Source organism: Denticeps clupeoides, chromosome 8 (assembly GCF_900700375.1).
Source record: "Denticeps clupeoides chromosome 8, fDenClu1.1, whole genome shotgun sequence".
Taxonomy (NCBI): domain Eukaryota; kingdom Metazoa; phylum Chordata; class Actinopteri; order Clupeiformes; family Denticipitidae; genus Denticeps; species Denticeps clupeoides.
The window spans coordinates 21,956,851-22,200,643 of record NC_041714.1 but is presented as its reverse complement, the minus strand read 5'-3'; the positions used below and the strand labels follow the sequence as shown (position 1 = coordinate 22,200,643).

The following is a 243,793-nucleotide window of genomic DNA, read 5'->3' as shown; positions in this document are numbered from 1 at the left end:
TGAAAGTTTGTGAAGGTTGTGATTATTTTTGGACACTTTTTGCACAAATATAAATTAAAGCTGAGATGATGCCACAATGATGCCACTTGTACATTGTCTTATTATCTATTGGGAGAAGCCTATAACATTTCCGGTCAAAAAAAACAAAAAAATAAATAAAAACTTACTAGTAAAGTAAAAATAATAATAACTTTAAGTCAGAAGTTGTCAGAGGTGTGAATAATTCTGAGCTTGACTGTAGGTACAGAGTGGATTACATATATGTTGCACATTAGTAAAACACTATGGTGTGTTGGACGTGTGTGTTAGTTTGTTAGTCTATGTACATGTGGTCAGCTATTGTAGAGTCTGACAGCGGTTGGCAGAAAAGACTCTCAGTACGTACGTCCCACATTGTAATTAATAAATCATAAGTTGATCAAAGATTAATAGGTAAATAAAACTGACTCAACCACAGCATTTTTTTTAATGTAAAGTTTTATTGTGTCATTTCTGGAGCTTTTGTTTTTTCGAGCTCCTAGTATTGCATCCGCAATAGTTTGAACTTCTGTACAAGCTCTTTTCGAGCCTGCACCAGTCTTGCACGACGCTCCTCGTGAAGACACATTTTAACATGATCAGCAACGGCCTGCACTTCCTCCAGTTTCTGTGCAGAATCATTAAGCTCCATCCGAAGCTTAGTGGTTTCTTCTTGGATGCACCTTTTCTCTTCCAGCTCTCTGTCAAGCTCTTCACTTTCAGAATTGTCATGGTCCTGAGCTTGTTGCTCCTTTAGCTCCAGGAATTGCCTTTGCAATTGTTGGAACATCTGTTCAAGCTCTTCTCGAGCCTGCTGCTCATCCACTAATCGGTCCTCAAGCTTGTGATTGAGAACTTTGAGCTTTTCCAGTTTGCCTGTCACAACTTCACGATATGCCAGTCTTTCATGACGCTCCTCGTGAAGACACGTTTTAACGTGATGAGCAAAGGCCTGCACTTCCTCCAGTTTCTGTGCAGACTCATTAAGCTCCATCCGAAGCTTAGTGGTTTCTTCTTGGAGGCACCTTTTCTCTTCCAGCTCTCTGTGAAGCTCTTCACTTTCAGAATTGTCATGGTCCTGAGCTTGTGTCTCCTTTAGCTCCTGGAATTGCCTTTGCAATTGTTGGAACATCTGTTCAAGCTCTTCTCGAGCCTGCTGCTCATCCACTAATCGGTCCTCAAGCTTGTGATTGAGAACTTTGAGCTTTTCCAGTTTGCCTGTCACAACATCACGATACGCCAGTCTTTCATGACGCTCCTCGTGAAGACACGTTTTAACGTGATGAGCAAAGGCCTGCGCTTCCTCCAGTTTCTGTGCAGAATCATTAAGCTCCATGCGAAGCTGAGTGATTTCTTGTTGAAGGCACTTTTTCTCCTCCAGCTCTCTGGGGAGCACGTCTGCTTCAGCATGGTCACTGCCTCCTTTAGCTTTCATGGTGTTGTGATGCTTGCGGCATTTATTTCTTCTGCCTGCAAGTTTCTTCCAGCCATGACAAATATACCGCCGTGCGGCTTTGAGAACAGTTTGGCTTTTAGTAGACATGTTTGTCGTTGCCGTATTTATTACTCTAGAGAATGTTCTGCTATTCCAGCTGTTTCTGCTGAATAAGCACTCAATCCACTAAAGCTCTTCTTCTTGCTCCGACTCTGAAGTCTCTCCTTATCTCGCACTAAAAAAGACTCGCTAGTTCGCCGGTTTATATAGGACTTCTTGATGACGTCATCAACAAATGAGCCAATCGCTGTGTGTTTTTTTTAACCAATCAGCGTTCGTGACGCTAAAACGAGCCAATCGCGTCTCGTGACCGTTAACAAGCCTCGCTCGTCCCCGCGTGGCCGCGACTGTTTACATATGCGCGCGCATACGTGCACGCGCGTTTACTGGTTATCGGTTCGGTTCCGGGACCAGACCGCGGGGTTTTATAGCGGCAGGCGGCTTCATGTGGTGGAATACGGGCTCCGGCTGCAGCAGAGTGGCCGAGCGGGATCCCAGTAGTGCTGGACTGGCGGTGTGTGTGATACACGAAGTTAATAAACCATGAATTCATGAATAAATCATATTAATAACGCGTGAACGAAACGTACCACTAAATACACGAGAAATTCACGGGTCGACAACGTGTGAAACAGTTTGTGAGGTTTTAAGATGTCGCTACCCCGTTGTCGTCAGTCCTTTTCTGGACACTTGCTTCATAAGCCAGACAAGCTTATACTAGTATGTTTTTAAGGGAATAATGTGTTTTCACACAGATTAGCTACAGGTTCTTAATGGATTAATGCTAATTAAAGGACGCTGGAGGCAGTGGTGGCCTAGCGGGTAAAGGAAGCGGACCCGTAATCGTAAGGTTCGAATCCCAAGATGCCACTGAGGTCCCCTCGATCCCCACACACAACTCACAATGACACATTTGTGTGCGGGGGACGTTTGCAGACGTCACCTGTGTGTACAGGGGACAGCCGCACACGTCACATAGTGGCTGAGCACCCTCCAACTGGTCGTCGCCGTTTTTGGGGCGCCTACGGATGCCGTAGCCAGATTTCGAGGTTAATCACGGGGTTCTGCCACTAGGGGCGTGTACACAGAACCACGGTTCGGCACAAAAAACCACGACGCACGTGTATATTTTTTAATCGAGCCAGAGGTCGGAGTGGGACGCCTGAGCGGACGTCGGCGGCGCTAGTGAGCCGCCGGATTGCGATACGGAATCGTTCCTGGGTCAGGCGAAGAAGAAACTGGAGGTCTTTTCCTCTGGGTGAGCCCACCACGCTGTTACTCAAAAGCGCATTCATTCTTCATTGCACGATCGCTGTATGTAAGGCGCCGGACGTGCAACCGCATGCTGTTTAGCTGTAATTTGTAGGCCGATCGGGTTTCGCCTCGCTGCATCCTTTAACACCGTCACGGAGGCTTCGTTTTCTTCTGCACCGATTCAGTGTTATTTAGTGTAAGACGTTGAAACACCTTGGTGGTATTTGAGTGTTCGTGGTGCCGATCTGCCCGTCTAGGTGCACGAACCCGTTTGTTGCGCCGTTGTATACAAGCAACGCAGCACCGAGAGCATGCAGACACCTTGCAAGGATTAAAGTGCTTTTTAAAACCGGGACGTTACACGTAACCTTTCCTGGAAATTGACAATTGAAATGTGCATTCATTCATCCATTCATTCATGTTTTAGCACATGTCCACTTCAAATGTACGAATTTAGAGCAAAGCTGTTAAAAAAGGCTTTTTCCCTCCGAACAACGGGTCGTGTGACGTCATAGAACGGAGTCTCTGCTCCAGCTATTGTGCAGATGTGATTTTGTGTGTTTGTGTGTGTGTGTTATATATATATATATATATATATCACACACACACACACCTTGGTGAAATGTTGTGTTGCATGCTGCAAAAAGTCTAGCTTCACAGGCCCATAGAGCTTTTTCCCCTGAAACTGGTCAGATGAGGAACATACAAGGAATTTGATTCGGGTAGATGGTGTCTCTCAAGTACAATGTAGGAAGAAAAAAAACAACAACAATGTGCAAGGATGTGGTGTTATTGTACAAGTTGTGGATTTGTTTGTGATTTATAAATAACTATATCTACTTTTTATGAAATAAATAGGCAAAAAAAAACTAAACTAAATCTTATATACAAGTGAACATAAAGTGTTCATGAGATGATTTAACATTAATACGAGTTATAATAGCCTGTCTATGGTCCCGCAATGGCTAGAAATGGCTTCTGGTCGTTCTGCTTCACTGTTCAGAGAGCGGCAACTCAGACAGTCTGATCTGGAATTTGACCCCTTATGACGTCTTAAGGGGGAAGGTTACCTCCCGTTTCTCATGCTTTTTCCAACCAGAGTATTTCTTGCCCCCTCCCATAAAACATGATCCCCACCAACCAATTTTTGTGTTTTTTTTTTTTTTCCAGCGGTCCTCTGAAGATTGGAGAATTGGAAAGACCACATAAATCCTGTCTCGGAATCCACTTGCGTCCGTACGTGCTGGTCACACTGGATGTATGATGGAGTTCCAGATGGGATGCCAAGGCCAGGATCACGTGCGAGTGTTAGCTGGTGGGGTTCCATCGGCTCCCAAGGATCCAGCAGCATCTTCTGGTACGGGCCCACCACATCACTCCAATTCAGCTCGCTATATCTTTAAACAATACAGTATCATATGTACACCTGACTGCAGGTCCACAGCTGCTCTCCTCACTCTACCAAATTCCTTATTTCATTGATGCAGATTTATATTTATCAGACATAAACCTTCATAAACAACCACTGACATGTTGTGTGGGTGTTATTTGTCTGTTTATGTTGAGAAACACCCAGATTTATCTCTGTGCAGGATCTGTAGACGCCCCAAAACAGCGACGACCAGCACTACACAAGATGCCCAGCCGCTGTGTAGCGTACGGTTGCGGGAAGTCTTACTGCGACAACGTCACGCTGTTCCGCTTCCCCAAGGACCCCGACGACTTCAGCAAATGGGAGAAGCAGGTGCAGCGGACGCGCAAGAACTGGATGGCCAGACCCTTATCCCATTTGTGCAACGAGCACTTCAGCCGAGACTGCTTTGAGACGAGGCCCAGCACGGTGACTAAGGCTCTGGGCAACAAAGGGCTGAAGCTGAAGGAGGGAGCGGTGCCTACGGTCTTCATCCGGCCGCCCTGCAGCACCTGTGCCGGGATTGGCTCTGCCTGCTCCGCCTGCGCCCCAAAAAACAAGAGGCAGGGCGTCCCCCTGGAGTGTCGGAATGGTCCGACGGGGCCCAGCAGAACTAAGGTCTAGATTTGTAGCTGAAGAGCATGCCACCACTCGCCCACCTTTTTGCTTGTACTACGCTTGGACCCTGAGGACGTCCAAACCTGAACATGTCTTTCCTGCAGGAGGAGGTCCCTAAATGGGTGGGCGCTCCCATCAACATGACCTCTGGTGACGAAATCCAGAAGTGCACTGAGGTCCAGGGTGGGGTGGAGGATCAAACGCAAGATGCTGCTGGTGAGCTGGGGTGATGTTTCCGAATGTTTCAGGTTGAGAGGATCTGTTTAATGAAGTCTGATTCACTTCTGTTTTTGTCAGCCGTGTGTGAGATGTGTGGCGTCACCGGCACGAAGGACAACTTCTTCTCCAAGAGCAAGCGCTTTTGCAGCATCTCCTGCTGCCGTTCTTTTGCTTCCAGTTCCAGGAAAACACCTAAGATGGCTTCTGTAAAGGTAAGAGTTCTGAAATCGAAACCACCCCCTTTACTCACAAGTGTTTATCTTGTGATCTGAGATACTGAGATTGTGTTGTTGCATGTGTGTGTGTCCTTTTTTCCATGAAGGAAATCATATGTGCACGTGCTCTGCTCTCTCCTGCAGGAGAGGGTTCCCAAGCACGCCGGACCTCCCACTTGCAGGAGCTCCAGTGATGACGTACGTGAATACAGAAAGGAAGATGATGAAATGGAAATGCCTGATGAGGGTGTAACACGCGACAACACCCCTGGTGAGCTGGTCAGGACACCCAGGGTCAGATCAGGGCTCCTACGGTCATTAAAAACCTGGAACGCTGATGGTAAAAAGAGAATTTTTTAAATATCTAAAGTTCTGGGAAAGTCTCATGCATGAACGTATAAGAACGTTTCCGTTTTTCTACGTTTAAAACTAGCACGTGTCTTACGTAGTGAACCACTTTACGTGCTACTGCGTGCGTCGTCATATTCCAGACGTGTCTGTGCCGGGTGTCCTCTTTAAAATACAGCCGATCATAATAATAATTTCAGAGAACATGTGGTCATGAGAATTTGGCACAGAGTACATGAAAAGTCTTCAGCCTCTTGAGTATCTGAACGCCTGCCTGTTCTGCACAGCTGTATGTGAGATGTGTGGCATCACTGGCTCCAAGGGCGAATTCTACGCCCGGACGAAGCGTTTCTGCAGCGTCTCCTGTTCCCGGTCCTTTGCTTCCAACTCCAAGCGCTCATCCATTCTGGCTCGCCTGCAGGTACAGGTTTTTTTCCGGTTATACATAGGTCAGCGAAATTTTTCCAAAAACAGCGTAGTGTATGCATGAAATATTTAACAAATATATATTTGTACAAGATGTACTGTTTAAGTAATATTGTGCAAAAGTGTGTATGTGTGTGTGAACAACGCAGGGGAAGCCGCCCTCAAAGAAGGCCAAAGTGCTGAATAAGGCCAACTGGGGAGGCAAGATCAGCACTCTCTTGCCCAGCAAAAGTCCAGTGACCAACCAGGAGACTCCTGATCCCGAGCCTGGTATTCCAGAAAGTGAAAAAGGTATCACACTGACTGAGAACCCAGATACACAGTTTGGGTTTAAGTAAAAACACAATTAAAATCTGCTGCTCGTCAGTTTAATTTCCAGATTTTTGTGTACAGTTAGTCAGTACACCCCTCACATTTTTGTAAATATTTTATTATACCCATGCTCACGGTACATTTTGAAGCAATGTAAAGTAGTCTGTGCACAGCTTGCATTACAGTGTAAATTTGCTGTCCCTTCAAAATAATATCTAAAGCAAAAAGTGAGAAGATGCCTAAATGAAATTGGCCATTTTCCCTCCCCTGTGTCACGCGTGTTAAACTTGGTCTCACACTCTCTCAGGGGGCAGTGGGGTCCTAGCGGGTAGGGAAGCGGACCCGTAATCGGAAGGTTGCCGCTTCAAACACCCAGGTGCCACTGAGCAAAGTACCGTCCCCACACTTTAGTCAGATACTGTGCACAGTAGTGAGCTGCCGTTTCCTGTCTGCAGCACCATCCGTGAATTTCGACTGGGGTGCTTATCTGCAGAAGACGGGAAGTTTGGCCGCACCAGTATCCTGCTTCCGACACGTGAGGCTTTTTTAATTAATAATGGAGAGAGAGGGGGTGAACGTAAAGGGTCAGTTTTCAAATGATATTTGTGCTCATTCAGATGACTCCAAGTCACACCGTGAGCAGTGCAGATGGATCTGAATTGTTCTCTGTCCACAGGTGCCATTGTCCTCCAGCTGGGGTGACATAAGGGAAGGCCTGAAGGTGGAGGTTCTAAACGATGTGGCCATACTGCCGGGCAAGGTTTACTGGATTGCAACAGTTATTAAACTGGCAGGTGAATTGCTGGATGGGTGTCATTTTCTAGTTAGAAAGTAGTGCCGGTAGAGACTCTGGCGGCCTGATCTGAGCACAGCTCCACCCCAGGCAGGAGTTTGACCTCGTCCACACGGGCGTTTGAAATGAACGCCCTCTGAACTTCATACTTGTTTTTGCTGCGCTTTGCAGCTGCATTTGGTTGCTGTTTAACTGCCGTTCGCTTGATGCTGTTTAGCGTTCTTTGGGATTTTGGTAGAAATTACTTTTGCATGCAGTGTTTATTTGATGTCATTCGACACCATTTATCTCACTGATATTTGAAAACACAATGTGAAGTAATGTAGAAAAAATTATTGGCTGCATCTATAACTGATGCATCAATAATCATAATCAAACTGAGTTCTGAGACCAGTGGAGGACCATTTACATTCACAGCATTTAACAGAGGCCCTTATCCAGAGCGCCTTACAATTGCATAAAATGAAACCAATATAATGCATTTAACCAATGTTTAACCGTCAATGAGCCGCCAAGGTTCTACTGAGATCCCCTTGATGAAGGTACCATTCCCACACACTGCTCCCTGCTGCCCACTGCTCACTCAGGGTGTTAAATACAGAGGACAAATTTCACTGTGTGCACCGTGTGCTGTGCTGCTGTGTATCACAATGACAATCACTTCACTTTAATTTACTTTTCAAAAGAAAATTGCGAGCAGGCAGTGGATACTTTGGGTCAAGTGTCCTTATGAGATTTTTGAATCTGAGCTTTTCCACTTTACTAATTGGGATATTTTTGCGATATTCGGATAACAGACCCAGAATTACCAGATCTGAACTTATTATTTTTTCAGTCGTGTCCTGTTGTTTGCGACCTGACTCGAGCAATATGCACAAACACTGAATAAAGAAGAACCTGCATCAGTAGAGGAACACGCTGCTTTGTTCATTTGTGCAATTTTGTTCAGGCAAAAATATGTTGTTCTGGTCATATTAAGTGGGCTTGTGAGTGTGATTAAGTGCTTGCATCTCTTGCTGCCATAGGCTATAATGCAAAACTGCGCTTTGAAGGCTTTGAGTCGGATGTCAGCCATGACTTCTGGTGTAACCTCGGCACCGCAGATATCCACCCGATTGGCTGGTGTACAGTGAACAGCAAACTGCTGGTTCCTCCACGAGGTGAGTCTCCAGTACATCTGGCACAAAGGTGCATCTGTTTTATTGTATCGCACATATAAATGATTTAATCATAAAATCAGAGGTCAAATTATCACCTTCCTGGGTCAAAGAATAGAGTGATCAAAATAGGAGTTATTTTTAAGGGTCCTGCTGTTTTAAATGGAGTGGCTAGTGTTCTGGGCCGAATATCGTTGTATTATATATCACACATGAAAAATTCAGTGAGTACATTTATTTATTTATTTTTAAACTTAGACTGCTATCCGAGGTAAAGCCGTACCTTCCCGCTAGTTATTCACCTTTTCGTTACTCGTCGACTGGACACCTGAAACGCTCTATCTTGGCCTGGACCAGTAGTCTATACATTGGCTCCAGCTCTGACTGTGACCAGGTGCTGGGGACACGTAACTGTCTTCCTGTTCTATACAGGATCCAGTTCAAAGTTCTGCTCTTTGTTTTTAAATCCGTAAATGGACTAGCTCCTTCTTATCTTTCTGAACTGATAACTACGCATGCTCCCTCTAGAGATCAGGCAGCTAAAAAGCCGAGGGGACTGAGCATTTGCTCTGGCAGGAAAATGTGACTTGAAATGTTAGATCAGCACAAACTTTAGGACATTTTAAATCTTTAAGCACAGGTTCGACTGGAGGTTTTCTTTGACTACCATTGTGTCCCAGTGCAAGACATTTAACCCTGAACTCTTGTGGGGAAACCCCTCCCACAGCCCTGACACTGCAGCTGAATAACTGGAAGGACTACCTAATGAAGAGACTGGTGGGATCACACACGCTACCTGTGGATTTTCACCTGAAGGTGATCGTTAACGTGTGACCCCAGGTAACCTCACTGTTCCTACACTGACGTCCTAACCTGCTGCATCTCGGGTGTGGCTGACAGCTTGCAGAGGCTCAGAAGTTCGCGGCGTGGCAGGGTGTCTATGTGGAGGTAGTGGACCGGTCGCTGGTGAGCCGGACGCGCCTTGCAATTGTCGACACGGTGACTGGTGGCCGACTGCGCCTCCTTTATGCAGACCGAACACCGGTGGCCAAAGAGCAGGCTTTTGCTGACTTCTGGTGCCACATGTGGAGTCCGTTGGTTCACCCAGTCGGTTGGTCGCAGACAGTGGGACATCGGATCAAAGACAATGGTGATGAACATGGAACAGAATGCCTGTCTGGCAGAGACGGTGTGGTTTGGATGTATTAAAATACATATTTATATTTTTTCTGGGACAGATAAAAAGCTTGATAGAAGCCACCTCCCACCCTCCCCTGATGCCGTGTCTTTCAGGAAGGTGCGTGAAGAGATTGCGTGTTGTTCAACCGAACACCTTCATTTTGCTTGTGTTGCAACTCTGTGTGTGTTTTCCAGTTACGGACAGTGTACATGGATGGAGTCTTCTTTGAAGAAGGAATGAAGCTTGAAGCTATTGACCCTCTGAATCTGGGTAACATCTGTGTGGCCACCATATGCAAGGTTAGTGCATTTACTGTTGTGTGTGTGAGTGTGCGAAATTTGGGATATAATAGAACACATAACATTGATATGTATTCAAAATGCAAAAATAAGTGAATCTGTATCCAGTTTAATAAGCATTTTATACTAGTTACTTGCTACCGCATGGCTACTGTTGTATATATCAAAACTGTGAGTTCAAATAAATAAATATGTGTGTGTGTGTGTGTGTGTGTGTGTGTGTGTGTGTGTGTGTGTATATATATATATATATCATTACAACTGTGAAACAGAAAAAATATATATAAATGGACTTCTTTTTTTTTTTTTTGTAGAACCTGCAGATTTGAATATAGCACAACCTGCGGTGCAGGACAATGGATCGGGCCACAATCTGATACTTATTCCTTGTTTTTCTCACAGGTGCTCCTTGATGGATACCTGATGGTGGGCATTGATGGCGTTGAGGTTGATGATGGCTCTGATTGGTTTTGCTACCATGCCAGTTCCCACGCCATCCTGCCTACAGGCTACTGCCAGAAACACAATATCCCACTCACACTGCCTCCGGGTAAAGCCACCATTCTGCCTTCTACTTCACATTTTATGGTTCGGGAGTGAAGGATATAAATCTTCCTCCTGCCCTCCCACATAGGGATGTGTTTCAGACATGGACGGGGCTTAATTATGCCAGTTCATGAATACATGGGAAATTAGTAACTAAATCGAAAGTGGAAATAATTTGTAATTTATGATCTGAGCATGGAGATTTTTTGATTTTTTTTTTGTTCCCTCAGGTTACGACCCAGCAACATTCACATGGCCAAAATACCTGGAGGAGACCACGTCTGTAGCAGCCCCACGACGACTTTTCAACACGGTGTGTGTTTGTATATGTAGAATGTGGTTCAGAGTTTTAGATTTCTAAGGATGCATATTTATGTGTCTATGTGCAGGTTCAGCATCAGATGTAGTTTTGCTACTTTTTTAGTGTTTTTACGTTTCCTCCTACATGTGTGTGTGGTTGGTCAGGATGAGGTGGGCCATGGTTTTGTCACTGGTATGAAGCTGGAGGCTGTGGACCTGATGGAGCCACGATTGGTGTGTGTGGCCACCGTGAGGCGCTGTGAGGGTCGTCTGCTTCTGCTGCATTTCGATGGCTGGGAGCCGGATTTTGACCAGTGGGTGGACTGTGAGTCGCCAGACATCTACCCTGTTGGCTGGTGTGAACTCATGGGCTACGAGCTGCAGCCTCCCACCAGCTCAGGTAAACAGATCACGTTCAGATTATTAGGCAACATTTTTTTTTAATTAAAATATATCAGAACAATGCAAGACTTGTGGGTTAAATCTCTTTAGAACCCCAAGCAGGACTGGAACGCAAGAAGATCTCTAAACCCTATACTGGAAAGAAGAGTGAGTCTCTCTCTCTCGCGCCGTGTTGTATCAGGTACATAGGAAGTAAATTCTGCAAACTTAACAACCCTTCTCTGTTTTAGGGAGGCGACTGATCAAGAGAAAGAGCAGCACTGTTGCTGCAGGGCAGTCTCCAGAGGTAGAGCAGGATGAAATGTCCTCCACGGGTCTGATGGCCGAGAAAGTGAAGACTGAGCCAGAAGAAGAGAGTAAGTGATTGCTCTGGAATGATGGACAGTCCATCATCATTAGCTTAATTCAATTCAAGAACTTGCTCTGCTCATATTGTCCTCTAGTTTGAAGATCACATTATCCAAATCTCTCCAGGATTTGTATTTGTAGTTCATGTGCCTCTGTGTCTCTCCCACAGTCATCGCAGTGAAGGTGAAAGTAGAGGAGGTGGAGTCAGAGACTCCCATAGACTTCAATCCACCCATCAGCGAGACAGACACTCTCACGGTCATCAAACAGGAAGTGGACGCAGAGGACTAGAGAGACGCATGAGCCACAGAGAGACAAAAGTTGGGTCTTTTGCTGGTTTCTAGCCTTTATGACCCATAGTGCTGGTCAAGGACTAAAGCAGAGGTATAAACCTTTTCAGTGTGGCCAACAATAAACACACATTTTTCACACAGTATTAGATGTATATTATATCATTTTTATTGCTGTAGATAGGTTTTGTGGATGCCATTTTGGATCAGATCCTTCAGAATAAACCAGTGGCAGCCCATTTTTATTAACCACTTACCCTGAAGGCATCTTTACAAAGATATATATTTTTTTAAATTCACCAAAATTCAATGGTAAGCATTGAGCATTAAATGATATTCCCGAATCTTAGTCAGCTCTGGATGATGATCTGTGATATGGTTTGTTTTATGCTGTTCTTCACTTTCACTCCACCCCATAGCTCAGGGAAGGTCTGAAGAATCATGCAGACTTTCTCCTGGTTGTGCTTCTCTCTTTTTTTGAGTTTGACAGCTGCCTCTTTTTAGCCTTTGCTGCATGTGGACTTCTTACTTCAACTAATTTTGGGGGTCTGGGGACTCGAAGTCGTGGGGGACCTGGACGTTCTCCCGGGCAACTCTTGAAGACGTGGACATCTTTGACCCTTCGACCCCGTACCTCTGGCGGGTGGCCACAGGTTGCTCTGACCTTAAGGTTCACCTTTTCCACCCACCTGAGAGAGCAGAGAGAGGCCTTCAGAATGAATTCACGTTCAGCTGACTACAGGGTCAACGAGAAATTTCTTTTAAAAATACCCAGACATCTTTCAACCAATCTGAATGCAGACCTGCTTATCTGCAATCAGTTCACTCACTTGCGCAGAGGAAGCAGGGTGCAGTCACACAAAAGCGGGTTATCAGCCAGATTTATGACCTCCAGCCCAGTGAGGGGGTTGAGGTCAGGCACGTCCTCCAGTTGGTTACCTTCTAGGAATAGGCTTCGCAATCCAGAGCCCAGCCCGGCCAACGACCTGCTCGACATCTGCGAGAGACAGAGTGGAGAAACATAATGACTGAAGCATCTAGTGGTCTGTTTTGAAACCCTGGAAGTAAAACTGGAGGTTTCTCGTCGCATGCTTCAGTGAAGTGAGTAATGAAAGCCCTGTGCCATGAAGAATGGACCCGACCATATGTTGAACTACAGTTCCTACCTTTTCTAAGCCCATGTTGTTGAGATACAAATGTTTCAAGGTGGTTGGACGAAACGCCTCGGCTTCCAACCAGCGAATGGAGTTCCCAGAGAGGTGGAGCTCTGATAGACTTTTGGCATTAGACAGGGCTTTACTGGGGATCTCTTTGAGTTTGTTGTCTCCTAAATGGAGAGTTTCAAGATCTGCAGAGGGATCAAAGGCCTGGGGGGAAATGGTATTGATGGCGTTGGAGTTGAGATAAAGCCCTCTCAGCCTCTCTGCTCCTGTGAGTATCCCCGCCTCAAGCTTGCTGATGCCGTTGTTCTCCAGGTGGAGTGCCAGCAGACCAGGCAGGAGCTTGAAGGCCCCTCTAGGGAACTGAGTAAACTGGTTCTTCTCCAGGTGGAGGTACGTGAGCTGAGGCAGGCCCTTGAAGGCCTCAGGACTGAGAGCGGTGAGGCTGTTCTCGGACATGTATAGGTACATGAGGGACTTCATGCCAGCGAAGGCTCCTGCCTCAAGATCATGGATCTTGCAGCGCTGCAGGTGTAGGGAGACGACCTCAGTCATGCCAGGGAAGCTGTTGGTGGGGATGTAGTGAAAGTGGTTGCTGCGTAGGTCCAGGAGATGTGTGTCTGGAGGAAAGCCGCGAGGAACTTTGTTGTGGCCACGGTTTTCACATGTTGAGTGGTTGGTCTCTGCCTGGGAGGAGGATGAAGACCAAAGGTTAGACACCTGTCTAGCAGGTGTTTCACAACTGGAACCAAGATGGACCTAGACCATGGGTCAACAACCTCTAACATTCAAAGAGCCATTTGGACTCGGTTTCCACAAAAGAGAGCACCAGGAGCCGCAAATCCTTTTTGACATGTAAAATGAATTGTATTTTTATATATTTTTTTACTTTTATGTTATGTAAAAAAAAAAAAAAAAAACTAGGCTAGTGTGTTGCTTGTGAGTTTGCGGTTTGGCAGCACATACAAGTACACGCATATATGGGAAGGTGGTTAAAAAGATTTACCACAACATTGTAGTACTTGACATGAAGAGCACGTTGCATTTCAATGTTAAAAGATTATCACAATAATCTTCAAATTAGGTTATTTGAAAAAAATATAAAATGCACTGAATAATAATTTCTTTTCCAAAGCCACAGTGAGCCGCCATGTAAGGGTGAAAGAGCCGTGGGTTGCCTGACCCGGACCAAACTCCTTTCATAGCTGTTGTTTTGAATATGACAATGTTGCTTTTCAACCAGACTACTTACCATACAATCGCAGTTGGCTGGACACTTGACCTTAGGGGGCGGGGTTGTGGGCGGGACGAATCGCCGCAACTCTTCCTGCTCTGCTTTTAGCATGGCCTCCTGGCTCTGACAGCGAAAGTTGACTGGCTGCACCGCCTCCAAGTTTTCCCCAGATAAATGAGCCGGGCCGCCGCAGGTACCGCCGAGATGCACCCGCTCTTGTAGGGCCCATTCCCGCAGAGGGCGCAGGTAGCAGCTACAGTAGATTGGGTTGCCTGCCAAGTTGAGGCGCTTCACCCTGGGCGAACCAGCGGCCAGAGGCTGTAGGACTCGCAGCTGGTTGTAGCTGAGGTCCAGGTGGGTGAGGTGGGGGGAACGGAGCACTGCTGTGTTGGAGATTTCCTGTAGAGACATGTGGTCCAAAGCCAGGTGAGTGAGCTTCCCCATGGACACCACCTCTTCGCCCAGGTAGGTGATAGGGTTGTAGCTGAGATCCAGACGCGTCACCTCTGAAAGTCTAAGAGAAAATCTACATTTACGAATGAAATAACAATTTGGGCAAAATATTCGGGTAATCTGGGTGCTACTTGACCTGCTCATGGACTCCGTGGGGAAGAACTGCAGCTCATTGTGGTCTAGGTTGACGCGAGTCAGGGTGAAGAGTCCGGCAAAGGCCTCCATGTCAAGGTTGTTGAGGGAGTTGTGACTCAGCCGAAGCAACTTGATGTTCTGCAGGCCCTGGAAGACCATGTTGGGCAAGTACACTAGCTGGTTGTGGGTGAGGGACAGCAGGTTGAGGAAGCCCAATTGGGTGAAGGCACCAGGCTGGATCTCCTCCAACCTGTTATGATCCACTAAGAGCTGCTTTAGGGATGAGAGTCCATCAAAGGACTCCTTAAAAAGAAATAAATAATGAGTGGAACTGATCATGGAATTTTTTTTTTTAACATTCTACACGATGCTGAAACTGGTAGACATATTCAAATCAAATGAAAGAAATAGTGATCACAGTGTCACTCATTTAGCCAAAGGTGGGTCAGCGAGGCTCAGATTTGCACACAATTTGCATTCACTAGATGCAAAAAAAACGTCACCTGGTAGATGATCTCGATGTTGTTGTTGGCAAGGTTCAGGAAGACGAGACGCCCAAGTCCACGGAAGGCCCCCTCACGCAACGTACGTATGTTGCAGCGCTGCAGGGACATGTGTGTGAGGTAGGGCATGTGTGAAAATGCACCACGGGGAAGTTCTTGCATGTTATTTCCTCTCAGGTCCACCTTGACTGTGATCTGATGAGAATAGGGTTATAACAAGGTAAAGGAGATGAAGTGATTGGTCATTGTGAAGCACTGCAGCTCAGCACATGGTGACAGAAAGAAATGTGTCCTCTGTATTTAACCATCACCCTTACTGAGCAGTGCTTTGCTCAGTGACACCACTAGGCCACCACTGCCCCTAAAACCACGACAGGCACCGCTGGGATACGAACCCAGATGTGTATACATATACAAAAAGCTTAAATGATTGCTCATGAATTTCATTTCTGAACCTTTATTCATACCTCGTCGATAGTAGGAGGGACCGCTGTCAGATTCTTGCTGATGCAAGCCACTGTGAGCTGGACATTGTCACACACACACATCTTTGGGCATTTGCCCGGCTGTGACCCAGGGACCCACAGCAGTAACAGCACCGCAGCTGACCATAAGGGGGAAAGGGGCTCCATGCACATCTAGAACATCAAGTTCTTTCAGGAAGACACTGTGGATAAAGGACACAGGATCCAACTGAGCTTTATTTGACTAATTATAGGACTGATTCGCTGAAGTCAAGGTTTTTCCAAAAACCTACTATTCATAGGTTAAAACACCAGTTCGGCATGACACACCACATGTACAAAAATGACTCGGCTATACACTGATCAATGACAAATAAATGAATTGATTGTAAATCCATAAGTAAAACCCACCTGGTTTTTATGAAGTCCAAAAAAAAATCCACAAAAATATCCACAAATGGCCTTCGCAACAAGACTAATGTTCAGCTCAGAACCGAAAGGCTCAAATCCACTAGTTAAACAGATGAGGGCTGGAGGAATTTTCAGGGGAAAGCTCTGTGTAAGTGTGTCTGTGTGTGTGTATGTGCGCCGTGCACAAAGGCGCGCTGTGTTTCACGTTGGCCACCGGAAACCAAAAATAAATAAAGCCTCACCGTGAAATTCTCGCAGCAGATAGAATAGCAACTATTTCCTTGTTTGTGTAAAATTCATTAACTTTGTAATTACGTTCCATTTCAACTTTTCTCTGACGTTTTCTCAGATTTACAATCCAAGGTTGCTTAAAGTATAATGAAAAATTGAATAAGATAATAAACAACTTGACCTGCATTCTTTTTTTTAAGTGAAAGTTGTTTCCCACAAACACGCAGGAGTCACATTTCTGGAAATTTGAGTTTAATTCTCTATAAAAATGAATGGAGAATGAATTTCTTTTTTCTATTTTGGCAGCAGTTGTTACTTGAGTCTCCATTTCTTCCTTAGTTCATTTAATAGGCTACAGAAATTCTCAACATGTTCGTCTCTAGCAGAATGCAGTAGTCACTTCAATATTATTTGCGCAATCATCTATTTACCTGTTTATCCTGTAAATTGCCCCTTAATTTGTTAATGTGTTCCTTTTTCTAATAACCTGAGTTAAACAAATACGAAAGGCCTGTCCTGCTATCACATCAGAGTCCAGTTGTTCAGAAGGTAATCCAATGGGATTTCGGCCAACGGACTGAATCTTGAAAAATCTGTTGTTTAAAGGGAAAAGAGGGATTCTAAAACCGGATCAGATCACCTAATCCAATCTCACTTTTAATCTGCATCAAACATTCACTTTGTGTCGTTCAAAATTTGGAATTTGGATGCATTTGCAACAAAAAATCTGGATAAAGCTGATCCCAACTCAAGGGGGAATTCGGTGTGAATTTCATGCACAAAATTAATAAATTAACAAGAGCCAGGTGAATTTATCTACGTTCAAATCTAAATTACAAAGTTCTACACAAAAAGATCTACTGTCTATTGTATTTGAATGAAAATGTATTTTATATTCTGATAATCTGTCTTTTTGTGTTTTTGTTCTGATCTAGTGTTCATACTCATCCCCTGTCTTTAGACATTATAGTGTTTCCATCCCCAGCAAGGTAATTAACCTCTTTTACTCCATCCTCCTCTTCCTCGTCATCTTCATCTGGCTCTCCCTCATCATCACTGTGGGAAGAATAAATTCAAATTTCTTCCATGATTTAGACACTATTGTCGACCAAAACGCTGGTCTATACCGCAGTGAACCCAAAATGTCCACCATGTTCATTTGCTCCATTGCATTTCGGATAGATTCACAGAACTGCTCACCAAAGTCGTTACCTAAACACACACACACACACACACACAGGAATTTACTAACACATAAATTAAAAGTCATGAAAATTTCACTTTGTGTGATGATTTAACATTAATACCAGTGACGGGTGGTAGTAGCCTAGTGGGTAATAGACTCACCTATGAACCAGAAGACCCAGGTTCAAATCCCTTACTACCATTGTGTCCCTGAGCAAGACACTTAACCCTAAGTTGCGTCATGGGGGACTGTCCCTGTAACTACTGATTGTAAGTCGCTCTGGATAAGGGCGTCTGGTAAATGTAAATGTAAGTTCCTCTAGCCCGTCTGTGGTCCTGCAGTGGCTAGAAATTTTTTAAAGAGTGTTTTGGTCATTCTGCTTCACTGTTCAGAGAGCGGTAGCTCTCTGGAATTTGGAATTTGTTACCTTATGTCCTCATAATGTGAAAAGTTACTCGATTTCCTGTCTGTGCCAAACAGTCTGGTTGGTGAATGGTGTTGACGGCATTACAACTTCTATTGCCCGCTCTCTTCCTCGTCCCGCCTCTCTCCTCCTCATTAACATTTAAAGCTACAGACACCGAAACGGCGCGTCCTGGGAAATCTCATTGTGGGACTGGATCAAAGTGACTGTAATTCTGCACCAAGAGGCTTCAGATAAAGTATTAAGGGACCAACAAGTCTGAAATAAAAGCAAATAAAATGTTCATGTCAGGGGAGCTGTAATGAGAAAGACCGCTCTGTCTTGGCTGTATTTTTGTTTCAATTTAAGGTCACGTCTGAACCATGTGCAGGGCCAGCACATGACATTATTAGCAATAGAACAATAATCATAAGAGGTGTCAGTCAGTGTCTCTACCATTGAAATGAAGTCTCTCCTGGTGAACTTTGTCTCTCACTGCCGGTGCCACCACCGGAGCTGCTTCCTCAGAGATCTTGCTGAAGGACAAGCAGCGCTCCTGAATGCAAGACGCATTAAACTGAACTGAGATTTAATGCACTTTCCTTTGGACTGAATCAGTTGTTGAGTTTGTAACATTTTCCTCTTAAAGGAATAATCCAAGAGAAAGTCCCTTCGAGTCACACGAGAACATCTGCTCACTGGTCAGATGTGTCACAGAGGGAACGACAAAAGTAAATACTACATGTCTGTGTGAAATTGTGCCTATGTGGTCATCAGACCAAATATCTACAGGGTACTGTACCGCCTCACGACTTACAAGTCATTCTCTGTACAGTCGACATGGAAATTTACCATTTACCAAATTTACCACTCTTCTCAAAACTAAAGCCTGTTGGTGCGAAAGTGTCCAAATAAATGATGGATCTGTCTTTTTTTCTCGACTGAGATCAAGGTAACATGGACAGCACTGACCTGATGAATAGGCAGACCTTCTCTCAGTGCGGTGGTGCCATCGGAAGGCACCAAGCTGTCACCAAAATGTATGATCTGGACACTGCTGAGGTGTACGAGTGTCTGAGAGGACAAAACATTTAACACACGGCACAGCAGCAGCAGGACAGACGAGTCCACTTTCAATGAGCCAAACAGGCCGATTTCACATGTAACCTCGATCGATTTAAAAAATGTATATGGACCTCCTCCAGACTTCCAATAAGATAAAACAGCACAGAAAGAATCAGGTCTAGAGACAGCAATCCGGTGAGGTGACTTTGTTGGGACGCTGTGCATACCTGGAATGCTCCGGACTGCGCTGCGGCGCCATCGTTCTCCGAATGGTTCCGGCCCAACTAGTCATGTTGGACACGCTCACCCGAAGATCCACCTCTCCCCCTCCAACGCCCATGCCACAGCTGTTGAGCCTGAGTTCGCGCAGGGTGCAGCAGGAAGGACTCTTCAGCAAAGCTTCACCCCGTCTGGACCAAAAGCATTGTCACTGAGGTCCAGCTCTGTTAGTCTGGCCCCTGATGTCATCAAGGCAGTACCTAAAGAGTTGTGGAGAAGATGGAACTAATGTGGATGGTAAAGAATAACACAATGTATGTGGCAATGTAACCAAATTTCAATTATTACCAATACAATTGTTTCTTGAAAAAAGATCTTAATAAAAACAGCACCCCCCAGAGCTGTACTGCTGTAGTGATTTGTGAACATGACACCAGGAAGATCAAAACAAGGGCAGGAGGAATCTCGACACGAAGAAGTCCTGTGAACATATCGCGCCAATGACATCTCTTTAAGGCAAGAAATGTGGAGACACATGAACCTTGTTTTCAAGGGGAATCGGTAGGTTCGAGTCTTTTTGCAGAACCTGCATCTCGCTCTTGCTCTCCAGAGCCCCGGCGATGGCTTCAGCTGCCTCCACCCCAAGTGTGCTTCCCTCCAGCCGAAGTGCCCTCAGGTCGGGAAAGTCCTGAATGGCTCGGACGATTCCTGCAGCTGTCCAGACACGGAGTTATGATCCCACCTCAGAGACAAGCTGTGTCCTTTAAACTTTATTCTCCTCCTCAGAATAATCTGAGGGCCTTGAAGCTCAGCTCGCCTTTGTCTACACGGGACCAGGCAAAAGCCTAAGTGAGCTGAGACAAGCTGGGGACCTGCAGGTGGTAGACAGAGCCGTGGACAGGGTTTTAACTTGTGCTGGCCTGGCGATAAGGAAGTGGACCCGTAGTCGGAAGGTTGCCGGTTCGAATCCCAAGCTGCCAAGGTGCCACCGTGGAAAGTTCCGTCCCCGGGTGCCTGTCATGACAATCTTCACAATGACAATAACATCACTTTAATTTGTAAACTATCTGGACGTCATGTCTGTTACGACTGGTCAGTGTCTTCTAATCCATGAACATTACAGCTATAGCTATACTCAGCCAAGCAGAGTAGTTTATAAAACCTGGTGTTGCTCTGAACTGACAATCTGGTGGATAACAGATAAATAAGTAAACAGTAAAACTGCAAGCGCAAGCTGGCATCATAATGAGGGGGGAAATGCCTCGGCTACGCGTCTCATACATTATCATCATTCTTCCCTGCGTGTTTTCAAACCACTAAAGAATTGGACAGAACAGACGACGATAACTGGGCACGATCAGACCTCTGATTTTAACTTACTTGATCAGTGCTGTATAGTATTACTATTTCTTTGTACTGTTGCTGTTTATAGCATTACAAATATGAATGTATGTAACACCGTCAATCTTTATGTTACTTTTATCCAAAGCGACTTACAAGAGGAAGACACCAGCAATTCTCTTTCGGCTTCTATAGATTTTGAGTTACAAAACTAAGAGCCCTGATAAGTATCTAATGCTTAATTTTATCCACAGTCCCATGAATAACCTTAAATCGTAATTGCTCTCGTGTTTTTATGTCACTACAGTGCGTAATAAAATGTATAAAGTATTGAGGGGTTCCGCCAGAAACGGGAGAAGAATGGAGGGCCGAGGGAGTGAAAAAGATCGGTTGTACGCGAGGATTTTCGGGCGCGTCTGACCCCCAGTGGCCGGCGGCGGAAATGCGTCCGCATTCCCCAACCCTCCTCCCTTTAGGACCCGTCGGCGGCCGCCTGCTGGATCGTAAACTTAAGCGCAACTCCAGAGAAAACGAGGTGCAGAAAGAAGCCCCGCATGTTCTGTCCCGGTTCGGGAGTTCGCGTGTTCGGATCCAGGGGCTCCGCTGGCACGATGCCTCTGGAGGGATAGGGGCAGCCGAGAACACTCCCACCTCAAGGCGGAACACGCACGCCCCGCTGTGGCGCTCGTTTTGGACCGTGAGCCCGTTGGTCCGAGTCGGCGTGTCCGTGTAAAAAAACAGGTCAGTGGACGGGACCGGCCGGCGGCTGAGCTCCGTCGCCGTTCCGATGAATTCCCGGCGTCTTGGGGCGGACTTGTTGGACGCGGAGTTAGCCGACTTAGCCTGTTGGCTAGCTGAGCGCTAGCGCAGCCGTGCTAACGATGTGGACGGGCGAGGAAAATAACTTAATAAAAATGACGCCGTGCTAACAGCGCGGCTTCCACCGCGCAGGTGGCGCTAGCGCTAGCCGAACTTGCTCGGAGTTGACAGCGGCGCTCGGGGGGGTCGATCGGTGTCGGGCGGCAAGGCGAGCCGAGTCCCGGCGTTAGCGGCTAGCGGCTAAGGGTGCCCGACCGCGGCGAGTTCGGCTCCGTGGCCTGCATCTGGCACGTCGTCCGCGACTCGCCGAGCTCGGAAGGCGGCTCCCGTCGCCCGTCCGGCGGGGTCCGGGGGCCGCGAAGATGACGGAAGTTGGGGAGGGCGCCGCGTGTTTTTCTCCCCTCGGTTCAGACGTCAACCGGACTGTCTTGTGTTTTGCAGAAATGGACCCTGAGCGGCAGAAGCGCAGAGAGGAGATCGACAAAGCCCTGAGCTTCATTCAGTACGTCTGGAATTTGGTCTGTAAAGTGCAACGTTGCGTTTGGTTCGCTCGTTTTGTGACTCTTGGTTGTGTGTGTGGTTTTTTTTTTTTTTTTTTTGCTTGCTTCAGGTCATCGCTGCCGTTCCCTGAGCCGGAGGGTTATGAGGTTGGTGGACGAAGGCAACATGAACTCCTGCCGGTGGGATTCAGGCCGGTCACATCACTGCCCTGCTTTTCTTTCAGGTCTTCCTCACCCAGCTGGTTTGCAATTTGCTGGACGAGGGGAACGCCGTCTTCAGGGACGGGGAATGGAGGCAAGCGGCGATGAACTACACGGAGGGGGTGAACGTGGCGCGCTACGCCCAGTCGGAAGCGCTGGTCATCCCTTCAGAACTGCTGGAGAGCCTTTACGTGAACAGGGCTGCTGCGTACTACCACCTTGTGAGTAGCCTGACGGCAGTGATCCGAAATGCATGGAATTTCCTGGATGGTGTGTCTTGAAAGGTTTGCTTGATTTATTGGTCTTATTGGTCCCCTAATTCTGTATCCAAAGCCTCTTTTCAAAATTCAGCCGTGGTGCAGAATTACGGCCACTCTGATACAGTCCCACAAGGAGATTTCCCAGGACGCACCGTTTCAATGACTGTAGCTTTAAATGCTAATGAGGAGAAGAGAGGCCAATAGAAGTTGAAATTACGTCATCAACACAAGCCACCAACCACAATGTTTGGCACAGACAGGAAGTCCTACATTTTTCCAGAAGAAATAAAATTGAACCTGCTGGTTCTTCAGAGTCTCGCCTGAAGGAACTTAAAAAAAAAAAAAAAAAAGTGCTCATTTTTACCTCCAATCACCGATCAACTTCAATGCTTCACACGACGTGTCGGTGGAGATCATGTTTTAGGGGAGGGAAATTCTCTGGGCGGAAAAAGCATGAGAAACGGGAGGTATCCTTTCCCCTTATGCCATCAAAAGGGGACAAATTCCAGATCCGACCATCTGAGCTGCCGTTCTCTGAACGTTGAAGCAGAACGACCAAACACTTTACACCTATCGCCGTTTCTAGCCACTGCAGGACCATAGACAGGCTTAATGTTAAATCATTTTCATAATAGGGGACGTTTTAATACCACTATCTGAACAGGCTGGCCATAAAGGCAGTGCAGTTCTCAGCTCTGCTGGAAACTCTGAATTCTGGTTGTTTGCAACGATAATGAGATGGTGATGATGATGTCTTTCCTGTAATTCCTAGGGGGACTATGAGCGGGGTGTGCAGGACTGTGACAGCGCCCTGTGTGTGTCGGAGGGTAGTCGCCGAGCGCTTTACCGGAAGGCTCTGTCCCTGCGGGAGCTGGGTCATTTCCGAGAAGCCTATGAGTGCGGTACAGGCTGCCTGCTTTCTGCCCCACATGTAAGCAGTGCTCCTGTCTGACCTGGATTTGAGTTTTTGCTTCCAGCTTGCTGGTAAACCTTCCTCCAAATCTCCTCTACCTTTTTAATAGGACCGGCAGGTGAGCGAGCTCGCCCAGGACTTGGCCAATAAACTGGGCCTGAAAATTCGGAAGGCCTACATCAGTCCCCAGGTGGGCACACACTCTTTAATGTTGTGCCTCTTTTAATTTTATGTTTGTGACTCCCCGGGTCTTTCACCAACACGTGTTCAGCACTGGGTTATAATGACCGCCAATGGTTTTATTTTCTTCTTCTTTGTAAAGCACATTTTGACTTTCACTGTGTGTAATCTATCAGGGTTCTTACGGTGATTTAAAAACCTGAGAAAAAAAAGTCATGGATTTTGAAAAGAGTTTTTTCCAGGTCTTGAAAAGTTACGATATAAACATATCATTACTGGCAGTGGTGGCCAAGCGGGTAAGGAAGCGGAGCCGGGATTGGAAGGCTGCCTGAAAAGTAGCACAGGTCTATTGTATCTTTGCCGGCTTTAACCAACGTGAACCGTGTCCAGAAGTTTCTGAGCCACACGTCTCCTTTTATAAGTCAATTACAGCCGATCAACCTGATGGCACCATCTTACTCGCCAACTTATACGAAGAAAGTTAAACGTTAGGCTTTCCAGGCTCGTCAAAAAAAATTACTTTAACAATATTTGGTTATACTAGTGTTTTGTATGGAAGGTTCAGAGAACATATGGTCTTGGAGTAATTCAAATGTCGTGGAAATTCCTCAGAGTGGTCACCCTCTTTTTCAGGTGGAGTCCAATTCTTCTGGGTCTGAGAGTAATGGAGAAAATGCCCCTCCCACTGGAGAGGTGTGTTGAACGACCAGAGTCGTCCCAAAATCCTAATGTGCCGATTTTGTAATTGTATTTCTCTCTTCTCTCCATCTCCATCTTCTAGACTCTAAATGGTATAGAGTCTTTAAATGACCTTGGGCCAGGTAGTACGTTATTTATTTATTTTTTTTAATTATTATTATCAGAGCCAAGTTCTTGTAGTTTAACAAAATTCTCTGCTGGTGTAAATTAAAGAAGTTTTCCCTGTGCATCGTCATAGACATGTCTAATGCTCAGTGCATCCCTGCACCGTTGGCCACGCCCATCCCTGTGAGCGACGACGTGGCTCCGCCCAGCCTCTCGCCTGTGGTGGGCCCGGAGACACCAGAGAGCCCTGGGCAGGGCCTTCCTAGTCAGGTGCAGTACTCCGTGCCTGTGTCGGAGCACATGGACGAGTGTATTAGCGAGGAACTGGACAACCTGCTGGACTGCATCCCCAAAGGAGCATCAAAGGTCAGCGTGGTGAGTCTTTATCTTTACCGTTCAGCGGCTCATGTTCTAACCTTTCTTATTAAGGTCCGGATTTGCTGGCCGTCTGCTAATTTTCATCTGTATGTCCTGCAGAGCCCAGTCCAGGGTGCCATCCCCACCAACCTGCCCAACACTGCTGTAGGCCTTCGAGCTTCGTACGCCTCCGGCCTGCCTCCTCCCTCGCCGCAGCTCAGCCCAGCCTACTTCGGCTCGGCAGTCAGCCCTTTGCCCAGCCTGGAGCCCTTCCCGCTGCTGGGACAGAGCGAGGGCTTGCCCCAGTCCCTCGACTCTCTTGGCCCGTTTGTCCAAGGTGCCGGAGCCCCTGACACTGCAGGCTCGTCCTGCTCTGGGGGCTTGGATTCACTGTCGGAGTACACCCTGCCGGGTAAGGGGGCTAAGGGGCTAAGCTCTGTCTTTTGATTCCTTCAAAGAGTGGTGGTGATTTATACTTTTATTTGTAGCTGTTGGAAGTGTAAAAACTAGACTTTTTGGACATGGACTTGCACATGTCTTCTTACAAAACCGAATTAATTTGGCTCAAAATAAGGTTCTTGAGATGCATCATGTGTCTTTTTCAGGGGGAAGAATTTCTCACAGTTTCATTGCTGGACTACGGAACCATGGTGCTGGTCAAGCGGTAAGCTTCTTCATGGTATTAAAAATGGTTGTAATGACTAATTTAATATGCAGCCACAAAATTAGACTTTTAAGTGTAAAGAACGTGGAACTTGAGTCACACAAGTCTCAAAACTCTTAACTTTTGATTTTATTTTGATATTTTTAGGCTTGAAAATATGTATTAAATGTATGTATTTCCCCCTTTTGCTAGAATGGTCCTATGGGCACCAACCTCTCCCTTCTGTCACGAAATCCATTGGCTGCGACACATGAGTTTCGGCAGGCCTGCCACGCATGCTACAGCCGCATAGGTGAGCAATCCCGTAACCATGTGGTTTGATTTTATGGTCTACTGTGGTATTGACTGTAACATACGGTCGTATATTATTAATGCGCTGGTGTCCAGTTTCAATATAGCTGAATGTTGTGTGTCTCGGTTCAGGTCCCAGGGTGATGGATTATAAGTACCAGCCTGATGCGGCCCACCGCTGCAAGAGAGATGTACTGCTCTGCCGCAGCAAAGCTTCCGAGGACCAAACCTGGAAGAGGGTGCGGCCTCGGCCTGCCCGCAACAACTTCCTGGGGGCATTTGTTCTCTGCAAAGGTGCGTGGGCTAGTCTTAGCATTTTTAGAACCGTCTGGTTAAGGAAGGTGAAGGTCTCTGTTCGAATCCACCTACTGTCAAGGTGCCACTGAGGTCCCCAGTCACTGCTCCCCAGGGCACCATTAATAGGTGCCCACTGCTCACTATGGGTGATGGGTTAAAATGCAGAGGACCCGTTTTGTTTAGTCATGGTGTGCTGTGCTGCAGTGTTTTACCATGACCATCGCTTCACTTTCATGAAGGATGTAAAGATGTTCCCTCACTTCCACAGAGGTGCAGGAGAGGCAGGAGTGTCAGTACGGGGAGAACTGCACCTTCGCGTACTGTCAGGAGGAGATTGACGTGTGGACCCAGGAGCGGAAGGGGGCGCTGAGCCGGGAGCTCCTGTTTGACCCGCTGGGTACCAATGAGAGGCGGGCGCTCAGCGTGACGCGTCTCCTTCAACTCCACATGGGCATGTTCATGTTCCTCTGTGAGGTATGGCATTAATTGGAGTGCAATTTGTCACAATTTGGGGTTTTAAACGTGTGCGGCTGTAATGTGGCACCGCTCTGCTTCTGTCTCAGGAGTGTTTCGACAGTAAACCTCGCATAATCAGCAAACGCAGCAAAGAGAATCTGGCCGTATGCTCCAATCTCACTGCGCGCCATCCGTTCGACGATAACAAGTAAGTCCTTCCAGCCCCGCCTCAATTTCTGCCCTCTCCCCCACACTTTTACCGCAAACTACATGGATTGAAGTTCTGTTGTGCACGGAGTGCTGCGAAGTCTTTCACCAAGTCCATCGCGCCGTTGCCCTCTGAATCCCATCGTTTCTGTGAGGTGCGCGTCTGAAGAGTGTCTGGCGAGTGGTGCTCCGCGAGTCGACTGCTGTTGAACTTTGACCTCTACCATTTGTTAGTGCATTATCGTGCAACCAGTAGAAACGACGCATTGAAGCCCGTTAACCACGCCTACTACGGATCCCGTAATGCACTGCACACTTTATGACTGAGTTCGTTTGGCGCTTCAGAATAAAGAATTTCAAGCTGCTTTACAATCCATTTGCTAAAGATCTCGTCTTATTACGTGTTATTAGCGTGACATATCTAGATCTAAATAAAGTGATCTGGTGGGATGTTCTGTTCCCCCTGGTCTACCTATTTATCGGTAACGTAACTGCTTCGTTTAACTGCCATGGACCTTCCTCAGGTGCCTGGTACACGTGGTCCGCTCCGCCAATGTGCGCTACAGTAAGGTACGGCCGCTGCACCCGCTGTGCCAGTTTGACGTGTGTCGGCATGAGGTGCGCTATGGCTGCCAGCGAGAGGACAGCTGCTCTTTTGCCCACTCTGTCATCGAGCTGAAGTGCTGGGTGCTGCAACAGGACACTGGTACGGACCGCTTCATTAACGTGCGAAATATTAACCTGAATACGTCCATTGTCTGGTGATGGGGGGAGAGAGAAAAAAAAAAAATAAAAATAATATATATATATATATATATATATATATATATATATATATATATATATATATATATATATATATATATATATATATATATATATATATATATATATATATATATATATATATATATATATATATATATATAAATAAAAATAAAAACAAACGCTTTGTGTCTCCAGGCATCACCCATGAGGAAATTGTCCAAGAATCTAAGCGCCACTGGCACCGGCTGGAACAGAACGCTCAAAGACAGAAGGTGTGAGCAATAACTGACAATCCCTCTGTTGTGCATTTTATTTAAATTTAAAAAATTTTTTTTAATATAAACATTTCTCACTCCTCTTCCAGCCGCTACCCTTACCTCACCAGCCCAGCAGCAGCAGTTTGGGTGGCGGGTCAGGCGGTGTGCACGTTGGAGGCGGAGAGAGTCTGGTGGTGGGTGGGAGTAACACCGGCGGTGGGAGCTGTGGGCGGAGCCGAGGCTTGAACCTGAAGATGAAGTTCGTTTGTGGGCAATGCTGGAGGGAGGGCCAGGTGAACGAGCCAGACAAGCAGCTGAAATACTGCACAGCCAAGGCCAAGCACAGGTGACTTCTCCGGTCTTGATTCTTTCACGGCACAACATGACTCAGTCATTATTGTCAGAATATTGACAATAATGACTATGTTGACTGACCAACGAATATCAAAGCTAGTAATGTCTTTTGTTAGCTAATGTTTGTTTTAATGACTTTCTCTCCCTCTACTTATTATCTCTGCCTCAGCTGGACGAAGGAACGCCGGGTGCTGTTGGTGAAATCGTTTGAGAAGAAAAAGTGGGTGGTAGTTCGCCCACTCCCCTTCTCACGCACCTACCCCCAGCAGTATGATGTGAGTGATGTAACTGGGTTCTGTCCCCATCAAGTCTTGATGGAAGTCTGTTTGGAGTTAAAGATGGAAAAGGCTTAGTTATTCTGTCCTAGTTACAACTATATGCGTAATATCGCTGATAAAAATTTTCACTTTGGACCCAACAAAGTTGCAATAACATTAACAAAGACATTTTTGCAAAGGTAGGTCAGAATTTTACAACAAGGTTGTGTGTTATGTATTTTTATTATTATTATTTTTTTAATCAAAATTCAGGGAAACCCCCCCCCACACACACACTCGTACATACATATTTTTACGTGTGTGTGTGTGTGTGTGTGAATTCATGTGTATGTGTGGGTTTTGGCACACAATGCCTGATGCGATAATCTATAAATTTGCCCGCTCACTGTTCCTTTTCATTTGGTCTCACCTCAGATGTGTGTCCATGTAATGAAACAGAAGAAGTGCCACTACATTGGGAACTGCTCGTTTGCCCACAGTCCGGAGGAAAGAGATGTGTGGACGTACATGAAGAACAATAGCTGTGAGCTCGGGTTCCATCTCCTCGCTTTTCTAATTGTGTCGCAGCAAACAGGTCAACCCTCCTATCTCCACCCACAGTGAGGGACATGCAGCAGATGTATGACATGTGGCTGTCGCTGACCAATCAGAATCGCCGATCAGATGGAACACTCATGACCCCACCTCCTGAGGAGAAACCAATTGCCATGTCAACAGACTATGCAGAGTCAGTGGTGAGTCCTTTTTTTCGGAATGAAAGGGCCCCTCTTCTATTCTTCTGCACCAGTTTAAATCCTAATCAGCCTAGAGCTATACCATCTAGAGGTGAACCTTCACTGGTCTCACGATTCGATTACAATCTTCAATGCCTTGTTTATCGATGCATTGCAATGCATGCTGTAAAGTTTCTACGTCATACAAAATTTACGGTCTCTTTTTCTACAATGAGCAGAAAAACTGTTAGTGTTCATTCTGCTCTCAACTGACTCCACAAACGGCAGGAAAACGCCGGCAAAATGCGTGGCATTCAACGGCGTGGCAGTCAACGTGCTGGTTTCTAAATCTCTCGATAAGATGTGTAGTAGATCTTTGGACAATCAGAGACGGATAAGTTCAGCCTCTCCTCTGTTCCCGCTTTGTGTGTGAATGCATTGTGGCGCGCAGTGGTAAAAGAGCCCAGTGCGCACAGGGCTGGCAAGTAGAAACTCCTGCCCGGAGTGGCGCTGTACTCAGATCAGGCAGCCACAATCGGCACTACTTTTATACCACCGCCAGAAAAATCACACAGGAGCAACGTCATTATGATTTGATTTACTTTTATGTTCTGCGCTGCATCAATTATAAGATTTAATAAATCCGTCCCTATGCGTACCCAAGCCTACAGGCAGCTTAAAGGCTGACCCTGTATAATAGCAGGCAGGTGGATTTAATCCGGTCCATGATATAGTGCCACATGGCATCTTGGTGCTTTAGATTTAAGACATTTGTGTCCAGAAACAGGGAGAAACTCAATGTTTTGTGTTTTTTTTTTTTTTTTTTTCCTGTGTGTGACAGACAGGCCGGAGCTTGTCGGGTGGAGGTGACCTGTGACCCATGTCACAGCGTGGAGGAGCTGGCCTACGGGAAGTGAGAGCCGAGACTACCTGTGTGAACACCAGCCCGGAACCCCCCTCAGCATAGCGTCCAAAACACCCCCGACACACAACCAAACCAGCAGAGTCTGACACACGAGCTTAGACACCCCGACACATAAACGTCAAGAAAAGAAGTAGACGTGCAACGCCCCCAGTGCCGCTTGTGTGTGATATTCAGCTCTGTCCCAACAGTACTGTAGTTGAATACCCGACCAGCAGCACAGCGGGTTGCTCCTCAAGGAGGCCAAAACTAAACTGGTTTCTGCCGAAGCCTCGGGCCAATTTGATGCTTATTTTTTACAAATCGGCTGCCATATTGGCAGTGGTGTATGAATGTATTATCCAGTCATGCCGCAGCTCCAGAAGCGCACGTACACGTTTAATGAGGTGGAATGTAGTTTTCAGCAAGGTGATCTTGTGTAACCTCTGGAACCTGAAACTGGCGGAAGCCCCACCCCTTTTATACACGCAGTGTTTTGCTGAGCTTCGTCCCAGTGGCCACCAGCTTTGTGGATGCTACACGAGTGGTACCACAAGTCACATGTATGGAAGTATGGCTCTCATGCATGAGTGTAGGAGGGATGTGATTATATATATATATTTTTCCCCCCTTCTGGCTTGGTTTGAATTTATTTGAAATGGTTTGGTTTAAGCACTTCTCTTCATCCTCAGGTCAGGTGTGGTGAGGTAAAGATGCTGATCCTTTGTTCTGCCCCCGAGGCCTGATAGCTGCGCCATGCTCAGCCAGATGAAAGAAATTCCCTGTTGCCCTCCCGTCAGCATGTCACACAGGGAAACGTGCATGCTGGGATATTGGCCGAAAGTGGAAAAAAAAAAACGAAGCACCGTCTGATGTGCCTGATCTATAGTTATATCCAGTTCCACTACAAATACATAGTAGGGCGTGCCTTGCTCATACCTGTGTTTTGGGCATGCGGAGTTATTTCTGTATTCATACACAACATACACATATATACATAACTACAAGTATTGGTATACTAATAATGATTATGGATAATGTAGCAGTTAAGCTTAATTAAATATAAACTGACCTTGTATTGATTACATAGAAACTTTGTTATTGAGCTGCGCTAAATGGGCTGTATTGCTGGTTAGATGACTAGTGTAAAAAAAAAAAATAATAATAATTTTTTTTTTTTTTTTTTTTTTTGCTCCTGTGAGGGTCATTCCAAAAGGCAGGAAATGCATTAAAGCTTCCTGGCAAGAATCAGATGGAGGTTTGGCTGTGCTTAGCATTGCTGATGTCGGAGCATATCAGCTGCAGTCTGAAGCATAAAATTGGGGTATTCAGAGCGATGATTGCGGATTGTTAGGCTGCTTCTGGAATGGCCCTGGTGTTTGCTTCTCTGAAGGGTTTTAGTACTATTGCTATTATTATAATAATGGCTATTATGATATTCATCGCTATTATGACTATTTCTATCCCCATATACGTATATGTTAATTGCTATATATAAATATGTATCCATGTATGAAATATAATTAACAGTAACAAATGTCTGTGTATGCTATGTGGACTGTCTAGTGAAATGAGAGCAGTGAATTGGATTAGAGGCTGGTCTGCACATGGATATACAGACCCCGAGTTCTGTTTTATGTGTAATCCATTGACAGAACACAGAAGCATACATAGATATTTATGTTTGTCTGCATAGCGCCTTATACTATATATATACAACTATAAAATACCCTTAACGTATATATATATACACAATCTACTCTTTCTATATATGTTATTGATATCTATATATACGCACAGACACAAACACATAGATATTTGTATTAAGAACATAGAAATCAGATTATGGTTGTGCTGTTCTCTGGTAGTTTGAGAGGTTGCCCTCTTATTGTCTCCATGCCCTTAAACGTTCCTGTTGGAGGTGACCCCACACTTCAGTGGAGCTGTCTGGGTGGGTGGTTCCCAGTGTTCTGGTCAGATGCTAGTTTGGAGCGAGCAACTGGACCGGGTCCCCTGCTGCTGGGGTTTAATAAGTGAGGGGGTATTGGGGGGTCAATGAACTGTGTGGAAATGGTGGTTTAAAAAAAAAAAAAAAAACTGTGCCTACTTATTTTCCACACTACAAATAAATTTATTTTAAAGCCGAAACTGGAATTTCAGGGGTCACGAGAGGAAAGGCAGATGGCAGAGGCATGTGGTTGCGTTTTTGAGAGTTTAACCATCAGCACAGTCCAATTTCTGTCTCTCTCACACACTCACACACACGCTGCCATGTTATTTATGAGAAGGGACATTAAATGACCGTTCCTCAGACAGGTCCGTGAGAAATTGATTTTTATTTTTTTTTGTGGAGAACAAAGAATGCCTCTTTTTGTACTGTATTTTTACCTGCATTGTTTGCTTTTTGTTCGTTTTTTTTTTTTTTTTTTTTTTTCCTCCCCTTGGTTGAAGGTGAAGTATGATCACAATGGACCAAATCCTGATCGTGTTTAACAATAAACAGACTGTTTTAGAAAAAAAAAAAGATGTTTTAATTCATGACGCTGTAAAGTTTTACGTTTAGCGCTGAACCTTCATGTCTTGTGGAGTGAACGTTGACCTCTGACCCCTACAGACTGCATTATGACACGGTAAAACGCTACGAGCTTCTTTTGGTTTCAGCAGTGCTTTTCGTGCGTTTGGTATTAAAATAACTAGGTTCGAATGTCAGAAAATGTTCTTTTCATAACTACTGACGCCTCATTGGCTCACTGAGGTGTCAACAGGCACCTCCGGCAGCCAATAGCGCGACAGGGATTTTATTATTGGCGTTTGATGGGCGGGACCACTTAAGTAACTCCGCGTCGGTCGCGCTTTAAGGAACTTTCCCCCCTTTTCTCGGCGCCCTTTCTGCGCTCAACCCTCCAGCCGCGATGTCCTCGGAGATTCCGGAGATTTTCCGAGCTCTGCTCGAGGCTCCCTTCTCTTTGCCCGCGTTTGATGTCACCGGTAGGTGAAGATCTTCCTGCGGCTTGTGGCCGGTGGCGCACTTCGCTCCGTAAAGCGCGGCTGCATAAGCGACTTTAATGTGACTGTCCTCGAATTAACTGCAATAAAAAGAACCTAGTTCTACACAGCTCTAAAAGTGCAGATAGTCGAATGTCTGCAGGTGTGGAAACTCGAGCAATCGATTCTGTTCTCAAAATTAGACTGATTGAGGATCGCAGCATTGGCTATAAACGCAATTTCTCTTCCCGGACACACAGTGCCTGCAGAGAGAATGTGAAAGCGGTTCGGGATGGAAATGACCGCAGGTGACATTGCACGTGTGTGTCCTTGTTTGAACCAGGGCCGTGTCGTTATATTTAATAGGTTTTGTGTCCGTGTTCGCCTTTTTATTGTGTTTCATCCATATATTTTCTGTTGCTGCGTGTGGGTTAAGGGTTTACGTTTGTGCTCGTGACAGGCGCACGTGACGTCATAATTTCGGACCTGCACTTAAAAACACTTAAAAAAAAAAAAAAAAAATCCCACCTATTTCTGGCCTGTTACTCTGTATCCTAAGTGTCTGGAGAGATCGATAGACTTATATTATTGATCCCGACGGACCCCCCCCCCCCCCCCGAGATGTACACGTGCTCGGCCATGTGACATGAAGGTGAGGTAGGGGGGCCCTAATTACCATAGATGGATGGAATTATTATAAAATGTAATAACCCAGAATGGACTGACGTGAGGCGCTCGTATAAAGTACCTTTTATAAAAAGTAACTTCCTGTTGCAACAACAACTTAGTAGAAAGAAACTGGTCAGATAATATTTTTATTTCCATTTGTAACTTATAACAGATATATCAGCTACATAATTTAAGATAACAAAATTTAAAATGGACTCGAGTGATATTTGTTTTGACCACGTTAACTTGACGCCCGCCTCGGTAAACAACAGCGCCGCACGCTGATTGGTTTATCCGGGAGGGGGCGTGGCCTCGACCCCGGCTCGGCGCCTGAAAACACCCCCGAGATGTCTGGCGGGCCGGTCACGGTCACTCTGGAGACGGACACCGGCGTGGCGGTGCTGAAGAAGATCCTGGAGGTTCCGCCGCCGAAGGCTCTGGACGCGGAAGACGGTGAGGACGCGACGCGTCTCGGTGTGGTAAAAAAGCACGCAGGCTCTGTCGACGCGATGACGCAGACGCTTCTGAAACGAAAACAACGATGGAAGTTGTGTAACGGCTTTCCGGTGGTGTTCCCGCTCCGCCTGCAGGTGGCGCACTTGATTTCTTTCATTCTGTTTTACGTTGCAGAAGATGAGAAGGAGAAGCTCTGCTCTGGAGATGGCGTGGAGCTCGACGGTGGGGTCAGCGGCCTGGGACCTTCGGCCGCCCTGACCCCGGCCATTTGGGAAAAGACCATTCCCTATGACAGCGAGACCTTCCACCTGGAGTACATGGACTTGGAGGAGTTCCTGATCGAGAACGGCATTGCCAGCGTGGAGGAAGCGTCCCAGAAGGCCTCCGGCAAAGAGGACCCTCAGAACAAAGTTGAGAAACCCTCCCCAGAGTCCACGGCCCCAGCAACGCTGTTGCCCGTTCTGGAACTGGACCAGTGTGAGGAAGAAGTGGTCAGCACCAGTGTGGCCGGCGCAGGTCGGAGGAAAGCGGCGTGTTTTACTGAAATCCACGGCCGCCCACGACTCGTTCATTTTAACCCTCGACTTGTTCCCTCTCCAGAGGCGACTGCGGAGAAGGACCGGGCGACCCCGGACCCCGATAACGTCGAGGTGGAGGTGAACTTCGACCCGGATCCCACCGACCTGGTGCTGTCCAGCGTGCCCGGGGGCGAGCTGTTCGACCCCCGCAAACACCGCTTCTCGGCGGAGGAGCTGCGGCCGCAGCCGATGATCAAAAAGGCAAAGAAAGTGTTCGTGCCAGATGAGCAGAAGGTGAGTTCGTTTTTTTAAATTTCACTATTTAAAGTTGAATGCTGCGCGGCATTAAAGATGTGACGTAATCCCACTCAGAACGAGAAGTACTGGCAGCGGCGGAAGAAGAACAACATCGCCGCCAAGAGGTCGCGCGACGCCCGGCGACTCAAGGAGAACCAGATCACGGTGCGGGCGGCGTTCCTGGAGCGGGAGAACACCGCGCTGCGGCAGGAGGTGGCCGAGCTCCGCAGCGACTTCGGCCGCTGCAAGAAAGTCGTCGAGCGCTACGAGGCCAAATTCGGAGCCCTGTGAGGCCAAACCGGCCGGACATACTCGCAATCCTGGTGTTCCGCCTCGTCTTTACGTCTCATGTCAGGTCCCGACCTCCGCGGACTGACCAGCCCCGGATGACGCGAGCAGTTTCTGTTTACGTCGAATCCCATGAAGATAAAGTTTCAATGCGACTTGCTTTCCACTCGTGGTTTTGTAGGGGTTGTTTTTCACTCTTTTAAACTGTTTCTCGGTTCCTTTGGTTTTTTTTTTTACATAAGAATGTAGTTTTACAGCTGAAGAGACAGACAGGTTGAGCTCAGATTCAGTTGTTTTTCAATTGAAGAAAATTCTAATATAAAAACAACAGAAGAACCCACAAGTCATTTTAACCTGTTTTAAAACCTGATCGGCCGATTTGGGGGATTTTCTCTGGTACGGTATCGGTGGCCCGCAGCGGATCCACTTTTCTTCTTCTGCAACTGGAAGGGAAAATCTTAGCAGCAAAGTTACCGTTATTTCTATTATTGTCTTCTATACTCAGACATGCAATTTGTCATATTCACATAGAGGCAAAAGTCCTGTTGGCCGTATTGCAAATTAGATCCTTCAGGTACCTAATTAGGGGCCACATCCCGCCAGATCACTTTATTTAGATCTATTATTATGGCCCGGCGATATGACGCTCTGATAACACATAAATTACAGATCCCATAATGCAGTGCTTTGGTTGCCTTTCAAAAGCGAACTTTACACTGCAGCTGAATCTGTATCGTTTTATTTTTTGCGCTTCTGTCACTGCATTGGCAGCAAAGCATGCAATGCATTATGGAATCTGTAGTTTGTGTGTTATCAGCACGTCATATCGCCAGGCCATAATAATACTAGATCTATATGAATTGAGCTAAATGCTTATAACATTGTACGTGTCTGAAGACAAGGATCTGGTAAGGTTAAGTGGCTGGACATACAGGACACGTCACAGAATCCAAACTGTTCCTTACACGGCCTCAGTTGAGCTTCCGACGCTGCAAGAACTGTGAAGAACGGCCAGTCCCCCAACAGACGTATGACGAACATGATTATGTGACAAATGTTCTTTTACAGGCAGCATTTTACCCTTTGCGCTTTTTGCAATTTGCATTTAACCCTTTTTGCTTTTTCTCAGGATGTTTCGAATACTGTAAATAATAAAGACTTAATGCCATCCTGCTGCATTTAGGTGAAAAACGAGTTTCGCGTAGATGGCTTATGAATAACTGAGATTCATCATAATCCCCATTCTTATTGTAAGTTCTGTAAATAAAATAAAGCACAACAAATACAAAAGTGTTTGAGAATTTCTTTTTGTCATGGTCAATAAAACCTACGGTTTATAAAAACCTGTAATTTATATAGTGATTAAAAGGTAGTGAGAGAGAACGTCCCAAAATGAAAGAGATTATGTAGACAATTCATTTAATTGTACAGCATCTCTCAAAAGTGAGTATGTGGGGACTGTACTGTGCTGTTCGGGATTCGAACCGGCAGCCATCTGATTACAGGACGCTTCCATAACGCAGAGACCTCCCGTTTAAGGATGCGATATTGTGAAATATTTATAAAAATGAAGATCAGTTGGAGACCAAATATTTTCCCTTATTTAGAAACTTCATATTCATGTATGTTGAGCAGTGAGACAAATATTCCTTTAACCAAAGATTTATTGCAAAATTTATCATAAAAGAGGATTAAAAAAAATAATAAACGTGACTGCTGAACTTCATTGCCAAGCGATGTCTTGGTTATCTTCACCTCTTCTTGAAGCCGTATTTCTTCCTTTCGTAGAAAAGGTCAGTCTTCGAACTGCCCAGGTTCACGATCTTCGGACAGCCATCCCGCTGTTAGGGGAGGAGAGGAGAGGTGAAGGTCACAGTGCAAAATGTGGCTGGATGTGATAATGGCGGACTGAAGCACGCACGTCTTTCTCCTGAATGGTGCACTCTTTACAGTAGTAGGCGTCTGACACGCCAGGCCCACCGCAGATCACGCAGCGGCCCTGGTACGAGCCGTAGTTGCACTCGTCACAGATCCGCACCAGCGTGCAGGGGCGCACGTACGAGTCACAGATGACGCACTTCCCATCACCTGGGAACAAATGGGGGACACACAGACATATATACATATTTACAGTACAGGCCAAAGGTTTGGACACCTTTTCATTCAATGTGTTTATTTTCATGACCATTTATGTTGGTAGATTCTCACTGAAGGCATCAAAAGGCATCTGGGGCAGTGGTGGCCTAGCGGTTAAGGAAGCGACCCTGTAATCAGAAGGTTGCTGGTTCGAATCCCGATCCGCCAAGGTGCCACTGAGCAAAGCAACGTCCCCACACACTGCTCCCCGGGCGCATGTCATGGCTGCCCACTGCTCACCAAGGGTGATGGTTAAATTCAGAGGACAAATTTCACTGTGTGCACCGTGTGCTGATCTGCTGTGTATCACATGTGACAATCACTTCACTTTCACTAAAACTATGAACGAACACATGTGGAGTTATGTACTTGTGGAGAAAAGTGGAGACCTGGCCTCCACAGTCACCGGACCTGAATCCAGATGGTTTGGGGTGAGCTGGACCAACAAGTGCTAAACACCTCTGGGAACTCCTTCAAGACTGTTGGAGAAGCATTTCAGGTGACGACCTCTTAAAGCTCATCAAGAGTGTGCAAAGCAGTAATCAGAGCAAAGAAACTAGAATATAAAACATGTTTTCACTTATTCCACCTTTTTTTTTTTTATTAAGTACAGAACTCCACATGTGTTCATAGTTTTGGTGCATTCAGTGAGAATCTACCAACGTAAATGGTCACGAAAAAAACAAAAAAAACACACTGAATGAGAAGGTGCGTCCAAACGTTTGGCCTGTACTGTATATATACACACAGACACATCGGAGATCTGAACAAGACCTCAATACGTCATTTCACTGAAGAATTCCCATTACTTTTCAATCACTCGAAGGCAATTTTCCATTGTTATACATGTTCTCTGAGAATTTACCAGAAAAAAGGCCAGCAAAGGTGCGACAGACATGTGCTTGTTTTAAACGTAGAAAGTGTGCACTTCATCTTCTACACGCATGTGCCGATACCAGAACGTTATAAAGTTGACTTCGTGTTCCAGGTTTTTAATGAGCGTAAGAAGCCCGATACTCACATTTCTCGCACAGCCTCCCGATAGCTGGGGAAACAAAGCGGCACTGTTAGCGGCAGCACGAGTAACTGCACAATAAAACTGGTCGGCGCTCTTCTTCGATAAATACACGACTAGAGCGCACAACCCAGCCCAAACGTACCAACTCCCGCCTGTTTCCTGCAAAAGATCAAATCTGGATGGTGCTTAGCCATGGCGGCTCTGGCAAACGCAGGAGCCTCGACACGTGACCTTTCAACTTTGACCCACGAGGCCGTTGGAAACCTTCGTCAAAAATGCGCCGAGAAGTAATTTTCTTAAAATTAATTTATTTGTGAAACTTAAATACATACCATTAATTCGTCGTCAAAAAGCAATAGATTATGTTTTTTTTTAAATAACCCTTTAATTTTAAAATGTGACGTAATTTTCCTGCGACGTCTCTCCTCGCTCCACACAGCGCCGCCTGGCGCCCTGAAGAGCGATGGCAGGAAGATTCATCAGTCGGAATCCATTCCTATTATTGTCTTTAATAATAATAATTTATGTTTGTGTCTATCACTCTTTCATCTTGAATAATAAGCATATTATTACAATTTTTCAATAGATCTGGAGCGACTACAGGCATTCTTTAGATTAAAAGATGAGGTATAGAAGTGTATTGGCCGTGTCACCTCAAATATCTCCGTCATTTTAGCGAAATTGCATGGTTGACTGAGGCCTCTGTTATATATTGTCCTACCTGAGGGCAGGACAATAATTGAGCCGTGCCTGCATTTTAACTTCCATTTGCAGTCCATTTATAAGCCGCATCTGGTGACGGTCACCTTCTTTCCATTTATCAGCGGTCAGTCTGCTCTCACCACCAGCACACCAGCAAAACCACCACTTTCATAAAAATATGAAATATTGGTTATATTGTCATTCCAGCCATACACATACAGTTTACAGTGAAATGAAATATCGTTCCTCCAGGACCATGGTGCAACACAGAGCAGAACAGAGAGACATCACAATTGCAGGACATAAGTATACACGAGACAAACAAGTGCAACGATACAGTTTGACATGATTAGACAATGACTAGACTGAAACTAAAAATTCCCTCTTCACGGGGTCTCCGATCCCAATCGACTCTGTTCTTCTTTGTTGTCCCTGGCTGGTGGAACAACTTGTCCCGCTCCATTCGACTAGCCAAGACTACCACCACCTTTAAGAAACATTTGAAAACTCACTTGTTTAAAAAGTATTTCAAACGAGTCTGACACACACACAGACAAAAATGTAATTCGTCAGGCATTTAACAATTCCCAGCATGTTCTAATCTTGACAAGTTGGGACTTATCAGGGCTCTTAGTTTTGTAACTCAAAATCTATGGAAATTGAATGAGAATTGCTGGTGTCCTCGTGAAGGTGCTTTGGATAAAAGCATCTGCAAAGTAAAGTAAAGTAAAGTAGACAATAGTGCAATTTCCCAAATACTCACAGTTTCAATATAGAGTGAGTGCAGTATCTGGGTTAGCAGCGAGATGCTGAGGTTGTTATAGACATGTGCAAAATGCAGAACAGAGTTAAATGGCAAAATAAATAACAGTAAATAGTATTGTGTGCAACTTTGACAGCAGCAGAGTTTGAAGTCGGAGTTATTGTGTACGGTTAAATACAGGAATCGAATTAGACAGGCGTCAATAACAAACAAATGAAATAACAGTACACATATATACAAATTGCACTGGTTTCTTACAGTCTATCGCTACTTATGTGTAAGTGAAGTGATTGTGAAACACTGCAGCACAGCACACGGTTACACAGTGAAATGTGTCCTCAATGGAGAACAGTCTATTGTGAGTTTAGCATCTTGATTGCTGTTTTTAAGGCGCTTTGTGGGCGTCATGTCAGTGACGCTGCTGTGGTGATAATGTCCCCGCAACATCACAGCAGGCAGCTGCATTTGCTGTTCACACAGACTGACGCTTCGCTTTTAATGCGTTTCGATTCACGCCTGGGTCTCTTATCGCTGCAACCTTTGTTCGGCTCTTCCTTCCAACTCCTCTTCCCGCTGATCGTTTTCTCTCGTTTCCAGAAGGCTCAGCTGTATTAAGGCTGGTGACAGATGTAAAATGTCTGCTACGGGGCTCCTGTCATCGCCCCATCTGGCCGGCTGTCAAGTGGAAGCCATTAAACGCTTCTGGTCTTTCCGGGTGACAGTAAAGGTGGGACGTTTTATGGCCTGCCGCTGTCTGTTGTTCATTAACGCACTGGTGGGAATCGGTGAACTTTCCCACTCAGCGGGGAAAATAAAGGAACTCTGTACGAGCCTGTGGCTTCCAAATCTTTCTCTGTGATATTTTGGGATTTTTGATCTGCGAAAATGAAGGCGCCATAAGCTGAAGCGAGGGCCTGAAGAGGAACGTCGGGAGATTTTACCCGAGATCTATCCATGGCACCGCCCCAGCGGTTCACCTGGCACCTGCTGCTGGTGCTGAGCTGCGCTCTCCTCCCATGTAAGCCTCATGTGAGGAAACCATCTCTGACGGTGGTGTTGTTGGATGACGACGTTTCGCCGTGGAGCATAAACTTTGTCAGACAGGGAGTCAAACACGCCATTGCCATCGACGGCGCCATCAACAGCCAACTTGGTGAGGAGAGCTTCACGCCAGCCGCACCTCAGGTTGAAAAATGGCAGCATAATTAGTGTAGCTCACTGCATTTTTATTCTGAATTCAAATTGTTGGTATATTATGTGTCCCTTCTTTATGTTCTTACTATGTGCCCAAATCATGCAGCTGAACTGAATGGGTGGTAGGTGGGTAATGGGTGAACTGAATGGGTGGTAGTAACCTAGTGGGTGACACACTCTCCTATGAACCAGAAGACCCAGGTTCAAATCCCACTCACTACCATCGTGTCCCTGAGCAAGACACTCGGGGGGGGGGACTGTCCCTGTAACTACTGATTTTAAGTCGCTCTGGATAAGGCCGTCTGTCAAATGCTGTAAATGTAAGAGACAAGAGGTGGGGTGGGTGGTAGGGGTATGAACCAGAAGACCCAGGTTCAAACCCCACTTACTACCATCGTGTCCATGAGCAAGACACTTAACCCATAGTGTCTCCAGGGGGGGACTGTCCCTGTAACTACTGACTGTAAGTCACTCTGGATAAGGGCGTCTGGTAAATGCTGTAAATGAACTGGTGATGGAAATATGAATTTGCTTATGTATTCTTTCTTCTCAGTGAAAAAAATCCAACTCCTATCTGTTCATGTTCAAGCGTCATTGCAGGCTCCTCTCGTGCTGCTCTGACACAGCTCATGGGGTAAATCATTTCTCGTCCTTTTTATTGAAGGTATAACTCGTAACCTGACTGCCAGCTACAAAGGCTTCCAGACAAAATATTACCAGCAGACAGGCTGCAGCAGCAGCACCTGTGAAGGGGTGCAGATCCTGAAGACCCTGACGGTGAGCTCTCGAGGAATACCCAGATGCACATGAATAGCTGGTGCTGGGCGTGAACGCTGCTCTTCTGTTTCCCATTGCAGAATAACGGACAGGTGGGCTTTGCCTTGCTGGGCCCAACCTGCACCTACGCGACCTTCCAGATGGTGGAGTGAGTTCATAGTTGATAGAATGTTCCCGAAAAACCCTTGTACTGCAGTTCATCTGGTCTTCTCGTGGTTTCAGTCTGGAGATCGGACTGGACCTCAGCATGCCCATCATCTCAGCCGGGAGTTTTGGTTTGTCCTGCGACTACAAGGCCAACCTCACCCGATTGCTCCCGCCCGCAAGGAAGGTGGCCAGCTTCTTCACATACTTCTGGAACTCCTCCAGCTCCAGCAAGCCTGAGTGGGAGAGAGCGTACATCTACAAAAAGAACGACAACACTGAAGACTGTTTCTGGTGCGCGCCTCTTGGCCGACTGTAGGTGAACTGACTAGTGGTGGCCTAGTGGTTAAGGAGGCGGCCCCGTAATCAGCAGTCGGGTCAAAGCCCATTGAGCCCATTGGCCTGTCAAAGCCCATTGAGACATACTGTAATGTAAGAAATAAATGTTGTTGTTGTTGCCGGTTCGAATCCTGATCCGCAATGACAATCCACAATGACAATCACTTCACTTTCACTTCACTTCACCTTCAACTGACAATGTGATACCTCTCCTCAGGTACATCAACGCACTGGACACCGAGTCTGAGCTCTTCAGCAGCAGTTTAGAGAAGCTCTTCATTCTGAGGACACCTGATGACTTTGGTAAAGCTTTAAACAGCAAGGACAGAGAGAGCAACTGTGAGGAATCGGCCGCATTGGCTTCAATGCCATTTCATTTCCATTATTACAGATGTTCTAATTGATTTTCAAATGAAATGAAGCTGAATGTGTTGTGTTTTTGGTCAGTGTTCATTTTATGTGGATCACCAGCCGACGTGGAGGCCCTGAAGAAGAACAGTTCAGAGGCTGACACCAGCGTTGCCATCATCCTGATCGACCTTTACAAGTCTGTCATCACCCTTTCCTTCATTAAACTGTCTCTCTGAGACATAACGCTGTTCCTTTCTTCCAACAGTGATCAGTACTACAGAAATTCAAGCTCCATGAGTGCCATGAAAAATGTTCTGGTGATCACAATGCCCGACAGAAGGAACTACACCATTGACACGAACGTCAGTAACACGGTGAGAAGTTGCAGTACAACGTTTAACATTCATGTTTCAGTTGACTTGCAGTGTACTTTTTAACCCAGTCGTTCCTTTCATTCTGCCTCTGTCCCTCAGATGAACGACTACGTGGTGGCGTACCATGATGCAGTGCTGTTCTTTGGCGAGGTGATGAGGCAGATCTCCGTAAATGAGCTGACGTCCATGGAGGCTGTCAGCATCAAGTTCTTCAGGGACGTCACCTTCAGAGGTGTGTCCATGTACCCCACTTGATGCACCATTTGTGTCATAAGCTTGTGGATGGACTGTGACTTAAAGATCTGGCTTTCCAAGGCCTGGCTGGAGAATACAGACTGGATCAGTTTGGGGACAGGGACGTGGATTTTTCTGTTATTTACACCACAACTGACAACAAGGCGAGTGACAGAATATTTTAACCACATTGGGGCTCTGTAGGAGGTAAAAGATAAAAAGACATTTCAACCTGGTCTCATTTCACCAGTACAAGGTCCTGTTTGAGTTCAACACAACCACTAATCAAACAACGTTGGTGGATCCTGAGCCTTCCTTCATCTGGTCTCATAAGAGCCTCCCAGAAGATCGACCTTTTTCAGGTAAATCGGTGAATATTGAGGCACACTGTCTTTTCTACGTCCATGAGAAGATGTGAAAGCCTCTGAGCGTCTCTCCTCAGGGCTGCAGTTTTCGGACATCATTGTCATCGTTCTGGGCACCACTGTGGTGGTGGTGATGATGTCCATCGCATTCGTTTTTGGCTGGTGAGGCAGCGAATCACACATAGTTCTCATCCCCTGCACTCACGACTGAGGCCAGGTCTGCGTCTTTCTACCGTATTTCAGGCAGAAGCGATTCTGCCGGCGTAAAAAGCGCTGGTCGCACATCCCCTGTGAACTGGTCACTCCTCTGAAGTCCAGCGAGCGAAACACGGTCTCCTTGAATGTGAGTTCTCACATTCACAAATTGTGGACTATTGTCTCACTATGATATTACGTTAGCATGTCCTGTCTGATGTTTCTGTAGATTGAAGAAGATGCCAGGTCTGACCAGGGCCCCAGAACCCGCTGTGGACGTTACGATAAGAAGGTGTCCTTCCCATCACAGATTTCCTGCTGTCATTTTCCCATAATCCCCCTGTGCTGGGCACCTCTGATACCTTTTGGTCACATGTTCTGTTTGTAAGCGTCTCAAACCCTTGTGCTTCAGATCGTGATTCTGAAGGAGCTCAAGCACTCTGACGGTGATTTTACCGAGAGCCAGAGGATCGAGCTGAACTCTGTGAGATCTTCTGCTTGCTTTTCTCCTTTGTTCCGTTCTTGCATGTTGGAATGTTTGAGCTCCCCAAGCAAAACCTGACATGCATGTTTCATGCTTCCCAGCTCCTGGAAATTGATTACTACAGCCTGACCAAGTTCTACGGCACGGTTAGATTTGACCACGGGGTCTTTGGTGTGTTTGAGTTTTGTGAAAGGGGCTCGCTGAGGGTGAGTTCAGCAAACAAGATGGTCCTTGTTTGAAAGCCTCTTTTGTTTAACCACTGCACCACAATGCCACTCACAAGCAAGCACATGGCCCGACACATAATAAGATTTTAACGCATACCTCATTGTTATTGCATGTTTAGAACAAATTTCTGATTGTGCACTTCCATGCAGCACGTGTTGGATGATAGGATCTCATACCCTGATGAGACCTTCATGGACTGGGAGTTCAAGAGTTCAGTTCTCCATGACATTGCAAAGGTAAAAACAAGAAGGGGTGCTCACATGATGAATGGGATTGATATCTTGTCATAATACTCCACTTGCATCCAGGGCATGTCCTACCTCCATGCCAGTAACCTTGGTGTCCATGGGCGCCTGAAATCCACCAACTGTGTTGTGGACAATCGCATGGTAGTGAAGATCACGAACTTTGGTTTCAGCACCATTCTGAGCCCTGGACGAGGTAAAGGTCTTCACTCGGGATTTGGACCTGACAGGCAGCCTCCTCTCAGCTCTTGATGCCTTAATAGTTCATCGGCCTCTTGTCTCCTCTTTCTCAGACCTCTGGACAGCACCGGAGCACCTGCGGAAAGAAGGGATCTCTCAAAAGGGCGATGTTTACAGCTTTGCCATCATCGCCCAGGAGATCATGCTGAGGAAGTGCACCTTCCATACAGAGGGATGCTCAGACACAGTGGGTAAGATGACAGAAGAATTAGGACCATGGTAACACGAGCAGTCTGATGAAACTTCTGCAGCATATTTTTTTTTTTTATTGCTTCAGAGAAGCTGGACAAGGTGCAGCATCCAGCCCTGCATGTTCACTTCAGGCCTGATCTCAACTTCAGCACCGCTGGGGACGGAGAGAGGGAGGTGTGTTTGTCTCCAGTACGTGTCTGCGTGCACAGTTACAGGTTTCTCTGTGCTCACCTGTATGTGTGTGGCGGGTGTAGGTCTACACCCTGATCAGGAACTGTTGGGATGAAGACCCGGAAAAGAGACCGGATTTCAAGAAGATAGAAATCTCTCTTGGGAAAATTGTCAAGTATGTGGCTTTTCCTGCACGAACGATGAAGCAGTCCTGAGTGTGGAAAAGACCCTAGTTGTAATGGAGACACATCGTGGTAGCCTATGAACCAAAAGACCACTAAGTCCCAGGTTCAAACCCCACTTACTACCATTGTTACATTTAACCCTGAGTGTCTCCAGGAGGACTGTCACTGTCACTCTGCTGGGTGCTCAAAGTGTAGATGTTGCGGGTGCCAGTTGGCTCCACCTCTCAAGACAAACTCAGCTGATTCTCTTTCAGTGTCACATTTTTTACAGCATTTACCAGACACCCTTATCCAGAGCGACTTACAATCAGTAGTTACAGGGACAGTCCCCCCCCGGAGCAATTTAGGGTTAAGGGTCTTGCTCAGGGACACGATGGTAGTAAGTGGGGTTTGAACCTGGGTCTTCTGGTTCCTAGGCGAGTATGTTACCCGCTAGGCTACTACCACCCACTTACTCAGTGTTCGATGCGCTTGGTTGGCAAGTTTCGTAGATGTGTCTGTGTGCGTTCAGCCTCCACAAACAGGCCAACGAGAGCTACATGGGCAACCTGATCCGACGGCTGCAGATGTACTCGCGGAACCTGGAGTATCTGGTGGAAGAGCGGACGGCGCTCTACAAGGCCGAGAAGGATCGCGCTGACTACCTCAACTTCCTGCTGCTGCCAGGGTCGGTTCTACAGCAGGGCTTCCTAGAGCTTGGACAGCAACCTGGTTATCTAACACAACTCACATGCCTGGCAGGCCGGTGGTGCGCTCGTTGAAGGAGACAGGGAGGGTGGAGCCGGAGCTCTTCGAAGAGGTCACCATCTACTTCAGTGACATCGTGGGCTTCACCACACTGTGCCACTACAGCACCCCTATAGAAGTGGTAGACATGCTCAACGACATCTACAAAAACTTTGACAGCATCCTGGACCACCACGATGTCTACAAGGTGTGAACACTTTCTTAAGAAGAGAGCCCGTTTATTAGGCAGGTCAGCATTATATCAGAGATGGAGTTCCCCAACCCTGGTGCAGTTGAAATGGGTTTTATCTGTCATGTCAGTAGTGCATTACTGATCTAGATAGAGTGATAAGGGGGTTCTGTGAGCTGGAGTTCTTGTGTTTTTTGCGTGGGCTTTATGGCTTCAGCCTGGTTGAGGTGTGTGGGCTGAAGCTCCTTTGCTTTTGCATATATTGTGTAATATGCATTATTATGGATTTTTACAAAACTTATGCAACGCTCCCATATGGCCTCCAGTTCTGACATTATTTGCACACGGAAAACAACACGCATCTGCTGGATGATGGCATAAAATTATTTTCTATGAGCCAATATTTTAACAGGTGGAAACAATTGGGGACGCATACATGGTGGCGTCAGGGCTTCCTCGGCGAAATGGGAACAGGCACGCCCCTGACATATCCCGCATGGCGCTGGACATACTGTCCTTTGTTGGCACGTTCGAGCTGCGCCATCTACCAGGGCTGCCTCTGTGGATCCGCATCGGAATTCATTCAGGTACGTGAAGTACCTTTCATTTGGTGTGGTGCTCTGAGACGGCCGTGAGCTGACTGACCGCCCCGCTGTGTCTGCAGGGCCCTGTGCTGCAGGAGTGGTGGGCCTGAAGATGCCGAGGTACTGCCTGTTTGGTGATACGGTCAATACGGCTTCACGGATCGTGTCCACTGGGCTCCGTAAGCGAAACGTCGTGCACATGCAGACCACGGCGGCTACTGAACATCTTTAATTATTTTAATTCTTCTTTTTTTTTTCAGCTCTGCGAATCCATGTCAGCCAGTCAACAATCAATGTCCTTCAGCAAACGGACTGTGGGTTTGAGTTTGAGAAGAGAGGACAAACTTACTTGAAGGTCCGAACACCTCTTGGGTCCTTAATGTTCATGCAGGTCAATAAATACAACTTTTAAACTGTCTGTAACACTGTACGTCAGGGCAAAGGGAAAGAGATGACATATTGGCTGATGGGAGTTAAAGGCCAAGACTACAACTTACAGATTCCACCAACAGCGTGAGTGAACTTAATGTTCAGTCCTCTCAAATTCCTGCCTGCTCCAATCTTGAGGTGTCACGTTGTCACAAGCTGAACTGAATGCTCGTCTCCACACTACAGGGAGAACTTCCAACGTCTGCAGCAGGACCTGGCCGAAATGATCCAGTCATGTCTGGACAAGCGCGTCTTTGGCCCTCTGTCCAGGAGCCAGAAAAGAGTCGAGAAGCTGGTCGACGAGCAGCCAGAGTACCTACAACTGGCCACGGCAGACAACTTCAGCACGTTCCTGTGATGCGGGCAGATCGTGCAGGCGCAACAGATGCTGCATCTTCAGCAGATACTGATGCAGTCTGATTGGCTGACAATGAATCCATGATGTGACGTACTTTATCACTTCTTTACTTGTTGTGTTTTATATATAAGTATACTATATTTGATATATTATACTGTACTCTCTCTCTCTCTCTATATATATATATATACACACACACATCTATCTATATATATATGTACACACACAAAACTGTTAGAATACAAAACTACATTCCTTTACCAATTGAAAGTTTCTGCTCTTCTTTATAAAGTGCAGTAAAATGAACACAGCTCTGCCTGAATCAAAATAAGTATATTATAGAAAATGGAAAATACAAGAAGTTCCCCACAAGGAACTGGCTTTAACTTGAATAATTAAATAGCAATGTATTGTGATGTCGGTATTATTAAAGTTCAAGCTTAATTTAAAAAATAATTTTTTAGTAATATCTTCAAGCAGCCTCTATCATTCTTCTGAAGGGTGCAGTGTGATGACAATTTTTAAAATATTTTTTTACATTTTATTGACATAATAATATGAACCATTCCCATTTCAATGGTGTAACAAGGGACTGTGTTTTATTACAACAGTTACATGGTTTATATGTGGATTCATCTAGAAAACCGTGGAAGCAACGTTCTGAAGTTCCTTACAAATGGTGATTGTTCAGAGCAACTATTTACATTACTGCAATAGCGCCATATTTTCAGGTTTGTCATGTTTTAAGAACTACCTTTAACCATTTTCACACCAACAAAGGAGGTGGCAGTGGTAACGGGTCCATGAAATCATCCTTTCACTACCATCCTTCAAATGGTAGCGAGAAACATGGCCTTTAACTTTCCACTCCAGTTCCTGCATGCTGCAGATTCTGGTCCCGCGAGACGCGATGGCCATCCAGCATGAATCCTCGGATGAGGACCCGCCTGAAACCCCCCTCGAGGCCCGAGACGGAATGAGGCCCGAGGCATCCTTCTGCATCACTCAAACACACTTTCAACAATAATCCCGAACTAAACGTAAAAACATACAAATGCACCTTCCTTTTCAATTTACATACATAAACAAATATTGCTCGAAGAGTTGAAAACGAACATGATCGACAACCTAATCGCATCCGACTTCCTCCCACATGCAGACAGTGATCAGACGTCTAAGCATTTTTCAAACGTGAAAACGAATTCCTGAGAATTTTCTTTTATAGGACCAGCTACAGCAGTAAGGGACAATTTCATAATGTCACCCCTGTTAGAGCAGTCACCTGTACGAGGGACATCTCCATGCTTACTACACTTTTCTGAAGGTGCTAATGGTGCAACCAAGGCCGTAACCCGAACAGAAAATAAGAAATGCGCGTTTCAGCTCTGTGTTGTGTTTAGAAGGGGACTTGAATTTCCAACTCAGGAAGCTTTCCAACAATCTGCAGCAGCAGCACCACGTTGGGTCGGGTGGACAATATGACAATATGACTTGTTACTACATAATGTATGTGTAGTGTGTGTGTGTGTATGTGTACTTTAAACATTAAATTATTTGTAGGGTTTTATGGAAGGTCTAATCAGAGCCAGTACTACCGGAAGCCTTCACAACCACGTGTAAGTGGCTCACCCCTGACCATCTCCAAGAAACCTTCAGCCACAGCTCCCAAACCTGAGAATGGAGCGGATACATACAGTGGTGGAGTCTGTGCCTCAGAAACACGTCGCTGAGATTCTGTCATGATTACGGGCTCCTCAGCTCTCTTTGGTAGAAGAGTTTTTTAAAATGTTAAAATGTTTTTTTTTTGTTTTACTAAGATTCACTTTTTTTTATTGTTATCCTGCTGGACAACTGGCCCACAGTATCATTCATTCACATTTCAAACCATCACCAGAATGGCGACTCTCAGAGTCTGCTGTAGGGAATTAATTCAGTAAAAATGCATCATCTGTGTGTATGTATACATATACTTATAAATAAAAACTACAGTCATGTTGTCGTACACACATATACACACAGTAACACAGTGGCTCTTGGTGCTCTACATCCTGGACCCATGGATCTGGAAAAGCTATAAAACAAGAAAAGAAAAAGACTTAAACAAACATCTACTTTCACATTGTGTCAACCGACCCAACAAACATCATATAACTGTGATTTGATTAACTGATGATTATTATTTAATTTAACAAGCAAGATGGCTGATTTCTCAATGGTCATGCATGCACTTAATGATGAAGGAAGAAGAAATCATCAGATATCTTCTCCTAATGCCATAATAACAATATTAATAATGAAGCATGAACTGGGTATACGCCCATTAGATTGATAACCATGGTCTGGGTCTTCCCAATCTGGTCCATAATCTTGGTCTATGACTTGGCAATCGTTTAATCCTGATCTCCATCTCAGTTATTCCTCAGCTAAATTTTGCCTCAACCGCAATCTACGGATGAACATGTCCACTGTGTCCCTCCATGTCCAAGTATGTTTCCTCACTGCTTTGATCATGGTATCGAAGCGAAGTCATGATTTGCATCGGATGAAAGCGATTAGCTCTGGGTGGAGACAAAGTGGAGCCAGTGTCAAATTTTGGACTCTTTATCATCCAGCTCGGAGGTCTACGCCTCAACCAATCCCTGCTCCCGCCCTAACACTGTGACTTATTCCAGGGCTCAGGCCAATGGACCCATTCTTGTGTTTTCTAGGCCGTGGGATGGATGCCTGCCCTGCTCCTCATCCTGTAGGGTTTCAGTTTACCTCTCTCTCTCTCTCTCTCTTCTCTGTCCTGTTGCTAGTACTATAGAAATACAGACCTTCAGGCTCACTACATCACGGGCACATTTGTGACAGCAGTCACTCCCTTTCATGTTGATTCTGTGGGGCTCATGTGAGGCTTTTCATTTCTTATCATTCTAATCTCCTCAAGCAGTTCTGTTACGCTGATGCTGGACCCTTCTTACATGACTATACAGCGGCTCGTGTGAGGACAACTAATGTTATAAACAAGCAGCACAAGAGTGAAATTAGTCCTCACCCGGGCGAGTGTAAAAGATGCTAATCCCTAATCCACTCATTCGCGCAGAGATTTCTCTCCTTCCTCCTCCTCCTCATCTTCCCGCTCCTTCGGTCCTTCCTCTTGCTGAATAGCCGAGGGCATGTGGTTTAATGGATGAGGCCGAGGCAAACAAACGCAAACACACACAAACACACGATGAGAGTGGAAGAAGCGCAATGACACATGAAGGAGGTTTGCATGGATGGCGCGAGACTGTTCTTCTGATAACAGATGAGAAGCACAACCACGTGCACTAATAATTGTCTTTGTTCTTTCAGTGTGCAGTGAAGTGATTGTCACTTGTGATACACAGCAGCACAGCACACGGTGCACACAGTGAAATTTGTCCTCTGCATTTAACCCATCACCCTTGGTGAGCAGTGGGCACCATGACAGGCGCCCGGGGAGCAGTGTGTGGGGACGGTGCTTTGCTCGGTGGCACCTCGGCGGATCGGGATTCGAACCGGCAACCTTCTGATTACGGGGCCGCTTCCTTAACCGCTAGGCCCCCACTGCCCCAGCAGTGTGGGTGTGTATGCGTGTGTGCACGATGTGTCTATGTTTGCGTGGATGCCACACCTTGGTCTTGTGGCTCTGCTCCATACCCAGACCCGCCCCACAGGTGTGCAGCTCTTTGGAAACGACACACAGGAACTCGGCCTGGTCCTCCGTTCCGTAGCTGTAGGACGAGCCGATGTTCACCATCTGAAGGAGAGCGAAAGGTAAGAGGGCAACGGTGACACCTGGACCGGTAAAAACACGTCAGACAGGGCGGGGCTGTCGTTGGGGACTGAGCTGTGGACAAGAGGGACCGGGTGGGCAGGAGGGTTTTAGTTAACTCAGCGTCATTCCAACCCACAGTCCAGAGCAGTCCGGGGCGGGGCTTTCGGCTGGCGCGCACGCTGACCTGCTCAAACTTCCAGCCGTCAGACATGGTGGACACCATCTGGGTCAGCTCCTCCTCCTGACACTGAAGAACGCGGTAGACATGCTTCGGGGGGACCTGCTGAACGTCAAGAGGAAGGAGACAAAAACCTGAAAAATTCATGATATTTTCCTTTTCAGACGTCCTGACAAAAACACACAAGGTATGTGGGGTCACTGAATGTCACCCCACAAAGTTTCTTCCTTTTTGTCATTGGTTCCTGATTCTTAAGGAAAAGTGATACCAGAAGCCACAACATCATGTGTGAATATATTTCATTTTTTTAGTTACCTTTTCCCTCTGCATTTAACCATCACCCTGAGTGAGCAGTGGGCACCATGACAGGCCCCTGGGGAGCAGTGTGTGGGGACGGTGCTTTGCTCAGTGGCACCTTGGTGGATCAGGATTCATACCGGCAACCTTCTGATTACGGGGCCGCTTCCTTAACTGCTAGGCCACCACTGCCCCAAAGTATCTGAAGTCCCTTTCCGAAATTCTGCCATTTTTAGCCAGTCCCATTTTTACATCCAATCACCAAGCAATTGCAACGCTTCACATGTTTGGAGGCCATGACGGTCGGTTGAGATCATGTTTTAGGAGAGGGGCGGGAAATTCTCTGAGCAGAAAAAGCATGAGAAACGGGAGGTAACCTTTCCCCTTATGACATCATAAGGGGACAAATTCCAGATCCGACGGCCTTAGCTGCAGAATGACCAAAACACTCTAGATTTCTAGCCACTGCAGGACCACAGACAGGCTATGGAAACTCGTATTAATGAATGTCTCACAAAGTCACATTTTCATGTCAGGGGACCTTTAACATTAATTTTTATCAGATTGTTTAATTGTATGTGTGTGAGCCAGTTCTGATACCTGGTTAGCCCTGCAGTCCCGTTCCATTATCCTCTCTTTAATGAGTTTGATGAGGGGTGTGATGTTGTAGAACTCAGCTTCCTCCAAAACTCCTAATGGAAGGTTATTTATATGAAAAAGCAATGTGGAAAATCAGGATGAAATTACATCCATACAAAACTGCATTAAATGAGTGATAAGTGGATGACAAATTAAATAATCAAAAAGTGGTTGGTATATAAGACACTCACAATCAGAAATTTCAAGGCAAAAGGTCCCATTTGGTCCCATATTGATAAGCTATATAAGGCATGTGCCCCATGAGAAAAGGGTGAGATTCAGACCTTCCTCTGCCAGCTCCTTGTTGTAGACCAGTTTGCCGTGACGAAGGTAGTTGAGTATGGGGCCGAAGTAAGTCGGGTCTCTGTCGATGACGTACGCCCCCGTTTCATCCTACAACCAGACACAGTCACGGTTATATGGCTTATATAACGTACACTGTGGATAACTAAATTTTCCCAGCAAACATTAACTGTGTAACACACCCACATTTACATTTACGGCATTTGGCAGACGCCCTTATCCAAAGCGACTTACAACATGCTACCATCGATGTAGTGGTCAGTTCTAGTTCATTAGGACCCCCAACTATGAATACAACCTTTTTATTCACTCTGTTCTAGTTCATCTAAATATTCTCTAAAGAGGAAGGTCTTGAGCTGCCGTTTGAAAATACTCAGTGACTGAGATGTTCTGACCTCGAGGGGACGTTCGGAGTATACGAGGTGCAGTGTGAGGTGTAATAAGGGCTGTGAGGTAGGATGGTGCTGCTCCATGTTTGGCTTTGTAGGCCAGCATCAGTATTTTGAACCTGATGCGTGCAGCTACTGGGAGCCGGTGGAGGGAGCGTAGCAGAGGGGCGGTGTGGGAGTATGATTCGCTGCTTGTAAATTGGTTTCTGAGTGTTTCGCATGTCGTAAAATGGATTTAATAATTAAAGTTAGCTCATTTGAATTGCAATTCTCGGCCACCCTCATCAGCTGAGAAGGTGAAATGGATGCAAGCAGCTTGTGATTATATATGAGCAGGGTCATGGCTGTATGGAGACGGCGCATTAAAGACACGTAGCAGCTCAACAGCTGACCTCCTGCTTACAGCTCGATTAGAGACTCTATATACCCTGCAGTGTAGAACGGTGTATGTATGAGAGGCGGAATCATGGCTTATCCGGGACGAGGCGTAAATGCTGGTCATATAACAATAACTGTAACCCAATATAATATGTAATATAATATAGTATGCAATATAGTATGTAATGTTGTTGACTAATAAAAACAAAACTAAATATGTTTTTACAAGACAAAAATTATACTAAAATGTCGTTGACGAAGACGAGACGAAACGAAATGTCCACCACAGCCTCCCTGCCTCCCTCCAGCACCACAGAACAAAGAGGACAAGGGACCGGCGATGGACGGATGGACGGAAAGAAAAGGACGCATCCTGAGGGCCGGACGGCCGTAAGTGCCGTGTGATGAAGAGGAAACGCTGAAGACGTCTGCACGGACACGGCTTCTGTGGGAGTGAATGCCGCCGTGCAGCATTTACACACATTTGCACAGCATGCAAATCGCCGGACCGTGAGTCACCGAGCTTCGGGGCTCAACGTGCCGTTCGCCCACTTCCTCATTTTTGCATCAGTCGCCCACAACATTCCCGGTGTCAACGTCTTCCCTGTTTCATAAAAAGCGGTTTTCCATAACGGTGCAGGGTGAGGCAGGACGAGTTCAAGCCAACATCGGCATCATGAGGGCCAACATGGCGACACGCTGGCAACGCGAAGTGGCCTTTGACCTCTGACCCCACGTCTTCTTGCCTCCACGCAGGGACGCCGTCTCTCTCCATGCTCACACAGAAAATGAGGGTTGAAACCAGGGTGGTAGTAGCCTAGTGGGTAACACACACGCCTGTGAACCAGAAGACCCGGGTTCAAATCCCGCTTACTACCATTGTGTCCCTGAGAAAGACACTTAACCCTAAGTTGCTCCAGGGGGGGACTGTCCCTGTAACTACTGATTGTAAAAGCTCTGGATAAGGGGGTCTGATAAATGCTGTAAATGTAAACCAGCCTGTCGCCACTGTGACTTCAGCGCCATTCAATCTGCTCCTTCAGCTGCAGACCCACTGTGGACACGCGGATGGGTGGAGGCGGAGCCATCGCTCGAAATTCTTCTCCTGCCAAAAGAATAGAGTTTCGGGGCTCTCCCGGTTCCGCCCCAACAGTGAAGACTCGGGGGTGCGGCGTACGGTTGTGTTTTTAGATTTCTGGGGCTTAGAACCGGCGACCCAACGAGCTTCTCTAATCACTACAAATTCCGCAGATCAGACCTGGTATAAAAGCATCTGGTTTTACAGAAGCCCACTGAGTCTACGAACATGAAAGCAAGGCTGAACTAAATGGAAAAAGAAGACTAAAGATAAACCGATTTACAGTATTTACCAGATGCCCTTATCCAGAGTGACTTACAATCAGTAGTTACAGGGACAGTCCCCCCCTGGAGACACTCAGGGTTAAGTGTCTTGCTCATGGACACGAAGTGGGGTTTGAACCATCCTGCACGGCGAGGAGGGCATTAGGAGAAAAACAGAGGTGCATAGAGGAGAAAATGAAGACGAGGAGGACAAAGGGAGGAGAAATGCAGAGATGAAAGGAGGATGATGGGCTGGTAGTGACCTAGCGGGTAACACACTCGCCAAGTCCCAGGTTCAAATCCCACCATTGTGTCCCTGAGCAAGGCTCTTAACCCTGAGTGTCTCCGGGGGGGGGCTGTCCCTGTAACTACTGATTGTAAGTCCCTCTGGATAAGGGCGTCTGGTAAATGCCGTAAATGTGAATGATAAATGAGCATAAGGGGGAGAGAGACGAAGGGGAAAGGAACAGGAGAAAAGATGCAAGGGCAGAATATGAAGGTCACGCTGGGCGGGAAAATGGGAGATTTCTCCACGCTCGAATTAGGAGGTAACGCGGAACGGGAAGGGGATGCTGCTGTCGCCATGGCGACCGCCCCCGTCCCTCTCACCGTGTCCGAGTGCAGGTCCTGCTGCTGGCACAGCCGGTACAGGAACGACGTCTGCTCCTTCAGCAGCGTCTGGCGCGTGGTGAGAAACACGGTTCCGCCCACGTTCAACCGGATCCACTTCCCGCTGTTCCCCGCGGCGGCGGCGGACTCGACGTCGCCGTCTTTACCGCTGCTGCTGCTGCTGCTGCTGTTGTTGTTGTTGTTGTTGTTGTTGCTGTTGTTGTTCGGCGGCTCCGTGGCCGCCTGTAGAGCCGCCATCCGCTTGTCCTCCGTTGCCATGAGGAGACGATGCGCGCCAAAGCCAGTGAATCCAGGTTCTGCCCGCTGTGCTGCGGTGTGATGTTCATGTAACTCCGCCCACCTGGCCTCGATAGTCGCTGGGGCATTGTGGGTATTGAAGTGCGATCCACGGCCAAGAGTAACATGACAAATATACAGGCATTTCGAACGCGCTTCGTGCACGTAAATACATTTGTTAAGGTCAAAACGTACTTATTCAGAACTAAATTGTATTTTTAAGAAAAAAAATTTCCACCCCAGATGGGACTCGAACCCACAATCCCTGGCTTAGGAGGCCAGTGCCTTATCCATTAGGCCACTGGGGCTCGAGCGAGACTTCTTCTTCTGGCCCTTTTATCCAATTTCAGGACTTTTTGTGACTATTACAATGCAGAGAATCTTGCTTTTTGGCGTATGCTCACGCAGTTAGGTTACAGGAATCGACGACAATTCTACCTTAACATGGCGAGAAAACACAACTGAACCGTACATACCTTTATCACTTTAGATGATAAAGATTTTACTTTATTTCTGTTTCTCTCCGTGCCTACAAAGATAATTACAAGGTAATAAAGGCAAAGGTAATTAAAACTAACCAGATTTTTTTCCGTTTTCGTTGTTTTCACGTACACGGTATTTGGCGACATGATGTGTAATTTGTAATGTGTGATGCGTAATTAGACAAAAAGGGGATTACGTTTTATTTATATTTTATTTGTTAATAATTCGCCAGGCGTCGGGGCGCATGCGCCGTCTCTAAGCGCCTGGAGCCTGTGGCTAGCAACCGCCGAGCTAGTAACCACGAACGCCAATGTTCACACTGCGGAACAGACTCTCCTTCCCGCGGTAAGGCCGGACGACGCAAGCCGCTGCCTGAGCTGCACGTCTGGTTAATATGAACATGTTAATATAAGTAAGCATGCGGCGTTAGCCCGCCGCTGCTGAACTAGCCCCGCTGGTCGTTGTTAGCATCACAGCACCTCCAAGCGTCGCTAGTTTGTCTCTGTCGATAAAGGTATCAGTTGTTGTTTAATTTTTAATAGCACTTAAACTAGAATTACTCATCTTGTTGTTTGGGGCACTATTATGACTATTATGTATTGCGTGTTCGTGTATGCTTGTAGTTCAAGTGATCTAAAGCACGCATGTTGCTTTAAAACGTGTGTTCCCTTTCTTTACGAATTTATATTACAGTGAAAATGCCTCTTTTTTCCAACACGTTCAGCCCTAAAAAGACTCCGCCGCGGAAGTCAGCCTCACTGTCCAACCTGCATACGGTGAGTGAATCTCCGACAGCCGTGAGTAAGGAATGTCCCCAACAACTGTGACACTGAGTCTGTGGTTGTGACCAGCCCTTTTTTTGCCTTGGACAGCTGGACAGGTCTACCAGGGAAACAGAGCTCGGTCTGGATTATGGAGCCCCGGTAATGAACATCGGCGGTCAGAGCCTGAAGTTCGAGGAGGGCAACTGGGTTTCAGGTGAGTTCATGGCGGCGAAAACAAGGCAGATGATGTGATGAGGAAGATTTGCATCCGTTTATAACAGAAGAAGAGAATTTTTTTTTTATAGAGTCAGGAGGTATCATATCAGAAAAGGAAGTGCAGAAGCTGAAGAGGAGGAACGTGCAGCTGGAGGAAGAGAACAACCTGCTCAAGCTGAAAGTCGAAATACTGCTGGACATGGTGGGTGTAGGTGACCAACGTCAGAAACAGCGTTCCTCCGTAGCAATAGTAATTTAGTAATTTATGTAATTTCTTCTCCCCACAGTTGTCAGAAACCACAGCTGAGTCCCACCTGCTGCAGAAGGAACTGGATGGCGTGAAGAGCCATGGCCGGGGAAGGAAGTAGAGAAACGAGAGCATATTGTAGCGTGTGAATTCAGAAATGAACTGTCCATTTGAAATTTGTTTTTATGAAAATATGTTTATAATGTGTATTTTATAAATGCCTTTGCGGACCAGGTGCCTTTAGGGTTTTCTTTTTTTTCTCAAATGCACGTGCAAACCTGATTTTGAAATCTGATTTTCTGACTTTCAGCAAAAATGAATGATGATGATGACGAATATTCCTTCAAATTGCAGAGAAGAGATTTTTCATCTCAGCACATTTGACCAAATAAAACAGAACAAGCAGACACGGACAGAGTAGAAAAACATAATTTGTACAGATGATTGATCTACTGCGAAAAGTGAGATATAATTAATATAACATTCACCTTGTGTGTTAATACAGGGTAATGCTTTTACTGAGATGCTGCAAACACCTGCTCAGTCTTGACTAATCGGATTCCTTGGAATCAGACGGACACGACACTGTTCATTTCACCACATGCTGCTCGGCTTCAGTACAATGTACAGAGAGAAACGTGTGCGATCCAGAGAAGCAAACTGAACAATCGGCCTCGTTATATTTACTTGATGCATGGAGCTTAGTCGGGCCTGTTTGAGTCCTGAGACGTTTACTCATAGATTAACTCGGATTTCTGCATGTGCATTTGGACACGTACTGCGCTGGCAGGGTTGTACTGTGCATGTCAAGTTTCTCGTCACCTTTTACATTCATTCTTTATCAGATGCTTTAAGCAGAAGACCTGACAATATGAACATTTGTCACCAAAACAGAATTAATGCGATTAATTCTGGTACTGGTTCTCACTTCCCATAAAGCACGACAGAAGTGCAAAATCAAATGTGCAGTGGGTGGAGAGTTGGTGGGTATATCTGCTGGGTCCACGTAGTGAAGGTGACAACTGACATACTGGAGTGGGACTGGAGGAGGATTCCCACGAAGACTAGGATTTTCCCCTGGCCACACCTCAGAATGAGCTCAGCCGGAGGGTTTTTTTCCCTGACCGCTATTTGGCTGAGCTGTGTCTGTAGGATCTTTCTGTGATAAACTGTTGGTAAGTTTAACTTCATGATTGGGCTTCTTCAGTAGATCAGTTTTGCCTACTTATATTTATTTAAATCCATAAGACTGTCTATCTGTGTTATTATAAACCTGATTATAATCCTTCATCATATTTACCAATTTTATTCTGTGAACAGAGTGTTAAAGCATTATGTGGTTACGATAGATAGATAAAGTAAGTAAGTTTAATCCATCTTTTATCCAAAGCGACTTACAAGAGGAAGACGCAAGCAATTCTCATTCGGTTTCTATAGATTTTGAGTTTCAAAAACTGAGAGCCCTGATGAGGCCCAATTTGTCAGGAATAAAACATGCAGGGAATTGTTAAGTTCTAGTGCACATGTTTGAGCTGTTATCTTTTGTAACCTTTTGAGAATACTGTTATTGCTTATGCTCTAATTCTAATAAACAAGGTTCTAGTGCACATGTGTGTGCATGTGCGTGTGTTAGTGTTAGACTTGTTTGAACAAACAACATGGCGGAGTGTCTTTTGCTTTTAACCAGGCCCTGTGTGCAGCATCATGGTTGGGATGCAGGCCTGTGATGCTGCTTGGAGGCTTGCTGGCGTCAGCGGGAATGATAGCAGCTTCGTTCACCCACAGCGTGATTCAGCTTTAGCTCACTGCAGGGGTGCCCACTGGTGGGGACTGTTTTCAGAATTCATACTAATGTCCTGCTGAAAACAGAGCTCTTGAATTGCTTCATGAAACACACACGCGTTATGTACAAATTCCCTCTGGTGTAATCAGGGACAATCCTAGCCTGTTTGGTGCCTTCGCACTCCAGTATCAACACCCATCCTCCAACCTGAGGATCAATGTCCTTATTCATCATAAATCTATGCGCACATGAGTTCCCAGGTCAGTTTTACAACGAAAACTGTTTTGGGCCAGACGGGTAAGGGTTTATAATATTTCTACACATCATATTTTAGCCCAAACAAGCGAGTTTTCAGTGGAGTTTCAGTTTTTTTGTAAGAAAATGCCATTCATCAGTCCAGTGCACATTAACCATGTAACAGTGTTGGGCCAGACAGGTAACACTTGATACCATTTCCAATAGTTCAGGATGCTGAGTGGGCACAGAGATCGTCGCCATATACAGATTTAAAACGTTCTTTATTTCCGAAAAACAGTATTTCCTGGCTGTAAGATCGCTGAACTACAGGCACCTCCTGCAGGTGTAATAAGGATACTGCAGCCTGCTGAGCAGCATTTAAGGTGGAACTGACCATTCCAATAAGGAGCTAACTTTATTTTGCCAACTGGTTATTGGATGCCCGCTATCTCTGCGGCCCTCACTTCCCGCAAACGGGGAAAAGAAAGCCGATCGGTGGCCATGCAATCATGAAAAACAGCCACTGGCCGAAATACTCGTACGATCACACGAGATCAGCTTCAACCCCCTTCCATCAAATGACACTTTAACCAGGAGGGCGGGGCTTGGGCGACGTTCCTGAAACGTGATTTTATTGGCTCGCGTCGACGTCACTCTTAAGACCTGCCGCCCTATTGGACGAATCTGCCGCCTTTCGCTTGTTAGTCGCATTGTGGCAGCGAGCGTGGCGGCGGCGTTTGTGGTTATTCGGACTTTTCCCCCCCCTTTAAATTCCCAAATTAGACCAAAACGTTTCGACACAAGCACGACGTTAGAGCAAAACTCGTCTGCAGCGCGGTTCACGTTGTGAAGCTTCCTCCGAGTAGACATGCCGAGAGGTGGTGAGTTGCCCGTGCGGACCCTCCATGCTAACTAGCATTAGCCGCTAGCAGCCTTGGCTAACTTGGGTATAACAGATTCCGCGGCGAAGCTTAATTTTAATTAATTGTTTAATCATAATTAACACCTTCGCGTGTAGTTGCTTCTTGCTTGAAGGCACGGAGCGGCATGTATATTGGCAGCAGTCGGGAGCCTCCTCGCTGTTTAGCCTGCTAAGCTACTTGGTATTTTGGCTGCTGGCCTTGCGGCTCATTGTTCGGCTTTTAACCCCCACACGTCGCGGCTGTTTTCAGGGAAGAAGGGCCACAAAGGCCGGGGCAAGCAGTTCAGCAACCCGGAGGAGATCGACCGGCAGATGAAGGCGCAGCGGGAGATGGTAAGGACTGGAGGCCACCTTGCGGCCCGCGTCGCCCGACCGGAAGTGCTGAACGGCGGCTCGTGTGTTGACAGGAGGCGAACGGCGACGTGGAGAAGGCGAGCGGCTCGGAGTCGGAGGAGGGAAGCAGCAGCAGCGACGAAGAGCACGAAGTCGGTTCAACTCGACTCTTCTGCAGTCTGTCACCGCTTGCTCCTAATAATTACTTTTATTTTTAAAAAAGCCCCTTTTCTTTCTTCAATTTAATTCCCATTAGCAAAAGCGGAAAGGGGTTGAAGGCTTGATAGAGATCGAAAATCCCAATCGCGTGTCCCAGAAGAGCAAGAAGGTGGTGGAGGTGGACGTGAGCGCTCCCAGAGAGCTGACGCGGCGTGAGAGGTTCGTGTGCGACCTTTTTCCTGGCTGCCTGTCCTTCCGCCCGTCTACTGAGGACGCTGCCGCGGTTTCTTCCACAGGGAGGAGATCGAGAAGCAGAAGGCGAAGGAGCGCTACATGAAGCTGCATCTGGAGGGGAAGACCGATCAGGCCAGGGCCGACCTCGCCCGCCTCGCCATCATCAAGAAACAGAGGGAGGACGCTGCGAAGAAGAGGGACGAAGTGCGGAAGGGTGTGTGTTTCTCTTTTTAACTTCTTCTTGGGATATTTTATGTAAAGTTGTTTGAAACGCTGCATTTTTAGGCCTTTTTTTCAACGCTGTAAAGACCGTAAGTGTTCTCACTCCCAGCCACAACACGATCACCGCAGCACTGTCCTCCCAGTCGCTCTCAAAGGGAAATTAGTGGCGACATTTTGCTCCAATGGACCAATTTTTGCAATATAATCAGGGTTCCTACGGTCATTAAAAACCTGAAAATTGAAGATTTTTTGAGAGAAATATTTTTTGGAATATGAAAAAAAAAAAAAAAAAATAGTTCTAAAGTTCATTGGAATCTGACACATGAATGTATTACATGAAGTATATAGTTTTTCTTTCAATGTTTAAAATTAGTGCAAGCCTGTAGTATCTTTGCTGGCTTTACATAGTGAACCAGCGCGCTTTTCGTGCTCGAACATGAACATGATTGGGTTAATTTTATTCGGGCTCGGGCCCACACAAACTTGGAGGAATAAAACACTGTCGTTTAAGTTAATCTGTTCAGGGTTGTCAAGTTTACTTTAAAGGTCCCCTGACGTGAAAATGTGACATTGTGACGTGATTTAACATTAATACGAGTTCCCCCAGCCTGTCTATGGTCCTGCATATGGCCATCAGTGTAGTGCTTTGGCCATTCTGCTTAACCATTCAGAGAGCGGCCCCTCGCCTAAAACATGATCTCCACCGACTGTCATGGCTCCCAAATGTGTGGAAAAAAAAGTTTATTTATTTATTTATTTTATTTTTTTTTTTTTCCCCCAGTTCCGACTGATATAAAATAAAAAATAATTTGTCAGGGTACCTTTTAACTAAATTTTTCTAGTAAAATTTTTTCTTCTCCACATGAAAGAGAACATATGGTCATGAAAATTTGCCTTAATTGAGTAATTGAAAAGTTATTCTTTTGTATAAATTTAGTCTTTGTGTATAAGAATAATGCAAATTAAGGATTTCCTTTGAACTGGTACAAAACCCTGTATTCTATGTCCAATTTAACAAATAAGTAATTTTCTGTAAATATGCAATTTGTGTAAATGTGACGTCTCCTCACATTTTAATTTTTCTTTTCCCCCCTTTAGCAAAAGAAGCTGAAGAAGCCAAATCCAAGCGTTAGCTGCTGCAGCCTTCCCCCTGCCCTCATCAGGCTGCCCTGCGGGGTAGGGGCGACAGCTCAGGGCTGCCCGTCCGCCTGTCTTTCCTTCCTGCCCCCTCAGACGGAGGGTAGCTGGGATGAAGGTGGTGGGCATTGGTGAGGGGTCGAGTGCGGGTCTCCAGATGCTGGTGTCCATGTTACATTTGCGTTCCTCTCCTGCACTCTTTTTAATTCTGAAGCTGCTGGAGATGTTTTTTCTCTTTTCCAGGCACCATTCCCTTGGGGTGTGTAGCACATAAGTAAGAGGCTTGTATTGATGGTGAGATGCAGATATGTAAGGGGGCGATCACAATGCCTTATTAAGACCTGTTTTGGAGTGTAGCCGAGGTCCACAGAAGTCCATCTAAACCCCTGCAGCCCAGGCGGTGTCTCTGTGGTCCTCTAGCTGCTGCTAGATCCATGGCCCATCCCTGGGTTCATCTGTTCACTACTGATGTGCTCTACTCTCCCATGGCCTCTTATTTTTAAAGTGCATTCTGCCCTCCTCCGATCATGAGCTTTACCTCAACTCTCCCGTGTTGTTGTTTTTTTTTTTTAATAATAAACCTTGCGTCGCTGCACAAGGTGTCCCCTTTCACCCGCCCGTCTTTAAGTTGATGTGCACGCCACGTGCTCGTCGCTTTTCACACGTTTTCAGTTGACACCGGTGATTATTGTGGATCAGTGACCATTCTTTTAATTCGCCTCAACAGTGGAGCTGAATGCAGTGTTCACGTTGATAGATTGAATCATATATTTACAGAATTCTTGATTTATGGGACTCAATTTATATAATAAAACAATTCTCCAAGTGTTTATTTTATTTGTTTCCATTGTTCTAATAATAGTACAAGTATAATTTATATAATGCCTTTCATGAATGCGAGGTTGCTTTACATAAAGGATAATGAACAGTAACAAAAACATGTATATGTACATACACACATATTTCATGCAGCACACACACAATAAAAAACTATCACGTAAAAAGTTCTGATTTCAGATTTAATGAAACATTATAAAACTATGAAGCGGAGTTTGAGCAGCATTGAACAACAGGCGGGAATAATTAAGCAACAAATCCAACAGAATACCAAGATTGCTGAAAAGCAGGTTTGATGAATAAAAATATTGCATGCCTGAGTGAGTAGAGAGTTATGTCTGACCAGTAATACTTTTATTCGCGGTAGCAGTGTGGTGGTGTGGAGAAGTTGGGAAGGTGCTGCTGTGTCCTATGTTAGTTGTAGAGGCCGGATGCAGCAGATTCTGGGATTTTGGGATCCAGTGGAGGGAACGTAGCAGTGTGGTGGTGTGGAGAATTTGGGAAGGTGCTGCTGTGACCTGTATTAGTTGTAGAGGCCGGATGGAGCAGGTTCTGGGATTTTGGGATCCAGTGGAGGTGTGGAGAATTTGGGAAGGTGCTGCTGAGTTCTATATTAGTTGTAGAGGCCAGATGGAGCAGATTTTGGGATCCAGTGGAGGTAACGTAGCAGTGTGGTGGTGTGGAGAATTTGGGAAGGTGCTGCTGAGTTCTATATTAGTTGTAGGGGCCGGATGGAGCAGACTCTGGGATTTTGAGATCCAGTGGAGGTAACGTAGCAGTGTGGTGGTGTGGAGAATTTGGGAAGGTGCTGCTGTGACCTGTATGAGTTGAAGAGGCCGGATGGCAGTCAGAGGTAGACCAGCTATAAGGGAGTTACAGTAACCCAGTTGTGTTGATCACTCGGGACTGAATCAGTATCTGGGTGGCCTGTGATGACAGGTAAGGGTGGGTCCGTCTGATATTGTAGAGAAGGAATCTACATGAGCGGGAAAGATTAGTGACGTGAGTTCACGAGAGTTGGCTGTCCATAGTTACTCCAAGGTTGCGTGCAGTTGTAGAAGGAGAGATCTGAGAGTTGTTCAGGTGGATACCAAGGTCCTGGGGAGGTGAAGAATATGCTGGAATGAATATTAGTTTGGTTTTGGTGGAGATGAATAGTTGTGTTTCTGCTTTTTATACATCCGCTCTGGTAGCAGCTGAGGTCAGATATCTTTCTGTTGTCTGTCCAACCTCCTCTGCTGTCATGAGGGACTTTCTTCATTTTGTACATTCACTTGCGAAGTGGTCAAAGGTCAAGGTCGCTGATGGATTCCAATGAAGGGCTGCGCATTAAAAGGAAGAAGTTTTATTCAATAGTAAACAGGTTACACGAGTCTGGACAGAGTATGACACCAGAAAGTCTCATATCCTGATATCAACACATTTACAGAAGCAGGGATCTCCACGCTGCGTCCACAGGCAGGAACAGGCCAGTAGAAATCATACTTCACAGAATTACCTTTCGCTTTTTTTTATTTTATATCATCTAAAACGTTCAACCTTTCACACAACTAAATAGTTATCTCAGTTAGTGGTGAGGGTCCACCTGAACCAGTCCAGAAGCAGCTGCTGGGGTTTCGCTGCATCTGACATCTAAAGCTCTTTCCCTTTTGCAACTTCCTCTTTACGCTGAGGCGTGTGCTGTTGCGCGAGGTGAGGCGAGCTGGCAAGCAAGCAAGCACACGGAGTCCCATCATCCAGAACCTCACGGCCCGGAGCTGCACGCGAACCCGACAGGACCTCAACACAGACTGACAACAGACATGCTGAAACAGTTCAACCTGCTCAAGCAGTTCGGTTCCGTGGCCAAGTAAGTGTGTCGAGCGTAGCAACAGTTCCGAGCGAGGAGCAAATCAACTCGAAGCTATGAAATGGCGGTAAATTTGTGCTTTCTGCTGTGTTGTCCCTGTGCTGACGTAAGAATTAGAGACGTGTGAGTTAACGTGTGTGCACACATACACACACCCTCACGTACACACTGGGGGTGACAAGCCACATGGCTCCATTCAGAAAAAAAGAAGCTTCGCTACGTTGGTGTTCTTGCAGTAAATCGTTGCGAATGTCTGTCGGACGGAAACGCGCGGTCCGATGTTCCAAATCGAGACAGAAAATGTGTGCATGGCGTGTCACCAACGTAAATGGCGTTTTACGTGAAACTCGCATTCAGCTTCTGAGAGCCTCTTCCGCCCCCAGAGTACAACTGAGCCGAGGTAGCTGGGCCCGTGCTGAGCTTGTGCGTGATGTGGGAGGACAAAAACAGAAAAGCTGAAACGAGAGTCACAGCGGAGGAGGAACCTGCTGCTGCCGCCGCCACCGCTCCTGAGTGTGGAGCTCCGTTCTCATGCACTTCCTGTCCTGCTGCTGTAAGCCACTCGCGTGTGGCCTAGCGAAGTGGGTCATGCCACTGCCAAGCTTAAAATAACGGGCCGGTTGTTCCGTTGTCGGAACTCTTGAGGACAGGGCCTTAGGTGAACGACGGGTCAAAGCCACTTCCTCCACACGATGTGTCTTCACCATAAAAGCTCCGCCCAACCCTAATTTTGGATGCAAGCTACCTAATACAGAGGATGTAAGAGTGACCATCAGGCAGATACAATGGGGGCAAATACTTATTTCATCCTCAGGTTTATTTGAGCGGTGAGAGACTGAACTATGACAAAAAAATTCTAAATAATGCACTAAAAATGTATGAATTGATTAGCATTTGAATTAATGAAAAATGTAATTGATCCCACATCAATCAGCAAGCTTTCTGGCTCCCAGACCTGACACTGGGAGCCTCTCAACTCCCTCCATAGAAGCAATAAATCTGACCAGATTCCAAACTCTGCACCATGGCCAAGACCTATGAGCTTTCCAAGGATGTCAGGGACAAGATGGTGGACCTACACAAGGCTGGAAGGTGCTACAAGACCATCACCAGGCAGCTGGTGATGGTCTAACTGCAAGGTTCCATCGGTCAGGAGCTCCATGCAAGATCTCAGCTCGTACAGCTGGGACCATAGTCACCGAGACAGGTTTTGGCACAGGATGACTGTGCTTTTAAAGTTTTCTTAACACTAGTCCTGAGCTAAATGAATGCATACATATTCAAATTTTATTGCATGTTTTCATCATATCCTGCCACATTTGCATAGACTATAAATAGTGCAATGAGTGTAAAGATTGCTTTGAGACTATGATCAAATAATGTCACTTCCTGTAAGTCACAGTCACACTGACATTGATCAAGGCTGAGTTCTTCAGAGTTCTTTAGAGGTGACACTAAGCAAAAGCACCGTCCCCACACACTGCTCCACGGGCGCCTGTCATGGTGCCCACCGTCCCCACACTGCTCTACAGAGGACACGTTTCACCGTGTGCTGTGCTGTGGTGTATCACAATGACAATCACTTCACTTTCACTCTCTTCATATTCAAACTTTGATATTTGCATGCTAAATTGCAAGCTGAGTCAGTCAGTACCAGTCGCACTTCAAATTCAGCTTTAAAAAATCCAAAACGTGTTTTAAAAGGTTGTTGAAAATGTGTAAACAATACTGATACTAGCACAGAATTGCCATTAATGTCTGTCACAACCCTGACGTTGTATTGATGATCGTGTTCCTCAATGTGTAATTTGCCCTCAACATGACACAATGTTCACATTATAGAAGGTTCCTTCAATGAACAACATTTCTTTCTATTCCCCTCCTTCTATCCCTTTTTTTCTGATCTTCTCCACTATCTTCCTGACCTCTCCGTACACAGCAATAAAGGGTTCTTGTCTATCTATCTGTCTGTGATGACACTGACTCTGTGCAATTCAGCAGGTCGCAGGATGCTACAGACCTTCTGACGGAGGATTTAGTTTTGGTGGGTTCAACCACAGATGTTTCTATTGCACTGAGGCCAGATGTGTCACGTGTTCTACTCATGCTGAAAATCTCATTGGCTTTAGGTGGAGCAGCGCGTCGAGCCGACCAGAAGGGCTGCCCAGAATGTCCACAAGAAGCTACTGTCCTGCCTTCAGAGCCAACCAGGCCTAGATGCAGAGAAACGCATGGTGACCATGAATGTCCTGAAAAATATGTCTGCTTGTCTCTTTCACATCGTTGTTGGTATTAATATTAGTTCTCCCACTTTGTTGTGTCCGTGCAGAAAAAACTTCCTCTCATGTTGCTCTCCTTCAGTATGGCAGAAAGCTTAAAGGACTTTGATCCCGACTCGTCCGTTAGGTGGTCATCTTTTGCCCTCCCTGTAACCATGGCTGTTGTTGGAATTGAATTGGTCTCCATTAACAGAGATCTTCTTTTCTTCTGTGCTTTTCCAGGAAAGTTCTGGAAATGTGCTGCCCTGTACAAAGTCTGCTGGCCAAGACCCTTGCTGATTTTGAGATGAAGCTGGAGAAGGAGGTCCTGGAACCTCTCAATAAACTGAGTGAGGTAAAGGTCCTCCACAGCTGGGTGCTTCATAATGTAAGGGAAGATGTATTGATGACGCATGATCGTCTGCCTTGGCTTTCAGGAGGACCTGCCAGACATCTTGAGGAACAAAAAACTTTTTGCCAAATCCACAACGGACTGGCATGCAGCACGGAACAGGTGGGCATCGGCCGCATGCCAGTGCAATTTTGTTATGAACGATGAGCCGGTGATCCTGAAACTGTCACCGAAATTCGACTCACGCGCAGATCACAGACGAGCACAGGACCCCAGGCGAAGCAGGACGGCTTGAGGGAGGAGGTGGAGGAGGCCTGGAGAAAGCTGGAGAGCATCAAGGTGACCATCTGTCTCATTCTCGCTCGCTCACTGTCTGCTCGTCGCTCTGTGTCTTCTCATATTCCCATGAATCGTGACACACGCCTTGTGAGGTTAAAGTGTTAAAATTCCCCCGTTCAGTCTCTTCCACGGTGATGTAGTCAAAGTGCAAAAGGTGCATTGTGTGCAGCTCTCAGTTCTGATTGGCTGTTGCATTCCCGCCAGTCAAATGGACTGCAGCAGTTGCTGAGAGGAAGTGAACTGGCTACACCAACCAATGAGCATTCACATGAGGAAAAGTCATTATTCTGGCTCCTGAGGTTAAATTTATGTGTAGGGTTATATTATTATGTACTATGTTTGATCCAAGTTTAGAATATACTTATGCTAGAAGGTTTATGCAAGTTTTTTTTTTAAAAGGATCTTTTGCAATCACATTCAGTCATAACCCTCTCATCCTGCCCAGGTTTTTGTACATTTAAAATTACATCCAATTAAGGATCATGAGATCATATTGTACGACATTTATATTTTTTGGTGGGAAAAAGAAAAGAAATGGCTGCTTGGTATTATAAAATATTATAAAATCATAAAATACCAAGGGGAGCTTTCCTTCAGATACTCAGTAATATCACCAGTCCTCTTTGCTATAAGAGTTGCAAATACTAAAATGTTCTTGGGGTGGGCCATTTATATGGATCCACCTTAATAAAATGGGAATGGTTGGTGACATTGAACACATTTTATAAGTGGTCAGAAACTTGTAAATAACTCATGAAAGAATAAAGTTTCGTTAAAACCAAGCACACCATTGTTTTTCTTGTGAAATTACCAATAAATTTGATGTCACATGACCCTCTTCCTAATGAAAAAACTAAAGTTGGATCCAATGGCTGACTTCAAAATGGCCACTATGGTCACCACCCATCTTGACAAGTTTGCCCCCTCACATATACTAATGTGCCACAAACAGGATGTTAATATCACCCACCATTCCCATTTTATTAAGGTGGATCTATAGAAATGGCCCACCCTGTAGATTTGCCTGATTTAGCTTTAGACCAGTGTAATTGTGATAACCTTATGTCTTAAGTAATTTTTTTTTAAGAATCTCTGTCTGTATTTGCGTCTCAGAATCATCCTGAAGAGGTGTGTGTGTGTGTGATAATCATTCCACAGGATCAATACTCTGCAGATCTCTACCATTTTGCCACCAAGGAGGACAACTACGCTGACTACTTCATCAGAGTAGGCGTCCCACATTTGTGTGTGTGTGTGTGTGTGTTGCTTGATGTAAAATGTGAAGTGCTTGGGTAAAAACGTGAATGTTCCGTGATGGAAGGTCATGCCATGAACTCTCCTCAGCAGAATGGCAACAGACAGGCAGAAGTCAGATTAAGAAGTGTGTGTGTGTGTGTGTGTGTGTGTGTTTGTGTGTGGGCTACTGCAGGAAATAGAGAACACAGTTGGCACAGAGAATGGGCACAGCGCAGCACCCTGACAGTGCTTTTATGCTTATGCTAATTAGCATAAGCATAATTGCTTTTATGCTTATGCTAATAAAACTGTAAAGACATCTAGGAGTCCTTTGCCTTTATTAGTCTTGGGGGAAATTCCACCACATGACAAGTTTCTTTCACACAGTTGCTGGAACTGCAGGCTGAGTTTCACAAGAGTTCCCTAACGTACCTGGAGAAGAACATCAGTGAGGCCAAAGAGAGCAACAGTCAGTCAGGTGAGTGTGTTTGAGTGGGTAAAAATATAAAATCATAGTTGATTTTGATTCTAATGGACAGCAATACTTGATTTGATTTGATTGAACGGCATGCAAATTTAATCAGAATTTCAGTTAACAACGGCAACCTTCTGATTACGGGGCCTTTTTGTTAAGTACAGAACTCCACATGTGTTCATTCATAGTTTTGATGCCTTCAGTGAGAATCTACCAACGTAAATGGTCATGAAAATAAAGAAAACACGTTGAATGAGAAGGTGTCCAAACTTTTGGCCTGTAATGTATGCGAAATCATTTTTTTTCACTACATGTTTGCCATTGAAGCATGACATGCTGTATATTATAATGCAGAAGGAGCTGTTTGACATCTGTTAGAATTTTTTTAAACGTAGATGTGGAATTGCGTTTGAGCTACAGTATATGTCCCTGACACAATGTGAAAGCCTCTGATGAAATGCGTGATGGTAAGAGTGAATGGCGAGGACCGCACTGGCACTAGTGTCAAAATAAAAGCTGGTTATCTGTCCACAGTTAATAGACTGTTACACCCCTAGCTGTCGTGTGTGTTTTTGCACGCGTGCTCAGATGCCCCTGCATGTGGCGTGGTGAGGAAAGTCTACGGGGAGCCGCTACTCGCGCATCTGCAGTCCGGTGGCCGCGAGATTGCTCTTCCCATCCAGGAGTGTGTGCAGATGTTGTTGAAGAAGGGCATCAGGGAGGAAGTGAGAACACACACACACACATCTTCACATAGGGAGTGGACAAATATTGGAAATGCCTAGAGAAGTGAGTGTCTCGTGATACTCTTAACCACTGTAAAAAATAGATTTACCAGCACCTGGTAATTTATTTTCAATTTATCTGACTTTATTAACATGAACAGTTTATTGCCCACACACGTCTTGTTAGTATCGGGAGAAGCTTGAACATCCTGTCCAACTGCGTCTTCTGCCAGGGTCTGTTTCGGCTGGCAGCTGCTGCCTCCGCGGTGAAGAGGCTGAAGGCCTCGTTGGATGGAGGAACCGTGGACCATGATGAGTTCGACAGCGACCCTCACGCAATTGCAGGTCCGGGGGTCTGTTGTACATCATGAACGTGTTCGTACGTGTTCATAACGACGTAGATGTTCTTGTATCAGCGTTTCTTTTGGTCATCTGCATTCATGTGATTCTGTTGCATTGACAGGGGCCCTGAAATCTTACCTCAGAGAACTGCCTGAACCCCTCATGACGTTTGAACTGTATAACGATTGGTTCAAAGCTGCAGAGTAAGCTGTGGAACTTCCTTTAATATACCGTAGCCCACGACGTCATCTTGCACGATTTAGTCACGATTTGTTTATTTGTCCATTTGCCTTCTTTAGAGAGAGAGAAGTGCAGGACAAGCTGGAGAAGTTAAGAGCCGTGCTGAGACAGCTGCCGCCAGAAAACTACAAGAACCTTCGGTCTGTCTGTCTGACTGGAAACAGTCGTGTTGTTCATGTCATGTAAAACATGCGGAGCGCGGTCTGATAAGTGGGTGGATCAGGAGGTTGCCGGTTCGAATCCCGATCCGCCAAGGTGCCACCGAGCAAAGCACCGTCCCCACACACTGCTCCCCGGGCGCCTGTCATGGCCGCCCACTGCTCACCAAGGGCGATGGTTAAATGCAGAGGACAAATTTCACTGTGTGCACCGTGTGCTGTGTATCACAATGACAATCACTTCCCTTTCACTTAATATGGCCATATGAGACTATGTGAGACATGTTGTGATCAATTAGCTTAACAGATTTAATTGAGTTAAACTCCTGTGGGAGTTTTGCAGAAAATGATCAATATTGCCGTCGCTTTCCTTCTCTGTAAACATTTTGTAGACGGTCCCTTATTCAGTTACGCTAGTGGAGGCACTCTGACTTTTTCATCAATTAAAATACATAATTGCTGCAGGTTAATAATTGTGGTGTTATTACATAATCGGCTCTGGGGCAGTTCTTCTCCCCACTGAGCCTTCATAAACAAAAAGTCTCTCTCTGTCACCTTCAGGTACCTCATCCAGTTCCTGGCCTGTCTGGCCGAGCACCAGGCTGTAAACAGGATGACCCCCAGCAACGTCGCCATCGTGCTCGGCCCCAACTTGCTGTGGCCGAGGATGGAGGGGTGAGTACCTCCTCACCCGGTGCTGCCGGCGAACACCCGACGGGCCTACTGAACGCGCGCCTCTCGTCTTTCCTGGCCAGGGAGCGCTCCTTGCTGGACATGGCCTCAGCCTCCTCGGTCCAGGTGGTCACGATAGTAGAGCCCCTCATACAGTATTCCAAGAGGCTGTTTCCGGAAGGTACGCGGCAGCGTGGGGCTCGTGGGGCGTCTGTTCGGGTGTGTCTGTGCATTCACGTCTACTTCACGTTGTGCTTGTCAGAGGCGGCATTTGAACTCCCAGACGCCCCAACCAGTCCAGCTCTAACGGCGGTTGAAGGGTCCGTGCAAGACGGTCCCCTGCCGTCGGTGTCCCGCGTGCCGTCCCTCAGAACTGACAGGTAACTTTTGACTATTATTTCCTTAGAATTTGTCAGTTTATCGTTTTTTTTATTTTTACGCCATTTACCAGAGCGACTTACAATCAGTAGTTACAGGGACAGTCCCCCCCTGGAGACACTCAGGGTTAAGTGTCTTGCTCAGGGACACGATGGTAGTAAGTGGGGTTTGAACCTGGGTCTTCTGGTTCATAGGCGAGTCTGTCACTCGTCTGGCTACCACCATTTCTACCATTTCTCTCGTTCCACACCTCTGACATCTTCTTTCCTCGTGTCAGGAACCAGCACAGCGCCGGCTTGCCCGCAGGGGACCCGGGCGCCGCCAGCCGGAGCGCTCGACCTGCGCCCGTGCCAACTCCTCGGTCTGTTCCGCCCGCGGACCCCGGCGCCTCCGGACCCTCCTCGGAGCCCCCCCCGTGTTCCCCCGAGCCCGCGCTGAAGCTCGCCGGCCCGTTTAAACGTGAGTGTAAAAAATCGAGTGCATGCAACAGGTCAGGAGAGCCGATGAAGACACAAACCGAACTTGGAGGACCACACCTCCAATTTCACCTCCTCATATGAAACTTCTCCATTCAGCTTTTGGAATTTATTAAGAGGTCCAGCTTGGAAAAGGGCGGCTAATTAACTTCTGACATTCTTCATCGTCCCCTGCAGCTCATCGGTCTTTCACACAGCATCGGCAACCCAACGCGCCAAAAGAGCCTTCCATCGTGACCCACACCAAACCTGCCCCTGACGCTCGAACCCCCCCTGCTGTCATATCCCCCGTCCCCATGTACTCCGTCAAAGCCCCAGCCGCCGCGGCCAAAGACCGGCCTCGGCCCACGCCCAGACCGGACCCTCTGCTGCAGAAGAAGGCGTCGGCGAAGAAGGGCGTGGTCCGCGCCCCCAAGTTCCCCCCGCCACTGCCCCCCCAGGCCGGGGGCGAACAGCTGCCTCCCGTTTGAAGGGCGCCGCGATGCTTCCGGTTGACGTAACTACAGATACGTGTAAATAGTTTTTTTTAAGCTTATTGAAATTAATTATTATTTTTAATTCATTACAAATGTTTTGTGCTCATTCATAACTTATTTCTCTTTGTGTGTATTAAACAATCGATGGACCGTCCACCTCTCTGTCCTTAATTATAAATGCGTACAAAAGCGTACAAATCCACTGATCCATTGTCTTTGGTAGCACAATAATCACCGAGTGACTTGGGGCTGAATAAGACGTGAATATTACTGTACGACCTGCTGCGGTCCCCCGTTACCGAGTCAGGAATATATGAAGCAGCCTCGATAGTACAGGGTGGGCCATTTATATGGGTACACCTTAATAAAATGGGAATGTTGGTGATATTAACGTCCTGTTTGTGGCACATTAATATATGTGAGGGGGCAAACTTTTCAAGATGGGTGGTGACCATAGTGGCCATTTTGAAGTCGCCATTGGATCCAACTTTTGTGTTTTCAATAGGAAGAGGGTCATGTGACACATCAAATGTATTGGTACTTTTACAAGAAACACAATGGTGTGCTTGGTTTTAACGCAACTTTATTCTTTCATGAGTTATTTACAAGTTTCTGGCCACTTATAAAATGTGTTCAATGTTACCAACCATTCCCATTTTATTAAGGTGTATCCATATAAGTGGCCACCCTGTATTTCAGGCTACAGCACAAGGGCGGGGTTCCCCTGCGATGCTCTGGAGGCCGGTCGTGGTATCACTTCCTCTGCATATAACGTGTGTACAAGAAACTGACTGCAGGGGGCGCTCTCGTGCAACCTTCTCGCGTCCTGGAGGCTGTTCGGTTCCAAAATCACGGTTATACTTTGATCTCGTCATCGTCGTCGGGGTACAGGTACGGCGCCCTGCTCTGGTGGGGACTGCTGGAGTGCACGCGGGCAGAAGGTCGTGACCCCGGGCTCCCATAGTGACGTGCCAGCACATCTGCAGCCCTTTGGAAGCGTGCGGGTGCCATGCGCTGCTCCGGCTGAGCTCTGCCCCGCCCGGCTTCGTCGCCCCACCCGCCGCTGAAGTCCTCCCTCAGGAGTGAGTCCACCAGAGACATGGCGGCGTAGGAGTCGACGCCCCTGCTGAGGGGCAGGTGACAGACGAGATCTGGCTCCTCGCTCGGGGCGATGTCCTCAAGATCCTGCTGGCCATCACCACGGCCATCAATCAGGCCAAACACTTCGCTCAGGAGGGACGGGCCGAGGTCGACGGTGAACGAAGCGAGGGAGCCCGACGGGGAGCTGGAGAAGCAGAGGGAATCATGGGTGATCTCTGGTGAGCAGGTGGGTGTGGCCTGCTGATACTGTCGCTCAGAACGGGACAGGCGAGGCAGCGTGACAAAGCCAGACTCCAGCCCTGCGCGGAAACCAAGATATTAACCAAGAGGCGTGACTTGTTCAAATTCACGTACACCCCAAAATCCCCCCAAAAACCCTGTTACTGGATGAATTTCTCATATATATATATATTCAGATATTCTGCAGCATTTATGCAACATCCATTTCGTTTATGCACACTGATAATTTTGATGGTAATAAAAGACCGTAACCGTAGACTAAAGTGTTTGACCTTCACATCCAGCAGACGGCAGAAAAAGCCCTGGTTAGAGCGAGCTTTTCATTACTTGTTCATATGTCGTTTCTTTTAATGCCTTTTTCTGCATTTCTGGAGTTGGAATTTCACCTCTTTAGTCAGTTTTGCCTTATTTTTGGTCGCCTGAGTAACAATAACGTTTCGCGGAGACGCAGAATTCGGCGTCAGATAAATAAAAGTAATCCTCTCCTACTCAGGATGGTGATTAATTCGAGACGTTTGGATAAAAATATCCTCCCGTGACTCGGGTTTCACACGCCGGATTCCTTCAGGGTCGGGTAATAATATGAAGGGAGGGCGCGTCCACCAGATATTTACATTTACAGCATTTACCAGACGCCCTTATCCAGAGCGACTTACAATCAGTAGTTACAGGGACAGTCCCCCCCTGGAGACACTCAGGGTTAAGTGTCTTGCTCAGGGACACGATGGTAGTAAGTGGGGTTTGAACCTGGGTCTTCTGGTTCATAGGCGAGTTTGTTAACCACTAGGCTCCCACCACCCTGTATTTTAGTTATTCGCTATGGTCGTGACCCCAGGATAGTGGGGACACCGCGGCAGAAATATCTCGTTTCGACGTGGATCGCCTGATCAGAAACCGACCCGGTCATGAGAAGCTGGGCCAGGTGTCGTGTCTCCTGAACCGTATGAAGGTGAAGATGCCCACAGCTCAGTCTCACCGTAGGACAGCCTGCAGTCAGTGGCGGGTTGCGGCGTGCTGAAGGGCGGGACCTTCACCGGGCTGCCGCGGGGCGGGTCCACGTCCAGTCTGGGTAAGGAGACGGCGTTCTTTACGATGGGGGAGATGGGCGGAGGAGGCGGGGAGAGATCCTTGGGGTCGCCGCGGGGCCTGTCGGGGGTCCTGCGGACGTGGCGAAGGGTCCGGGACAGGAACCCCTCGGCCTTGTCCGGCATGGAGGCGGCGTCCCCATCGCCGCTGGACCAGCCGCCGTGGTTGCTGAGGAACGAGGTGTCGCCGAACACGTCCCCGCCGCGGCCCACGTGCATGGTGTGGCGGAAGTCGCCGAGCGGCGGGCTGATCATGTCGGCCGTGAGGTCGCCTTTGAAGCGCCGCTTCCCGTGGGAATGGGACACCAGGCCCTTCAGCCCGGAGAGTTTCCCCAAGTTCATGGTGCCGCCTTCCACTCGGAACCCTTCTGGAGGTTCCTGCTTCAGATCTAATCGTCCTGCGGTGTCCTCATCCAGCCGAACTGGACAAAACACGTCCCGGCTTTCCGGAAAGCTTTAACCGTATGCGGTGTGGCCGGCTCAGAACCCAGAAAAAGTCCCGTTTTAGCTGCAGATTCACATCTGCGAACCACTTAGTTGTCGAAAAGTGAAAAAAGTCAAATCCTCTGAATGTGGTCGTCGAGACTAAACGTTAGAATCTATTTCTGTGCATCTGGGCAGGAGATCGCTGGCCGGCCTCCGCGGCCGTAGAAACGTACGAATCTGGCAGAGCCGCCGAGACGTTCGGCAGCCTCGCTCTCGACGTCCCGTCTTTGATCGAGACGGATCTGCATTTTCACATGTACACATGCGTAACGTCCCGCGTTCTCGGCGAGTAGAAGTGGAGCCGGCGAGATAAGGGGAGCACTCAGGCCGCCTTATCGCCGTAATGCGTTTCCCGGTTATTTTAAGCCGGGTGGGAATGGATGTCGGCCCGCAACTGCTGTGATTAAACCTTTTTTCCCTCGAAAACCGAGCCGGCCCTGGTTAATTTGTCACCAGGCAGGCCAGAGACGTCCCACCAGAGACGTCCTTTTCAGCCACACGTCCTGCTGAAGTCTCCCTTCTCCTCATCCGTCTTTTCCAGCTCCCAGCCGTCCCCTCGGCTGCCGCGGTTTGGACGGTTTCCTTCGACCGCTGTGGAGGAGAAGAGGAGGGGCGGTGAGGGCCATCCACACACACACGCGCACACACACACACACACACACACACACACACACACACACACACACACACACAGCGCCTGGAATGTAACCCCCAGATGAATTCTGCAGAAAACGAGCTGCTGGGAAACCCGCAAGATCCGAGCTCGATCAGAGCCACCACGGCGGTGTCCCGGCAGACGGGAAGCGGGGAATTACGGACTCGGCCGACGGAGCCGGGCTGCTCCCCGATAACACCAACTCTTATCTCCTCTTTGGCCGCACACTCGTGACTGTTTAACCAGAGCGAAAGGCCCGGACGTTTCTCAACTCCGAACGAACACCGGACAACGAAGGTCACATCTGACCAACCGGGTCGCCCCTGCCCGTCACCGCGGCCTGTTCGCCGCAGCCACACTCTTCTCAGGCGCTTCCACGAATAGCTGCGCGGCGGTGAACAACTGCTCACCAAATATACACCACGAAGAAGCTCAGATGAAGATGGCAACGTTGAATCGTGCATATTATTTATTGTTCTAGTAGAAAACAATTGTTAAAATAATAGACACTGTTCATGTTCATATTGTAGGTGACAGATCAGTTATAATTGCTTTACATGGACTTTAAATGCTTATTATTAGACATCTTCTGTGCATCCAAGGTTGTGGGTTTGTAATATTCTACACTATAATTTAAAAATTTGTTCACACACACACACACACACATATATATATATATATATATATATATATATATATATATAAAACATTTACATTTACAGCATTTACCAGAAGCCCTTATCCAGAGCGACTTACAATCAGTAGTTACAGGGACAGTCCCCGCCTGGAGACACTCAGGGTTAAGTGTCCTGCTCAGGGACACGATGGTAGTAAGTGGGATTCTGGTTCATAGGTCTGTAATACCCGCTAGGCTACTTCCATATATACCATATATATATACTATATATTTTTTTAAAACCACACACACACACACACACACACACATATATATATATAAAGTTTTCATAATACCATATATATATATACTGTATATATACAGAGGAGATTAGATTAAATATTTATTCTCCTTCACTCACCGACTTCACTCCGACTTTTACTCGCTTTTCCACCAGCGTCGATCCCGTAAAAATGCGAATTCCGCAGCGGCGGCGGAGCGGAGCTGGAGGACCGACGCGGAGACCCGAGCCGCGGTGCGGCGGCCGCTGCTGCCCGACTGAGGGGCGGCCGGTCCGGGGAGGCGGGTTTTTAATCAGAGGGTCCGCCTGCTTCTGGGGAAGGAACTCCAGCAAACCAGCCACGTCTATCTGGATACTTTCATCCATGCTGGTATAAATAAATAAATAAATAAAAAATGTGCCGGTGACCCCTGACCCCTGACCTTCAGTGTCTCTTTACCCATCACCTGCTCTCTGGGCTTCTGGCTTTTATCATGAACATGTTTGACTGAACCACGGCTGGCGATGTTGAAGCGATGTGGTACACCGCAGGGTGGTAGTAGCCTTGTGGGTAACACACCAGAAGACCCAGGTTCAAACCCCACTTACTACCATCGTGTCCCTGAGCAAGACACTTAACCCTGAGTGTCTCCAGGGGGGGACTGTCCCTGTAACTACTGATTGTAAGTGGATAAGGGCGCCTGGTTCGCAACGAGGACTCAACGACAGCAGGGCGGGTCTCTGGCACGCCGAACACAGGTGCAGATCCGGAACTTCCAGGCCTGTCGTTGCCTAGTTAATACCCGACTTGGCGGTAATGAACTTTGTACGCCGCAAACTAATTTATCTGGAGTTACGGAAATGAAGAAGAGCAGAAGAATGCCACGGTGCGGTCTACAAAAATGGTAGTAGCCTAGCGGGTAACACACTGAATATGAAACAGAAGACCCGGGTTGGAATCCCATTTACTACCATTGTGTCCCAAAAGCAAACCTTAAGTTGCTCCAGGGAGGGACTGTCCCTGTAACTACTGATTGTAAGACGCTCTGGATAAGGGCGTCTGGTAAAGTGTAGTGATTGTCACATGTGATACACAGCAGCACAGCACGCGGTGTACACGGTGAAATTTGTCCTCTGCATTTAACCCATCACCCTGAGTGAGCAGTGGGCACCATGACAGGCGCCCAGGGAGCTGCCCCATGGTAAATGCCCCATGGTAAATGCTGTAAATGTAAATGTATTTGTGCTATGAATCCTGGGACATAATGCATTTGAAGGAGAAGCGACCGATTAAGTGGCCTCAGCGCTCTTCAGGCATCAAATGAGCTTTGCTGTGGAGAAACAAGGCCAGCGCGATGCGAACGTCCCGGAGTGGGTGCGGAGGAAGGGCTAGAAAGGGGCATTTGAATTATAATCCGGACGTTTCTGTCCACATCGGCCCACCTCATTGCTCCGGGGTTTCAGCCGCCCGAGTTCCGGATTCGCTGAACGCAGGGCCGACTGTTTTCATTTTGTCGGTTTCCTGATCCACACCTTCCTGTCCAAGGCCGCTGCAGAATGAGACCATGTCTCTCTCTCTCTCTCCCTCCCTCCGTCCCCGTGTGTACGTGGGTGGCGGGGAATTCATAGCCATTCGTTTCTACCCCTTTTTTTTTTTAAATTTCCCTCCGAGGATTTTGCCCAAAAGCAAATATTTATAGAGCCGTTGGCGCGGCGGCCTGCATCGCGAGCTGGAGGGTTATGAGAGCCAGATGTTGGCCGCTGTCCACAAGCGTCCTGGGCTTGGAGCTTTTGCCCAGCGACGCTGCCCCGCCCACTGCGTTGAAAGAACAGCGCTAACGAGCTTCCTGTCGGGGTCCAGGGTGGCGTGGAACGGCTGTTTACACTCTGCCCGTTTCCGTCAATTCTCATCGGTCAGGAAGTTGGACTCGGCGCGGAGACAATGGCCCATTGTAACATTAAAACAGGAAGCTTCGGACGTACACCCACCCACCCACAGGCTGTACGACACCCCGTACGTCTTCAGTGTGCCACATCAACACACGCCAAGTCCTCGCTGCACAGCTTACTGTGCAACTTCCAGTGCGTAATCCGAGGCTGCCGGTTCGAGTCCCGATCCGGCAAGGTGCCACTGAGGTCCCCTGGATGAAGGTCCCGTCCCCACACGCTGCTCCCCGGGCGCCTGTTCTGGTGCCCACTGCTCACCAAGGGTGAAATACAGAGGACACGTTTCACCGTGTGCTGTGCTGCAGAGTCTCACAGCAACACCCACTACTCACTCTGGGAATCCTGATGTGACATTTTACATGTCACTCGTCTCTGATACAACTGCAATATGAGCCAAAGGAAACGAAATGCCGCAATTTTATTGTCCCACTCCTAGAGCGTTCAGGTACGGGTACATCGTGGAACATATTGATTCATTGCACAGAGACAGCAGACTGGCGCTCATGGAGGGGAAAACAGAAGAGATTCTTGAGTCCCTGTGTATAATGCGGGTCGTCGTTCAGCGCTGGTCTTTGGTTCGGTCGGCTGGTTTGCTGCTTCGCTTCAACTTGCCTGCGCTGTAAATAAATGCACTAATTTTTCCACTTTGGTTGTGTTTGTGTGTGTGTGTTCCAGCCACCACGAGTTTCCAATATTCAACTTTTCCTACACTATTCAGATTTCCTGAGACACTGAATTATGGGTTTTCATGAACTGTAAGCAATAAGTCATCAAAATGACAAGAAAGAAATGCTATAAATATTTCATGAATCTATATATGAAATTCTCTGTCTAAAATGAGTGACAAAAATATTGAACTTTTGAAATGTTGAGCACAATTCATGTTATTTAATTTCTGAATAATTTAGAAAAACCGTCACAGCAGGTGAGTTTAAAAAAACAAAAAAAAACAAAAGACTTTTTAGAAAACTTTTTTTTAAACAGAGTAAATGGATTTAAGATGGGGTGGCAGGAGAGGACGTCAGTGGTGAAGGTCTAGGACCTTCCAGAACCTTTATTTTTGACGGACTGGCGCCCTCTACTGTTCAAACAGCGAACCATTTAATAAAAAAAAAAAAAAACAAAACGAATCAATTAACAAAGAACGAACATGAACCGAGAAAAGCTTGAACAGACTCAACAAACGTGTCATTTTTCACACAGGGAATAAAGAAGCTTGATCTGCTCCGGGTATTCAAATCCTGGTCTGGAGAGGGAGAGAGAGAGTGAGCGACAGAGGGAGCATCACCCACTTAACCATTTAAAATACGCCGTGACCAGAACGTCGAGTCCGACCCACCTGCCCGGGGTCTCCAAAATCAGCGGGATGTTGTCCAGCCGCGGGTCGTTCACAATGTCGCGAAACGCGTCCAGGCCGATTTCTCCGCGGCCAATGTCCTCATGGCGATCCAGGTGGCAGCCAAGTTTTCCTGACAGTTAAGGAATGTTTAAACGTAAAAAAACACGAAACTCCGTGAGGTGAGCAGGTAAAACAGCGAGACCCACCTTTGGAGTCGTTGAGGTGGACGGCCCGGAGGTAACGAAGCCCCACCTCCCGGTCAAATTCCTTCAGCGTGGCCTCCACCCCACCGGCGGCGGAGAGGTCGTAACCTTGACAGCGACCACCGGAGGTTCGTCACACAGAAACACGCGATGTACGAGGTAGGAGGAGAAGGGCGGCTCTTCCTCACCGGCGGCGAAGGCGTGGCACGTGTCCAGGCAAACCCCGACTCGCGCCTGGTCTCGCACGCGGTCGATGATGGCCCTCAGCTCCGAGAAGCGGCCGCCCACCGTACTGCCCTGTCCACTCATGTTTTCCAGCACTGGCGACAAGAGACAAGGATTTGCCGACGTCGGAGGGAGGCGCCTCCGCTCGCGTGACCGCGCCTTTTACCCGTGACGACTGCGGGCGTCTGCTGGTGGGCGTGGTTGATCGCCTGGGCTATCCGCTCCACGCAGTCGGCGGGACTGGAGCCCGTGGCCGCGCCAGGGTGGAAGTTGAACTGGTGGAGACCCAGAGCGCAGCATCTGCTCAGCTCGTCCACCAGCATGGCCCGGCTCTTCTCAAACACGTCTGGAAGAAACAGACAGGGGACACGTTCAGGAAGGACACTGCGGCTGTTCATATTAATAAAAGCAATAAAAAAACAAAACAAAACAAAAAAACGATTTAAGCCCCCAAGTTTGCTTTGGTTCTTGTATCCTGGGTGATTTTTGTATTTTTTATTCAATGCTACTTCTGACATTTATTTGACTTCCATTTACAGCATTTACCAGACGCCCTTATCCAGAGTCGACTTACAATCAGTAGTTACAGGGACAGTCCCCCCCCCTGGAGACACTCAGGGTTAAGTGTCTTGCTCAGGGACACAATGGTAGTAAGTGGGATTTGAACCTGGGTCTTCTGGTTCACAGGCGAGTGTATTACCTGCTAGGCTACTACCACCCAGTAGTTACAGGGACAGTCCCCCCCTGGAGACACTCGGGGTTAAGTGTCCTGCTCAGGGACAGGATGGTAGTAAGTGGGATTTGAACCTGGGTCTCCTGGTTCATAGACGAGTGTGTTACCCGCTAGGCTACTACACACCCTTTAAAGAAATTATTTTTTTCATTCAATATAAATTAGAATGTATAATGGCTATATTAGTCAATTAATACTCCGCATCGTAAAAACAATCGGCGGAATCCGCAGACCTTCCTTGGGGGAGCCGCAGTTCATCAGGTAGGAGCCGTGCGGCACGATGTGGTCGGGGTGGAAGCCGTGCGTCCTGCACGCCGCCCGGAACTTGTCCGCCGCCGCGCCGTCCAGGGCCGGTCTCCGCCAGGACCTCTGGGAGCCGAGGAAGAGGGCGAAGCTGCGAGCCCCCATCGCCACGCTGGCCTCCACCGCCTTCCACACGCCCCCTGATCAACACACGCCCAGGTTCAGCTGTCGGTGCCACCACCTCCAATCCGCATAAGGACGATCGGGGCAGTGGCGGCCTAGCGGTTAAGGAAGCGGCCCCGTAATCAGAAGGTTGCCGGTTCGAATCCCGATCCGCCAAGGTGCCACTGAGCAAAGCACCGTCCCCACACGCCGCTCCCTGGGCGCCTGTCATGGTGCCCACTGCTCACCAAGAGTGATGGGTTAAATACAGAGGACACATTTCACCATGTCACTTTGTAGTTTTACTACTGCAAAGTTCAATATAAAGTTCTGACAAAGGCCACACAAGCAGACAGAAATCAAGTCTGACTTGTTAAAACCAACTTCCACAAGCACAGAATATTTCAGTGTATTACGGGTGTCAAAACTGCGCAACACTTCGGTAAAACAACGTTTCTGCAAAATATTTGGACCAAAATGACCAAGACGGTGTCGCCGGTCTAAAATCTACTAAAATCTAGTGCTGTAGCAGCAAGAGTTCAAATGTGATTCATTGCATAGAATTTTTATTCAGCCTGGTGCACTACTCAGTATGATATATATATAAATTGAACCTTTGAACGTCTGAGTTACGATTAATATTTGCTTTGAACTCCATTGGAATTAGTAATGAATTTACGTCGCGAGTGGGGACCTTCGATTTCTTAAAACACGTTGAAAATGTATTTAATTATCCGAGCGCCCATCTTTAGTAAAATGAAAATGTTTTATTCACCCGCGACGGACACGTGGGCTCCGATAAACTTGTTCGCTCCCTTCCGGGGACCAGAGGGCTCGTCCGTGTCCGTGTCCGCCTCCACGCTTCTCTTCTTCCCCCGCTGCTTCGGAGCCATGGCGCGGCTGGACCGGACCTTCGCGGCCGATTCGGTTCTCTTCAGTTCGTTTCGTGCGGCTGGATTTCGCGAGACTCCCGCTTCGAACGTCGCGCTGACGTGAAGAAGCAAAGACCAAGCGCGCCCCCTACTGGGCAGGAGGTAAAGCACAGCGCCCCGATATTTACTTCAGTTACAGGCTTGAATATATAATGCAGGTAGCTAAAAAAACACACATAAATATGTCGGAGTAACACAAAATAAAATATAACTAATTATGTTAATAGATGTGAATTTAATTGATTTGGGCCTGTCAGTACGACAGACCATTTACTATTGCGCTGGGAATAAGTTTTTGGCTCCCACGATAGTAAACCAGGTCCCCATTTACTCCCTCGGAGCAAATTATAATAAATAATAAAAAAATAAATAAAGTGAAGTGATTGTCACATGTGATACACAGCAGCACAGCACGTGATGCACACAGTGAAATTTGTCCTCTGCATTTAACCCATCACCCTGAGTGAGCAGTGGGCAGCCATGACAGGCGCCCGGGGAGCAGTGTGTGGGGACGGTGCTTTGCTCAGTGGCACCTCAGTGGCACCTTGGCGGATCAGGATTCGAACCGGCAACCTTCTGATTACAAGGACGCTTCCTTAACCGCCAGGCCACCACTGCCCCCTAAATTAGAAAAGTTATGTTATGGAGGATGATCCGTGCAGACAGAAGTGTGACAGAAGTGTGTCCACTGTGTCAGCACACGGTGGTACAAAAAAATGTGTCCTCTGCATTTAAATGTCACAATTAAAAGCACAGTATGTAGTGGGCAAATTTCCAGCGGAAGACCTGGATCCATTTCAGCGCCTTAAAACATTGGTGTTGAATAAGGTTTAAGTAAAACTGAGCACCTAAAATCCTGCAGCTATCATTCCACACAAAGATTATTTATCTATTATTTAGTCCTATTAACAGGACTAAGTGGTTAAGGACAGCGGGCGAGTGAGATCTATAGTAAATGCAAAGTAAACTGTATTTTTATGCACTGCGGGTTAATGGTTTCCCAAGGTACAAATTATGTTGATTTCAGTATTTAGGCAACATAAAATGTAATGTTTTGTTACATAACTTTCCATATAGTCCAATTCTAACAAAATACAAATCCCATAAAAACAAAACTACAAAATTAAAAATCCTTCAATGTCATCATGTTTGCAGAGAATGCCTTCATTGTTCATTCAGTAAAACTCTGGAATGGGCGACATCCATAAATTAGCAATTACTTTTTAAGAATTACAGGTGCATGCATACACACAATAAAAAGTACTAAGAGTGTTGTTGCTTTTTTTTTTTAAAGTCATTTTACTATTTTTTTTTTTGTAACATGAGCCATATGCCACATCAGAAAAGCATTCAGTGATGCTTCATCAATGAAACCTGAGACTAAGGAGTCTTGACTGCTTGATTCCTTGACACTGATGTGCAACATCGGGTTTCCTTAGAGAACGTTAATCTACCTGAAGCAAAAACATAGCATATGCAACACAAATGGAGACAGAAAAAAATAAAATAAAATTCGATACACAAGGGGAACATCTTCCAGCGCGGGAAGTGTGCTGGGTTATAATGGACAATGGACCGTTGAAGCCGACATGGACTTGATGTCCCAACAAATGTCTAACTTGTTTATCCTCTGAACATGGAACTAGAATAAAAACACCTTGAACAAAGAAAAAAAGAAAATGAAGTGACCCAAGGCACATCTGCATGGTACGACACGCTTCCCTGTTTCGTTTAAAAGACAGCTTAACACTCGGTTTTGTTTTGACCCTCCTCATCGGTTTATAGGTGGGGATTCTGGGTGTAGGAAGGGCCAGCCATATTCCTTCCGTTGGGTTTGAAGTGAGGGTGTCTCTTGTTGCATTGTGCTCATAAGGATATATACGGATAGTACATACAAGTCTAGCCTACGAAGAGCTTACCTAAGTGGGTCAGGATCGACACCCGCTGCCCTGCTTGGTGTCTGCAACTTAACGTAACAACGGCATCTGAAACCACTACTCAAACCCACACGGTCAATTGACACATCAAATATAAAATTGAACAAGAATAATATGCTTAACTCAAGTGGAGAACATAAGACAGGAAAAACTAAAAAAAAAGAAAAGAAAAAACCCCCCACAAAAAAACAATGGCCTTTTAATTGACTAAGCATAAAAAAAACATGACTTTTTGGTATATACTGAACAGCTGAAGGTTAGTGAGCTTGGTAGTGTGTAGCCCTTTGTTAAGAACAACAACGGTAGGCTTAAGTCGAACATTTATGGCAGTAGCTACTTAAAACTGCTAATTCACACGTTCCAGCCTCATCAAAATTGCGCTAGGTGAAGCGTTGGACCGTAGTCCACTCTTGTACATATTCTCGTTTCTATTTACAGTGTCAAACAAAGGTGAGCACGCCCCTCGCGGTCGTGTAAATATTTCACCGCATCTTTCCCATTGGAGGTTGTTACGTAGTCGGCGTAAATTTGCCGTACGGTCGCAGCTTCGGGGCTGTCCGAAAGAAAAGATGCGACGCGACATTTACACAAATGTGACGGGCGTACTCACTTTTGCGAGACATTGCACATATGCACAGGTCTAACAAAGAGTGCAAATGTAAAGAATATGCTTTTATTATTTCTTTTATGCTAACTCTGATTCAATTGGATACAACGCTCCGCTTTTCACGTTTACCGTCAGTCTTTTCTAGGACTCCAAAGTCGACTGCAGTCCCCTAATACACTTCAACAAGAAAAAAAAAACAAAAAAACACAAAAATAACAAAATACCATCAGCATTACCAACAGCATCCTGGACTGCAACTGCACTTCAAGCTACGAGTTCAACCAAACCATGTAAGTGGGAGTCAGAAAGCGGGGAGTCGGGGCAAGAGGCGGTAAAAGTTTCATGTCACACGTCAGCTCTGTGAGTGAAAGGATCCCGGCTGCACCCAGCTTCAGGTCCTTTCCTTAAAACGGGTGGGGTTGGCGGGTGGAGAGGATACAGGTGGTCCGGGGTCGGGATCTCGCGGGGTCGGGTTTGGCCTCAGTGAACAGTGAGCGCCCCTGCAGCGTAGCTCACGGAGCTGTCCTGCCAGTTCCGGCACTGGCTCGACTGGGCATAGTTCAGGAAAGAGAAGTTCATGTCTAATCCACTTTTCTTCAACTCGGCCACGGCCTACAGGGAAACACATGCAAGTACATGTCTACACAACAGGCCAACACCAATGAGCTCCTCTACAAAATGCACGAAACTGCATGCAGGTGTTCAAATTCGGACAAAAAAAAACAAACAAAAAAAAACACTCACGTTCAATAGAACTCCAATAGGGTGGCGACCACAAATGGTATTGTGGTATTTTTTCAAGTAGTTGCTAAAGGATATAGGGTCCAACTGCTCTATAATTCCCATACCCTGGAGAGAAGAAGAGGGACGCGTGAACATCACACCACAGAAACGGGACGTCGGAGCAGGAGGGAGGCTGCAGTTGGGCACACGTGTTATTACACAGCCCCGACGTGTTATTACACTGCGGACATCCCTCAGCAAGTAATCACGCTCCATCAAATATTAATGAAAAAAAAAAAAAAAAAAACGCACAATTTTGGAATAATTCTACGTTTTCAATAGTCAAATTTAGTCAAGACGAAAAAAGTAAAAGGTTTACCATCTTGTCGAGGTGCTCAATGGATCTGTAAATCTCTCCTTGGCTTTCATCATAGTAAGTGTAACGGAATCGCTGGCCTGCACATTTATGGGAAAAACAGAGTGTGTTCACGTTCAGGAAGCCGGGATGGGATATGTTGTCATTTTCACAAACGTAATTTGAGAAGACTCAAAGTATGAGCGCTCAGTGCTTTTGTGAAATTATTGTAGGTGTCTCCTCAAGAATTTCCAGAAAAGAAAATGTTCACATTAAGGCAGCACAAGCGGTGTTTAGGCCGTGGCTGATCGAGCGGCAACAGAATTATAGATGAAACGGGCATCTTCACGCTTACCCCAGTGGCAGAAGTCTGAGGAGATGATGAAGAGGTTGGAGGGGTCTGCAAGATACTTGCTTAGCAGCTTCCCATATTCCTGCTCTTTTGATTCGCTCAGGGCACCAACCAGCACTGGGACGATGCTAAACTCATCTTTATGGCTGCATTCAGAGACAAATTCACTAACTTATAGAGTGACACGACACGCACGTAATATGCCTGTAAACCGATCTGAATGTCACAAGGACGAACACAGGGGTGGATGAAGAAGAGATGAACTGATGTACTCTCCATCATTTCACAATTGATTCTTAGATAATCATTCTGAAAAAATAAATCTGAGCAAGGACAAAGATACTAACCCAACACATGAATTCACTTCCTAGGCCTCAAAATCACAGTCTAACTACTGACCAAACAGAAATTAAAACATTTGAGTTCATGCTCAACTAAATTACACTGCAGTCTCTTGCATAATGGAACTCATTTCATGCGTTCAGCTCCATCCAGCTTCAGCCTCCTTGGCCTTAAATACCTCTCCATGGCTTTTGCAGTGTAAGGCAGGTGCATCTCAATGCTGTGCTCATCTTCGTCCGTTTGCAGACTCATCCGCTCGAACATTCCGGTTTTCCAGAGGTCAGCGTAAACTGCACAAAAAAAAAAACCACGTACGGTCCAGGTATGACAGCGTATAACGTGGTGGTGATCATATCTTTGGCGGAGCCGTAACCATAGAACAAAAATGTGTCTTTTCTTTGGTCTTTGTAAAGCCTGTGCTGATTTCTGCAAAGCTGAGGAGCCCTCCAACATCCGGACCAAGACGGCGGATTAATTGATTAGAGCAATGAATTACCCTTCTGGTCGATTCTCAGGTCATACAGAGGGGTCCTGTAGACCTCGGCGGGCGACAGAGCACAGCGAGACAGTGGCACATGGTGCGAGGGTCCGAGAATGAACACCCTCCGGCTGCAGGGAGAGAAGCAGAAGGTTCCGGGAACATTACAGTCCGGCAGCATCTCTACGGTCTCTGTGATAACGGACACAGACAGCACTCACGTGATAGACGGGTCCACCTGTTTATAAGCATGCGCTGCACACGCACCACAGTAGGTGTATCCAGCATGTCTGAATGGAGACAAACACAGTAGGTGGCATAAACCCCCAACGTAGTACTTCCGACATTGGAATATTCCTGGCACGGTGCTTACGGTGCAATGATGGCTCTAGCAGGTTTAACTGTGGATTGTGCTTGAGATAACCAGCCCTCTAGCTGTGCGTTCAGCTGAGATCCTTTGAAAGAGGGAAAAAAAAAAAAAAAACTTTATTATATTATATATGTATATTATCTACATACATATATTGCTTTTTATTAATGCAGAACGCTTGCCAATTCAGAGAAGTTAAAATTAATTATTTTTTACTGAAGTCAACAGCAAGTTTATATGCCAACTGATAATTCTGCATTAAGGCCGTGAAAACTGACCAATATACAGATTTATATTGAATAGATGACTCAGCATTAACGTATTCAAACAAACCTATCTTCTGAGGATGACCTCTTTTGGACAAAATCCACTTATCCTCTTCATAGATAGTGCGCCTAACTTTAGGTAAATTACATGGGTGTCACCTAATCTCATAGTAGAACTGCTTTAGCAGCTGACCTTTGAGCTCCATCAAGCCATTTGGCATTTGAAAAGCTGCCCCACACACAGCCCAAGTGCTCCTGCCACCTCCACATTACCGCTCGTGCAACCATGACCGTGTATGCCATGGCGAGCATAAATGCCCAGCAACGCTATGCACGCTACTCTGATTATGAACAGAAGGGCGTTGAGACAATAGGAGGCATTAGGAGAGGACTGGTATGATCTCAAACACAGTGTCAACCCTACTATTATGCAGTCAGGACACGTTAAACCTGGCTAAACAGGAAGTCAGTTGCACCGGTCACCTTAAACCGGTTGAATACTCCACAACATAGGGGGAAAAAAAGTACAATATAGAAATCTGTTCTGCGTTTGAGGACAGCCTCAAAAGTGCCTTTTTTTGTACAGAAAAGCCACATAGTCGCTGCACCGCACCCCCTACATGCCAGGACTTGGATCGACCCCATTAGTCTTGTTGTAAGCCCCGCCCAGAACTCCTATATGCCTACAGATCAGCTAAGATGTGGGAACAAAGAACATATATAATGTGTGTGTGTGTGTATATATATATATACACACACACACACACACACATACACACACACCTTTAACAAACCAATGCTGCCCTCTTAATTTATCCACCCAATCACCTCCAGTCACTTTACCGAGCCGGAGACGACCAGACCAGGGCTGCGGTGGTCTGTTCGGACCGACACAGAACTGTACAGGGAGGGAATGCACCGCACACGTCATCCATTCGGATTTTTTGTTATTTTTTTTAAAATGCATCCTCTGATCGGTCATGTAACAAAAGTGCTGACTAAGAGCCAGCAACAAAGCCAGCTAGCCTGGCAATCCGTGTCCTTGTGAGCGGTCCCCAAAAACACACACGCTGTCAACACACGCGTGATTTTACAGTAATGAAAATAAATATACAAGACAGATTCCGACCATTTTGAGTTTTAGCAGACTGGCTAACTTGAGGCAGACCTCGCAAGGCAGGACCGCAGCTCCCCGGAATAACAAACGCTTAAAAAAACGCTGGCCAGCTGGGCTACAAGGCGCAGCGATGAAGGTTTTTTTTTTCATTTTGTTTTACTTTAATTCCTAGACCGTAAGTAGGCTAAAGGCAACGTTCGCTAGCCCGCTACGGCTAAGCCAGAGAACCCCAGACGAAGTCACCTCGCCAGGCAACACGCAAAACGGTCGAACAAGCGCACGAATTCCCGGATTAAAAGCGCCACTCGCAAAGCAGGCGGCCGGGTCCGTTCACATCAACGCGGTCAAAGGTTCCCTCAGCGGCGAGCCGAAGCAGCTACCTCGGCTACGTGCTAACAGCAGCTAGCCGTCGCGCCATGTTATTACCGGGCGTCGGCCGAGCCAACTGCAAAAAGTTCACCGAAGGACGAGAAATAACAGCGGCTTGTGTCGGGTAGCCGTGTGCTTCGCCAGCCAGCAGTGGCAGCGGACGAGCGTACTTTAAAAAGTACCGTGAGCTGGTGGGGTGAAACTCGGCAGGAAGAGAAGGCTAGCCCCCCCGCTTCCAGCCGCACGGCCTGGGCGGCTGGTCTAGGGAGAGCCCTTTAAACACCGGCACAGCGGACCACCGGCTACCCCCACACCGGACCGCGGCCGAGAGAACCCCGCGGCACCCCTCCTTCCCCTCCCCGGTGCTGGCTACCTGAGGCGGTGTACCAGCTGCCGGCGTGACTCGCTTCTCTGCACACCATTCGGTTCGACATCTTAGTACTCGAGCCTCCTATCTTGGTCAACTAAAACCTTTTTTTTCTCGGAGGAAGGAAAAGTAAAAAAAAGAAAAACAAGAAAGAAAAACAGATGCAACACCGAGAAAGCAACCGAGAGAAATTGTCGGCGACAGACGGCGAATTAAAAAGACTTGACCAAGGTAAGATGTGTTAATTATTTAGGGAAAAACCGCCGTAGGTGACACTGCTGATGTTTTCGGAAGAACAAAAGCTCGAAGCCGCTCGTCCGCTTGCAGCCCGAACCGTTCCACTGTGTGTGTGTGTGTGTGTGTGTGTGTGTGTGTGTGTGTGGCTCGGCGCAACTCGGCCGCCGCGTGCCGCCGTTTCGCGGCTTCTCATTGGTCCCTTCCGTCGGCGCGTATTCCTATTGGCCGCCTGGCGTAGGCAGGTGAGAGGACGAGAAATGACGTCAGGCGCGACAGATTGGCCGGTCGGGCGAGCTGCAGGGTGCCCGTTCGCCGAGGAAATACTGTGGGTGTCGTTCGTTCACATGTCATTACCAGAAATGCGAAAAAAAAGTCCGGAATGGCAGCAGTGTCACCATGGTCAGAGGGGAGAGATGTGCTGCGCATGCGCAGATCGTCCTATGCGCTGGTCTGTGATGTGAGTTAAGATGCAGTGTTGAAAGTCAAAGCTGAAATTCTTTCCCATACAGGCCAGCACGCTCCATACTAAAAAACACGCACAACGAAATAAAACAACGGGACAAATGTATGGAATAGTTCATAGAATACTGCTAATCCTGTCGGATGCTATTCAAAAGATTCAAAATACAAATGATAAAATATTCAAATTGAAAACGAAAAGAAGGATTCATCACAAATTGCAGAAAGTAGAGTAGGCTTTGAGTTATCTCCGCCGCCAGAGGGCATCATAGCTCAGTCATAATCATATGACGTGTGATGAGTACTGCAGAAAGATATTATTAAACAGAATGTGTATGTTGTCAGCGTGTTAAACACAAAACAAATACTGTATTCATCGCATGCATTCAATGCTTTCCAAAATTTTTTCACATATGTCATGACACACGCACACAAACATTTATATATATACACACACACACACACACATAGTTAAATGAGTAGATATGATGAAATGATAAGAACAGCAATTATTAGATCTGATTTTCTCTGTAGTACGCTTCAGGCTGAACAGATTATGTATTTCCACACACTAGTTGTTCCAGGTGAAATAATATCTAAAATAATCATAAAAAGAAAATTGATTGATTTGATTGATTGCTGTCCCAGATACTCCAGTTAAGAAGTGATGCGTGGCGTCTGTTTGAGATCTCGGTTCGGCCCCAGGATCTAACTCAGGAACTGGTAGTAAGTGATGGTCCTCGATGACCTTGCTCCCATGATTCAAACTCTAGACAACTTTGAAGAAGCTACCTGGCAATTACAGGGCGGTTTGGTCATAAATTCTGAATTTTCCATTTATCTTATTTTGCTTTGGGATATATGCTGCACATGGCTTTAAGCTAAGCTGTATAAAGTACATGCTTTGTCCTGTGTAAGACACATAAGGAATGTATTGTGCTTCATTATATCCTGCTGCAAAATACTAAATATGGATACTGATAATAAAACTGACAGTAATCATGTAGGACAGTTTCATATTTCCTGATTGAGTCAATGTTAGGAAGCTGAATATTAATAAAAGTATATATAATTGGTTAGTAAATTCTGCCATCAATGAAATCAGTCTTTCTTATGGTTGTAAAGGTTACTTCTGCCCTGAAAATGAGAAGAGGGCTTGGGAATCTGTCTTTTTGTGTTGCATTTTATTTCCACATTATACACAAGTGGGGCCCAAATCCAGACGCAGCGAAACGAACGCAGAGACTTTCCGTCCCTCGCTCTGCTGAGGTCTCCAGCAGAGGACACAGCAATCTTGTTCTCTCTTTTTCTTTCTTGCTCCAGCTGAAGAGCTCCTTTCAATACCAGGTTCTGTGGCATGCACAGTCTCGAGTGTGTGTTTCCTGCACACCGTCAGCCACTTTCACATCGGCCCTTCAGACAATGCATCTCATTTCGGATGAGCAGACTGTGCTCTTCCCCGGGTTTTGTGGGCCTTCATGTGCAGATATTCTGCTCGGACAGCAGAAGCATAGTGGGTCAATACAAGTATGACGACGCCCTCATCACCTCTGTTGATTGTCAGTTAGGTTGAGTTTTGGTAACTCTCTGTTGCATAGAAAAAAACTCCCCAAGCAATATTAATATTTCAGCTTCAACCCTCGTCCAACCTTTGGTTGGTCATTTAGCGCCTTTACTTCTGACTCAGAAGCTCCCCTTTAGGGCTGATTGTGGCTGAATGAACTGCACACCAAAATATGACCTGAGGGGGAGTCAGGTTTCATTCTCAGCAAAGCAAGAGCTGAATCCTGCATGAGACAGGCCAGAAAAGTTTATTTTACTTGCTCATTGTGTGCGATTATTGATAGTGTGTAACATGGTCTGGTGTGTCCTTTGGAGCTGTAATTTCATTTGGAAAGATCCTGGCTTAATGAAAAACACACATAGGTGAAATGTACAGTTAAGACAGGGTGAAAAAGAGAACAAAATGGTCTTTATTCCTGAATTAATGTATTTAATAGGGCATTTTTGTGTGCTTCCAGGGAGTTAACGTGACAGTATAATCTCCTTGTGTGCAGAACTGGCACCGTAGTAATTTAGTCTTGCCCTTCAAACACACGAGGTCTGTGTTTAACACTCAGACAGCCAGCAGTCGTGGAGATGCCGTATCCTCTGTAGCAGAAAAAAGGAGCGAATGGCCTTGTGGAACTGGGAAACAGTGTTCACTGTGAACAGTGTACCCCCTTTCAGATCGATAAATTAGACAACATGCATTTTGCATGCAGTGTAATACACGCACATGCTCACGTTTGCTCTGCTAAATTTGTGTCATTTTAGTGTTGCAACTTTAACAAGGCGAAGCTATGCCCATAATAACGTGCCTATTTTTGGAGACGTCACATGGCAGCACCCCTGCAGTGGTGAAAGTGGTTAAGTGGTGTGGTGGGAAAATGGCAGGCCTCTCGGGCACCGTCTCATTAACACGCACAGTGACAGTTTTACTGGGTTAAGGGAGAGTTTGCAGGTGCATTTAGTAAAAAGTAGAACGTCAGGGATTTTAGTTGAAATTCAGAAGAAAATGACCAATAAAGATAACCATTATTCAAGGGACCTTAGAAAGTGTCTGTAGCGGTCATGACGGTGACTATTTTTGGGACATAGTATTTGTCATTTCTGTTGCCGTGTTCTTTGCCACACACTTTCTTTTGCATTTGTATATATGTAAGATGATATATGTATTTTGCAATATAATTTATCATCCATATAAAGTTTTCTCTTCTGTTCCTGAGCTCTTAAATTAAAGAAAAGATGGCTCATTAACACGATCAGAAGCTAAATACATACATGATATTTAAAGAACAGCCCAAAAATTAAAGCAACTCATATGTATTGCGATTTGCATGTCATGGTTATTATAGTTCTCACTGAATACATTTTCCATGAAGACCAAAAAAAAAAAAAAAAAAAGGCACAAAATAATGTGTTTCTATGTTATTATAATTTTTAAAAATTCATGACTATATCACCCAAAACGTTATTTCTCCCAGTTGATGCTGGTAGAAAGGACATGTTCGGGCAAAGGTCAGGGTGGGGGAGCTCAGCCAAGAAGATGGGGGATGAAAAAATGGCTGCCTCGTGGTGCATTCCTTCAGCCTGAAAGCACTGATGAAGAGAGAAAGCTGTCATATTCCAATAGGACATGATATTCCTTTTTTTATGTCAACCCCAGATGAGCCTATGTGGGAGAAAGATACTCCAGCTGTGCACAATAGGTCTCATCTTGTGGATTTTCGTTACAATAGGCACTTCTCCCTAACCAGTGACCAAAGCTTCAGGTCTACAATATGCTAACCTGTCAACATGACCTCTTTACAAGTACTTACCCTCCCTGCTGGGCGCATTTTCCAGTTGGATGGTGCGTGGTGTTTCAGTTTGTTCAAAGAAATCAGAAATCATCATACTTGTCATACTTGTCCGGGCAGTTAACGTTGGTAGAAGCATCTGAAATGCTACAATGCTGATAGGGTCAACAGAGGCCATGTGAACCCTGCGCCAAGTCAGTTGCACCCTGTATGTTTTGCCCTTTGATGCCCTCATTTCAACACCCTAACATAATTACAAAATCAGTCCAACCAGAAGATCATCTATTTAATTTCATGTCAGTAAGGATTTCATGCTCTATAGCCTTGAAGAATCTAGATTTTTTTCCGATGCTAAACGACTCTTATGCATTGTGGAGTTTATAACTCCAAATCCTAACATTTTAATCCATAATTCCAATTTGCTGTATTTATCAATGAGCAACATCTGGGCACTTTAAGGTCTTCTGGCTCAAATCAACACAACCCTTTACAGAAGTTTCCATTAAAAAAGGGCCAAGACAAGAGAACAGGACAAAGAAAAATTATGGCTTCTAAACGACATGCAGTATTACACATTCAGGCGAATAAGATTTCAGCGCAGCGTTAGTGACATTTTCCCCCTCCACCTTAAAACCATTATTGCGGGGAAGGCATTTCCTGTGCGCTTTAAATGTCTTCCGTGCACATATGTTTCTTGCCACGGACCTAAGGCCAGGTGTCTCTGATTGGCGCGCACGGCATCCCACGTCACAAACCATATTTCAAACCTTATTTCTTTCATCACCGCATCATGCGCGTTGGCACATGTGGTCCTGCCATACGTCTTGTTCATGGCAGTCGAACATCATGCTGTGAACGGTTAGAAGTAGAGGAGGGGAGGGATATATGCTGCAGATTTCCACGTTACATTTAGCCAGTAACCAGTGGTACAGGATGCATTTGCGAAAGTTCCGTCGGTGTGCTAGCTGCATTCTAAGAAACACCCTAGAAAGCACTATTTGGAGATATATGTTGGAGCGTTTGATCTGGATTACTAGTCTAACTTCACACAATGATGTAATTCACCGTAATTCTTGGAATTTGAAATGTAGGACTTTTATCAGTCACATGTGGCCGTGGAGCATGAATTTGACTCTGCAGAGCTCTACCCCGTTACTGTCATTAGGAATTTATGGGCCATGGTGGAATTTATTGGATGTTATATTCTACGGAACCTGAAACGTGCATGCTAATTCATCTTTTAATTCCTGTGATGTACTTCTATTTCTTCTGGCTATATGTACAGAATCGTAGAAGAAAATTCAAGTTTGCAATTGGCATTGAAGATTTTAAAATGGCCTGATTGTTGGATGTCAGCGGACCGTCTCCGCTTTTTCCAGAGGAAAATGAATGTAATGGAGCAGGCCCTGACCTGGTAGTGGGGCTCAGATAAGGGCCTCTCTCTGGAGTCTGGATGTCAAATGTCACATCCTCCCTGATTGGACGCAAGGTGGGGAGTCTGCCGTGTGAGTCTGCCAAGCACGCTAACAGCAGGTCAGTGAATAAACACTTTGGTGTGATGGACTTAGACACCTTCAGCCAGCCGAGGCCACATGCAGCACCAGAAACGGGCCGAGCTTTCCCCACAGCATGTGGCCGCTTACATTGAGAGAAATCAGAAGGTCCCTTGGGTCCAAAAGTGCCAACAATCCTGGGCTGTCGAGTCTGGATTTGATTTTATTCTTGTGGACAGTTTATGAACATTTGGTTAATATTATCTCACTTATGAATGACTGAATACACACATCAGTGTTGCTATTAACGATCATTGTTTTTTTTTTTAACTGAAGGAATGAAGAATGGTGCCGTATCTTAGTTGCGGAACAGAGAAGTGCCTTACGCTAATCCTCCCTTGGCTCAAGTGGTATGAGACGGGGCGGGGGTTTCGGGGGGCTGGTGGAGGATGCAGAGTCAATACAAAGCCAGACAAAGCCTCACAAAGAAGAGGTCTTATGGGGATTAGACATCCATGCTATGCACTGTTCACCCAGTGCTTCTCATTACCCGAATCTTCATGTTGCCAACATTCATTTTTGCATCAACTGTAGTCATGCATGTGGTTGTGTGATTTTTGCCGATACTGTTCCATATTTTAGAACATTTCACTTAAACACAAGCTGCAGTCCAGCAATCTGAACCTCCTAATTTATCCTGCTGGACGCGATTGGTCTGACCGTCGTGTTATCCAGAAAGGAGTTCTCCTGACCCGGCTTCATCCGTCCTTGTCTCCTTCTCCCTACACGCCTGCCTCTTCTATTCTGGTACGCCGCAGTGATTCTCTACAATTGTGTTTGCCCTTTAACTCCGTAGCATTCAGTCAGGCCAGAACATTCATTCCATCTATTCTAGTAAGATAATGGCTTCTTTTCGTAAGACATCATGTCACTTCATTTCATCATAAATGAGCGCTGAGTTAATGCTACTGAACTCCTTAAATGGCCCTAGCAGAGTAAATTTATTTACATTTTTTTCCTTATCAAAATATAAAGGCAATATATAGGTGAAAAAAATGAAGACTTTCTCTGGCTGGGTTAGGATGTGCTTAGAGCTGTGGTTTTGAGAGAAATTCGTCTGACCCACACTTAGCCGTGATCACTTCACCTCAGACCACAAACATTTTGGCATGGAATATTTAGGCGGCACTGTACATCGGGACGGGCATGCAGGTCACCACGTGCTCTGTTCCATAAAATAACCAGTTGCTGACTGTGGCAGTTGCCTTAGAGGCACCTTGGTGGCTCAGGATTTGAACCTACTGATTATGGGGCCGCTTCCTTAACCGCTAGGACACCACTGCCCCACTAATGTACCAATTGACACCGTATTAATTTAGTTTATTTATATAAAAATCGAATTAGTTGGTGACAAATTTGTATTAATTATGGTGGCAAACTCAACAACAAACATGCCATGTTAGGTACTACAGGTACCTATCATTGGTCCTCTGCTTTTTAAAACCTTTTCAGTTATTTCCCAAATAATGTTAACGAGTGTGTGCTCATTTATTCTCATATTAATTCATTCATAGTCATGCATATTTCATACTTCAAGCTGTTTTCAAACCTTCAAGCACATGCTGCAATTCAGAACACTTGGCCTGTAATGGGACTAAGATTGACACGCGATGACCTGCGGCCCCTGAATATTATTTAGGTCTAGGAGACATTGGAGATTTATTAATTTATGTTTATGACTTTACGTCTCTGTTTTATGTTTGCAGATGTGTACCTACCTCGCAGGTGTGAGTAACTTTATGTTTGGACATGAATTTGTTCTACATGCTGTACATGCTGCGCTGAGCTCCTGAGACCATGAGCAAAAGCTTCGTGATAGCGCTGTTATGACTGCTGAGCTGTGAGAACGATGCCAAAGTAAACTGTGGAGACTCGGGCTCAAGTCACGACAACCACCACCTATACCCACGGGCCCGCCCTCCCCCTAGTCCAACACAGAGCATATTTTATGCTTCAAATGTGATTAGCATGCCCTGCCTCACCTTTACGAGAGAACCAAGGCCCTCTGTTCTGGTGTACCTCAGCGGTGGGGAGAGTCAAAGACACAGACCGCATCTCTACCGGTGCAGTGGCCACCAAATGAAAGATCCCTTTAACTCCAGCTTTCAGACCTCAACAAGAACAAAGAATCCAATAAAAGAGCCAATGGGAAGCAGAAATGCCCAGGAATTCGTGATATGGAAGCCTGTGGAAAGGTGTCCATTCCCAGCAATGTCTTCTTCAGACCTGCATTTTGCCAAATTTGTATTTGGTCTGGGTCGGAATGTCCACAGATGAACAGCTTTGCCCAGAGCTGAGCAGGGAATCCTACCCTAAATGGTATTTAACCTGTCATCTTAGGAGGTTAAATCTCCCAACCTCATGCAGCTTACCTCAAGGTAACCACAAGAGGCAGGTGTTATTCACATGAAACACTAATCTCTTTCCCTGGATGGGCTTGATGTTCGCTTCCCTGGGGAAGAATTAAAAATATATGTATATATGCGACCGCAAGGAAGTACCAATTCAAAGTATATTGGTTAAATGTGTGGGGTCTCCAACCGAAAGTTTTGAATCATGTGACACCACCTAGCACAGGGTTGAAAAACACAGCATGATAGGCCAGTCCATATTTTCCTTAGCGTATGGCGGTGGAAGCTGGCTTCGGGAACAAGATAAACATGGCTATGTAATGTCTACCAAGAAAGAACTTGACCAGATTAGCCTTTTGACTCCCACCTTCGTTGCAAGGAGTACGGTGACAAGCAGTGCAGCTCTTAAAACATCCTCAGTGTTCCCGCTGCTCAATGCGCCATAGAGCTTGTCCTAATTTCACTTAGCCCAGATAGGAAAGAGGAGGGTGGACTTGTTTGCGGCTGGACGGGTGACAGTGGTCAGGGTCAGGGGTTCAGCCCCACAGTACCGGCTCTCTCCGCCACTCAAAGAGCGGGTTGATGTAGAGTCCGGAAGCAGAGGGGCAGCTGGTGGGAACCCTGCCCACCACATCCTGAATGCTGGGAGAGCCAGTCTGCAGTGGCGAATCCCCCGAACAAGGCATGCAGTGTGAGACGTGTGCCTGTGGAGGGACTCGGGTTACCCCATCATCCATGCTCCATACAGAGCACTTCAGTCCGATTCCAGAAGAGGCTTGTGGCTGGGGCCCTTGATTAAGATCTCCAGTTATGTGTCCGAGGAGGTTTAAATACAAAGACAGAATAAAAAGTATATTTTTCCAACACAAATTAAACAGAAATACTGCATTCAAATCCTGTCGTTAGTATACGATTCATTTCAAGTCCTTAATACTCCATATTTTCTTGCGAGTGTAATTCCAAATTTCGAAGGGTTTGCCTAAGTGGAGCTAATTACTGCAAGAAAAGACGTGCCCCGAGGGTGAAAGATCCTGGGTTCACAGGAAACTGGATGGCCTGTACGGTTTCCAGTTGCTGAAATTAGCCCGTGCCCTGCCTTGTATTCTGTACAGCATGAGGTTCAGATTAACGTACAGTGTGATTGCCACAATTTTACTTCGGTAAACTTATTTTATTCAAAAATTGCCAAACCAATCTTCTAAAACTTTAAAAATAGTTCACACACACACACACACACACACACACACACACACACACACACACACCTTTACAAATAATTATGCATATTACAAAACCAAAGATTGAATAGTTTTTAAGTAGTTGAAGGGACCTCCTGGGTGTTTTAATCTGACGAAGATTATGCACTAATTGGGTTATCACACCGCTCACTGAGCACAAGTCATTAAAATCATAAAACGTCTTTCATCACATGCAGTTACAAAGTAATCGGTCTTAAACGCCACCAGGCTTCCGATACACTTATTTATTCATTGCATGTTGCATTGGGGTGAGCAGAAATTTTCAAAATTGCATTGTTTCGCCTCACACTTGTGTTTCAGCACCTTGGACAGTAAAGTATGACAGTGGCCTGTTGACAGCCATGTAATATGAACCATCTGCATGCAACATGGTTTAAAGTCTTTCATTTTTTTTTTTATTGACTATGTTTTGTCGTATTTAGGATACAGTTATCTGAAGCCCACCCATTTTAAATAAGTATGTCTCAGTAGCACCAGTCATGAAATGTATTGATGTGCCTTTAAGAGATGTGCAGATTCTTTCCAAATCTCCATCTGTTTTGTCTTTAAAGACAAATTGGATTACAGGCACCCACTTGACCATTGGACAGCATCTGCTTCAGCAGTCCAGGGTTTATTTCCAGAATTCACGAAGAGTCCACACACATTCGAGTGGGCTTAGACTCACCGCTCCAGGCGTCGTCCCTGTAGTAAAATGACCGACTCTTTAAGAATCCAAATCTAAAAATGACATTGAAAATCCCCGTGAAGGTCGTTCCTATTCCCTGGAGGAATAATAATTTTAGCATCGTGGAGACAGAGCCTCCGCTGACGGAGCAAGGGGAAACCGCCATTGGAGTTTACCTGCTGCTTTTAGGTGTGTACACTTTCTTTCTAGAGTTTTCTATTCTTTTTTTCCTGAAAATCTAATTTCAGAACCTACGTACACAGAACTGGAAACCTGAAATGACTTAATTGTCCATGCATCGTAACAACAGTTTATTGCTAGGTAATTCAGAATATCTACAGAATCCAGAACCATCCTCAGACAACATCCTTCTGATTCTGTCCACTATGCAACATGCTAAATGAAATGAAAATGTCCATCTGGTCCTGCTGCGGATGACGCTTCTGTGTGTTTTGTCGCAGGCTGCCTGTCCTGGTTTGGGAACGGTGTAGTAATATTTGTGCTGTATAAACAGAGAGCCTCCCTGCAGCCGACGGACCGCCTCACCTTTAACCTGGCCATTTCTGACGCTGCCATATCTGCTTTTGGATACTCAAGAGGAATTGTGGAAATTTTTAACCTCTTCCGAGATGATGGATTTATAATCAAATGGGTGTGGACATGCCAGGTCAGTGTTTTCCCAACTTCACCCTCCTAACTTGAAAGCTCCTGGTTATGCTCATACAAACAAGCACAGACCTATGAATAAGCAGATAAACTGTTTTGTATAAATTAAAACATGAAATGGAAGTTCACAATCACAAAAAGGGTTTCATTAAGGTTAGAATAAAGGTCTATACAGGGATCTAGATTTGTTAATATCATTATTGTCTGTTTTACTCAATGTAGATTTCCATGATTAATTACCGATTGGAGTGTTGGAATGAAAATGCAATATCTGATTATACTAGTGGTAGTGAGGGCTGGGACTGGTACAACACTATAATATAATTATGATATAATTAACTTTATGACTATTTTGTCATTTCATGAAGTGTTGTTGAGCGGCAGAATCTAATTTACATACCAGACACACACATATTTCTTTTAAAATTTATTTTGGGCCCTTACAAGACTGGGCTGTGTGCACCAAGCCTTATAAAACATTTTACAGTCCTGACTTGAGGTCTTGTAAGCCTTTACAAAGTGATGGGCCTTCCAGGAGCAGATGAGGTCAGTGTACAGCTGTGGCTCTGTGTCATTACAAAGATCTTAACAGTTACCATGTTTATTCTATCTATTTGGCTTCTTTATCTTTATTCTTCTTTGTATAATCCCATTCATTCACAATATAATGTTCTTTGCATGCTTGCTACGATCAAAGTCAACTTTATTGTCATCTCACTATATACAAGTACACAGAGAGACGAGATTGTGAAGCTTTGGAGATTCAAATTGTGCAAAAAGACAAATGGAATAACACACAACACAAAAACATGACGAAGGACATGGTATTGCTGCCACTGACCTCATGCTAGGCTTTGGAATGCTTCACTGCTTATTTTTCTTGCCTGAGGCTGCTGTACGTAGAACCCTGATATTGTTACACCGTACGAAAGGTCTCTTGGAAAAACACCGGCCTAACAATAACAGGTCAACGCCCCTCCATCTCAGATGGACAGATAAGTGGCGGGTCCAGGGGATCCATGTGCGCCTCCGCCTGAGCAAAAAAAGAGCAAGCACTGAGGTTAAACTGGAGAAACTGGAGGGACTCGAAAAGAACCAGAATGAGAGAGAAAGTGAGGGGTGGAAGGAGGTGGAAGGGAGACGGGGAAGGAATGAGGCAGGCATGTGAGAAGCATTAGCAGCTTACTGCATCAGCGTGATGGGACATGATCAGGTACACAAGGGGCGGGAACACATGCTGCCCTGGAATTTCTCCTAAATGCCAGAAAGCTGGACCCTTCAGGGGTGACTTTTAGATGAATGATACTCCTTCTGAGAGCACGCGCATACTGTATAGTAGTGATAATGTGTTGTATGGTAAAAAAAAAACAAAAAAAACACTGTAGTACCGTGTAAAACATGAACGTGTTTTTCATATATCCAAATGGTAATTTTTCATACCGTTTCATACCGTATGCCGTTAGGACGACCTAGAATATTCTTGTGGGGCTTGTGACAAACAAGCCGATTTCCAGCAGACTTTTCAGATCTAATCCATCACCCGGCTGACCTTTGCCTCCTCCAGGTGGATGGCTTCTTCTCCTTGCTCTTTGGCCTTGCTAGCATCAACACCTTGACAGTAATCAGTGTGACCAGATACATCAAGGGATGCCACCCTAGTAAAGGTACTGTTTACTAGCCGTTGCGAGCGAGACAAGCGTGAGGAGCATTGGAGTGACGGACCTAGATTAACGCTGACAGCCATTTCATGATCTTCGTTGCACCTGAATTAGTGTTAAATAACATCTCTGATAACCCTATAGGCGAATTGGTGAAACGGAACACGTGAAAAACATGAATAAATCCATATCCAAAGTTTCATCCAACTATTTAAATGAAAAATGAAAAGTAGTAATTCATTTACACCAATCTTTGTTGTTTGGTCCTTCTTTAAAGTTGGTGAAAAGTCACTCACTCCACCCTGATTCTGACCCTTCAGCATGTGTTGATTAAATGATTATTATGGTTATGGAGGTGACAAATGAAACACCTCCACAAATAGATTTCTTTTCCCCGCTCTCTGTCAACAGGAGGTCTTTTCACAGATTCAGGTTTCCAGCGTTGGCCTGGCTTGAAAAGGGCTCGTTGTTCCTGAAGTATCACAATCTGTCATTCATAACTCAACAAGAATGCTGCGCCGAGCGCTTTGCTTTGCACTGTGTTTGCATAATGATCAGGTTTATGAAGCCTCTAGCAGGCACGAATCTGTTCAGCTTCAGCCACACCAAATATTCTCAGGAGACATTGAAGAAAATCACATTAATCGCAGGATTACAGCACAATACTACATTTTTAAAAAGTCATATGTCCCAATTTATATGCAATTCCTATTAACAACGATAAGTAAATGGGTATAAAGTACGTTTTGTTTTAAAAAAAAATTCAAATTTCTTTATGGATGATACGTAGTAAACAACATTTAAAACTTTGATTCAACATTTTTAATATAAAACTGTATTTAATAGCAAAATGTAATCATTCAAAATAATTGTTGTGCACGTGAGAAAATATTTCGTATTTGCAGCATACTGCATTGGCACCAGCACCATCAACATATCGCTGCTGTGCATCTGGACAGCAGCCCTCTTCTGGGCCACGATGCCGCTGATAGGCTGGGGCAGTTACACGGGTTTGTTCTCACACCTCACACACGGTCTCCCCTCGCCAGGCCGGCTTCCGACCTCACGTGCGCCGCGTCTTCTTCGCAGACCATAGATACGGCACCTGTGAGATCGACTGGTCCAAGGCCAACTACTCCACCATCTACAAATTCTACACCATCTCGCTGCTCATCTCCTGCTTCTTCATCCCAGCTCTGGTCATGCTCTTCTCGTACGTGTCAGTCATCAACACGCTGAAAATAGGCAACACCATGTCAGCCGACGGCTACCTGACGGACCGGCAGAGGAAAGTGGAGAGAGACGTTACCAGGGTGAGTGTGGACCTGGCATCATGTGTAGCAAGAGATCACGCTCCAGAGGACAGCATGTGCTGCATGGCTCTCCACTGGCCAGCCGGAAGAAGCAGGTCATCACCTATAAGCATCCTCTGCAGTCAGTATGAAAGTATACTCACTGGAAACCTCCAAAACACCTACAAAACAACCTATTCCTCATAAAACCGTAGCAATATTTCATATGCCAAAATATGGGATATTTTACACACTACATGTGTTCTACATGGTATATATAAAAGCGTACATTACAATATATATATGTTATGCATAGTTAGCAAATTCCTATTTGACTTTTGCAACTATAGTGTTTAGACTTGATTTCTATAGTGTAGTTTTCGTAATTAATAAAGGATACATACAAGGACAGATTAAATATTGCTCTTAAATGGCCATAAGCACAAATCAATTTAATCGAAGGGCCACATTGTAATTGTTTTCATTTTACACACCTTCACGGGATTTGCTCATGGAGTTAAGATCTTTTTTTTTTTTTTTTGCCACAATTTCTGTCCTTAATGAATTCAACATTCTGTGCTGCAGGTCTCTATTGTTATTTGTACTGCCTTCATTGTGGCCTGGTCCCCTTACGCTGTGATGTCCATGTGGTCTGCCTGGGGCTTCCACGTGCCAAGCACCATCAGACTCTTCACGCAAATGTTTGCCAAGTCCGCCAGCTTCTACAGCCCCCTCGTCTACTTCACCATGAGCAGGAAGTTCCGCAGGGACGTGAGCGTCCATCTTCGGCGCGCGCGCGAGAGCACGGACGCGGTGCGACTGCAGCGCTTCAAGGCCCTCAGACACAAGGACGGCGCCGCCGCCACCGCCGCGGCGTCGGCTCAGCTCGCCCCCCACCAGAGGGAGACAAATGACACCGTGGGGCAGGACCTTGAGTCTGACCTGCTCTCAGGGGTCATCAGCCCCCCGAACACGCCAACAACCTCGAGCGAGGAGCTCCCTGCCACGGCACGTGATGCTGGGGAGCACCAGAGTGACCGACTGTAATGACAGTAATGTGATGTCTCTGCCTGAACATATTAAAAAAGTGGAAAAACTCCGGAATCTAACTGTGTGCAAGTAATTTAATACCCGATAATGTCAATTAAACGTCATAAGATGGACACCCATCCTGGTTCCTTAGCAGATGACCATGCTCGGCGTCTGCAGGTCGGCCTGATCCTATCTTTCGGATACCCAGCATTCCCATACAGATGCACGAGTGCACTTCGCATGTAACTGTGCTTCTGGACGCAGCATTATGAGGCTGGGATTAGTCCGGAAATCGATGTCGGAAAATAGGTGTTTCCGATTTGCATACTGAAACTGTGGATAATATATTAATATAGCTTGTGCATCTGTGAAATGGCTTCTGGTCTGGTTGGAAACGTTCCTCACTGCAAACTTTACATTTTTACATTTACAGCATTTACCAGACGCCCTTATCCAGAGCGACTTACAGTTAGTAGTTACAGGGAGAGTCCCCCCTGGAGACAACAACAACAACATTTATTTCTTATATAGCCCAAAATCACATACAGTATGTCTCAATGGGCTTTGACAGGCCCTACAGTTGACACCCCCCACACTTGACCCTTCTGCACACAAGGAAAAACTCCACACACAAAAAACTCTAGGAGAGAGAAAAAAAGAAAGGAAGAAACGTTGGGAAGGAGTGATACAGAGAGGGACCCCCTTCCAGGGTAGAGTGAGCCTGCAAATGGTGTCAGTGCAGGGTTGGATATGATATAATGATAAGTCCTACAGTTGTAGGGTTGGAGAAGTCCAGGATGTAGTCAGTGTCATGGTCTAGATTATGTGTCCGTAATGATGTTACTGGTCCATTTGAAGATCCCTGAAGCTGTAGTTGTAATGGTGGTGGTGGCTGTGGTGACCCTCTGGTTAAGTGTCTTGCTCAGGGACACGATGGTAGTAAGTGGGATTTGAACCTGGGTCTGTGAAGTGAAGTGAATGTCACTTGTGATACACAGCAACACAGCACACGGTGCACACAGTGAAATTTGTCCTCTGCATTTAACCCATCACCCTGAATGAACAGTGGGCAGCCATGAAAGGCTCCCGGGGAGCAGTGTGGGGGGACGGTGCTTTGCTCAGTGGCACCTTGGCGGACCGGGATTCAAACCGGCAACCTTCTGATCACCTCTGCCCCTAGGCTACTAGCACCCTAACTCTGTCCACTTGGACCCCCCTGAAAGGCCGGCATCCATGCTTGAAACACGGCCAGTCCGTGGTTTCTCCCTGAACCCTCCACGACGTCCCAGCAGGGGTGAGAAGACCGCTGCTTTCTCACACCTAACAGCGACAGCGACAGAGTGGCTTCCGAGCAATCAAGGTCGCAGCGTGGTGGCCGGAGCTGTAAAAAAGAAAAAAAAAAAACTTTCTGTTTTTTCTGAGCCGCAAGCCTGCAGGCGGCCAGCGCCTCTGAACGTGTGGCGGGGCGGGCTGAGGGAGTTCCTCTCCCCGCCGCGACGAGCGCCGCTCCTCGGCCGCCAGTCCGACTGCGGCGCGGCGGCGGCGGCTGGGGATGAAGTGACGCGTCCGGACGGCGACGGCGGCCTTTTAAACGAGTGAGTTTGCGACCTACTTCCACATGACGGTGTTTTATTTCATTTTTTACTTTCACCGGCGGCGCGCTGTATATTACTTTCCGCGGCTAAATTACTTCGTTTTGCGTCGTTATTCTTAACTTAATATATTAATATATTATTAATATATTCTTATATAGGTGTATATATATATAAAGGAGCCGTTCGGTCATATATATCAAATTGCCTGCCGGGAAATAAAAGAAATGATTGAACAGAGCCGCTGACAACCAGTACGGGCTTGAACCGACGCCTTGAGCCATTTCTCCCCATTCCGTTCCGAGGAGAGTCCCCCCCCCCCCCATTTCCCCTCCAGTACTTTCTCAGAAGGGTCACGGGCGAGTCAAAACCACGCACAGGACCGTCCAATTCCTTCCCCGCTCCTCGGTCCAGGGCTTGCAGTACTCGGGGAGGAGGATGCGAGCGGAGCGGCGACCCTGCAGAGACTTGTTCGCGGCCAGGACATCACGGGTGGCCTGTGCTGTTAACCACTTGGCAGGCGCACGACGAGAGTGGGGTGCGTTTGAGGCTCTCGCCTTCCTGTTTGCCCGCGACTGGGGAGGATGCACGGTGCCCGGGGACCTTCCTCGGACCTCCCCCTGTCCCAGGACCCGGCGTGGTACCTGAGCATAATAGTGCATGATGCACATCTGCAATCGGTTACTGGCCGTGCAGGATTATTGCTTCGAGTAGAAGATGAATGATCATCAAAGGACTTCTGAATGAATGACTGCACAGTTGCACAATTCACTCTAGAAATTGGCAGACGTAAACTGATGCTTCACGGTGACGCGTGTCTGCATGTACCTTACTGAATATACGGTGGTTCTCTGGGAGAGTTGGGGACGAAGAGCCGCCATTCACCCTCCCGTTCCCGCAAGACCTCGGGTTCTGGTGCTCTGCGGAAAGTTGCGACTGTTCTGACACGTTCCTCGTTTTTTCACCCGACATCGAAAGCTTGCTGACTTTCAGTAGGTGGGCAGAGTGTAACAGATGATGAAAAGCAGGAGGGGAAATGGATCGGATCAAGTTCGAGACGAAACCTCCACGTGTTTACGCAAGGCGCCCGTCGATTTCTGAAAGCCGAGCCGGGGAAGATCAGGAGACCCGACACACCGCGGCTTCTGCTGTTCCTCCTGGCCCCTCCCGCCAGCACACTGACATGCACTCCCAGGAGGGCCTTGCCACCCTCTCGTCATGCTCGCCGGGCTTTCTTGTGTTCGGGCATAAGAGAGAAGATGCGATCAGTCGTCTGGGGTCGTCCCCTGCCTGCAGCTGCTGACTTGATGACTGACAGGTTCCTATCCAAGAATTTGAAAGGAGCGCAAAGGCAAGCGAGAAAGTCAGGGGTCGTGGGCTATGTTAGAGATAACCGAATCGGTTGAGAGCAGAGATTTATAGAATAGAGTAGAATAGAATAGAATAGGCTGTGGGTAAATTAAGGCATTAAGATGAAGTGATAAGAGATTAAAATAGCTTTTATCCCAGAAATCTGGTGCTGGATCACATCTGAAATATTGCTAAGCGTGGTGAGGAATATGTCGGAAAAGCCTGAGGCAAGAAGGAGAAAGGAGAATTGCACGTCTGGAAAGATGGATGTGTGAGAAACTACGAGGAATAGGATGGGGAGCCAGGATAGGAAGTGAAGATCTGCTCCGATTGACGGGACGAGATGAATGGAGGGGGGAAAATGAAATAGAGCCGCTCTGTTCAAGGAATCAGTCAATATCAGGCAACCTATACGGGAAGGAAGCGACTAGGAACACCAAGGAAAAGTACAGTAAACTCTGCCAGAACATCAGAATGGAGTCGGACGTCTACATTCCCCACATCAAAGGCATTCTGAAGATCGCAGATGCCGGCGCCCATTTATGAACAACTATCCCCACTCTGCGACCCGGCCACGGTCACACGCTGGTCATATTTAATCGCCCGTAACCTGTTATCGTAAGGCCCCCGTCTCGGAGAGGCTTGGAAGGAGCAGTTTAGCATACCATTCATAACCGAGATGGCGGGGCTCTAATTTGGAGCTTTAACTCATTTGCACACCTTCACCCTACCTGTTACACATATTTAATGTTAAACACATACAGGGTGTAATATTTGGTTATGTTTGCAATATTTGCATATTGGTTCATTGTATACTTGCAACATTTGCAATACTGTAGTCTGTACAGTCACTAAAAGCGTCTCACTGCATATCATACCGTGTATGACTGTGTATGTGACAAATAAAATTTGAATTTGGAGGTTGCGTGGCGAAACGTGCCACTCTGGTGCATCGGGCCCGGCACTAATCTCCAGCGAGACCTACGCCGGCCAGGGGAACTTTCTCTGTGCTGTCGCTGTCAGGCATAATGTTGGCTCTAAAGTTACAAGCCTTCAGCGCTGAAAGAAAGAAAGAAAGAAAGAAAGAAAGAAAGAAAAAAAAGTCATCTCCACGGTCACCTGTGATGTTATTGTTCCATTCGGTCTCCAGCGAAGTGGATAAAAGTGCACATGTTCCTGCTCACACATGCCCGGCGCATTATCATTCATGTCTGACTCACTGTACCTGAAGGACTCATCCGGCAACCGGCTCGGCCTTCTCACGCCGGGTAAAGTAAGCAGATGTGAATAGCAGATTTCATGGTTGCATTCAAACAAAGAGAAACTGGGCCAGTGCTTCCATGCAGGGTCGGTGTAACGTTGGAGAAGGTTTTTTTTTTTAAAGGTCCCCGTTGTGATTTTTTTTTTTTTGCTTTTATATCGGTCTTGTTGGTCCCCCAATACTTTGATCACGTCCCACAATGAGATTTGCCAGGGCGCACCGTTTCAGTGTCTGTAGCTTTAAATGCTAATGAGGAGGAGAGAGGCGGGGCGAGGAGGAGAGCGGCCTATAGAAGTTGAAATGACGTCATCAACACCGTCCAGCAACCACGATGTTTGGCGCAGACGGGAAGTCGTGTCGGCCGCTGGTTCTTCAGAGTCTATAAAAAATACATTTGTGCTCATTTTTACATCCAATCACCGAGCAAAATCACTACAAACTGCTTCACACGTTTGGAAGCCGGTGGAGATCATGTTTTAGGGGAGGGGCAGAAGAAGTATGAGAAACGGGAGGTAACCTTTCCCCTTGTGATGTCATAAGGGGACAAATTCCAGATCCGACCGTCTGAGCTGCCGCTCTCTGAACGGTGAAGCAGAACGACCAAAACGCTCTTTACACCGACCGCCATTTCTAGCCACTGCAGGACCATAGACAGACCAGGGGAACTCGTATTAATGTTAAATCATCTCACAAAGTCACATTTTAAACGTTGTGCTATTCTCTTTCAGATTTGAGGGAGTAGATGACAGAAGGACACCTGACTGACTGACCTCACGTCTCCCAAGATGATCACAACACCCTTCACCACAGTCTGTGTTGGTAGGCTCTCACTTGGGGAATTCTCCAGCGTCCATAATATCACTGGATGCATCATGATTACAGCATCATCCTAAATATGGACCGCATTGAAAAACTGTGGACTCGAGAACTGTATTTAATTCAAACCGTAAACTCTAATCTTCTAACTGCGTTCAGCTCTCCTGCTCACTTGTGGTGCCCTGGCGAAGCCGAACGGACAGAAGAACAAGAAACCGAAACAAGGTAAACCTCCCGACACACACAGAGGGACAGAGTGTCCCGGCCATGAACTGATGACCGGTGCGTCCCCCCCGTCTCCAGTGGTGCCTGCCATAGAGTGTGACGTCCGTGCTGGGAAGATCAATCTCCAGGAATTCATCGCCAAGTGTCCCGCCAACTGTAAGGAGACCACGCAGCCAGTGTACGGAACGGGTGTCTTCGCGTCCATGTCGAGCGTCTGCAACGCTGCCATCCACAGGTAAACTCGGGCTCGGCGCGGAGACGCCCGGACGTTGGACGCTGCAATGCTACAAGGACAGGCCGTCTCAGACTTTTTCCTCCGTAGCGGAGTCATCACCAACTCTGGCGGCAAGGTGATCGTGAGAAAGACGGCGGGACAGGCCTCCTACAAGGGCAGCTTTTCCAACGGCATCCGCTCCCTGTCCCTCCCCAAATGGAGGGAGTCGTTCGTGGTTGAAGGTTCCCTCCTCTCCCCGTTTAAACTTGGGATCTGGCTGGTATAAACAGGCGGTGCTTTTTTGCATTTTGCTCTCTCTGTCTTGTGATCCTGTATAGTGGGTAAACCCAAGAAAGGTGCCGTCTACCCGTCTACCTTGGACTACACTGCATCCAAGCCTACTTCAGTAAAAACAGGTAAAAACTTAATTATGACATGAAACATGCATGTAAACTTTGTTGTTGTGAAGCTTTAGGTATAAAAAAAATCCTCCTTTTGGAGGATATTAATGGTAAATAATACAGTAACAACACAACTGAGTAAAATAGTGCAAATAATCTCTCTGGCCTAGTGGTTAAGGAGGCGGCCCCGTAATCAGAAGGTTGCCGGTTCGAAACCCGATCCGCCAAGGTGCCACTGAGCAAAGCACCGTCCCCACACACTGCTCCCTGGGCGCCTGTCATGGCTTCCCACTGCTCACCAAGGGTGATGGGTCAAATGCAGAGGACAAATTTCACTGTGTGCAACGCGTGCTGTGCTGCAGTGTAACACAAGTGACAATCACTTCACTTTATCACTTTCACTTTTGGTGGCACAGCAAGTCAGCCACCCCAACCAATTCCACACATCCACAGCCATTAGCAGGCTGACCACAAAACTCTCTCCCCTGGCTGGACGTACTGAAACAAAGGAGAGATCTTCCGGTGAATCACCGGCCCAGTTCGTCTCCAGCCCACAGATGGGGAATGCAGTGCAACACTGGAGTCACTGTAACTCCCCGTTCTCTCCCACGTTTCTCCATCTGTTTCCCCGCAGGTTCCAAAGCAGCCTCCGCGGCGTCGCCAGCGACAACAGCGCCGGAGCCAATCACAACAGCCGCCCCGGAGCCGACCAGCGCCGCTGCGACGACCACTCCCCCGACCACGCCCACCACCACGGCCCCGCCCGCCACCGCTACCACCGTCAAGCCCCGCGCTGCTGTCCACAAAGTTCGAGATGCAGGTGAATCTGGTGAATCTGGTGACTCCTCCTGCTCCCGTGTGACACCGCGCCACCTGCATTTTTACCCGTTAAAAATGATCATTATCCAGATGGCTTTTGTTTGGTGTTTGAATGGGAGAAAAAAGGCACATTGCCGTCTCCGTGGCAACCGTGGCCTTTAATCATTCAAAACAAAGGAAAGCCCGTTAAGATAAATATCATTTGAGGTGCCGCGGGGCGTCGGCCACACTTTCACGCATCTGGCTCCTCTTTTCTTCCTGATCCAGGCAGCAGTCACCCCTACTTTGCCTCCATGGCTGCGGCAGCAGCCGGCTCAAGTAAGTTCAGAAGTCGTGGCCTCGGGCGGTCATGGTAGTGTAGTGTGTAGTGATCTTTCAGACTCCTTATTTGGTCACGGCCACGTTCTGCCAGGACCTTGTGTTCTGGGCCGGCCATGTTGTATATAGTGTTGCGTGCTGTTTCTGCACGAGCCAAATATCTGGATTTTCCACGCAGTTTAGCCCATTCTCAGTAAGATTCGCATTTATTGCATGCATAGGTGTTTAAGTCAGTGTTGTAAGTCAGTGTTTGTTCAATTCTTTCATTCTCAACAACGGTAATAGGGCAGTCGCCGAGCGGTCAAGGAAAGACACAAGGTATGTTCTCCATCCAAGACTTCAAAACCGTCTACAGAACGTACATATGAAGGCCAGTACAGTGAGGACGGCAGCACTAATCCAGACATTTCTCCAAAGCATTCAGAAGCACCTCCGCCGCTGCAAGTAGATTTGCGCCTCGACCCAACACAGGTAACGCATGCTTTGACCATCCTGGTGTGCCTGTGTCCTCTCTGAGGCCTGCGGGAGGTTTGCTTCTCTTCTGCTCTGAACTGTGCCCAAGTCTGCATGGTGCATCTGCTTCCTCTGTGCAGCTGTTGGATTTCGATGTCTGACATGGAAGTTGAAACACCTCACATGTTGTAGACTGGTGGTTTTCACGTCTTCCACAGGCCTTCCTGTCTAAAACTGCTGTGCGTATGGCTGACCTTGTAACGTTGACTGCACTTCCCACACACGTGCTAAACTTCAGGAAAAGGCTCGTCTTCAAGTAGATAAAGCACCTCTTCTTAGAGTAGATTTCTCCATTGGCTGGAATGACGTCTCACAGAAATGTCTCTTTAAATCAGTCAGAACACCCATGACCTTAATCCACCTCCCATAACTTTATCAATAATCAGATAAACACAACTTTACGCACCTATGCACTCTTTTACAGTTCATGGTGGATCATACTGAACGTTGCAAATGTTTTCTGAACTCTAGTCTTATTAATAGTTTCATTTGAGTGCGGTGTGTTCTCGGTTACAGGTGCACGTAGGACAGACGTTGGTTCAGCTATTAGGAGACCAGGAGCACCTTCTGGACCAGGTCAGTGCCTCTTCCACGATCTGTTTAACGTGGACCTGGGCCATGTGGAAATGTTCCACTCGTCGCCACCATTCCTGTTCTTTTGGAAGAAATGAAAACAAATGAGCTTTGAAAGCGACTCGTGTTTAAAGAGCCCCGCGAAGCTGCGGCACGGTCCTGAACCCCCGTCTCTCCGTCTCTCCCTTCCTCCGTCTGTTTTTGGCACCGACGGCGCAGCTTTGAACAGGGTGCAGCCGGCCCGGCCCGAGAGGAACCAGCACGCCAGCCCCCGTAAGTAACGGCAAGCGTGGGTGTGACAGCACGGTCCGCATCCAGGCCGCACGCTCTGGTCTAGAATGCGTCTAAAATGTCCTCGAAGTAAAAGCTGAATAGCCGCACTGCATTTTCCTACGTTCGGTTTTCTCGGAATCTTTGCAAAATAAAAGGGCGTGTCAAAGCTGATGTTATCTTCAGAATCCCATGAAGCCACCTTGCGTAGAAGACGCTGCATTTATCCTCTGGTAAAAGAATGGGCGGTCCATCTGTATTTTTTGGGCGTGTCTGTGTTTGAGCTTGTCAATATTTGCTTTAATCGCCGCTGAAGTTCGGCGCGGCCTCTCAGGCGGCGGGTTAAACCCAGAGCCCAACCGTACGTGCAGGGGTCGGGGGCCGACCCACCCGAACAACAACACTCCCGTGCTGGGCGGTGGGCGGGGCCTGATGTAACGCGTGATGCGCGGCTCGCCAGCGGGGCTCAGTGTTGTTGTAAGCGCTCCATGCGACTGGCTGGGGGATTGGGATGAGGAGAAGTGTTTTGTTTCTCGCTCGGGTCACTCAGGCCCGGGAAGAGCTAGCGGTCAGGGAGTTTTAGGAGTCACGGCCGCTTAATAGCCCGGCGGGACTTTGATGTGGTTTTTCTACGCCGCTCGCAGAGTCCACGATAACTGTATTTACTCAGAGATAAACCTGGCAGACGTGGCCCCTAAAACACAAGATAAGTTTCTGTCCAAGTCTGCATGAAGCGCTCACAATGGCACCATTATGGGGCATCTCTGCAGTACAGAGCCCGGCCCCTCCCGCCGTTGGCCGAGGGTTCGCCACTAACAAGCGCTGAGCGGTGTAAGCCTGTGCCACGCAGACTGCTGCTTCACCAAGCCGCTTTCTAATCTCCCCTGTTCAGCCTTTCTCAGAAGGGATTGGCCCCCTCCCGCCTACGCCCGACCCGACTGGTACCCAGGAGCCAGGAGGCCCTCAGGTATTGGCAGCGTTGAGGAAAACCTCAGAATCTTCGTAAATGTGGCATAAACAAAGTACTGTAGCCAAAAATCTTAAAACTGAACCTGAATACATACAACTGCACGTGCAGCTATACCAAATTCTGGCACTGATGGACAATATCACCCTTACTTCCTCCATGTTCAGACGTTAGTCGCTCGGCCCCGGACTCGGGCTACACCTGGAGCGAGGTGGACACTGCCGACGCAGCAGGTGAGACGGCACCGTCACACGTTTCCTCCTGTCCGAGGCCAACACGGCCGGTTCTGGCACGTCGGTGAATTATCACGTGATGTTTTTATCTGTGCTGGTGCACCCTCCATGAGAGGGTCACACGCGTGCTCGCATGTCTGAGTTCGACGTGAGCCATGTGGCCGCATATCATCCTCTGTAGCTTTTCTCCCGGCTTTCTGAATGCTGGTATGCGCCTTAACCTAAAGGTCACAGTTGCGCTATGGGCTCGGCGCTCTACTAATGTGGCTGAAACGGCCGGCTTTCTCTCTGCAGCCCGGGACGCGAGGCCTGACGTCAGCGAGTTTGAGCGATGGTATTTTAACTATGGACCCTACCGTAAGTAGCTTCGAACTTCAATCACGCGGAATCACACTTTCCTTTGGGAACTTTCGGGACTATCCTGGCATGTAACTGAGGGCTCTCCGCTGCTCCCCTGACCTGAAGAGAAAAACATGCTACTTATATAGGATGGTAGTGACCAGAAGACCCAGGTTCAAACCCCACTTACTACCATCGTGTCCCTGAGCAGGACACTTAACCCAGAGGGGGGACTGTCCCTGTAACTACTGACTGATAAGGGCGTCTGGTAAACGCTGTAAATGCAAATGTACAAGCTGTTCAGTGATGGGACAGATTCACGTTGCATTTCGAATGGAAATAGACTGGGACCATCTTGCACCGCCAGATGTGAACTGTAACAGAGCACCAGGCTTTTATGGGCACTACATTTCGCATATTTACCATAACCAGCGTGCTGCACGTAAAACGGTTTTTCTTGGCATTGGAATGGCAATGTCAGCGAGGGCCTTGACGGCCTGCAGCCGGTGGAAATTGGGATTTTGGAATTCCGCGTTTTTAGCGTCCCATTTCTGACATCCACAAACAAACTGCAAATCAAGGAAGCCCAGAGAAACCGCTCCTGGACCAGTGACCAGACACCAAATGGCATCTCCTCAGACAGTTTTATTTTTTGGAAAATTACAGGCTGCTTTTTCGTCTACATTAAGTGTGCTGCAGTGTCGTGGCGTCTAAATTAGATGAGCTGGCTTTGAGGGCTAGTGAAACGGGCTCGCCCTGGCAAGCGGAACCGCAAGTCCCGTAGTTACGGCCGTCAGAAAAAACGGAGAGGAACATCTCCCTCTTCCAGGAGATTACAGATGCTGCGCTCTTTCACCGCTGTGTTTTATTTTCAGCTCCCCGGGCCACCGAGCCAGATAACAGCCGCAAAGCGGTCCCAGATACGACTCACGCCAGAGGTGGGTGCGGAACAGACCCGCGTTTCCCGTAATGTGTCCAGACTGTTCTATAGTCTGTGGATTCTAGTCCAACCAGACCAAAACTGAGATTTATGCTCCTATAGCTACAGCCTGAGTGTAATAGGCCTGGAAAGTAAATAGATAACTCTGTGCTGAGAAGGTGACTGTTTTGATTTAACAATGCTAATGCTTTGCCAATGCATGCCTTTTTCCCATTAGTCGTACAAGCCGAGACCAGCTTTGACCAGCAATTTTTACCAGCGTACGTGCTTTCTTGCTGGTCATGCTGATCAAATCGCCCAACAGGAACCATCTAAGAGCAGATGCGAGCAATATGCGGTTCCTTCAGGGTAATCAGGATGGTTAGCATACAGCTTTTTGAGGTCCGCCGAGGTTTCAGAATATGTCGTTTGATGCTACTACCGGCTATTCACTCCATCCAGCTGCTCTGCGTTCCTTCACACACGGCCACGTTCACAACAAACGAGACTTGTACGCTCGCTGCTGAGCGGCCTGGTTTAACCCACACTTGTGTGCTATTGTCCACCCAGCGGAGTCGGTGGATGCTTGGAAGCCCGAAGTGAACCCGTTCGACTCAGGTGAGGGGTCTCGCTTTGCTGCTTCTCTTCGTCTCAGAGCCACCCGTCCTCCAGTCTATATTGTGAAGAGAGCTTTAGGCCTTCGGGTTGGTTGTGGCTGAAACCAGTTTGGCTCTCTGGAGGGCTCGGAGTTATTAACGGCCCGTGCTTAGCAGGTTCTGCGCAGTCTAATGCTTCTCTTCGACCTTCAGGGTTCGTCGTTCAAGAGCAAGATTCATTACCCAGAGCACTTGAGCCCATCTCCCAGGGAGATCCAAGTATGTCTTATATCTTAAACACCTCCTGCATCCCATCTCTCTCATTTTTTCCCGTGTTCCAGCCCCGTTCTAGAGAAAAAATGTCTGTTTGTCTCTGTAATGTCTCTGTAGACTGTAAGGTCGATATCGCGTTCCTCATGGACGGCAGCTGGAGCATCGGGAAGCGGCGCTTTAAAATCCAGAAGGATTTTCTGACTGAAGTGTCCCAGATCATCAACGTGGGCGTGGCTGGTCCCATGATGGGAATCATCCAATATGGGTGAGACGTCAAGGCCTTCCAGAGGAAATGGGGGAGTGTATTGTGTTTTCTGATACTGGGGCATGTGTTGTAATGACAGGGACGACGCGGTCACCGAATTCAGTCTGAAGGCTTATGCCAGCTCCAGGGATCTGAAGCCTGCGATAGATAAGATCATCCAGAAGGGGGGGCTCTCCAATGTTGGTGAGTAGCATGACACTTACCGTGTCCGTCGACGGCGTCTGAGGCTTCAGTGTGAAAGTAAAAAGGTGCACGTAGTTCTCACGTGGTTTTATTATTTTTTTACTGTGTTTTTCACACGTGCGGCCAGAATTAAGTCTAAATCTGACCCGGGGTCTGTTTGCTAAAATTACAGGCCTAGGCTGCTGAGTGGTGTTTATTCCGGAGCGAACCGAATGCTCGGTCGTTATCCACCTCAGGGGTCAATTTAAACTCGTGGCGACGGCCTCGGTGTTTACATCGCTTTGCACTGGCGCTGCTGGAGTGATTCAGCTTGTGATCGGAGGCAGCACCCTTTCTCTCGTCAGCCTCCATCAGTCCTCGTGAACACAGCAGAATGCACCCCGGGCCCCGTCTTCGTTCCGCACGCGCCGAGTCATTCTGCCCGCCGCCACTCCACTACCCCAAAAGAAGTGATTGTCACTTGTGATACACAGCAGCACAGCACACAGTGCACACAGTGAAATTTGTCCTCAGCATTTAACCATCACCCTGAGTGAGCAGTGGGCAGCCATGACAGGCGCCCGGGGAGCAGTGTGTGGGGACGGTGCTTTGCTCAGTGGCACCTCAGTGGCACCTTGGCGGATCGGGATTCGAACCGGCAACCTTCTGATTACGAGTTTGCTTCCTTACCCACTCGGCCACCACTGCCCCTTATCTGAAGCAGGGAGAGGATGGATGTGGTGCTGGCGCACACTTTGAAGGGTTATTTTTTGTAGAAATCCAGTTTGAATTGTGTACCGTCGTGCACCGGCTCTTCACAGTTAAAGTGGAGTCCTGTGAACGCCTAAACATTGGAACATAAACATAGCCTATGAATCAGAAGACCCGGGTTCAAATCCCACTTACTACCATCGTGTCCCTGAGCAAGACACTTAACCCTGAGTGTCTCCAGGGGGGGACTGTCCCTGTAACTACTGATTGTAAGTCGCTCTGGGTAAGGACGCCTGGTAAATGCTGTAAATCAGGATCCGTGATTGTGTCTTTGCTGCCTCCCTGTGGTCGTTTAGGGAAGGCCCTGTCCTTTGTCAACAAGCACTATTTCAGCGATGCAAATGGCAACCGGGGCGGGGCACCGAATGTCGCTGTGGTGCTGGTAGATGGCTGGCCGACGGACCGGGTGGAGGAGGCCTCTCGGCTCGCCAGGGAGTCGGGCATTAACATCTTCTTTGTCACGATCGAAGGCCCGGACGACGACGAGAAACAGAACGTGGTGGAGGCCAATTTCGTGGAGAAGGTACTGGACCTTGAGGTGGTGTGTGAATGTGAAGTGTGTTTTTTTTTTTACAGCTACGTCTCTGTCCTCCCTGCAGGCAGTCTGTCGGACGAATGGCTTCTTCTCCCTGCCAGTTTCTAGCTGGTTCGGCCTGCGCAAGGCGGTGCAGCCGCTTGTGAAGCGAGTGTGTGACACGGACCGGCTGGTGTGCAGCAAGACGTGCCTCAACGCCAACGACATCGCCTTCGTCATCGATGGCTCCAGCAGCGTGGGCACCGGCAACTTCCGCACGGTCCTGCAGTTCGTGGCCAACATAACGCGCGAGTTCGAGATCTCCGACACGGACACGCGCGTCGGCGCCGTGCAGTACACCTACGAGCAGCGGCTGGAGTTCGCCTTCGGCCAGCACAACACCAAGGCCGAGCTGCTCAACGCCATCAAGCGAATCAACTACTGGAGCGGTGGCACCAGCACGGGGGCGGCGATCACCTACGCTGCCGAGCAGCTCTTCAGCAAGTCCAAGCCCAACAAGCGCAAGATCATGATCGTCATTACCGACGGCCGCTCGTACGACGACGTCAGGGCTCCTGCGCTTGCTGTCCAGCGCAAAGGTGAGACAGTTCTGCTGCATCGCATTTACATTTACAGCATTTACCAGACACCCTTATCCAGAGCGACTATTTACAGGGACAGTCCCCCCCTGGAGACACTCAGGGTTAAGTGTCCTGCTCAGGGACACGATGGTAGTAAGTGCGATTTGAACCCGAGTCTTCTGGTTCATAGGCGAGTGTGTTACCCGCTAGGCTACTACCACCCATAGAGAAGTGATTGTCATTGTGATACACAGCAGCACAGTACATGGTGCACACAGTGAAATGTGTCCTCTTTATTTAACCCGTCACCCTTGGTGAGCAGCGGGCAGCCGTGACAGGTGCCCGGGGAGCAGTGTGTGGGGACGGTGCTTTGCTCAGCGGCACCTCAGCAGATCGGGATTCGAACCGGCAACCTTCTGATTACGGGGCCGCTTCCTTAACCGCTAGGCCTCCTCTGGCATCAAAGCCGAAGTTCTGGTGATGAGGAGATTTTGAGATGCTGCATGCTGGAATTGAGCGTCTTTGGGGCAGTGGTGGCCTAGCGGTTAAGGAAGCGGCCCCGTAATCAGAAGGTTGCTGGTTCGAATCCCGATCCGCCAAGGTGCCACTGAGGTGCCACTGAGCAAAGCACCGTCCCCACACACTGCTCCCCGGGCGCCTGTCATGGCTGCCCACTGCTCACTCAGGGTGATGGGTTAAATGCAGAGGACAAATTTCACTGTGTGCACCGTGTGCTGTGCTGCTGTGTATCACATGTGACAATCACTTCACTTTCTCTCTCCCTCCCTCTCAGGTGTGATTGCCTACTCGATTGGCATTGCCTGGGCCGCGCAGGACGAGCTGGAGTATATCGCCACAGACCCGGATAAGGACCACTCCTTCTTTGTGGACGAGTTCGACAGCCTCTACAAGTTTGTGCCAAAGATCACTCACAGCATCTGCCAAGAGTTCAACTCCCAGCCCCGAAACTGAGCGCGGCCCGGGGACCCTTGTCAGCATGCGAGTAGAACAGTCGGGTTGGGGCTTTGCTTGGACGAGATCCGCTGCCATCCAGTGGACAGAAGCGTCCAGTGGACTGAATCAGACAATAGAAGCATTCATCTGTCAGTCTTTAATTAAGAATGAATGGTTGACTGTTGCGAGGGAGGCTCATGCTAGAATGCCTTATTATAAACCTGGAAGAAATGACATGTCATGGCTGGAAAAAATGTCTGGTGCATACCAGTGTACGTTCCATGGCAGGAAAAAGAAACTTTGGTATAAAGGAAATGATATTATCATATCTATATAGATTTATGATGCTAATTTGTATCCTCTTTAAAGGAGTTTTAAACAACTCGTTTCTGTTGCAAGATGAATAGAAGGTAGGATTAAAATGAAATTGATTCCGTCATAATTGCGTATACAGCACAATAATAGAATAAGATCAACTGCATTGAAAGCTGACTGGTCTAGGGCTGTGAAGGAGTAACTCGAGTACAACAACATCTGTTGCAGTATGGCATCTCGTACGTACCAAACTTTCACGACTGCCATAGATCTGATTACTTTACAATTTTATGTAACTTCTATAGGAAGTTTTACAGTTTAGACCGGAAACATCGGCATTTTAATGAACCAGAACGGTGTACCAGGATGAAGTCTTACGAAGTCTTTTTCCTCAGGAGAAGGAGAGGAAAACCAGTCAGTCTTGGAACAGTCAGATTTAATTGAACTTGTACAACAGTTGTGTCTGGACAAAAGAAAAAAGAAAAAGAAAATGAACAAATAAGGAAGGTACCGATCTAGGCATCACCAGGCATTTGGATTATCCCACTCAAAATATTTTTTACTCTTTTGTGTATGTTTGTCTGGTTTGTACATATGCATATTAAAATCTTTTTGCTTGTATTTTAATTTTTTTTTTTTGCATAATGGTTTAATATTTTTATGCGATTTGTAATAAAAACCGACTATTTTAGGTCTGTGGTGATACTTGTAGTTTGAAACGTGCCAGCGGAGATACAACATAACGCACATCTTGAGCTTCAGGACACATCTGGTTCTCGACGTGGGAGAGAATGAATGAGAATGACTTCATCTGCAGCTGAGCAGACGTTGGGGGAAAGCATGGAGGTGGAGAGATCCCATGAAATTTGAGGAATGTTAGGGACAACTTGCAACACCGAGGCAAACAAAGACACAAAAAAAATCGTCCCGCGGCAGCCACCCCGTGCTTTCACACCCTAAACGGTGTGAAGCTTAGACGTTCCGCAACGCGCATCTCGGCGTGAAGCTTTTGGAGAAGACCAGATCTTCTCTGACAATGATTTCCTGCCTTTTCCCTGCCCCCTCCAGACTCCCTCCCGCCCTAACGTTCCCCACTCCCCCAGCTGTTGTGTAATACAGCCTTCTCTGCGCACTTCTTTTACCCACAGATCAGGTAGGTCCGGCCGTTTTACTGCTACCTAAATTCAAAGCACAGACTGCGAGTTGATTATTACGTTTTATTTAATGATTTCATGATTATGAAGTCATGTTGAGGGGCTGAAGAGGGGCAATGGAATGCGTGCTGTGTATAGTACATGTAGGCGTGCTGAGATGTAGGAGATCTGTGTCTGCCCAGCATGTCCACGGCAGTTGTAGGTGCCGTCGGCCCAGACCGGGGCGCAGATGAACCAAACACCACGACGGTGGGTGGAACTAAACCCCTGCATCGCTTCCTTAGAGCACATCCCAAGTGTGTTGGGGTGAGGAAATTCTTCTGGCTGTTCTGGTCAGATCGCATCGCATTTTTACTGGACAATACTTGCAATACTTGCAAATGTGTGATTCTCCTTTTACTCCGCAAGGTTATGATGACAGCTCTTGGCGGATCGCTGTTCATTATGGGGATTCCTCTGAAGATGGACGACACGAACAGCTCTGCAGACGCCTTTAGCTCCTTCTGGCTTGGACTTTTGGTTTGTTAATGGACTTGAACTTTTGTTATGCTGGAAGACATCCGTTCAGTTCATTTTTTAATTTTCTGTAATCGCTTGTTGAGATATTCGGCTCAATGTCTGGAGAATCATGAATGAAACCATGCAAACAAGTCACTAAGCCATCCCTGCCTTCTGTAAATATTCATGCTGTGCTATGATAAATATCACAATTATGAATTCAGAGTGCATGAATATGATGTAGAAGTGCATGTATGATGTTTTCACACAGATTTCAAATTTACGGAATGCGAGATTAGTCATTATTACCGTATTCTGAATAATAAATCGTTTTTCTTGCTTTTGCAGTTTATCACCTGTGGTATTCTGTACATCCAAGCGGAACTCAAAATCTCCAAGAAAATAGTAAAGGAAACATTTGATACATTTTTACATATTGTTCATATTGTATGGTTTCCAGAGTAGCTTCTTTCACACATCCCAAAATTCATATGACGTGCATCGTATGACGTGCTTGTGGTGTTTTTGTCTTTTCTCCTTCCTAGGTGACAGCCAGCTTGGCACTGAGCATTATCTCCATCTTGGGAGCAGTAACTGCTTTCTTCGAGTTCCTAAAATCCATAATTTATACGACTTACTCAATTTCTAGTATGTATTTTAGTGGTTTAAACCAAACAGACGCGGTCTATTTCTCCCAGTTGCAGGTGAGAAGGTCCAGCGATGTGACGTTTGTGCAGTAAATGCTTTATAAAAGCAGTGTGCATTCAGTGCATGCGGGTCTGCCCTCGTGGTGTTAACCGTATGCCTGTGAATCCTTATCCAACAGAACCAGATCTTTGCGTTGGAGGTTTTGTTCATGGTGCAGTCCATAGCAGGCGCCGTCGTCCTGATAACAATGGCGGTTTTTGCAAGAGCAGCATTGCGAAGCAGCAGGACTCAGGTAAATTTGTACAAACCTCAGCAATTAAGCATCGCTGATCAGCTCTTCAGTTCGTCCAGGGAGGCATCAACGCTTGATATTTTCCAACACGATTGATGTTCGTTTGCATTCATTTTGTGCATTCATTTTCTTACTTTACAAATGAAACACAGATTAAAAAGACCCTCCCTTTACTCCCTATGTAGGCGGTAGTCGTGATGAAGAAGCTGCCAACTGCGGAATGAGACGCTCAAGCCGAACCTCAAGTAAAGGACCACTTGCTCGTGCAAAAATAAGCCAGCATTTATTTTTTTATGTCTGAAAGAGCATGTAGTGTACGTATTGTACTCACACCGCAGCACGCTTTTATACCCCAATAAACGTTGCGAACAGTCACAGGGATTCTGTACGTTCTATTTGCTAAACGTATCATGGTTGAGGCCAAAGTTCAAAGGTTCTTCGGATGAAGAAGATGGCCGCTATAACAAGCGCAAACACGGAGAGGCACACTATATTCTGCTTGGCAGCATTCGGGGACTGGATGAAGTCCCATCGAATATGTGCAGTTACAGCCACTAAGTACATTTAAGTACATTTACGGCATTTACCAGACGCCCTTATCCAGAGCGACTTACAATCAGTAGTTACGGGGACAGTCCCCCCCCTGGAGACACTCAGGGTTAAGTGTCTTGCTCAGGGACACAATGGTATTAAGTGGGGTTCGAACCTGGGTCTTCTGGTTCACAGGCGAGTGTGTTACCCACTAGGCTACTACCACCACGCTGGCGGCGTGAGCCGTGTATTATGAACCAGGTGTGCCATAGGAGAGCCCTGGCCTGGACGCTCCTCTCTGCGCGTCCTCGCAGCCGTGCTGGTGCACCCGCATGTGCTCGGTGACGCGGTACTGCCTGGAGAAGGTCATGGGGCACCGCGGGCAGGAGTAAGGCTTCACGCCCAGGTGGGACCTCACGTGCCTGTTCAGGGAGCCGCGCTGGCTGAAGCTCCGCTCGCACACGTCGCACTGGTACGTCTGCGCGGCGGAAGGCGCGAGGCCGCCGCTTGGCCGGGACTCGCCGGGGACGCCGAGTCCCGCGGTGAAACCGGAGGCCTCCCCGTCACTGGAGGAGCTGCGTCTGCAGGCTGCGTTGGAGGCCAGAGTGCACAGATATTCGTCCGAGTCGCTGGACTCCGTCACGTGGTGACTTCCTCTGCCAGCACACCGGTACCTGACATGACCCTGATAGTTTGGCAAGTCTGCGCTTCTCTGGCGTCCTTTCGAAATCGTCTTCTCAGCTGGCGCAGCTGCAGCACACACGTTCGGCGGCGAGGAGCTGACGGGCGATTTGGAATCCAAATCCAAGAGGGTCTCGCCGCCACCTGACACGCTGGTCGCAAGCCGGTCACTTGCGTGGTCAGAAGGGGACAAAGGAGAAGATTTGTCCTCAAAAGTCGCACTGGCGGCAGGACTCGGCGGCTGGACGCTGGAAAGACTACGAGTCGAGCGATGAGGGTCAAGCTCTTCGTTGCCCGACTCGAAAAGATGATCTCCGACCCCGGTGAAGATGTGTTGAGCAGAAGCGTCTGGCTGACGGCTGCTGGCATCGGCCATCGAAGCCTCACCGCTACGTGGACGTCTCGGACTCCTGCACTCTGGACGGCCTGCCGAGGCGGACCAGAGCTTGGCCCGTTTCGACGGAGGGCTGCGTCCTCCAGACCCGTCTCCTCCGTGGAGCTCTGAGGCGCCGGGGACGGCAGCTTGCGATGATGCGTGGCATATGACAGAGACCGTCTCACTGCACGGACCTGGCAGCGGCTCCTCGAGTCTGTGTGAGGAAGCCGAGGGCTGCTGTTCCTCAAACGTCCTTTTCCGATCATTCACACATTTCTCTAGAACACGAGAGAAACTGGAGATTAGGTCCATTAGGTACAGCTACTATATAGTTTTACTATATAGTTTTGACTATATGTATTGTCACGATGGCTGGAAATGGCGAGGAAGAAGGACACATACGCACAACATCACGAAACAGGGGTTAAATATACGGTAGACAGGACAAGGGGAACACCAAAAAACCACCCGATGGCAAACAAGACACAAACAGGGCAGCTTTATACCATCATACACAGGTGAACACAATCAGGGAACATAACACAGGACCAACATGAAACTCCGGACCAGGAGTGGCCCCTGCTGGACCGGATCATGACATGTATTAATTGATCATTAAAGTCACTCACCGTCCGTACGGAGTACCGAGCGAGACAGCGCCTGCAGGAGCTCGTCCATCTGCAGGTGGACCGCTGCAGACAGCACGGAGTCCGCGTGGCCTTGCGGCGGCAGCTTGCCCGTGTACATGAACTCCAGCAGGTGGTCCATGGTTTCTGCGGAAAGGCAGAGCAGGTGCAGGTCCAAGAGCGTCCCGTGGCGCGGAAGGAGGGACGCGAGGATGGGACTCGACGCGGCCAGGACGTTCTTATGGGCCAGGAACAGCTTCCTCGGGTTGACCTGCTGCAGCTGGATGACACAGTCACAGAACTGGCCGCATCCCCGCTGTGAGTTAAGGCCCCGCAGCAGTTTGACGGCGTGTCCGCAGTCGGCCGCGGACTCGGACTCGCTTTCAGCCTGGAAAAGCGGCGACGGCCGTTACAACCGAGTTCGTCTCTCACACTGCAAATAAAGCTTTCTTCAGGTCTCCACATCCTTCCATGGAACTCACTGCATGATCACTTCACATTCAAGTGATCAAAGTATGAATTTTACCTTCTTGCCGCAATACTACAAAGGAGTTCCAGAAGACTTCCATAGAATCATGCATGATGTTACTTAAACTTTCATCACTTATGAGTGAGAACATGGACATAATATGAGACAAGGCACAGGACAACGCTTTGTTACTTACCTTCATTTCGCTAGCGAACGAGAGATGTGTTCCTCATGCAGCAGAGAGGATGAATGAGATGTAACGTCTGCTGCTGCTCTTCCATTTGGAAAACAATCACACGCTTTTCATAGTACGGGCCGGACGTGACACTCTTTGACAGCTGCTTTTGGGGGACCCGGGCGTGATGTCAAAGTCCCCGTAAGGCAAAAACCCAACCCACGCGTACAAATCAGGAGGTGCTTGGGTGTGGCTGTGCTGCGCCGACCTCCATGACGCTTTGTTGATAACTCCATACAAGAAGGGGCAGAACCACGTGTTCCCATCACAGGAACAGCACAGTGTATAATGTTTCATTGGATCTACTTTTCCATTTGACACATCGCAATGGAAATACCGCCGCTTACTGTAACAACAGTCCAATGACAGTCAGCATATCATATTAATGGTATAAATAATTCAATTACATGTATAATGGATAACATTATGTTGTATTATTATTATTATTACATAGCACACATTCTCAATAGTATATGTACTTTATATTAAGGATAAAAATTTGACGTTATTATTTGGTGTTGCATAGTATGTGTGTGTGTGTGTATATAAATAAAGGAAAAGTAATTATTATATTGTTAAAAATAAAGACAACACAGAAGATTACATGCAAAGTCTCAGAATCAATACTACAAAATTGAATGCCTTGTAAATCCAGGTATTATATTTGCATAGCAACTTTTCATTCAAAAGAATATTCAAGGTAGAAAAATTATGAAAAATAAAATAAAGAGTACAAATGACTGAATATACAAATAAAGAAAATGAATAAACGCAACATTAAAGTGGGTAAGTTGATAATTAGGTTCATTAACCAAAAACAACCCCATAAATATTGTATTTAATAAACTGTAATGAATAAATGTAATAAAAAAATTACATGTAATAAATCACTTAATTGTATGAATCACCAGTTAACATTATTGTGTCACTTATTATTAGCACTGTCATTCTGGCCATTAATACTTTGTTCATCTGATCTTGTGCCTGGGGGTGTGGACCGTGTCACATGCTGTGCCCAGCGCGGTGTGCCCACTGTCATGTATTTGTGCGTGTGCGAGGGACATATTGGGCTACGTGAATTTCCACTCGGACACTAGATACCACAACCCACGTACAGATCAGGTGACATGGAATCCCGGCTGCATGGAATTCAGCTGCCCATGACCACATGCCCACTATTCTAAAAAAGACTTGGACGCTTGTGATCAGGAAAGAGGCCAAATGTCTCACCTATTAATAGAGAGCTGAAAGATTCGACCAAGACGTTCATTGTGTTGGGGTCAAGGGAATAAAAAAAGACAAAAACTGCCATGGCCGTCACTAATGAGACCAGTGCGATATTGTTTCATGGGTCCACATAAATGTATTATTGCTTTAGTGTTCATATATGATATTATATACTCAGAACCACCCTAGTCTGTGGCAGTTTTGGAGACTAAAAGAGAGCCATTTTGAAGAATCCAATAAAAGAACCATATTTAGTATTTGTTGTATCGGGAGAAAGTATGTCTGATGCATGTCTTACCTTCGTGGCGGCTTTGTTCACTATTGTCATCATCAAAGGACATGAATGTGAAATGCTGCCATCACAGAAAATATAAATAAGATTAGTCTCACAAGTGGTAAATGTACATTATCACGGCAGAAAGTGGACAGTGTAAGATAAGAGCAGCATAATGTATAATATAAAAATATATGTATTATACACACACACCACACACACACACACATAAATAAATAGTCTGGGAATAAACAGTGGATGTGAGTATTAAAAATAACACTATATACATAAAATATATTTGTGAATGTCTGTATAAAAATAATATAAATAAGTGTACATACAGTATGTGCAGAGTAGATATACCGTATATACACATATTGCACATAAGAAAATAAGGAAAGACCTTCTGAATCTCTCCGTCCCACATCGTGGGTGCTGCAGCCTGCCACTGAAATAGCTGCTCAGTCCTGTCAGGGTCTCCTGCATGGGGTGGGAGATGTTGCCCTGTCACTCACCACCTCCACTGGGTCCAGAGGGCATCCTAGAACAGAGCTGGTCCTCCGGATCTGCCTGTTCAGCCTCTTCCTGTCCCCAGCAGAGATGCTACCTCCCCAGCAGACCACACCATAAAAGATGGCTGAGTCCACCACAGAGTCATAAAAGGTCTTCAAGAGTGGACACTTCACCACAAAAGGCCTGAGCCTCCGCAGCAGGTACAGGCTGCTCTGCCCTTTCCTGTAGAGGGCACCAGAGTTGTGAGTCCAGTCCAGTTTATTGTTCAGATGAACACCAAGGTACCTGTAGCTCTCCACAGCCTCAATGTCTATACCCTGGATGTTCAATGGTTGTAGTGGAGGATGTTTGAGCCTGCGGAAGTCTCTAGCTCCTTGGTATTTCCAGTGTTGATCTGGAGGTAGTTCTGCAGTCCACAATGTCCCAAGTCAGCTCTCTGTACTTCTCGTCCTCCCCATTCGTGATGAGGCCGACTAATGCAAAGTCATCAGAGAACATCTGTAGGAAGCATTTGGTGGAGGTGTAGGTGATGTCTGCAGTGTGGATGGTGTAAATGAACCGCTCCCTGTGGGACTGCCGTATTGCAGACCACCATGTCCGACACACAGACCTGAGTTCTCACATACTGTGGTCGGTTGGTGAGGTAGTCCAGGATCCATGTTGTGAGGTGATGAAATCCAACCTGTCCCTCAGGATTGTGGGAATGGTGTTGAAGGCACTGGAGAAATCAAAGAATATGATTCTCCCAGTTCTCCCAGCAGTCTCCAGGTGAGAGAGGGAATGATGTAGGAGGTCCAGTGATGACCACAAGAGCCTACAGAGGATCGTAAAGACAGCTGAGAACGTTATTGGGATGCCTCTCCCCCCACTATTGGACACAAACGCAGCATCCGAAAGGCCTGCAGCATCATGCAGGACCCTTCACACCCCTCACATTGACTTTTCAGAAGGTACTGCAGTATCAGAGCCAGGTCTGCCAGGTTGAGGGACAGTTTCTGTCGGACTGGCTGTCCGGCTCCTCAACATGTTGCCCTCAGGATCATTCACTGCACTCTGCACTTTAATCTCTCACAAAGTCACAATGTACTGCTGGGTTGTTATTGTCATACCATGTCATATCACTAGTGCCACCATTATTATCATAGTATATAATATACCATATGCACTACATACTAAATACATCTGATATATGTATAGCTGCTACTTGATATATTGTCATATAGCTGCTACTTGTCTCGTCCTGCGCTACGCCTGCAGTGGTGGACAAGCGGTTAAGGAAGCAGGCCTGTAATCAGATGGTTGGAGGTTCAAATCCTTATCTGCCTCTGAGGTGCCACTGAGCAAAAGTACCGTCCCCACACACTGCTCCCCTGTCATGGCTGCCTACTGCTCACCTAGGGTGATGGGTTAAAAGCAGAGGACTCATTTCATTGTGTCACTGTGTGCTGTGCTGTGCATGACAATCACTTCACTTTCATTATAGGTCGGTGTCCTTTGCCATGTTGTTCTGTTGTGTGTTATTTGTTTTTTTGCACACTGTGCATCCCAGAAGCTTCGCAGTCTCGTCTCTGTATTCTTGTACGTGGTGAGATGACAATAAGGTTTACTTTGCAAGAACCCTAATGCAAGAACCCTAAATGAGTTGGTTTGTCCAAAGTCCCTGTACATGTATATATACAGTATTTTTGTATGCGGTAGTGAAACTAACTCTTCCCAAGCAGAAATTGTTCAGGAAGGGACCTAACATTGTCGCCGTCATTCCGACTTGTCCCGCCAGGGGTCGCCGCAGCGGACTCGGCCGAATGAGAAAAGCGAACACGACCTTTTTGTCCTTGCGTGGCTGCCGTAGCTCGGCGCCGTCATCCGGTCGGTCCTTTCCGTGCTGTACCGCGTTCCATCCGGCAGCGTCCATCCGCGGGGCTCTAAACCCATCATGCCGTCTAAAGTCTCCCGTGGCCCCGCGACCGCCGCTGACGCCACACACGCCGACATGGATGCACCAGAGACGGGCAAAGTAAGAGCTCACTCAGCGGCCAGCGCGGAATAAAGCCGAGAGACGCGCCGCTCCGGGGAGCTGGCATGCTAACAGCATCGCGGGGTTCAGACATGTTTTAAACGCCACGGCTGCGCCGAAAACGCCGTCTACGCGTGTGCGCGTCGTTTTTCGGTGGGTTCCGTGTCAGAGCCGCCGACGTTGTCGCGGTTCCTGCGGGAGAAGCCGCACGCCAGGCGCGACCACGTGGCCCCGTGGACATTTAAAAATCACAATAAATGAACGACAGCGCGGATATCTGAGCCTGTAGCCGCGACAGAGTGCTGCTTTGTTCACGTGTACTGTTTAACGCCATTTGGACGTTGGCTGGTTTGATTTTATTGCCATTTGTTTGTGCGTCATTAAGTTATCGTCATGGCCAGATCTCGCGGGAGTATGACGCTCGCTGCTCCGTGTAAACACGCCCCCAAACAGGAGCGTTGGCTTTTGTACTTAGAACAATCTTACACGTAACAATCTTATCATATAGAAATAAAAATTAATTTATACCAGTAATGAAAATATATATTATATGGTCTCCAAAAATATAAAAACACTTGTATGGTTATTACTTATGTGTGTGTGTGTGTTTTCCAAGGTATGTTGAGAATAATACATAACTAATAGAGCATCTAGATATCTGACCTAATTCACAAAATAACTAGTGTTCAGCTACCTTCTTAACAAAAATATAAATAGTAAAACATATTATCAACATGCCCTACTCAACTTCTTGAAAGTCGGTTTCTGTTCCTGAGAACTGTGTCTTATTATTTACAATAACAGAAAGTGAAGAAGGAAAAGGTGAAGAAGCCCAAAATGGTCATAAATGATGAACCTGATGAGTGTGACCCGCCAGCAGCCAAGAAGAAGAAGAAAAAGGACAAGATGGACACTGCCAACGGGGACGTCTCTGATGTTAACGGCAACATTGAAGTGACGTCCTCTTCGGCCAAAAGCACGTCCCTTCCCAACAACGGACTGAACGACGGTTCCATTAACAACCAAATGATAAAGGTCATTTTTCTCCGCGTCTCTTTCATTTAAAAAAACATTGTTTGTGAATTTTTACTGGGTTTGTCACATAAATACTTAAACACTGAAACATCCCACAGAAAAAGAAAAAAAAAGATGCAACAGAAAATGGAACATCCGCAAAAGTGATCACTCCATCACAGTCGAGCGAGGATTCCTGCAGCAGTGACAGTGAAAAGGAGTCGGTACGTTTTAATTTCTGTTTATGGTAATTCGTGTATGATTGTATCTTTTATTAGCGCTGTTAAGTAAAACCTTCAGCTGCTGTGTTTACATACCCTGCACGCGTTTTACCATAAAAACGAGCGGTTAGCAGTTTTCAGCCTATATGCATTTATTCATTAGTATATCTTGAATTGAATTGTTTCCCTTCGTTTCTTTTGTGAAGGAGACCCCAGAACAGAAAGAGGGAGCATTTTCAAATTTCCGTATTTCACAGAACACAATCAAACTCCTTCAAGGTAGGCCTGGGTTCTTTCCAGCCGTTCCCAGATTGGTTGATAGGCGGCGCCTTTCCTCTTGGTGAGCGTTAACCTCGGCTACCGTGCCCCTCTGTCTGCAGCACGCGGAGCTACGTACCTGTTCGACATCCAGGTCAAAACTTTCAACTCAGTTTATGATGGGAAGGATGTGATTGGCCAGGCTCGAACAGGAACAGGAAAAACATTCTCCTTCGCCATTCCTCTCATTGAGAGAATCCAGTCAAGCCAGGAGGACAGACGTAGGGGGAGACCCCCTAAGGTATGGTTCACCGACCGTAAAGGAATCTTTGAACTGTTCAGAATGGGTATTGGTACCATTCTTATCAAAACATAGCAACTCTGTAGGGATGATAAAAGCATTTTGGTAATATTATAGCATAGTTAAGTCTATTATGTTCATATTGTTAAGCATCAAACTGAGCAACATTTATTTTATTTATTTTTTTGCTTTTATATCGGCCTTGTTGGTCCCCTAATTCCGTATCTGACATCTCTATTTCAATGTCTGTAGCTTTAGTGGGTAAGACACTCGCCTGTGAACCAGAAGATCCGGGTTCAAATCCCACTTACTACCATTGTGTCCCTGAGCAAGACACTTAACCTTAAGTTGCTCCAGGGGGACTGTCCCTGTAACTACTGATTGTAAGTCGCTCTGGATAAGGGCGTCTGATAAATACTGTAAATGTAAATGCCACATAAGACATTTTCATGTCTGGGGACCTTTAATATGTATGTATTTATGACCAGTATGTCCTGATATTTTAATTAAATTTATTAAAATTAAAGTTCTACCAATTAATTTGCAAAATAATAACAAAAAAATAACAAAATTATTTGTGCTTTCCTAGGTTTTAGTTCTTGCACCAACTCGAGAATTAGCCATTCAAGTGGCAAAGGATTTCAAAGACATCACCAAGAGACTTTCTGTGACGTGCTTTTATGGAGGGAGCCCCTACAATCCACAAAGTAATTTGCTTTCAGAATCATAAATGTACATTTGTGCGTGTTACGTCTGTGTTGGTGTCTTTATAAAACGTGCTGGTTTAATTTTACAGTTGATGCCATTCGCAACGGCATCGATATATTGGTGGGCACCCCTGGCCGAATTAAAGACCACCTCCAGAACAACAAGCTCGACCTGTCCAAGTTGATGCACGTGGTGTTGGATGAAGTGGACCAAATGCTCGACATGGGCTTTGCTGAGCAGGTGGAGGAGATCCTGTCCGCCTCGTACAAGAAAGGTACGCCGACGGTTCGGGCTCGGCCCGGATCGATGCGGTTTAGTTGGGGCATGACAGCGTAGCCATGTGGAAGTGTAGGTAACGTTAGTCTTTTTGCCCGTTTTTCTCGGCAGAAAAAGAGGACAACCCCCAGACGCTGCTCTTCTCTGCCACCTGCCCGTCCTGGGTGTACGAGGTAGCCAAGAAGTACATGAGGTCACAGTTTGTGCACGTCGATCTGATTGGCAAGAAAACCCAGAAGGCTGCGACCACGGTCGAGGTGAGTCCGCCCGTCACTACGGGTTGGTGTTTGTGTGCGTTTCAGAGGGAGCCGCGTCGATTCTGCAGAAGCCGTTTTCCCGCAAAAGGTTTTCTTGCCAGACAGGTTTTAGTGGGGCTCCAAGGAAACGTGCCTGCGATCTTAATCAGCTTTTAGTATTTTTTTTTTTCCTGGTTTATTTAGCCTGGCCTTGTTTTACCAGTTCGCTCTGATGTTATGTGCGGTTTCCTGGGAGCCCTGAATGAGTCACTACTGCTGTCAAGTTAAACGGCGTAAACGCTGTAGTTCCTGCATATTTAACATTCTTCCCCCCCCAAATCACGCCTGACTCGTCTCTGATTTAAAGCAGGCACCTTCGATAAACTCTACCTCGCGTTCGGCCGCCGCCTTCCTGTGCTGATTTGTCTCTGCCCCCTCGCAGCACTTGGCCATCGCCTGCCACTGGTCCCAGAGGGCAGCGGTCATTGGAGACGTCATCCAGGTGTACAGTGGCAGCCATGCCCGCGCCATCGTGTTTTGCGAGACCAAGAAAGAGGCCACCGAGCTCTCACTGAATGCTTCCATCAAACAGGTTCTAGTGGCAGCTTGACAATTTTTTATGTATATTATATATATATATATATTTATGTGTGTTGCTGTTCGGTCCATTCACTTCTTTTGTCTGTTTTTGTGCGGAGCAGAGTGCCCAGTGTTTACACGGAGACATTCCCCAGAAACAGAGAGAAGTCACGCTGAAGGGTTTCAGGAACGGCGCCTTTGAGGTCTTGGTGGCCACAAATGTGGCAGCTCGAGGCCTGGACATCCCAGAAGTTGACTTAGTTGTGCAGAGTTCTCCCCCCAAGGTCTGCAGTTTTTTTTTTTTAATTTTTTTATCTAAACAGGAATGTAACCTCCCATTCTGATGATGAACAGATATCTAGAAATCGATTGATAATCGTGTCTTGACAAATGACCGAATTTGAAATGCGGGCCATGCTGATCCGTGAAATTAGTGTTGCTGAAGGAATGTGTTTTCTCACGCAGGACGTCGAGTCGTACATTCATCGGTCCGGTCGGACAGGCCGCGCTGGCAGAACGGGCGTGTGCATCTGCTTTTACCAACGCAAGGAAGAGGACCAGCTTCGCTATGTAGAGCAGAAAGCAGGCATCACCTTCAAACGCGTTGGAGTCCCAACTGCCAATGACATCATCAAGTCCTCAAGCAAAGATGCAGTAAGGTAAAAAAAAAAAACAAGGTCTGAGCAACACCTCCAACTGAACCTATCCAACACCTGATCCTGATCTTTCCGGCCAACCACTCCCCTCAGCAAAACCTCTCAATTCAAATTGGCTCGCTACTGTTAACACCCACGGCGTCGGCAAAAAGCCTTGGAGTCTGGCTCGACGACAGACGTGAGTCTGACCAATCACGTTGCAGCGATCTGCAGATCCTGCAGGTTCACTCTCTACAACATTCGCAAGATTCAACAGGCTACGCAGCTCCTCTAAACTCGACTATCGCTGAACCCCTCCAGATGGTCCAAAACGTGTCCGCCCGCCTCATCTTCAACCAGCCGAAACACCCCCACGTCCCGCCTCTCCTCACCTCTCTCCACCGGCTCCCGGTAGCTTCTCGCATCGAGTTTAAATCCTTGATGCAGCCTACAGGGCTGTAAATATACCAACACACTACTAGCTACACTCCCGCACGCCCTCTCAGACCTGCACACGAAACGAGAGTGAAAATCCCCGATCCCAATCGACTTTATTTCCAATGGGAAATGGACAAATTTTTCTGTCATTCCTGTGAATAAACGGTATAATAAACGCTGCAGGTATCTGGACTCGGTGCCGGCGGCTGCAGTCGATTACTTCCGCGCGGCGGCAGAGAAGCTGATCGAGGAGCGCGGGGCGGTGGACGCTCTGGCGGCGGCTCTGGCCCACATCTCCGGAGCGACCAGCCTGGAGCAGCGGTCCCTCATGAACTCCGACTCGGTAAGCGTCCCCCGCCGGGGGTGCCGGCCGCGCCCCTCGCGCCCCTCGCGCCACGCTGAGCTGTTCTCTCTGTGCAGGGATACACCACCATGCTGCTGACCTGCTCCTTGGAGATGCACAACATCGGCTACGCCTGGCGGGGTCTGAAGGAGCAGGTTGGGGAGGGGGTCGACAGCTACGTCCAGCGTATGACTTTCCTCAAGGGCAGGAAGGTACGCATCGTTTTATTTTAGAGGAAATAACATCTTACTCAGATTATCACACAACATTTCCCCCCTTTCCAGGGTGTCTGTTTTGACGTCCAAGCTGAGAAGGTGAAAGAAATCCAGGTGAGAAGCTCCTCCTCTGCTGGTTTTTTGAGCGAGTGGTGGAATTGCGGAATTCGCCTTGGTGAAAACCGACTCTTTGTGTAGATTCATTTTTCACACACAGTTTTCCCCAAACTTGAGTCAAGCTTTGTCGGCTTCAAATTACACAACTATAAAGTTGCTGAGGCGGTTCAGGCAGAGCTGATATTCGAACTTGATTGATATTACTTTGGCAAGCCCTGTAATATGAGGCTTGATGAATAAAAAGTCTGATCTCTGGTCTTCAAGAAAAGCTGCCACCCTAAATGCTTTTTAAAATGTGGCGTGAAACGTACTTCTGTCTGTCCTCTCCCTCAGGACGCCTGGAAGGACGGCCGCCGTTGGCAGCTGTCCGTCGCCACAGAACTTCCAGAGCTGGAGGAGGCTGTGCGTAACCGCGGCAACAGGTCGTCTGGGGGGTTTGGGGGCCGCCCCTACCAAGGCGGCGGAAGAGGTGGCGGCCGTGGATTCGGCTTCAGGAACAACAGAAGAGGCGGAGGAGGTGGGCAGAAGCGCAGCTTCAGCAAGGCCTTCGAGTAACGACTCTTTTAACAGACATTTCTTCCCCAGAATGAACGTGTTATTAGCTGATTGCTTTGCAATTGGATATTTATACCCATTCACATGAATGCGATCGTTTCATTAAACGTCCAATTCTACAGTAAATCCCGGGTGGATGTTTTATTTCACGATTCGGCTACCTCCCTACCTCCCTGTTGTCTAATAACGTTTTAAAACATGGTAAGAAACTGGTCTTAATTTTGTAAAGGCTTTATTGAAAAAGTACAAATATGAAGGTGTTAGTCAAAAAGAAATAATAATAATAATAATAACAGCTACATTTTTTTCTCTCAGCTAGCCTTGCTCAGGTTGTAGTAGACCTGATTGCAGAAGCGTGTAAAGGAGGCTGGACCTCAGGCAAACTGACCCGCGGGGAGGCCGTGGCAGTGGTAATCTCTCGGGAAGGAGTCGGTCTCCCCTGCAGGAGACGAAACCGACGTTACTTCACACTCACTCCATATCCATAACCGCCTATTTCTAATCGGGGTCGCGGCATTGGAGATGCTATATATGCACAACCACTGTGTTATCCGTATTATTCTAATTATTATTATTATAGACTTGAGACTCACATAAAAGCTCTGTCCAGGGTGAGGTGGCTGCCCTCCAACTTCGGTCAGTTTCACTGGAAGCTTCGTAGCGTTCGGAGTTTTTGAGGTGATCAACTATCTGCTGGTATAATTTTTAAATGGGGTTAAGACTCAGCTTCCTTACTTCATAAAAGTGTTAAATTAAATTTCACATTCTCAAGATTACTTTTTAAATGTAGACATTATATTTTATATTTTAAGCCATGTTTGTACTAATGTGCTCAATTGTTCCACTACAAGGACAAAAGTTTGTCATTATTTGTGTACTGTGTCTAAAAAGTTAACAAAGAAAAGATGTCCAGCTTGCCTTTAAAACGGCTTCTGCTTGCTCGCGATCGTCGCTTGGGGCATAGTGGGTTCCTGTTAAACATCAGAAGATTTAGTGAAGTTTTGTTCCAACATCTGGTGACCACTGAGCGACGTTCTCCTACCGTGCGCCTCCGTTGCGAAGTGGGACTGGCAGTAGAAGTGATCTGTTTGGCCTTCATTCTTTACAGCGTTGAAAGGAGGGAACCAGTCTCTTTTGTGGAAGATGGACGGTAGGTGAGCTCCGTCGCCCTCACTGTACCTGCAGAAAGCCTCTGGTGATGGAGAGAAGATTGCCGTTTAGGTCTATTTACATGTACGGCATTTGCAGACACTTATCCAGAGCGACTTACATAATCCAATTATGACTTTTTCATATTTTAAATCTAATTTAGTCCTGATCTAGGAAGTAGTAAATGTTCTCAAAAGTTCCTACAAAAGAGCCATGACTCAAGGCTTCTCGAAGCGTTTGTACCATGGGCTTGGTTATTTTACCACTGAAGCACCCTGATAATGGCACCCACCTGAAAACCTCTCCAGGGGCGCGTGTGGAGTTGAGGACAGTGGTGGAACTCTGCGTTTGATATCAACTTCAGTCTGTGTCGGACCTTTTGGCAAAGAATTTCATTGGATTTGAGCATGCAAGAACGGTGGTTCTATATATATATATATTTTTTTTTTTAGAAAGAGACCGGGCCAGGTCGACTTGCCTTTCCTCCTCCTGGAGGACTTTGCTGTGGGCAGCATGACGTAGACCCTGTAGGCATTGCTCCCCTTCTTAATGCTCTTTTCATGGAGCTCCTTCACGTCTTGCAGGGAGTTCAGAGCACAGCGGAAGTTGGCTTTCCACGTCTTTGGGTCTGGCTTGTCAATGCCAGGTTTATGTCTTCCTTGAATTCATATAAGACAGTTTTATACATAAATCCTCGGCACTCAGGAAGTAGGTGACACCACCTGCTTTACTGCATTGCCACAAAAATCCAGATTCAAATCTGCCATGGAAAAGGAAGTGCTTCATCTTTTAAACTTGCCGTGATACTAGTCAAGAACTTTTATTTGTTAGTTCAGGAAATCTACTGGGCACCATAGAGGGAATATGATCAATGGTCAGATTAGTCTTGAAAACCATGCAGTCATTTAAGGAACAATTTCATAAATACAGATATTACTATACCTCTGACTAAAAAAAAAATACCCCTCACACTCATAGATTATATATATCAAATAATTATATTATGTTTTACAAAAACCAATAAATCCAAATATAAAAAGTATTTCAAACGAGTAACACACACTCACAAAAAAAAAAAAAAGAATTCTAGCACTTAACAATTCTCCTGCATGTTCTATCATTGACAAGTTGGGCCTTATCGGGGCTCTTAGTCTCGTAACTGAAAATGTAGGAAAACCGAATGAGAATTGCTGGTTTTTCCTCTTGTAAGTCGCTTTGGATAAAAGCGTCTGCCAAGTAAAGTAAAGTAAAAAAGCGTACAAGTATGACCTATCAGTGCAGCTTGATTTAGCTCCATGACATCTGCGCATGCAACTGGATCAGCGTCTTGTGAAGCGAGCTCGCTTCCTCTAAGTGTGTCTGGGCTTGTCCCCTACCTGTATGAATTGCCCAGTTTCGAAACAGAGTGGCGTCCTTGTCTATATTCCAACCATGTCGGGCGGCGTGCTTCCATGGGATCTGGAAAACCCTGGCTGGCTGAAATTCATCAGGAACCAACTCATGAAAAATATGCATTTCTGAATACTGTTTCAATTTGCCAGCACTAATTGACTTAATAACAAACTCGATAACCTCATAAATTTTTTTGACCACAAATAAATTATTGAATTATTTTTTTTCATTTAACATGAACTATTACATATAAAATGCAAATGATATTTTACCTCATCCAGCCATATAACTCCATGGTGGTTCCCTGAGTCGATTTGCTCCTCCAGCCAGGGGCGAAGTCGAAGACGGTCTTGGTGCATCTTTCAGTGGTTCTTCATCAGCCAGCCAAAGATAATTTGATGGCTTATAAATATATAGATATGTATTTAGAAGTTCATTTTTTAAACTTATGTTAGTCTGTACAGATGAGAAATATTTCAAAGGATAACCTGGAAGAGAGAAGTGATTTAATTCTTTTCACTCTAATCCAGTAATTGGTAAAAAACAGAATTCCCTTCATTCACATGCAGTTTTCGTAAAGAGTCTCATTCGGCACATCCGGCATTCCGCTCAATCTCAGCTGTGCGTTTACCTGTCGGGCCGGCTGAGTGGTGCTACCAGGTCTCCACTCTTTCTGTAGAGGTGCACGAACCACTTTCCAGAGTACTTCCATGTCGCAGCCTACATACCTGTCCCTCCGAAGACTACGCCCACACGTCGGTTCCAAGAACTCTACACCCACGCTGTGACCTGGCGGGACTTTTTCTTTGCTGTCAACAAAGCATCCGATGACACTCCTGTCATTTTAATATAAATAGTCTTCTAGTACTCTCTGTTCAGGTCTGGTTAATGAGAAAATGAATAATGAAGTTCTGATTACAAGTTGCAGGTGCTGTGGAATAAAAAAAAAAGGGATATGAATATTTTCTTTGACGATTCAACGCCACAAAGCAGTATTAAACTGTTTTTGAAATCCCCAATAAGCCCGAAGTGAGATAAACCTCCTTGGAAGGAAAAAAAAAACCTGTTGCATAATTCATTACTTTTTTCCGAATTAAAATTAATCTGAAAGTGTGAAACACTGCAGCACAGCACACGGTGAAATGTGTCCTTTGTATTTAATCATCACCCTTGGTGAGCCATGTGTGGGTACGGTGCTTTGCTCAGTGGCACCTTGGCAGATCGGGATTTGAACCCGCAACCTTCCGATTACGGGTCCGCTTCCTTAACCGCTAGGCCACCACTGCCCCTACATATGTGGTAGTAGCCTAGTGGGTAACACACTTGCCTATGAACCAGAAGACCCAGGTTCAAATCCCACTTACTACCATTTTGTCCCTGAGCAAGACTCTTAACCCTGAGTGTCTCCAGGGGGGGACTGTCCCTGTAATTACTGATTGTAATTCGCTCTGGATATGAACGTCTGGTAAATGCTGTAAATATAGATGTAAAGATGCATCAAAGCGTATGAAGGTACGTGGTTACTTCATGTTTTATATATTATATATAATTATATATTATATATTATTTCGTTCGATATAATATATAATATTCAGAAAATGTTACTGTGGCAGAAGAACCTTTAATCAATTCTGTAATGCTTATCATGTCCAGTGAATGGAGCTCTTTAAGCCATACTTTACAGAAATGAACGTGACAGAAATGTCATCTCATCCTTCATAATAATTTACTCTACTTCCTATTAAAAATTATTATCTATTAAAAATAGATAAAAGACCTTCATTTCCTATGAACATCATACTACTGGGGTGTTTTAAAACTGAATTTTGTGAAACTGTACTCCAACATCTGCAATAATTTCCGAAACTTTTGATTAGGTGTCTTAACGTATCAGAATTTAGTTTTAGAATGCTGAATTGCATAAATTTAAACCCATATTCAGGTGCATGTCATATAATGCAAGTATTATGTGGGTTGGGGAGGGTGCACAACATATATAAAATCAAATCAATTCGCTCGTATGGTCACATCACATGACACCATATTAAATTTACATTTACAGCATTTACCAGGCGCCCTTATTCAGAGCGACTTACAATCAGTAAGTAGTCACAGGGACAGTCCCCCCCTGGAGACACTCAGGGTTAAGTGTCCTGCTCAGGGAACCTGGGTCTTCTGGTTCATAGGCGAGGGTGTTACCCACTACGCTACTACCACCCACCCATATGAGTGAATTCCTCGTGTGTAAAGCTGCTCACGCAGCAGTGCTGTGACAAAAAACACTAAACATATTTATATATAAAGAAAGAACAGAGAAAGCATGTTGCTCGTCTCTCTCTCTCTCTCTCTGCAGCCGTCTGCTGCAAGTTCACCGCAGCATCCCATGCTACTCCCTTCTTTAACGGTGCGTGTAACCATTTATTTCTTTTTACCAAATTCTAAAAAGCATTATTGCACATTACAAACAGCATGAAAACTTGGTCATGTGACATGAAAACAGATTTATTACCTTAGAAACGGGGTTGTGGCCACAGAACAGTTGCCAGATTCACATGGTGCATATTCCCAGTATTCAAGACGGTCAGCAGTAGAATCGGTCTGGTCGTGATCGCAGGTGCTTCGATGCAGCAGGGGGTTAACCAGCTGTAGAGATGACAGGGGACTTCAGGAGACGTTGCTTAAACACTGCTCCCCCTCACCATATCACCATATCATCTTCAAGATGCTGCATACCACCCCTTCCCAAAACCTGAAGTGGGAGACCAAAGTCCTCCATCCTCAAAAAGACCCAGATGAGGAAACTGAAGAAGTCCAGTCTTCCACTGGAGCTGCTGATCCAGTTCCACACTGCAGTCATTGAGTCCAACCTGTGCTCCTCCACCACAGCCTGGTATGGAGCAGCCACTCAACAGCACAGGAACAGACTGAAATGGAGAAGATTATTGGTCCATCCAGGTCCTGTCCCTCTCAAGAACCAGGAAAAGGAACCAGGGAAGATCGTCACAGATCCCTCACACCCTGGACACAGACGTTCTGACCTGCTGCCCTCTGGCAGACGACCAGGACCGGTTTCTGTCCTCTTGCCGCCACCCTCCTAAACTTCTGAGCTGACACACTGCTAAACACCTACAGCATTGCAGCTACACTTTATGTACACTTGTGTTATAATTTCTGTAATCTTTTCCTGTATATGAAATATTAGAATATATTCTATAGAATATATTCTGTTGTGCTTGAGAGACACCCTCCACCGGAATCCAAAGTATGTGTACGTGTTCACCCACGCCACGACAGAGACACAATACAAGAGGGCTAGTGGGGTCCAGATGAAGGTGCAGACATGACAGTATAAACAGGGACAACATTCAGGGTCATTCAGACCACACAGGCACGGGAGGAGGGGGCGTGGCCTGGGCCGCTAGTGGCGGCAAGCGGACGTAGGACGCTGGGGAAGACCATCATTACAGCCAATAAACACAATTCTTGTTCTGATAATATTGTGGGTATATTGCAGGCATCTTGCATAATTCATTGTGATGCGATGTTTCCAGTCTTCAGGGGCAGATAAGATGTTGTTATTGTTCCAGAATCCAGACTTTGATTCACCTCATCATCTGCCAGAGATGAGAATCAGCAGTAAATGTCATCTCTCCGTATCTCCGAAACTCTCTCCAAAGAACCTGTACAGATACAGACAAAGAAAGGAAAAAAAATATTTTCAACATGCATACAGTATGTATCATATATACATGTATGTACTCATGTACATGTGGCATATACTTGCACAGAATGATCATAACATGAAATAGCCGATATTATTTAAAAACTTAATTTGATTGGCCTAATGTTAATGATTTAAAATTTAATAAATAATCATAATTAATGTCCACCATGCTATTGTCATAACTTTAAAAAAGCCTTAATTAAAATAAATGTTTACAATAAATGTATCTATTCAATACAAACTAATCCAGACAATGACTGTTACCATGATGACTAATGAAAATCTTTATAAAGGGCGATTTTCAGAATCGTTTATCGCTGACCTTTTTTATTTGGACATACTATATATGATGCGTTAAATAAACACGGCTTAATTGTGGACAGTGCTTAATTACTGACCTATGGACTCCATGCTCATCTCACTCCACCCTTTAACAGTTAAAATGATGTGTCATATTGGAATCTTATTGACTGATAACAGCCACATTATAAGAACTTTTTTTAATTTAACAGAATAAATCTGTCACGTAAAATATCCACCCTGGACTCATTCACCAATGTGTTCAAATAAGAAAATCGATATATTCATTCTATTCCGACAACAGAAACACAAGTGCAAAGACATGATAAGCTTTATTGTCTTGTAATGATATCTTGTCTTTTCTGTACATTCCCTTATTGGATTTCTATTGGATAGCTGCTGTTTTTGTGTTAATACATATGTAGTATATAATATTATATATGTTCATCTTTATTCTTTGCTGATTACATTTTGATGTCACAATTCAACACAATGTGTTGTATTTTAACAGTGACGGAGTACAGAGTTTACTGTAGAGACAGGGAAGGTGTTATATATATCATCCTCCCATGATCCTTGTACCTGTTTATAACTGATGCACAATAAAGGAAAGAGGGTTAAAGGTCAGAAGATAATTGCTCATATAATTGAAGCGAACCCTTCCAGTAAGTCAGTCGCCTTACTTGCGAGCTGGTAAATGGAGTATTACTGTGCACGGTAACATGGAGGACCTGAGACACAGGGGAAAGAAAAGGGAAGGAAGGCACAGGTATGTTCCGCTCTGTTATTCCTCACACGTTTACTGGGGGCATTATTAGCTTCTTTGCGTTTATTTGACATAGAAAACTAATTCTGAACGTGTGTAGAAAATATTCTGTTTAGAATTGATTGTATCAATGAGGCCAGAAGCAGTAAAATCAGTGTTGAAATCACGCATGCCCTGGGTCAGGTATAAAAATGCTGTGAATTCAGCTAATTTAGAGATCAGGAAAGACATTATTAAGGCATTTATGTGCATTATTACAGAATTCTGTTGTTTGGTTTTACATGTGAAACATAGAAGTATCACTATGCACATATACATAGAGCAGTATTACCGCAGTTAAAATTAAAAGCAAATGAAAACACGCTTATAAAAATAGATGAATAGTGACAACAAAATATAGATAGAGAACCTCGGTGGTTGTTCAATGTGAAAAACATTTGACATTAACTAGTATTATTATTATTAAATGACTAACTAAAGATGGGCAAATGTGGACCATGATCAGTAATTCAGTAATAACAGTATATTACATGTTGTCTGAGTTTCATGTTAAAATGCATTATGGGTCATAAGACAAGGTGATGCTGTTGTTTCAGTCAGTTTTACTGCAAACTGTGAAAAAAGGGGTATGGTGTCACTTCAATGTCTGACTTTGATATTCACTTGTATTAGAGTATTACTGAACAAGCTGTTACATGATATTTTTTCTCCCGTACCATAATTCTTTCTCCCGTACCATTACCACACACACACACACACACACACACCTCTTGGTCCAGGGACACATGGGACCCGTTTCAGCTGAACCCCATCGGTGCTGAGAAAGAGCAGAAGAGGAGATGTTTCGAACTGGCGCAACATCTGGTGGCTGGAATCGTGGGTGTCCTGGTTCTGGCTACCGCTATACTCAGCAAGGTAGCGATACACGTCCGTTTTCATACACAACTAGCAAGTCATTAAATATTACAAATGTACACACAGATGCCAAGGACTGTACAAGGGGCCGTGAGTTAATCAGTGCTCTTCTAAAGTTGACAGGCACTGTTTATTCTTATTCCTGTTTGCTGTCTCCATGGCGACATCATCTCTGTGAGAGTATTTATGGCGCAGCGTAATACTTTGAACCCTATTGTCAGCTTATTGTTCCTGGTAGTTGTTGCAAATCCTTGTGCGAAATTGTCACGCAACTTCCTGGAGTCAGAGGGCATTGCTGTGCATTCAAATTCATATTTTTTAATTTATATTGGAATACACCGCAATGACCTCTGTTCCATGACATAATTCTGTAAGAATTTTTTCTGAATGGTATAGACTGGCCTTTGCGGTTTTGTCCAGTAGACGGACTGTCGTACCTCTAATTGCTGAAGACTGATAGAAAGTTTGTTGTATGTGAGGCTGTTCTTAGAAAGAACAATTTCTCCAGAATTCTACAGACCTTGGGCCAATTGAGCATATGTGGGAAGTGGTGGAGAAACAATTCCAGTCCACCATTTTGCAAGTTGAGGCATTAAAAGGATCTACTGCTGAAGACATTTTCGGGGGTTTAGTGTAAAATTCCTGGAGAACAGTTATAATGTTATGTTATGTTAATGTTATGGCTAATGTATTAATGTGTATTAATTAAAACTCAATGCTGGGAACAGGAATAGAATTGCTCTCTAATGCAAACTCCCGTTCATCTCCAGGGTTCCCTCCTGGTCCTGAGCACGATGTCAAGTCCCACCTCAAGGCAGACCAAAGCTGAACGACAGTTCTACATGCTGCTGCTCATGTTCACGTTAGTGGTGCCAAATTTGCTGGTCTTCCTAAAGTGCCTCTGGAAATGTGCCTTCAAGAATTTCGTTGCTCCAAACATGAGGACAATGTCATTTGTGAGTACCTGTCAGTCTTCACAAAGGCCATCGTACTGTATATTAATTCGGAGAGATATGTTTTGCAGCAGCATAATTTCTTTTGGCAAAAGCGGGCCCACGTAACCCATTAGTAATGCAAGATTTAGGAAAAGTTTTTATTGACTAGAACAGGGGTCGGCAACCCACGGAAAAAAAAAAAACAGCAACAAGTGCATTTTATTAGGTTATAAATGTATTTCATTTTCATCCATAGAATCTGTCGCGTTTCAAAATCTGAAGCCTCTCGGGATAAATTAACAGTTGTTCGCAGTATTTAGTTGAGTAAAAGTTAGTTAGTGACCAGGTCTGGGTGACGTAACGTTCGTCATGTCACCGGCTTCTACATGCGCGTTTGTTCCGGTGATAAAACGCCGCACGTGGAATCTTCACAAATGATTCTTTTTTTTAAAGTGAAGTGATTGTCCTCTGCAATCGGTGCACGGTGCACACAGTGAAATTTGTCCTCTGCATTTAACCCATCGCCCGGGGAGCATGACAGCCATGACAGGCGCCCGGGGAGCAGTGTGTGGGGACGGTGCTTTGCTCAGTGGCACCTCAGTGGCACCTTCCAATTTCGGGGCCGCTTCCTTAACTGCCCCATAGACACACGACGGGGATGGGATTCTCCTTGCATAAATAAAATGTCACAAGCAACACGCTCGCCTAGTTTCTTCATTCCTTTCACACATCAAAAAGAACTTGTGGCTCCCGTTGCTTCCTCGTGTCCAAACGAGTGTTAAAGGTTGCCGACCGCCGGACGGGATTTTTATTAAGATCAGCGATGCTTTCATGTAACTGAAGTGTCCTGTTTCTCCCAAACCCAGATCTGCATGATTGAGTTCCTGGTGTCGCTGGGGACCGCCATACTCGTGCTTGTCGTGATGCCACACTTTGACATCCTCACCAACCTCTTCATCTCGGGCGGAGTCTGCATCGTGTCCTCGGTCCTTCAGATCGTGTTCCGCCTCCAGAAGGAGACCTGGAAAATAATATTTCCCATTTGCTCCCTGATACTCGTGCTCACGGGTTACGTCCTCCTAGCTGTGGACTACTACGTCCGCGTAACGTCGTACGTGCCCAAACAGGGGGCGCAAATCTACGTTTTTGTAGGTGTTGCCATATTCTCGTCTCTGTTGGTCTCGCTGAACTGGTGGGAGAACCCGGTCCAGGCGAATAACAGCCTCCAAGTCCCCCTGTCAGAGTTGGACGGCTTCAGGGACTTCGTATTCGTCATCACGAGCTTGATGAGAATCGCGGTCACCGGCGGGGTGTGGGCGCTGTACCACGGCCTGATCGCGGATGACAAGATCGAGTGGAACCTCTTCTCCCTCGTCCCCGAAGAGACGATAACGAACGGGCTCGGCGTGTTCTTCATACAAGCCTTCACGTCGGCGGCCTGCCACTGGTTCGGCGTCGTGGCGTGCAAGATCCACGCCGTGCGGCTCAGCTTCGCGCTGCCGGTGTGCGTCACCGGCCCGGCGACCCTCATCCTCGGCCTCGTCCTGTTCCTGACCAACGCCGGAAACTTGGGCGTGGAGGACGCGGCGGACTTCACCACGTTCTGCTCCGGCCTGGAGAGGGTGAGGGCCACCAACGCCACCCTGATCACGCTGCTGGAGGTGTCCAGGAGCATCTGCATGACGTCGCTGAACAACCCGTACGGCGCCTGGCTCTTCTCCATGCTGGCGCTGGAGGGCGCGTGCATGTGGCTCGGACTCGTCACGTCCACGTACTACGTGTGGAAGATCAAGGTCCACCGGATCGAGAGGACGTCGCAGCTGTTCGTCCGGCGCCTCTACGAGTCGGCCTTCATCGACCAGTCCCTGCTCCTCAACACGAAGATGAAGGTGGTGAAACTCAGCAACCAGGAAAGGTACCTGTTCACCACGCTTACCGGCCAGTCACGCCGACGCAGGCTGACGCGCGTTTCCGCTTTAGCCAGGACGAGCTGCAGAACTGCGTGATCTACCTCTGCGCTACGATGTGGCACGAAACCTACGATGAAATGTTGAAGATACTCACGTCCATGTTCAGGTAAGGCCTCGGGGTTTCTGGACCGTGGGAGCACCAACTGTCACCAAGTTCTTCCTTCACTGGTTTCAGGTTGGACAGGTACAGGGGCGACCCGAAAGAGGACCACAAGGACTGCTTTGACTTCGAGTGCCATATATTTGTTGACGATGCTTTTCAAATAGACAAGGAAAGCGACACGAAGTTAGTTAACAGCTACGTAAACGACCTGATTCACGTCGTGACGGAGGTGTACAGGTGAGTTTCGTAGCGGCGCCGCGACCGTTCTCATCTCATCAAACATGCGTTGCAGGTAAAGCGCTCTAACTCTACGTTTAGGGTTTTTACGAATAAGGAGCCTGACGAAGTGTCAATCATTGAAACGCCTTACGGAGGACGTCTGGTGTTCGTCATGCCGGATGGAAACATGTTGTACATCCACCTGAAAGACAAATCTCTGATCCGAAACAAAAAAAGATGGTCGCAGGTTGGGTGGTGTTACAATTAACACAGATCAGCTAATCAATCAGCCATAGAATTTATTGGAATTTTGACCCACTTGACGTTTCAGATCATGTATCTTTACTACCTTCTTGGATGGAAGGGCTACATTTCCAAGAATCCCCAGAAAATTGGGGTACGTCGCTCATTCCACCTGAAATTACATTTGAGGTTAATATTGGTCGACGGTGACAGCAACAATGTGACCCTATACTTCCAGAGGCAGAACAACCCATGTCGTGCAAGTCTTGTGTCCATGGACGGGGAGAGTTACCTCCTGCCAATCTACGACAACGACAGCAAAAGGAAGTTCATTTCTGATGAGAATGTGTACATCATGGCGCTGGACGGCGATACCGACTTCCATCCCTCCGCGCTCATATTGCTGGTGGACCGTCTGAGGATGTATGACAACGTGGGAGCTGCCTGTGGAAGAATTCACCCTACCGGGATGGGTGAGGCCGCAGCTTTCTGGTTTTTTCCCTTCAGTTCGTTTGGCAGATAAAGTAATAGGGTGGTAGTAGCCTAGTGGGTAACACACTCGCCTATGAACCAGAAGACCCAGGTTCAAATCCCACTTAGTACCATTGTGTCCCTGAGCAAGACACTTAATCCTAAGTTGCTCCAGGGGGGGACTGTCCCTGTAACTACTGATTGTAAGTCGCTCTGGATAAGGGCGTCTGATAAATGCTGTAAATGTAAATGTAAATGTGAATTGAGTTGCACATCGTGTACGTTTACGCAGGGCCGATGGTTTGGTACCAGAAGTTTGAATACGCCGTGGGGCACTGGCTGCAGAAGACGGCAGAGCATGTGTTCGGATCGGTCCTTTGCAGCCCCGGATGCTTCAGTTTGTTCCGGGGATCTGCACTGATGGATGACAACGTCCTGAAGAGATACACCACCAAGGCCACCAAGGCCTCGGAGTACGTCCAGTACGACCAAGGTAAAGCGCGGTCACATTCCGGCCGGAAGACTTTCCCCTGGCACGTCTCGACCCTCAACCTTCCTCCACTGCAGGAGAGGACCGCTGGCTGTGTACCCTTCTGCTGCAGCAGGGCTGGAGGGTGGAGTACAACGCAGCCTCTGACGCCTTCACCAACTCCCCCCAGGAGTTCAAAGAGTTCTACAACCAGCGGCGCCGCTGGGGTCCCTCCACACTGGCCAACACCCTGGACCTGCTCCACAGCGGGAGGGAAACTGTCAAGAGGAACTCTTCCATTTCGATGATCTACATCTTCTACCAGATCTTCACAGTGGGCTCCTCCATCCTCGGCCCTGCTTCCGTAACGCTGATGATAGCAGGTATGGCGGTTCCGTACGAAGGACATGCACGGCCAAATGGAGATGTTTGGTGGCTGAACGCGCCTCTCGGTCTGTTCTCCCCAACAGGGGCCATGCAGTTCGTGTTCAGAATCCCCGGCACCCTGTCAATCATCATATCATGCATACCCCCGGCTGTTTACATGATCATCTGCTTTACCACCAAGACAAACTTCCAGATCACCGTGGCAGCCATTTTTAGCGTGCTGTATGCCTTTTTGATGACGGCCTCCTTCTTTTCAATTATCGGTGAGTGATTAACAAAAGCCGCTGTCGCGATTTGATGATTTTATGTAGTGTTTTTAACTATCTTAAACGGGAGCCTGTTTCCCTCGTAATTCTCCTTATAATCCATTTATTTGCTCCAGCACACAGCGGGTCGAGAATGTAAACCGCACTACATTCAAGATGTTAAGAATTATGACCAGGTAATTAATATTAATATTAATATTAATCTGCAGGGGTGCCACTAGATGGAGCCCAGCACAGCTTGAGAAGCAAATCTGTAGAGAATAGACGCAATCACCTACACAGAGACCGTGTTGACAGAGCAGGACGCGGGAAAGACACCCTCTCACATCTAAAGACACGTTTTTCTTATTAACATTCCAGTTTACTGATTATTCGCTCCTGGTGCAACTGTGTGATGACCAGCGAAGCAGAAAGGACTTTTGACCACAGTTACCATATTATTCATGAGAGAAAAATAAAACAGCAGAATTTAGTGAAAGTGAAGTGATCGTCATCGTGAAACACTGCAGCACAGCACACAGTGACATGATGAAACATGTCCTCTGTATTAACCGTCACCCTTGGTGAGCAGTGGGCAGCCATGACAGGCGCCCGGGGAGCAGTGTGTGGGGACGGTGCTTTGCTCAGTGGCACCTCAGTGGATCGGGATTCAAACCGGCAACCTTCTGATTACGGGGTCGCTTCCTTAACCGCTAGGCCACCACTGGCCCTGAAAAACATTTTTTAGACACAGTCCTGAACCCGTAGTTTTAAAACAACACAACTAAGGTGGTAGACGAGGTAGTAGCCTAGTGGGTAACACACTCGACTATGAACCGGAAGACCCAGGTTCAAACCCCACTTACTACCATCGTGTCTTTGAGAAGGACACTTAACCCTGAGTGTCTCCAGGGGGGGACTGTCCCTGTAACTACTGACTGTAAGTTGCCCTGGATAAGGGCGTCTGGTAAATGCTGTAAATGTACAACTTTTTGCACGCACCATAAGTAAAATTGGTAGACGAGCAGAAAGTCCCAGGTTCAAACCCCACTCGTAAGGCGCTCTGGATATGGCCGAACGGTACCAGACGGTGTTTGTTTGTATCCTCCACAGGTGACATGGTTAATGAAGGCACCTTCATCACGCCAACTGGACTGTTCCTGGTGTCAATGACCATCATGTATTTGGTCACGGCAATTCTCCACCCTCAGGAGTTCACCATGATTATTTATGGCCTCATGTACTTCATTTGCATCCCCAGTGGATACCTGTTGCTCACCATCTACTCCCTAGTGAACATGCACATCGTTTCCTGGGGTACGCGTGAGTCCAACAAGGACAAGGAGTCGAAGAAGCAAGTGGGGGTCCTTTGTGATCGCACCTGCAAAATGTGCTGCTGGGACATGAAAATCCAGGTGACCCAGGAAACAGAGAACCTGGTTCTTCAACAAATCCAGAACACCGTCAACCCAAACCGGAAAGCGGCCAACGCTGCGGCCGCGGAACGACCTCAAGACCAGCAAGACATTCTGAAGTCGTCACTGATCGCCAGACAACAAGTAGAACCTCAGCAGGAACCGGCTAAAAAGAATAAAGCCTCCAAACAACAGTCAAAGGTCAAAGACGTCCCTGTGGATTCAGGGACTGAATCTGATGACAGGTACCGGACGAAAGCTCGAAAATAATGTATATAAAATATAAAATATAACCAAATTTCTATTAATTTACAGTGAGAGTGATGACAGCAGTGATGACACCACGTCCACTGCTAGGTCTGTGGATGTAGCCACCACGGACAAATTTGATGACCTGGAAGACGATGATCAGGACGCAGAAGTGGTACCAGACAGCGGTATGGCACCCTGAGCTCTATCTCATAAGGAATAATCTGCAAACCGCTTAGTTTGATTTGCACATGAACGTCTCCTTCGTCCACAGACTGGGTGATGCCGGTCAAGAAGGAGTTCCTGAAGAAGCTGACCTACGCCAACCTGAAGAGGAACCTGCAGGAGCAGATCCGGTACACCCTGCGGAACAAGAACCAGGAGGACCTGTGCGAGGAACTGGTGCTCATGCTCGTGGACGTGGTGAACGAGGAGCTGAAGGACCGGGTCGGGCCCGAGACGGTGCTGATGGACAGCCAGCTGGAGGAGCTGCAGTACACGCTGACCGAGTCGGCGCGCAGGATCCTGAAGACCAACCGCATGGAGAGGCTGGAGAGGAGGGTCAAGAGGGCCATCGAGAGAACGCTCGTAGCCCCGCAGATCGAGAAGATGACAGAGGTGGCTACAACTGCAAACTCACTCTTTTCACATCACTCCCGTTCAGGTTATTTCATGATTTTCTGTTTAAAAACCAGGACGAAACGGATTTCTGGAAGAAGCTGCTGGAGAGATACCTCGCGCCAATTGTCGACGACAAAGCACATCAAGAGGAAGTTACCCGCGAGCTGAAGTCCTTGCGAAACAAGGTGTGAGATCTTTCAAACATCATCAGTCAATTCAATAGATTCATGATAGAAAAAAAAAACAAAAATCATCTTTTCTTCTTCTCCAGGCCGTGTTTCTTTATTTCATCCTGAACGTCTTATGGATCGTGGCAACGTTCTTCCTCCAAGCCATCGGCAACGAAGTAATTAGCATTAAGATCCCCAAGACCTTCCCCAACGGCACTCCATCTGGCGAATTTCTCCTGGTGGAACCCCTGAGTCTGATGTTTCTCTTGTCCTTCGCTGTTCTTCTTCTGGTTCAGTTCCTCGCCATGCTTTACCACCGGTAAGCCACCAAGTAGATGCACCGCAGGAGACCCAAGATGCATTTTATTCTTCTCAGTGGGTACATAACATTTAAAATGGCTTCTTTCACAGCGTATACACCCTCATCCACGTGGTGTCGTACAGAAGCACCGAAAAAGATTACGTTGAGAAAGATGACGACGACGACGTAAGTCATGAAGCATTTATTCGTGAATATATTCAGTAATTTGTATTTTAAATTAGCGAGTTTGTGTCAAGAGTACAGAATTCTTGACTTTCACATGTAATTTATATATATTTACAGGAGTTTGACGGTATCGTGCTTGAAAACCAAATGTCAAATGGCCTTGTCATCACAAGTGAGGACCACTTCTGAGAAGACTCATTAAAACTGTGTGCATTAAATAGGACTTATTTAAAATCATTAAATACACTATGCGCCATTATTCATTAATCCAATTACTATGGAGCAAAGCATTAAGACGAGCCACTCGGACCTGGAAATAAAACCAAGTCATGTACATATATTTACCAAAAACATTATTTATCTACCGTTAATATGTCTGTTGGTGGTTGCCAACAGAACAGAATCTTCTGGTACAACACATCACAGACTCCAATTTCATGACCTTTCATTTACTAACGGTTAAATGTACTAACATAGATGTATTAAAATGCCTCACTAATAAATGTTTACAAATGCAGCAGCAAATTTACTTTTTCCAATCGGTCACATTACTAAAAATAGTGACTTCTCAAAAATACGAATATTTCAGTTCAATTCAACATAGTAAAGTAATGTGAGACTGAATAATTTTTTTTGAATAAGTTTATTGCTCACGATGAGGATCAACAACGGCATTTGATTTATACAACAAAGCGTCTATACAGACGGGGAAACGATCCTGGTGAATTCTGCCTTTCAGGCGGTTAAGATGACGTGAAAGACACGTTTGTGTAACAGCTATGGTTTTGTTCTCCGCTGTTGGGAAATTCAAATTCCAACATGTGTGCGTTGGGCGGGGAAAGAAATTCATCATTTCAATATTTACAATTTAAGAGGCTGCGATGTTGGCGCGGCGTGATTGTGCGCTACTTTCTGAGAGCCGCCGCTTGCTCCGTTGCAGGCGTGGGCATCATTTGGCCATCTTCTTCTCCATGCTGTGTGAATAAAAAGAAGGTAAAACATTAAGGCCAACTAGGGGAGCCAGACAAGCTGACAACACGTTTCCAGAAGAAGTCGCATCTCAGAACTTCAGAGTGAAGTGACCGCTTACTTGTACTTTATTAAACGGCTTCCTTGTATGAGCTGGGCTGTCTCGTTGGTAAGGTGGCAGGCGAAGAGGAGCCAATTCCGAGGCTGAACTTTGTAAGCAAACCTCATGAACAGCAGAGAGTAGCATGTGAGAGCTGAAACAAAGGAAAACAACATTGACATAACGTATTTACAATGGCTTTACAACGGACTTATCTCCACAATGCAGTGTGCTGCAACCGTGTCAGGCTTAACAGGATTTCTTATCACAGTTCAGTACAAAGTACACATGCTTCTCATAAAATAGCATGCAGCTATTTTACCACTTAAGACCCACTTAAAATAAAACGGAGATGTCACACAGGTAACATGGTATGTTTTACAGGCATTCCGCCACTATTTGTACCTGAAATATGAATATGTCCTTCTGTATAATGTTCTGTGTAACGTAGATGACTATTCATATGAATGTTTTCTGTATGTTCTATATTGGTTTTACAGTACAGGCCAAAAGTCTGGACACCTTCTCATTCAATGTGTTTTCTTTATTTTCATGACCATTTACGTTGGTAGATTCTCACTGAAGGCATCAAAACTATGAATGAACGCATGTGGAGTTCTGTACTTAACAAAAAGGGGCAGAACTGGACCAACAAGTGCTAAACACCTCTGGGAACTCCTTCAAGGCTGTTGGAGAAGCATTTCAGATGACGACCTCTTGAAGCTCGTCGAGAGAATGCCAAGAGTGTGTAAAGCAGTAATCAGAGCAAAGAAACTAGAATATAAAACATGTTTTCACTTATTTCACCTTTTTTTTTTTGTTAAGTACAGAACTCCACATGTGTTCATTCATAGTTTTGATGCCTTCAGTGAGAATCTACCAACATAAATGGTCATGAAAATAAAGAAAACACATTGAATGAGAAGGTGTGTCCAGACTTTTGGCCTGTACTGTATATACCTGTACATTATTAAAGTAGTGAATACACCATGATTCCGCCAGAATCCAAGGCTGAAATCGGGTCACTGGGTTACATGAGAATATTTAAAGGACGCAAAACGGATTTTGACCCCCACAAAAAAAAATAAAATGGAGTAACGTGTGTTTCTGAGCAATCATTTACCAAAAGTCATTCTCCCGCTGATTATCTCTGGACTCTTCTTCATGTCAGAGATCGCAGCAATGGGAAGACCCCAGTTGGCCACCGGACCCCAAAAGTGCTGGTGAAAAACGTTACGTAAGAAAACCAGAGCTGCTGTTTATATGTAAATATAAGCATATGAATAAAGATGATCGTACTCACCGTGCTTGGTTGCAGACGCAGATAATGGTTTGTCAGGATGGGGAAGAAAAGGAAAAGTTTGGCTTAATAAAACTCCTGAATAAATAAAGCTCCTGAGCGTTAAACGCGGAGTTGTGAACCCGACGCCTCGTCGGACGAGTTCTGGGGGACTGAGGCGTTTTCTGGACTGCGGTTATGGGCGAGGTTCTAAATTCCTAAAACCCCAAATCGTACATTTATATTTTCGAACGAGTTTAAGTTTTTTTAAGGTATATTGACATGTCATGGAAACTAGTTAAACAAAAAAGTTAAACAAGCCCCGGGATTATAATTGGCAGAGACAAACCCAGGTGCAAGGCGAATTTAACCCAAACAAACCTAGCGTTAGCATTAGCATTAGCAAAGTCCACAGCAGACACGCAAACCTTTCGCCTTCGCCGGCGCTTACCTCATCAGATAGTCGCGGAACTCCTTGCTTCTCAGGTGGTCGACGGCTTTGCGCGCCAGCGTCCCGGCCATGGTCGCAGGGGGATCTTCGCACCGCAGAGGACGGACTGCGACTCGGGAAGGACACGCCGCGGTTTCACCTCCACAGGCCACGCCCACCGGCTTCTTCTTCGGGGTCGAGCCGCAGTGCGAGGCGTGGCGCTCCCCACAGCGCCACCTTCTGCACGGCCGACTGGTGGCAGGCAGAAAATATAAAATAATATTTCGGGAATTAAATGATACTATTACGTGTTAGGGTGAGTCAAGTTGTACTTCTGTATAAAGAAATGCTTAAAGCGATGGCACATTAAGCCATCACATAAGTGAAGTGATTGTCAAATGTGTTACACAGCAGCACAGCACACGGTGCACACAGTGAAATTTGTCCTCTGCATTTAACCCATGACAGGCGCCCGGGGAGCAGTGTGTGGGGACGGTGCTTTGCTCATTGGCACCTCAGTGGCACCTTGGCAGATCGGGATTCGAACTGGCAACCTTCTGATTACGGGGCCGCTTCCTTAACAGCTAGGCCACCGCTGCCCCGCTATGACAACATATCTGAGTTGGAACATGCAGTCTGAAAGCTGAGGTGGACAATTTGCCTTTAGAATGAACGGCTCTGGCATGAATCAAAGAAACAAATGCTTTATGTCCGATTGCACAAGGCAAGTTTTTCCCTCCAGAAATGCTGTCACGTGTACCCATATATTGCCACCCTGCCGCTAAAATGTCCTGACGTCACAATATGTACAATAAATGCATATTCAAAGAAGCATCATTTTAATACGAATGTATTGACTATCTGAGGACGCACAGCGGCGTGGCGGGTTTCACACCTCCAAGCTCATGAGTGTGTGGTATTCGGTTTTGTCCCCACACGGTCCCCTGCAGCTGTGGGCCTGATAAAGAATATTCGAAAAACTTCATACATATAAAGCCAAATATGATTTGGAAAAGAAATGACAGACAAAATATGTAGAAGACATCCATTTTATACAAGGCTTATATACATCCATTATTTACACGTTATTTACAATAAAAATATTACATTATTGGAAGGAAATGCTATTACTGCAAATGAAACACACATAAAAGAAAATAACACATCTTCAAACTAAATTACACATCAGGAAATTAAAACCATTCTGCATTTGTGCAAGAGTAAATTACACATAAATGAGCAAGACCACAAGAACGGAGCGAAGACGAGAGTTGATTTCGTGATGGACAACACTTCCTGTGAATACACCCCCCATAACACATTATAATGTGTAATCCACACGAAGATTATGCAACGGCTGCTAATAAGCATATGAAGCATATTATGTCACCGATGCTCATAAGCAGCTATGACTCTGCACTCTAAGCAGCGCAGTGCTGTACAATGCAAATGCATCCACAGAATCTCATAAGTACGCTGCGTCAGTGTTACAAAGTGCAGCAAAAACTAAAAATAAAAATTATTCAGCGGCAGGAAAACTTTGTATTACAGCATAAATACTTTTTCATGAGGCCAGAATCCCATCAAGTGATGTCGATGCAGCTGCATGTGCAGAATAAGGCTTCTGTTACCTATGTTTGCCTGTTCATGTTCTAATGATTACAGTCATTTCGTGTGTTTGCCCATAAATAAACACATTGGACCGGGAAGATGTGCACTGAAGACAGAAAAGGTTTGGCATGTGAGCATTTTTAGTTGGGTTTGCAGTGACAGAAGAACACAGAGACCGGGACCTGGGCGCATCTTCATGCCCGTGGTCGCGTGGGCTCCTCTGGTCTCTCCTGAAACTTTGGCAGCGGCCCGACCGTCCGGCCACCTCTGAGGACGTGCTACAGTCGAGTGGAGGTGAGTCTCTTCATGCCCCTCCTCTGGGCCAGGCCCGACGACAGCACTGGCTCCAGCTTCGGGGCCTGAGGCGAGCGATTGAGGGCAAAGTAGGTGGCAGCCATCGCCCCCTTAGAACCAGAAAACAAATACATTTTGAATACTTGTTCAGATAAGAAGGTGGCAGCAGTCGTCTGACATTTAATGTAACTCGATCCAGTTATGTGTCCAGCTTTTCTTTTAGATCGTTGTTAATGCAATTACTACTATAGTACTATACCATGATGGCACATTTACATTTACAGCAGTATGTACCAGACGCCCTTATACAGTCAGCAGTTAAAGGGACAGTCCCCCCGCGGAGACACTCAGGGTTAAGTGTCTTGCTCAGGGACACGATGGTAGTAAGTGGGGTTTGAACCTGGGTCTTCTGGTTTATAGGCGAGTGTGTTACCCGCTAGGCTTCTACCACCACACCACATATGCTACTTAAAAATACACAGAAAAAGGTTTCACGAGCAGGACACTTAACCCTGAGTGTCTCCAGGGGGGGACTGTCCCTGTAACTACTGAGTGTATCAGGGCGTCTGGTACATACAAATGTCTTTTAAACCTTTGTTGTCTGCACAGTGACGTAAGGGGTCACAGAGGATTTAGGTGTGTCGGCACGTGGAGCCACACGAGGGCCGAGGAGCCATGTGGCAGGAGGGCTGGATATTTGTGACTCAGAGGCGCTACCTTCACAAGCTGCACATCCTGTCGGATGAGCTGGCTCTGTGACAGCTGCTCCCGGTTCACGATCCACGGGTGCCTGAGGACCTGGGGGGCCGTCAGCCGCTGATGCGGGTCCACGTGAAGCATTTTACTCACGATGTCCTGGGTGCGAAAGACAAAAACCAAACCCAGCGCTGGCTGCTAAGGACATTTTTACAGCACTTTTTCAATTTTATGGAAAACAGTGACACCTTTGCAGCCTCTGACATGGTGTCCCAGTTCCCTCCGGCGAGGGCGTATTGGCCGCTGCCAATTCGGGCAAGGATTTCTTCTGGGGTGTCGTCAGGGCCGTTGGCGAATGGGGTGAACCTGGACAAAGGAGCAAGAACCCAGCATTGTCAACGTCGCGAGCGGAGCCCGAAATAACGCCGTTTACGTGGCCAATTTCAGAGTATTCTTATTCAACTGCGCCATAATGCCTTTAAATTTTCGCTCCGAGATGACATGATTATGGCCAAATATAAAAACACACAAGTGCAGCCAGAAGCATTAAATTGCCCGCACCGATTACCCAGTAATCACCTCTCCATGTTATTTTAAACTACAGTAATGGATGAAAACCAGGGAACAGTGTTATTTTGTTCCCTCTGAATATGCGATGGATTTGAAACGGCCGTCTGGCTACCATCACAAACATAATGGCGGAACAGACTCAGAGATGTGACCGGGGTCTCCAGTTCACGCAGCGTTGTCTGGGCTGGCGGTAAAAAAACGCTAAAAACAGGTAACGTTAATCACAGTAATTTCTCATCAAGTAACTCTTCATCAGGGTAACTCTGAAGCAAGTTAATTTACATTTAACACAAACCCATGCTCGTAGTGTTGTTGCTTAGTGCTAGGATGAAAATAGGGTCCAGCATGCATTACAATAAAATTTTTTGGTTCAAAATTAATTTAACTGTTGGGGGGTGGAGCTACTCGTTGCTTGAACGTTATATACGTGGCACCTATAGAAGTTTTTGGCAGCCTGTCTTAACTTTCATTAAGCTGTCATTTTAGTCCTTATTAGTCTTCTTTACATCCAGACTCATTTTAGTCTAGTCAAGTTTTAGTCGACTAAAAGTCTGAGCGTTTTTTGTCATTTTAGTCTTATTTTAGTCAGAATTATCCATGACTATTTTAGTCTCCTTTTAGTAATGCAATTCTATTCAACCCAGTCAATATAGTACAAGTTCAGAGTAGAACAAACAAAAACTATATTTACTTTTAGTCAAACCATTTCATAATTAAAATGGTTAATTAAATGTTATGTTATTATTATATTATTGTTACCTTATATTATTGTTAACCAAAGTGACGTCATCTGTGCGGCTAGGAAACAGCAATACTCCGTAAAAATAATAGCATCACATCTCATTTTTGTCAATGAAAATGAAGAGAAAATTTGTTATAGTATTTATCTTGTCAACCATATTTAGTCTTGTTTTTATTCATTAACAATATTACAAGATGTTATCATAGTTATTATCACATGATCAGCATTAATGCTGCATTTCGTCTCATCTTTGTCACATCCAAAATGTTTTCTCATAAATTTTGTTCACGATAAAAAACCCAGACTTTACTGTACAAAGGACCGGATAAAGCAGATGCTTTCAGAATTTTGCTCAGTAGCTTCCCTACATGGACTTTTACTCTCATAACCTGGTCATGAATACAGACCGAGAACAGCAAGAAAGGCTTCGTTTGGGTTGTTGCATAGTTTTAACCATTAAAAACCATTTAATATTTTAATGTATACTCTTTTAACCAATCTACATGACAACGAGTTTTAGGACAGTGTGAGAGGTTCCTTGTGCCAGAACAAGCATTCCTGACCCAGGTTGGCGCAACACACTGTTCTGATGCTGTTAGATAAATATGGAATCGTTGCGTCACCTAGGGGTGCGTGAAATTGTCATTATTGTGCATTACACGCTTATTTATCATGTTCTCACCCTGCGAGCAGCGTGTAGAGTAAGATGCCCAGACTCCAGATATCACAGGCAGCGTCATATCCCTGCCGCTTCAGGACCTGCGGCAGACAAACGTCAGACGTCCGCCATCACGTCTCGGAGAGCAGAAGACGGCATTTTAATCTGCTTCATGTTGAGATGAACACGAGTACGAGAACTGACCTCTGGAGCCACAAAGTTAGCCGTGTAGCAAGGGGTCATGAGAAGCCCATTCTCTGCTCGTAGCTGCTTCGCGAAACCAAAGTCGCAGATGCGGATGGACTCGGGGTCTCCGGTTTCGTCCACGTAGAGGATATTACTCGGCTTCAGGTCTCGATGGACAACCTTTTTGACAAAATCAAATCAAATGCTAATAGTAACTCTTATAATGTGGACTGGAGAACGGGAATTTGAATTAAGAGTCAAAAATATGCATAGGGACATTTTAATGCATTCCAATTTTAATCTGAAAAAAGAATGAAAACCTACAACTGGCACCTGAGGCTTTGCTCCATGAATCCGTTTCCATAGCTACCAGTAATAAAGGGCTGGAATGAATGCTCAGCTCACCCCCTGAGAGTGGAGATACTCCACAGTCTTGGTGATGGTGCAGAGGACGGCGGAGGCCTCGCGCTCGGAGAAGCACTTCTGGTGGAGGATCCTGTCGAGCAGCTCGCCGCCCCTCATCAGCTCCATCACCAGATACACGTACTTCCCGTCATCGTAAACCTGCCAAGGCCGAATAAATCCCAGCTCACGTTTACTGCTCCACAGCACATTTTCTGACATCATCTCCTCGTGGCCCAGCTACTTTGAGCAGCTACTTTTGATCTACTAGGCAGCGGTGGCCTAGCGGTTAAGGAGGCCACCCCATAATTAGAAGGTTGCCGGTTCGAATCCCGATCTGGTGCCACTGAGCAAAGCACCGTCCCCACTGTCACACTGCTCCCCTGGCACCTGTCATGGCTGCCCACTGCTCACCAAGGGTGATGGGTTAAATGCAGAGGAAAAACTTCACTGTGTGCGCCGTGTGCTGTGCTGCTGTGTCACTTTACTTTATCACTTTATTTACTACTCACGTCTTTCAGAGTGATGATGTTGGGGTGCTGCCCGTATCTCAGGAGAATCTCGATCTCCTCGGACGGGTCCTTCTTGGACTTCTCAATAATCTGCGCGACAAACGCAGGCAGATGTCAGAAGGGGCGTGCCCCGCCCCCGCTGCCCCGCCCTGCCGCGCCGCCCGTGCTGATATGTACTTACTTTGACGGCGTACTCCACGCTGGTGAGTCTGTGAATGCAGCGCTTGCACACCGAGTACGCCCCGATGCCCACATCCTCCTTTATTTCATACCCGTCTGTGAAGTGGATGTTGTTCCCATGTAGCTGCTGAGGATGGAAGAGAAACGTAACGTAAATAAAATAAAAAGAACATAAGAAATAACGGAACGCAGCATATAAGTACACAGCAAATAGTGCATTAGTGAAGTATTAAAAATCTTTTTTTTCTCCCCTCGCAATATAATCTTAGCAGAGCAGGCTGAAGAAGCCCCTTGGCACTTCTTTAATCTCGTCAGGCACTCAGAGGGCAACTCTTTTACACTTCTGCTTGGTTCCTCTTTGAAGTCAACACTTTTCAGAATTGAATTCTAAATGCCTGCTCTACTATGACCAATTCAGACGGAACCCTTTAAAGAAACAGACAGTTATTCCACGTGCTGCTGCATCTGCAAGCAAAAAAAATATTGTAAATAGTAAAGCTCTGATTATATGTCATAAACACAGAAACTCCTTAATGCATAAAGAATTTGGCATATCTGTAGGTTTACCTCATTGAATTCTTTTTTGAATGACAGACAAGATTAAATTTTTTTTTTTTTAGATGCATCGCACAATGGAAATAAGCACAGCGACCGTGTCGGATCAAAATGTTCTGGGCACCCGTCTATGTCAATCAGCCGGGGATGAGTGCAGATCAATCGAATTTGCTCGCGGCTCCGAGCTCTCAGCGGAACCGCATCAGAATGTTCGCTCAGGTATAAACCATCTGGCAGAATCAGGGCGGGTTATGTAATACGACCTCTTTTTTACACCTCGGGATGCACGAGGGAGCCTCTGCGGGACGGGCCTGCAATGTCTGCGGCGACAATGCGAGAGCCGACCAAGGTCGTGTCCAAAAATAAAGTCGCCTGGGCCGTGGCTGACCATCAGCGATCCAGCTTTAATGCAAATTCCCAAGCATAAAAAAAAACCCACAATACGGAACAATTAGTTTAACATTTCCTATAATGATATAATAGAAAAGTAGAAAATAACCTGCCTCAAATTGAAATTGGCCATTAGATGAGTCAGGCTCATTATGCGGTAAGATGTCTGCGTGTGCTGCAGAGTGAGGGTTGGTTTTGGGTGAAGGGGACCTTTTTGTTAATCTGTGTGGTGGAGACGCTTTCTGACTGTCCATATAGTTCATAAAACATTATATTCTCACACAGGTCCTTATTATTTAAAAAAAAAAGTAAAAAATCTCTTCACCTGCACAATAGGATTGACCGAGTTCTGCCGCGTCTCCGCGACCACCTGTTCCTGGTCGAGGTTGGTCGCCACGAAGCTGAACCCGCGGAAGAGCTGATGGGCGTTGGCGCTGGGCGGCACACCGGGCGAATCTGAGGTCAGACAGGCACAGACATGGAGTCAGGGACATCAAGTCCTGACATGTGGAAATTCCCTATGCCATCGATCCAGTGCTGGCTGCACTGTATGAACAGCCAGTGTACAGTTGTGGCCCGAAGGCTCTTCTGTGCTGTTCTTATTTCACCATCTGAAAAGCTCCATAAATCGATTTCCTGCATATTATGGCTACAAATGTCTGAAATAATTTCATGTAAAAAAAACAGGTACATGATATGTAGCTTGAATGACAATCATGCTTAAACAGAGCAATTTTTTGATAAAGTTGATAGTAGTAGAATCAGAATCGGATTCAAACTTTATTAATCCCAGAACAAATTGCTTACTGTCACAACACACAACACACATGAGCAATTGAACATAAAATAATATAAAATACGTCTAAATAAAATCTGTAGGATTGCACAGTATTGCACATAGTTGCACATCATTGCTATAAAACACTGTGTGTGTGTGTGTGAGACTGAGGGTGGAGTTGTAGTCTATTGGTGGAGAGATCTGATGATGCTACCTGTTGGTGTTCTCGACGTGAACTCGGGGTCGAAGTGGAACGTGTCTTCTGGCCGTCCAACAGCAGGTTTAAATGGAGGCTTTATCTCTCGTCTGTATAATTTCTGTTCATCGCAGGGATAAAACATATTCATCTTCAGTCAGTACGTGTCACGTTCGGGGTCATCACAATGTCTGGCAACTCAAGACTGAAAAACAGCTTTGACAAAAACACGGAGATCATCCAGGAAAAGTTACATTTTAGTAACCGCAATCCTGACCATTGCCTGAAAAAACGGCACCTTTCAATTCAGGAAGTGAACGTGGTCCTTCTGTGGCTAGAAAAAAAGGGTCTTCTGCTCAAATCGCAGTACTGTGCAAGACTGAATCACCATCATTTATGTCACAGTAGGCACTCACATTCCAGTCTATTGTTCCAAAGAAGCTGTGGCGTTTGATTTCCTCCACACCGTCAGGTCCTGCACCTGAAAAGCAAGGAATGTCTGTATTTCCATAAAACAGGTCTGATGTGATTCATTACATTCCAAAAACGATGGAAAACACTGTGAGAAAACGCGTAAAAGCCTCTTTTATTATAAACCTGCTGCATTAACATCCAGTTTCGATCCATCACTCGTCACTGCCCAGTATGATGTATTAGGTTTCTCGGGCATCATCTAAAGGTCGAGGACTGCCGAAAAAAACCTTCTCCTAAGTCCAGCGAGACCATGCATGAAGTGCATTGCTGGGGGTGTTTTAGAAAGTGAAATCGGATCCCTCTTTGATGGATTGTTCCTCATAAATAATGAAGGGTAAATGAATCCATAAATAAATAAATGAAGCACCCGTCACATTAACGTTTGATTGAGAAGTTACGTACCTAATCGGTTAGACGGGTTTCTTTTAAACAGAGCTCGCAACAGACTCTGTACTTCGGGACTTAAAAACTGTGGCATGCCCAGTTTGGCCCTGAAAAACATGAATACGTTAATTGCAATTTACCATGGTGCACTGGGGCATCAGAGTTGAAATGAATGAATCTTACTTGAGTATTAGCGCCATGGTTTCTTTACGGTTCTTGCCTTGAAACGGCAATGATCCCGTCAGCATTTCGAACTGAAAAACAGCAGGAATCGACAGCAAATCCATCAACATCCTTCTGATGTTAATGTCAGTTAGTGAATATAAAGTGTAGAACAGATAAACGTGGGCGTGTACCATTAAGACGCCGAAAGACCACCAGTCGGCGCTTTGAGTGTGACCTCTTCTATTCACCACCTCTGGCGCCATGTACTCGATCGTGCCGCAGAACGAGTACGCCCGCTTGTCGTTGTCTATCGCCTCTTTGCTCAACCCAAAATCTAGAATGGAACAAGACGCCAGAGAGTGGAAGTTGCTCTGTTTTCTCTCTTTTTAATGGAGTTTAGCTATTTCACGTCATTTGGATCCGTGGCGGATACCACACGGCCAAAAAAACTGCAGACATTACACACAGATTGTCCTTGAAAGCGACGTAATTTTCCGTGGAATTACATGCGAACGTGCTGAATGTTACCCACCTGTTATCTTGATGTGGCCCTCCTCATCCAAAAGGATGCTGTGAAGGAAAATGACGTGTAACATCAGCAAGAGGAATCACAATCACAGGAACCGCCCACAGCGACACTTTCGAAAGGTCCTGGCTACCCCCTACTCAACGTAACAAACGAAAATCACCATCGCCAGCGTGCAAGCTTCAAATTTCAAATTCAAATGTTATTTGTCACATACACAGTCATGCACGGTATGATATGCAGTGAAATGCTTTTAGCGACTGTTGCAGACCTCAGTATTGCAAATGTTGCAAATATACCATGATTACCAATATGCAAATATTGCAAACGTAACCAAATATTACACTTTTATGTCTTAGTCCAGAGTGATTGAGAGTGAACGTGCTGGAGTGTATTGGAGTTCTATGTAGTGTTGTTGTTGAGAGCTGTTGTTCGGACGCACCACTGATCGGGCTTCATTTCTCTTCAGTAAGGTACCAAATATCTAATATTCTAATAATCTGAAGGGATCTGTGTCAGTGGAATTAGAATTTAACGCATACGGGTGATGTTGGAAAAATTCAACGGCCAAGCAGCAGAAGAAAAACACACACGCACACATGCAGATGGAAGTGAGACTGGGAACAGACGCTGCTTTGATCTCGCCAGAGAACAGGGATGCCTTCTCTGGCACACGAAATGGCCTCGTCGCGGTGGGCAATCCCGCTCCGCCAGCAGCTACTGGTCCCTCGCGGCGTCCAATCCGGTCGGAGGCAGGTTATACTGAGGCACGCGTGTAACGGGAGGTGAAGGCAGCGCACTCTTACTTCTCTGGTTTCAGGTCCCGGTAGATGATGCCCAGGCTGTGAAGATGGTCCAGCGCCAAGGCCAGCTCAGCGAGGTAGAACTTCACGTCCTCTTCGGTAAACATAACCTGGCCAATGATAAATACGTCATTTAGTGGTGTCCATAGAGCATCGTTTTAACGCGTTATGTCAAAAAAATGTACCTCAGTGCTTGATTAGCAACAATTGATAAATGAGGCTCGATATCATATAAATGCTTATTAATTGCAAGTCAGGTATTGAAACTGCTCTATATGAATGCAAATCAAGGAAAACATCCCTAACGATGAAAGACGGACTCTAAAATATAGGGTGGTGGTAGCCTACTGGTTCAAACCCCACTTACTACCATCGTGTCCCTGAGCAAGACACTTAACCCTAAGTTGCTCCAGGAGGGGACTGTCCCTGTAACTACTGTAAGGGCGCCTGATAAATGCTGTAAATGTAAATGTAAATGTAAAATACATTTTCACAAAATGATAAATGAGTACAACAGTGAAGGGGATCACTTTAATCCATGCAGCTTCACCTCAATCAGGGTATTTGTTGCCCTGCTGAGTATTAATGCTGTTTAAATAACTAGATGAATGAATGCATAATTTATCAATCCATGCATAATGTAGTATTTGCCCTTTAAAATACCGGCAGTGAAAAACTCTAAACCTCTAAAGACAGAGATCGGTGATGTACAGAATATTGGACGTATTCAGTAATGTATTCCATTACAGTACCTATAAAGAAATTTATTCAGAATATGTTTAGAATATATTTGGGTGCTGAATTGCTTTTTTGCAAATCATCAACATTAATAAAATATGAACATTAATATTATTTTTTATTGACTGTGATGTGCATATTAACTTGGGATTTCACATGGGCTTCTGAACACCATCCCCAGATCTGAACTGAACTGAACTGTCACTGCAGCGCCTCCCTTTAACATCCAACAAACTGGCTCACTGCTGCTGGATTTAGCAGTAGAGCAAACATCCTCATCATCCTAATGTTAATTATAATTTTTATATCTCATTGGAATGGATTAAATATTTATCACTGTCAAAATCTATCATTTTTTATAATATATACATCTATATTTATATTCTATATCTATGTGTTTGTTTATATAAAGACTGCTGTAAGCAGTAGTTCCACACTTTTGTCTCCGTGTCAGTGTTTGCGGCAGCATTTAAGTGGTTAAGCTCTGCTGTAAGCAGTTCTCTCACATTAGCCTACATCACAATCGCTGGTTTAGAGAGCCGGATTAAATGACTCATGTGACATCGTGTGAAGACAGCACACAGACACACACACGCACACACACACACACACACACACACACACACACACACTCACAAAACTTTTTCACTCTTCAGCTGACACCAGCGGCTCTTTGTGACACGGAAAACCAGAAGGCCACGTCTTGCTGTGTGACAAAACATTTTAACATACGAATTTTGGTCTGGTGACAATGACTTAATTCTGTCATCTGATGGTAAATCAGCAGCATTAATGTTAAATGTGCCATCCTATTTTCAGCTGTACATTTGATGTATTGTTGTTTGCGTCCTGCTGATGGAGGCAGTAATTATGCTTGACTATGAATTAAATTATGCACTAATTGCAATGAACTTTATTGTACTCATTAAAAAAAAAAAAAAAAACACGGTGTCTGAAGCAAACCACTGACCTCTTTGGATAGACGGGTGAAAAGATCTCCTCCTCGGAGGAAGTCTAGAATCAGATAGAGCTTTCCCTCTGTCTGAAAGGCTGCAACACACACACACACACACACACACACACACACAGAGACCTACGGTCATGTGAAAGTCGAGTAAAATAAGTGAGAAAGGCAGAGGAAAGCCCCATGCATCTGTCTGCTGCCCGCCGATAAGCTACACGGCTCAGGAACAGGTATTAAAATGGCTTAATGAATGCATTCGTAACCATATTTTCATGCCCGGTAGGCGAATCTACCACTTTTAGTCGTGCTGTGTGTTTATTTGCAGCCGTGCTGAAGTGCATCTGTCCTTTCTGGCCGATGGACTCGATGTGATTTGGCAGCGTCAGATGGGCGTAAGTGTGAAACGGCAGCAGATTTGAGAATTCAGCCGTCTCGTTACGTAACGCGGCACGAACACGACTCGTGTCAATATGTCTCTGAATGACAGGGGTAGGATGCCGTGTGCTAAATATAATCACAGGTATAATCAGCTGTGAGCCGCTTACCATAGTGGAGTTTCACTATGAAGGGATGATTCACCTCGGCAAGAATGTCCCTTTCCATCTTTGACCGCACCCGATCCCGTACTGGCAAGAAACAACACAGCAATGCAAAAAAATTAACGCCATGGATGCCAAAGCCCGTGTGAGTAAGCTGGCCAGCGTGGACATGCATCTGTAACGGTGATGCATTGGGGCTGCTGGCATGGAAACGTGACCTTGGACGTCCTTGCCTGGACGCTGCTGCACCCCATCGTCTGCATTATTAAAGTGCAGAGGGACCCAGCAGAGCTCCCCGTCAGCCCGTGCACTCGAAGCGCATCACTTTACTTCCTGACTGATGGACGGAGCCGTAAATGAACCGCCTATTCTCTCTCTTTTTTTTTTTATATCTTGCACCCTGCCGGTATGACGATTGCCATGGAGTCTCTTCCTCGGCAGTGTGGCCTTGATTACGTAACCGGCGGAGCAGCGTTTTCCCTTTGCTGAGGCACGGCAGGGTTGTTCAATAGCTGACTGGGATGGAACGGAGGCACCGGTGTTGTTATTTTCACTCGCAAATTTATGGAGAGCTCGCATTACAGCGGCTACCGCGAACATCTCCTATTTCAGGCAGTAACCATGGTTACAGAGCATGGACGGTATAGAAATTGGAAAACAGAACTCTTATCGGAACTGTACATGCATCCAGTGACGTCTACGTGGTTGCAGGACACTGATTGGTTAACCGAGCTCAGCTGAGCAACGGTGGCTTCTAACGGTGAACATAAGACTCATAACCAGCACAAATACACTGAGAGGCTGCGGTGAGTTCTATAGGGGCCTGTCAGAACATTTTTCAATTTAGGTGTTATGAGAATATTTTGATATCTCCTCACGGTGCACCACAGATTATTAATCGTCATAGAATACCTTTTCTTGCACAAAAATGCAGCGGCCTGCGGGTGTAGTACTCTAGTCACGTGGCAATAATAATAATGCAGCGGATAACGAAATAAAAGCACCTCTTCCGAAACGTGATCATTTTAAAGGTTGTTCGCCTTTTAAAATTCAACAGAAATCTGTATTCGTATGATATGAACGCCTGGCGAAAGGGAAATGTACCTAGTATTGTACTGACCTACACCCACTGTGCATGCAAATGTTCAATAGAACTATCATTTCGGAAGACGTCCTGTCAAGCAATGCGTCTTTTAATCGGCGAAATAAAGTCCACCATGCACTCAGAAATAATATCAGAAAAACGGAACTGTACCTTTCAGGGTCGCCTTTTTTAAAACCTTCATCGCGTAAAGTTGCCCTGTATCAATCCCTTTAATCTTCCGTACCAAGAATACCTGTCCATCAAAATAAACAGAAGTAATATCACACAAAGGGAGATATCGTTTTCAACAAGTACAACTTATCCAGAGTGACGTTGAATTGAATGATTATAGGGAAATTTTCTTTATACTTTATCTCATTTTTTGTCATTTTTGCTTTAGCCCTATTAGTCATCTGGTTGGTATTTGAAAGTAGAATATTTCTTTTTTTGCACAAAAAGGAAGCAACACACAGAAGAACACAGAGCTTCTCACCTTTCCATAGGAGCCTTGACCCAAAACCTTCAGCAGCTCGAACTGAGAGGGATCCGCCTTCTCGCAGCCTTCTTTGACGTGACTGCTGATGTCAAACTCTTTTAAGATGCTATCATCCTATCAAGAAAAATAGCAGAACAGGTTCATCATCCCACCCAAAAGGCTGAATGTCGGACAGATAAATACTGTCCAGCATGCAAGAAGCGCTCTTCTGTCATATCAAATGAAAAATGCACCATCACAGGACATAGGGTGACCTTGGACATAAAGCAAGCTGTCCTCTTGTGAGTTGGGGTGTTAATGGCAATCTGGGGGACACGTCGTTAGTGTGTCTTGAAATGGCCAAGCACATCCCAGCCATCATAACGCCGACAACCCTGGCTGACCCGAACCTTGACGTGGCTAAAGACCTTCTTAAAGCACAACAGCGATTACATAAGCCCAGGCATGCGGGGCCACGTTCAAATAAAATGATGCGAATTCTGCAGGGATTTAAAGACAAATTGAGGCTCGTGTTGCACTGGCGGTCATTCAGGACATAGGCACACAAGACATGACAAGAAATTGAAAAGGCATTTCGACATGTCTCATTTTTATGAACATTAATCACAGACAAATTGAGTGAGCAGAGAAAGACAATGCATGAGTGTGTGAAGGCAGACTACTGATACCTTTATATACTGATATTGTTCATAAGAAGATCGTGTCTAGTGTGCTAAATCAGAAAATATAGCAATTTATTTTATTTCAATTTTAATATTTCACCGTGAAGCTTTTTTAAAAACGTTAATGCCTTTTTCTGATGGGTTAACTCTCGTGCATTTCAAATTGTAGCTGTACTTGCGATTCCAGCTACCGTATTTGGTGGCATCACAGCCACATAGAGAGATTTTGTTCTGCCGTTTCTAGAGTGCAGCTTTTTGCTAATGAAAAGCTAAAATATAGTCTTACATAGCAGGAGTCCTTCAGAAACATCTATCCATCACCCAGCAGGTTCTTGGTGGGTATGAATGTAAATGTGATGAGAACGGGAGGTAAATCTGTGACTACGGAGTAAACGGCAGTATAATCTCATCCACACACACACACACACACACACACACACACACACGATAATGTGGAGTCAGCAGCTTTTCTACCGTGCTTGGGAGGAACTAAAGCACTCAGGGGAAACTCATATGAGCACAAAGAGAACATACAAGTCCTCTCCTGGGGACTGAACCAGAACACCGGTCTCCAAGTCTCTCTATCAGTGTCAAGCACCCAGACACCACGTGATTTAATGAAACAAATGCACAAAAATGTCCAATAGCATATGATCATGATAAATAAATGATTAATACTGATGAATCAGTTACAATGAAACAATAAAGCCATAATAGAGCAATAAATAAAGCTTGTTTTGTAGAGTAACTTCAGATATTCTAAGAAAATTAAAATATACACTACTCTGTGGTGGTTATGGAGAATAAGTTGAGCCATTTTAAAGAAGAAAGTGAAGTATGTTTGATGAATGTGTGTTTTTCCTCTTTTTACCTTCATGGCGGCTTTGTTCAGTATTGTCATCATCAAAAGCCGCTTGATGAGATTCTGATTAACATGAGTGAATGATAAGAAAGTGTTCAGTATAAAACCTTCAGGACTGTTGGAAACCGTCCCCGTGGTCCAATTTAAGCGGGTGGAGAGAAGACAAGAGTGTGAAATGCTGCCATCACAGTAAAAGCTCCCTGATTTGGAGAGACGCAAATCTTTTTGCTATTTTTTTTGTTCATCACATAACCTCACGTGTGTTATTTCATAATCCTGCATCTTCAGTTTTGCCTCATAATGTAAAAATGACCAATAAATCAGTCCAAACATTTGTCTAACAATGTCTATTTATAAAAATGTAAACTTGTATTACAGACTGAATATTTTCCATATATAAAAATACATTACCTTAAATAGCTAATATGGTTAGTGAGTGTTATTCCTGGACAGCAGTGCGTGGTTCAACGTAAAGTAATAAAACCACAGAGATGTACAGTTGCATCCGGCCATTTATCTGCCAGCGAATGTCCCCTGGCCAGAGACACCGGCCAGGATCCCTTGCAGCCTCATCTAGGTCAGCAGCTGTTTAGGATAAACTCATTTTTTTTTGCCTGAATGAAGCTGAGTGGGAAAAAAATTGACAAATCAAAAATTTGATTCATTGTCATTTCATTTGTCCCAAAGACACAATTAATCCACAGCAGGTGAGCAAGAGATCAATTGGAGCAAAAACTGCCCACTGGGTGGACAGAAGTGGGAAAGAAAGGAAACAAGGCCATTGTGGGACCTTTTATTCTGGTAAGACTTCTCTTTAAATGTAAGAAACATCAGGCACAGTGAGGAGATTCAGGCTCTATAAATTCTACACTCACACTATTTTTATGTCTGAATTTTTTTAAATGTTAAAACATGTCAAAATGAGTTTGAATAACTTTGGGTAAAGAAGGTAATTCTGAGTTGCAGCCTGGTCTCTTCTCTCGCCTGATCGGCAGTAAATGAAAGCCCCCTTTTAACTTTTTACATCAGATTCGATGCGGAACGTTCAGTGAGAAGAATCTGCTGAGACGGCTCCTGATGCACGATACGTAATTCACTGCATCCACTGAGGCCAGCGGCCTCTGACCCACTTACTGTTCCGGGGGGTCATACCTTACTTACAATTAAACCCAGGTAAACAGCAAGGACCCCCAGAAACCATGTAGAATATAATACTAACGCAGTAGAGCCAAAATAATGGCACTGATAGCGGAATTCATGGCGGCTATTCAGGGTGGCTTGATGGGGTGTTCGGTGGGTTAACAGTCCTACGCTCTTAATGTATGCAGACGAGTGTGTCAGGCTTCATCATCTGTGGCTCAGCAGAATAAAAAAATGATGACGCTGGAAGTTCATGCTGAAACCCCTGTTGCCTTGATTTATCGAGACAGAGACTTCCTAAACACAACTAAAATTACACAAAAAGGGATAAAATCAAGGACAATAATAATAGTAGGTGACCCGAGGTATAAAGGTATAAAAAAGTATGAAAATGATCAATGTTCAGTATTAAAAGACATGAATTCTCCCGTTGACTGCGATGCACTTTGATTTTTTTGTGTTGCACTTGAAGGAGTTAATTCGATCATTATGGATTTATGGCATGCATGTAAGAATAAATGGAGCCATGTTTTCATGCATTGTCATTAGAAATAAAGTCCATATGAACTGGGGGTCACTGGCACCCGCAGTTCAGCCCCGAACCTTCCACAGAAAACCAGATGAAAGTGGCACCAACCTCCAGTTTGCAGAGACTTGAGCTCTTGGACCGCGACTTCCTCCGCAGGTAGACGGAGAACCATCTCCGCACCGTGAATTTGCGCAGGTTGGTGTCCATCGTCCCGCCGCCGTCCTTCTGTCCTCTAATAGCAATTTATCTCTGTCCTGCGCCCAAATCCAGATCAGCCCGCAACAATGGGGGGATTTATGGCCGCATCTCCAGGCACACTCCGCTAATCCACAATGCTGAATTACGCGGACCGGGCGCTGTCCTCAGCACCTCCGCATGGAGACTGGAGAGCGGCGGCTGGCGGCTGCTGGCGGCTGCCGGCTGCGCGGCCGGGTTGCCAGTGGGGCGACTTTTCACGCCACGTTCCGCCGTGCGACGGCGGTCAGATGCACAGTTCGAAACTCTGTTTCTGACCTGGCAACACATCTCTGCTGAAGGATTCTCATTTGTCATCATGTTCATATAAATGTCTGATTTTAAACAAATACAACGTCCTGTTGTATTTATGTACACGCAGGTGCGTTTTTTAAAATATTTCATTAAACTCTTATTAAAATGTGTAAACATAAACGTGTGAGTTACACATAAATCTCATAAAAAAACAACAACAACAACGATAATAAAAAGACTCGAGCTTCCACTGGATCCCAGAAAAGTCAAGACAAGGACGTTCATTTCCATGTACACAACCACCAAGCCATCAGGAAACAGCCGAGCTGAATTTCAGTCAGGTTGGAATGATCCTCCGGGGGAAGATCTGGGGATCCCTGGAATATTCTGATGGTTATTTGATAGTGATATGATTAGAGGTGGGACGTTCATGTGCAACCCGATGCTACTAAAAGCCTTCAGCTGATGTTCACAAAATTACTGGAATCTTCAGAGTCACTGGGAGGTACAGCTCTGGAATAAAAACTAGATTGTGCTCCATATGTGTGTGTGTGTGTGTGTGCAAAACTGATAAAAACAAACTGACACTTTCCACCCCTGGCCCTGACACCAAAACATTTTTTGGACGTAGGTGCACCGTATGCAGATCTTTACATGAAAGAATGAATTCCAAGCTCAGTTACGGTGATAGACCCGAACTAAAGACACGACCAAACACGAGATTAATCAGAAAGGGCCAAGTTTCCTGAAAAATATTAAATACGGTACAAAACCATGTGATGCTAATCATACCGAATGTTCAATTCTGTTTATTTTGATTGCACTAGACGCCCATATCTCTGTATGGCATCTGTTTACTGGCCCCATGGACTACAGGATGCCAGCGCCCAGCTTCCGTCGATTTGCATTCTACTGGAAAGCTGGCCGAAATGGAACAGCAGTAACAGCAGGCCACATCACTACCACTTTTCATCATGAAATGGTCGGTGTAATGAACACAACACAAATACAGAGTTTGTCAGCCTTTTCGTTAACATATGTTGCCAGAATTCAGACTAGCTGAGCATCTGCTGCATCAGCGAATGCTGGTGGTTTGAGCTGAATTCTTATTCATTTTGTCATTTTCTCTGTTGCATTTCACCCCCGTGGAAAATAAGGACATTTCATAATGAACTGTAGTGCATATTGAATGTTTGGTGTGTGTTTGTTGGTGCCCCGTAATCAGAAGGTTGCCGGTTCGAGTCCCGAGCGGCCAAGGTGTCACTGAGGTCCCCTTGAAAGCACCATCCCCACACAGGGCGCCTGTCATAGTGAAAGTGAAAGTGAAGTGATTGTCATTGTGATACACAGCACACGGTGCACACAGTGAAATTTGTCCTCTGCATTTAACCCATCACCCTGAGTGAGCAGTGTGTGAGCATTTCACCGTGTCACTGTGTGCTGTGCTGCAGTGTCTCACAATCACTTCACAAGAGTGTAGTTAATAACAAGTTAATAGTGACAAAGAGGATTCTCATCCACACTTACACCAACACACACACTCTCAGCCACTAACTGCTTTTCTGCTCACTTTGCATAAACATTTTAGAAGTAGTGTTTATGGAGAAGAACGCAATAGACACGCCTTTAACTATCATTTGCTTATTTGAATTAATTAACCACATGCAATTTCCCATTTACAGAGAAAAATGGATTTTCAGAAATGGCCACAGCAGCACGGCCCTCGCCAACGCAGCCACGATCCTGTATAAATGGCAGACAATTACAGCTCAAGAGCTTTTAGCAGCATGATTGCGAGCAGTTATCATGCTTATTTTTAGAAAAATATTTCAGGACGATGCAAATTTATGAATGTTGCTTGTGGAATGTCAAAGGCAGTAAATTGTGGACTGCTTTGTTTTTCTGCTTCTTGCTCCTTCTGTTTACGGTAAAATGACTCCTGAGAGCATCTAATCCCACATGTTCTTAATCTCTGGAGGATATACCAGCATGACCTCTTCCGCAACCAAGGTTAATTTAAGACTCATCAGGGTTCAGCCAGTTCAAAAACACTTAAGATCCCAAATAATGTGCATAATCCGAATGCTGTTAAATAACCAAGATCCCCCGTCAGTCCACTATTACAACATGGATTAACTAAACTCTCCAGCAGGTCACTTTCAGTTAAATAAAAAAACGTGTACGTATAAGAAACTGGCAATGAACATTTAACCTGGTTGATTGGTTCAAAATCCACTCTTCTCCACGTTCTGGTATTTTGGTGACACTCTGTGGCACATTTGGGTACTAAGCCTTGTTTGGAACTTTGCTCAACTGCTGGTCCTAAATAAAAATGATGCCATGATGAGCAGTGATATTATATACATAATGTGATAAAAACAGTATATATATCAAGTGTCCAAAGATGCTAATACAGTTTAAGGTGGGGAAGGGGCGGAGCTAAAGTTAGGTTCTGCAAAATAAAGTAAAGTAAAGAAAAGTAAAGACCAAATGGCGTCCAACTGTTAGACTCTTCATATGTATGAAGATAACAGAAAGTCTGGGGCTTGTCGTGTGTCTGTGTGGCTGCAGGTTTGACTAGAAAATGAAACAGAAGAAGCATTTTGGGATAATCTTTATGCTTTTGTGCCTTTGTGAAAGTCATTATCTAAGAAGACCTTTTTGGTGTTTTGGGTGTTATTGACCAAAGTGACATGTATCTGATTGTAACCGATGAACAAACTACCTGATGCTATTTTGGGGAGGTTATATCTCCAAACGTGCTGCAAACCTTCCTCTCAATCTTCTCTTCTCGTGCAGTGAATTAAAGACAGCATTATACTTCACTGAAAGTGATACGAAATGACCACTGTATTAGGTACGCCTTGCCAGTAGCGAGTTGGACCCCCTTTTTCCTGCAGAAGTGCCTTAATTCTAAAAGAAAAGATTCGACCAGATTTGGGTCCATATTGACGTGACACCATTGTGCATTCGCTGCAGATTTGACGGCCGCACATCCATGATTCATCACGCAACATCCAAAAGGTTTTCTACAGGATTGAAATCTTATGACTGTGGAGGCCACTGGAGTTCAGTCAACCCACTGTCATGTTCAAGAAACCAGTTTAAGATGCTTTGTGACATTGTGCATTATCCTGCAGGAAATAGCCGACAGAAGATGAGTTCACTGTGGTAATTTAAGGGATGGATATTAACAAGCAATTCATTTGCCTATGCAATAAAGGGGGTGTAACACGTTCTGACCATTCAGGGCACCCCGACTTTTTAGAATCTATTATTGCATCTGAATTTCTAGGCGTGGCGCTTGCTTGGGGCGACCACGCCGCCTGAAAGGTTGTAGTGTATTATTAGACAAGGATGGCCCAGACTAACCAACACAGTCCTGATTCAGAGGGGACATGGGAACAACATCCTCTGCTGAGCTAGATATGCAGACATCTAATGTAGAGTGCAATCTGCGTTGCACAATGAGTATTCATTTAAACAAATGCAGCAGGGCACGCTCACCAAGCAGCAGAACTAATTTAAAGACCTTCCTCTTTAAAGAATATTTAGATTAAATTGTAATTTTCTTGTCAAACTTTGTGTACAGAATCTACAACAGAGTGAATTAAATAGATGTATTCATAGTTGGGGTCCTAGTGAACCGGAATTGATCTCTTCATCGATGGTAACTTGAAAGCACGTTGTAAGTCGCTCTGGATAAGGGCGTCTGCCAAATGCCGTAAATGTAAATGTAAATGTAAATGTAAATGTAATGCACAGCAGAAGTTTTTAAAGTGTGTGGTTGGTGGCAGCTGGAGAGCATGCCGATGTTCTGGCATCTTCAGGCCCACGGCTGGGAGTGGGACACTTGCATGAAGGATTCGTATAAATGACGGGTGGAATGATGTCGCTCCGATTTGCTGACGTGCTTTGTTGTCCCTTTGAAGAGACATCCAGAGCGGTGCGGGTCTCGCCGGCTCGAGTGCCCTGCACCTTTCCGTGGGATTATTTTCTAGTTCACTGAAGGATTTGTCTGACTGTCTGCACCACAAAACGTTCCCTTATTGTCCAATCCTGGTCATCAAAGGATTAGTGGCGGTCGACTTTATTTCAGGAGCGTTTTTACTGAATTTTCCCCCCTCCAGGAGACAGATGCGAGCCATGGCCATGCGTGTAAAAGGTCCAGTAAAAAAAAAAATGTCTTGATATGCCAAACTGAAGTGAGAACAGCAGATGTTGGCCTGTCATGTTTTATGCATTTGTCTGAGACAGAATGTGCTGCCAGCAAACCAACAGGTTTTGTTATATCTTGTTCTGCCAGTCAGCCCAAAATCTCAGTAGAGTTCACCATACATATGTGTGTGTGTATGTGTGTGTGTGTGTGTATACTGTATATATGTATATATATATACATACATACACACACAATTTTTTTATACTGGAATGCAGAATTCACATGCAGCTCCTGGAGAGGCGAAGGAAATAGACAGCAGACAAGGTCTCCATATGAGAACATGCAATCTCCACGCTGGCCCTTCTACATCTGCTGGCACCACTTACAGGGATCCGGCGATTCATGGCTTCTCCAAAACAGAACGAGCAGGGCCTTTAAATCTCAACGCGCTGGTATGAGTGGTTTGGTGGGGGGCCACAATAGCTTTCAGACACGGCCATTATCTCCAAGACCAGCTCCCATCAAGTCACTCGGCCTAAAAGCCAGAGGCTCGCGGCAGACGTGGCCGAAGGAAATCTGTCCCCTCCAAGTCCGAGAGTGCTTCAGTGCCGTGACGACACAGTGGCCCTCGATGCCTTCAGCATCCGTTCCATGCGAAACGCACCCATCAGGTGTGGTGCAGATTGTCCAACTGCCCCAAAAGGGGCTATGGATATTGTCTGCTGAAACAGATCAGTTGATGAGCATTCAATCAGAAATAAGGGTCAAGTGGGCATACGGCCCTGCCCTGTTTCTAATACAAGCCAAGCGTCCCAGTCTGCACTGACACCGTAACCTATTTTCCCCCGTCCTCTGGTGACGGATTACGTAAAACTGATATAGCGACAGAGAGAGCCGTGCCCGTGCAGCACAATCCAGCCCGTTCTGTCATTCGCACACGTCTATCAGGCTGATTAGTGTGCGAGAATTCGCATTTCTCTGGCGCGGCGCCTAATCGGCAGACGCCTCAGCGGCCCATCAATCTTCTGGCCACAGGGTAGGTGGTCAGAATGAAATATGCGGCTGGGCTTCCAGTGAAGATGGGGGGCATAAGCGGTTCATAACACACGGCACGGGCCCCGTGGGCCCTGATGCCGATCATCAGGACAGGCGTTCCGAATCCTGTTCCCGGAGTTCTCATTCCAACCACAGCATAGTTCGGACCAGGTGACCATTATGTGGGCACAGACATTCTGAACAGGAGGTCAATTAATCGTAAAAATTTAATTCATTCCAGCAAGCAGAGAAAAATTATCACAATGTTGATTGTCACTTTATTAGGTCCATAACATTTAAAAACAGAAGTAAAACACATAAAATGCATAAATGGCACAGTGTTCTGTTCCCCAGCCCTAAACTAAAACAGAATTTCAGAGACGTTGTTTATTCACAAACACTTCTAGTCTAAGACTTAACCTGTGAACAGGAAAATGACCCCATGTGACTGTTTCTCATGTTACATAAAAAAAGGCAGATTGACCTGAAAACTACAGGTCCTTTATGAAAAACAGGTACACTGAAAACGGAGCAGACACTCCCTGCCTGAGCGTTATCAGGCGAACATTTGCTGACCCCCTGTGGCACGAACGTATATATGCACAGAGTGCCACGCATGGGTTCGGTGTTAGCAGTGTTCCTGAGTCAACTTCACGCTTAAAGTAAAGGTTGCGCAATCTGCAGAGAAAATTAAAGTATATTGGAACAATGGATCAGTCACATTTACTCATTTAAAGTGAAAAGAACATTTGAATGTTTATAGTATCAAAAAAGACATAAATCGATGGAGTGTAATTTCACCCAAAAAATGGGATTCAAGGCATTTCATCCGAAGTTGTGCAATCAAGTTAAGTCAGACAGTCAGTGACAATAGAAGTGACCAGGCCTTTCAGCCCTCTGTTAAAGGTGGGTAATAGATTGGTGTTTTCCCATCACACACGCTGAACCCCGTCAACACACCAGCAGGATACCGCAGAACTTCGGCAGACTTTTCGCAGTCCATCAGCTGAAAGTCCCTGTTAAAGCAGATCTCAATCTGGCCCAGTTTCTGGTTCTGCATATGAAAAAAATAAAAGATTGCGCATACTGTTTCATGAGGCAGTTTAGACATGGCTATTGACAATTATATTGAATATTCTTTAGTCTTTTTGAACACTTTATCCATATACAGTGTAAAAACTATTTCTACCTTTTCAGAATGAGCACACTGGATCTTTGGTGTTGCGCCAGTAAAGCCGGCAATTGCCTTTTCAATGTCATCCAGCTACAATAGAAGTGTTAAGTAGAGTTTTAGGAGCTCTGTTATGAACATGTGAGGTTATTTAACATTAATACGAGTTCCCCGAGCCTGTCTATGGTCCTGCAGTGGCTAGAAATGCTTGTTCTGCTTCACCGTTCAGAGAGCGGAAGCTCAGACGGTCGGATCTGGAATTTGTCCCTTGATGACGTCATAAGGGGTGGTAGTAGCCTAGGGGTAACACACTCGCCTATGAACCAGAAGACCTGGGTTCAAGTCCCACTTACTACCATTGTGTCCCTGAGCAAGACACTTAACCCTAAGTTAAGGGGGACTGTCCCTGTAACTACTGATTGTAAGTCGCTCTGGATAAGGGCGTCTGATAAATGCTGTAAATGTAAATGTAAGGGGAAAGGTTACCTCCCCTTTCTCATGCTTTTTCTGCCCACAGAATTTCCCACCCCTCCCCCAAACATTGTGGTTGGTGAATGGTGTTGATGTAACTTTCACGAATGCCCCCTCAACTTCTATAGGCCGCTCTCCTCCTCGTCCCTCCTCTCTCCTCCTCATTAACATTTAAAGCTACAGACACAGAAACGGTGCATCTTGGGGAATCTCATTGTGGGACTGGGTAAAGGTGGCTGTAATTCTGTAATTTCAGAAAGAGACTTCAGATCCTTTAAGGCATTCTCTTTCCACTTCATCTTTTTACCACCTCTGAAGGGCCATCAGAGAATCTCACGTGTGGCTTTAAAGTCAGCAAGTTAACCAAGTTACACTCACACTGTAGTAATGCTCTGAAGGCACAATGTTGGACTTCTTCAACATTCTGAAACAGAGAACCCAAAGCATTCATCCACGTCAGCATTCATTAATAAAGTGCTAGTACCTTCTACCACATTTAGTTAACTCACCCATCAAGGTCCAACTTATGGTACAGCTCAAGAGCTTTACTGAAGTATTTATGCTGACTATTTAAGGACTCTGAGGTGGCAGCACATGTCCCATGTTTGTGCCACTCATATTTCCTGTAAATAAAAACCAAAAAAAAAAGGCTCATCAAATGTGTGCATTAAGGCCTTGTCGTATCCGTTCTTTTATGATGTCATGTTCTATGTAATAATCACCAAAACCACGTTGACTCAGGATTCTTGAGGTCAGGCCAGTATTTGTCCATCTCTGTCTTCAAGTCCTGAAATAAAAAAAGAACATTTCAGTTCAAGCAAATGAGAACTGAGCAACATGTAAGAATAGGGCCACCGGGTGAATTGGGGCAAGAGTGTTCACCAGAAAGTTGTGGTAAGAAAGCCCGATTATGTCTTAAGCATTTAGACATAACAACCATTTTTTTTTCTCGTATAGCTCGACAATACAAAAACAACCACAGCAAAATGACCGCCGTACCCGGAAAAAGCACCAACTTTCCATTCCAACTGTTACATAATTATTATCTTTACTAATGCATCTTCAAGCATCTGATTTATGCAGCCTGCTTAGTGTAAGACAGCGAAAAAGCAAAGCTTTTGTGTGTGAAGATTGCGATAGTTGAAGATATTGCTAAAAGTGGCCAGTACCTCAATTTCAGTTTCATTAAAGTTCCACGATGAGTTGCATGCGATCCCACTATTTGGCCTGAAACAAAAACCGAGACAGTGAAATGAACGATCTGTGAATGTTTCATAACGGAGCAGTTACTGTTGCTTTAATTAAAATATTACATTATTTATTCTAAAATTTTTGTGGCATGCTCACCACAATCCATGCAAGGTCCAATAGTTCAGATTCGACTGGCAGTGTTCCATCTACAAAACAAAATTGCTCTTATATCATACCCACATAAACTGAGTATACAGTCTCTCACAAAACTGAGTACACCCCCCACACTTCTGCTGAAGGTTGGGCCAACCTTGAACATACGACACGTTGACACCATGTAAAGTCGTGCATAACAGAGTAAATTTGGTAAAACTATGAACCATTTACTGTTTTACAAGCTGCACACTCACTACTTTACATACGTTGTAAAATAATTACGAAATTGGGAGGGGTGTACTCATTTTGTGAGATGCTGTATTTGTAGAATACTACTTCCCTGAAAACCCTGGATCAGTTCAATTTGTTGGGAGTGATAAAGTCAAGAGACACGTTAAAAGTCCTCCTACAACAGCTACCAGTGCTCTACATGCGGTGAGAAGGGCTGAAATGTGGCTCTTCATTTTATGCACGCATGCTTCATTTCCCATTTCAAGCAGCAGGGCATGTGACCGACATGTTAGAAGCGGATTCATATGCAAGTCATAGTGCATGACCGGTCCGGTCACACTCTGATAAACTGTTTCAGCAGTTTTAGGGCCGTGAGATTGCCTACACCGCAAAATGTCTGTGGCCAGTGGTGAGTTAGGATGAGCTTGTCCCAGGCGTGTCTGAAAAAACCAAGCAGAAGGAGGCGCATTAAGGTATGAAAATGAAACTGCTGAAACAGGCCACTTCAGCATTAATACCAGTAAATTCCATTACCGTGGCGTCACAGATGAAACAAAACCATATCCAAGACCCAGCAGGACCACGAATCCAAGGGATCTCATCTTCAACCTGTAAAAACGACAGCAACAATGTGATTGTAAAGGGTTTTCGGTTTGTGTGAAAGTGGGAACGTGGTGTATGCCTGGCTCTTTCTTTAAGTGTGCGGATCCGTTTTGCGTTTCTGCTGCCTTGGCATGAAGAAACCGTGCGGCGCACAGTTCCCCACAGACACTTCCCCTACTTGTTCTCAGGTCATGCCAGCCATCAACAGTGTGTGATGGGAACTGTAGGGAACCGCATCCAAAATAAATCTTTGAAAATTTTAAGCCCCTCTTCCTTCTCATTCGATGTGTTTTCTTTATCTTCATGACCATTTACGTTGGTAGATTCTCACTGAAGGCATCAAAACTATGAATGAACACATGTGTGAGTTCTGTACTTAACAAAAAGTGGAGACCTGACCTCCACAGTCACCGGACCTGAACCCAGTCCAGATGGTTTGGGGTGAGCTGGACCAACAAGTGCTAAACACCTCTGGGAACTCCTTCAAGACTGTTGGAGAAGCATTTCAGGTGACGACCTCTTGAAGCTCATCGAGAGAATGCCAAGAGTGTGCAAAGCAGTAATCAGAGCAAAGAAACTAGAATATAAAACAAGTTTTCACTTATTTCACCTTTTTTTGTTAAGTACATAACTCCACATGTGTTCATTCATAGTTTTAATGCCTTCAGTGAGAATCTACCAACGTAAATGGTCATGATAAGAAAGAAAACACATTGAATGAGAAGGTGTCTCCAAACTTCTCACTTAAATGCTTCTTCACAGTCAAGAAAATGAACAATAAATGCGAAGACAGTGCACGTTTCTTGCACTTTATGTCAGCACCTTGTTTAAACGTCTCGCTTGTGCAGGAGTCTGGGTCCCTGCAGACTTGTGTGTGTCGGACCGCCTCGGATCTTCCCAGATGTCTCGCCTAACAAGCCTTCAGTGGCCAAAACGCAGGGGAGCCAGTTTATCGCGCTGATCGAGTTGCATGTGGGTAAATGAATTCCCCTTTTTTGAGCACGCAGCTCTGAAATGCAACTCGGTACGTGTCTCTGAAAGTAATGGCTGTATTATAACGACAAAACGAACGCACACTCACCTTTTAACAGCCTGTGCCGTCCCGAGCGTGACACTTTTTTTTTTTTTTTTATCGGGCTACTTTACTAAACAGAAAACGTCGCGCTTTAAAAGCGAAATTCCTCCGTGTTTGACAGCCGCGCTTCCCGGACAGGCTGTTGTTTACGCCGCGGACGTCACGTGACGCGACGCTCCCGGTCGCGTTTTGTTCGGAACGCTCGGCTCTTTTTCGAGTGAGCCGGATCTTTTGGCTCAATCGACCGGATCGTTCGAGTGTCAAATGGCCGAGTGATTGTCAATGTGACACACTGCAGCACGGCACACGGTGCACACACCTGCTTTTTACCCATAACCCATTGGGTGTCCAGAGGTGGGAAAAGTAGTGAAAAAATGTAATGAAGTAAGAGTATCTTTACTTTTCTTACATTCTACTCAAGTAAAAAGTAAAAGTACCCAAAATGTTTTCAGTTAATTCACCTTTTTTTGTGCTCATTCATAGTTTTGATGCCTCCAGTGAGAATCTACCAATGTAGAAAACACGTTGAATGAGAAGGTGTCTCCGAACTTTTGGCCTGTACTGTATGGTCCCACAGTTGACAGTTCATGTCAGAGCACAAACCAAGAATGAAGTCAAAGGAATTGTCAGAGCTCCAGAAGTCCTCTGTGCACAGAGGAAAAAACTTCTGGAAGGACAACCATCTCCTCGGCAATCCACCAATCACCAACCAGATGGTAGGGCTGTTAAAATGAATTGATGCAGTGGGGAACATAATCGATTCTATCATAATGACGTTGCTTGTTGATTTTCTGTTTTTTTTTTTCACACTCGGTGGCCTTGTGTGCCGTGACATATTTTCGCACAACCAGTGGAATCAAAGCGGGCGAGTTCTTTCTGCCACTTTGAAACACACACATGAATTGGGAATGGAGGAAAAGCTGATCTTAACAATCTTTCATCTATAACTAGTGGTGGCAGCAACGGGAAGGATGACTGCAGCAACGTACAGAGACATCCTGGATGAAAATCTGCTCCAGAGCGTCTCTTGAACTCAGACTGGGGCGACGGTTCATCTTGCAGCAGAACAACGACCCTAAACACACAATCAAGATATGACAGGAGTGGCTTCAGAAGAACTCCGTAGGAGTTTCATGATGAGCTGTGCACTGACGCTTTTCATCCAACCTGATGGAGCTTATTCCAAAGAGGTATAAGCAAATCTGGCCAAGGATCGGTGTTCCTGTCACGTCCATGCGGGCATGACGAGGCGGGTGTACGGAGAGGAGGACGAAGAGTGACGAGGAGACGAGGAATGAAGGACGCTTTCACCTGATATCACAAAACAGGGGTTTAATGGTGAATCACAGGACAGGGGAGACATCCGAGACGTTGACAGTGGTGAACACGGAACATAACGTTAAAGACCTGACGGCGAACAGAAACGAACAGGGCAGCTTTATACAATTAACACAGGTGAAAACGATTGACAACAATCCCAGACCGGAGTAACCCCATTTCGGACCGGATCGTGACAGTTCCAAGCTTGTGGCATCATATTCAAAAAGATGTCCAGGCCTCCCATCTCTTAATCGCTGTCGAAGGTGCATCAACAAAGTATTGAGTGAAAACTTATATACGTGTGATTTCTCAGTTTTTTTATTTTAAATAAATTTGCCAAAACCTCAAGTTAACTTTTTTTTTTGTTTGTCATTAGGTTTTGTGTGGAGATTTCTGAGCGAAAATTGCATTTTTCCCAATGTGGAATAAGGCTGTGATATAAAATGTGGAAAAATGTGAACACTTTCCGGATGCATTGTATAGGCTATTCTACTTACTACCACATGCGTTCATTCTGCAGGCTGTAAAAGTTCAGGCTACAGACAATCTGATGATATTTATCTGTGTATCTTTTTTTTAAAAGACGACATGATGCTTGGAGCATCAACAACCGTGACAACAAGTAGCAGAATAACTTGAACAATTTCAAGACACCTTTTCACTGGTTGTTATGTTGCATTTCGTCCACATACAATACTGCTGAAGCGTAGGCCTTTCCTTTTTTTGATTGGCTGGAAATTGACCGGCTCTAGAACCCGGAACTTGTTCCACAGTGAGGCGCTACCTCCTGTGCAATTTCCTTTCAGTTCAGGATTTTTTCTTCTGCATTTTAAAATAATGTGCTTGAGTCAAAGTAAACTGACCAATTTAAAAACAACAACAACTAATTACAAAAACTACTCAATTACAGAAATGTGAGTAAATGTACTTTTGTAATGTAATTCGTTACTTTCCTCCTCTGTGGGTATCATAATTTGACAAATACTATTAAATCATGTGTGATAACACAAAATCTCACAGCATAGTTTGTGCAAATTAAACTGTTCAGTACTGTAGACTACGGTTGCTTTACGCCGTTGGTAGAATGACGGGTTCACAGAAAAGAACCTCCCCAAAACATCGACAATGTGTGATGAATCTGAACAATAAAAAATACAAAACGATAACTGGATAAGCACAATTTGCTGAATTATTCAACTCATTGCACATGCGTGTAATGGATATATGAATAAAGAGATGTCTTCACGTTACTTGCATTAAAGCAACATCACATGTTAACATTGCCAGGATGATTTGTGAGTTGGCCCTCCAGATGCAGTGTAAAGGTGCACTAAACCTGATCCTGGTTCAAAATAGTCTACAGCCACAGTCCAAATGTCAGAGACTCGTCTCAAGACTGAAAGAAAGGTTACGTACAGACACCCCACACAAAAAAAAAGTTGCTTGCAAGAACGCAATTGCCGATAATTCTGTATTTCCTGTGTGAGGATTATCTCGACCTCATTCCAGAACATACAAATGCTGTATGTTATGTCAATGGTTTTACATGTTATTTGACCTTGACCTACCATGTCCAGACCAAAAATAGATGAGCAAGTAATGAAAAAAAAAAAAATCAAGATTATGTAAATAAATATAATATTCAAGACATATAAATAAATACATAAATATATATATATATTTCTAGACTCTGTCTAGGTTGAAAGGTGCTCTCCGAGTCAGAAATGATGAGTAAAGTTGCTGTAAGTGCTATATATAGTCTTATGCCTCTCCATAAATGGGCACCGCATTCCGCGTGGGTAATATTTTGTTTTCATCAGCGAGTGTCTCCCCGGTGGGCTGAGGCTGAAGCAGCTCTTCTTGCGCGGCTGTCATCTCCCCGGGTAAGTCGGCCGGGCCTCCCATCTCTTTGCTTTATTTTATCTTTATTTTTTTTTTTAAATCTCGCATTAAAAATAAATAAATTAATGAATGGATTAAAATGAATTAAGATGCTGTTGCCAGTAGGAAGAGTGGGAGTATCCCACAATGTTAATGCCGAGTAGTTGTAACTTATTGCAAAATTCGTTTGGCTCCATCATTATGGGGTTACATGTGATATAATGCTATAATTCTCTATAATGCACAATTTCTAAATGTGTAAATTTCTAAAAGAAATACAATTAATTGCTAAATAATTAATTAATTTTAAAATAACACACACACACACACACACATATGTTTATATATATGTAGTAAATCGTTTAAATAGTTGCATTATCAATACCTTTTCCGATGTTTTAGTTTTCTTTAATAGTTCCTCTTGAGACAGTACAAGTATGTGCTGGAGCAGAGTCATGCATGGATAGTATATCCTCTTTACAGGCCTCCAGCACCCTCCAACCCCACCAAGCCGCTCCCCAGAAGCCTCTCGCTCTAAATTTAAACCAGGGATGGATCTCCATTCCCTCCGGCCTGCGAATGTCTAACCGCCACTGCTTTTTCACAGCATTATTTTCCCCGCTAAGCCTCCGGGCCTTTAGAATATTGACGATCGCCTAGGCGTGCACTCAACTGAAGAGCATCCTTGGCCTTAAAACACATCAGAAGCACATCAAAAGACTTCCATTGTTTTAAAGAAATCTTGGGATTTGAGTTGTTTTTTTGTTTTTAAGAAGAGGTGCATGATTTGACTTCTATTCACAGGTCCTTTGAAGTTTTCAAGCATGTCTGCTGTGAAAGTGGCCAGATACAAGCACTTCAGCCATGACTACCACCATGTTGAGTCTAAATATGTTGTTAAAGAGTACGCTGGGTAGGTTCAAAGTTTTATGCCTAAAAAGAAGCCCCAGCATGTCTCATTGTGTGCTTTAAAGGGGTCTTTTGCATGAGGAAATGCCAGGGTACGCACCACCTCAGGCCTTTGGAAATATCCCAATATCCATCACCATGAATAAATTCGGACGTAAATGGCCATCTAGAGCTAAGATGAAGGCTCTACGTGAGAACTGAAGAGTGAATTCGGTGTTAAGTACAAGTCAGTGCATGTCAGCCTGTCGCGGTCATTACGTAATGATTGGGTCAGAGTGCGAGACAGTTATTGTACGTCTGCTATGCAGCAATGGCACGCGGGAACCCTCTGCTCCCTGAACACCCCTCATTACGGTCAATTCGCACGGCCGTTAATGAAGCGCTGACTGGTTGATATGAAAGCATGTGAAGGCCTTCTGTCTCGCCAAACTTTGCTTGTGTTTCCCACACCGCAGCTCGGGTGTCGTGGAGGACGACTATCAGCATCAAGTGGATAAGAGGATTCAGGGAGTGGTAAAGGCCTTCACTGTTGAAATATTCACGTGTGCATACAGAAGCGGATATTCAGACGAAACATGCGCCTTCCTGACAGGTGCACAAGAAGATGTCGGAGAAGTATGTTCGCGAGAGCTCCATGATAAGAGGCCCGAAGTTCTTGGTGAGGCTGAGGTCCCACACTGTGTTTGAGAACACGCCCATCAAGCTTTTCTGTACTGTGGAGGGATACCCCACCCCTACTGTCCGATGGTAATGCTTGACCCGGTCATCAAAAACACCAACAAATCACGTCATATTTTATCATACAGAACCTTTTTTAAAAGCACAATTCTGTTGTATTGAACCTTAAATGTCTCTTAAAGTGTTTTATATGCGTGCGGTTATATTGATAACAGGCTGCATTCTTTCTCTCCTTCCGTAGGTTTAAAGATGACGTTCTCCTGGATACTTCATTAGGAAAATACTTCATGCAGCGCAGCGCTGGAGCTCATAGCCTGGAGATTAACAAGTACGCACTCCATGATAAACACAACACTCTTTATCGCGCTCCACCATCACCTTTACTCCAGCGAGTCCGCAAAAGGAAGCTCCCTTCACGTCTGGGCCCGTGAGCTTCTTCCAATTTTGTCCAAGGCCAAGTCAGAGCACCGCCTTCTTCTTGAGGACCGGTCAGCTGTTCATGCCGAAATGCTGAGCCCAGTGTCACTTGACACGGCAGTTCCTTAAACAGCGCTGCATCTCCTGGCAGAATCAAGCCGGGCGCCATGTTCACTTACCCCTTTCCGTTTTCCCACGTAGACAGACACACTTTGTTGGGTGGCCACCATTTTAAAATAGTAGGAAGAGGGTGAAGGTCACATGTCCTCGGTCTGCACAGCATGGAATGCCTAAGAGGGTTTTCCGGACAACGTCATCAGGAGTTTTTTCTGCAAGGCCATATCAGATGAGAGTAGGAGGGGCCTGATTCAGTCCCGCCCCTCAGCTGTCAATGTGCGACCTCGTGGCCTGAACACGCTTCTTTTTTCCCCGCAGGTGTGACATCAACGACACGGCCATGTACACCGCGGTCGCCGCCAACTCTCACGGCCAGGCCTCCACGCAGGCCTCTGTCATAGTGAAGAGTAAGTCTGTTCCCAGAGTTCCCTCGGCTTAATCAGCGGTCACCTCAAAAGATGAGGGGCTGATTGCCAATCACCCCGCAGTCAGATGGCTGCCCGAAGCCAACTGTGCAATCAAATTAGGCGTTTGATCTGAAATTATACCAAAATTATGCCACGGTTAATGCTGACTGTTACAGCACCTTAATGATGTTGCTCACGAACAGCATGATAAGGTTTTTAAAGGCTCAAGGTGGTGCTATATCATGCTGTTTTCCTCCCGTTTTCCCCTTTTCTGTGTATTAAACAGAATGCCGAGGGGAGGAGAAGTCGTGCCCATATGCCTGGTTGCCGTACGAATGTAAGTGCAGGTCTTCGTAAAAAAAAAAACTCCTGTAACCCGAGCACCGGTTTGGGGCGTATGTGATAATTTTAGCCGCTGCAGTGACATCATGCCGTCGTCACACAAGGATCAACTCGTGCTTTCAGTCATGGGACTCCGAATACACAAGTTTAACACGCCTCCTCATAAAGAACAAATCTATAACTTTATAACTTAACATCACCTTTCTGTTTACATGCCGCAGATGCCATATTACCAGAGATAAAATACACTAAGATTACTATCACCTTCCTGGAAACATTCAATGTGACTTTTGGAAAAGAAGAAGATAAGGTCACTCTGCAGTGCACGATGACCATCAGCCCGAACCTGGCCAACCTCCAGCCTGAAGCTCTCTGGTACAGAGACGGTAAGAAAAGTGTCCCTGCGCGGTCACTTCAAATGACAGTCGTTGGAAACCCCGTGCGTTCAGAGCACGAGAGAAAATCACGCCTGGGATGAGACGCTCCCAGTGTCAATTGAATAAATTGCGAGATTTCCACCTAATGTTTGGCCTTTGTCAAGAGTAGTGGATTTTGCTAGAAAAATAAAAAAGTTTTTAAAGAAAAAGAGTTTTTCTTGTCTCGCTGTTATGCCAAGCACCTGCAGAAAGATCATTTTTGCATATGCATACATGAATTTTCCTCTCTCTTCTTTAATCGAATGCAAATGGGAAAAACGAAGGTGCCGAGCGCAGGGAACCGTACATCTTATGCTGCAGCTTTATTCCTGCTGCGTGTTTTAGCTTTCGGTTAATAAATTAATCGTGCGTTTAGACTGGGCTATATTTGCTTTTTACGTGTTTTCTCTCTCTCTCGCCCCCCAGAACACCTTTTGAAAGAATCAAAGTGGGTGAAAATGGAATCAGGCGGAGGAGTTGCTAAACTTACCCTGACTCACCTGCACAAGGATGATGAAGGACTTTACACCCTGCGCATGGTGACCAAGGGAGGGGATGCGGTGCACAGCGCCTACGTCTACGTGGAAGGCACGAAAGGCCGATCACAGTTCAACCGAACAGGCTTGGGATCCCTTCCTCTGCCATTTCATTCATTTTTTCTCTTACAGACGGTCCTCCTCCTGTGCCTCTGGCTCCTGGCGCCCCCATGGACATTAAGATTCATGACGCCAACAGGGATTACGTCATTGTGTCATGGAAGCCGCCCAACACCACCACTGAAGGACCCATCATTGGCTACTTTGTTGACAGGTTGGCCAGATCATTGCATCCTTGATCATTTTTGTTTCATAATGTGCTTGTATGGATGATAATGCCCCAAAAAAAGACCCTATTTACCCAGTGCTGTTTAACTAATTGTGTTACATGTGGCACATATCTTGATCATATCAATAAATACAATTACATCGACAAGGATCAAATGGAACTGGGGAACAAATATTGAAAGTTGCAGCAAAAGACAAAGCCTGTTTGCGCGATCACCTTCAGCGAGCCCAAAACAAACCGCGCAAATTACGAAGCACATTAGCACTGAAATGGAACTGATGAGAAAAGCGTTCCACCCAGGGAACAGGGCCCACCGATTTCTTCTGCTCTGCCTACAGGTGCGAAGTCGGCACCGAGAACTGGGCGCAGTGCAACGACCAGCCAATTAAGATCTGTAAATACCCGGTGTCCGGCCTGTTCGAGGGCCACTCCTATTACTTCCGGGTCAGGGCCGTCAATTCGCGTGGCATCAGCAGGCCTTCCAGGATGTCTGAGCCGATTGCCGCTCTAGACCCCACAGAGTTTGAGAGGCTCCATGGTAACGTACTGTTGTCCTATATTCCTATGTCCTATGTTCCTATGTCCTATATTCAGGCTCAGATGTTAATTTACTTATTCATTTGTAGCCATGAAGTTGGGCGGCAAGCTTGACATTGTGACTTACCACGATGACCTTGAAGGTAAGGTGGCTTTTCCCAAATTCGTTCGTACCGGAGTCATTGCAGATGATTGTAGCTCTGGGTGCAATATTATTAGTCATCTTTACAATTCGCGGCCCTCTGGCTGTCACCATTCCAGATTTTCTCTTCATGATTTTCTCTTCCAAACAATTAGCGATAATTACACAGCCTGTAATTGGGCCTCATCTGAGGGCTGCTGATTAGGTTTTGATGAGAATTCCATCAGGAAGGAAACACACAACCATCTGTGGCACTTTTTCAAATTCGAAATGAACGCCGGTGGCGTGACACTCGGTGACACTCTGCGTCTTTCATTTGCTCGGCCACCAGCTGAAGGGACGGCTCCCGGGGCTCCTTCCAAAGTGCACGCCTCCGAGACTGACCGGACGTACGTTGTGCTCAGCTGGACTCCGCCCCAGTATCGCGGCCGGGCCCCCATGTGGTACTACATTGAGAAGGTTTGTACGAATTCCTCCCCCCATTCCTTTTCCACAATCGTCAAATCACCATATTACCTCCAACATTCCGGAATCAGATGGTGAATTGCAATTTATTTCCATGTAATGCTGTTTTTTCCCCCCCTCGTCCTAGTGTTTGGTGGGAAGTGGGTCTTGGCAGAAGGTGAGCACTAAAGTGCCAGTCAGATCGCCCCGCTACGCCGTGTTTGATTTGGCGGAGGGAAAGGAATACCAATTCCGCGTGTTATCCGCTAATATGTATGGGAACAGCGATCCATCAGAGGCAACAGGGCCCATCAAGACGCAGGAACTGCGAGGTGAGGGGGCGGGGTCTCACGGCAACTTCATTAGTGCCAAAAGTTCCCGATAAACCCCATTTTCAGATGGCAGCCGTGCAGGACATGGTTAAAAATAACCGGACGATTTGCATCCCGCCCCGGCAGGTGTCCCCTCTGCTCCGGGTCAAGTTGTCGCCACCAGAGATACGGACACTTCAGTGCTCATCCAGTGGGATCCTCCCAAGCAGCCGAACAATCTGATTGGCTATTACATCGACTCCTGCGTGAAGGGATCGAAGAACTGGGCTTCAGCCAATCACAAGCCAAACAAGAGTACAAAGTAGGTGCTGGACGCATGAATGTAAGACACTGCACATCTCAGTATGTTGATGAGGTACGACGAGGTCATTAAGAGCGCGGTGAACATTGCTTATTACGGTTTTTATTACATAAAGCTCTACCAATATTATTTTTTACTCGATATGCGAGCAAAAAGTTTCTTCCAAGCACTGTACTGTTGCGATGTAGATTCCCACTACAGTGGAATGTGGGAAGTTGGGGAATAAATTATTTACAGTCCGCCTGGTCCCTTCCCATACAAAATACACATGTAGGCACACATATATGCAAATAAACAGTAATACATAACACATGCCTTCGAAATATGTGTGTGTAGAATATATACTTACTTATGTATTATGTATGTGCCTTTGCATTATGCATATTATTTATGCTTTATGCAGGGCTGCTGCTCCAGTTGTTATTACCACCAGTAGTGTTGCCCTTGTGCTTTGTTAGGTTTGTGGTTCATGGCCTGACGACTGGCGAGTCGTATGTGTTCCGTGTCCAAGCTATCAATGAGCTGGGTCTCAGCGATGAGTCTCAGGAGTCGGCGCCGCTGTCTGTGCGAGCCGCTCTCAGTAAGTACCGGGCATATTTCACACGAAATATTTCTAAACGGGCACCAGCAAATTATGGCGGATTTTTTTTTATTCTGTGAGGCAAGACAGGCACTCAGCGGGAAATTGGAAATGATCCGCAGCCTGAGAATTTCACACACGCACACACACCAGACTATACATCTTAAAACCGACATACCGCACATACATAATCACTGTAAATTGTAAAGGAAACCAACTGTTCATTATCTTAATCTTTTATTCAATGACTAAACTAAATGTTATTGCCTTTTAGTTATGTGCAAATACATGTAATTATGTGGAATGATGAATGCACACACATGCACACACACTTTTCTTAGTAAGACATTGGAAGCTGCAGGAAATGAAAACGATTCATGTACCAATAAATAAACTGACACTTTATGCCTCATTTTTTGCTATTCACCTTACACCATATCCCTCATAGTCCATAGGGGGTAAAGAAACAGACAATAACTTGTAATAACTTAGAAAGTGACCCGAAATCAGAAGGTTGGCGGTTCAAAACCACGAACCAGCAAAGTGCCACTGAGGTGCCACTGAGCAAAGCACCGTCCCCACATATTGAAATAAATCAGTGGCAAATTAATGAAAAAATAATTCAGTGTCCTAGATTCTGTTCAGAGTGTTTTCTCGATCTCAGTGTCCTGACCGCCCACTAATTGTTAGAAACGTCCTCAGAATCGTCCGCGCTGTTACACATTTCAAAGCGAATCGCTGCATTTAGCGATTTAAACACACGTGACAGGATAATCATGCCAGGAGCTCACTGAACTCCAATTATGTATGGAATTTATAATTTTTTTTTTATACTTGGCTCATAAAAAGCGACGTTCTGCTTGCCCCCCCCCCCCCCCCCCCCCCCGCCGCAGAAAAGCCGTCCGCACCCTACGACATCTGTCTGCTGAACTGTGATGGTAACTCCATGGTGCTGAACTGGAAACAACCCCTGAGGTGTGGCGGCGCGCAGGTCACCGAGTACTACATCGACAAGTGCAACCTGGCCAAGAACGAGTGGAGGGAGGTCAACATCCCGCCCATTAAGGAGAGGCTGTATAAGGTAGCGGCGGGACCGCCTTCTCACCCACTTTATATACGGAAAAAGGCCGTTGCTCTGACGCCGATCTTGTTCCCCGGCCCCCGTGTTGCAGGTGGACAATCTGACGGAAGGAGCAGCTTATAAGTTCCGGACCTACGGCCTGAGTCTCGCAGGACTCGGCGACGTCTCTGACGCCAGCGCCGCCTTCCAGTGCAAAGCCTGGACCATGGCGGAGCCAGGTACAGCGAACATGGCCGCCAGACCCGCGCCGCACTCCGTGTCCGTCACCGTGGTTCATTTTGGGCGTCTGGCTGACAGTGTGACAGGCCGGTGGAATGAACGTGTCGGTGGTGCAATATTGATGCAATATTCCTAGAATGTAGCCTGTGTGTGTGTGCAGGTGTGTGAGTGTGTGCGGGTGTGTGTGTGTGTGCGTGTAGAGGTGTGTGAGTGTGCGTGTGTGTACAGGTGTGTGAGTGTGTGTAGGTGTGTGTGCGTGTGTCTGTGTGCATTTGTGTGTACGTGTGAGTGTGCGTGTGTGCATGTGTGTGTACAGGTGTGTGAGTGTGTACAGGTGTGTGAGTGTGTGTGCAGGTGTGTGTGTGTGCGTGTACAACTGTGTGAGTGTGTACAGGTGTGTGAGTGTGTGTGCAGGTGTGTGTGCGTGCGTGTACAGGTGTGTGAGTGTGTGTGTGTACAGGTGTGTGAGTGTGTGTGCAGGTGTGTGTGCGTGTGTCTGTGTGCATTTGTGTGTACGTGTGAGTGTGCGTGTGTGTGTGTGCATGTGTGTGTACAGGTGTGTGAGTGTGTGCAGGTGTGTGTGTGTGTGCAGGTGTGTGAGTGTGTGCGGGTGTGTGTGTGTGTGTGTACAGGTGTGTGAGTGTGTGCAGGTGTGTGTGTGTGTGCGTGTAGAGGTGTGTGAGTGTGCGTGTGTGTACAGGTGTGTGAGTGTGTGTAGGTGTGTGTGCGTGTGTCTGTGTGCATTTGTGTGTGTGTGTGCAGGTGTGTGAGTGTGTGTGCAGGTGTGTGTGTGTGCGTGTACAAGTGTGTGAGTGTGTGTGTGTACAGGTGTGTGAGTGTACAGGTGTGTGAGTGTGTGTGCAGGTGTGTGTGCGTGCGTGTACAGGTGTGTGAGTGTGTGTGTGTACAGGTGTGTGTGTGTACAGGTGTGTGAGTGTGTGTGCAGGTGTGTGTGCGTGTACAAGTGTGTGAGTGTGTGTGTGTACAGGTGTGTGAGTGTGTGTGCAGGTGTGTGTGCGTGCGTGTACAGGTGTGTGAGTGTGTGTGTGTACAGGTGTGTGTGTGTACAGGTGTGTGAGTGTGTGTGCAGGTGTGTGTGCGTGTGTCTGTGTGCATTTGTGTGTACGTGTGAGTGTGCGTGTGTGCATGTGTGTGTACAGGTGTGTGAGTGTGTGCAGGTGTGTGTGTGTGTACAGGTGTGTGAGTGTTTGTGCAGGTGTGTGTGCGTACGTGTACAGGTGTGTGTGTGTGTGTGTGCAGGTGTGTGAGTGTGTGCAGGTGTGTGTGCGTGCGTGTACAGGTGTGTGTGTGTGCAGGTGTGTGAGTGTGTACAGGTGTGTGAGTGTGTGTGCAGGTGTGTGTGTGTGCGTGTACAGGTGTGTGAGTGTGTGTGTGTGTACAGGTGTGTGAGTGTGTGTGCAGGTGTGTGTGCGTGCGTGTACAGGTGTGTGAGTGTGTGTGTGTACAGGTGTGTGTGTGTACAGGTGTGTGAGTGTGTGTGCAGGTGTGTGTGCGTGTGTCTGTGTGCATTTGTGTGTACGTGTGAGTGTGCGTGTGTGCATGTGTGTGTACAGGTGTGTGAGTGTGTGCAGGTGTGTGTGTGTGTACAGGTGTGTGAGTGTTTGTGCAGGTGTGTGTGCGTGCGTGTGTTGTGCCATCTGCTCAGGCCGAGTCCTCTGAATTCTGATTGGCAGGTCCCCCCTTTGATGTGACCTTGTGTGAGGTCAGGGACACCTCGGCGGTGGTGCAGTGGAAAGCCCCCTTGTACAGCGGCACCAGCCCGGTCGCCGGTTACACCGTGGAGATGTCCAAGAAAGGCTCGGGCCAGGCGTGGGCCGGTGTCAACGAGGTGCCCGTCAATCATCTCTACCACAAGGTAAAGATCCCGGGGGGGGGTCACGAACTTCCCCTGCACGCCCCCCCCCTCGCCGTGCCGCGCTCACCTGTCCATTCTGCCGGCCAGGTCACCGGGCTGGAGGCGGGCCAGACCTACCTGTTCCGAGTGCGTGGCGTGAACGCGTCCGGCGCCGGCGCGGCGTCCGCCGCCTCTGATCCGGTGCGCGCCCAGGCCCTGCCAGGTAGGGACGGACCGGGCCTGCTGCCTGCTGCCTGCCGCGAACCGCCGAATGTTCTCTCCGAGTGGGATAAGCCGCCGGAGTGGGAGGAGCCGCCGGTGCCGCCGCAGATAAGGAAACTGGGCCGTGGGGAAAGGGGAGGAGAGGAGTGATCTGAAGGCGTGGAACGGGATCTTATACTTCCCCCCTCTGCACGCGTCTCGCCAGCAGAGAGCAGTGCGGGGTCGCGCGGGGCCCGTAAAACCGGCATCACAGAAACAGGCCGCATCGCGCCGGCACAAGGAAGAGCGAACTTCACATGCAAATTTGCCCACTTTCCTTCTCCGCTCTCCTCTCACAGGCACCCAGGAAATCCAGTGCGGGGTGGATGCGGAGACGGGCGACGTTTATCTGTCGTTTGAGAGCTGCCAGATGACTGAGAACTCGCAGTTCGCCTGGCAGAAGTCCTACACGGAAATCGCCGATTTCTCCAAAGGACTCGTCCTTAAGACACAAGGCAGCCAGTAAGATGAGAGACGCTCCCCCCGCTTTCCCACCGAGCCGGTGCCGCGGAACACAGTAGCCCCACAACCACCCGCTTTTTACATCTTTCTCACGTGTAACAAGTGCCTTTTATTCCTCAAGCTCAACTCTCTTCTTCAAGAACCCGGACTTGGAGGACGTGGGGACGTTCTCGGTGAGCGTAACTCACACTGATGGCGTCTCAGCCAGTTACAAGATAACTGCAGAAGGTAAAGCAACGTCTTAACCAGGGCGTTATTTATCATGGCTATTAAACACAATGGGTCATATTCTCACACCGGTAAATACAAGAAGTGAAGTGTGAAGTGACTGTCATTGTGATACACAGCAGCACAGCACACGGTGCACACAGTGAAATGTGTCCTCTGCATTTAACCATCACCCTTGGTGAGCAGTGGGCAGCCATGACAGGCGCCCGGGGAGCAGTGTGTGGGGACGGTGCTTTGCTCAGTGGCACCTTGGCAGATCAGGAGTCGAACCGGCAACCTTCTGATTACGGGGCCGCTTCCTTAACCACCAGGCCACCACTGCCCCTACAACATTTACATTTACAGCATTTATCAGACGCCCTTATCCAGAGCGACTTACAATCAGTATTACAGGGACAGTCCCCCTGGAGCAATTTAGGGTTAAGTGTCTTGCTCAGGGACACAATGGTAGTAAGTGGGATTTGAACCCGGGTCTTCTGGTTCATAGGCGAGTGTGTTACCCACTAGGCTACACACCTCGCAACATCCTAATTAAATTTACATTTACAGCATTTACCAGACGCCCTTATCCAGAGCGACTTACAATCAGTAGTTACAGGGACAGTCCCCCCCTGGAGATACTCAGGGTTAAGTGTCCTGCTCAGGGACACAATGGTAGTAAGTGGGATTTGAACCTGGGTCTCCTGGTTCATAGGCGAGTGTTTTACCCACTAGACTACTACCACCCTGCTAAATATACACAGAACTCAGAAGATGAACGTTTGTAATGTTTTCCTCAAAAGGGCTTCATATGGGGATGATTGGCAGCTCAGGATGTGGATATTGTAGACGTGATGTCAGACCACGTTCACTACCAAGTCAACTTATCATCATTCCGGTGATCAGTCAGGAAAATGCGATGCTGTTAAATACTTTCCTGCTAGGCCGTATGGGTCCTTATTTCCCAGCGCTATATAAAATGCAGCACATGGTGTGTTTACTAAAACTACCCACCCGGTTAAGTTAAAGCCTTTTCTATAAAACAGGTTTTTGGTTTCCACACGGGAGGGTTATCTGAAATGTCCACACGGAGACGCAGAGAAACGTCCAGAACGCTGTTTTAGCCCCCCTCCACACCTGTAGGTGGCACTGTAACTCCCCGCTGTCCTTGTTCTCCTCCGCTGTGAGCTAAACGCGCCATTGTCCTCCGGCCTTGTCTTTTCAGCAGAAATGTGCGCCGCACAGAAGATTTCCTGTGGCTGCTGCAGCACAAGCACGAACGCGTCGTCCTCCATTGCTCTTTGTAGGACGTGTCTGGGGTCATAGGTCAGGCGGGGCAGGATGTTGCGAGGTGCGTAAGGACGGAAGTCTATAGACAGCAACAGTACACTGACAGCCTTACGCACCTCCCAACATCTCACATCTCCGTTCATTTTGGACATTTATGCTCTTTTCTCGCACGAGTTTGTCTCGTCTTGTGTGTCCTGTTTGAAATATCCAACATGTCCACTTACCAGCGTCCTACACGATGTTGTCCAATTATGTCCTGTTCGACCTGTTCCTTGTACTTTTCTCCTGTAGAGATAACCAGTTCTAGTTTTAGCTCGTATAGTTTAGTTTAGCTTAGCGTGTACATACATGTACATTTTTATGTTCTTTTATCGTCGCACTATGGGGGGGGGGGTCAGTGTGAAACAGTATCTCAATACGTACTGCCGTACCGACAATAAACCTCTCTTGAATCACGAAGGTTGGGCTAATACGTCAGTGTTCTCACCAGAAGGTCGATTTGCCGCGCACATGAATACGCCGTCACCGTGTGGCCGGGTCGGAGAGAAAATCCTCCGGGTCGGAGATTTAACCCTCCCGTCGATACACCAGCATGATCTCAGCTGTGGCCGCGCCAGGGAACGCTCTCCTTGGGCTTCGTCTTTTATAGCCCTGGGAAGGCGTGGCCCCGAGTCTTTCCGACACGGTTTCCAGTGAGACTGAAACACACTTCTGTCCCATAATTTGCAGAGATGCAGAGAATGCTGACGCTGAGCCATGAGATCCGGAACCCGAGTGAGTCCGCGGCACACCCAACACGGCCCTGTATATTAAACCGGGCCCTCCACATTCACTGGGCTCTCGGGGACCATTGGGTCTAAATATCGACTTACACCCCGCTTTTTCCACGCCAGTTATCCCCCTGAAGACGGAGCTGGCCTACAAGATCCTGGAGAGGGGTCGCGTGCGCTTCTGGCTCCAGGCGGAGGCCATCACCAAGGCGGTGACCTACAAGTTCTTTGCCAACAACAAGGAGCTCGCCAACTGCGAGGTACCCCGCGCCGATCTCCGCCGCCAACGTGCAAACATGGCGCCCGGCACCGCCTCCGTTGTCCGGCGGCTATATTACGGCTGTCTGGCACAGATAAAAGTGGGCTCCGAGCCCCAGAAATAACGCTTAAAAAAAAAAAAAAAAGAAATAAAAAGAGAGAGATGGATAAATAAAATAGAGAGAGAGAGAGAGAGAACTCCGTAATCCATTTTCCCAAAAGCCGGAATCCATTTCAACGCCGCAACCACGGAGTTCGTCTTTTTCCCCCGGAGCTTTTATTCTTTTGTGTGTGTGTTTCTTTCTTTTCATTCTTTTCTTTCCTATTTTCTCCCCCCCCCTCCTCTCTGCATTGTCAGCAAACCAAGATGAGCCACGACGTGGCCACCGGCGTCATCGAGATGGTGCTGGACCATTTCACCGAGGACAGCGAGGGCACCTTCACCGTGCAGGTCCAGGACGGGAGGGGCAAGGCCCAGTCCTCGCTGGTGCTCATTGGAGACGGTGCGAGCAGCCCTCCCGCTGTAGGGTTATCCGGCCATAATCGGAGATATTGTGCGCCGCGAGGCTCCAGCCGGCTGATCCGTCATATTACTTTTTTTTTTTTTCTTCTTCTTCTCCTCCTGTGCGATTCCAGCCTTCAAGGCAGCTCTGGCGGAGGCAGAATACCAAAGAAAAGAGTACATCCGAGTGAAAGAAGGTGCGTCTGCCAATGCCAAAGACCTGAAATCCGGTGACACAATTCACGTGCACCATCGCTGTCCCCCGTTACTCCTTCTGCGTCTGTTTTTATTCATCTGCGCTATTGGAGCCATCAGAACAAAAGTGTCTGGATGTAATCCTGAAATCCTCCCCAGGTCCCCATTTCATGGAATTTTTGTCGGCGCACGTCGGTGATGACTGCGCCGTCACACTTGTTTGCAAGGCAAGTGACCGCTCGCCGGCAGCCCTGCTGCATTTGAGTGGGAATAATGGCGCCCGTTATCACTAGTGCCTGTCTAAATGACCAATATGCCGGGCGCAATTCGTCTTTGTCACGCGGGCCGGCACCCGACGTGACAGATGGCGCTGCGCCGCAGCCACGTTTCTGGGCCACGCCGTCTCCGGTTCACGGGGCCCTCTGTCTCATTACGCAGGTGGCTAATCTGAAGAAGGAATCTGTCTTCCACTGGTTTAAGGATGACGCCGAGGTTGTCCCGGACGTGCCGGCCGATCTGACATCTGGCGTCTGCAGGCTCCCGCTTCCCATGGTAACGCCGGCCACTAATGCAGATAAATCATCGAGGAGCCGGTGCCGCGACCCGCGCTGACCCCGGCCTGCTTCCGTCCCACGTCACTCTCATTCTCACGGCAGATGCTCCGAGTGTTTGTCCCTAGCAGTGGAATAAGCGTACCATGGTAGAGTATAGGGTGGTAGTAGCCTAGTGTGAAGCGAAGTGATTGTCACATGTGATACACAGCAGCACAGCACACGGTGCACACAGCGAAATTTGTCCTCTGCATTTAACCCGTCACGCTGAGTGAGCAGTGGGCAGCCATGACAGGCGCCCGGGGAGCAGTGTGTGGGGACGGTGCTTTGCTCAGTGGCACCTTGGCGGATCGGGATTCGAACCGGCAACCTTCTGATTACGGGGCCGCTTCCTTAACCGCTAGGCCACCACTGCCCAGTGTGTTAATTTTAAAGTTTTTATTAGTCTTTTTCATGTCCAGACTCATTTTAGTTTCAGTCGACCAAAAGTCTGGCCATTTATTTCTTATTTTAGTCAGAATTATCTAAGGCTATTTTAGTGTAGTTTTAGTCAACAAAAAACGATGACATTTTAGTCTAGTTTTAGTCAATAAAAATAGTATGCAATTCTATTTAATCCAGTTATATTGTACAAGTACCTAGAAAGAACAGGCAAGAACAACATTTTCTTTTTAGTCATAATTAAAACAAGGTTATGTAACGGACCCACGAATCCTCCTGGTTCCACGTTCTTCTTTTCCACTTCACTGTGAAGAAAGTGTGTCTGTCTGATAACCCACCGCAAGTTTCATGAAATCGAATTAATGCCGGGAATGCGTATTTGTGGAAGTAATGTCATCTGCATGAGCGAATGGCAGATACAAGAAACAGAAATGCTGCATAAAAATTATAAAGTGATTAAATGAGAGGAAACAACATCTTGTTTCTTCAACTAAAATAGTTTTTATTTTGTGTATCATATTTAGTCACATATTTATTAATCAACAATATTACATTATATATTTTGTTATTGTCACATGAGCAGCATTTATGTTGCGTCTTGTCTTTTTCACGTCAAAAAAAAGATATTTCGTCATAAATTTAGTCGACAAAAAGAACACTACAACTGGGTTGACGCAGTAAGCTAACTGAAACTGATAGGACGTTTAACTCACGATGCATGATGGGGCATAAAAATTTAATTTAACTTACCTGATAAATGTCCCATCATGCTTTGCAAGTTAAATGTCCAGTAAGTCACAATGACAGATGCTGTAAATGTAAATGCAGAACCAGGCATCTTCCTTTCCCCTTTGAGGGAGTTTACGTGTAATGAATAGGACGTTCGTGTTAGACATTCTGACGCATTAAAGCGGATGCCTGGGCGCCGCGAATTTTTGATTTTAATGTGCAGGCCGCTCTGTCTGCTGGAGCTGTGCCCAGCGCTTGTAATTTGGGAAATTTCCTGAAATTGCCATCATTTGTTCACAACACAATGAAGCGCTGGCGCAAGAGCCCTGTGATTGCTGGTGTCTTTTCTGATGCGCCTCAAGTAACAATGTTCAACTGTTCCACAGTTCTTTTTCACATAGTGATTTTTTATTTATAGTTCTCCAAGAAAGACGTTGGGGCGTACAAAGCTACCATCAGTGACGACAGAGGAAAGGATGTTTCTCAGATTAATGTGTCCGGTGAAGGTAAGATTACTTATAAAATGTATCATCAATTTTTTTTGTTGATATAAAAGCCTCAGAGTAACTGTAAATTAACATATTTAGTTTTTTGCAAAATTTAGCATATTCCTGGAATTCTGGAACTACATCAAATTTCTGGAATTTACATCACAATTTCTGGTGTCATCAAAAACATGAAACTGAAAAACTCATTAATGTTAACCAACTAACTAAACCATCTCATAACTGCTATTAAACTATATAGTAATACCACTTTATCTTGGGAACGGTTTAGCAGAGAGAAATAAAGAATGGAATAGGGGGGTTTAGTCCATAGCAGCGATTTGGTTGCTCTGAATCGGCTTACAGCGGTCGAGGAACAGCTGCCATAGAAATAACATGGCGGTTTATTTCTGATACCTGTTTCATAGAAACCGATAAAAAATTTAGAATCTGATTGTATCTGTTTCTTCCCTCCTTTAGTTTTCAACAACATCATCAACGATTTGTCCCGTTTGGCTGGTAAGTATTTCAGACATACGTTCCATGATCATGGTCGTGACTAGAGCTGTAATCGGCCAACAGAATTAGTCTTTTTCTTGTTTTAAAGTTCTGCTTTTGTTGGGTGCACTACAGGTGACCGCTAGACTAAGAGGAATTGTACGGGGAAACTAGCAGGTTTAAACACGGCCGCAAGGAACTAGCCTCCGTTTCACCTCTTCAGCATCCATTTTCGCACGCTGGCCGAGATTTGTCCAAGTAAAATGGTAAAAATTGATCCGGAATCCAGATTTACAGCTCTAGTCAAGACCACCAGAACCGTTTCAGTCCTTCTTCATCTGCCTGGGGATGCCGTGTCACTTCCATATTTGTAGAGTTGAATGGAGATCTGGTTATTTGTAATTCATAATTTCATGATTTACATCATTCCCGTACTCATCAAACATTCAGTGGCACTTGAGCCCTGCGGATTAGGTTGTCATCGTCATCATCATCCTGGAAGACAAATGTCACACTCCTCTCAGGAGGACCCACACCATGTTGACAAAATATGCCACAGACGAGTCCCTTCTGTCATTTTTGTTTGTCACCTGCCACCCGCAATGTATGTGTGTGAATCCGTGAGTTCCTGAATGGACTGTTTACCTCCATCGGCCCTCAATAATCGTAGACGAGTGTGAGTTGGATGTCACACGCGATGACACGTACTGTGACAGGCGACAGCGAGCGAGCGGCTCATTAAAGCCCACCACGCTGGGGGAGCGGGACCGGCCACGAACCAGCGAGCGAGGAGCCAATTTGTATCTGTCGTGGTCACAGCGGGAGCTCCCGCCCCTCCTGCATCCGGCCCCCGGGGGACGCAAACTTTACCTAAGAGCCAGACGCCGGCTCGCGGCTCCTATCGGGGGTCTGGTGTTCCTTTAAAAAGGATGACGCTCTGCTTCTCCTCCTCAACAGGATCCACCGCGGCCGAGCTGGCAGTTCACTGCACCGCAGAGGGCATCATGCTTCAGTGCCACATGAAATACTACACAGAGGAGATGAAAATCCACTGGCTGTTTAAGTATGCATGGCAACACACGCACACGCACACACACACACACACACACACGCTTTTTAGTCGACATAGACAAATCTGGAAATTTCACAGGAAAATTAAAGCCGCTCGGCATTCCCTGTCCTTAAGGCGCTGACATGAATTGGGCCTGTAAACATGCCTGGAGACGGTCTCGAAGGACGCGTTTTTTTTAATACGAGGCACGGAAATAATTACCGAAGATGTGGACGGAGAGACGGGGAATTAGACCGGAGACGGAACGCGCCGCTTCACGTTCAACACAATGCAAATCTGTCTGATTGTGAATCACCCAACACTCTGCCTGGAGGCGACTGCGGTACCGAGCGGAGCCGGGGACGGCGGAGAGACGACGCCCCCCACCACCCCGAGGAATGCTGGGAGAGTCATCCTTTTAAAGCCGCGTGTTTAGTGCAAGCCAATTTGGGTTAAGCATGCGTGGGTCTCCTAATCCCATTTTGAAATATCTGTTCTGGCTCCTTTTTCGTTCCTCCGGAAGCCCTGGGTTCACAAAAAGAAGTTCCTAACGTGGCGCCGAATCCGTAGCAACTTTTTCCTCTTATTACATAGACATCGTGCATCATAATTATAATGTTTTATCCAGTTATGTCTTTCTGGCGTATTACATGGGTCATTATAAGATGCTATGAAATGCGGGTTCTAATGATTATAATGCATTATACCTGTAAATATGCTAATAATGCATTCAGGAGGAGGTGTTCGTAGGACGTGCATTTGGTGGTTTAAGGCCCAACATGTCTGTTCTGGCTCCTTTTTCGTTTCTCCCAAAGCCCTGGGTTCACAAAAAGAAGTTCCTAACGTGGCGCCGAATCCGTAGCAACTTTTTCCTCTTATTACATAGACATCGTGCATCATAATTATAATGTTTTATCCAGTTATGTCTTTCTGGCGTATTACATGGGTCATTATAAGAGGCTATGAAATGTGAGTTCTTATGCTTATAATGCATTATACCTGTAAATATGCTAATAATGCATTCAGAAGGAGGTGTTCGTAGGACGTGCATTTGGTGGTTTAAGGCCCAACATGTCTGTTCTGGCTCCTTTTTCGTTCCTCCGGAAGCCCTGGGTTCAGAAAAAGAAGTTCCTAACGTGACGGCGAATCCGTAGCAACATCTGATCGATATTCCGTCGCAAGTGTAAACGCCAGCAGGGTCAGATATATATTCTTCCTCTCAGCGCCGTTAGATGTTTCATCCACAGACGAGTTTTCAATTAGCAGCGCGCTGTAGGACTCTGGGGGAAAAGGAAAGTTGCTTGGTACTTCTTTCATGCGTTGGCTGCTCTCGCTCTCTCTGCTGCCGTTTGTTAGGGAAGCCAAAGTGTCCTCCTCCGAGAGGCTGAGGATTGGCGGAGCCCCAACCATGGCCACGATCGAGATCGTGGAGCCCACCGATAAGGATAAGGGCGTGTTCACCATCGAGATCGCAGACGCAGAGAAGACGTATGCCCGCTCCCTCAACCTCACTGGGCAAAGTAAGCCACACACACACACACACACACACACACACTGGTCGACTGTGTCGTCCGCCAAGCGCTCCCAACAGAGGCTAATGTTCATAATAACAGACATCTAAAGCGCCAAGATGCACAGTCAACCATCCAGCATCAAATGTGGATAAACTGTGCAGGCCTCGTCTCGTCTCATTAATCGCTGCTTTAATTGCGCTGGGCCATATTGTGATGCGTGATTAATTTTGGAGAGTTTGGGGATCAGTGTAAATCACTGTGTTATGTCCTAAAGCTAGATGGCACGTGAGCCATTTTCTCTTATTACATAGACGTCGTGCATCATAATTATAATGTTTTATCCAGTTATGTCTTTCTGGCGTATTACATGGGTTACTTACAGTCATTATAAGATGCTATGAAATGCAGGTTCTAATGATTAAAATGCATTATATCTGTACATATGCTAATAATGCATTCTGAAGGAGGTGTTCATAGGACATGCATTTGGTGTAATAAGGCCCAACATGGCAGGCTACGTGCAGGGCAGGTGAGGCTTGTCTTTCTGGCGTATTACATGGGTTACTTACAGTCATTATAAGATGCTATGAAATGCGGGTTCTAATGATTAAAATGCATTATATCTGTACATATGCTAATAATGCATTCTGAAGGAGGTGTTCATAGGACATGCATTTGGTGTAATAAGGCCCAACAAGGCAGGCTACGTGCAGGGCAGGTGAGGCTTGTTTAACGCTACAAAGCCCGAGCCCCGGGTGTCGGGGGGATCATTTCTATTTTTAGCCTCAGTCCCCACCGTGGCGTCTTGACTCGGGTGTCTGGTCCAGCACCTTGGCATCTCTAATTGAATGTAAAGGCCAGCCATGCAGCTGTGCACACGGGTGACGTGTTTAGGCAAATCCGGGGATGAAAATGCCGACAACACAATATCAAAAAGGCGCGCTCCTGGCTCTGACACCGGCAGACTACTCGATGACAAACATAATCAGGGCCGGTCTCTGACGGGTCACGCCATTCGGAGCCCGGTGACAGCGATGAGTGAGCGTGGGGAGGAGGAGATATTTCAGGCGCCGTGGAAAAAACAAGGGCATTAAAATAATGAGAAATGATATTTTCGCTCTGCCTCCAGGACAACAAGCTCAGGGAAGTGAAGCAGAGAGTAAATCTCATTCTGTTCCGTCAACACTTTAATCTACATCTCTCTCTCTCTCTCTCTCTCTCCCCCTCTCTCTCTTCCTTTTCTCTTCCTCTCTATTTTCAGTCTACGACAATGCGTATGCAGAGTTCCAGAGACTCAAGTAAGTTCATCATGTCATTGTGCGGGACTCAAACCGCACGATCCTTTGTTCTGGAACATTTTAGCAGAGCATGTGCACGGCACATCAGTGTGTGGGTGAAATATTGCGGCGCACTAATGAGCCTGCTAACGCCGCCATTCTTCTCCTGCCTTGCAGAGCAGAGGCATATGCTGAAAGGAGTGAGTATATTCATCCACTCGCGGGGGGGGGAGCTGCCGGCTTTATTGATATAATTAGATTCCTTAGACTCACTGAATAATATTTTCGTTTGCAGATCGCGGCAAAGTGGTCGGAGGGCTCCCCGACGTGGTCACCATCATGGAGAAAAAGGTGAGCTCCCACGGCCATTAAAGATCCCCAAAATACTGCAGACCCAATAAAATTGTTCCAACCTCTAAATAAGTTGGTGAATTTCTAATATTAATATTAATACTCACTAAATGCAGCATGTGCATGGAAATGACTTGCAAATAAGTTGGCCCCTAGTTGCCCGCTGACAAAGGCTAAACTTAGTATTAATATACGTCAAGTAATAATGTTAATACTACTTGAGATAAAATACTATTAATATTGTATTTTAGAAGAGCATTTGGACCTCACCGTCTGCTGAGAAATGTAGTTGACGACCCCGATACAGGATCTTATATTTGATAAGAAGAAAAAAGTGAAGTGATTGTTACTTGTGATACACAGCAGCACAGCACACGATGCACACAGTGAAATTTGTCCTCTGCATTTAACCCATCACCCTGAGTGAGCAGTGGGCAGCCATGACAGGCGCCCGGGGAGCAGTGTGTGGGGACGGTGACTTTGCTCAGTGGCACCTCAGTGGCACCTTGGCGGATCGGGATTTGAACCGGCAACCTTCTGATCATGGAGCCACTTCCTTAACTGCTAGGCCCCCACTGCCCCTGATGAAAGTGGCCTTAAGTAGGTTTTAAAAAGTTTGGCTTTCTTTTACTTGCCGATACCCTGCGTTTGCAGATGAGCATGGAGTAAATGGTGTAATGTTGGAGTCAATTCAGGGAAGGTGAAAAAGTAAGAATAATATGAGCTCCAGAGTCTCAGATCATCCTGTCCAGCTTCTCCAGATGGCACCATGTCATATTGCATGAGATCCATTGACCAGGAGGAGGTGACACGGCGTTCGTCATGTGTTGGACAGGCGCTGGCGTTGAGATCCGTGGAAGAGGCGCGTTGTTGAGTAAAATCCCAGCGACCTGCGGATCGACGGTGTTTGCAGGGCTGTTGCGTTATGCTGGAGTCACATAACCGGCAGCCATGCGAGGGAAAAGTGAGCGCTGCTTGTTTTCTCGGCTGCTCTCCTCCCGGGTTTTTGATTAGCAGCCAAAGTTTTGGCGAGAAGCTGAAAAGGACAAGAAAAACCTGCTCTGTGATAAAAAGTTTATTTTTAAATTATATATATATAAAAAAAAAAAACGGCATTAATTTATTAATTAAGAACTAGAACAACCACCGCAATAAAAATACTACAAATAATACCAAATACTAATATACTATACACTAATATACTAAACAAAATACTAATGGGGCAGTGGTGGCCTAGCGGTTAAGGAAGCAGCCCCATAATCAGAAGGTTGCAGGTTCGAATCCCGAACCGCCAAGGTGCCACTGAGGTGCCACTGAGGTCCCTTTGATGAAGGTTCCATCCCCACACACTGCTCCCCGGGCGCCTGCCCACTGCTCACCGAGGGTGATGTTAAATACAGAGGACACATTTCACTGTGTGTGCTGTGCTGCTGTGTATCACATTGACAATTACTTCACTTTTTTTTAATAACAACTTAATAACTTTTTACCGCTTCAGTGTTTGCTCTTGTACAAAATGTAGTACAGATATTACTCACCTATTTGCTACTGTTTATAGTTTTTACTTTATTCTTTTATTTTGTTCTGGAGGAATATTTTAAATAATGTAAATGTAAATATTGCCTCACGTTCACTTTTGTTTTGTGATTAAATTTATATAAAAGTATATTATATTTTCTAGACCCTGAGTCTCACATGCACCGTCTGCGGTGACCCCAAGCCTATGGTCTCCTGGTCCAAAAATGACCAGGAAGTGGAGCCTGGCGACCAGTACGTAATCGCCCTCGACTCCGGCAAGTTCGCCAGTCTCACCATTAAGGGCGTGTCCATGGAGGATTCTGGGAAGTACACCATGACCGTGCAGAACAAGTACGGCGGCGAGTCGGTGGACATCATCGTGAGCGTGTACAAGCACGGCGACAGGCTGCCCGAAGTCAAGCCGGTGCCCACGCCCAAGAGGATCCTGCCGCCCACGGGGCCCATCGTGATCCCCGCTGCCAAGCCTGCCGCCCCGGCGCCGGCCCCGGCCCCCGCCAAGCCTGCCGCGGCCCCCGCCGGCAGCAAGTCCCCCGCCCCGCCCCGCAGCATGAAGTCGCCCACCCCCCCCAGGAGGAAGTAGCCCCGGTTACCCGGCACAAGGAAAATCGGCAGCAGGGAGGGGACACGCTGGCCCCGCAGGGTCATTGATGGACGTCACCACCGGCCAGGGATGCTCCCTCTCTCCTTTCCGGGAAAAAAGAAAAGAAAAAGAAAGTCAGCGAGTCGGAGGCACGAGGATCATGTTTTATTTAGCACGCTCTCCCAACGCGCCGCGGAGCGCAGCTGTCACCCAGTTGTCGGGGTCCCCCGAGGTGCTCTGGTGAAAAATGACCAGCTTTCATGTTGACTTTATTAAATCTCTCTCTCGCTCTCTCTCTCTTTTTGGTTTTAAAACGCCGCGCTTTCAATTATCCGGCGGAATCGTGCGGCCTTTACTCTCACCAGGGACGGAGAGTCCCCGGCCCTGCCCCGCCCCGCCCCGCCCCTGTGCGCCCTTCTGCCTCGGTGTTAATAAAAGAATTGGGAATCACTCTTGCCGTGTCTTCTGTGAGCTGCTTCCAGCAGGTCTGGCTGCGCGGTGAAACATGACCACTCCTCACTTTTCACTCTGCTCTCGTCGGGAATACGGCTGAATGCTGAGCACACCGCCAAACATCTACTTGGCAACACGAAACATTTTAACACACACTTTTGAAAGGATTGTGGAAACAGCTGGTGCTGTAAAATATGGGATATGCCGGGTAATATGCTACATTCGGCATAGGGGACCGAGGACCCAAAAAAACTGATGGACTGGACACAGACATCAGTTTACAGACAAAGCCACAGGATGTCCCTTTCCAGCATGTCCCTGCAGAGTTCCTCAACGTAAGGAACTTTAGACAGGGGTACAGAGTGCGGCGTGAGGCTGATCAGGGCTGACAGGCGTGGGCTTTGATTGGACATTTGGGTCAGAGGTCAGAATGGTGCAAAAGGTGGGCGGGGAAGAGGTGCCGTGTGCGTGACACTCACCTTGGGAAGACTTTTCTTAATATTTCCCTAAGGTTATTCAGGAACGATTCCTTAACATTCCTGTCTCCAGCCAGGCTGCTCAGTGAGGGGTCTTGATCAAAGAAAAACTCCACCTTTCTGTCTGATATAACATTAACAGACCCTCGAGAAAATGTTCAGGAAAGGTGGGTTCCAGGAAAACTACTTTAACGTTTAATCAAACTTCAGAGAACCTTAAGGGAATGTTGCCAGAACATTACCTGTTTGCTATGGAATAATTTATTTTTTTTGCCACCAAGTCTGGGGTATGTGTCACATCAGCAGAGGTGGCATTTCCCTGCTTGTCTTAACCATCTCATAACTAAACAGGCTCTGTAATTTGCTGAACAAACACCGGGATTATGGGATTTACTACTTGCGGGCCTAATTTTGCCCCCTCTTTTTTTCTGGAGGGCCTCTTCTCCGGCTTGTCTGTCGATTAACTGTTTCGGGGTGGAAGTGGCTTCTCGAAAAACTGCCGTGACTCTTCCATGACAGAGCGGTTGTCACGGCGATCACACTTCATTGGGAATTCAATGGGCGTAATTAACGTAGGAAGGAGTCTGTTTTCACAAAAATATGAAATTTGCCTTTAATTAAATCATGCATATTTAACCACTGGGAATGGCTTGCTTGGGAAATGGGTTTCTATGGCAACTTACATTTTTTCCTTTCCAGAAGAATACTCAAAATGCACGAGTGAGGATGCATGAACCTCAGTGTGCCGTTCTCACACGCGCACAACAGGCCACCACATGGTGGCACTGGTGACCCACGCGGGAACCTGAGCGAGTGGCCAGGAAAGCCACCGGGATAAACAGCCCAGGCACTGAATCATGAGGATTACTTTCACACATCGATTTGGGTGGGAAGTCAAATCAGCAAACTACACGGCGTAGTTTCCACAAGTCGCACTCTGGCGAGGGATCGTCTTTCGGCGTGCGTTTAGTCACACCGCATCCACGGCCAGACACCTGCAGTGGGACTGGGGGGGGGTTCCATGTGTCTCAATCACGGCAGTTTTAATTATGCATACCAGAGACCCGACAAATCAGGGCCCGGGTGCAGATTTAAATAGAACTGGAGATTACTTTGAAGTGGAAACTTTGGCGTTTTTATCGTTGCCGGGTGCGTGTGGCATTTTTACTTACCGATAATCTGCGAAAGGGTGATGGGCCTTTGAAGAGGCAGCAGCTCTCCCTCCGTACAGAGAGGAGAAGAACAATGGGGGACTGGAGCTTAACAGCAGATGCACAAATGCACTGAAGGAACCAGAAAAGCGTCCTGAAACATAGAATATTGCAACAATCCGAGCTCAAGAAGGACCACGTATGAACATAAATCTACACATAAGTACACAAACTTCCTTACATGTTATAATGCAACTTTACCAGTGGTATAAATAGGGTAGAAATGTGCATGTTTCTATTTTATTGGAGCCTCCTCCACATGTTGCTATAAATCGGAACTAAATGTAAAGCCCTCATCACTACATGGAGAAACAGACGATTAAATCTTGTTTTTTTTTGTTTTTTTTGGTTCACTAAGTGCAGACGTTATAACCTCTGGGGGAGATTTACAAAAGCACAACGTCCAGTAAAAAAGAGCTGTGCCTACATAAAACAGAGTAATGATGTACATTTAGACTGTGCTTTTAGAGGAGCGACGCACACACACACACACACACACACACACACACCTGCTGCCTGCATCTTACCCTAAAGCCAGACTTGTGTTTGTTTTAAGCCTGCTGACCCAAGACAGCTCTGTGATAAGCGCGGCAGCCTCGATGCACCATGATGGATTCTTTCAGCCGTTAGGAGCGAGTCTGCGTCCAGTGACTTATTCCACCCCTTTGGCAGGGACATCAGGGTTAATACCTTCATAAGTATCCTGGAAGCCCAAAAACAGGCAAAGGGGTGTAAACAGCCAGCAACACCGATGCCACGAAACGCCACGGAGTTCCTCAACAAAGTGCTTTAATTATGGCTGAGTTCATTTCTGCCATTAAAATGTAGGTCGCATTTAAGGCGACGCCGTTCGCTGTAATCAGGCTTTAGGCGCATTTCTTAATTGAAGCGACACATAAAACAAGCGCCGTGAAAAAAAAAAAAAAAAAAAAAAACACGGGATGAGAAAGATCAAGAACGGTGTCATCAATTTCGGGTCGGGCCTGGGTTGCAGGCTTCTTTAATGCGCATCAGCAGCAATGTGACTTTGATGCAAAAAAAAAAAAAGATTTAAGAGATTGTTGGAAGTAGCAAAAGTCTTTTCATGACAGGTCCACATGACGGCACTCTGTAATTTGACTGATCCCCATCCTCTGTAATGGAGAACTTATATATATATATATATATAAATGCTCCATAAGTCAGAGACAACAAGACAATAGCTGCTTTTGCATGCATGTATGATGTATGCTCATTACTCAATAATGACTTTGTTCGGGTTAATGACAAATTCGCTGGTTGCAATGAACCTTTTGTAGCCTTTCTAATCAATGGCAAAAATTTTACGTATATACTGGGGAAAAAAATCTCTCCAACCCCGCTGCGCATGCATGTTTTCCGCATGGTGCGATGTCAGCTGAGTGTGGTTGAGTGGTTTAATCCTGCTTTGCACAAAGCAGCGCGCAAAGTACAAGAGCCTCGTTTTTTTAAGCTGTGCGGTGGAAGAAAACACCCACCGTCGCCGCTAAATGCAAGCCAAGGTGGGGGAAAAAGTGCACACAAAAGCAAACAGAGATTTAACAGGAAGCAGCAGCGTAGCGAGCTTCCCGATGCATTTTAGCAACACAGTCACTGTCTACCCACGTTTCTTTTTTTTTAATTCGGATTGGAGTTTATATTCACTGTTCACAATTTATTCACTTACCACAGAAAGAAAGAGCTGAGACTGGTTTCACATGAAATGAACAGTTTTACATCGTTCAGCGGGGGTCCTGAATGCAGCCGAGGCCTTTCTGCCAATGAACAGACAGAAGAGGGAAGAGGGCCAAGAAATACATGGACTGTAGATGATTATGTAAATTACACTATTGTGCGTGTGGTTGTCATAAGATGCCAGCTGATTGTGATAACATCATATCCCACATAGTCTTTCAAGTCCGACGTGGAAGGAGTTTAAGCATCAGCCAACATTACTTACAGGAAGTTTTTAATCTGCTATTTGTTCCTGGTATAATGTGTGGAGGTGTCTATGCACTGAAACTATATATCTGAAGCAATTAGGGATCGTGTCCAGGAGGTGAGATTACTGGGACACTGATCATCATGAGTGGATAGTTATTGCAAAATATGATACCAATAACTGCAATTATAACATAATAATAGAGTCGTCCTTTCTGTTTCCATCATTTAAGTGCAGCTTGCTGTTCATTGTTTTTGTGTCCAGAAGTTTCTGAACCCATATTGAGGGTAAAGAAGTGTAAAAATGAACATAATTATGCACCCTGCCATCTGGAATCCTACTGTTTTCAAGGATAAGTCATAATTCAAAAGAGCAAAATGCCTCTGCATGTGTGTTATTATGCATGTGGCTCCATGTAGTGATCATGGCTCCACATTTAGTTAATATTTATAGAAACATCTGGAGGAAGCTATGAATTTGATTAGCAATTCAATCTATATCCAGACAAAACACAAACACGCATATTTCTTGGGATTGATTATTTCATTAAGAACGTCACAGTCATATTGAACCTGTCCTTTGAGTATATACCATGCTGATTGTTTCAATTTGGACCCTTGGGATGACTTAAATTATAATTTCAGCTTCAGTGAATCATTTCAAAAGCGGAGGATATTTTTCTCTCCATGTATTTATTTCATTTTGACCTCTGGGGACGTCACTGCACAATTTCCCTGGGCAAATTAAAAGTTTTTTTTTTATTTGAATAGGAAATATATAATCACACAATGATAGAAATCTCAAAATTGTTATTATACCAAACATACAGTTCAGGAAAGGGAGCTGTTTAACGCATTGCTATTCATTTTTTCTATAAACCAATAAATCATGGCCGGTCAAGAGTCTGATTTTCTACAGCATTACAGATTGGTTGTATTGGGGTGGGTCGTGGGTGTCGACCCCAATTATCACCCAGTCAACCCTCACAGTTATAGATTATGTCCCCCTTAAATCCCTGAGCGTCACGCCCCTTAGCAGGACCCTCCCAGCCACCATGACTGTATAAACCAGAATTCTCAGAGTTCATCACAATCTATGGAAGATGGGTGATACACTGATGATAATAAACTCAACTGATGATGAGCTCTTAAGAAAATGCAACATGATAAAGAAAGAATTTTATTATTAGTAATAGTTGAACGGTATTTAACCGTCACCCTTGGTGAGCAGTGGGCAGCCATGACAGTGTGTGGGGACGCCACCTTGATCAAGGGAACCTCAGCGGCACCTTGGCGGATTTGGATTTGAACCCGCAACCCTTCGCTAGGCTACCGCTGCCTAGTCGTTGTGGTAATTCTTGTTATTATCTTCATCTTATCACCAATACTACAACGTATCAGCGGCTGATCAATATCCCATTACTGATCTAATACTGAAAACTCGAACGCCATAAACGATTCACTTACAGACGATTAACACTGAATTTCTAATTAATGGCACACTGTGCCCACTGTAGGACTCCGGGGAAACCGAGAAGTAGTTTAGTAGAAGTAGAAAAATGTCAAGCGAAGCAAATCGCCGCTGCTGCTGTGTGATTTGGCTCTCTGCACCGAGCGAGGCTTCAAGGAATAAAATGTTCAAAACCCCTTGATCAGGTCAAGACCAGTCCTCCAAAAATCAGAAAAGTGCCGAGCTATGTTCTTGATTGGGTGGAGTCGGCAGTCAAGCGCTCAACGTCGCCACAGCAGAGGCAGAACGGCGCATTGTTAGACCAACGGGAGGATGCGCTGAAGAAGCTTATACCTGAACGCAGCACGGGGACTTGAAAAAAAAAAAAAAAGCGAGTAAAATAACCACAACTAAAGGAAAGGAAAAGGTCATCTTGCCTGTGAAGCCGGGCCCGAGGCTGTTCCTTCCAGAAAATCTCTACCACACTCGGCCATGGTCACTGCGCAGTGTCCACAAAACCCTGGATAATGTCTGAGCCCCGAGGTTTTCCAGTATGGATGGAGCACGACAGCTAAATAGCCGCAGAATAAAAGGAACATGTGGGTTTTATGCGAAACGACAGCAGTAAGTGCTCACAAACGTGGCTAAATGGGACAATATTTAAAACGAATGGTTTGCAGCAGAACGGCAGATGATCAGAGTGCCTTGTTCTTAACCTAGAATCTCTTGTTCAGGCAATATCTTTAAATAAATAGTTCATTTCACCATGATGGTGGTGGTGTGACCTGTGAAATGTTGCGTTCACGTCTCAATATTCCAACAAGTGACTGGTCAAGGCGAAGTGATATTGTTTCGTTGCCCCGTGCAGGTGAGCCCCACCTTCCAGCACCCTGGGGCCTGAGAGGTTAATGATATCTCTGCTGAAACTCCCCGAGGGCCGAGAAGCCGGCGCAGGTCTGGCATCAAAGGGCCTGCACCATTTTACAACAACACAGGCTTAAAACACATCCATCACACACATCGGCCTCTGACTGAGAGGCAGGTGATAAGTGAGGAAAACCTCCATGCCTTCCTCGCTCAGACCCCTTCCGTAGGTCCAGGTGGGAGTGTGTTCACGCAGAATTGCAGCAGCAGCAACAACAACTCATGTTTCATAAGACTTTCATATGTCTAAGCGCAGGCAGCACAATGGCCTCAGTTGTGCATCAGTCCTTCTGGTATTATTAAAAGACAACAAGTCCCATCCCACAATGGTGGCATGAAGTGAAACATCCTCAGGCACCCAGCACTTTTTTCTGCATCTCAGAATGTCTTCGTATGATGAGTTATTCAACGTCAATATGATTCAATTTAAACTTAAAACGGTCAAAACAGCACTTTAATCAGGCAACCGGATTTATTACTGGAATATGAACATATACACAATAAAATGTCCATTTTTGGCTCTCATGAAATGATGGATTAAAACTACTAATATTTGTAGACCATTTCCTGAAAGCTTTACACTTTAAATACTGCTTCTTAAAGGCTTGAAAACTGGCACATTTTGTTAATAAGATTGAACATTTAAATTTTTAAAATGTAATTTTTTACTGTTTATAGAATACGCAGTCTTGAGCTATATTTGTCTTTGCTATTCGCTGAATAGATTTTATTAATAAAAATTCTAGGACAAAACATTAAACAATGTTCAATGGGAGCAGGAATCAATCCTTAGAAAATGTCTGGACCTAACACTGCGGTGTCTTTCAACATTTTTTATTTGTTCCTTTGCCCGATAAATAAAAAAAGATCAAGCCTCGCTGCTCAGACCACGATGCCAAACTTTATCAAAAGGGCCTTTGATGTTCAGGCACATGATGCAAACTTCCTTTCCCTGGTCCAAGGAGTTCGTCCAAACCTTGGCATGAGATGCTGGATCTCAGGGAAGTCAGGGAAGCCAGCCGATCGTTCATCATGGGAATGTTCTCTAGAGCTTTCATTAGCTTCTGTCACGACTCGGGGCTGACGGGGTGAAGGAAGCACAGGAACAGGGCATCTGGCATACAGGATTGTATTAATAAAACAATTATTATAATAAAATGGCGCAATGGCCAAAAAGGGGAAAACCAAAACAAGAACAAACCAAAAATCGACCCAAATGTGTGGTGCACAACCAGGAACAAAAGGTAAAGCAAGAGTCCACGGAACTGGACTCTGAGTAAGGAGTCCTGAGTAATCATGCTTAATTGGCTTTAGATGAGATTATGACTCCTAATCTCAGGACTCCTTAACCAGGTGCCTCGGCACCGGCTGTCATCGCCCAGTGGCCCCGGGGTGTCACACCTAACTAGTGACGACAATATTAAAGTTTTTACCTCCCTCCAAGCTTCTGTTCTAGCAAAATGTCAGCAAGTTTAAAAAAAAAAGTTCTAAACGATTCTAATAATGACCCAAATTGCTGCCAGGGTTCATTCTGACTGCATAATATTTAATATTGCCCACACTCGACCATTTAAAAACTGAACCACTTTGTGGCATTTTGTTGGAGTACAGAAAAATGTAAAGATGGTGCAATTGTAAAACTGAAACAGAATTGTTGAAATATGTCCAAGTATTACTTTACTTAATAATCATGTATTTAAAAAGAAAAACCAAACCTGTCAAAATAAACATGAATGTCATTCAAAAATTCCAGGTTCCCTTAACATGATGTAACATGTGTGTTATGGTTCCTTTTTTCCCTCTGGAAATATAAAATTTCATGCAAAAAAAAAAATTGCATTTAAACAGGACTTTTTAAACAGTATATTTACTTTTGAATGCTATTCATGCAATAATGTCAACTTCTTTTAAAAGTGACTTGTTACAGTACTTAGAAAGCAGAAAACATATCACATGATTTAAATCCTTCATATGATATGAATATGTGACATAATAATAATAATGAAATGTTTATTTCATTTAAAGAAGATTTTAATTATAATGATTTGTAAACTGTGCAAAATGAAGTATGTACATTTGAGAATGTTGACAAGCTCTCAGAGTCATTTACTTGCAAGCTCCAATCTGCCCATTTATCCTCACCGCAATTTCATAAAACCTTTGTCAATAACTGCACTCGCTTTCAGCAATTTAGTAGGTACACATACTTTACTCGGACTAATTTCAGCAGGGGAAGCTGCTGTTGTTCTGGCCCCCCAGCGCTTGAGCACACAGGCTAGTCCCCTTCATCGAACAAACGGCACCTGCTGGAATTACAAACGACCGGGACCTTCGGGGGAGAGCCAATCAAAGCTGACACAGCCTCCAGCCTGGCGCTCACTGCTACCACCCCCAGTGATTTCTAGCCGCGTTTTCAGCCAGCTGACTTGCTGACTTCATGTCTGGCCTGGCCAAGAGCCCATTAAGAGCGGTCTCCCATGGTTACTACACTTCTACTCTTACTGTGTTTCCTCTCCAGAAACAGAGGCGTCCACATCAGGTGCCCAAGACTCACCATCCGCACACAGAGATCTAATTGCCATATTTCTCTGGGCACATCTTTCGAGCAAAATAGTGGTGGCTGCATGGTCTTCTCCCTTCACTTTTTAAAAAGATATCGATTCATTTTAAGTAATTACTTCTATCTCCTGTATGTTAGTAGCTTGGTCATGCATTTATTTACATGTATGGCAATTAGAAGATTATGTCAATGGCGCCTTACAAACAGTAGTGACAGGGACAGTCCCCCTGGAGACACACGGGGTTAAACCTCCTGCTCAGGTACACAACGGTAGTAAATAGTGTTGTTTATATCAACTACATTTTTAACTAAATGTCTTTGGTAAGACACGATGAAATGTAACATAAATGCTGGATATGTTACGGTGAATATAACCAAATATAACAAATATGTAATATTGTTGATGAATATAAATGAGTCTAAATGTGTTTTCCTTTTGTTTAATCGTGTTATTATTATGCCATAATTCTTTCTGTGTCTCAGTAGCACTGATGACGTTGCTTCCTCAATTCCCATCAGCACAGTATTTAGATTTCAGAATATTTGTGGTGGGTTGTAAATATATGGTGGTGGGTAAGTAGATGGCTGGGAGAAAAAGACGAATAGGGTGTAATAAACTAAAATACAATATTCATTGACTACAGCTAGACTAAAGTAGTCATCAATTTACTTCAACTTAAACTTGTCATGATGCGGTCTGGAAGGGGTTACCCCGGGTCTGGGATTCGGACCGAGGTTTCATGTTGGTCCTGAGCCATTATGTTTCCGGATTGTTGTCACCTGTGTATGTTTGTATAAAGCTGCCCTGTCCGTGTCTGTTTGACGTCGGGTCATTGTTACTGGATGTCTTCCCTGTCCTGTCCACCATGCATTAAACCCCTGTTTCGTGACGTCGTGCGCGTGCGTCCTTCATACTTACATATAACCTCTCAACTGCAACAGTTGACACAGGGCCCATGTACAGTCGACTTCATGCTGTGCAGGGAGATATTGACGCTGGTGTGCTGACCTACTGAACTCATGCCCAATATCTCATATAGCATAATAAGACTTCTAATGCCTTATTGCTTAAATGATGACATTTTTTAAATATAGTTTTCTTGAAATGCTGACATATAAAAAACCTCCTGACTCAGTGAAAATGCAATCGTCAAAGTGGACGGCGTCACAGCATTGTTTAAAACTAGAGGAACGATGTCTCGGAAAAAATCAACACCGATCAATAATGCCACCAGTGTATTAATATCTCTCGTCATTTAAATTTGAGATCCAATTAATCCTGAATGAAATGAAATCAAGTCACCCTACTGAAACTAATTAATATTTTGCTTTTGCAAAGGATGGTGTTAATGACTTCTCTGTAATTATAGACTTGTTTTCCGCGGATACGGACACGTTCTGCTTTAAGTGCTTGATTAGTTGCCGTTTGGGGAGACTTGTACGTTTCCAATGATCTCAATTTACAAATCGATCCGATTTTATAGTCTGCATGGCGAGGCCGCCTGCGTCCTCTAGTGGCCGTGGGAATTGTACTAAGCAGGTTCCTCAGAGGTAGATCTGCTTTTCATCAAACACCATTTCCACGCGCCGCTATCCGGAATGTCACCGGAAACCTGATGTGGCTGCTGTGGTGCAGGGGAGATGAAGGGCGGAATATTAAACCTATTCAATTACGATTCGTTCAAAAAAAAAATAAAAAATGGCAGGAGACGCTGACGTCGTGGCAACGTGCTGCAAAGGGCAGATGACTGGAACCGGAGCGTTTACGCCGCTCGGCTTGAGAGAGGCGCGTAATGAGCTCTCCTGTGAGCCAGCGCCGCCGCAACTGGGGCAGGAACGAGATAAAATGCCAACGTTGTTTGGGCCCCCGGATATGAAGAACCTCCCGTAATTCCCCCGTACGCCCTGACAATACGGGGGATTAGGAAATGTGGGTCGCCTCCACCAGCCGAGCAGGGCGGCGGCGGGGTTCTCCTCCGTTCGCAGTCGCCCTACTTCCACGTCCCCAACACAGGCGACGGCGGCGGCGGCGTGGTTGTGTAACGGTTGGGTGGTGAAGGAACAGCTGCGGTTCGGACCTGAGCGAGGCCGCCGGAAGCCACTCAAGAGGCACGAAGCAGATGTTTTTATTAGCAGCCGATCTCGCCCGCCGCCCCAGGGAGCGCCCGCCACAACGCTGCCGGACACCGGCCTCCCGGCAAGATCCGAGTTCGCCATTTGTTGTGCTAATGCGAGGCTGGAAAGGGAACGTGCGGAATATTCGCCATCGCTCCCGTTTTTTAATCTGGTGAGACCGATCGAGGAACTTCTGCACGTCTGGCCAACAGCTGAGGAGCGATAACGGGAATAAGTGGCTGGTTAACGAAGGCATCACTTTCAATTACTGTGAAAAACAGTGAAAGTGGTTGATTTTGTCATTGTTGTACACTGCAGCACAGCACACGGTGACACAATGAAACGTGTCCTCTGTATTTAACCTGAGTGGGCAGTGGACGGCCATGACAGGCGCCCGTGGAGCAGTGTGTGGGGACGCTACCTCAGATGGGATCTGAACCATTTACATTTATGACATTTATCAGACGGCCTTATCCAGAGCGACTTCCAATCAGTAGTTACAGGGACAGTCCCCCCCTGGAGACACTAAGGAAGCGGCCCCGTAATCTGAAGGTTGCCGGTTCGAATCCCAATCCGCCAAGGTCCCCACACACTGCTCCCCGGGCGCCTGTCAGGGTGATGGTTAAATACAGAGGACACGTTTCACTGTGTCACTATGTGCTGTGCTGCAGTGTCTCACAATGACAATCACTTCACTTTCACTAACATGCTTACAGTAACTTGGGACTAAAAGAGGGTGCCGTACAAACAGCGAGGAAAGAGGAACGTGCCGCAGCAGAACACAGAACTGCAGCCACATTTAAAGAAAGCTGCTAGGATTATTTTTGCAATATACGTTTGCACCATCTGTCTATTAAAACGAGCCAGCATTTAAATGAGACTTTTTCAGTACCTGAAACTGAATAGCAGCCATCCTTCGCAGCTCAAAGACCTTTGCTGGAAATTGCTGATATTCATGGATAATCGCTAGGATTTATTTTCCGCTGATCATCAATGCATGAAAAAAAAAAAAAAAAAAACAGTGAATCTGCTGTTTTGTATTTCACCTTAATTGCATGCAGCAGCAATTATGAAATGAAAATGAGCGCCGCCAGTGTCACAGCGACAGATTCTGCTATTGTCGGTAGTCTGTTTATTGGGACCCACTGCTGAGCCTGAGCCTCGCTCGGTTTTTTTTGTTTTTTTTGCATCTCCTCTGTTCTTGCTATTTCCCTCGAGCGCCCGCAGCATTAGGATCCATTTAATGCCTGGCGCTCTCACAGTGGAAGCTCTTGTGCGGTGGCAGCTGGAGGAGTTCCTATCCCAGAAGCCCCCGGGGCGGCGAGTGAAGTTGATATTGTGAGTGTGTAATGGTCACCTCGGCCAGCCTCGTATTGGAACTAATTCCGAAAGATAAACAACAATGGCTTTATCAGGAGGGGGACAGGCGCCCTGCGCTCGGCTTCTCCATTGTTCATCCTGGAACGGCCTGTTCCACTCCAGCATTTTCCAGCAATCTTCCGGCGTGCCGTTTATTCGTCAAATTAGTTACCTCACCGAACATGTGGTTCACCGAACAGTTTAGCTGCTGCGGTTCTGAAGAGCAAAATTCCCAGCAACCCCCCACAGAGAGATACAACAACAACATTTATTTCTTATAAAACCCTGCACACAAGGAAAAACTCCACACAAAAAAGAAAGGAAGAAACGTTGGGAAGGAGTGATACAGAGAGGGACCCCCTTCCAGGGTAGAGTGAGCCTGCAAATGGTGTCAGTGCAGGGTTGGGGATGATTTCTACAATAGGAAGGAAAGAACGAAAAAATAATAAAAAGTCCTACGGTTGTAGGGTTGGGGGAGTCCAGGATGTAGTCAGTGTCATGGTCTAGATTACGTGTCCATAATGATGTTACTGGTCCACTTGAAGGTCCCTGAAGCTGTAGTTGTAACGGTGGTGGTGGCTGTGGTGACCCTCTGGTTTGTTTCATGCTATGTCCTTGTTTAGCAGTTGTCAGGAACTCTTCACTGGGGTCTGCCGGTAGTCTGTATGCTTGATTCAGCGTCTCGGAGAAAAACAAACAGAAGCAGCGGAAGACGGTGGCACTGTACAACCGATACTGAAATACGTGGTTATAGTGGTATATTGGTGCTACAGTGGCCCGGTACCCTAACTAGGACAGCCTAACTAGGGTGAATTTAACTTTGTCTGTGTCTAACAGGGGGGACTGTTAGACAAGCACACGTTCTGATGCAAAGTCAAGGAGAAATTGAGAAATTGAGCGAAATCTGTGTTTTTCGCTCTTTTTCTTCTCGATGTCGGTGTTGTCTGGCACACGTCATTACACCCGGCTGGATTCTGCACGTCCCTGCTGCACAGAGAGAACGAGGTGATGGCAAAAAATAATGGCGGCCTGGAAAACGCATTAACCTCCGGATCGGCGAGGTTTTCTTTTCTTTTTTTTTCACGCGAGCACACAAGAGATGAATTTGACACGCCGACTCGCTGTGGGGTTCAGCTGCGATGCCGGGGATGCGGTTTTCATCTGTCAGATAGCACGTCCTTTGACATGGTCCCCGGGAACATCGCTGTGTCTCGCCGCGCAGGTGCAGGTTATGGACATGTATTTTTAATTTCCGGTGTTTAAAGTTGTTAATATTCGCCCACACTGACAGGTTCATAATTGCACCACCCGTTTTGGTTTGGTGAGCTGGGTTCCTCGCCGCCACACTCATTACCCTCCGTTTTATGGTTGACTGCCTTGTTTCAAAAATCTTGAGGAGCACTCTGTGATCTGGACAGGGCAAAATTATCTCCAAGGTTCCATCTAGGACCTTGAAAAGCAGGCAGTACAGAAGAAGAACTGTACTACTGCAAGCACAGTTTCACGGGTTTTCAACCCCATAGATATGTGTGTACACACCTAACTCCAAATTAAATCTTACATTTTTCTTTTCTGTAACTAATTTCGAAGATAAGTTAAGGTATTTTACTCTTGGTGTAAGATGTTAGATGGAATCACTCAGTCACCACCACGTTTGCTTCGGTAGAAGTCATGGTCCTGTGTCTTCTAAAAATTTTGCATTTTCCCTGTTGGTACAGCCCATCCAAGGTCTACATTGGCCCAGTAAGACACAAAATGAGTGAGAGAACAACAAAATTGAAACATCATTCCATGCTACCTTGTTCAAACCCCTCCGCCCGCCCCACCCCAGCGAAAGCCCCTCAATGCTCACTTATCTCTCGGATCCACTAGCGTGAGTGGAAGTGAATAGACGTGTAGGAAAGTAACTGTTTCATGAGAAATGACCATGATGTGACGAATGTTTAAGCAGGGTCTTAACCGGGTCTCAAAAAGGGGACATGTCCAGGAAAAAGAACACGTCTGGTTACCCTCTAGATGGAATTTTCTAGCTAGCAGTTGCTAGCAATTATTGATTAAAATGGTGCAAAGGTGACAGCTGTGTTGTTGTGCATGGGAAATACTGCCATTGTCAGTTGTTGAGGAACAGTTGTGACTTTACATAATAATTTAGATTTTTTTAATTTTTGCAAAAACTATGCAATAGGACTGAAATCGTTGATTTGCGGGTTCACAAAAATTGTGAAAAAAACAGTTTTTTATGTGTTTCAGCACATTTTGGACAGGTTTGGTCTGAAATCACCATATAGCCTTTGCTTATTTGTTAATTAAAGTTTTAAGTGAAATAAATAACTACACCCAAACAAAATGATATTTCGTTTCTATTCTTCAATATGCAGATAATTTGTTTCGACTTTTTGTTTAGCTTGTTTTGCGTAAATCCTGAAGGTGCATTTGACCTTGCACTAGCGAGCAAACCCCACGCCCAACAGCTATTGTAGTGCTTTAAAAATAGGCCTCCACATGATTATTTTTTGAAGGTTTCTAAATAATTGAATTCAACTGCATGAAATTGTACTGAAATTCAAGCTTTAATGCATTCGCTAAGTGGACTAACCATAAACCATGCATTAAATATTATCCAACACACATTTTAACAAATGCAAGTAAAAAGCAAATAAACCGTTTTATGCATTAGTCTTCTTAATTGCTTGAGACACAAACACCTAATGAGTATAGTCATTCTTCAAAGCATATGTAATTCTCTCAAAAAATGTATTGCAAAATGTTGCAATATAATGACACATCTAAATGTAAATGACTACATTTATTCAAAATATTGTGGACATTAAAGCCTGACCCTCTACATATTTTCTTGCTGTGGAGGTTAATCAGTTTGCTTTTATCGTGTTAACTTCTGATGGTTAAATGAATGCATGATTGTGAGCTTGCACACCAGCATGGCCCTGACAAGGACAGCAGATGGGGGAGGAGAGGAGGAAGTCAGAGTTTCTTCTGCTGAAGGGCTCCTCTTCAGTCTCAAAAAAAAAAAAAAACTTCTCTTCCACCACTCACAAGCTGAATCCCAGCAGCCTCGGCTAAAAAACAGAAACAAAGAGCACCGCCTTAAAATAGATGCTCTGTCATTCATCACAAGTATACCAGATGCTCCCTGGCAGTAAAAACGTGGTTCTGACGTTACCATCATACAGTCTTATGTGAGCCGTCTTTGCCCCTTTTTTTGTGATCTTCATCATTAGTGCTTTGAAAATCATTTAATTGGGTCTGGGCACAGCGGTGACCTTATGTGAACCATTACTGCCAAATGAATCTTGTCCCTTGCTGCCTGGAGATTGAAGTCTCTGTGGATGCACCACTGAACAATAGATGTAAACGCAGATAGCCAATTGACAGCTCACCATAAAATTGATTTTAAAAATGCTTAATGTGCATGCAATAGATAAGACATTTTAACTTGTACCATGCATGCCCCAGTTTATGAAGGTCACTAAAAAATGTTGGGACAAGATAAACGTGTAAATAATTTACTTACTATTATAGATATTATAGGTAGGTTTCACAAAACAGTGAGCAAGTGGAATACAAATCATTAAAACGAAAAGCTAAAAATATGCTATAATGAAGAGCTCCAGGGCAAATCAAGCAGATTTTTAATTTAACAGTTTAGCAGAGCATATTCAATGAATGATGATAATAAACTAACAAAAGCAAACTAACAAAATTACAAATGAAAAACATAAGTTAAGCCAAAAACACAGAAACAAAGACAATATGATTAAATTAATGGCACACATTTAAAACAAAACAAAAAAAATCTCTGCATCAACCTAATATGTCAGTAGTCTTCAGACCAAATTCTCTCTCTATGTGTATATATATATATATATATATATACACACACACACACACACACACACACATACACACACACAAGTACATAACTCCATGTGTTCATAATCATATTCATTTTCATAACATGTACATTTTAAAATTTTATTATGTCAGGACATTGAGAACATTTCCCCTCAACAAGTCACATTTCATGAAAATATTTCAAATACACAGATATGTCTTTATTCTTTTTTTATGTGTAGCGGAAGGAAGCACAACAGAGGGTTTGGAAGTTGTGTTGTCCTCTTTTTTGCGGAAGGCCTCTTCCATCAGTGCCAAAGGGTCCAAAGCATCATTTCCCAAAAGGACCATAGAAAAGCGCAGTGTAAAATTTGAATTGGTCCTCATTGCAGCTCTGGATGAGACTGGGTTTTTTTTTATGATTAACATCTAGTTACTGACCTAAAAACTTTCTGAGGTGCCTATGAATGCCATGTTAAATATGCATGACGGTCCAGATGTGGGTGCAAAGAAAAGAGAGTCTAAAAGTTGAGTCGCGGCAACTGGACTTTCTTTCTTTAATGTAGAGACGTTTCATTCAGCATCCACAGAACTTTGTCAATCTGTCAATCTTTGTCAATCGATTGACAAAGTTCTGTGGATGCAGAATGAAACGTCTCTACATTAAAGAAAGAAAGTCCAGTTGCCACGACTCAACTTTCAGACAAATTCACCTGGATGACTGAGAATCTTCACAAAGAAAAGAGAGATGTCTGCCTTTCTTTAATCTTGCTAACATCATAATTTTCTCAAGGAATATTTATGTATATACACCAGTCATCAGGGCAGCAAACAGTTATCCAATGTTCAATAATCACCTCATTAGTGTCTCATTAGGAAATGACCTTGTACTCTACACAAACACTTTAAAGTCTAGTGCTTGGGAACGGTATTCTGGTTTTCTACAGCATAATCTATAGATGCATACATTTGTAAACATTAAAAAACAGAAATGCATGCATTTTAAAAGATTTTAAATATTAATACTAAATTATGAACACCCCTGGAATCATGCAGGGTGAACAACTTCAGAAGTACACGAAGTCTCCTGGACATTAAACTCAAAGTCTGGGCTAATATTCGCTACGTCAGTAGGCGGTAGGGCTTTACAGTAAATGTGAATTTTACTGGTCAGGGTTGCATACACACATTAATACAAATGATTTTGTAATTGTTACACAGGACCACTCGCATTTATTAAAGTACATCTGCCAAAGAGCTGATATGAGAAATTCTCGGCACAGATTTAGTGGAGAAAAAAAGGATACTGGGTGTTGCACGCAGGGAGGGCACTTCAGGGGGCACACACCACTCACAACGAGAGCCAAATGAGTGTCTCCAGTCCACTGTGCACATGTCTTTGGGGAGTGGGAGGAAACTGGAGGATCTGGAGGAAACCCGCACCAACAGGGGAGAACATGCAAACTCAGTCGTTAACTGCCATGCCATCGTATGGCTCAATATTTAATTCAAAAAGTTTTCTGAAGAGATTTCTTTTTAAATTAAATCCATTTATTGATATTTATTGCAAAGCAGCTGAAAAGTGGAGAAAGGATCAGAGAATATTGACTTAAGAAAAAAACAGTAATTGACTTTTTGATTATTTTGCACTAATCATTTAGAGTGTAGGAAAAAACAGGCTCTATTGAAGTGTAATGTGCAAGGTACTCTGGTATCGACATCAGCCTTGATGAAAAGCAGAAGATGAAAGACGTTTATATTCAGTTCTTCTCGGCCTCTTCACGCTCAAGGTACAAACATTTCAAGCTCATGGATTTTACCTTCAGTCTCTCTTTGTTAGCGGCACGATCTGTGTGAGTGGGAGCGCACAGTGATGCTCTGAAGATGCACGGTGAGACGCATTTGGTGAGAAGCGTGAATGAGGGACGCAGCAGACGGCAACAATGACAGAATGAAGGGGCTCTTCATAGCACCTCCATGATGTAAATTTCACATGTTTGTCCACAGCACAATATCCTCATTTATTTGCAAATGAAGGGGAAGCCATAATGGAAGGAAATCAGCATCAAGTCATGAACAAACCGAGTGTGGCGTTCATTCATCAAGCCTGGAATCTGAGAGAGGTGCTTGCATGTCTGCTGAAGGCTCAATGGGGAACATCAGCAGACCTCCAGCACAAAGCTACGGGCAATGCCGAGGGTCAGATGTCACACGAGGGGGGAATAAAGCGAGACCTGCCATAAGAAAACCAACAATTCCTGTTAAATCAGGAACTTTGCCTCCACGTAATTAAATTAGAAGCCTTCATAGATGAATGACACATTTGCTGAAGTTTTCACATGCCAGTCGATCCTCTGCTTTGGTTGGATCGCCGCGTCACAGACACAAACGCACAAATAATGCTGCTCGGAAAATGTGAATGCATCAAGGTTAAGTATTTGGCATATTTGAGTGGTAAAATGATTTTACTCACAAAGAACTTCATTAAGCACCTTCAAATTTGTCTGAGCTCCTGACAAGATTCAACGCCACACGTCTTCATAGATCTAAAGTGAATTAGATGCAGAGTACCAGGAGCAGTATTTGGCTAATAATTTGCAATAATAGTGAAACAAAAAATAACTTTTTTAACTGTTAAATGTTTTATTTAATTTCATAGGATTTCTGCCATTTTTTTCTTTAGTTTATATGAACGTTCTAATATTATATAATACTATACTTCAATGACGGATTGCTGCTGCGAATTTCTGTTCAAATTGTCTACAGGTTCGTCTCCAGTCAGCAGGACGATCGGTTTCCATCCATTACTGTCCTTCTGAGAGGGTGAATTCTCTCATAAGCTGCTGTGTATTATCAGGCCAAAGCAGCTTATTCTACCCTTGTGCTGTTGTGCTTTAAGAAGATGCTCAGATTCCGCAGATGAAAGACATAAGAAGAGAAAGTTTGTGCCGTCTTGGGGAAAGCACTACCCAAACCTCAAGAGCTGTGTCTGATTCTCATGACTGGCAGTGGAGATCGTGTGAACACTGAGGGAAGGAATTCTGAAGTCTGAAAGTAAAAAAAAGTAAACTCCACCCTGACAAAACCTGAACTGGTCTGTTTAGAATAGTTCCGAATCTACAGAAGCCTTCCGATTTTTCCCACTTTGCCTCCAGCAACATATAAGGGAGTCCTTATTTTCATTTTCCCCACTGATCCCAAGACATCACATGAAATGTAATTACACCTGTTAGTTGGCCCGTAGCCGATCAGAGTAGATTTCATAAAAAGAAATCAACAATAAGGACTTTCGCCCAACCATGCAACGATTTGCAAAAGTGGAATCACAATCCAGCCAGAAGGTGTGAGATTCGAAGCGTAACGTGGACTGCTGCTTCTGAGATCCTCTCCTGCAGCAGAAGTGATGCCAGGGTCACCAAACCATCACTGCCAGAAAAGCACAGGCACCACTGCATATGTTAGTGTCACGATGGCTGGACATGGCGAGGAAGAAGGACGCATACGCACGACGTCACGAGCCAGGGAAACATCACCGAAATTAACGACCTGACGACGAACAGACACGGACAGGGCAGCTTTATACAATTATACACAGGTGAACACGATCAGGAAACATTAACACAGGACGAACATGAAACTCCGGACCCGGAGTAGCCCCTGCCGGACCAGATCATGACAATTAGGGAATCAGCTGAAAAACATGTAAATGTACGAGGACTCAAACTGTTTCAGATAAAACTTTTTTTTTTTTCACTGAGTCAGAAGGCACGAGCTACCTACCAACCTACCTACCTGGGGCAGTGGTGGCCTAGCGGTTAAGGAAGTGGCCCCGTAATCAGAAGGTTGCCGGTTCGAATCCAGATCCGCCAAGGTGCCACTGAGGTGCGCCTGTCATGGCTGCCCACTGCTCACTTAGGGTGATGGGTTAAATGCAGAGGACAAATTTCACTGTGTGCATCGTGTGCTGTGCTGCTGTGTATCACATGTGACAATCACTTCACTTTAAATTTTAAGTTTAAAAAATTCAACTGATTCTGACATCATATTGAGTAAGAAGTTGAGTGCTCGGTAACATCCCTGTTGTATACATTTCTTCAAATGCCATTAAACTTTATCTTCTTGATTTCAGGGAGCTGTTGAGTCTTAAGAACGGTGTAGAGCTGGCCGAGGTTCCGAGCGCTATTCCAAATATTTGGAAATGTTGCAAGACGGCAAACAGCTGAGGTGTTTGTCGAGGAGGGCAGGGATTGGAATTCCCCGAGTTCATCTCTTTTCATCAACTCCTAATCAGGCGGACAAGTCATGTGGAAATGCGTCGGTGCTGGCTGTTGGGTTGGAGGCAGGCTGAAATTCACGGGAGTGTGCGCTCGCACTTAATTATGTGTTTTGTGAGCTCTTAGCAGGCCATGTGGAAGATAACGGCGGGCCACGAGAACAAACGCGGGAGGAGGAAGGAGCGGCGGAGGTCCGCAGACATTAGCCCCCGAAAAACGTTTGACAGAGGTGACCATGCACTGATGTTCTCCGATAGACTTGACCAGCTCAGCGGCTCATTTTTGTTCTTCTAGTTCTTCATAGTAACTATGTACTTAGTTTGATCAATGCTAATGGTCTGTATTGCTGGTGTCTTCCTCTTGTAAGTCGCTTTGGATAAAAGCGTCTGCTAATTAAAGTAAAGTAAAGTATTCCCAGATAATGATGAATCCTTATGTAGTTCACCTTTAATCACAGTAGGGTGAGATGTCACAGTTCTTAGACCATTTACTGCATCTGGTATATTTTATGATTACATTTAGATTCGGCCTACAGGGGACATGAAAGTGAAGTGAAAGTGACGTTATTGTCATTGTGAAACACTGCAGCACAGCACGCAGTGACACAACAAAATGTGTCCTCTGTATTTAACCATCACCTTTAGTGAGCAGTGGGCACCATGACAGGCGCCCGGGGAGGCGTGTGTGGGAATGGTCCTCCGTGGCACGTCAGAAATTAACGGCAGAATTTTTTTGTGTCTGTAAAAAATTGATAATTCACGGCACATGCACCCTCAAGAAAATAAAAAACTGCAAGCCTTGTTAAGCAGAAAATATTTCTCATTTGACCTTTTCAATCACATTCCATACATGGCATGTGAAATTGTGCTGTGCTGACAATCATTGTGAAACACTGCAGCACAGCACACGGTGATGCAATGAAATGTGTCCTCTGTATTTAACCATCACCATCACAGTGAGCAGTGGGCAGCCATGACAGGCGCCCGAGGAGCAGTGTGTGGGGACGGTGACTTTGCTCAGTGGCACCTCAGTGGCACCTTGGCAGATCGGGATTCAAACCGGCAACCTTCTGATTACGGGGCCGCTTCTTTACCCGCTAGGCCCCCACTGCCCCTGTAAGCTAGCATGCAATATAGGATGGTTCTAGAAAAGCTCTACTACTTAGGCTGAAGATGCTTTTGGGAAATGAGGCTCAGATCAAGAACTGAGGAGAGAGTTCAGAAGACCCTGAGAAAATAAGCACGTTGTTCAAAACGTATGAATTTTGTCTGGGAAACCCCCTGTTATCAGACACGTGCCTCACATGGTTCCATAACCTGAAATCATCCAAGATTTGCACCTGCTTCAATTCACATTCCACATGCAAAATATAGTTTCTGCAATGAATCACATCATCTTTAGATTACTTTGTCAAGGTTCAGAGCAGGAAGAAGAAATAAATGACACTCAAACATGAAATATAAGAATGTCTGGGACCTAGTGTCTGTATTCAATGAGCACATTGTCTTTCTATTCACTGTAAAAGTAATATATCCCCCTTCAGTTTATCAAAGGATACTTTTTAATGTAAATGTTCTCTCAGTACATCAATTTAAGAGGCTAATTACCTCTCAAACTGAACAGGATACTGAAGAGGTGCGCTTTCATGTAATTAAGCACTTAATTTAAACACAATTCTGTCGTATCACAATACGTTAAATCAGAAAGAGGAGCCGTGATGGAGAGACAAGCAGCTGAGACTGAACGGAAGAAAGCTGAAGATGGTTGCACACTTATTGGTGACAAACTGAACAGTAGAGTACGTAAATTTCCCTTCCAGACCGGTGGCAGCTGCCGCTGTTCGTCTCGGTAACAACTTTTAATCAGAGCGCCCTGTTTACACTCTGGAGAAGCTGCCATGTGCTTCTATTGATTTTCATTAGGGTGCGAGTTCCAAGAGGCTACACGTGCTTTACCCGAAATGAATGGTGGCTAAATATATTGCATTTCACAATTCACAACTTTTGATGCCTTAGCCGGAACCCGTGGCGCTCAACTCGGTTTAACAGCTCTGTTTGTGAATGTCAGTTCGGTGGGAGTGGCAAAACACAACCGATCAATGACACCAGAAAAAAAGGGACTTTAATCCCAAATCCTTTGGTTTAAGCATCAAGACGCTTGGTGACTTTGCAGGAATGCAATGATTGTTTTTTCATTGATTGCCATTAATATTTGTACATGTTTCTGAGAGAAAAATGCATGTCACATATAAGTCCCACACTCTGTGCAAACCGAGACTCAGCCCGAAATTTTGTGTTCCTGTCCTGATGTGGCAGTAGTGGCCTAACGGTTAAGGAAGCGGCCCCGTAATCAGAAGCACCAAGGTGCCACTGAGCAAAGCACCGTCCCCACACACTGCTGACTCAGGGTGATGGTTAAATACGGAGGACACATTTCGTTGTGTGCACCGTGTGAATGACAGTCACTTCCCTTTTTGATGTGGCAACACCACTTGTGCTCCCTCCCCACCCAGTTCCACGAAACTGAGCAGTTGCGCATGAATTTGCAGTTCAGTTTTGGAAATGAGTAAACTCTTGATGCGCCACACGATTAAACCTTTGTCTGAAGCACTTACTTTTAATGGACTAGTATAAACGAATAACCTCCTATATTTATTTATGTGATATTTAACGTGATCCTTAATCATGTCGACATCTTTGCAAATAGTGAAGAGGGCAATGAGCTGAGCTGATTCACATCAATTAAATGTGAGCTAAAATTTTATATTTCTTGCTGTAAAAAATTAACCATTTGAACGGTGCCAGGTGGAAAAAGAAAGAAAGAGAAGCAAATTGAATATGTACCACCTTCAAAGCCTGAGGACAAAAGTGGTTATCAATATGTCCCCAACGCATCTTCCAGTCAGAATCAATTTTTTCGTCCGACGAAGTCGTTGAGTGGAATTCATTTTGGCCCTGAACCCAGACGATGGGAGGCCAAGTTGACATGGTGCATCCCCAAGACTGAATCCTGGTGTTGTCTAATTGTCTCAATATCCGCCAGACGTTGAGTCGGTAAGGAAACGATACACATTACAGGAAAGGTGCGGTTTGGATGTCATCGCTGGATGTCATTTCGAATGCCATGCTACATAGAACCAGATCTCGGCGCCAGACATGACTCATTTGAAGATATTTGTATTCATGCGTCATTGCTGCACCCGTTTCCTCTCATATAACTGTTGTTTTAGTGCTGAGGCCACGCGGCGTTAATTCAGAACACATTGCAATTAGACAGTGCATGTTTCAATGTTCATTTTAGCACTTTCGATCAGATAACCAATTTAATGATGAAAAACGCGCTGACACTGGCTCGCCAGGCAGATTATTTTGTGGGTCCGCGAGCAACGATTTGCCGTTTTTCTCGTCCACACTTCAAATACATTTTAAGATGAGCTTAGAAAGACACTGCAGAGGAAATGTGCTGTGCCGGTGATTTAGGCGGCCAAACATCCATGGCAATAAAACGGACGTTTGTGAGTCCACATGCAAAAGGAAAAGCTGCTTTTGTTGATTGGTTTTCAGCTCTTACCCAGAAAGACAATCTTCCCTTCCTCTGCAGAGATTAGCCGGGGCTGCTTCACGGCCCACCCTGATATCAGAGTGTCATCGGACTAATGCCTGCATTTGTCACATGCACGTTGCACTAAAATGCTGCTTATCATATACATCACATACAAACCCATGTTTATAATAAATGGCATATTTACTGCACCAAAGGTAACCTATGAAAACACATAAGATATGTTCGGTGTAACAGTGGTGCACGATTATGGTGTGAAATGGCCTGAGGTGCTGATACAGGAGGCAAAACCTGGACAAAGCAGAAACATCAAAGGACAATCTGATTGGTCTGAGGAAACCTTACTGGGAGACAAATGTCCAGTTTAAAGGAACTTCCTCAGACCTCCTTTGATGGGTTCTGCCCCCCGTCTGCTGAGGCTTCTTCCTCTTATCTGATTCTAATGGTTCTATTAATCCTGCTCTGGGGTCCAGGCTTCCTCTCTGGAGTTTGGCTCTTTGCTCATGTGGTGGTATTTTGCCTACCACTTAATTCATTTGTCTTTATTATAATCTAAAATCATACATTTACGACACCTGCTGTCAAATGACGTTTCTCGCAAAAATACCCCTCTCATCTGATGACTCTATAGGTCGTAGGTCACCTTTCATCCTTCACCTCCCCAATCATAGACCTTCTTCTGGGACTTGCTCTATCACGTTGAACAGATCATTTTTATAACAGTCATGTCACCATTTCACAATCCCCCTGGTCATCTAGGACACATTCTCCAGTCTCAAGTCAATTTCTGACCACTGGTCAGTCCACCCTTCACACGCCATATTAACTACATGCATCTCATATGCACACCACACATATAACACGTACAAATAGAAATACAAATATAATTTTTTTCATGGTGTTTCATAAGACAACGTGCACGGTGCATGTTTATTAACGGCATCATCTTCTGGAGTAACAAACAGATTCATAACAGAAAAGGACCAGTTAAATTGATTGACAGATTCCTACATGGCTGCAGTATCCAGACGCCTCCCCAGCGATGGAATGCTGGGCTACCCTCCGGTGAGTACCCGCCACATGCCTGTACCTACTGGGACCAGAAGCAGTCCGCTGTGACTCTGGTCAACGTCACAGTCCACAGGGTGGCTGGACTCTGCCGTGATGGACCACAGTTCTGTCCTCCAGTGGGCGCCTGCCATATGCCTGTTCCTGCAGGGACAGGAACCAGTCTTCTGTGACTTGATCCAGGATAAGCAGCAACAGAAAGAAAGTTTTTTCTTTTTTTTTTTTAGCACAGCTATAACGGAAGATATTTAAGCTGATATAAAATATGGCTCATACAGTCATCTAATTATAACTATTATGCTATTTCTCTGAGTCTCACTGGGTCGGTATGTACTGTTGCACATTACTGTGTAATTGCATTGTGCACCATATACTATCCCAATTGTTGTTTTAATGACATGTCACTCACAAAAAACACATAAGTACATAACTAAACAAAACAGGATAGAATATGCCGCATGATGAACTTTTAATGCAATTGGATTTTATTCGGACTCTATCATTACTCTCATTAGCAGATTAGTAAGGGATTGCTTGGACTGAGTACCACCCCAACTCCGGTTGTAAATACATGTCGCAGATGATCTATAAATCTGCTGGGACTGCATTGCATCAGCAAGGCGACGGTGAAAGTCATTAATTGCAAGGGGACAGAGTTCTCCAGAGTGAAAGTGGCTGTGCAGATCTCCAACAGCTCAGCAGACAGAGAGATCACTGGCCGGCCAAAAACACACGCAGCTAATTACTTCTCAGCAGGTTGACCTTTTTCATGATTTCCCAGTCCTGGTCACCGTGTTCCGCTTATTTTGACTTCGACACCCCATAAATTCTCATTGAAGAAGGAATGAATAAGAAGGAGTGAATTTGCATCGAAATACACAATCATAACAAATTAGACGGTCCTCGGCAAATGAAAATTTTGATTTACTGCTGTCTGAGCATGAATGAACTGCCACCCCCCAAAAACATCTGTTTGGGATTACACCAGTCTTTTTATATATATATATATAAATGGTTAAATGGAACAGCAGTCAATCTCTCCTTGGCCCAATAGGCAATATCTTAAGGACAAGGGATCTCAATAAAAAAGGATGAGCAAAGAAGGGAATCATTGACTTTTTTTCTTGTCCCTGAAACACAGGGTCTGCTCTGGGAATAATATCACATATCTTTCTTGACAAGTTGCACAGGACAGGATGACAGAGGGATCTGAAATTGATTTTGCACAGATACTAAAATAAACAAGGTCATATTTCGCAAGGGAGCTACTAATGTTCCCACCATAAGCTGTGAAATCTGCTGCAGACAGAACGAAAGCAGGGGAATAAATAAAGAGAAGGACTCTTGTTATGGCTGAAATGTTATGAAATGGGCTCAAATGAGCTTGAAAGGTTGCGGCGCGTTTACTACGCCATGCGTCCAGTGTCATGTAAATCCGCCGATTGACGATATGCGGCCCGCGTTGCCAGGCGCTGACTTGGAACTGTTCGGGTTTAAGACCTCAGGAAATATGCAACAAGCTTCTTTCCACTGAGGCTGTTGTCCAAGGTGAAGGCCTACTAACCACGACAGGACTTTGAGAGAGTGAGCCACGCCTTTATCTCATCGCAGATTACCGTAACTCCCTGTACATTCATCTAGATACACTGGTTTCAAATTTAGAATTGATTTTAAGGTTTTATTGTTGGTTTCTAAATGTCTTAATGGAGAGGCACCACCATATCTTGCTGATCTTTTAATCTTTTAAACTGAAACTCCTTCTACATGTTCTAAGGTCCAGGCTGAAAAAAGAGGGTGACAGGGCTTTTTTGGTGGCAGCACCAGAGGAATAGATGGTTTTAAAAACTGCTGTATGAAATGGTGTTCTCCTCAGTTTGAGGATAATAAGCTGGTTTTAATGTGCTATGTCACCTGCACAGGTTATTTGTCATGAACGGGCCTTGTGGGCTACTCCGGATCCACCTCCGTATTTTTAACTGTGTGCCTGCGATTATCTGTATAAAACTGCCTTGTTAGTATCCCGTTTTCGTCAGGTCATTGTAGGCATTGTGTGTCTTGTCCTCTGTAATTATGCGTGGTTTGTTTCATGCTTGTATCTGCAAGTCATCACCAGGTTTTAAAAAATATATATGATTAAATCCCCAATTTTCAAGGGTTTTTCTACATCGATAATGAATTTTCCTGGACCCCCTCAGTAAGGTTGTTTCGACTGATTGTCTCAGTTTTACATTTCACCTAGACTCAATATCCAGGGTCTTTTTTTACAGTGAATACAGTGTCTTTTTACGGTGTATGTAAGTACAGTGAGTGTCAACATAGGACATGAACCAAACGTAACAAAGCCATCATGTTCTGACTCCCAGACGCACGCAGTGGGTGGGGATGGAATGTTAACAAAGCAAAAATTGGAGTGAGAGCTGTACAGCAAAACATCATTACGTCCCCAGCAGAATGATGTTTTTAGATATGCATTATATAAGGCTGGCATTAAAATAGACATTTTGCACATTTGTAACACTAAACTAAAGTACTGGAGCTTGAAATTATCCTTGAATGAGTGCCAGGAGTGAACAGCAACAAAGTGAAGTGATTGTCATTGTGATACACTGCAGCACAGCACACGGTGACACAACAAAATGTGTCCTCTGCTTTCACCCCTGGTGATCAGTGGGCGGCCATGACAGGCGCCCGGGGAGCAGTGTGTGGGGACGGTACTTTGCTCAGTGGCACCTCAGTGGCACCTTGGCGCTTTGGGATTCGAACCGGCAACCTTCTGATAAACGGGGCCGCTTCCTTAACTTGGCCACCACTGCCCCATAGGAGGGGGCCTGCATGGGTAGATCATGCTCCCGAATAATACTGTAACTGTCTGGTAAAGTGTCACTGTAGGTGAGAGAATGCAAAGGTGTGAGGGTTTCTAGAACCACAACGTTACCACAACGTCCAGTCCTCGTGTCCCCACGACCGTGCTCCTCTTGTACTGCGTACTAACAGCCTGTCTGGTTAATCAATTGCTGCTTGATAGACCGCACCCTTATCAACCAGTTTCAATTCCAGCCGTGAATCGAAGAGCTCAGTTGTCTCTGAAGCAGATGAGAATGTTCACGGCTCCTCAGTTACAAATCAGTGTGGAAATAAAGTAAGTCTGGATTAAAAAGTAAAGTAGCTTGACTTCTCTAGGAAAAGATCATTGATCCTCAGGGGGCCAAAATAAGGCCTGGCTTGTGTTTAAATGAACCTGACGTGAAAGCGGAGGTGAAGCAACCTTGCTTCTTCATCATATGGAACGTTGGGAGCAGGTGGATTCCTTCTTTTTTTTTTTTTTTTTTTACCCCGGATCATCCCAAAGACCTCAAGATGCCCTCTACCACCCACACACAATATCTCCAAAATGAGATCTGCCAATTATCCAGTCACACGCTGTCCCCGCCACAGAACCACTGTCAGATTGTAGACAGATTTTGGTGTCACAGCTGCTGCTCCTCATTTATTTATTTCCATTTTTGGATGAAGCTACTTCATTTGATTCATTTGACTGTGGTCATTACATCATAATTTTACCACTATAATTAAAATCAACACAACAATAATAATACTAATCATCATCTTCTTAATAATAACAATAATATAATAACAGTAGTTGTTAATACATGATATGTTTTATTCGGTATTATTCATTTTGATTCATGGCAACGTGCTGCACATTACTGTGGAGTCAGGGCTTTGGACGGGAATATTTTTGAGCACCAGACGCATTTGACTCTAAACAGTGTAATATATTAAACACTGATAGTTCTGTCTCTCGCTTAATGCGTCAGCGAAATTGATTACATCTAGGCATTTTCAACCACTGAGCAATAATAAAATATCCAGGCCCTCAGAAATTGCGAAGCCCGAGGAAACCGCGGACGCGCAGCCATTTTCGACCCGTGTTTTTATCCCCACCTGATTTCAGATTCATAGCCGCTGTAGTTGATCAATTTCAATTTTGACTCCTCCTCACAACTAATCTGCGAGATCTTTTATTGCTTTTTCCATGGGTTTTACACCACGCTGCACCACCCCAGGAGACTAGCGATGGTCTCCCTTTCTCTCTGCATTCAATAGTCCTGCTCGCGATCTACCAGGCAGTAAAGTATATAGAGAGACTGTTTAGCTCTGGGCCTTCAGTCGGCTGTTTCTGAAACATGGGGTTTAAACCAAATTTACCGAGCATGCCATGATTTCGTATAAGCAATAATTAATAATAACCATGTACAATGACTAAGAATTTTTGTTAAAAAGCAAAGTTTACTCGGTTTCCTTGCCATTGCATTATCTGGGAAACGATCTGAAATAAAATATATATATATATATTCCTTTGCAGAGATCGGGGAGACATTTTGAAGATTAGAGGTTTTATGACAGATCTGGCTCGATTCTTCTTTTTCTCCCCCCCTCGCCTTATACCTTGCCTGTGGGGAGGCACTCTTATATTTGCCCATCTATTTTTTTCCCCCTCAAATGAGGTGTCTTCAATTTTGGGTCTGGCAGAATGAATAACTGAGGCAGAAAGATATATTCTGGCTGCTCCGGAGTCTGCAATGAGACATGATCCTCATACTGATGGCCAAGGCAAGGAACTGTGCAGGAGCGTGGCCATTCTGGCGCACGGTGAAGTTAACCTGATCAATGGTTTTTACTTCTCAACAACGCCACCATCTTCATTTTTAACTCTCCCCCAACTTTCCACATACAAACAAGAGAAAACTAGATTATTTTTCAGATTAATGATTAATCACTTTCAATTCTGTGGAATAGAATGGAATATGCAGCAGACACTTCAGACGGTGGTACGACGGTTAGCGACGTGGGCTCGCACCTCCAAGGTTCTCCCCATGTTAGCGTGGGTTTCCTCCAAGGTCTCCAGTTTCCTCCCCCTGGACTGGCATTTTTAAATTGACCTTTGATTAAGTGTGTACATAGAAGATCATTTAATAATCATATGAAAGCTTTATAACTGCATCGTATCCACGAATGAAACCATTTGCATGTGGGTCATTGGCAGGTAAGGAAGTGGACACGTAATTGGAAGGTTGCCAGTTTGAATCCCGAACCGCCAAGGTGCCACTGAGCAAGGTACCGTCCCCACACACCAGGCTCCTGTCATGGCTGCCCACTGCTCACTAAGGGGATGGTTAAATGCAGAGGACGCGTTTCACAGGGTACACTGTCTGCTGTGCTGTGACGTGTTGCAAGTGGCAACAATACACATTCACTTCACGTCCATGGAAGTTAACATTGTACATTTTCATTTGTCTGTTAACGCGTGATTATCTTCGTGAACTAAGCACTAAGTAACTCACATTTTAATGGGGATTTACTTTTTATCAAGTTCATTGTTACAACAGGGTGCATTTTAAGGTCTTCATCCACCGGTCATCCACACCGCAGAACCAGTGTAACATATCATGTCACACCCCTGTTTTGACAAAGACAAAAAAACAAATGATTCTGGTGTCACTTACAACAGCGCTTTATTGTTCTGTTGGGGTCAGACACTCCAACGGCTCAATAAAAGGGCCAGGCTCTGAGCTGATAGTGGCACCATGGAATGGCTTTTCCTGTGGGTCCATTCTGACAGGCCAGCCTCAGCAGTATACATTTTATTTGGTGAGAGAAGCAGATGGTTCCCACACCTGGCCGGCTGGCAAGCCAATGCCCCTTGAAGTCACATTATCACAATTGTTATTGATTATTAAGACGTTTCTAGCCATTAGACATGATTTGGTGCCAAAAATTTATGAAGATGATGTGTCCTGGATGTGTTCAAATGAACATAAACCTTCATAAAGGCCTTTCCAGATGTTTCCGAAGCCAATAAACCAGGAAAACCATCACAGAGCCAAAAATTGCACCTTGCCCACATTTTAATAATGCAGCTCTTAATCCATATTTCAAATTCATAATTCGACATATGTATGCTTTTTAAGGCCTAGTCTTCCATTTCCATGAAAAGTTGCCTTTCAACTTGGAAATTACACATGTACATTTGCACCCCACGCCTGCGCTAAATAACACATACATGCTTTTTCTCTCCCCCTTTAATGTCACCCACAACACCCACCTTCAGAACACGGAGGATGCGTGATTAGAACAAAAACTGCAAGATTAAAAGCGATCGCGAAGAGCTGGTATGAAAAGCATCGCTACGAAGGTGGCGAAAGGCCTGACCTCTGATGGTAAATACGCTTTTTGTTGCCGCAGTTAATAAAAAGACCCAGCCTGCAGCAGCCCTTCACATCTTCGACTGGAATGTGGCCCCTCTGCCCGGCGCGCCACCAAGCCACCGTCACCGGCATACCGCAGTTCAAGCACGCGCTCGCGTTGAAAGCCTGGTGGCCGCTTGAAGTCTCCGAATGTTAAAAAGGTTCCCCGTCAAGCCCGAAGGCCACCTTGACCCTGTGGCTGCCTCCAGCCTCCCGGTGGACAAACATGCACGATGAGATATCAACCTGGAGGCCTTCATATTGTGAACGTTTTCGAAAGAATCGGGGAATGTGCTTCATGACGCTCTTTAAAAAAGGTTTTAGACACATTTCACAGCTGGCACATGCATAGATGGAGCCCAGGTGGCGCTCACACACCTGCCCCATTGGCCTCTGATTGGACACATGACCGTATTGTTTTATAATTTTACATTTAAACTTCAAATGTGCTGCATGGTCTCTATTCAGAATTAAAAGTTTGCAGCGACTGATTCACAGAGACTCTGCATAGCCCTGCCTATTACACCAACTATTACACTTAACTAAGCAATTCTTGAGCGCCCTGATAATAATTCCTTCTTTAAACTGTTTTCAGATGTACATAAATCAATTCAGCCTTTTAACATTACCAAACATTGGAAGTTATTTTTGCTGATAAAGTTGCTCCTTCAAATGAACAATGTCTGCATTGGGGTGCCCAGCGTCTAAATGAGGGTCCAGCCTGTCTACTCATTACCACCCAGCTGAATCAGGTCTGGTGGAACATGGAGAACACTAAGCTGAGTCAGGGCAGGTGTCCTCCATGATCAGGGTTTGGAACCCCTGGTCAGGGAAGTGGTTATGACCGATTTGATGTTATTTCAAAAGGACAAAAAAAAAAAAAAAAACGTTTTTTGACCGATAATGCTATAGAGCAAGAAAATATTAATGTGAATGAAAATGATCTGCAACGACAGAATTTATTTAGTTGGACATGTACGTTTTTCATCAGACAGTGTAGCTGAAGGTCTACATTTGACATTTAGTTCATTTGTTTTTTCCATTCATAAAGAATGCGCTATTGATAACAGGCACTTCTATGACAGGATGAGTACATGCTTCCTTTTTAATGGCATTATATTCTTTCCCCTCTTCTCCTCCCCAAGTGCTGACCCAGAGTACCAGAAGCTGATTACAGTTATTCAGAGTGAGCGCGCCATTCTGACACCTTCCCATGAACACCTGACAGAACAATTGGCTGAATGAACCGAGCACTAGGTTGAAACAATGCCATATTGTCTTCGTCCTCTGCGGGGCCATCGGTGAGCGATATGCATAAAGGGTATGAAAAACACAGAAAAAGTGCTGGAAATAAAAAGAAAGACTGCAGTTTCTCCCTTCCCGCTTGCGATGCTGCTCACCTGCGCTGCAGCAACCGTCCAGGTTTTTCATGGCTTTTAACGACTTTGCTGATAATTCCTGCAGTAATTCTGTGGTAATTCGCGCTCATGCTGGGAACTGAAAACAGCACGCAGCGATGGCCTAAACATCACCAATCACTCAAAGTAAATAGCTGCTGGAATCCGCAGTTACAATGTAATCCCTTCATCATGGACTAAAATACACATTATATAATAAAACCAACCGAACATTGTGACCTGAGGTGGTCCACCGAAACAGTTGCGAGGTGCTCCCTCTACAGAAACGTTAGTTCCAGTACATCTAATAGGTGATTGGACTGAGGTCTGATGAATGTTGAGGTCAAAATGGTTCTTCAAACCATTCAAACCATGCATTATCCTGCTGAGAGAAGACATTGTCACTAACAAATAACGTCTCCATGAAGGGGCGTTCTTGGTCAGCCTCAATGCTAAGGTAGGTGTTGAGTGTCAATGGAAGAACCAAGCTGGAAATAGCCCAAAACATCACGAGGCATGCATTGCTTTCTTCTTACGGCTGCCATGTCCTCTACAAGTGTATCGGTGCATCAGAAAAATGATGTGATTCATCAAACCACCTTCGATTTCTTCATGGTCCAATTCGGAGGGTCCAGTACAACACTCCTACCCTGTGGTGGTTATGGAGACTTAGATGGAGCCACTTTGAAGAACCCAATACAAGAAACATATTTTTATTGCATCAGGAGAATGTGAAATATGTTTGATGAATCTTTTTTCCTCTTTTTACCTTCATGGCAGCTTTGTTCACTATTGTCATCATCAAAAGCTCATTAACATGAGTGAATGATAAGAAAGTGTTCAGTATAAAACCTTCAGGACTGTTGGAAACCGTCCCCGGTGGTGGACAGAAGACACGAGTGTGCCATGCTGCCATCACAGCAAAAGCTCCGTGATTTGGAGAGAAGCAAATATTCAGCTTGTTGCCTTGTTTGCTATTTTTATGATTATTACATAACCTCATGCGTGTTAATTCAGTCCCACGTATTCAGTTTGGTTCTATAATGTAAAACCCGACTGGCTACACATAGCTACGTCACATGTTACGCTGGCACAGTAGCATAAATTGTTGAGTGTTTAAGAAATTGTGCATTTAAACTTAGTTGTGACCTCTGATGTCAGCACTGTCCTCATGTGATGAGGTCTTAATGTTCTCGTGTTTTATGAGTCAACCGGCAAGCCGCTGATATTAACGCATCAATTATTGTGGCATATATTATGCTGGACATAGATTTTATTACGTCCCATTATGTTCTGCAAACCTCACATTATTTTGCGTCATGAAGTGTCCCCAAAGCGCGTCCTGTCAATTTCCACCTCCGCCTATAAACAACAAATTGCACTGCTGATGAGTCCCGGGGGCAAATAAGCCGACCCTTCCAGGCACACTAATCAGCCAGCCCTTAAATATTGGAATGCTAAGCCTGTCAATATTAGCTGAAGCTTTCTCAATTGCGCAGTCATCACTCCATTGCACAATGCCTGGCTCCCGCGGCAGGCTGGGCCTCGATGCGGCCCTTTCGTGAGCAGGCAGCCGAGCAGGCAAGTCGTATTAGCTTTAGAACGGCAAGCAATCACTTCCCCTGCACAGGACTGTTTAATTACAAAAAAAAAAAAGTTTGACCGTAGATTAGATAGAAGGGATCCAGTGAATTACAAGAGTAAACCTGAAGCTCCATGGACCTGGATCAGTGTACAAGGCATCAGTGGGACCAAAAAAAAAATGATCTTAAAAACACAACAACGTGGCATTTTGATACGTCTTTTGGCGGTACATTATCCAAAGACTTCAATCAGGAAAATATTGAGCAAGCTTTAACAAACTATAATTCTGCTTATTTCGTTTAAAAATGAAGGAGCATTTATTTGTAACGTAAACGCTACCATTTTGGAACGTGAAATGTGGAATTGAGTTCATTGCGCGGAAGTAAAGACGTGTGTGAGGTTGACCCGAAGAGGACATTTCAGTAAATGCAGCAAACAATGACAACATTGATGATGGCCTGCCCCACTGCTATGATGCCCTCTGAGTGTGTGTGGAGATGTTGGTCCGAACGCCTGGTACTGCCTGTGACGCGCCACATCCTGGTACCCGTGGAAGAGGCGGGGAAAGAAGGCAGCGTGTGTTGAGGCTGTGAGCAAATGTTTGCCGAGGCCGACAAAGACGTTGCAGAAGCCGTAAAATATTGGTCCCCTCGTGCCAGCAGGGCCTGCTATGGCGCGACATTGATGAATGCCGCATCTTCATCCAGAATAAAGGCGATGTGATGAAAATTAAGGGCGAATACCACGCGGCCGTGATGATTTACGAGCGGTGAGCCTCCTCTTCTGGCATAAGCCGTGCGTGTTTCCACTTGCAGAAGTACAGCACACAACGTGGGCAACTTCCTGTGGCCGGTTTTAA

At 45.8% G+C, this 243,793-nt stretch overlaps 24 protein-coding genes and 1 non-coding gene across 53 annotated transcripts; 13 read left to right on the top strand and 12 right to left on the bottom strand.

Annotated features, from left to right (window-relative positions):
• Window positions 1-2,521: 2,521 nt before the first annotated feature.
• Window positions 2,522-11,777, top strand: l3mbtl2 (L3MBTL histone methyl-lysine binding protein 2). Of its 3 annotated transcripts, none has more exons than XM_028988001.1 (21): window positions 2,522-2,771; window positions 3,938-4,124; window positions 4,360-4,796; window positions 4,901-5,012; window positions 5,094-5,227; window positions 5,375-5,570; window positions 5,866-5,999; window positions 6,154-6,295; window positions 6,772-6,851; window positions 6,993-7,110; window positions 8,135-8,269; window positions 8,994-9,082; window positions 9,167-9,416; window positions 9,505-9,563; window positions 9,641-9,745; window positions 10,148-10,295; window positions 10,522-10,604; window positions 10,757-10,991; window positions 11,084-11,140; window positions 11,224-11,349; window positions 11,511-11,777. In XM_028988001.1, exons 2-21 carry the CDS (start codon window positions 4,028-4,030, stop codon window positions 11,630-11,632), a joined length of 2,859 nt encoding a protein of 952 aa, XP_028843834.1. In that variant the 5' UTR covers window positions 2,522-2,771; window positions 3,938-4,027; the 3' UTR covers window positions 11,633-11,777. The 3 variants fall into 3 exon arrangements, with proteins under 3 accessions (XP_028843834.1, XP_028843835.1, XP_028843837.1); XM_028988002.1 differs by having other exon boundaries at window positions 2,522-2,827; XM_028988004.1 differs by having other exon boundaries at window positions 2,523-2,771; window positions 5,375-5,501.
• chadlb (chondroadherin-like b) lies at window positions 11,778-21,723 on the bottom strand. Of its 6 annotated transcripts, none has more exons than XM_028988022.1 (9): window positions 19,104-21,723; window positions 17,221-17,278; window positions 15,584-16,815; window positions 15,117-15,311; window positions 14,615-14,916; window positions 14,044-14,539; window positions 12,798-13,478; window positions 12,462-12,628; window positions 11,778-12,320 (listed from the first exon to the last, which is right to left on the bottom strand). In XM_028988022.1, the coding sequence occupies exons 3-9, from the start codon at window positions 15,752-15,754 to the stop codon at window positions 12,071-12,073; spliced, it is 2,262 nt and encodes a 753-aa protein (XP_028843855.1). In that variant the 5' UTR covers window positions 15,755-16,815; window positions 17,221-17,278; window positions 19,104-21,723; the 3' UTR covers window positions 11,778-12,070. The 6 variants fall into 6 exon arrangements, with proteins under 6 accessions (XP_028843855.1, XP_028843856.1, XP_028843857.1 ...); XM_028988023.1 differs by having other exon boundaries at window positions 15,584-16,110; XM_028988024.1 differs by having other exon boundaries at window positions 15,584-15,783.
• Window positions 20,896-31,782, top strand: zc3h7bb (zinc finger CCCH-type containing 7Bb). 3 transcript variants are annotated; one of them, XM_028988008.1, is made up of 22 exons: window positions 20,896-21,177; window positions 21,697-21,757; window positions 21,866-21,902; window positions 21,980-22,177; window positions 22,989-23,147; window positions 23,239-23,319; window positions 23,943-24,002; window positions 24,091-24,130; window positions 24,247-24,479; window positions 24,591-24,882; window positions 25,076-25,134; window positions 25,327-25,426; window positions 25,558-25,719; window positions 25,991-26,196; window positions 26,286-26,386; window positions 26,910-27,091; window positions 27,349-27,425; window positions 27,518-27,756; window positions 27,934-28,039; window positions 28,457-28,565; window positions 28,643-28,776; window positions 29,601-31,782. In XM_028988008.1, the coding sequence occupies exons 2-22, from the start codon at window positions 21,699-21,701 to the stop codon at window positions 29,670-29,672; spliced, it is 2,706 nt and encodes a 901-aa protein (XP_028843841.1). In that variant the 5' UTR covers window positions 20,896-21,177; window positions 21,697-21,698; the 3' UTR covers window positions 29,673-31,782. The 3 variants fall into 3 exon arrangements, with proteins under 3 accessions (XP_028843841.1, XP_028843840.1, XP_028843842.1); XM_028988007.1 differs by having other exon boundaries at window positions 20,898-21,177; window positions 24,247-24,488; XM_028988009.1 differs by having other exon boundaries at window positions 20,898-21,177; window positions 24,247-24,488; window positions 29,597-31,782.
• Window positions 31,783-32,477: 695 nt separating this feature from the next.
• On the top strand, window positions 32,478-36,170 carry tefa (TEF transcription factor, PAR bZIP family member a). 3 transcript variants are annotated; one of them, XM_028988103.1, is made up of 4 exons: window positions 32,478-32,644; window positions 33,941-34,282; window positions 34,367-34,578; window positions 34,657-36,170. In XM_028988103.1, the coding sequence occupies exons 1-4, from the start codon at window positions 32,569-32,571 to the stop codon at window positions 34,870-34,872; spliced, it is 846 nt and encodes a 281-aa protein (XP_028843936.1). In that variant the 5' UTR covers window positions 32,478-32,568; the 3' UTR covers window positions 34,873-36,170. The 3 variants fall into 3 exon arrangements, with proteins under 3 accessions (XP_028843936.1, XP_028843933.1, XP_028843935.1); XM_028988102.1 differs by lacking the exon at window positions 32,478-32,644 and adding an exon at window positions 32,661-33,763; XM_028988100.1 differs by lacking the exon at window positions 32,478-32,644 and adding an exon at window positions 32,654-33,763 and having other exon boundaries at window positions 33,941-34,578.
• Window positions 36,171-36,515: 345 nt separating this feature from the next.
• phf5a (PHD finger protein 5A) lies at window positions 36,516-38,250 on the bottom strand. Its single transcript, XM_028988131.1, has 4 exons — window positions 38,166-38,250; window positions 38,027-38,050; window positions 36,791-36,957; window positions 36,516-36,710 (listed from the first exon to the last, which is right to left on the bottom strand). The coding sequence occupies exons 1-4, from the start codon at window positions 38,215-38,217 to the stop codon at window positions 36,621-36,623; spliced, it is 333 nt and encodes a 110-aa protein (XP_028843964.1). The 5' UTR covers window positions 38,218-38,250; the 3' UTR covers window positions 36,516-36,620.
• A 2,058-nt stretch (window positions 38,251-40,308) lies between these two features.
• Window positions 40,309-47,855, top strand: gucy2cb (guanylate cyclase 2Cb). The gene is made up of 27 exons (XM_028987993.1): window positions 40,309-40,641; window positions 41,347-41,459; window positions 41,540-41,607; window positions 41,682-41,897; window positions 42,160-42,281; window positions 42,390-42,489; window positions 42,559-42,667; window positions 42,767-42,899; window positions 42,983-43,065; window positions 43,152-43,263; window positions 43,344-43,428; window positions 43,510-43,609; window positions 43,691-43,753; window positions 43,874-43,945; window positions 44,047-44,151; window positions 44,323-44,409; window positions 44,482-44,614; window positions 44,712-44,849; window positions 44,936-45,024; window positions 45,105-45,196; window positions 45,718-45,873; window positions 45,948-46,140; window positions 46,535-46,709; window positions 46,787-46,885; window positions 46,967-47,061; window positions 47,143-47,219; window positions 47,322-47,855. Exons 1-27 carry the CDS (start codon window positions 40,443-40,445, stop codon window positions 47,491-47,493), a joined length of 3,186 nt encoding a protein of 1,061 aa, XP_028843826.1. The 5' UTR covers window positions 40,309-40,442; the 3' UTR covers window positions 47,494-47,855.
• A 1,750-nt stretch (window positions 47,856-49,605) lies between these two features.
• kctd17 (potassium channel tetramerization domain containing 17) lies at window positions 49,606-55,761 on the bottom strand. Its single transcript, XM_028988112.1, is given in 7 exon segments — window positions 49,606-50,590; window positions 50,592-50,635; window positions 51,131-51,256; window positions 51,459-51,554; window positions 52,350-52,441; window positions 52,673-52,781; window positions 55,409-55,761. Coding segments are annotated over 7 exon segments (786 nt in total). The 5' UTR covers window positions 55,688-55,761; the 3' UTR covers window positions 49,606-50,550.
• Window positions 55,762-55,940: 179 nt separating this feature from the next.
• On the bottom strand, window positions 55,941-56,013 carry trnar-ccu (transfer RNA arginine (anticodon CCU)). Its single transcript has one exon. It is a non-coding gene; the product is annotated as a tRNA-Arg (tRNA).
• Window positions 56,014-56,086: 73 nt separating this feature from the next.
• Window positions 56,087-57,648, top strand: cby1 (chibby 1, beta catenin antagonist). Of its 6 annotated transcripts, none has more exons than XM_028988126.1 (6): window positions 56,090-56,253; window positions 56,421-56,533; window positions 56,913-56,964; window positions 57,061-57,166; window positions 57,258-57,370; window positions 57,456-57,648. In XM_028988126.1, exons 2-6 carry the CDS (start codon window positions 56,499-56,501, stop codon window positions 57,534-57,536), a joined length of 387 nt encoding a protein of 128 aa, XP_028843959.1. In that variant the 5' UTR covers window positions 56,090-56,253; window positions 56,421-56,498; the 3' UTR covers window positions 57,537-57,648. The 6 variants fall into 6 exon arrangements, with proteins under 6 accessions (XP_028843963.1, XP_028843962.1, XP_028843959.1 ...); XM_028988125.1 differs by having other exon boundaries at window positions 56,090-56,268; XM_028988127.1 differs by having other exon boundaries at window positions 56,091-56,268; window positions 56,882-56,964.
• Window positions 57,649-60,127: 2,479 nt separating this feature from the next.
• On the top strand, window positions 60,128-63,274 carry pdap1a (pdgfa associated protein 1a). Its single transcript, XM_028988124.1, has 6 exons — window positions 60,128-60,316; window positions 60,608-60,690; window positions 60,765-60,842; window positions 60,947-61,068; window positions 61,146-61,297; window positions 62,404-63,274. Exons 1-6 carry the CDS (start codon window positions 60,304-60,306, stop codon window positions 62,436-62,438), a joined length of 483 nt encoding a protein of 160 aa, XP_028843957.1. The 5' UTR covers window positions 60,128-60,303; the 3' UTR covers window positions 62,439-63,274.
• Window positions 63,275-64,079: 805 nt separating this feature from the next.
• On the top strand, window positions 64,080-73,405 carry sh3bp1 (SH3-domain binding protein 1). 4 transcript variants are annotated; one of them, XM_028988033.1, is made up of 18 exons: window positions 64,082-65,128; window positions 67,130-67,172; window positions 67,258-67,362; window positions 67,458-67,534; window positions 67,630-67,741; window positions 67,824-67,900; window positions 67,990-68,077; window positions 69,236-69,304; window positions 69,701-69,791; window positions 70,377-70,513; window positions 70,747-70,858; window positions 70,977-71,058; window positions 71,155-71,235; window positions 71,815-71,928; window positions 72,009-72,106; window positions 72,188-72,305; window positions 72,581-72,762; window positions 72,957-73,405. In XM_028988033.1, the coding sequence occupies exons 1-18, from the start codon at window positions 65,082-65,084 to the stop codon at window positions 73,247-73,249; spliced, it is 1,926 nt and encodes a 641-aa protein (XP_028843866.1). In that variant the 5' UTR covers window positions 64,082-65,081; the 3' UTR covers window positions 73,250-73,405. The 4 variants fall into 4 exon arrangements, with proteins under 4 accessions (XP_028843862.1, XP_028843864.1, XP_028843866.1 ...); XM_028988032.1 differs by having other exon boundaries at window positions 67,127-67,172; XM_028988029.1 differs by having other exon boundaries at window positions 64,080-65,128; window positions 67,127-67,172; window positions 72,009-72,305.
• A 416-nt stretch (window positions 73,406-73,821) lies between these two features.
• Window positions 73,822-77,995, bottom strand: cdc42ep1a (CDC42 effector protein (Rho GTPase binding) 1a). Its single transcript, XM_028988099.1, has 3 exons — window positions 77,860-77,995; window positions 75,573-76,758; window positions 73,822-74,655 (listed from the first exon to the last, which is right to left on the bottom strand). The coding sequence occupies exons 2-3, from the start codon at window positions 76,021-76,023 to the stop codon at window positions 74,111-74,113; spliced, it is 996 nt and encodes a 331-aa protein (XP_028843932.1). The 5' UTR covers window positions 76,024-76,758; window positions 77,860-77,995; the 3' UTR covers window positions 73,822-74,110.
• A 2,543-nt stretch (window positions 77,996-80,538) lies between these two features.
• On the bottom strand, window positions 80,539-83,913 carry LOC114795185 (probable endonuclease 4). Of its 2 annotated transcripts, XM_028988104.1 has the most exons (7): window positions 83,346-83,913; window positions 82,399-82,608; window positions 81,599-81,778; window positions 81,396-81,527; window positions 81,211-81,315; window positions 81,005-81,134; window positions 80,539-80,911 (listed from the first exon to the last, which is right to left on the bottom strand). In XM_028988104.1, the coding sequence occupies exons 1-7, from the start codon at window positions 83,461-83,463 to the stop codon at window positions 80,854-80,856; spliced, it is 933 nt and encodes a 310-aa protein (XP_028843937.1). In that variant the 5' UTR covers window positions 83,464-83,913; the 3' UTR covers window positions 80,539-80,853. The 2 variants fall into 2 exon arrangements, with proteins under 2 accessions (XP_028843937.1, XP_028843938.1); XM_028988105.1 differs by lacking the exon at window positions 82,399-82,608.
• Window positions 83,914-84,650: 737 nt separating this feature from the next.
• On the bottom strand, window positions 84,651-91,131 carry memo1 (mediator of cell motility 1). The gene is made up of 9 exons (XM_028988106.1): window positions 90,792-91,131; window positions 88,670-88,751; window positions 88,518-88,586; window positions 88,315-88,427; window positions 87,997-88,108; window positions 87,480-87,622; window positions 87,149-87,225; window positions 86,791-86,895; window positions 84,651-86,658 (listed from the first exon to the last, which is right to left on the bottom strand). The coding sequence occupies exons 1-9, from the start codon at window positions 90,850-90,852 to the stop codon at window positions 86,527-86,529; spliced, it is 894 nt and encodes a 297-aa protein (XP_028843939.1). The 5' UTR covers window positions 90,853-91,131; the 3' UTR covers window positions 84,651-86,526.
• On the top strand, window positions 89,986-105,377 carry LOC114795173 (opsin-5-like). Of its 4 annotated transcripts, XM_028988074.1 has the most exons (9): window positions 90,033-91,016; window positions 96,108-96,355; window positions 96,652-96,725; window positions 97,051-100,841; window positions 101,114-101,319; window positions 102,883-102,982; window positions 103,882-103,986; window positions 104,066-104,289; window positions 104,854-105,377. In XM_028988074.1, the coding sequence occupies exons 4-9, from the start codon at window positions 100,712-100,714 to the stop codon at window positions 105,313-105,315; spliced, it is 1,227 nt and encodes a 408-aa protein (XP_028843907.1). In that variant the 5' UTR covers window positions 90,033-91,016; window positions 96,108-96,355; window positions 96,652-96,725; window positions 97,051-100,711; the 3' UTR covers window positions 105,316-105,377. The 4 variants fall into 4 exon arrangements, with proteins under 4 accessions (XP_028843909.1, XP_028843910.1, XP_028843907.1 ...); XM_028988075.1 differs by lacking the exons at window positions 90,033-91,016; window positions 96,108-96,355 and having other exon boundaries at window positions 96,661-97,122; window positions 98,082-100,841; XM_028988076.1 differs by lacking the exons at window positions 96,108-96,355; window positions 96,652-96,725; window positions 97,051-100,841 and having other exon boundaries at window positions 89,986-91,016.
• Window positions 105,378-106,747: 1,370 nt separating this feature from the next.
• Window positions 106,748-121,232, top strand: vit (vitrin). Of its 4 annotated transcripts, XM_028988010.1 has the most exons (23): window positions 106,751-106,895; window positions 110,232-110,322; window positions 110,479-110,544; window positions 110,623-110,779; window positions 110,867-111,000; window positions 111,097-111,174; window positions 111,794-111,979; window positions 112,246-112,296; window positions 112,582-112,614; window positions 112,714-112,767; window positions 113,326-113,385; window positions 113,602-113,655; window positions 114,545-114,619; window positions 114,787-114,852; window positions 115,147-115,209; window positions 116,067-116,129; window positions 116,681-116,728; window positions 116,920-116,985; window positions 117,097-117,244; window positions 117,324-117,427; window positions 118,474-118,700; window positions 118,777-119,290; window positions 120,066-121,232. In XM_028988010.1, the coding sequence occupies exons 2-23, from the start codon at window positions 110,289-110,291 to the stop codon at window positions 120,242-120,244; spliced, it is 2,460 nt and encodes an 819-aa protein (XP_028843843.1). In that variant the 5' UTR covers window positions 106,751-106,895; window positions 110,232-110,288; the 3' UTR covers window positions 120,245-121,232. The 4 variants fall into 4 exon arrangements, with proteins under 4 accessions (XP_028843844.1, XP_028843845.1, XP_028843846.1 ...); XM_028988011.1 differs by lacking the exon at window positions 115,147-115,209 and having other exon boundaries at window positions 106,748-106,895; window positions 120,066-120,244; XM_028988012.1 differs by lacking the exons at window positions 112,246-112,296; window positions 112,582-112,614; window positions 112,714-112,767 and having other exon boundaries at window positions 106,749-106,895; window positions 120,066-120,244.
• A 210-nt stretch (window positions 121,233-121,442) lies between these two features.
• Window positions 121,443-123,508, top strand: LOC114795198 (uncharacterized). The gene is made up of 7 exons (XM_028988123.1): window positions 121,443-121,694; window positions 121,878-122,001; window positions 122,104-122,214; window positions 122,542-122,598; window positions 122,739-122,897; window positions 123,020-123,133; window positions 123,319-123,508. The coding sequence occupies exons 2-7, from the start codon at window positions 121,879-121,881 to the stop codon at window positions 123,355-123,357; spliced, it is 603 nt and encodes a 200-aa protein (XP_028843956.1). The 5' UTR covers window positions 121,443-121,694; window position 121,878; the 3' UTR covers window positions 123,358-123,508.
• A 103-nt stretch (window positions 123,509-123,611) lies between these two features.
• LOC114795175 (protein glass-like) lies at window positions 123,612-125,862 on the bottom strand. The gene is made up of 2 exons (XM_028988083.1): window positions 125,351-125,862; window positions 123,612-124,999 (listed from the first exon to the last, which is right to left on the bottom strand). The coding sequence occupies exons 1-2, from the start codon at window positions 125,487-125,489 to the stop codon at window positions 123,915-123,917; spliced, it is 1,224 nt and encodes a 407-aa protein (XP_028843916.1). The 5' UTR covers window positions 125,490-125,862; the 3' UTR covers window positions 123,612-123,914.
• A 4,072-nt stretch (window positions 125,863-129,934) lies between these two features.
• On the top strand, window positions 129,935-136,101 carry ddx21 (DEAD (Asp-Glu-Ala-Asp) box helicase 21). The gene is made up of 15 exons (XM_028988028.1): window positions 129,935-130,079; window positions 130,884-131,114; window positions 131,213-131,317; window positions 131,521-131,593; window positions 131,695-131,873; window positions 132,463-132,580; window positions 132,670-132,855; window positions 132,969-133,114; window positions 133,536-133,685; window positions 133,795-133,956; window positions 134,138-134,331; window positions 134,929-135,088; window positions 135,166-135,300; window positions 135,373-135,417; window positions 135,754-136,101. The coding sequence occupies exons 1-15, from the start codon at window positions 129,999-130,001 to the stop codon at window positions 135,973-135,975; spliced, it is 2,187 nt and encodes a 728-aa protein (XP_028843861.1). The 5' UTR covers window positions 129,935-129,998; the 3' UTR covers window positions 135,976-136,101.
• An 89-nt stretch (window positions 136,102-136,190) lies between these two features.
• Window positions 136,191-141,247, bottom strand: irf1a (interferon regulatory factor 1a). Of its 2 annotated transcripts, XM_028988111.1 has the most exons (10): window positions 141,026-141,247; window positions 139,148-139,325; window positions 138,789-138,918; window positions 138,501-138,600; window positions 137,603-137,782; window positions 137,417-137,500; window positions 137,018-137,167; window positions 136,894-136,946; window positions 136,569-136,668; window positions 136,191-136,414 (listed from the first exon to the last, which is right to left on the bottom strand). In XM_028988111.1, exons 3-10 carry the CDS (start codon window positions 138,873-138,875, stop codon window positions 136,350-136,352), a joined length of 819 nt encoding a protein of 272 aa, XP_028843944.1. In that variant the 5' UTR covers window positions 138,876-138,918; window positions 139,148-139,325; window positions 141,026-141,247; the 3' UTR covers window positions 136,191-136,349. The 2 variants fall into 2 exon arrangements, with proteins under 2 accessions (XP_028843944.1, XP_028843943.1); XM_028988110.1 differs by lacking the exon at window positions 141,026-141,247 and having other exon boundaries at window positions 138,789-139,004; window positions 139,148-139,223.
• Window positions 141,248-143,262: 2,015 nt separating this feature from the next.
• On the top strand, window positions 143,263-152,394 carry chs1 (chitin synthase 1). The gene is made up of 19 exons (XM_028989311.1): window positions 143,263-143,309; window positions 144,086-144,221; window positions 144,992-145,177; window positions 146,023-147,071; window positions 147,137-147,232; window positions 147,302-147,466; window positions 147,548-147,695; window positions 147,780-147,845; window positions 147,930-148,164; window positions 148,455-148,655; window positions 148,730-149,014; window positions 149,102-149,281; window positions 150,377-150,923; window positions 150,994-151,115; window positions 151,202-151,545; window positions 151,623-151,733; window positions 151,820-152,037; window positions 152,130-152,205; window positions 152,323-152,394. Exons 1-19 carry the CDS (start codon window positions 143,263-143,265, stop codon window positions 152,392-152,394), a joined length of 4,284 nt encoding a protein of 1,427 aa, XP_028845144.1.
• A 435-nt stretch (window positions 152,395-152,829) lies between these two features.
• Window positions 152,830-155,182, bottom strand: mpc1 (mitochondrial pyruvate carrier 1). The gene is made up of 5 exons (XM_028988132.1): window positions 155,005-155,182; window positions 154,578-154,581; window positions 154,398-154,494; window positions 153,296-153,428; window positions 152,830-153,179 (listed from the first exon to the last, which is right to left on the bottom strand). The coding sequence occupies exons 1-5, from the start codon at window positions 155,073-155,075 to the stop codon at window positions 153,155-153,157; spliced, it is 330 nt and encodes a 109-aa protein (XP_028843965.1). The 5' UTR covers window positions 155,076-155,182; the 3' UTR covers window positions 152,830-153,154.
• Window positions 155,183-156,018: 836 nt separating this feature from the next.
• rps6ka2 (ribosomal protein S6 kinase, polypeptide 2) lies at window positions 156,019-172,524 on the bottom strand. Its single transcript, XM_028988027.1, has 21 exons — window positions 172,228-172,524; window positions 168,924-169,040; window positions 168,602-168,683; window positions 167,353-167,433; window positions 166,814-166,893; window positions 165,109-165,215; window positions 164,309-164,346; window positions 163,968-164,110; window positions 163,795-163,865; window positions 163,630-163,718; window positions 163,170-163,234; window positions 162,772-162,874; window positions 162,105-162,235; window positions 160,836-160,961; window positions 160,655-160,744; window positions 160,146-160,304; window positions 159,759-159,920; window positions 159,579-159,655; window positions 157,833-157,950; window positions 157,606-157,743; window positions 156,019-156,998 (listed from the first exon to the last, which is right to left on the bottom strand). The coding sequence occupies exons 1-21, from the start codon at window positions 172,324-172,326 to the stop codon at window positions 156,873-156,875; spliced, it is 2,202 nt and encodes a 733-aa protein (XP_028843860.1). The 5' UTR covers window positions 172,327-172,524; the 3' UTR covers window positions 156,019-156,872.
• Window positions 172,525-178,057: 5,533 nt separating this feature from the next.
• rnaset2 (ribonuclease T2) lies at window positions 178,058-182,890 on the bottom strand. 2 transcript variants are annotated; one of them, XM_028988117.1, is made up of 10 exons: window positions 182,707-182,890; window positions 181,557-181,631; window positions 181,408-181,462; window positions 180,792-180,841; window positions 180,614-180,671; window positions 180,167-180,231; window positions 179,954-180,067; window positions 179,823-179,868; window positions 178,992-179,066; window positions 178,058-178,856 (listed from the first exon to the last, which is right to left on the bottom strand). In XM_028988117.1, exons 2-10 carry the CDS (start codon window positions 181,622-181,624, stop codon window positions 178,692-178,694), a joined length of 696 nt encoding a protein of 231 aa, XP_028843950.1. In that variant the 5' UTR covers window positions 181,625-181,631; window positions 182,707-182,890; the 3' UTR covers window positions 178,058-178,691. The 2 variants fall into 2 exon arrangements, with proteins under 2 accessions (XP_028843950.1, XP_028843951.1); XM_028988118.1 differs by lacking the exon at window positions 182,707-182,890 and adding an exon at window positions 182,448-182,484.
• Window positions 182,891-185,826: 2,936 nt separating this feature from the next.
• myom2b (myomesin 2b) lies at window positions 185,827-208,755 on the top strand. The gene is made up of 36 exons (XM_028987992.1): window positions 185,827-185,903; window positions 186,706-186,814; window positions 187,266-187,323; window positions 187,403-187,557; window positions 187,730-187,816; window positions 188,341-188,429; window positions 188,716-188,766; window positions 188,993-189,157; window positions 189,614-189,775; window positions 189,856-189,997; window positions 190,351-190,550; window positions 190,639-190,692; window positions 191,023-191,150; window positions 191,284-191,467; window positions 191,594-191,768; window positions 192,227-192,348; window positions 193,242-193,429; window positions 193,521-193,647; window positions 195,343-195,524; window positions 195,612-195,726; window positions 196,064-196,226; window positions 196,348-196,454; window positions 198,453-198,497; window positions 198,617-198,753; window positions 199,110-199,254; window positions 199,388-199,450; window positions 199,608-199,675; window positions 199,887-200,000; window positions 201,588-201,675; window positions 202,135-202,173; window positions 203,110-203,215; window positions 204,560-204,723; window positions 205,979-206,015; window positions 206,172-206,194; window positions 206,290-206,345; window positions 208,027-208,755. The coding sequence occupies exons 2-36, from the start codon at window positions 186,726-186,728 to the stop codon at window positions 208,462-208,464; spliced, it is 4,266 nt and encodes a 1,421-aa protein (XP_028843825.1). The 5' UTR covers window positions 185,827-185,903; window positions 186,706-186,725; the 3' UTR covers window positions 208,465-208,755.
• Window positions 208,756-243,793: the final 35,038 nt, after the last annotated feature.

Bases quoted from the DNA above. Each gene is read 5' to 3' on its own strand.
- l3mbtl2 (XM_028988001.1), top strand. From the start codon at position 4,028: ATGATGGAGTTCCAGATGGGATGCCAAGGCCAGGATCACGTGCGAGTG. The intron at 5,571-5,865 runs GTAAAAAGAGAA...TGTTCTGCACAG, and splicing joins AAAAACCTGGAACGCTGATG to CTGTATGTGAGATGTGTGGC. The intron at 7,111-8,134 runs GTGAATTGCTGG...TTGCTGCCATAG, and splicing joins AACAGTTATTAAACTGGCAG to GCTATAATGCAAAACTGCGC.
- chadlb (XM_028988022.1), bottom strand. From the start codon at position 15,754: ATGTGCATGGAGCCCCTTTCCCCCTTATGGTCAGCTGCGGTGCTGTTA. The intron at 13,479-14,043 runs GTAAGTAGTCTG...TCCTCCTCCCAG, and splicing joins CAGCCAACTGCGATTGTATG to GCAGAGACCAACCACTCAAC. The intron at 12,629-12,797 runs GTAGGAACTGTA...TGTCTCTCGCAG, and splicing joins ACAACATGGGCTTAGAAAAG to ATGTCGAGCAGGTCGTTGGC.
- zc3h7bb (XM_028988007.1), top strand. From the start codon at position 21,699: ATGGACCCTGAGCGGCAGAAGCGCAGAGAGGAGATCGACAAAGCCCTG. The intron at 25,720-25,990 runs GTGCGTGGGCTA...TCACTTCCACAG, and splicing joins GGCATTTGTTCTCTGCAAAG to AGGTGCAGGAGAGGCAGGAG. The intron at 27,757-27,933 runs GTGACTTCTCCG...TCTCTGCCTCAG, and splicing joins ACAGCCAAGGCCAAGCACAG to CTGGACGAAGGAACGCCGGG.
- tefa (XM_028988100.1), top strand. From the start codon at position 33,658: ATGTCTGGCGGGCCGGTCACGGTCACTCTGGAGACGGACACCGGCGTG. The intron at 33,764-33,940 runs GTGAGGACGCGA...TTTACGTTGCAG, and splicing joins GGCTCTGGACGCGGAAGACG to AAGATGAGAAGGAGAAGCTC. The intron at 34,579-34,656 runs GTGAGTTCGTTT...AATCCCACTCAG, and splicing joins TCGTGCCAGATGAGCAGAAG to AACGAGAAGTACTGGCAGCG.
- phf5a (XM_028988131.1), bottom strand. From the start codon at position 38,217: ATGGCTAAGCACCATCCAGATTTGATCTTTTGCAGGAAACAGGCGGGA. The intron at 38,051-38,165 runs GTACGTTTGGGC...TTGTTTCCCCAG, and splicing joins CAGGAAACAGGCGGGAGTTG to CTATCGGGAGGCTGTGCGAG. The intron at 36,711-36,790 runs GTGCGTGCTTCA...CTCCCCTAACAG, and splicing joins GCACCATTCAGGAGAAAGAC to CGGGATGGCTGTCCGAAGAT.
- gucy2cb (XM_028987993.1), top strand. From the start codon at position 40,443: ATGGCACCGCCCCAGCGGTTCACCTGGCACCTGCTGCTGGTGCTGAGC. The intron at 43,754-43,873 runs GTGTCCTTCCCA...CTTGTGCTTCAG, and splicing joins GTGGACGTTACGATAAGAAG to ATCGTGATTCTGAAGGAGCT. The intron at 46,710-46,786 runs GTACGTGAAGTA...CTGTGTCTGCAG, and splicing joins CCGCATCGGAATTCATTCAG to GGCCCTGTGCTGCAGGAGTG.
- cby1 (XM_028988126.1), top strand. From the start codon at position 56,499: ATGTTCACACTGCGGAACAGACTCTCCTTCCCGCG. The intron at 56,965-57,060 runs GTGAGTGAATCT...TGCCTTGGACAG, and splicing joins CACTGTCCAACCTGCATACG to CTGGACAGGTCTACCAGGGA. The intron at 57,167-57,257 runs GTGAGTTCATGG...TTTTTTTTATAG, and splicing joins GGAGGGCAACTGGGTTTCAG to AGTCAGGAGGTATCATATCA.
- pdap1a (XM_028988124.1), top strand. The intron at 60,843-60,946 runs GTCGGTTCAACT...AATTCCCATTAG, and splicing joins GCAGCGACGAAGAGCACGAA to CAAAAGCGGAAAGGGGTTGA. The intron at 61,069-61,145 runs GTTCGTGTGCGA...TTTCTTCCACAG, and splicing joins GAGCTGACGCGGCGTGAGAG to GGAGGAGATCGAGAAGCAGA.
- sh3bp1 (XM_028988029.1), top strand. From the start codon at position 65,082: ATGCTGAAACAGTTCAACCTGCTCAAGCAGTTCGGTTCCGTGGCCAA. The intron at 70,859-70,976 runs GTCCGGGGGTCT...TTGCATTGACAG, and splicing joins CGACCCTCACGCAATTGCAG to GGGCCCTGAAATCTTACCTC. The intron at 71,929-72,008 runs GTGAGTACCTCC...TTTCCTGGCCAG, and splicing joins CTGTGGCCGAGGATGGAGGG to GGAGCGCTCCTTGCTGGACA.
- cdc42ep1a (XM_028988099.1), bottom strand. From the start codon at position 76,023: ATGAACTTGGGGAAACTCTCCGGGCTGAAGGGCCTGGTGTCCCATTCC. The intron at 74,656-75,572 runs GTGAGACTGAGC...GTTTCCGCGCAG, and splicing joins TGACTGCAGGCTGTCCTACG to GGCTGGAGTCTGGCTTTGTC.
- LOC114795185 (XM_028988104.1), bottom strand. From the start codon at position 83,463: ATGGCTCCGAAGCAGCGGGGGAAGAAGAGAAGCGTGGAGGCGGACACG. The intron at 81,779-82,398 runs GTCTGCGGATTC...TGTTTCTTCCAG, and splicing joins CTGCGGCTCCCCCAAGGAAG to ACGTGTTTGAGAAGAGCCGG. The intron at 81,528-81,598 runs GTAAAAGGCGCG...TCTTGTCGCCAG, and splicing joins GACGCCCGCAGTCGTCACGG to TGCTGGAAAACATGAGTGGA.
- memo1 (XM_028988106.1), bottom strand. From the start codon at position 90,852: ATGTCGAACCGAATGGTGTGCAGAGAAGCGAGTCACGCCGGCAGCTGG. The intron at 88,752-90,791 runs GTAGCCAGCACC...CCTCTTTCAAAG, and splicing joins CAGCTGGTACACCGCCTCAG to GATCTCAGCTGAACGCACAG. The intron at 87,623-87,996 runs GTATTTAAGGCC...CTCTGAATGCAG, and splicing joins ACTGCAAAAGCCATGGAGAG to CCATAAAGATGAGTTTAGCA.
- LOC114795173 (XM_028988074.1), top strand. From the start codon at position 100,712: ATGACATTGAAAATCCCCGTGAAGGTCGTTCCTATTCCCTGGAGGAAT. The intron at 103,987-104,065 runs GTTTGTTCTCAC...TCTTCTTCGCAG, and splicing joins AGGCTGGGGCAGTTACACGG to ACCATAGATACGGCACCTGT. The intron at 104,290-104,853 runs GTGAGTGTGGAC...TCTGTGCTGCAG, and splicing joins TGGAGAGAGACGTTACCAGG to GTCTCTATTGTTATTTGTAC.
- vit (XM_028988010.1), top strand. From the start codon at position 110,289: ATGATCACAACACCCTTCACCACAGTCTGTGTTG. The intron at 112,615-112,713 runs GTATGTTCTCCA...ATTTCTCCAAAG, and splicing joins CGGTCAAGGAAAGACACAAG to CATTCAGAAGCACCTCCGCC. The intron at 116,986-117,096 runs GTATGTCTTATA...ATGTCTCTGTAG, and splicing joins CATCTCCCAGGGAGATCCAA to ACTGTAAGGTCGATATCGCG.
- LOC114795198 (XM_028988123.1), top strand. From the start codon at position 121,879: ATGTCCACGGCAGTTGTAGGTGCCGTCGGCCCAGACCGGGGCGCAGAT. The intron at 122,215-122,541 runs GTTTGTTAATGG...TTGCTTTTGCAG, and splicing joins CCTTCTGGCTTGGACTTTTG to TTTATCACCTGTGGTATTCT. The intron at 123,134-123,318 runs GTAAATTTGTAC...CTCCCTATGTAG, and splicing joins TGCGAAGCAGCAGGACTCAG to GCGGTAGTCGTGATGAAGAA.
- LOC114795175 (XM_028988083.1), bottom strand. From the start codon at position 125,489: ATGGACCACCTGCTGGAGTTCATGTACACGGGCAAGCTGCCGCCGCAA. The intron at 125,000-125,350 runs GTGAGTGACTTT...CTCGTGTTCTAG, and splicing joins CTCGGTACTCCGTACGGACG to AGAAATGTGTGAATGATCGG.
- ddx21 (XM_028988028.1), top strand. From the start codon at position 129,999: ATGCCGTCTAAAGTCTCCCGTGGCCCCGCGACCGCCGCTGACGCCACA. The intron at 132,856-132,968 runs GTACGCCGACGG...TTTTCTCGGCAG, and splicing joins GTCCGCCTCGTACAAGAAAG to AAAAAGAGGACAACCCCCAG. The intron at 133,957-134,137 runs GTCTGCAGTTTT...TTTCTCACGCAG, and splicing joins TGCAGAGTTCTCCCCCCAAG to GACGTCGAGTCGTACATTCA.
- irf1a (XM_028988111.1), bottom strand. From the start codon at position 138,875: ATGCACCAAGACCGTCTTCGACTTCGCCCCTGGCTGGAGGAGCAAATC. The intron at 138,601-138,788 runs GTAAAATATCAT...GATGAATTTCAG, and splicing joins GAGTTATATGGCTGGATGAG to CCAGCCAGGGTTTTCCAGAT. The intron at 136,669-136,893 runs GCAAGCTGGACA...AAATTATACCAG, and splicing joins AAGCAGAAGCCGTTTTAAAG to CAGATAGTTGATCACCTCAA.
- chs1 (XM_028989311.1), top strand. From the start codon at position 143,263: ATGGAGGACCTGAGACACAGGGGAAAGAAAAGGGAAGGAAGGCACAG. The intron at 148,165-148,454 runs GTGAGGCCGCAG...ACGTTTACGCAG, and splicing joins AATTCACCCTACCGGGATGG to GGCCGATGGTTTGGTACCAG. The intron at 152,038-152,129 runs GTAAGCCACCAA...CTTCTTTCACAG, and splicing joins CTCGCCATGCTTTACCACCG to CGTATACACCCTCATCCACG.
- mpc1 (XM_028988132.1), bottom strand. From the start codon at position 155,075: ATGGCCGGGACGCTGGCGCGCAAAGCCGTCGACCACCTGAGAAGCAAG. The intron at 153,429-154,397 runs GTAAATGATTGC...CCTTTGTTTCAG, and splicing joins CAGCGGGAGAATGACTTTTG to CTCTCACATGCTACTCTCTG. The intron at 153,180-153,295 runs GTAAGCGGTCAC...TTATTCACACAG, and splicing joins AGCCGTTTAATAAAGTACAA to CATGGAGAAGAAGATGGCCA.
- rps6ka2 (XM_028988027.1), bottom strand. From the start codon at position 172,326: ATGGACACCAACCTGCGCAAATTCACGGTGCGGAGATGGTTCTCCGTC. The intron at 166,894-167,352 runs GTAAGCGGCTCA...TGTGTGTTGCAG, and splicing joins CATAGTGAAACTCCACTATG to CCTTTCAGACAGAGGGAAAG. The intron at 163,866-163,967 runs GTACACGCCCAC...GCTGTTTTTCAG, and splicing joins GGTCTTTCGGCGTCTTAATG to TTCGAAATGCTGACGGGATC.
- rnaset2 (XM_028988117.1), bottom strand. From the start codon at position 181,624: ATGAGATCCCTTGGATTCGTGGTCCTGCTGGGTCTTGGATATGGTTTT. The intron at 180,672-180,791 runs GTGAGCATGCCA...TTTTTGTTTCAG, and splicing joins TGGACCTTGCATGGATTGTG to GCCAAATAGTGGGATCGCAT. The intron at 180,232-180,613 runs GTACTGGCCACT...TTTTTATTTCAG, and splicing joins TTAATGAAACTGAAATTGAG to GACTTGAAGACAGAGATGGA.
- myom2b (XM_028987992.1), top strand. From the start codon at position 186,726: ATGTCTGCTGTGAAAGTGGCCAGATACAAGCACTTCAGCCATGACTAC. The intron at 189,158-189,613 runs GTAAGAAAAGTG...CTCGCCCCCCAG, and splicing joins AGCTCTCTGGTACAGAGACG to AACACCTTTTGAAAGAATCA. The intron at 200,001-201,587 runs GTAACGCCGGCC...TTTTATTTATAG, and splicing joins GCAGGCTCCCGCTTCCCATG to TTCTCCAAGAAAGACGTTGG.